This window comes from Musa acuminata, chromosome BXJ1-3 (assembly GCF_036884655.1).
Source record: "Musa acuminata AAA Group cultivar baxijiao chromosome BXJ1-3, Cavendish_Baxijiao_AAA, whole genome shotgun sequence".
Taxonomy (NCBI): Eukaryota; Viridiplantae; Streptophyta; class Magnoliopsida; order Zingiberales; family Musaceae; genus Musa; species Musa acuminata.
The window spans coordinates 45,409,517-45,679,055 of record NC_088329.1 but is presented as its reverse complement, the minus strand read 5'-3'; the positions used below and the strand labels follow the sequence as shown (position 1 = coordinate 45,679,055).

General features: G+C 42.6%; 46 protein-coding genes, 2 long non-coding RNA genes, 1 other non-coding gene and 1 pseudogene across 98 annotated transcripts; 33 read left to right on the top strand and 17 right to left on the bottom strand.

Moving 5' to 3' along the window:
- Positions 1–2,016: 2,016 nt before the first annotated feature.
- Positions 2,017–3,634, bottom strand: LOC135638348 (gibberellin 2-beta-dioxygenase 3-like). Its single transcript, XM_065151453.1, has 3 exons — positions 3,179–3,634; positions 2,682–3,027; positions 2,017–2,340 (listed from the first exon to the last, which is right to left on the bottom strand). The coding sequence occupies exons 1-3, from the start codon at positions 3,580–3,582 to the stop codon at positions 2,074–2,076; spliced, it is 1,017 nt and encodes a 338-aa protein (XP_065007525.1). The 5' UTR covers positions 3,583–3,634; the 3' UTR covers positions 2,017–2,073.
- Positions 3,635–8,041: 4,407 nt separating this feature from the next.
- On the bottom strand, positions 8,042–11,366 carry LOC103979736 (protein BIIDXI). Of its 3 annotated transcripts, none has more exons than XM_009395922.3 (4): positions 11,145–11,366; positions 9,749–9,913; positions 8,975–9,316; positions 8,042–8,886 (listed from the first exon to the last, which is right to left on the bottom strand). In XM_009395922.3, the coding sequence occupies exons 1-4, from the start codon at positions 11,242–11,244 to the stop codon at positions 8,291–8,293; spliced, it is 1,203 nt and encodes a 400-aa protein (XP_009394197.3). In that variant the 5' UTR covers positions 11,245–11,366; the 3' UTR covers positions 8,042–8,290. The 3 variants fall into 3 exon arrangements, with proteins under 3 accessions (XP_009394197.3, XP_065002107.1, XP_065002103.1); XM_065146035.1 differs by lacking the exon at positions 11,145–11,366 and adding an exon at positions 10,004–10,020; XM_065146031.1 differs by lacking the exon at positions 11,145–11,366 and adding an exon at positions 9,992–10,006.
- Positions 11,367–15,495: 4,129 nt separating this feature from the next.
- On the bottom strand, positions 15,496–17,427 carry LOC135638339 (basic leucine zipper 2-like). Of its 2 annotated transcripts, none has more exons than XM_065151448.1 (4): positions 16,460–17,427; positions 16,268–16,358; positions 15,994–16,165; positions 15,496–15,840 (listed from the first exon to the last, which is right to left on the bottom strand). In XM_065151448.1, the coding sequence occupies exons 1-3, from the start codon at positions 16,942–16,944 to the stop codon at positions 16,001–16,003; spliced, it is 741 nt and encodes a 246-aa protein (XP_065007520.1). In that variant the 5' UTR covers positions 16,945–17,427; the 3' UTR covers positions 15,496–15,840; positions 15,994–16,000. The 2 variants fall into 2 exon arrangements, with proteins under 2 accessions (XP_065007520.1, XP_065007514.1); XM_065151442.1 differs by having other exon boundaries at positions 16,039–16,165; positions 16,460–17,424.
- A 1,957-nt stretch (positions 17,428–19,384) lies between these two features.
- On the bottom strand, positions 19,385–20,558 carry LOC103979738 (RING-H2 finger protein ATL40-like). The gene has a single exon (XM_009395925.3). The coding sequence runs from the start codon at positions 20,433–20,435 to the stop codon at positions 19,617–19,619; it is 819 nt and encodes a 272-aa protein (XP_009394200.3). The 5' UTR covers positions 20,436–20,558; the 3' UTR covers positions 19,385–19,616.
- A 6,085-nt stretch (positions 20,559–26,643) lies between these two features.
- LOC135635135 (transcription factor PCF5-like) lies at positions 26,644–28,855 on the bottom strand. 2 transcript variants are annotated; one of them, XM_065146014.1, is made up of 2 exons: positions 28,714–28,855; positions 26,644–28,032 (listed from the first exon to the last, which is right to left on the bottom strand). In XM_065146014.1, the coding sequence occupies exon 2, from the start codon at positions 27,871–27,873 to the stop codon at positions 26,770–26,772; it is 1,104 nt and encodes a 367-aa protein (XP_065002086.1). In that variant the 5' UTR covers positions 27,874–28,032; positions 28,714–28,855; the 3' UTR covers positions 26,644–26,769. The 2 variants fall into 2 exon arrangements, with proteins under 2 accessions (XP_065002086.1, XP_065002081.1); XM_065146009.1 differs by lacking the exon at positions 28,714–28,855 and adding an exon at positions 28,139–28,401.
- A 10,862-nt stretch (positions 28,856–39,717) lies between these two features.
- LOC135635126 (receptor-like protein kinase HSL1) lies at positions 39,718–43,796 on the top strand. Its single transcript, XM_065146001.1, has 2 exons — positions 39,718–43,042; positions 43,145–43,796. Exons 1-2 carry the CDS (start codon positions 40,453–40,455, stop codon positions 43,495–43,497), a joined length of 2,943 nt encoding a protein of 980 aa, XP_065002073.1. The 5' UTR covers positions 39,718–40,452; the 3' UTR covers positions 43,498–43,796.
- Positions 43,797–44,145: 349 nt separating this feature from the next.
- LOC103979741 (serine/threonine-protein kinase-like protein CCR1) lies at positions 44,146–45,721 on the top strand. Its single transcript, XM_009395928.3, has one exon. The coding sequence runs from the start codon at positions 44,428–44,430 to the stop codon at positions 45,439–45,441; it is 1,014 nt and encodes a 337-aa protein (XP_009394203.1). The 5' UTR covers positions 44,146–44,427; the 3' UTR covers positions 45,442–45,721.
- Positions 45,722–49,417: 3,696 nt separating this feature from the next.
- LOC135635116 (auxin response factor 2-like) lies at positions 49,418–56,376 on the top strand. Of its 2 annotated transcripts, XM_065145989.1 has the most exons (11): positions 49,418–50,243; positions 50,349–50,405; positions 50,771–50,953; positions 51,130–51,214; positions 51,731–51,821; positions 51,905–52,069; positions 53,117–53,236; positions 53,320–53,395; positions 54,647–54,809; positions 54,890–55,036; positions 55,142–56,376. In XM_065145989.1, the coding sequence occupies exons 1-11, from the start codon at positions 49,929–49,931 to the stop codon at positions 55,849–55,851; spliced, it is 2,112 nt and encodes a 703-aa protein (XP_065002061.1). In that variant the 5' UTR covers positions 49,418–49,928; the 3' UTR covers positions 55,852–56,376. The 2 variants fall into 2 exon arrangements, with proteins under 2 accessions (XP_065002061.1, XP_065002055.1); XM_065145983.1 differs by having other exon boundaries at positions 54,890–56,376.
- Positions 56,377–57,148: 772 nt separating this feature from the next.
- On the top strand, positions 57,149–59,601 carry LOC103980047 (putative receptor protein kinase ZmPK1). The gene has a single exon (XM_065152987.1). It carries the CDS (start codon positions 57,160–57,162, stop codon positions 59,599–59,601), a length of 2,442 nt encoding a protein of 813 aa, XP_065009059.1. The 5' UTR covers positions 57,149–57,159.
- A 141-nt stretch (positions 59,602–59,742) lies between these two features.
- Positions 59,743–62,771, top strand: LOC103979743 (large ribosomal subunit protein eL20). The gene is made up of 4 exons (XM_009395931.3): positions 59,743–59,869; positions 60,036–60,151; positions 60,275–60,338; positions 62,164–62,771. Exons 1-4 carry the CDS (start codon positions 59,855–59,857, stop codon positions 62,503–62,505), a joined length of 537 nt encoding a protein of 178 aa, XP_009394206.1. The 5' UTR covers positions 59,743–59,854; the 3' UTR covers positions 62,506–62,771.
- Positions 62,772–67,664: 4,893 nt separating this feature from the next.
- On the top strand, positions 67,665–69,421 carry LOC135635104 (WRKY transcription factor 71-like). Its single transcript, XM_065145963.1, has 3 exons — positions 67,665–68,262; positions 68,692–68,829; positions 68,894–69,421. The coding sequence occupies exons 1-3, from the start codon at positions 67,802–67,804 to the stop codon at positions 69,231–69,233; spliced, it is 939 nt and encodes a 312-aa protein (XP_065002035.1). The 5' UTR covers positions 67,665–67,801; the 3' UTR covers positions 69,234–69,421.
- Positions 69,422–75,990: 6,569 nt separating this feature from the next.
- LOC103979751 (cytochrome P450 CYP72A616) lies at positions 75,991–78,339 on the top strand. The gene is made up of 5 exons (XM_009395942.3): positions 75,991–76,339; positions 76,426–76,646; positions 76,761–77,005; positions 77,275–77,659; positions 77,824–78,339. Exons 1-5 carry the CDS (start codon positions 76,000–76,002, stop codon positions 78,247–78,249), a joined length of 1,617 nt encoding a protein of 538 aa, XP_009394217.3. The 5' UTR covers positions 75,991–75,999; the 3' UTR covers positions 78,250–78,339.
- A 5,370-nt stretch (positions 78,340–83,709) lies between these two features.
- On the top strand, positions 83,710–86,450 carry LOC103980048 (cytochrome P450 CYP72A616-like; annotated as a pseudogene).
- Positions 86,451–93,387: 6,937 nt separating this feature from the next.
- Positions 93,388–95,736, top strand: LOC135635088 (cytochrome P450 CYP72A616-like). Its single transcript, XM_065145941.1, has 5 exons — positions 93,388–93,788; positions 93,884–94,104; positions 94,219–94,463; positions 94,733–95,117; positions 95,281–95,736. The coding sequence occupies exons 1-5, from the start codon at positions 93,497–93,499 to the stop codon at positions 95,704–95,706; spliced, it is 1,569 nt and encodes a 522-aa protein (XP_065002013.1). The 5' UTR covers positions 93,388–93,496; the 3' UTR covers positions 95,707–95,736.
- A 6,311-nt stretch (positions 95,737–102,047) lies between these two features.
- Positions 102,048–104,503, top strand: LOC103979746 (cytochrome P450 CYP72A616). The gene is made up of 5 exons (XM_009395935.3): positions 102,048–102,379; positions 102,469–102,689; positions 102,804–103,048; positions 103,318–103,702; positions 103,867–104,503. The coding sequence occupies exons 1-5, from the start codon at positions 102,088–102,090 to the stop codon at positions 104,302–104,304; spliced, it is 1,581 nt and encodes a 526-aa protein (XP_009394210.2). The 5' UTR covers positions 102,048–102,087; the 3' UTR covers positions 104,305–104,503.
- A 4,611-nt stretch (positions 104,504–109,114) lies between these two features.
- LOC135639180 (cytochrome P450 CYP72A616-like) lies at positions 109,115–111,132 on the top strand. Its single transcript, XM_065152980.1, has 5 exons — positions 109,115–109,412; positions 109,518–109,738; positions 109,819–110,066; positions 110,263–110,632; positions 110,704–111,132. Exons 1-5 carry the CDS (start codon positions 109,115–109,117, stop codon positions 111,130–111,132), a joined length of 1,566 nt encoding a protein of 521 aa, XP_065009052.1.
- Positions 111,133–111,885: 753 nt separating this feature from the next.
- LOC103979752 (uncharacterized) lies at positions 111,886–119,912 on the top strand. 12 transcript variants are annotated; one of them, XM_065145894.1, is made up of 9 exons: positions 111,886–112,022; positions 112,255–112,401; positions 113,321–113,422; positions 115,205–115,398; positions 115,970–116,106; positions 117,880–117,988; positions 118,169–118,675; positions 118,855–119,192; positions 119,498–119,912. In XM_065145894.1, exons 4-9 carry the CDS (start codon positions 115,248–115,250, stop codon positions 119,669–119,671), a joined length of 1,416 nt encoding a protein of 471 aa, XP_065001966.1. In that variant the 5' UTR covers positions 111,886–112,022; positions 112,255–112,401; positions 113,321–113,422; positions 115,205–115,247; the 3' UTR covers positions 119,672–119,912. The 12 variants fall into 12 exon arrangements, with proteins under 12 accessions (XP_065001966.1, XP_009394221.2, XP_065001981.1 ...); XM_009395946.3 differs by having other exon boundaries at positions 113,272–113,402; XM_065145909.1 differs by having other exon boundaries at positions 113,272–113,422; positions 117,886–117,988.
- A 1,100-nt stretch (positions 119,913–121,012) lies between these two features.
- LOC103979753 (uncharacterized) lies at positions 121,013–122,386 on the top strand. The gene has a single exon (XM_009395952.3). The coding sequence runs from the start codon at positions 121,325–121,327 to the stop codon at positions 122,159–122,161; it is 837 nt and encodes a 278-aa protein (XP_009394227.2). The 5' UTR covers positions 121,013–121,324; the 3' UTR covers positions 122,162–122,386.
- A 750-nt stretch (positions 122,387–123,136) lies between these two features.
- On the top strand, positions 123,137–124,551 carry LOC135638320 (PLASMODESMATA CALLOSE-BINDING PROTEIN 5-like). The gene is made up of 4 exons (XM_065151409.1): positions 123,137–123,286; positions 123,377–123,868; positions 123,972–124,002; positions 124,074–124,551. Exons 1-4 carry the CDS (start codon positions 123,229–123,231, stop codon positions 124,258–124,260), a joined length of 768 nt encoding a protein of 255 aa, XP_065007481.1. The 5' UTR covers positions 123,137–123,228; the 3' UTR covers positions 124,261–124,551.
- Positions 124,552–128,317: 3,766 nt separating this feature from the next.
- Positions 128,318–129,040, top strand: LOC135635039 (large ribosomal subunit protein P2A-like). The gene is made up of 3 exons (XM_065145846.1): positions 128,318–128,479; positions 128,553–128,776; positions 128,864–129,040. Exons 1-3 carry the CDS (start codon positions 128,392–128,394, stop codon positions 128,888–128,890), a joined length of 339 nt encoding a protein of 112 aa, XP_065001918.1. The 5' UTR covers positions 128,318–128,391; the 3' UTR covers positions 128,891–129,040.
- A 673-nt stretch (positions 129,041–129,713) lies between these two features.
- Positions 129,714–140,109, bottom strand: LOC135635024 (uncharacterized). Of its 3 annotated transcripts, none has more exons than XM_065145826.1 (10): positions 139,540–140,109; positions 138,374–138,417; positions 137,754–137,868; positions 137,518–137,644; positions 136,432–137,141; positions 132,898–133,180; positions 132,553–132,829; positions 131,769–131,878; positions 130,490–130,985; positions 129,714–130,411 (listed from the first exon to the last, which is right to left on the bottom strand). In XM_065145826.1, exons 1-10 carry the CDS (start codon positions 139,709–139,711, stop codon positions 130,130–130,132), a joined length of 2,616 nt encoding a protein of 871 aa, XP_065001898.1. In that variant the 5' UTR covers positions 139,712–140,109; the 3' UTR covers positions 129,714–130,129. The 3 variants fall into 3 exon arrangements, with proteins under 3 accessions (XP_065001898.1, XP_065001904.1, XP_065001891.1); XM_065145832.1 differs by having other exon boundaries at positions 130,490–130,972; positions 131,717–131,878; positions 132,715–132,829; positions 139,540–140,105; XM_065145819.1 differs by having other exon boundaries at positions 130,490–130,972; positions 131,717–131,878; positions 139,540–140,098.
- Positions 140,110–140,646: 537 nt separating this feature from the next.
- LOC135635034 (pterin-4-alpha-carbinolamine dehydratase 2, mitochondrial-like) lies at positions 140,647–145,249 on the bottom strand. The gene is made up of 7 exons (XM_065145840.1): positions 145,138–145,249; positions 144,982–145,025; positions 143,413–143,510; positions 142,897–142,982; positions 142,585–142,708; positions 141,886–141,954; positions 140,647–141,061 (listed from the first exon to the last, which is right to left on the bottom strand). Exons 1-7 carry the CDS (start codon positions 145,177–145,179, stop codon positions 140,973–140,975), a joined length of 552 nt encoding a protein of 183 aa, XP_065001912.1. The 5' UTR covers positions 145,180–145,249; the 3' UTR covers positions 140,647–140,972.
- A 687-nt stretch (positions 145,250–145,936) lies between these two features.
- LOC135635018 (aspartic proteinase oryzasin-1-like) lies at positions 145,937–152,167 on the top strand. The gene is made up of 14 exons (XM_065145812.1): positions 145,937–146,069; positions 146,260–146,622; positions 146,736–146,796; positions 147,572–147,666; positions 147,759–147,871; positions 148,968–149,136; positions 149,246–149,285; positions 149,362–149,426; positions 150,841–150,954; positions 151,045–151,109; positions 151,235–151,391; positions 151,469–151,588; positions 151,755–151,843; positions 151,929–152,167. The coding sequence occupies exons 2-14, from the start codon at positions 146,266–146,268 to the stop codon at positions 152,011–152,013; spliced, it is 1,530 nt and encodes a 509-aa protein (XP_065001884.1). The 5' UTR covers positions 145,937–146,069; positions 146,260–146,265; the 3' UTR covers positions 152,014–152,167.
- A 1,287-nt stretch (positions 152,168–153,454) lies between these two features.
- LOC135638314 (probable WRKY transcription factor 31) lies at positions 153,455–155,509 on the top strand. The gene is made up of 6 exons (XM_065151402.1): positions 153,455–153,779; positions 153,866–153,961; positions 154,044–154,205; positions 154,294–154,548; positions 154,645–154,758; positions 154,832–155,509. The coding sequence occupies exons 1-6, from the start codon at positions 153,606–153,608 to the stop codon at positions 155,309–155,311; spliced, it is 1,281 nt and encodes a 426-aa protein (XP_065007474.1). The 5' UTR covers positions 153,455–153,605; the 3' UTR covers positions 155,312–155,509.
- A 3,107-nt stretch (positions 155,510–158,616) lies between these two features.
- LOC103980051 (putative pentatricopeptide repeat-containing protein At3g47840) lies at positions 158,617–161,159 on the bottom strand. Its single transcript, XM_009396335.3, has one exon. The coding sequence runs from the start codon at positions 160,917–160,919 to the stop codon at positions 158,787–158,789; it is 2,133 nt and encodes a 710-aa protein (XP_009394610.2). The 5' UTR covers positions 160,920–161,159; the 3' UTR covers positions 158,617–158,786.
- Positions 161,160–161,618: 459 nt separating this feature from the next.
- LOC135638309 (uncharacterized) lies at positions 161,619–164,652 on the bottom strand. The gene is made up of 2 exons (XR_010496581.1): positions 164,492–164,652; positions 161,619–162,491 (listed from the first exon to the last, which is right to left on the bottom strand). It is a non-coding gene; the product is annotated as an uncharacterized LOC135638309 (long non-coding RNA).
- Positions 164,653–166,476: 1,824 nt separating this feature from the next.
- Positions 166,477–168,202, top strand: LOC135634999 (dihydroflavonol 4-reductase-like). Of its 3 annotated transcripts, none has more exons than XM_065145784.1 (6): positions 166,477–166,636; positions 166,744–166,913; positions 166,993–167,187; positions 167,270–167,429; positions 167,508–167,700; positions 167,769–168,202. In XM_065145784.1, the coding sequence occupies exons 1-6, from the start codon at positions 166,528–166,530 to the stop codon at positions 168,010–168,012; spliced, it is 1,071 nt and encodes a 356-aa protein (XP_065001856.1). In that variant the 5' UTR covers positions 166,477–166,527; the 3' UTR covers positions 168,013–168,202. The 3 variants fall into 3 exon arrangements, with proteins under 3 accessions (XP_065001856.1, XP_065001870.1, XP_065001863.1); XM_065145798.1 differs by having other exon boundaries at positions 166,479–166,604; XM_065145791.1 differs by having other exon boundaries at positions 166,535–166,675.
- Positions 168,203–168,326: 124 nt separating this feature from the next.
- LOC103979761 (pentatricopeptide repeat-containing protein At5g66520) lies at positions 168,327–171,078 on the top strand. The gene is made up of 2 exons (XM_009395962.3): positions 168,327–170,866; positions 170,963–171,078. The coding sequence occupies exon 1, from the start codon at positions 168,364–168,366 to the stop codon at positions 170,356–170,358; it is 1,995 nt and encodes a 664-aa protein (XP_009394237.3). The 5' UTR covers positions 168,327–168,363; the 3' UTR covers positions 170,359–170,866; positions 170,963–171,078.
- LOC103980052 (zinc-finger homeodomain protein 6-like) lies at positions 170,866–172,340 on the bottom strand. The gene has a single exon (XM_009396336.3). It carries the CDS (start codon positions 171,913–171,915, stop codon positions 170,902–170,904), a length of 1,014 nt encoding a protein of 337 aa, XP_009394611.2. The 5' UTR covers positions 171,916–172,340; the 3' UTR covers positions 170,866–170,901.
- A 4,254-nt stretch (positions 172,341–176,594) lies between these two features.
- Positions 176,595–177,891, bottom strand: LOC135634994 (GATA transcription factor 15-like). Its single transcript, XM_065145773.1, has 2 exons — positions 177,055–177,891; positions 176,595–176,973 (listed from the first exon to the last, which is right to left on the bottom strand). The coding sequence occupies exons 1-2, from the start codon at positions 177,478–177,480 to the stop codon at positions 176,698–176,700; spliced, it is 702 nt and encodes a 233-aa protein (XP_065001845.1). The 5' UTR covers positions 177,481–177,891; the 3' UTR covers positions 176,595–176,697.
- Positions 177,892–178,882: 991 nt separating this feature from the next.
- LOC103979763 (uncharacterized) lies at positions 178,883–182,403 on the bottom strand. 4 transcript variants are annotated; one of them, XM_009395965.3, is made up of 6 exons: positions 182,265–182,403; positions 181,619–181,767; positions 181,380–181,544; positions 180,946–181,068; positions 179,512–179,655; positions 178,883–179,428 (listed from the first exon to the last, which is right to left on the bottom strand). In XM_009395965.3, the coding sequence occupies exons 2-6, from the start codon at positions 181,745–181,747 to the stop codon at positions 178,970–178,972; spliced, it is 1,020 nt and encodes a 339-aa protein (XP_009394240.2). In that variant the 5' UTR covers positions 181,748–181,767; positions 182,265–182,403; the 3' UTR covers positions 178,883–178,969. The 4 variants fall into 4 exon arrangements, with proteins under 4 accessions (XP_009394240.2, XP_009394242.2, XP_009394241.2 ...); XM_009395967.3 differs by having other exon boundaries at positions 181,619–181,754; XM_009395966.3 differs by having other exon boundaries at positions 182,254–182,378.
- Positions 182,404–182,755: 352 nt separating this feature from the next.
- LOC135634972 (pentatricopeptide repeat-containing protein At1g71420-like) lies at positions 182,756–188,165 on the top strand. 2 transcript variants are annotated; one of them, XM_065145755.1, is made up of 3 exons: positions 182,756–184,984; positions 186,819–187,206; positions 187,512–188,165. In XM_065145755.1, exon 1 carries the CDS (start codon positions 182,758–182,760, stop codon positions 184,957–184,959), a length of 2,202 nt encoding a protein of 733 aa, XP_065001827.1. In that variant the 5' UTR covers positions 182,756–182,757; the 3' UTR covers positions 184,960–184,984; positions 186,819–187,206; positions 187,512–188,165. The 2 variants fall into 2 exon arrangements, with proteins under 2 accessions (XP_065001827.1, XP_065001821.1); XM_065145749.1 differs by having other exon boundaries at positions 182,756–186,337.
- Positions 187,169–187,992, top strand: LOC135639174 (uncharacterized). Its single transcript, XM_065152972.1, has 2 exons — positions 187,169–187,206; positions 187,512–187,992. The coding sequence occupies exons 1-2, from the start codon at positions 187,169–187,171 to the stop codon at positions 187,990–187,992; spliced, it is 519 nt and encodes a 172-aa protein (XP_065009044.1).
- A 411-nt stretch (positions 188,166–188,576) lies between the features above and the next one.
- LOC135634962 (probable phospholipid-transporting ATPase 8) lies at positions 188,577–198,127 on the top strand. Of its 2 annotated transcripts, none has more exons than XM_065145736.1 (11): positions 188,577–189,106; positions 190,214–191,565; positions 191,656–191,766; positions 191,861–192,137; positions 192,541–192,629; positions 192,705–192,813; positions 192,885–193,094; positions 193,178–193,303; positions 194,353–194,451; positions 195,976–196,167; positions 197,140–198,127. In XM_065145736.1, the coding sequence occupies exons 1-11, from the start codon at positions 188,696–188,698 to the stop codon at positions 197,650–197,652; spliced, it is 3,489 nt and encodes a 1,162-aa protein (XP_065001808.1). In that variant the 5' UTR covers positions 188,577–188,695; the 3' UTR covers positions 197,653–198,127. The 2 variants fall into 2 exon arrangements, with proteins under 2 accessions (XP_065001808.1, XP_065001814.1); XM_065145742.1 differs by having other exon boundaries at positions 196,092–196,167; positions 197,140–197,279.
- A 5,045-nt stretch (positions 198,128–203,172) lies between these two features.
- On the top strand, positions 203,173–204,920 carry LOC135634951 (carbonic anhydrase, chloroplastic-like). Of its 2 annotated transcripts, XM_065145727.1 has the most exons (8): positions 203,173–203,234; positions 203,499–203,560; positions 203,650–203,698; positions 203,775–203,891; positions 204,026–204,079; positions 204,164–204,249; positions 204,488–204,593; positions 204,673–204,920. In XM_065145727.1, exons 2-8 carry the CDS (start codon positions 203,502–203,504, stop codon positions 204,805–204,807), a joined length of 606 nt encoding a protein of 201 aa, XP_065001799.1. In that variant the 5' UTR covers positions 203,173–203,234; positions 203,499–203,501; the 3' UTR covers positions 204,808–204,920. The 2 variants fall into 2 exon arrangements, with proteins under 2 accessions (XP_065001799.1, XP_065001790.1); XM_065145718.1 differs by lacking the exon at positions 203,173–203,234 and having other exon boundaries at positions 203,350–203,560.
- Positions 204,921–204,963: 43 nt separating this feature from the next.
- Positions 204,964–205,160, bottom strand: LOC135639387 (U2 spliceosomal RNA). Its single transcript, XR_010496916.1, has one exon. It is a non-coding gene; the product is annotated as a U2 spliceosomal RNA (small nuclear RNA).
- Positions 205,161–206,904: 1,744 nt separating this feature from the next.
- On the bottom strand, positions 206,905–208,999 carry LOC135634947 (BURP domain-containing protein 12-like). The gene has a single exon (XM_065145709.1). The coding sequence runs from the start codon at positions 208,980–208,982 to the stop codon at positions 207,042–207,044; it is 1,941 nt and encodes a 646-aa protein (XP_065001781.1). The 5' UTR covers positions 208,983–208,999; the 3' UTR covers positions 206,905–207,041.
- Positions 209,000–209,619: 620 nt separating this feature from the next.
- On the top strand, positions 209,620–214,108 carry LOC103979769 (putative pentatricopeptide repeat-containing protein At5g40405). Its single transcript, XM_009395976.3, has 2 exons — positions 209,620–212,645; positions 213,975–214,108. The coding sequence occupies exon 1, from the start codon at positions 209,745–209,747 to the stop codon at positions 211,953–211,955; it is 2,211 nt and encodes a 736-aa protein (XP_009394251.2). The 5' UTR covers positions 209,620–209,744; the 3' UTR covers positions 211,956–212,645; positions 213,975–214,108.
- A 142-nt stretch (positions 214,109–214,250) lies between these two features.
- On the top strand, positions 214,251–215,515 carry LOC103979770 (protein ELC-like). Its single transcript, XM_009395978.3, has one exon. It carries the CDS (start codon positions 214,366–214,368, stop codon positions 215,410–215,412), a length of 1,047 nt encoding a protein of 348 aa, XP_009394253.3. The 5' UTR covers positions 214,251–214,365; the 3' UTR covers positions 215,413–215,515.
- Positions 215,516–218,711: 3,196 nt separating this feature from the next.
- On the bottom strand, positions 218,712–227,564 carry LOC103979771 (stem-specific protein TSJT1-like). Its single transcript, XM_009395979.3, has 4 exons — positions 227,294–227,564; positions 220,244–220,484; positions 219,242–219,362; positions 218,712–219,108 (listed from the first exon to the last, which is right to left on the bottom strand). The coding sequence occupies exons 1-4, from the start codon at positions 227,485–227,487 to the stop codon at positions 218,921–218,923; spliced, it is 744 nt and encodes a 247-aa protein (XP_009394254.1). The 5' UTR covers positions 227,488–227,564; the 3' UTR covers positions 218,712–218,920.
- Positions 227,565–228,795: 1,231 nt separating this feature from the next.
- On the top strand, positions 228,796–230,124 carry LOC103980053 (EPIDERMAL PATTERNING FACTOR-like protein 4). The gene is made up of 2 exons (XM_018823321.2): positions 228,796–229,124; positions 229,463–230,124. Exons 1-2 carry the CDS (start codon positions 229,052–229,054, stop codon positions 229,723–229,725), a joined length of 336 nt encoding a protein of 111 aa, XP_018678866.2. The 5' UTR covers positions 228,796–229,051; the 3' UTR covers positions 229,726–230,124.
- A 1,682-nt stretch (positions 230,125–231,806) lies between these two features.
- LOC103979773 (uncharacterized) lies at positions 231,807–234,146 on the top strand. The gene is made up of 3 exons (XM_009395980.3): positions 231,807–232,485; positions 232,572–232,730; positions 232,811–234,146. The coding sequence occupies exons 1-3, from the start codon at positions 231,847–231,849 to the stop codon at positions 233,084–233,086; spliced, it is 1,074 nt and encodes a 357-aa protein (XP_009394255.2). The 5' UTR covers positions 231,807–231,846; the 3' UTR covers positions 233,087–234,146.
- Positions 233,314–240,298, top strand: LOC135634915 (E3 ubiquitin ligase PQT3-like). The gene is made up of 15 exons (XM_065145664.1): positions 233,314–234,418; positions 234,685–234,784; positions 234,997–235,078; positions 235,266–235,432; positions 235,605–235,684; positions 235,942–236,007; positions 236,096–236,252; positions 236,335–236,483; positions 236,682–236,846; positions 236,924–237,220; positions 237,645–237,686; positions 237,856–238,108; positions 238,409–238,546; positions 238,864–238,951; positions 239,600–240,298. The coding sequence occupies exons 1-15, from the start codon at positions 234,253–234,255 to the stop codon at positions 240,179–240,181; spliced, it is 2,532 nt and encodes an 843-aa protein (XP_065001736.1). The 5' UTR covers positions 233,314–234,252; the 3' UTR covers positions 240,182–240,298.
- A 341-nt stretch (positions 240,299–240,639) lies between these two features.
- Positions 240,640–241,931, top strand: LOC103980054 (late embryogenesis abundant protein D-34-like). Its single transcript, XM_009396338.3, has 3 exons — positions 240,640–240,987; positions 241,077–241,382; positions 241,465–241,931. Exons 1-3 carry the CDS (start codon positions 240,667–240,669, stop codon positions 241,621–241,623), a joined length of 786 nt encoding a protein of 261 aa, XP_009394613.2. The 5' UTR covers positions 240,640–240,666; the 3' UTR covers positions 241,624–241,931.
- Positions 241,932–244,482: 2,551 nt separating this feature from the next.
- Positions 244,483–245,503, top strand: LOC135634887 (transcription repressor OFP12-like). Its single transcript, XM_065145599.1, has one exon. The coding sequence runs from the start codon at positions 244,556–244,558 to the stop codon at positions 245,177–245,179; it is 624 nt and encodes a 207-aa protein (XP_065001671.1). The 5' UTR covers positions 244,483–244,555; the 3' UTR covers positions 245,180–245,503.
- A 152-nt stretch (positions 245,504–245,655) lies between these two features.
- Positions 245,656–248,155, bottom strand: LOC135634876 (photosystem II D1 precursor processing protein PSB27-H2, chloroplastic-like). Of its 4 annotated transcripts, none has more exons than XM_065145593.1 (4): positions 248,137–248,155; positions 246,992–247,114; positions 246,473–246,899; positions 245,656–246,017 (listed from the first exon to the last, which is right to left on the bottom strand). In XM_065145593.1, exons 2-4 carry the CDS (start codon positions 247,000–247,002, stop codon positions 245,880–245,882), a joined length of 576 nt encoding a protein of 191 aa, XP_065001665.1. In that variant the 5' UTR covers positions 247,003–247,114; positions 248,137–248,155; the 3' UTR covers positions 245,656–245,879. The 4 variants fall into 4 exon arrangements, with proteins under 4 accessions (XP_065001665.1, XP_065001654.1, XP_065001661.1 ...); XM_065145582.1 differs by lacking the exon at positions 248,137–248,155 and adding an exon at positions 247,440–248,130 and having other exon boundaries at positions 246,473–246,894; XM_065145589.1 differs by lacking the exon at positions 248,137–248,155 and having other exon boundaries at positions 246,473–246,894; positions 246,992–247,117.
- Positions 248,156–248,689: 534 nt separating this feature from the next.
- LOC135581377 (cysteine synthase-like) lies at positions 248,690–253,448 on the top strand. 3 transcript variants are annotated; one of them, XM_065145561.1, is made up of 11 exons: positions 248,690–248,759; positions 249,586–249,638; positions 249,735–249,844; positions 249,951–250,008; positions 250,315–250,578; positions 250,656–250,793; positions 250,910–250,961; positions 251,777–251,856; positions 252,593–252,652; positions 252,766–252,846; positions 253,132–253,448. In XM_065145561.1, exons 2-11 carry the CDS (start codon positions 249,597–249,599, stop codon positions 253,222–253,224), a joined length of 978 nt encoding a protein of 325 aa, XP_065001633.1. In that variant the 5' UTR covers positions 248,690–248,759; positions 249,586–249,596; the 3' UTR covers positions 253,225–253,448. The 3 variants fall into 3 exon arrangements, with proteins under 3 accessions (XP_065001633.1, XP_065001623.1, XP_065001629.1); XM_065145551.1 differs by lacking the exon at positions 248,690–248,759 and adding an exon at positions 248,775–248,932; XM_065145557.1 differs by lacking the exon at positions 248,690–248,759 and adding an exon at positions 248,801–249,095.
- Positions 253,449–254,710: 1,262 nt separating this feature from the next.
- On the top strand, positions 254,711–265,007 carry LOC135634863 (myosin-12-like). The gene is made up of 39 exons (XM_065145542.1): positions 254,711–254,893; positions 254,994–255,122; positions 255,603–255,746; positions 255,842–255,987; positions 256,071–256,227; positions 256,355–256,413; positions 256,512–256,671; positions 256,871–257,020; positions 257,124–257,260; positions 257,351–257,497; positions 257,711–257,812; positions 257,920–257,977; positions 258,070–258,171; positions 258,260–258,297; positions 258,591–258,717; positions 258,809–258,979; positions 259,065–259,196; positions 259,299–259,405; positions 259,518–259,578; positions 259,696–259,873; positions 259,953–260,158; positions 260,249–260,368; positions 260,463–260,561; positions 260,637–260,852; positions 261,092–261,231; positions 261,347–261,448; positions 261,558–261,672; positions 261,818–261,883; positions 262,145–262,315; positions 262,416–262,571; positions 262,757–262,963; positions 263,035–263,181; positions 263,283–263,353; positions 263,495–263,594; positions 263,719–263,775; positions 263,856–263,912; positions 263,987–264,067; positions 264,275–264,357; positions 264,477–265,007. The coding sequence occupies exons 1-39, from the start codon at positions 254,891–254,893 to the stop codon at positions 264,601–264,603; spliced, it is 4,629 nt and encodes a 1,542-aa protein (XP_065001614.1). The 5' UTR covers positions 254,711–254,890; the 3' UTR covers positions 264,604–265,007.
- LOC103979777 (uncharacterized) lies at positions 255,307–265,648 on the bottom strand. 17 transcript variants are annotated; one of them, XR_010495487.1, is made up of 14 exons: positions 265,475–265,648; positions 264,482–264,579; positions 263,696–264,207; positions 261,458–261,613; positions 260,399–260,530; positions 260,201–260,276; positions 259,944–260,033; positions 259,502–259,844; positions 259,280–259,394; positions 258,818–259,175; positions 258,618–258,709; positions 258,247–258,337; positions 255,848–256,285; positions 255,307–255,770 (listed from the first exon to the last, which is right to left on the bottom strand). It is a non-coding gene; the product is annotated as an uncharacterized LOC103979777 (long non-coding RNA). The 17 variants fall into 17 exon arrangements; XR_010495488.1 differs by having other exon boundaries at positions 263,696–264,136; positions 265,475–265,647; XR_010495492.1 differs by lacking the exon at positions 263,696–264,207 and having other exon boundaries at positions 255,848–256,126; positions 256,206–256,285; positions 265,475–265,644.
- A 723-nt stretch (positions 265,649–266,371) lies between these two features.
- LOC108952331 (WRKY transcription factor 28) lies at positions 266,372–267,641 on the top strand. Of its 3 annotated transcripts, none has more exons than XM_065151365.1 (4): positions 266,372–266,588; positions 266,699–266,735; positions 266,993–267,124; positions 267,215–267,641. In XM_065151365.1, exons 1-4 carry the CDS (start codon positions 266,462–266,464, stop codon positions 267,426–267,428), a joined length of 510 nt encoding a protein of 169 aa, XP_065007437.1. In that variant the 5' UTR covers positions 266,372–266,461; the 3' UTR covers positions 267,429–267,641. The 3 variants fall into 3 exon arrangements, with proteins under 3 accessions (XP_065007437.1, XP_065007431.1, XP_018678864.2); XM_065151359.1 differs by having other exon boundaries at positions 266,382–266,588; positions 267,212–267,641; XM_018823319.2 differs by having other exon boundaries at positions 266,385–266,489; positions 267,212–267,641.
- Positions 267,642–269,539: the final 1,898 nt, after the last annotated feature.

Below are 269,539 nucleotides of genomic sequence, written 5' to 3'. Positions count from 1 at the left end.
AGGTCCGGGGATGGATAATTAAGCGAGAGCTGCGCCTGTGTCTTCCATGGTCGCGCAGAGGGCAGCTCTCATGTGCCATGGGCCCTGCGAGCCATTGATTCCATGTACCGGAAACAGCACCCCTCCAAGGTTGTGTTGTGGCCAACGGTCTCAAGGAGGTCCTCTGACACCCCATGCTTCCCCGTGTCCAAACCTAACTTCTACTACCTCTGGCCCCTCCTGCAGCTGCTGCCATATGTATAACTCTCGCTCCTCTCGACGATGGCCGCCTTGCTTCTCTGCTGCTGGGTTTCCACATCTCGAGCTTTCTGGATTCACTCCCATCTACTTCATTAATCCTAAACTACCAGTTGGAGGGTGTCATCGTTTCATATCTCATCAATAAATGTCTGCAGAACGTGGGAAGTGGATGAAGTTCTAATTGATGGTGGAAGCGGAGAGAATCCCAGGCTCTTGGGATTCGCCACCGGGCTAAGCTCTTCCCTGCTGATCACAGAGCTCTTAATGGCGTTCTTCGGGAGTACATGCCCATCACATGCAGGAGTTATCGTCGCCTACGATGGAGTACTCGTGGTTCTCCACCACTTGTGTCGTCGAACCACATATTGCAGAAGGATTCAGCGAGTCAGTGACAAGGACTAGCTTTTAAGATGGTAACGGGAGGAAGGAGACCGGGTTGGCAACACAAAGGACGTACTTGGATTGGATAGATAAGACCAAGGGATATATATATATATATGTATATATATATTCGCCGAACTCATCTTAATTAGATGCGCATCATGTACATTTTGGCTCACGGCTGGTCGATTGCATGAGACAAAAAGGGAACGTTTAAGTGACACGACGAACGCACAAAACCTTTCTCACTGCCACAGTAACATTAATTGCTTTCCCTTTATCGCCATCGTTGAGACACTTCACGCACTGACAGTAAATTAAGGCTCTTTGACCGACTAGATCTCCGCTATCCCATACATAAATGCCAAAACGAAAACCCTTCTTTTCTTCTTTGCACAGATGATCTATCATCGTGTCTACAGTCTGTTGAATGATCACCAACAGCATTCAAAGAGTCGAGAAAACAATTGTTGGCTTCTTTTTCTTATGACGTAGATGTATGGTCATTATCATCAGGAAATAGTATTGTTATTTCTGGGAAGGACCGGCTTCGGATACAGTAAGTCAGAGGCAAACGAACCCAATAAATGACATCAAAGTAACAAAGAACAAACCAGCAAACATAATAATGTATAAGGAGAACGATGATAAGGTTTTGTGCTGGAACATGTACTTTCAGACATAGGGTTCTTCGTTTGTGCCTGACAAATTCATACTCCTTTTGCGAGATACAATACCCATATCACAACTCGAGTGTCAAGTGAAGAATACGTCTGGCTGTATTTGCCAATAGAACAGTACAAGTACTGAGGAATAGACTTTGATCGATGGAAAGTGATGCGACGAAAGAATGTTCACTTTGATTCCCTTTCGAATACCATATATTCGACACTTTATACTTCTCATCATCAGCGGTAAGTTGCATGGGATAATTTAGAGTATGAAGTTCCTCAGAAAACGTAAGGTATTACTCCCATGCATTCATGCAGTTCAATAACCTGTGGGCCAAAAATCTCCCGGACGCTATTTTTTAAGTCCTAACTTATCACTGCCATGTGATCTCCAGCAGAGATACGTAAAGATATTGAGAAAATTTCGAGCCCAGTCCGGATGATGTACCAGTATCTGGATGGGATTTCAGAAACTAAGACTTGCACCGCTGTAGCAGTACTTGTAGAGGACTATCTCAAACAGTGACAGCAGATCGAGGCTGTAGAAAGATATGGCGGAAGGCAAAGCTTCAAGATGACCCTTTTAACATTCGTGTTCTTCATGGTGATGGAAGGTGATTTGTACATGACTACACGAAGCAAAGACAGTGCACCAAAACAGAGCAGAGAAAAGGTGGTGGTGAAAGGGTTACAGACGAGGAAGAAGCCTTCTTTGGTTACCATTTTTGGTTAGAGAACACGGGATAATTCCCTCCCCCCCGCCCCCCAGAAACAGTGAGGTCTATAGTCTTTGGTCATCAGCGACCTCTCGCTTCTCGAACAGCCCAAGCCTGTTATCAGCCAGCCTTGATTTGTAGGCAGCCTTCTTGTACTCATCCCATGTGAACTCCTTGTACAGGCTGTGCTCCCCCTCTCCCATCAGCTGTGGCAATGGAGCAATCTTCTCTGCTAAGGGTGGCCCAAAGAAGTAGATCATGGAGACCCTGGACTCCCAGCCACTGGCCACCACCCTATGCTTCACGCTCCTGAATCTCCCATTTGTCAGAACCTACATCCACCAGCCATGCCAAAAAATCATGTACCGCACGCTTAGTTGCAGAAGGAAGCCCGTGGATACAAAAATTAAATTCATCTACCTGGGTTAAATCATGACAAGTAGCTATAACAGTAAGATGATGAAGTATATAACGACATCAGAGAAGCACTGGAGCACTGTTCTTGGTGTAAAAGACGATGCAAGTTCTTCGTAAAAGATACAGAGCACTGACATAGCACTATTCGCTTTCTACCAGACAGATAGGCTTGTTCATGGTGTAAAGGGATGGGTTTCTTGATACTAAGATGAAGCAAATCAGTCCAAACACAAAGGAGGAATGTTTGAGTGGTCACCTGCAAGGAATCACCGACGTTGATGAAGAAGGACTCTTCGTCCGGAGGAACGGAGACCCAGCTCCCGTCCTTGAGTGATATCTGCAAGCCGGTGCTATTGTTTGATCTCAAAACAGATATGACCTGTGGATCTGTGTGCTCTCCAAAGCCGGTCAAGCCGTAATTGTAACCTCGGAGCACCGGGCATGGAGGATAGTGGTTGAGCCTAAAGATTCCGTCACTGTTCTCATCCATGACAAGCCTACTGATGACGTCTCTGGGCTCGATATCTAACCCTTCCGCCATCAGTTCAAGCACCTTGGAAGCCAACTTCCTGACGGCTGCCAGGTATTCCTTCAAAGCAGAGCTGCAACGTATTCCACCAACCAAACAGGAAGCGTAAGAAATCAGTTTCCGCCACCAACCATATGCTAACCTATGTAGACGAGGGAGGAAGATACAAAGGTGCAAACACCTATGGGAATTCATTCGCAAGCAATGCAGCTAGAGTCCCCTACCTAAAAGAGCATGCGGCGGGCTCTCGAAGAAAGTCCATGAACGTGTAAGACAATGGCTTGGAGGCGACGGCGAAGAGAAGGTACTCCAACCACCCGATGTCGCCATTAGCGCCGATCTTTCTGTTTCCATAACCAAAAGGATCGGGCGGCCCAGACCTCTCCTTCTCCACCGGAGACAGGGAGAAGAACTTCACAGCCTCCGCCTCCAGTCTCTGCATGAGCTCCACGGGAATCCCGTGGTCGGTGACCTTGAGGAACCCAAACTCTTCGCAGGCCTCGACGACGGACGCTGCAGCGTCGGGCTTCGAGAGGTCGATGACGGGAACGCATGGCGAGCAGGCGATAACTTTCGGCGATCTAAGGAGCGAGATTTGATCCAGTCCTGGGTTGGACAAGACGACCATGGTCGCAGGGAAACAGAGCAGAACAGAGAGGGGATGGAGTTCCAAGGGGACCGCCGTGTAGTAGAGTTGCATGTGAGGCGGTGGGCTTCGTAGCCCCTTTATATAGACACGAGGCCACCTAAAAAAACATGGTGATTGATACAAGTACCAGATTGATCGATCGATTGATTGATCCAAATCAAGGGTGGTGGGTGTAACCACGAGTCTGGGTGGTCAATGGACCCGAATCCGATCTGGCATCTCGGGTATTAAACACGCGTTTTAGATCCAATAAGTTCATCCTACCGAGTGAACGATCCCACGCGTACACGTGGTGATGCGCTTTTGCATCCAAAAGGCGATGTGCTACGAGCGGCGGATCTGTGGCGAGCTCGACCAGAATCGGATTCCCGATCGTTTTCTTCGCCCACCATGCGAAGTATATGCGTCGGCGAATGTGGCTCGTCCAATTCTCATCTCCTGTGAAGACCTGAGTCGACCACGTCGGCCCAAATGTGACCCATACAATGAGTTACATGGACATCCTCGTTCGAGCCTCACAGACCACAGCTCAAGTGGTCAACGCCAATATGATTGACCAGAACAAGCTCTGGACAATATTCGTGGGGGATTGACCGACCACTATGCGTAGGGGCCTTTGGAGTCGGCGTTTCTCCCATGCAGACGATGGAAGGTCGACAGAATTAGATTGGCCTCTTGACGAAGGCTTCACAATTAATGGAGGAGATGGATAATAAACATCAGACGATTTAGGTGATGGATAGCAGATGTGAACAGTGCTGTGTTCGGACGATCAATGCTCGGATATTGAATGCTAAAACGAAGAGCGACGGGTTCAAAGGTCCCCAGCAACTTCACAGGAGTCGACGCAGTCACTTATATGCTGATGTTTGCCTATAAACCTCTGTATCCATCCAAAATATAGATAAAAATGACCTAAAAGGATTTTAATATTTTTATCATCATAAAAAGCTTTTAAATAAAGCAAATTAATTCGACTGGAATTCAACTCTCGATTATATCCAACTGATGGAGATTATATATAAGGACAAGTACGGCAGATTTTAGGTTCTGAAAGGTATGTGTGTGTCTCTCTCTCTCTATATATATATACATATTTGCTTAGCAAAAGACTCAGGTTTCAAATGCATCGATCGTCACTGTTGTGGGAGCATATATGAGCAAATCAATAATTTATAAGGTGGAAAGTAGGACGAGATCGTTTTCTTGTCCAAAGTTATTTTGGGCACCCGACTGGTCATCAAAACTCAGCAACCAAAAAACTACTGCTTTAGCCCCTGGATTTAGAGAGAGCGAGAGAGAATGTTTTCTCTCGGTTAACCAAGGAACTTCTCAAGAACAAATTCACCTGCTGTCGGTGAGGTAGACGTCCGTCTGCCCCCAGCGTCGGGTGCTTCTTCCGCCCACTGTAAGACCTGAAGAGTACTTCAGATGCGTGTCCCAGGAATTCCCATCTCTGGATTAGTGTCTCTCTCAGAGAATATCTGACGCATGGACCTCACATCTCTCTCCTTCGGTAAGTAGGAAAGCCAAACACTAATATTCCTGCCTTATTTCTGTCAATTTCATGCTTTTTCGGCCAGAGGAGATCCAAACAGTAATACCGACACATTCTTTCTATTGGCTGACCGCATGCTGTTGTTTTTGCTGTGTATGCAGATACATATGCTTGGGATGGATCTTTGTCCGGCCTATTTGTTGGTCATAAAATCATGATGGATTGCTAATAACATTACTCGAATAAAGTTTCTGTTCGTATCAACTTGAAATGGGATAGGTTTTGGAGCTCGATTAATGGGCTATATCCCAGCCATCGAGATGCTTCGTGCAATGTCTACGATGAGAGTGGCAATGGAACATCGGTTTGTTTAGAACCAGTCGAGCAGTACGTACACAGATGACGAGCATGAAGGTACCATCATGAGATGTAATCGTCACCATACCAAAAACATTTAGGATTTCTTTTTTCCTTTTAAAGGGAAAATTAGAAGACTTCGTGTCCTTTCACGAGGAGGAGATCTGCGTGAGCTGACCAAAATAACATTACTAGTAGGACGTGCATGCATGTCCCAGCTCAGTACGTGGTGCAGGGACTAACTGAGCCCTTTGACTTAATGCCACAGGATCGTAATCTTATCCATACCAGAAGCAGCACAGCGGAAGGAAAGGATCGATGCTCCAGTTCAGAAGCGTGCATGAATCTGTCACAAAAACGACATCGGTGCTTCGCTTCAATGGATGCATGATCGAATGCGGGTTGAATCATGGAAACTCGGTCCAAACGACAACACAGCAAATAAAAGTGAACGAAACCCCCACCTGGAGGGGGAGAAAAAGAGAAGATAAGGTGCATGCATGCGTTGCTGCTGCAGTATGGCTTGGGGGGACGTCGGAAGATGTGGTCAATGCCATGGACGATCTGTACGTGTCCTTTCCAGCTCTATCTGTTAGAACTTCTGCTGCTCTTTTAGCGTAGGAGATTAGTTTTTCCCCACACCTTTCCTTCATTTTATCTCCATTCTTTTTCCCCGAAAGTGAATTTTGATGGCTCTGATATTAGTACACTGCATTTGGTGGGATTATGAGAGCAATAATTTGCTGTAGAGTGGACCCAGCATCGCCGCATACAATAATGAGGTTCTTCCAATTAACATAAACTGCATTGAACTATTGTGTTCATCTGCTGAGCATACCAGACAGCGATAATCTGCAAGAAAGTGGCCGCACGAGAGTGGCTGAATGTGATTATGTCGAGTTAAGGAATCCGTCATTTTGCATCATAGTGCATGCAAAATGACAGATTCATAACATGCGGTAACACCATGTCATCAGCCGACATGTTGTTACCGCATGTGAGGCATAATCACAGCAACAGTTTAAAGATATCAGAATCAAATTATGATAAATATCTACCAAAGACCAGCCAAATTAATTAGAGTACAAGTAAGACAAGTTGCTCGTTACATTTATCTCTTCTTTATATCATGCTCGGATAAAGTACATGCAATGCCCAGCTTTTAGATCCCAGTACATCTTCCGGATCATGCGGCTGTAAACTCCATGATCTCGGAGGTGTTACGACTCCTATCGGTCAATAGTGCGGAATCTTCTTGTGGAGGTACGAAGCCGACCAACTCAGAGCAAGTTGCAATTCTAACGCCCACCTTGGTTGGTGAGCTACAGGTGTTCAAGGCAAATCTTTTCGACGTAGACCCTCTCATGCAAGTGGCGCGCAGCTTGGCCACCAGAGAGAGAGAGAGAGAGAGAGAGAGACTCTGTGGAAAGGATATGATTGTGAGACAACTTGTTTGAGATATCTATCTTGTCATCCATGGTGAGGAGAGCTGATGGTTCTTGGGAGTGCGTGGATAAGGGTCTCAGAGAGCAGTGGCCATTGCCTGAGACAAGAGTTGGAGGAAGTGAGAGTTGGCAAGGGGCGATTGGGAGGCAGACTTTTCCGGTGGGTGTCGAGAGATCGCTCTCGGATCTGCAACTACAATTATGGTGTACGGAGATCTGAAGGGAGTAGTGAGCTGATAAGGCTAAAAGATTCAAGATGACACCGAGGATAAGGATCGCAAAAGCCAAAGCAGGAGCAGTTGGTGGTGATCTCGTGGGGAGGCCGCGCTTGCTTTGTGAACACCGAGGTAGAAACGGAACGGAGCATCACGGTACGCCGTCACATCGGACGGTGATATGAAGCGATCGGTGAGGTGGGGCCCAGCCAAATGGACCCGCCCCTGAGGCATTCCATGTACAGTGGCTGGCGATCGAATGTGGTGGTATCGGATTGGCTCCACGAAGGATCCAATAAACTAACAGAAAGAGTTGAACCGGATGATATTAAATCGGTTCAGGTTGTTGAGAGTTTAGGCCCGGCCCATTTGGCAACATCGGTGAACCCTCCCGGGCCGTGCGTTGTCCAATGGGACGATCATCTGTGCTTCGTGATCGATGATCACCAGGATCAACGGACAGATCGTTTCTCTCATCTATTTTATCTCGCCAGGCTTGCTTGACTCGATATACTCTTCTCACATCCATCAAGAGAGCTGCTCGAATCCGAAGACATGATCAAAAGCTAAAAGATTAACAGAGAGAGAGAGAGAACTACAGAGAAGAAAAAGATTCACGTAGGAGCTCATGGTTTGTAATGTGGTATGCTGTAGTTCATGAGTGTATTACTTACTCATTGTACAACATTAGATGTATAGTTTAGTAGGACTTCAACCAAAGTGGAGCTCTACATGTCCCGTGTTATCCTTCATCTAAATAGACACATTAGACATATCACATGATTCAGGCAGCCTGGTAGAAACAACCAATCAAATGGTCCAACAGATATGGGATTACCCTGTGCTCTGTTGCCATGGAGTTATGAAGGTCCAATTTATGAACACAGGACTCCATCGATGCCCAGGTTCGTGACAAGCTTCCACGAACAAAACCATTTCATATTATAATGGCTGCAAATATATAATGACATTACAGTTGGAAGAAATGGTTTCTCCAGACCTTCATACTATCCATAATAAGACTATCATCAGTAAAAGCAAAACTAAGAAGCAGGTTGCAAACTTGTGCCCTTTGTGCTACCTCCAAAGACGTCACCTTCAGATAACCTCGCAGCATCGCACACGAAAACGTAGTAATTACCTCAAACACATGGCAGGAGAGCCTTTGGGCTTCAGGCCACAACCATAATGACTGCCACGACCAGACCTAGGAGAGACGCAATCCAACTGGACTTCACGGCCGGCGATCCGGAGATCCCCCACACCCTCACCTCGTCGACCACCGGCCCGCAGAGCGAACTCCGATCGTCGCTCCTCGTGTTGTAGTACACGCTGTAGAAGGCGATGCGCGTCCGCTCGGCCCGCGCCGTGAAGGTGATGTTGGCCGGCTGGTGGGTGGCGTTGCCCGTGGGCGAGTAGTGGAAGTTCTGCGCCTGGTCCCCGGCGAAGGCCATCACCGCCAGAGGCGTCTGGCACGAGTCGCCGGCGGCCCCTACCGTGAAGGTAAGGTTGTACTGCTTTTCAGGGGTGGTCTCCACCATCTGGGAGATGATCCCTTCCTTGCCGGATAACAGCTCGATGGCGCGCTTTCCCTGGGGGACGTCGAAGTGGTAGGAGTCGACGTAGCGCACGGCGCGGTTGGACTCAACCATCCAGCCGGAGAGGGCGGACGTCTCCTCGTCGAGGTTCGTGGGGAGGAGGACCCCGAGGCTCGCATTGGGGAACATCCATGGGCCTTCCTCGAAGTCGCCATTCACGACGGCGTTGTCTGCAACGTCGTGACCAAAGCACGATCACCCATCTAGGCGCATACAGAGGCGTGCAGAAGGAAGCAGGGGAATCGGATCATACAGCACCTTCGGGTCGATCGGGAGTGAAGAGTTTCTTGATGGCGATGTTGTCGATGATGGGGCCGCAGGTGGGATCGTCCTCCATGCCCGGGTTCTTGAAGCTGAGCTTCGACACCGCCCCGTCCTCGGCCTGCGCCTGGAACGCCCAGGCGTAGGCGTCCCACCCCTCGACGCTGTAGAGCGTCTGCAGGTCCACCGTCTGCGTCGCCGGCCACACCGACACGTTCAGCGACTCCAGCTGCGCGCACGTCCGCGCCGCGCTGAACGTCACCGCGTACGTCGACCCCTTCTCCAGCTGCAGCTCCTGCGATATTTCCGCGTCGTTCCCCAGCCGCACCGCGTGCACCCCTGCGTCCACATTGTCCACTCCACAGTCACCTCATTCACTGGTCATTCCAATAATAATTTCGTAGACCGCAAGCTTGTGAAACAGAGACAGGATTCTCTAACACGACTGACAGTGTGTCAGCGCTGAAAGGAAATCCTCAGGTTCAATTAAGAACTCAACTCGACGAGGAACGTGATCCCGCTTGGTGCCGTGTATGACCAGATGATTCTATTGGCATGCATGTCCTTATCCGTATAATGTTCTCGCATGAGAAGTGGAACTTAAGCTAATAAAGAGTGACGGCCATGGGAAAAGATGGATGCTTTAGGAACTCGAGAAAGGGTGTGGACCGGTGTCATAGGGAAAAAGGATTTGGAGCACTGTTCAGGGAAAACACTAAAAGCAGAGATGAGACCGGGCAAAAGAAACCAGGGGCACTGTAGCTCTGTTACCTTCGGGGACTATAAGTATCATGCCACCTTGCTTTTGCCCAGACTCCACCAGCTCCACCGTGCCATTGATGGTCCACCCGGGCAGGGAAGCGACTCCTTCCCCCAGGCCGCTACCGGAGGCCCCGCCTGCTGGCACCGTCTCGAAGGCCCCGTTGTTAACCAAACCTACAGTACGAGTGATCACAGCGTCATTATTCCCATCGAGATGAGTAAAAGCAAGCAAAAACAAACACTCAAGGGCACAGGTTTATAGACACGAGCAACTATGGCCGTGAAAGAGGGCATCGGAAGCAGGTCCAACGTTTGTGACAGGAAGGGGCAGCCAAAGGCTGCTGCTCCATCTCCGTCGGCGTCTGATCCCTTCCCCTTTTCACGGTGCTCGTAGTTCCAACCCAAACCTCGGGTCAATAGGCAACCAAGATAAAACAAGCAGGTAAGGTAGACCTGTGCCAGCACATGGGCGATTGGGCCCCCCATTTCTCACGCGACCGCCGTGAGTGCTTCCCACTCCCGCACAGTGAATCGATTCATCTCACCATCAAAATCTTGTAAGAGTATTTTGTTTGGTAGGGTGTTGATCTAGTGATATTATTACTCCACATAATTCCGTGGGATCACGCGGTCCCAATCTAATAATGAATGCACATGAAGGTAATAAGTTGGCGTAACACACGCGCGAGACAACGCAACACCCGAATTGATTTAGCATCAAAGGTACGGTAAAGCGAGAGGCAAAAGGAAAAGAGCACTGCTATGATTTCTGTACTAAATGGGATGATAGCGACGGAAGGTAGGAAGAGAAAGAGCTATCTAAAATATTTGTTGGGGCGTCAACATAGTCTTCTGAAAGCAATCTGACCTGACCTGATGACTAGTTTAGTTCTAACACGTTGTAGACAATCGATCTGATTAAGTAGGACCCATATAGTTTAGTTCTAACTCTCGACCTCAGCGATCTTAGGATGCCGAGCACCTTTCACCGTGGACGCCGCGCTGTGGATTTCTACGGGGACTCTGATCGATTACGACACGCAAACTACTTCCATGTGGATGAAGCAGTCGGGAGTAGGGTTTAGGAGAGGCGTCTCCTTTCGCTGCCATGGTCGTTTTCGAGCTTTCCTTCTCCGGGAGTCACTGTTATCATCTTTTTCTTCTAATGACTGACTCTAAAGGAATCCTGAGAAGAGGCTGCTTCCCGGCTCAGCAGAGTCTAGGAGAAAGAAGAAGCAACTCCAGAGCACAGATTGTTCGTAAAAGAAACTAACAGCATCAAAGAGCAGCATAAGACATAGCGATCTCACAAATGCTTCTCTAAAAATGCAAGAGGCAGGAGATGTTCCTTAACGGAAACCCCAAGAAAGAAGGCCCGATGTAGCGGAAGGCTAAGGAGGCGTACCATCTTCTAGTGCAGCTGCAGCACGCCGAGCGAAGAGGAGGAGGAGGAGGAGGGCGCCGAGAGGAGGAAGCCAAGCGCGTTGAGTGGCAGAGCGAGCCATCTCCGACTCAGGAACAGGAGGCGAGCGAGTTCTTCCCCCCTTTCCCTCTTCCAAGGACACAGTCACACACTCTCTCAGTGGGCCGTTTACCACTCCCTCCGCTTTTATCGCTGGTTCCCTTTGTTTTGTTTTTGGCTCCATTCACACTATTTTATTGCTGGAAAAGCAAAAGCAGAGGCGTTAATTTTGCTTCATATCTTCCTGCTGTGTGTGTGTGTGTGTGTTTTTAATATTGAAAGCAACAAACAGTAAGAACAGAGAGAGAGAGAGAGAGAGAGAGAGAGAGAGAGAGGAGTTATGGAGTGCACTGTTATCCTATCTTTCCGCGTTTTGCGTACTGAGTGCCCTCCGCTTTCTGACCGGCATCCATTCGAGGGTTGCTTTTGTTTTACTTTGTATAATTGTTTCTTAGCTTCTCATTTGGACAAAATGTCTCCGGTACACTTCATTTTAAGAAAGACTCAAACCCGTGACTAGCGTCTTGACATGACAGTGATGCTTTTGAGAACATACGAAACATGTAAATGAGCCCATTTATCGACACCCTTTTGTTAGAAAGGCTGATCATGTCATCCAAGAACATACCGTCATGTCTCCGAGAGGATGCATGTGCTGATCATCAAAACAAAATGGGAATCAGATAATACTTTCAGTGTCAACACGTATAAATAATCTTTAAAAGCCCGTAATTAACTTAGTGATCGAGTACGAAGAAGAGGCATGTAAGTCTCTCTGCGTGTAGGTTAGGGGTGAAGGGTGCATAGCCCAATGGTCTAGCTTAATAAAAGCTCACACACGTAGGTCATACATAGGTGCAGACTCTCTTCCTTTATGGGTTCCACGGGCAATAATGCTGCTGCGGTGGATTCCAACATCGTAAAGTCCACATGCTTCCTATACATCAAGTCATTCCATCAGCTCTGCAAAGTATTGAAAGTAGTAGTCATGGTGGCAGCTATTGGGCTCTTGTTGGCAATCTAACGGGCCTGGCCCAGTCTCTCTCTCTCTCTCTCTCTCTCCAGCTGCAGACTTGCACTGCCTGGGCATGCCTTCCTGTCAATCTGATCCACGTTCACCCCATGATAGTCTTATGATGCATCCTAATAACTATCCACATCCAAAGAATAAATACCTCTCAGATCTATTTTTGTCAAGAGGGTTAATAGTCGAGACATGTAAATTATGTGCCAATGGTGTTCTCATGTTACCATTCTACAGGACCAGAGTACGGACCTTTTGTTTCGTTGTGGCTGATGAACCTCTCCATGGAGAGAAAAATGTAGCCATATTTTCTTCATGGTAGAGAAGCAAGGCAGGTAGATGCACCATTTAATGGCATCGAGTACACCATTTTGAAGCAGCCACTCATATGTTTGTTTGTTTGTCTGTCTGTCTTCTCCTTCGGTAGTCATGTCGGTCCAGCCTTCTCGGCTTCTTGTCCGGATGCATGAACTACATTAGGTTTTACGGCACTCACATTACATCCTTTAACCTCTTTAGTGGAGCTTTGCCCTCTCCAGTAAAGTGATAGTCTGCCACTATACATCACACTGACGATCGAGTAAAAGAAAAGAACCCTAATTAATATCTTCTACATTGTCATATTGCTTGTACACTTCTTGTAGTGGTCTTCTCTCGAGTCCTCTCTACCACAAAGAAGTCGAAAAAAAAGCATTGGCATGCATGGTTGCATCCCAGGATTCACAGCTTGAGGGTCCACACGCACAATGAAGTCAGGAGACAGCCGGAAGTCACAAGCAACTTCCTAGGCCTGTGACCGCACAAGAATGGCAGTGGATGAGCTGCATGTGGACGGTGGGTTCTCAAGTCTACGGCCGAATGCTGTCAAGGACGTCGGAAGAGAGCACAGATCCACCCACCCACCTAACATCGCCATGTGCTCGACCAAATGCCTCCTTTTTTCACTTGGTCGAGAGGGCAGGCATTCAGCGTAGATCCAACCATCCAACCAAAAGCAAACTTTATTTACCGTCTCACTAGTTATATCCCTCTCGGAGCTAATGCTGTCTTGCTTTCTCCTTTATTCTAGTGGATCTTCAAATGGTTCACTTATATGTACAACATAAAAGAGCCTTAAGTATGATCATAAGTGTTCATCATCAAAAACCTCATGTTTGTCGGGTGTTTCAGTGACAAATGCTCTTCTTCTGAGTCATTTTTTAGCGATTAATATTACTTTGTTGCTAAAGGCTATCCTGTTTGGGTAGCCCATCTGAACTCGGATAATATGCATCTTCCCATCAAATCCAAATCCCTCGGTTTCTGCCATGTTGTCGGCTTTCCTTCCCTGCTCTGTCCTGCCAACTCCCACGTAAATGTATTATATTTAAGACTTGCCCTGTTGATGATGCCACCTCCCTGTTCCTGTCCCCCTTCACCGCATTTGCTCCATACCTCACTTTATAGCTTAGCTGGAAAGTTCGCTTGATTTGATTAATGAGGCGCTCTCTGCCTGTGATCCAAGCAATTGAATCTATCTATTCATCTACCTCACTCACATGAGAGCAGTTGGTGCAGTGCCTTATTGTTTGTGGTGGCATTGAAGCCAATCCACAACCTACTGTTATATAAACCCCAATGTCATAGCAATCACCAACTCCTCATCTCATCGGCCTGACATCTCGTTCTTTTGCGCTCTCTTCTTCTCTCTCCCCTTTCCTCGGAATGGCGTCCATGTCCGTTGATGGTTGGGAGAATTCCTTTGACGAGGATAACCTCGATGACATATACGATCCCGAGATCGATGACACCCTTCTGATGAAGTGGTTGGATGAGTCTGCGGCCGAGGAGTTCGACGGTGACCGGGTCGAGACAGTAATCCGGTCGTTGGAAGAAGAGATGGCATCTGGCGGTTTCATTACGGCGCCGGACCAGGCGATCCTTCATCCTGACGAGGACTGCGAGGACTGTGGCTTGGATGACATCCTCTGCGACCTCGACGGCCACGATTTCTCGAGATATGCCGTCGATGATTGCTTTAACTGGATGGAGATGGAGATGGAGGCGGAGGCAGAGGTGATCACGTGCCCGGGCAGCTACGCCGGTGACTGGTACGTCGACCAGTGCATGCAGGGGGCGGCTGGCTGTGATGACTCGAAATGTTATTTTTCGTTTTACCACGGGGGTGGGGCCATTTCGACGGAGCAGATCTACCATTCATTGTGGGAATGAACAGTTCGATGACGGAGCTGCGGTGACGCCGGTGGGTCCACCGGAGTTGAGTGGGTCATTTTTTTGGTTTCCAGTGTATTTTTCAACCCGTGTAGGATTTCTTTTTTTATGGTGTGTATAAATCCAGTATTTTGAAGGGTATTTTCTTATTACAGTAAAGGAAAATAGATGTTGGAGACAACGACAGAGAGAGAGAGATTGACGCTATATACATATAATTACCGTGTGTGTATATATATACACGTGGGTTCGTCGGTTTAGGTTAACAATATAACGGAGGGGGAACACTGTAGCATCACGTGGAATGTACTAATACGGTTAATTAATTAAAACATGTATCGGAAATAAGACCTAATTATTTATATATGATAACTACGTACGATCAATTTAATTATATTTTATGTGAATAAATCTGATTATTTTAGTGATGTTTTACATATGTTATAAGTTGTCATATGATAACATCTATGAAAAAAAAATAAATAAATATAAAAAAGAGTAATTGAGAATTATAAATTCATCTCCAAAGTCTATCAATTAAGAATAATATAAAATATAAAAAATAATTTTCAAATCAAATTAAGAAATATTATTTTAATATTCACTTAGTCTATAAAAAGGAAATAGAATATCGTAATGAATCATTAGAGAATGGATCAGTAAATTATACAATGATTATGTTTCTGATGATATGATTTTATCGTCTACATTCATTCATTCATTCATCACATTAGTTTATTCCTTAAAAAGAATAAATCGTGTAGTTTTTAAATTTTAAATTTTTATTATCTTTTAGTTATCATATTTTTCATCTCTTCAAATTTTCTATAGAAGAAAAACCACTGTTCCATATCAATATACATACACACCTTGATATTTATTCTTCGTTATGCTCACATCCAGTAAAGGCATCTTTATATTCATATATTATGTATTTGCTACATTTCTTTGTCTTTCTACATTTGCTCCCACAAAATAGTGGGAATGAATATGAATAACCAAAGATTTGAGGAGCAAAATTAGAATAATCTATCGATTAATGGAACGAACACACAGATCTCCGGTTAATAAACACACAATGATGCCTTGGAACAATCACTTTCGGCAACGCACAAGTGCGCCACTGCAGCCCAAACATGCTCTGTTTCCTCTCAAATGGAGAGAGAGAGAGAGAGAGAGAGAATATGAAGATGAAAAAGAATACAACGTAAAAACCATGAATTCATATTTAATGAAAGCCACCACCTCGACTACTGCTGCTGCTGCGTACTCTCCGTCAGCTAAGCAGTTCTTTCTCTGTGCGCGCGGCAGGTTCGGCGTCGGAAGCCGCCAATCTATCGAGATTCTGCTGATCGTAGATTCGTCGAAGTCTCTCGATCTCTTTCTTCAGGGCTTCTCGATGTGCTGCAGCATCTCACGAAAAACCTCATCCACTTCAAATCTTTGATTAAAATTGGCAAAGAAATGCATTCGTGTCGGCTTGTTTATTTGGTAGATCGGAACTTTTCGAGACTAAGAATAGAAGAGTAGCAATACAGCTCAAGAAATTCTACCAACTTTGAGCTTAATTTAGTCTCAGCGCCGCTGTTGAGAAGCACTCACCATCCTTGAAGATCTTGTCCTGCGCAAGCGCTGCAATCTTCTGCTTGAGATGGCTGTTGCCCATCGTGAGAAGGGAGCGCTGGTGATCGAGGAAGGCGACGCGAGGAGACAGTGCTGATACTTCGGTCTTCGTTTGGACATCCCACACACAGTCGATCGTTAGCAAAAGGAGCAGTAGGTCTACTTCTACCGCAAAGATTTATTTATAGTTGAGAAGGTTTGTACGTGCCTGCAACGAAGACACGCTGCGCTCGAGCTCCGAGATGTACTGAAGCTTGCGCACTCGGGACCTCTGCGCCGACTGCCTGTTGGCGAGGATCCTAATTCTTCCATGCAAGCATCAACACCACTTGGTTATGGCCAAATCGGAAATGTTGTTGTTGTTGTTCGTTGCTAGCGAATTACCAGATCTTGGCCTCACCTCTTCACCCTCTTCGGGTCGACAACCGACTCGGACTCAGCGCCTGCTCGCGCCGCCGTCGGCCCGGACGCTGCCTCTGGCTCCGTCTTGCACATGCTTTGCGCCTCCATCTGACCCGCAGCAGCCGGTTTGTCCTCGTTCATGCTGTCTTGATCCGACGACGACGATGGCGGCGCCGGCATCTCGTCGGAGAACATGGACATGAGCTGTTCGTCATCGAGGCGGTCGAAGCCTCCGCTCTCCTCCACGAGCGGGGCCTCCAGGAAGGCAACGGAATCGCTGGCGGAGCGGCGGTGGTGGTTCCGTCGGGTGGCAGAGAAGTCCAGGAACTCGTCGGCCCAGGCCGGAGGGTGGGCCGGGAAGAAATGATGGGGGGCCAATGCGGCAGCAGGTGCGGGGTGGTGGGCGAAGTAAGGCCAGTTGTTGGACATGGTGTTAGGGACTTTGGGAGGGAGCTGCGCCGTTGTTCCCTCTGATCCCTGCATGTGTATGCAAACGCAGAGAGAGAGAGAGAGAGAGAGAAGCTAGAATTAAGCTGATCAGATTGCACAGCCAATGCTTGCTATCTTATGACATGGCAGATGGGCAGCTGCAGCATCATGCCCTGCATCCAAATTCATGGAAGGAGACACTTCCCTTGCAATTGTCCTCTGTGACTCTCCCTCCCTCCCTCTCTCTCTCACAGACATCTCTCTTGTCTTTAGCATGGTGGTGAAGGTGGTGGCCTGGCAGCTTAAGCTGGCGGTGGAAGGAGGAGGAGGAGGGAGAGGGTCACATGACAAGGGATGAGGGAGACAGCTAGCAACAGCTGGGGTTGAGTACAGAGAGAGAGAGAGAGAGAGAAGAGAAGGGAGTTGGGATCAACGGTATCACAGGAAAGCCGCAGCAGCCGTTCGCATCAATCAAAGTGCAGGAATCAGCAACCACGTGCCGATGTGACCAAACCTCCCGTTGCCTCTCCCCATTCCAAATCGGCACATAGGTATCCATTCTCCATATAGTATGACCATCGAGCCTGCTATATAGTATATGACTCGCCAAGTCTAAGCTTTGAGACGCAGAAAGAGTTACGTGCTCGTCCACACGAAGACCAGAAAAAGGCCTTGATTGAACTATAAGTCGACTTCTGCTTTCGACTGTAACTTAACACGCGCTTGTCTGCCATGCATCCACTGTGGATGGTCACGTCATAGGCGTATGCAAGATACATGCTCGATCCAATAGATGGCGTTGGCTCTGCCGCGCATTTGGAGCACTAATGCACGTAAGCTATACGTATCTCATGATCGAAAAGGAGATGGCCAGTCCAATAATTTTGTGTTCCACAGGGTTGCGGATGAGCTGTTCAAGAATTATGAGAGAGAGAGAGAGAGAGAGAGAGAGAGGATATGTGCAGGCTAGTTATAGATGTGAATGATGTCTTGGCCACGAGCACTGTTGGCGTGCTCCCTCCCTCGTTGCTTTGTCGCAAAATTAATGTGCCTCTCACATGGTGGTGCTGTGCCTCTTCTCCTTTCCAAGCTCTACTTTCTTCCTCAACCTCAACCTCTTACGAGCTTCAGCTTATCCACACCAGAACTCGAAGCTTTTACCTCAACTTGCTGCTAAGGCTGCCATTAAGGCAGCGAGATGAGACCGGATGGGCATAAACATTTTGCTCGAGCATAAAAAAAAACGTCTGATATGATCCTCATCATTAAACCTCAGGAATTAGCAGTGGTAAGGAGCCACGATGCTTAGATCACTCCGAAAGGTTTTCGAGGCGAGAGATGGCATATCACCCTCAATGCCCTTTCAGGATCGATGCAGGTATATAATTATCGATCATCAAAACCCATTCTGTGGCCTTATATTCCCCACATTATTAGGGACAAAAGGGAAGTAAAGAGGCAACGCAGAGGAAAGCAGCACTTGTTGTGAGGTTTACCTGGACGGATGATACACCAAGTTGCAATTTTTACCTGTCGCCCACGTCGCAGCGTTCAGGGAGCGCGAGCTTCAACATTGGTAGAAAGAGCGGGGCCCATGACGAGATTGGCCAGTCTTCGCAGGTCTTTGTCTTGTCCGGCGCATGCAGGGAAAGGAGGAACCCAAAATCCAATTATTTCTGTGCCTTGCCTGCCTGCCTCTCTGGCCCTCAAATCTATTGATGCCATGGCCAAAACCAAAGCAGATGGTGAGGAGCAACATGGAGATAGATGTTGGAAGGCAGAACCGTGGAGATGCTCAACATTACTTTGGATCCCATTTGTGCTTTGGAGATGGATTTCAAAACATATCTACTACTCAGAACTAAATATATTTATTATCATATAATTATTGACAATATTCATTACGTTATTCACAATCTGACAAAAAATAATATTTGTTTAAGTATAAAAAAATCATGACTATATAAGAGTCTCTTTTATGTATATGCTAGATTTTATCATTATCATTGGAGTGACCATTATAATCGTTGAGATCATCATCATCAGATTCATTATTAGAGCAAATTAGATCCAAATAAATTAATCTTCTTATTCATCACAGTCACGATTGGTTGTGATGAGTATTTCTACATAGTTTTCAGTCCTAATAATAAAGAATAGCATCATCATGCTATTAATATATTTGATATATTTTACGATATGACAGTGTTTACCTAAGTCACATGATTCAAACCAATGACTCAAACCTCATACGATCATACCACATAAGATGGAAAGAATTAGGTACTATTTATGTTAGAAATATTAGATTGAACCATTCTCCACCTCATAAAATGTTAACTTGACTAATTTGATTCAGACTCATCGATATTTAATTCTTGACAATACATGACACCGAATTCAAAAGGCTGACGTAAGTGTGATAAATAAACACTTCATATTTTATATCTTTCAAAATTTAATTTTCTTCAATTAAGGTCAACTACCAAACATCTTTGCACCAATAATCCACTCACCAAGCAATAACACCATTACCATTCCGTAAGCAATATAGTTGAGCCAAATTAACATTACGGGGAATGTAATTAGTTTTATGGTCCAAAGATACTTAACCATGTTTTTAATGATTCCTGTGATGTTTCTGTACGATCCCCACTCCAAATCATCCAACCACTATACATGTATAGCAATTCCATAGCTACCGCAGGCTGAGCAGGAGGCTATACTCACTGTCTCTCCAAATCTTCCGGTGCCTCTCCTTGTGCTCGCCGCGTCGTTGACCTCTCTCGACTCAACATCCTCCTCACTGATGCACCCAGCCGCGACGACACCGAGCCCGCCTCCTTCGACCCCGGCGTCCCTTCCTGCGCACTCGTCGCAGCTCCCGACGACTCCCTCACCAGCGTTGCCGTGACCGGTGGCGGCTCGACCATCGCGCGGCAGACCGGGCACGTCACGTGGGAAGCCAGCCACATGTCGATGCATCCCACGTGGAACAGGTGCTTGCAGTCGGGCAGCAGCCTGACCATCTCGCCTTCCTCCGCCGCGCCCAAGCACACAGCGCAATCCGCGGCGCTGCCTTCCTCCTCGCTGCCGCTCCTCCTTCGGAACGGAAAGGCCGGCAGGGCGGCGATCGCGGAGGGGTCGAGCCCCACGGCGGGCGGAGGATCGTCTGCATCGGTGATGGCGGCACGGTCGCGGAGACGGTCGATGGCGGCGAGGCGGCGGCGGAGGACGTGGCGAAGGTAAAGGTGGAGGAAGACGATGACGGCCACGGCCAATGCCAGCAAAACAAGGGCGGTCGAGAGGATGGCGGTGCTGATGCTGTAGCTGTCCTGTAGCGGGTAGTCCGGCGGCATCCACCTGCCGGCCGGTGGGACGTAAGACATGGGCGGCTTGGCTCGGGGAGGGTTTGGTGGTTGCCTTGTGAGCGTGGAGGTCCGTCCGACTACTCCCTTCTCCGCTACTGCTATTTCTTCCGGAGGAGGACAGAAGAGATGTGTTGAGCAGGAGACTTCAAATGCAGAGGATGATGTTATCACCATTGACCAAGGGATTGGGTAGCAGACAAGTCATCTTCGTTGTGGCTTTGGGTTGCTTGGAGGTCATTGCGAAGATAGTTCATGAGAGACCGAAATGTGTGAAAGGGAGAAGTGGGAGAACGACAAGTGAATCGGTATATTAGACTTTTGAGTGTCGGAAACGTTTGTGCTGACATATATGAATGAGATTTTCTTGTTTGATGAGATGACTTTTCAAAAAGGACTAAAGCAGTGGTTTGAATCTAATATCATTTTACGTTATATATCTTATATTTACTTGTGAATGTTAGATTAAATTTTGGTTTTGGTTTTGTTTTTTATTAGAGACGTGGCCAAAGCTGACACATGAACAACACCTCGACATGGCTGACACCTCAACTCTTTGTGTCTTATATATGATCATCGTATCGATATATTGACAATTGAGTCATTACAAATGATATCGATTGAGTTAACGGGATATTATTATATCCTAAATTTGAGGTGACATAACTATGGTTAAGCTCGAAAGAAATGTGTACTCACTTCTCATAATAAGCTTCGATTATATGAGTAATGGCTCTGAGAGCCTATTATAAAATGACTCACTAAGTACATTTCTAGATATTAATTTAATATTATTCAAAACAGTAACTAAATCATTCAAACACAAAACTAATCGAGAATTATTGAAAATACTTTGGATGTAGTTTTATATAATTCAACATTTCCAAAGTCATGATAGACGAACTCGTGCTAGACTATATAAGGGGGACGATGGACTAGATGTGCTGGATGAACTGGATATACTATTAGGTCAATAATGGATCGAAGAGGTATAAACTTGACATGCCGAATGAACTAGATGTCACACTTCAGACCTCTCTCGCGAGAGCCCCGAAGCACGCTAAGGGGGGGGGGGGGTGTAAATGATAGTGGGTACATCATTAGCTAATCGTCATCTGACATATAACTGTCACATGGTATCCAGAGAAGAAGGAAAAGATGAAGGTCACCCTCTACCTATCTGCCCTTATGAACAAAGTCCAAGGTAGCTGATTATGGATTGCCCCTCTTTTGTCACTCATATGAACAAGAGATCAAGGGGAGGCTTTTGGAGTTGGTTAGATATTACCTCTCCATAAAATATTATATGAAATATTTTGCCCCTTTACGATTGGGTATAAAAGCTCATCTTCAGCACAATGAAATTGGAGGTTACCTTTTTTGACCACTCACATCTATACTCATACACTTCGGGTTATTAACTTAGGTGTTGGAGCGATCAAGTCGGGAAACCTTGATATTCATGCATGTGGCACCTTACACAACTTTGCGCATATGGGTTAGGCCACATCGAACTAATTAGGGTGTTATTGACTTAATACCTTATTTTTGGCTTTAGAAGGAGGGCCCAATATTATAGGAACAATCGTGCGTTGACCCTTTTAATGAACACTCGAGCGAAGAAGCTTTGCCCTTGACCCATAGTACATTCACTCAAGAGGGGGTAACAGCTACCCTTTCTACACATTGGCATATCTACCTCTATGCTGACACTAATACGATACTGGTGTCTATTCAACGACCTGAGTGTTTTACCCCCAAGGATGGCCTTAAGCCACTTGCTCGTTCCTACCAATGTATTATTAAATCTCACTCAACAAGTATAGATGTTAACAGGCATAATACAAGCTATTATTCCACTTTTATCGTAGTTAACCTAGCAAGTAGTGTCATAACCTCAATTGTCATCACCGAGTCCACCTCAATCGACACTAGCACCTGTCGATGTTTCCCGACATGATGTGGTGCCAACATCCCAAGAGCGCCTGTGACTCGTCGAACCGTCGATCGAGGGGGCACTTCGATCCTCAATCATGAAATTCAGTGAACCACACCATCACTCTACCATGCCTAAATTCGAGGCCCAATCGATAGAGTCGATAGAGGATTCCATGTGAATCTAACTATGACAAACAGATTGATGTTTGGAGGAGATACGACGAGAGTTCCAACAATCAAAATGAGAAGCATTGATCAACCCCACCTTAGGTCATTCGTCATTCACTCAAAAAATCTAGGATGAATTGATTCTAGTAAACTTTTGCCTCCCATATTTAGAGGCATTCGATGGTAGTGTCAACTTGACATAGCACATTAAAGCTTTTTTATGCCCAAATGTCATTTTATGATACTTTAGATGCCATGATGTGCTGCACCTTTCTAACCACGTTATGAGACCCAACACGAGAATGACATACCTGCCTAAAACTAATTTCCATCAATTTCTTTGCCCATCTCACAAAGGAGTTCGAACTTTACTTTCTCGAGAACGTATGGCCATAGCCATCAACGGTAATGCTCCTCAGACTCAAGTAGTGGGAGGAAGGAATACTCATAAATTTCATCACTTAGTTCACGAGCATGATTTGAAGTATGCTAGGTGCTCATCAATTACCCTTAATATAAGCCTTCATGATATGGCTAAAACCCTTTTACTTCTTTTGGTTATTGATAGAGAGATCATCGTCAACTGTACCAAAGACACTTCAAAGGGCCAATCAATATGTCACTGCTAAGGTAATGGTCTTCGACAAGCATGAAGAGTGATGCAGAAGGTCGAAGCATGAGTTACTACAATCAGCCTTGGCCCTAAGGTCACTACGACGAAGGAGAAATGAACAACCCGAGTTATATCACCTAAGGTTCGAATTGACCTCCCTAAATATTACTAGAATTGAAGTTTTTATACTGATAAAAGATAATGAGCATTTAAAAGACCATCACCCGATGAACACCCCATTGGCAAAAAGAGAGAAGTTTAAATACTACTGATTCTACTGGGATTACGACTATGACACAGAGAATTGTCGTGACTTGAAAGAGCAAATTGAAAAACTCATTCATCGAGAACACGATGGGCAGTTCGTTTAAAAGCATTAAGAACTCTCACCCTGACCTCTACGACTAGTGGAGAGGCAGGTTGACATCATTATTGGTAGACTTATCTTTGGGGGAGATAGCTCATTGGATAGCAAGGTTTATACTTGAGCTACTATTAAAAAGTGTATGAGGACAGAGAACGACCTAAAGATAACATTAAAGGAGGAAGAAACAGAGTACCTCGACCTGAATCATGATGATTCCTTGATAGTTTCTATGTGGATGATCAATGCTTGGGTGAAAAGGGTCATAATTAACATAAATAGATCTGTTGATATCTTCTACTTTGATGCTTTCCATAAACTCGTATTATTAACTAACGATCTACCCTTATAACTTCTTTACTAATAAGATTCGCTAGTGACTCTATCTTGCTTCTTAGGATCATGAACCTGTACGTCATATTCAGAGACGTAGATTGCTCCAAAATAATACTGACTAAATTAATAGTGGAGGATATCCCCTTAGTATATAATGCGATTTTAGGCTGACCCATATTGAATAGACGGAGGGTGATGGTGTCGACCTACCACATAGTGATGAAGTTCCTGATGAGGACCAACATAGGAGAGCTAAGAAGCAACCCGATGAAGTCGCGTTAGTGCTGCATGATAGCGATCTCTCTACCGAAGAGAGCTCGACCTATGGCGCCACCTCTAGACCCCCAAGACTTCAAGTCTGTCCTATGTCTTGAGCTGATAGAACCACTAATTGAAGCACACATAGACAAGACTTGGTACTTCGAAAAGTTGAAGTCAACAACTCAACTAGATCCCGGGATAAGCTAACATGAAAATGGGAAGGGGATATCGAGTCATTAAGGTCGTCCGAGATGAAATCTATCACCTCAAGATAATATAAGAGGTGGTTCCTTCAAGGACAGAACACATTACAAATTTAAAGAGGGTTCTACCCCTAAGGTGCTAGGGGTTAGGTCGGGGTGACTATTCGTCAAGCCTTGGTCTACCATGTCTTTGGTGCTAGTTGTAATATATATATATATATATATATATATATATATATTACAACTAAGACCTTGACCTACGGAGGAAGAGATTGGTCGGATGGACAAGTTTGACAACACAATAATGAAAAGACATAAGGACTAAGTTGGGTAGGTAGACTCGATAACTTAGTAAAGGCTAACATCTCACAAGATAAGACAAGGATCGCCTCCTCCCGAAACATTACAACTTACTCAATGAGCTCAAAATTGTATACCCTCATCGAACCTAACTCTCGGTGAGGCATCACTCGGCCTCTACCTTAGCAACAAGTGCTAGGTCTTCCTTTTTCTTCTTCAGCCCCTCCATCTTCTTGAGGAGATTGTTGATCATGAGAGACTGCTAATAAATGACAAAGCTAATGTTTCGTACATAGTTAAGAAGGGCTGTGATGTAATGGTAATACTAAAAGTTAAAGATAAAGGAACACCTCGAAGAGTGCAAAACTAACTGATGTGAAAAGACCACTATAAAAAGCATGAAAGAGACCCACCACAACGGATGACATAAGACAAAATATGCTAAAGACACATGAGTTGGAAAAACCTAATCTACGTAATAAGAAACCCATTGCGGTGGGATGCACGAGACAAAATATGCATAAGATGTGTAAGTCAAGAAATCTTAAGTCACATAATAAGAAACCCACTATGATGGAGGAACAAGAGAAAATATACTCGAGGTGCATGGGTCGAAAAAATCTGACCCAAATAAGAAAAAACCTACCATGGCTAGAGGTATAAGAAGAAATATGCTTATGGCACGTGAGTCGCGAAAACCCAACCCGCATAATAAGAAACTTATTATGATGAGAGGCACAAGACAAAATGTGCTTAAGGCACGTGAGTTAGGAAAACTCGATCCATATAAAAAGAAACTTGCCATAGTGGGAGGCATTAGACAAAATATGCTTGAGGTATGTGAGTTTGAAAAACTTAATCCGCGTAATAAGAAACCCACCATAGGAAGACACACAAGATAAATTATGCATGAGACACATGAGTTGGAAAAACCCAACCCACGTAATTAAAAACCCAACATGACAAGAGACATAAGAAAAAATGTGCTTAAGGCACAAGTTTTTCACTAAAAAATGTGCTTAACCCACGTAATTAAAAATCCCTCGCCCACAACCCCCCCCCCTCTTACCAAAGATAAGAATGTCGAGAAACTCGACCCCTGCCTTTACCCGAGTCATGGAGGTCTGAAAACTTGACTAGGTCAAGGGAGGCAATCCTGGATGGACCTATTGGATGAACTCATGTCAGATGATATGAGAGGTACGATGGACTAGATGTGTTGTACAAACTCATGTCATATAAACTAGACGTGCCACCAGGTTAGCAATGGTCTAAAGAGACATAAGCTTGACGTGTCTAATGAACTAAACACCACACTTTGGACCTCTCTTGCGAAAGCTCTGAAGTACACCTTGGAGGGTGATAAATGATAATGAGTATATTATCACTTAATCGGCATCCGATATATAAATGTCACGTGGTGTCTAAAGTGGAAGGAGAAGACAGAGGTCACCCTCCACCTACCTGCCTACATTGACAATGGTCCATTATATGTTGTTATGGGTTACCTCTTTCATATACATCTAACTTGGGTGTCAGAGGGATCGGATTAGGAAATCGCTCTCGACCTCACTCTTCATGCATGTGACATCTTGAAAACTCAACACTTCTATCTCAGAAACATTGTGGACAACCTTGTGCATACGGGTACGAACCACATCAAGTTATTGAAGATGTCATCAACTTCTTCTGTTAACATACTCAATATTAAATTAATAAATTAGTTTTCTCTTCCAAAATGATTGAAGATAATTTGGTATGATTGGAATAACAACCGGAGACTTCCAGACACGAAGCAACACGCTAAAAAGCAGGGTGACACAGAAAGATGTCCACGAAATAAGCATCATTCGTCCACCTTCACGGTGTTCCTTTCAGAGAGAGAATACACATGACTACATTTCTCTTTTTCTTCTTCTTTTTGCTCCACTGCTCAAACTGGACATTGGCCTGCAAGAGAGATACGGGTGAGATATAGGCTGGCAATCTAATCTCCACTCATCAAGGAAAAAGACTTGCACCATGGATCTTGAAATAGAACCGGGACCTGCAATCGTGGAACACAACACATTATTGTAATCTTCTTGGTCGTCTAAGGAAGCCCCAGCATCAAGACAGAAGTCCCATGCCGACTCTCATTCATGCACATTGCGAAGGACATCGAACAGAGACCACCCTGCTCCGATTATGTCAGTAGCTTACTGAATCTATGTTCTAGTCTCTTGTGGACATGAAAGAATGAAGAACAAGCAGAAGAACTGGATTTGGCTGGCCAGCAATTAGACATACATCAAAACCACATTCATGTTTTCACCATTAGAAGAAACGTCAAAAGTCTAGTGTTGCATTTGCGTCGTCTCTCTCTCGCAGTTTGTATTCTTGGGGAGAAGCAGAGTGTACGGTGGCAATTCCGTTGTGCTGCTCTTCCCCCTGAATTCGTGTTGGAATGTGGAATCCTGAGAAACCACCGTAGCTTTCCGACACGAACGCGTCTGCCACGGTTGACACCAATGACGGATGCAGCGCCGTAGGATTCCTCCAAGCGCGAAACGAAGGGAAATTACTGGACTGAAGGGGTTCCCTCTGAGTGCATATCTGGAATTGGCTGTTGACGAGATGCAGCACGGCCGATTGCGGTGGCAGCGCCGCACTGTGCATGAACTCTCCGCCGCTGCCGTCGCTCGTGTTGCCCGCATTCCACCAAACCATCGTCTCCTTGTTCACAGGACAAGTAACCGAGGTGGCGCCTTGAGCCAAACTGGTCGTGACAGACCGAAAGGACTGCTGGGTGGAATCAGGACTCCGGTGGTGTTCCTCAAAGATGGGTTCGTGGAAGGATTGTAGAGAGAGGCGGAGGTCCTGAGGCCAGCCGCCTGTGTGCAGGGGCAGGTCAGGCGTGTCATCGCGGTACGTCATCGCGTGGGCTGAAGGGGATGACGCAGCGGCTGTGGCACCGGGGAAAGTCCTGATAGTATCGTCGATGGTTTTGCTGTCGAACGAAGAAGGGAAACCGTAGCCCAGCGGCGCAACCGCTTTGGCGTCGGATAAGGACTGCTCGATCGAATTGTGGCCGTCGGAGGCCGCTTGCATGGGTTGCTCATTGACTTCAATGCATTCGTAGGCCGGGGCGTGGTGGCGGGGGAGCTCCGCGAGCTGCTCTATGGCGGCCTTGGCGTTCTGGATGAGCCAGTCAACGGCCTTGCTGGGGCGGTCGTAGCCGAGGCGGTCCTGGACGTCGTAGAACTGGATGGCGGTGTGCGCCGAGAGGCGGACGCGGCGGTCCCTCAGGCCTTTGGCGGTGTACACCTTGCTGTGCCGGTCCTTCCGACCGGTGGACCGCACAATGTGGCCCCCAGGGACCTCCACAATCTCCCCGGCGAACTCTGGCCGCCATCGCCGCCGGTTGTAGTGGCGGCGGTTGCTTTCCTCCATCCTATGTGAGCACAGACTCAGATACAGTCAAAGAAGCAGCGGCAGCTCTGGTTTGGCGTCTGCTATATAAGTGATACAGTTGCTACCACTACGCTTCTTCTTCCTCCTCACTACGTCCTCTTTGGATCTTCTCTTTCTTCAACTCCAGGAATCGTTTTCCTGCAAAGAGCACCAGCAGAGAGCAAAATATATAGCAAGAGATGCAGCATATTCAACATCAAGAAACCATAACAAGGCAAGAGCTAATGTGAAACGTGACACACACCTACAGAACCGTACACAAAATGGAAGAAATGGAGAAGGAGGTGAAGGTGGGAAGAAGCAACCAGGTGAGGGGGTCGCGCGGGCAGAGGAGTCAGACACCAAGGACGGTATCAGCTTAGCCGCCACCTCGAAACACTCCAATAAATGCAGAGCCCCCAGAAGCAGGCCACCCCAACTGAGGAGATAGAAAACTCCCTCCCCCTCTTCGTCATCTTTTGCTTTGGTGTCCGGATCAGGACAAGAACTCCTCCACTCCAATCTTTTGGTCATTTCATTCCATTATTGCGGCTGCCTCCGTCAAAAGCAAAGATCCCCTCTTGCAAATTCGCTTCCCGCATCCCTTTCATACTAATCACCAAATACACACACCATTCAACTAATTCCACTTCACCGCAGCTTCGACCTTTACCGTCAAAAGGGCAAATAAGTGAATCTCTGTTTACAGGCTCAAAGTTTGAAGCACAAAGCACGTAGGTGTCACCTCGGTTCACCGTAACCAGTGTGACATGATCTATGGAAGTATATATACCTTATCCATTTCCTTAAATAATGCAGAGTAAGGAGCGGAGGCCTTACCAATCTCGTGAATCTGTACTTCGCTGCTTGCACCGAAGTAACCACAGCCAAGCCTTTGGGAGTAGGAGATAGATGCAATGCGAGACGCGTTATAGCTGTGCGAGTCGCTCGGCGACGACGAACGCATGCCTTAACGGTGGTGGGACTGGTGCAGGCCATGATTATTGCGAAGAGAGGAAAAAGTAAGGTAGGAGACGAGAGAGGATATCTCCACGAGGGTTGTGATCTCCACCGAAGTTGACGTGCATGAGACAAAGTGGGACAAATGGGTGGCGTTGAAGCGATCTCATGCCCGCCTCCGCCGTCTGACCGAGGACACGCCCGCCATGGGCATAGAGCTGCTACGAGATGCACTGCACTTGTAACATCACTCTTTAAATGTCGATGGATGAGCTCGCCCACAAAGTTGACTTACGTTGACTGCAGACGATACATTGCATCTCCAAGTGTCATGGGGACCACTTACAATTAAGCCTCCACAGATTGTGATCGGATCGAAAATCGAAGCGATCGGATTCGCATCAGATGGCTGAGAACTCATAGAAATGTGAACCGGGTCAGGTGGTTGGGTTGGTCGAGATCTGTTGACAGCCCAAGTACGGCACGAACGGGTCGATATCGGGTCGGGTTCAGGTTCGTTTCCTAAGTTGTAGGTAGTCCAATAGGAGGCACGATTGATGGCAGGAAATGTTAGAAAGTGTTAGTGCTGTTTTCCGGTTAAGTGATGATCGACACCGGAGCCGAATGAATCGATGATGTCGTGGCAAAGCCTTAAACTAATGCAGGATTGAATGGATAGGCGAATTCTTATCGAACCGATGACCTCCGAAAGACCTAAGTGGACACGCCAAGCTGCGTTATGAAATGCCCCGTAAGCTGACCACCCAACATCGGTGGATGAACCATCACCGCCCACTCGCCATTGTCAACGGTGGCCACCGTCGACGCAACACTTCCGAGGTCAAACATCGATGGATACGGGATATCAGTACATGGAGTGCGCCGAGGGGAAAGATTACGCATATGTTCGGCCTTCCATCGTCTTGGAAATTAAGCCGCGGAGCTTCTTCGCCATGGGGATCGCTTTGGTTCTCGCTGATCATGGTCGCCGGTGGCCTGAAGCTCGCGCCGCCAATAAGCTCCCATCAGCTTGTACTCGAGAACGAGGAAGCTGGGCTGCTGCTCGTTGGCTCGTTGAAAAAGCTCAGAAGAGCAGGCTATGGAGATTAAAGCAAGCATGTACTATTGCTTCCACCATGATCAACAAAGATATATGTATATATGAACGAACAGCACTATGGTTTGATCGACACATTTATTATTGACGTAATCCGCAGAAAAGATGGAACCGGAAGGCAAAAAGTCAACGAAACATTGGTTGATGATACATATAATCTGCAAATGCAGTGGTCCGAGGTGCACTCTTCTCGTGCAAAGGTAGGTTAGTGTTGTCTTGTGTGCATTGTGAGAATCGACAACTCGACCTTTTCTCTCTATTTGTGAGAATCGACACTTTTCTGGTTATGTTTGTGTGCACATATATATATATATATATATATATATATATATAGGACGGGCTTTAAAATGTGGCTAAAGAAAGTGGTTTTTCTTTTATGTGAGTGCTTTGCTGGAGCAGTGGCTATATAAACGAAACGCCCGGGCAAAAGCAGTGATCACAGGATAAGGAGGCCTTCATGAGGAGATTCAACACAAGGTTCGGTCTCCTTTTCTGTTTGGCATTGATGTTGTACTCGCTTGGGACGTCCGAGTCATGGTTGCTGCTCCATGGACGGCAGTCAAGGAGCCATCATGGTGTTGGGAGCTCCAACGCAGGGAAGAAGGCGGAATCAGCGACACGGGCGGCGGCCCAGTTTGTTTATGAGCCACAAAGGCGTAGACCTGGCGGACCGGACCGTATGCATCATTTCTAATCTATGGATATCTAATAATTATGACAAGATTGTTATGTCAATGTTTGTGTCGTACCGTATGTCAAGTTGATATGAAATAGTTAAGTTTGCTCTTTTTGCACAAATATCAAGCAAATCTCTGAAAACGAACAGTCACGAGTTAGATATATGACATATCCATGTTTCTCCAAAACTATGTGCTTATACTTCTGGATTCGAATCAACCATTATATTTAGATAATCGATTAAGCGAAAGATATAATCAGATTTGGCGAGCCATACCATTGCAAGCACCTCGAGCAAAAATGGAGCCTCCGTGTAATAAGAAAAGAGATGTAGACCTCTACTTTCGTCGGAGCCAAGAAAGTCAAGAAACTCGACCCACATATTCACTAAAGATGGGGAGGTCAAGAAACCCGACTACCACCATTGCCCTGCAGGGAGATCGAGAAATTAGACCCCCACTTCATTGAGGTGTAGAGGTTGATAAGCCTGACCCTTGCCTTCACCCAAGGCGTGAAGGTTCGATCCTGCCTTCGTTCAAGGCATAGAAGTCAGGAAACCTGACCCCTACCTTTGCCCAAGGCGTGGAAGTCGAGAAATATGTAATGTCTAGGATAGAATGAGAAGATGAAGACTACCCTCCTCCCGTGAGGAGGAATATAAGATAGGTGGCTATAGGCTGCGTCACCCCCTCCTAGTCATCCACGTGGACAAGTAGTTAAGGGGGAGGCTGTTGGAGACGGTTAGAGGCTGTCTCTTCGTAGAATATTTCATGAAATATTCTACTCCTTTATGATCATGTATAAAAACTCATTTACAAAATAATAAAAAAGGAATTATCTTTTCTGACTACTCGTGTTCATGCTTATATACCTGAGGTTATTAACTTTGACGTTGGAGCACATATCTTATTAGATACCCAATAGGCCCATGAATTATTCAATCATATAGATGAGATCAAATAAGAGCTAATAAGAGATTATTGGGTAGAAACTCACTAATCTAAGAGACTTAGGTAGTTGGATGGAGATCTAGTACCCAACATGACAATATCCATTATGGTTAAGTTGACAATGAGCATCTATAAATAAGAGAGAACCAAAGGGTCATAGGCTAGACCTCTTTTGGCTGCTACCTCTTATTCTCCTCTCCCCTTCTCCTCCTCAACCAGCAACCTCTATTTGGGGCCTGTGGATAGGAAGAAAGGTTGGCCTCTTATTGATTGCGTAATGCGCACAGTGAGGAGATTTGAGCAATAATTTGAAGAGCGTCTTTATAGTCCCTACCATGTGGATCACTACTAGTGAGAAGGATAATTGATCTCATTCATCCTCTCTCATAGATCTATGGGAATTCAGAAATATACGATCTCTCTAGATAACATAATTTTCTTATACGCTTAGTTTTTGGTTTCGCGGGTTTTTGGGTACTAATCTTTGCACAATGATGAAACCTTCTTTTTTGCAAGAAATTCTATAATTTTTATTTTTTGTTCTTCCGCTGTTCATGTGATGTCGCCCCAAAATTCCGAACATGAGGTATTCTTCATACATTGGTCACTTGTGTGCTTTCAGAGATAGTGTTCACACATTGGTCACTTTTGCGCTTTCTCAAGTGCCCCTTTTATCTTTGACTTATAGAATCACAATTACATCATGGCACTTATTGATTATGTACAAGACATTGACTCTATTATTTATTAATAGTCCCTCATGATTAATAATCTTTATGAGGAGGTAGAGGGGTGGAAGAGGAAAAAAGGAAATCGATCGCTTATCACTGAGATAGAGTCTCAAGAAGTCAAACTTGTAAGGCAACTAGAAGAGGCCAAGCGATGCCTCATCAAGAGCTAGGTTCGATGAGGCCATATAGCTCTGAGCTTATTGAGCAAATTATGAGGTTTTGGGAGGAGGGAATCATTGTCTTGTCTTGTGAGGTGTTGGTCTTTATTGAGTCGTCAAGTTTGTCTACCCGATTTAATTATTATGTTTGTTAGTTACAGGTGCCCTATAAGTCAATCATATGAATTGATGACGCATGTGACATACTGTATAGTATTTTCTGTTATTATTGTTATTATGATATTTTTTCACTTTATATTGCCTACTTGATATATCGTGATGTCCTTGGATCTGTACAATGAGAATTGGATCATGATGAAATCATGATAATGAGACCAATTTACCTATAAACATATATTCTAAATATTTTTTATCATAAGTTACTCGAGAGGGACATCAAGATGATCGGAGAGACCGGTATACTATATACCCGTCCATATGATGGAGGCAATTGGTCTCATAGCTACTTGTGTGGGGACACTGAGGATATAGTATATGTGCTTATTAGAGAATGAGTTCACTAAATGATTTGCTCATGGAACCCTGGATGGTTAATGATATCTCATCGTCAAATAGTAGTTCTGTAGTCCGAGTTGTATATCTGGTCCTTAGACTTAAGATACTAAAAATACCCTATATGAATACTCTACTCTTTGATATCATACTTATAAGTCTAAAAGTTTTAAATCTAACACAACTAGTTATCAGAAGTGGCAGTCAACTTTTTGAGGACAATTGAGTGTCAATAGAGGATTATCCGCTCTTGGTATCATGAGAGGAACCTCTTGTGTATTCTCGCTTAGCTAAATCTCTGGCCATGGTCATTTAGATTGAGAGAAAAGCACTTCTCCATAAGAATCTGATTAGAGGAGGCACAAGTGTATTCTGTATGGATACATTGTAACTAAGGGCAAACATGTCTAATGGATTAGATCCCTCTATATCGTTTAGAGATTATGACGTAATGGCCTAGTACGTTCATAGTCGATGAGTCAAGTGAATTATTATATAGATAATAATTCATTAAGTCAAAAGGAGTTTTGAGAGGAACAACTTACGACCAGCTCAATATTAGGCCTGGAGGGTTATATACAAATGATAGATGTTATTATAAGTATATGTTTAGATATAAGATATCCGTCGAGCTCTTGTTTTATTGGATATCTAATAAAACATCAATTTTATTAGATTTTTTAAGTGAAACTCAATAAGAGCAAATAGTGATTATTGGATAGAGATCCATTAATCCAAGAGGCTAGGGTAATTGGATAGAGATTCAACACCCAATATGACAAGATCCATTAGAGCTAAATTGACAAGGAAATCTTTAAATAAGAGATGACCAAATGTGTCATAAGCTAGACTTAATTGGGTGTCACCTCCTATTATCCTCCCTTCCTCTCCTCCTCACTCGACAACATTCTTGGTGGTGTAAGAGGATAGTAAGAAGGGGTCGACCCTTCTTCATCACTATTGTGAGGTAGTGTGCGAAGACTATAAGGATTCACACTGCAAAAGGAGGAGCGTCACCACTTCATTTGCTATATGGATTACTACTAGAGAGGATAACATCTGACCTCCTTCATCCACAAACTTAGATTCACGTTTTATGGGGATATACGATCTCCCTTAGGTGAGAACGTCTCATGAATCTCACATGGATTTTTCGGTTTGTTGAGTTTTTGCTCTCAATCGTCGTACGACGTTCTTATATTATTCTTTTGAGAAATCAATTTTTGTTTTCTATTTTTTCCTATGCATGTGATGCCTCCTCATGTTTCTAATAATATCTTTTTCTTGTTATATCGTCAAGCTTGTCCGCTTGACTAGTCTCTATTTCGATAGGTCAATATCTCATTTGGATGTAAAGACCCAACCGAGTTAGTATAGTCTTTTCAAGCAATGAAACTTTTTCCTCGGCTTGCAACACCTATACCTTGAAAATATATTTTTTACAACTAGTGCCAAAGACATGATAGACCAAGGCTTGACGCTCAGGGCATAGTCACCATGACCTAACCCTAAATCTCTTTAATTTTGTAATGTGTCATATCATTAGAGGCACCACCTCTAATGTGTCTTGGGGCATAGTCACCAAGACGATAGGTTCTGTCTTGATGACCTCGATGACTTGATATAAATATTCCTAGTTTGGCACTAGTTTATCTTGAGATCTAGTTGGGTCATTAGTTTTAGCCTTTTGAAGCACATAGTCTTATCTAGGGGTGCTTCAATAAGTGGCTCTACTATTTTATGACATGAGACTGACTTATCAAAGTCTTGAGGATTCATAGGTGATATCTTGGGTCAAGCTCTCTTCAGTAGAGAGACTATTGTTATGGAGAACTGCACGACTCTCTTATATTGCTTTTCAATTCTCCAATACTAGTTCTTGTCAGAAACTTCATCATCATGCAGTAGATCGACACCATCGTCCTCAGTTTATTCACTGTGTCCGTTTATGATCACGTTAGATATTGAGAGGATATCTACTACCATGAATTTAGCCAATATTATTTTGGAGTAATCTTTATCTCTGAATATGACGTGCAAGTTCACGTTCCTGAGAGGCAAGATAGAGTTGTTAGTGAACCTTGTCAGTGAAGAAGTTATAGGAGTAAGGTTGTTAGTTAACAGCTCGAGTTATTGGAAAGCATTAAAGTAGATAATATCATCAAAACTATCTTTATTAATCATGACTCTTTTCACTCGAGTGTTAATCATCCATATAGAAACTATTGAAATATCATCATAATTCGGGTTAAGATACTCCGTTTCTTCCTCCTTAAGGTTATATCTAGGTCGTCCTTTGTGTCATGGCCTTAATCCTGATGGATCAATAGTATTTAGATTTATCTCTTTTCGCAATAGAGTGGTCTTCAACGGGTGAGGGTGTTTTAAAAGTCTCTTTTATTTTATTTATAGAAAAAACTTTTATTCTAATCATATTTAGGGGGGTTAGCTGGACCATGGGCAAGGTGATTTAAGTTGTTTATTTCTCCCTTGTTGCAGTGACCTTAAGTACGAGGCTGATTATGGCCGCTCCTACTTCAACCTCTTTTGTGACTCCTAACTTTTGCCCGAGATCATTATCTTGGTGGTGATATATTGATTGGCCCTTTGAAGTGTCTCTGGTATAGTTGTCAGTAGTCTCCCCATCAATGACCAAAAGAGATGAGAGGGCTTTAGCTCCATCATTAAAGTTTATTTTATAAATGACAGATTAACATCTAGTATTAGGAAACCATCAAAGGAGCATTATATACCTAATGAAGAAGTAAAATAAAATCATTTCATGAACAACGAGCATCAGATTGTGAAGTGATGACCGGGAGCGTAAAACTCAATATCACAAAACTGCACTAAGAAGGGTGAGATGTTTTCACTTAGGGGAGCTCGTATATCCCTTAAAACGCAAATCTTAGTTTGACAGATGAAGAAGTTCTCGCGAACTCATCTCTGGTGGTGATCCACATAGTGGATGACAGCGGTGATGCACCTCTTCCTCACTAAGGGTTATCTCCTCGTGATAGTGTACCGCTACGTAACATTAGTAAGCAAGAAGGGGCTAGCTCTCTTATTGTCCTCTTACACCAGGGAAGGAGCTCATGGCAAGGGAGAGATGAGGAGGCTGATGGCTCTAGGGGCCTAACCTATGATCCTTTGAACCCCATTCCTATTTATAGATATCCTCTTCATGAAAACACTAATGGATCTTTCTTAATTGGTATTGGATCCGCATCTAATAACTATTGGATTAATAGGTATTAGATCCCCATCCAATAACCCCTCTAAGTTCCATGCTTTCTTGGGTAAACAAGACTTATTGAATATCTCATATCCAATATTATATTCATCGAGTTGTCCACCATATGTTTGTGACTCTCTAAGCTCAATCGAGCTAGCGGTGAGTTACACTCGTTATATCTCCTTTTGACTTAGTGAATTTTTATTCCCATAATAATTCATTCAACTCATCGACTATGAACGTACTAGGCCACTATACTATAATTCCTAGATAGTATAGGGAGATCTAATCCATTATATCTATTTGCCCTCAATTATCGTGTATCTATAGTCCCTTATCCATCTAATATTTCAAATATTGTGGGACATAATACTATCATGCCCATACGGAATCCATTAGAGTCTTACTTTTATTGAAATCTCTCAATCTGATTGACACTGATCAATGATTTGCCTAAGTGAGAACACACGAGATATTTTCTCTTGATACTGAAAGTGGATGATCCTTTATTGACACTCAATTGCCTTTGTAAGGTTGGTTGTCATTCTCAATGATTGCTTGCACTAAATCTGAAACTTTCAAATCTATATGTATGATATCAAATAATAGAGTACTCAAATAAGACATCCTTGGTATCTCAAGTCTAAGGACCATATATACAATCGAGACTACGAAATTGGTATATAATGATGAGGTATCATTAACCATTCGGCATTCCATAAGCGAATCATTCAGTGAACTTATTCTCCAATGAGCACATGTACTATATCACGTGTCCCCACACAAGCAGCTATGAGACGAATTGCCTCCATCATATAGATGAGTATATAGTACACCGGTTTGTTCGGTTACCTCGATGTATTTCTTGAGTAACCTATGATGATGAATATTTAGGATCTATGCTTAAAGGTGAATTGGTCTCATTATCATGATCTTATCATGATCCAATTCTCATTGCACATATTTAAAGACATCACAATATATTCATCATATAATCTAAAGTGAGAAAATATTATTATAAATATTAATCAAAAGAGATTATACAATGAATTTTATGTGTCATCACTCATATGATTGGTTTACAGGGCACCTGTAACTAGCATCTAGCACATATTGGATCTCGCTCGTGAACTGAGTAACAAAGTCTACAAGTATTTCTTCCTCCCCTTGCTTGAGTATAAGGAGCATTACCGCTGATAGCCATGAGCATACATTCACGAGGATGTGAAGTTCAAGCTCCTTCATGAGCTAGGCAAAACTCTGATGCAAAGCAGCTTTAGGTGGGCATACCATTCTCGTGTTGAGCCTCTTAACATGGTTGGGAAGGTGCAGTACATTAAGACATCTGAAGTATCGTACAATGACACTTGGGTACAAAAAACTGTAATGTGCTTCATCGGGTTAGTATTGCCATTGAACGCCTCTGAGGACAGGAGGTGGAAGAACACATCAGCAAGAATGAGCAGGTGGCTCGGGCTCATCCTTGGGAGTGAGAGATCTAGGTCATTGAATAGACAATAGTATCACACTGGCATCTACACCGAGGTAGATGCGCTAATATATAGAAAGGGTGGGTGCAGCCCCTCTTGAGTGAAAGTACTATAGTTGAGGTTAAAGTCTTTTCTCTCAAGTATTCATTGAGAGGATTGATTGATGATTGTTCCTATAACATCGGACCATCTTTCTAGTGCTAAAATGTTAAGGAAATAAGTTGTTGACTCCTAGGTAGTATGACATGGTCCGGACCCATATACACAATGTTGTTTGATATGCCTCCATGGTGAAAATGCTAAACTCTCGATGTGCCACCTGTATGCAAGAGTGGTTTCTCGACCTAATTGCCCTGACACCTAATTTAGTAACCTAAGTATATAAATATGGACGCGAGCGATCAAAAAAAATAATCTTTTTTTCTTGTATTGAAGATGAGTTTTTATACTTGATCGTAAAGGGATAAAATATTTTATTAAATATTATACGAGAAGATAGTCTCTAATCGTCTCCCAAAACCTTCACTTGACCTTTTATCCATATGAGAATACCTCATAATCATATATCTTAGATCCTTTCTCACGTAGATGGATAGGTGAAGAGTGATCTTCATCTTTTTCTTTTATTATAGATACTATATAGTGATCATGTGTCATATTAAGATATTAAGATTGACGACATACGCTTTTATCACCGGACATCATTCGAGAAGCAATATATTGAAATGTTGAATTAGGAATTTGTCTTGCTTGCTATGTCGATGTGGTTTTGGCACACGGTGTCACTTCAATTGTGAAAGCTCGTTGTTCTATTTTCTAAAGGCGTTAGTGACATCCATTACGTGGAGGACATACTTTCTCTTTCGTCCCCCAACTCCCCCAAGATATCATTTTGCAGATGTGGTGGTGCTTTGGATATTTTAATTAAAGCTCGATTCTAGAACGTGATCTATTGACCACTGACTAGTTATGATTCTTTTGGGTTTTCCTTTTTTTTTTCATATATATATATATATATATATATATATATATATACATATATATAATTTACTTGTTTAGTTTGATGAGTTAATGAATTTAGTTAAAATATTAATTTAATCTAAAAGATTAAATTAATAATGATTAGTTTCACCGATTAAACATTCAATCGTAGAATTTGTTTTTGCTATTTTCATGCTACTCTTATTATTTTAACTTATCTGAACTCGAGAAATTGGATGGCAATGTCAAAAGAAGCTTTAATTTCACCAATAATTATGTCTAAGAAGATGCCTACGCGGATGATTAAGTGCTTTCCTACTTGCATGATGAGCCTAAAACACGTGCAAGAAAGAAAAAAGCCGATGAACGAATGGAATTTGACTTGCACGAGAGGAGGCTCACTTGGTGGGAGTGAGTGATGCAAAAGCTCTAACTCCTTTGTGCCTACCATGAGATGCATACAATAATCCATGCTGGTGCTGCTCTGTCTTAGCTCATTCAACCCATTTTGGTTGACTAACAGTTTGCATCTGAGATCACACCTCCGACGAGAGGAGAGAAGGAGGAGGAGGAGGAGAAGAGAACAGCAGCTAACTGTACAAACACAAGCCCAGGAAAACGTGAGCTTGCCGTTCCATCACGTGAAATGTCACGGAAGAGGAACGAGACACAACGAGTAGGGGAGGAATCGCGTTCTCCTCCTTTCTTCGCTGTAGAATAGAATCGCCAATGGTTCACGTGAAAGAGGAGCCCGTCCCCACCGACCACCCTCACGTCAATCCCCGCTCACCCTCGGTAGCCAACAGACGCAAGGGAAAGCCTCCTCCTCCTCCTCCACTGCACAAACGGCCGCCACCCCTCCACTGACCTCTTCTCCCTTCCTGCAATGGCGGCACCGTTCATGTGGGAACGGTTTAAGGTCAGTGTGAATCGAGGTCTGCATGCATGCTTGATCTTCGTTTCCTTTTGCTTAAGACAAAAGTAGTGATAGCAGCAAACAGATTCGTATTGTGCTTCATCCGATTTGACAGGGCTTTGAGTCTGCTGTTGTCTCAGCATTTTGGCTTGGCGTGACACTCGAAGAACAGATAGAAACTCCAATTCATTCATACTCAATTCGGTGGTTAGACTCCTCCGACGAGAGCGAGAGAGAACGAGAGAGATTCCATTAACAACGCTGGCCTTATCCACAAATATACCTCATCTTTGGAATTGGCAGTCCCTCTGCTTGGATTAGATGCGCTAAGCCCATCCGTCCCACCATATGCATCGGGGAATCACTTCTTCCCAAAGTTGTGAGGCAATTGTCGTAAAGAGAGATTCCTCCACCTCCTCCTCCTCAAATTCGACTTCCACGCCAACTCTTCCTCCTCGAGAGGGATATGTCCTCCACAGCAACCATGTGAAGAAGCATTATGGCATGTTGCATTAATTCTCCAACATAAAGCGTTGGATATATTCTTACTCCAAGCACTCGCACATCGTCCAAAATCTTCCATGCCGACCGACCCTTGGGTACTCGTGCAATCAATCTAGGAAATGACAGCTTCCTCTCTTCCTCTTCCCTCCTCCCCACCTCTGCACCTTGTTTTTACTACGGTGGCTTGCGCGGAGAAAAGGCATCTGATTTAAAAGCCTTCCGAACTGCTGCAGTCCCTTTCCGATGCCTCTCACCCTTTTCCCTCTCTTTTTAACACCCCATCGTTCCAAAGATCACACGCACACTACACTACCACTACACTGCGGTGGAGAACACCGGCACCAACATGCTCTCCCTCTCCCCTCTCCCCTTCCTCCTCTCCCTCTTCTTTCTTCCTCATCTCTCCCTCTCCCTCAACCGAGAAGGCCTCTCCCTTCTGCAAGCTAAGAATTCCCTCGCTGACCCCGGCAACGCCCTCTCCGACTGGAACCCGCTGGACTCTACCCCATGCAACTGGACTGGAGTCACCTGCGGCTCCACCTCACTCGCCGTCACCTCTCTTTACCTCTCCGGCTTGGCTCTTGCAGGCCCCTTTCCTTCCGCCCTTTGTCGTCTCCCTCACCTTTCTTTCCTCTCCCTTGCCTCCAACGTGCTCAACGACACCCTCCCCTCCTCCTCCCTTCTCGGCTGCTCCTCCCTCGCCTACCTCGACCTCACGCGGAACTCCTTCGTCGGCCCCCTCCCTTTTTCCCTCCCTTCCATCCTCCCCGACCTCGTACACCTCGACCTCAAGTTCAACAACTTTTCCGGCGACATACCGCCTTCTTTCGGTCAATTTCCCCGCCTCCGAATCCTCTCCTTGGTGGCCAACCAGCTCACCGGCCCCGTTCCTTCCTTTCTCTCTAACGTAACTTCTCTTCGCGAGCTTAACCTTTCTTATAACGCCTTCTCTCCCTCCCCCATTCCGGTTTCCTTTGCCAACCTCACTCAGCTCCGCATTCTCTGGCTCGCCGGCTGCAACCTCGTCGGCCCTGTTCCGTCGGACCTTGGCCGCCTTTCGTCGCTCGTCAACCTCGACCTTGCTTATAATTCGCTCTCCGGCCCCATTCCCGAATCGATCACGGGGCTCTCGTCGGCCGTCCAAATCGAGCTCTACGCCAATTCTCTCTCTGGTACCCTTCCCCGTGGCCTCTCCAACCTTACTGCGCTCCGCTTCTTCGATGCTTCCATGAACAAACTCTACGGTCATCTTCCCGAAGACATCTTCCTTGCTCCCAATCTTGCAAATCTCCAGCTTTACGAGAATAACCTCGTTGGTCTTATTCCTCAGAGCATTTCCCGGTGCAAGAATCTCGCCGACCTCCGTCTGTTCTCCAACCAGCTCGATGGTCCTCTCCCTTTCGATTTCGGCAAGCATTTCCCTCTCGGTTTTATTGATCTTTCAGATAACTTCCTATCTGGCGAGATTCCTGAGAGCATCTGCGACGGTGGCGTGTTGTCGGAGCTTCTTTTGCTTAACAATTCATTCTCAGGGAGCTTGCCGCAGAGTCTTGGCCGGTGCACAGCACTCACCCGCGTGCGATTACCCAACAACCGCCTCTCCGGCGAGGTCCCCCCTGCTTTTTGGGGCCTACCCCATGTGTGGCTTTTCGAGCTCTCCGGAAACTTCTTCTCCGGCAGCATCTCACCGGTGATATCAGGCGCAGCTAATCTCTCCATGCTACTAATCTCCGATAACCAGTTCAGTGGGCCAATTCCAGAGGAAATAGGAGCTCTTTCGAACTTGTACGAGTTCTCTGCCGCCAATAACATGCTGTCTGGACCTCTGCCGATGGGTCTGCGGTACTTGACCAAGCTGGGAGAGTTGGACCTCCATAATAACTCCCTCTCTGGTGAACTCCCCCAAGGAATCCTGTCATGGAAGAAGCTTAGCCAGCTGAATCTCGCTGACAACGATATCTCCGGTGGGGTCCCGCCGGAGCTTGGGGACCTCCCGGTGCTCAACTATCTCGACCTCTCGGGCAACAAACTCAGCGGAGAGATCCCAATGGAACTCCAGAACCTAAATCTTATCGAATTCAATCTCTCCAACAACCAGCTTTCCGGCGGTCTGCCTCCTTTGCTTGCGACACAGACATACCAAAATAGCTTCTTGGGCAATCCGGGTCTCTGCGGGGAATTGACCGGTTTCTGTCCCAGCCCGCGAGCTGTCAAACCGGAGCGCCATGTATTCGTCTGGCTGCTTCGGTCGGTCTTTATACTCGCTTCATTGGTGCTCGTGACTGGAGCAGCTTGGTTCTATTGGAGATACAGAAATCTGAAGAAGGCAGCGCTTGGTATGGACAATCCCAAGTGGAAGTTCACCTCGTTCTATAAGCTTGGTTTCAGTGAGGAGGAGATCCCGGTTTCCCTCGACGAAGACAACGTTATCGGTAGCGGAGCTTCCGGTCAAGTCTACAAGGTGGTGTTGAGCAATGGAGAGACCGTGGCGGTGAAGAAGCTCTGGGGAACCTCCAAGAAGAACGACATAGTTCCGAGCTTCGGCGACGGTTTCGAAGCCGAGGTGGAGATGCTGGGGAAGATTCGTCACAAGAACATCGTGAAGCTGTGGTGCTGCTGCACTAACATTGACTCCAAGCTTCTGGTCTTTGAATACATGCCGAATGGAAGCTTAGGTGACCAGCTGCATGGCGCCAAGGGAGGTTTGCTGGACTGGCGAACGAGGTACAAGATTGCACTGGATGCGGCTGAGGGTCTGTCGTACCTTCACCATGACTGTCTTCCGCCCATCGTCCACAGGGATGTTAAATCCAACAACATACTGTTGGATGCAGAGTTTGGAGCGAAAGTCTCCGACTTTGGCGTCGCCAAAGCCATCGTGAAGGGACCAAAGTCGATGTCTGTGATTGCTGGCTCCTGCGGATACATCGCACCAGGTTTGCTCATTTCATCCTCGGTGTTTGCTCTTCTTGAGATCTTAGGATCAGTGCGTGGAATGTATTCACTTGTTCTCTTGTCTCGTTTTCCATTTTCTGCAGAGTACGCCTATACTCTCCGGGTTACCGAGAAGAGCGACATATATAGTTTTGGTGTGGTGATTCTGGAATTGATCACGGGAAAATTTCCTATGGATCCTGAGCTTGGAGAGAGGGATTTGGCGCAGTGGGTGTGCAGCACCTTGGAGCAGAAAGGAGTGGAAAGCGTGATCGATCCCAGGCTTAGTCTCTGTTTCAAGGAGGAGATACGCGAGGTGCTCGACGTTGGCCTCCTCTGCACCAACTTCCTCCCACTGAATCGGCCGCCGATGAGGACGGTGGTGAAGCTGCTGCTCGACGTGGCTCCTGTCAACAAGTTGAAGCCGCCATTGAAGGACCTAAACCCATCTCCTTGAGTGCCCGATACCGTAGAATGTGACAACCTGTGATTCCTCCAGCGAATAGCTTCTCCTATGGAGGGTTCTGCACCATTACACTGTGATGAGAATCGAATTAACTGTGCTACTATATCTGAAGGAATTTGTTCCAATGCATCCTTCCCAGCAAGCCAATCATCTTCGTTGCTTAGCGGATTTCTGTGGCCGTCGCCACCAGAGAAAAAAAAAAGTATTTGTGCTTGCCATTTGTACTCTGTATCCGTTCCATGCCATCTTCCTATGTGAGATGCCACAGAATCCGCATTGCCATGTGTTTAGTTTAGCATCATCGACTGTTTCGGGAACAGATGTAGATGGAAGATACGTTTGACCGTCAGACTCTCATCTCTTTGACAGCCAAAACTCAATCAGGATCATTATCTTCTACGCGATCTCTTCCCCAAGAAAAAATACTGTTCTTTAAGAACTGTGTGTTAGCTTCGTTGATACTGTATTTGTTCTCATTATTCAATCAATATATCTTTTCGGAAGGTGAAACCGACTACTATTTTGTTAGCTTTCAAATCGAACAGCACATTTGGTGACAGAATGGGACAAGTACTTGTGTGTATGGAGCAAACTCTGTCCTTGATTTGAGCTGTAATTGTTCTGCTCTGCGGCCCTTTGTTCCGAGTTTGGTGCACCAACATAGGCGCAGACAAACTACTCTCCCCACCTGCTCTCGTTTGATCTAGTGGAAGATCTATGGTTGTTCTACCCATCTCTCATGACAGGGGAAACGGAATAGACTCGAAGAGTACTACTGCATGCTGCGAGCACCAAACCTAAAGAAGATCCTACACATTTTCCTAACAATCTCATCTGAATCAACCAAACATCTCCCACCTTAATTCACCTTTCTTCACCCCCCTCACATCTGATCCTTGAAGCCGAGCAAGTAATACCGCCATGAATCACGAGGACTCCACCATCAGCGTAGACGCTGCCATCGCACTCGTTGGCGTCGTTCTCCTTGCTCTCAGCGTCGTCCTCTACGTAATCTGCAAGAAGAGGTGCGCCGTAGACCCTGACGACACTAGCACCGTGGCAATTCTCCCCGCCCACTCTCACCAGCTGAGCGACGTCGAGTCTGCCACCGACGGATTCCACGGCTCCCGTGTCGTCGGCCAGGGCCGTCTCGGCACCGTCTACAAGGCCACCTCCGCCACCGGGGATACCTACACCGTGAAGCGCATCCACCACCATTTAGTCCTCGGTAACCCGGGCGTGAGCTTCTCTTCCCGGATGAAGTCGCTCTCGTACGCCAACCACCCCAACCTAGTCCCCATCTTGGGCTTCTCCGAGGCACCCGGCGAGAGGCTCATCATCTCCGAATTCGTCGGCAACACGAAGAGCCTGGACTACCATCTGCACCAGAGCTACCTCGAGGACTGTCGTCGGCCGTCATCCGGGCTCTTGAGTTGGGATATCCGGATAAGGGTCGCGGCGGGGACGGCGCGCGGGATCGAGCACCTGCACGACGGGAGCGTGCCAGGAATCGTGCACGGGTGCATCAAACCCAGCAACATCATGCTCGACATGGACTTTTGCGCCAGGATCTGCGACTACGGGCTGAGCTTCTTGGTGGAGCCGGGTGACAGGAGGGAGATGGTCGGGTACAGAGACGGGGAAGGCGGCGGGGCGTGCAAGGAGAACGACGTGTACGGTTTGGGAGTGGTTTTGCTGGAGCTGTTGAGCGGGAGGAGGTGCGACGGGGGGAAGCTGGTGGAGTGGGCTCTGCCTTTGATCAGGGAGTGCAGAGTCCAGGAGATTCTCGACGGGAGAATGGGGCTGCCGATGGACCTGACGCCACTGACGAGGATGGCGAAGGTGGCGTCGGCGTGCGTCGGCAATGGGCGGAAGACCCGGCCGTCCATCGCTCATGTGGCAGCCATTTTGAGCAGCTTGGAGGCACAACCTTGACAAGCTTCCAAAGCTGTATATGTATGATCTCTATAGAAGACATTTGTGCTTGGTGCAATTAGATTGGTTTCATCATGGGATTGGATGTCCAACTGGGGTCGCAAGCACTTTACAATATGAAGAGAAACGATTTAGGAGAAGCTGAATACCTTACAAACAATTACAGATTGCAAGTAGAGTAGTTGTTTTAGATGACATGTTAAAGTTCCTCATCATCAAAGATGACCAAAACCTCTGCAGGCGACTCCAGAGGAAACTGGAATAGCTCTGCAGGTTGCATGAAGCTACCCTGCTCGTTTCCTTCTTGTCACCATTCGCTCCCGCCAGCTTCATGATGAGCACACTGGATTGAATCATGGCCAGAACTGAAATTGAAAAAATTGAAAGTTTCGGGGAATGCTAAGCCTTTGAAATGACTAATTTACACAAAGATGACCGGAAAAGTTGAAGGCATAGTTGTGAATCTATATCTCATCATCTGGTTGTGAGTGATAGATACATATTAATTAGCCATGTGTTACTGATGTGTCGATAAACAAGAATTAAACCATATTTGAGATCATTGATGGTGTGCAATAACTTGAAATATGATCGTGAAGTTGACATGCTATTTTGGGAACTGGAACAAAGCTAAATAGAGCAACACTGGATCATAAAAATAAGTAGACATCAATGAACAATAAATTAGATGAGTTGGCCACATCAACGTCGACAAGTGTCCATCTTTTTGACCTACATGTAGCCTCTTATGCCCACTTTGCTGTCACTGTTTAGTACGTGAACTGATAGCAGCAGGTTATCGGAGGCAGCATTGAGGCGTGGCCGTGACCCATGACTCGCAATCTGGTTTCCTCCCTCTTGCATCAAAGCTACTTTTTGCTTGGGTCCTCCTGCACCGAAAAGATAGCAGACCTGAAGTGGATTAGGGTTATCATGTCGCTAATGAACAAACCCTATGACGATCATGCTCCTAATCTCAAAAACTTTGCCGGTCACCACGAACACAGCTGCTGCGAGTTCAATCATGTCGAACTATTATTGGAGGTGCACCATTCTTGCTCGTCGTTGATGTTGGATTAAGCGGAATCCAAGATAAGAACTCGAACTCATCAGTATCTGTGGATGCACCACCAGGGATGGTAACAGCAAAAGGGAAAGAAAAGGATGCGTGATGTTAAAAGGTGTGCTGCTGTGGCATCTCAAGAGAGAGAGAGAGATAGAGACTGATCTCAGTTGTCATTCTCTGGCGGGCCCTTCGTCAGTGCTAGCGTTTACCTATCCCGATTACCCTCGTCTATGTGAAAGAGAGGTAGAATTCTGCGATGGACGTAAAGGGAAGGGGTCCAGCCAAAGTTGCTGTGTCCACCAAAGGAAGGGGTGGAGACACAAAGCACAAACGCAACAAAGCCGACAGGGGGAAAAAGAGTTCACCGCCGGTGTTGGGGCCCGGCTCCAGTCTATTCGGGTGTGTTGGGGGCTCCCACCTACCATGATCATGGGTGGTGATGGGTCCTCCCCTCTCACTACACCAAATCATTGTCGTCCATAACTGGTGATGGGTCCTCCCTCTCCAGTGCTCATCCACTCGTCCCTCTCTCTCTCTCTCTCTCTCTTCATGTTCATAGAGTGGTCATCTATGTCTGAGGGACAATAAACAAATGGGAAGCCCTGTGCATGGCACCCGGCACTGGAGATAGAGAGAGTAGTTTTAACCAAAGACCATGAAGGAGGAGGGGGAGGGGGGAAAAGGATCGAGAGGTGCTCCGGTTTACCCGGGGGGGTCCTTCTGCCGGCGAAAGGGGTAGTTAAAGGACAGTAACGTTACCCTACAAAAGTGAGAGGAGGGTTTGCATGGAGGAGAGAGAGAGAGAGGCTTGCACAGAGTTCTTATGGAGCATTGATGGACGTACTTAAAATCTCGGTCCCTGCGAGCACAGCGCCGGTAGCTCTCCTCCCCCCCACCATGTGAGCCTCTTCCTGTTCGCGGACATCCCGTGGGTCCCTGCAGCTGCCAGCGCAGGCCCCACTAATTAAGCAGGCCCAACGTTTCGTCTCGCCAACCGTCAATAATAATAATAATTATTATTATTATCATCATTAAACGAGGAGGATAAATTTAGTGGTGAAGAAATATATATAATATTGTTGCAGAAAAAATCTATCATAAAAATCATTTTGGTGGATGAATTGACTTGAGAAGGTGATATGAAACATGAAAGAGAACGCCATTGTTGGGACTATTGGAACTCACATCTGGATATGGACATGTATAATCCAATCCATTACATTCGAAATATGAATGAATGATTGAATGAATATAGATTCTCACACGTTTATATTGGTTGATAATGACCCTCTCGAAAAGGTCTTTATACTTAAATATGAAAATGACTGTTCTGCCCCTCGGTTTCATTATTTAATGTATTATTTTTATTATAATTCATAATTTTATGAATAATCAAATTCTAAATTATTCTCGACTTAATCGTCGTTCTGACTATACTAATCGGACACACTCAATAAAAGAAAATAGATATATATCAGTATTAAGATCATATCCGTTGGCTATCGCGAGATATGAGATTAAAATCTTTGTTATATTCGATACTAATCATAATTAGAATCTTAACATGGTTTTTACTGAAGAGTAGAGGAGAAGGTGGTTTGGATGGAAACTTTCCGACAATTCCATCAATCAATCGGCGACCACATTATTTTGGTGTCTGCAAGACACACAGTTCTGCAACTGGCGCTTGATGGATCACTCCCATGGCGTCAAACCTGGTCGAGTCCAATGTAGCTATTTATGTCTCACCTAATACCTAATCTTGGGTGCGACCTCCACCACAACCCCCTCGATTCCGATGGCACTCTCCTAATCAAACGACGCAATTTGCAGAGCCAAAGCAGTGGATCTCAGCCCGATCGACACCTCCATCTCCAGCCAAAATCTACCGACCTTATCCCCACTGCAGTGGCAGCAGACAGACAGGACCGGCCTCCTGCAACACCAACAAGAGGAGGAGGAACAAAAACAGCGAGCAGTGTGGGAGGGCCATGCAAAAACCTCCACCTCCACAGGGACGAGAAAGCCACTGCCTTTATGCTTGCTGCAGTGCTTCGAAAAAACCTTTCTTTTCCATGCCTTTTCTTGTGTGTTTCTCTCAATGAGGGGGTGGCACATGGGCGGTCCAGGATGATAAAACCCGAGGCACTGCCAGTTAAAGCCTCCGTCTTCATGCACAGCCGGGGATGGTCCCTCCTTCTGATCTCCTAGCAGCAACATGTGTGAGTCTGTGAGACGTGATTCCACGTCCGAACAATTCTGTAAAGAACCGAGTGGGGGGAGGGGGGGCCGACGCAAACTACACAAGTCTTGCAGTGGCCTACGGAGGAGGAGGAGGAGGAGGCAACCGTTGCAGCAATAATAATTAACGCACCACCCAGGGCTCTTACGTCTTGTCGTCTGATGGTGCAACGAAAGATAAAGATCGAGAGAGAGAGAGAGAGAGAGAGAGAGAGAGAGAGAGAAACTGTGTCTGTGAGTCTCTTTAATGCGAAATAAGATGGATTAATGGATGAAAAGGTCACACTCGCGGTAGCAGCCCAAGTAAAAGAGCCCCCCGGCAGCTCTGCTGCCGTCACCATCCCTGCCTGCCCTCCTCTGCGCCCGCTGCAGCAGTTGCAGCATCAGCAGCACAGTTCCACCGATAAAAGCGAGGAGAATGGGAGGTGATAAACCGGGGCACTGCGACGACCAGTCCTCACCCAACTTCTCTCTCTCTCTTCCCCATTTGCCATCCGATTCATGCATTGACACGGAGCCAGCCGCTGCTGTGCAGGAGCAGCAACGACAACCGCATCACAACAGCGAGAAGTCTGGGACTGGGCGGAGAGGTAAAATGAAAATAATTCGGTGAGAAGCGAGAGAGAGAGAGAGAGAGAGAGAGAGAGAGTTATGGGGGTCGGGCCAGCTGCAGAGGGTACGGAAGGGACATGGTTGAGGCGTCGCTTTTGACTCGCTTCCTTTTGGGAAAGCTTATGTAATGGTTGGGGAGACCCAAGGAAGAGGAGAGAGCAAGGGGGAAAGAGAAAAAGGAAAAGCTCGAGCTTTTGGTGTTTAGCTCTTATATCTATCTGCTCTGCTGCACTCTGTTCTTTTGCTCTCCGCTCTGCTCTGCTTCTGGTGCACCTGCCGCTCGTCTCCCGCCTCCCACGCTTGTCTTTTTTAGGCCCTCAGCCTTTAGTTCAGCGCAGCCCCCTCCTCCTCTCCCACCACACACACCCCCCCTCTCCTCTCCTCTTCACGAGCCTCGCCACCATCGCCATCATGCGTCGCTTCACCACCCCTGTGCGCTCCCTCCCTCCCTAATCCTTATCTCGACCAGAATCCTACACCTATCTCTCCGTCCCGTACCTCCGGGTCTTCTCTCTCTTGGCTTTGCCTTTCGGTTCTTGGGCTGCTAGGTTCTCTGGGTTTGGGGAGAATGGGCATCGATTTGAACACGATAGAAGAGGAGGAAGAGGAGCCGGAGCAGCACCCGGCCCACCTCGCCGTTTCCGCTGCGGCGGCCGCGGAGGAGGCGTTTCAGTCGGCGTCGGTGTGCCTGGAGCTGTGGCACGCGTGCGCGGGGCCCCGGATATGGCTGCCGAAGAAGGGCAGCTTGGTCGTGTACTTGCCGCAAGGGCATCTCGAGCACTCGAGGGAGGGCGGCGACGGCAGCGGTGGGAGAGGGGGAGTCGGCAGCGGCTACGATGTGCCACCTCATGTCTTCTGCCGAGTGGTCGACGTCAAGCTCCATGTTCGTTCACTTACCCACCCTGCTTCGTCTTCTCTTTTCTAGGGTTTCAAAAAGGTGGGGTTTTTGGCCTCATACCTTGCTCTTTTGGGGCTACAATGGACGCAGGCTGATGCGGCTACAGATGAGGTCTATGCTCAGCTCTCTCTTGTCGTAGAAAGCGAGGTTAGGCTTTTTCTTATTCCCGATTTTCCATTTTGTGGAGTACGAAGCTCTTCGATGTGAGTGTTTATGAAAAGCTGGGGTTCGATTTAAGCTATCTCATCTAAAAATAGGATCTTTATTACGTATAGCTGTTCTTGAATCGAGAAAAAGAAGCACCTTAGATTACACAGGTATTTATGGCAAACATCCCTTCTTTCCGACATATCAATTGTGGTATATGAAGTGAAATATATCTGATCTATGTTTTGGTGATTTTGTGATTCTTTTTTAATTTTGGGGTATGTGAGTTTTGAAGCTTTGCTTTATCTAAGTCAGTTGTGTTTCCCTGTCATATTAGTTGATGTGGTGACACGTTTTTGGCTCAGGAATTTGAAGGAAGACCTAAGAAGGGTGAGCTCGAAGGAGATGCAGAAGAAGAGGATGTTGAATGTATAAGCAGGACATCAATACCCCATATGTTCTGCAAGACTCTCACTGCCTCTGACACGAGCACCCACGGGGGTTTCTCCGTGCCACGCCGAGCTGCCGAGGATTGTTTCCCTCCCCTGGTGACTAGACATTCTTGAACTTCTTCTATCTTGGATTGGATTTTTTTTTTGTTTTTTGGCATTTATACAGTCTTTCTACTTTGAAATGGATTCTATGTAACATAGGGCATTGGACGCGAAGAACATTGTTTTAAGTTTTAACCTTTTGTGTTATCTGCTTCCTCTCTTCGAAACAGGACTACAAGCAGCAAAGGCCTTCGCAGGAGCTCGTTGCAAAAGATTTGCACAGCATGGAATGGAGGTTTCGACATATCTACAGAGGTATTTACCCAAACCAGATGTCATTTGAGGAATTTGGTCTACTTTGGATTAAAGACTTGTAGTGTCATTTGTGCTATTCTTACAATGCCATTTGTGCTCAATTTCTTTACTGTATTTAAAGACATTTTAGCTATTAGTATGAATCATAAGTAAATGAACATTGATCATTTTAAACACTGCTTGACACTACCATTTATCCAGGTTGTTTAGTTCCAGAAACTTTGTTGCACTATACTGCTTTGTACTACTTTCTGAGGGAGCTTTTTGGAATTCTCATTTAAAGATGTGTCTTTAAAATGTTTGTACGAGGAATTATCTGTAAAATGTTGAACCATTTTCCCTCCTGGAGATAAATCACTACTATGCCACTTTCATCATTTATTAACTAATACATTAGAAATCTTAGTTGTAATCATAATTTTAGATGGGTGATACAGCCACTTAATATGACATAACCTTTAGAAGATTCAAGTTGACATCTCCTACTGATAGATGTGGATTTATCTGCTTCTTTAGGTCAACCACGTCGACATCTTCTTACAACTGGATGGAGTGCATTTGTAAATAGGAAGAAACTCAGCTCTGGAGATGCAGTGCTCTTTCTCCGGTAGGCTTTATTGTAATGTTGCACGCTAACAAACATAGACATGAAAATCCTTTACATAAATGAAATTTTCTTGATGAGTATAGGGGCAATGATGGGGTGCTTAGATTGGGTGTTAGGAGGGCAGCTCAATTTAAAGGCAGCGGCCCTGTTTTGGAACATCAAAGTGGCAACATGAATCTATTGACACTGGCAGCTGTCGCTGATGCTGTGTCCAACAAAAAAGCCTTCGACATCTATTATAACCCAAGGTATGCCTGGTTTTAGTGGAGTTGTGCTTTCTGTAACCTTTGTCTTCTGTGTCAAGCTATTGATTGTCGAGATTTAATAGTTGCTGAATATGAGGAGTGGTCTAAGTTTCAACTGGAATCTTCTTGCTCCTCTGCAATATCATCCAGATATGAAGTGAGATGAAAACTGATAATTAGCATAAGAAACAGAATAATATCTTTGCTTCCTTACATGGTCTTTCCAGATTATATACAAGCCTGATTAAATTTGTAAGCTTCCAGAAAAACAAAATACTTCTACAATTCTATCTTCAGCGGTGGTGTACTATAACTTAAGAGATGTTACTAAATAGTCAGGAGTTGTAAGAGTCATGATCTGAACTTGATTTATCGAGTAAAAAGTATATAGATTATCTTCCAAAATGATGATAGGCGTACGTAAATTTGATTGGTCAGTTGGTACTGATTAATGTGCTTCGTTCAATGTGTTATCAAATCAACAAACCTTTGAAATACAAGCTTCTAGGTGTCCTTGTTGGCAAAACATCCATGATTAACACAATTTTTTTTTTATTGACAATTACAGAATAGTATGCTTTTGCAAATGCTACTATTGTTTATAAATTTTTTAGTTTATTTGATATTGTTCCCTAAATTATTTCAGTTGAAGATAGTATTAAACATATTCATTCAGCTTCTAGGCAAGGCAGACTCCTTTGCATTTGTAGATAGCACCCCCATTTTGTTGATTGTTGAATCTGGCATAAATTGTTTCTTAATAAATCACAACATAATTAGTTAGCCAAATTACTGTTTCATTGTTAATTGTCCAAGTTTCCCTAAATCCTGTATCTCATAGGGCTTATGTGGGTCCTTTTATCGAAATGTCTTTTCCTATGTTTTACCCAAATGACATTTGTATCAGTTATTTCACAATCTAGTTTGTTGTCCTCAACTAACAAATCATTAGTATCTCCAAGAGCTCATTTTGTGTTAATAAACAGTGGTGGTCAGAAATATTATTTCAAAGTTAAAATAGTTTCTAAATGCTAGGTTCATATCCTGCAGGGCAAGCTCCTCAGAGTTCATAGTTCCATACTGGAAATTTGTAAAAAGCTTAAATACTTCCATTTCTGTGGGAATGAGATTCAAAATACTTTATGAAGGTGATGATGCCACAGAGAGAAGGTGTGGTACATTAACTGCCACATTTACTTTCAGAATCTAAATTGATACATGTTGAATTTGATTTGCCTATGTTTCTCTTGTAGGTCCACAGGACTGATAACTGGGATCAGTGACATGGACCCTGTTAGATGGCCTGGTTCAAAGTGGAAATGTCTGTTGGTATGCTCATATACTTGATCCGTCCTTTTCTTATATGAAGCAAATAGTTTCTTGGCCGAAAATAAGAAGGGTCAACAGACTTCTGTGCCATCTTGGACTACCCTATTTTGTCATGTTAAAACTAAAATGCCTGCATTGATTTAAGATATTTATTATCTTTTTCCTCCTTTTTGTTAATTTAGATGGCATATATAATGTGCAGCTTACAAAAAATTGTAAGATTGGTATAAAATAGAGTGTACGTTAATCTTCTTCATTTATCCATCTATATATCTAAAGCATGTATCAGAGAATTATGATACTGCAGGAGAGTATAGCTTTGTTATCCTCGAGGACAATCTCGGTCACAAGTCCGAAAATAAGAATGAATTTCTCATTCCTTGAGGAAATAAAACTTGTGTATCTTATGGTTTGATTCCTGATTAATCATGTCTCTCTCAAAAGGTTGATCTTCATCCATGTCATTTCTTATAAGACCATGATGTTGCTCTAATCTTGGCTCAATGTGCTATACTGTAAAAAGGATTACTTTAAAGTTGGTTTTCTTTTCTTTATACTAGACTTTATGTTCGTCTAACTAGCTTAAATGTGTATATCATTCCGAGGTTTAGGATGGCTACATTTTGAATGAAACACACAGTTAAGGTTCTTACATAGTTCCCAGACAAAAAGCCTGTTATATTCAGCTTGCCAACTATGATCTGTCTTATGTAGACGATTAAAATTAGACAAGCTGTGATATATCTTGTTTACATCTCTGTGTATATAACTGAATTGCATCATCAAACCTCTTGGGCTAACTTCAACACATCAACCATGATAGACTTTAAGTACAGGGGGATGAAGCCCATAGGATTTGTATAGCTTCAAGTCCATAAGCCTTAGGTTGGATAAGTGGGCTTAATTGACAATCATCTGCTTAGCAATGAGATATTTTTTGGTCAAATAGGAGATGATTTCACTATAATTATAGCTTCAATGTCAACTGGAGGCATTTTTTTATAGTAAAATTTCTATTTGTCAGTGAAACAAGGCATGGACTCTCTGAGCTTTTTGGTTGGATTTGAATTGGGTATTGCCCATTATGATGTTTAAGTGGATTTCACTATAAGTATAGCTCGTTTCAGAGTGTCAGTGAAACAACCTAAAGCGCTTATCTCTGTGCTTTTGGCATTATTGAACCATCAACTGTTTTCGTTATTCAATTTGCATTATGTTGCTGATTTAAAATGTATTTGTTCTTTTTTTCAGGTTAATTGGGATGATGATATGGATGCTAATAGGCAAAACAGGATATCACCTTGGGAAATCGAACCAATTGGTTCAGTCTTAGGCTCTGGAAGCCTGTCAACAACGGGTTCCAAGAGGGCCAAAATTTGTCTTCCCTCTGTCAATATGGATTTTCCGATTCCGAGTAGGTCTTTAACGTGCTTGCCAAAGAACATCCATACATTCGTTGGATATTTCTAATACTTCTTTTCCATTTGTTTGCAGATGGAAATGGGTGTCTGGACTTGAGGGAATCTGCAAGTTTCCACAAGGTCTTGCAAGGTCAAGAATTTACGAGGCTTAGAACTCCGAGTAACATTGGTGTAACAGCCTCTCATGTTTCTGAGATTGGAAATCGTCAATACTCGGACGGTAAGGGACGTTGCACTGGTGCAAACAGCTGCATCGTAGGTGAATCTGTTACAAGGGATAGGGTCAGAACATCATATGGAGCTGACTTTTCCTTCAATTGCACAGGCTTTAGCGAACCTGTCCTATTCCAAAAGGTCTTGCAAGGTCAAGAAGTATTCTCAAAATGTCCTCCATTCATTGGAGCCCGATCTGATGCTTATGCAAGGAACGGTGTGTACGGCCTGTTTGATAGATTTCATACATCTCATGCTGAGAGTAGATTGCCTCCATCTTCTTTGGGATATGTTACTATTGTTCAACCATCTTTGCCACCAATTCAAGCGTCTTCACCGTCGTCGGTGCTAATGTTTCAAGAAGCAGGTTCCAGAATGTCATTGGTTCAGTCAGCATCTAGCACGAATGGTCAAGATAGGGGTGATGGTGGTTGCTACTTCTCCAAGTTAAACGGCTCAGAAGCACTGCATGTGAAAGAAGCAAAATTCCCGTTCTGGCCTCCAACTATGGGTTGTTGTCATTTTGCCAATCAGCAACCCGAAATGGATAAAGTGCATGCTTCGGTTTCGGACGGTAAGTTGGGCATAGGAAATGAGCAGAATGTGAACCGAAATGGTTGCAGGCTTTTTGGTTTTTCCTTGACTGAGAAGATTCCTGTGGCAAATTTAGCTGATAAATCTCTGCCAGTCTCTCCGGCTTCAACTCAGGTCAAGGTTGATACCGCTTTCTCGGCTTCAATGCCTCAGATGCCTGCTAAGCCTGTTGGGTGCAGTTGCACTGGAGTAAACGCTGTGTATGCTCTGTGTGCAGCTCCATTTTAGGACTTGGTTACTCCACAAATCTTGGGGGTTGGCATGCATCTAAGTACATATCTAGCAGCTTGATGGAAATTAGGATCTGACTTAAAGTTGGATGATTGCTTATATGGAAATCCAGCAGAACAACCTGGAAAAGATTGCCGTGTGTTCTACATCGACAGCGAGGACACAATGGTGCCAGCCAGTGATGATCTACCTACCAGTATTTACTAGGGTTGTTCCTGCATTCCCACAAGTGGCACCACCTCTGCTGCATACTCTTGCAAGACATCGCTCCGGATTCTTGATAGACAACCTGTTGGTTGGTTGGCTGTGCATCGTTTCTCAAATGATGCCAAGTTAGATCAACAAATCCTGGTTCCTTCCGGCACCTTTACTGGCTATGAGTTGAACACTGTTGTTAAGATATCTTCCCATTTGGTTGCTCAAACTCTTCACTGTTATTTGTGACATTCTGCTATCTTACTAGTCTTTGCTGCAATATTTTTTCGGTATGCTAAAACCGCTATTGGTGATGCAAGATGATCACACATGCTTTTAGCATTGTTGCTATGCCTTCTTCAGGGCTTCTTTTGCTTCTCATATTTGTCTTTACAAAGCAACGGTGATTTGGATGTGTGTTTCTGTTTCTGTGTGCTTGCAGCTGTTCACGTATTGGCTTGTATTTGGTGGAATTATTGTTCGAGTTCAGGCAACGTTGAATGGTGGTTTTTGTACTATGGGAAGGTTGACGAGGATGTCTCTGTAGTTTCCCGTAGAATTTGGAATAATACAAGACTTCTTAGCCCCCAAACCACACTCTCCTTTGTCCGTTGAAGTGCCGGCGTTCAACGAAGAACACTGTTACCCGCAATGACCATGTCTGTCTTTGTCGAAGTGGGACTGGTCGTAGAAGATGTCTTGCCATATCACATAGCAAGAAAACAATGGTGAACAGAGCGACCACGTTTACCATTCGGATGCGTCCGTTCATGGATGACTAACTCGAAGCTGACGGCCTTGAGACGTCGTTTTCAAAGGTCAACATTCCATCTAAAAGCTTGAAGAGAGAGTCCCTCGATTTAGATGCATGTGATAGCTTGGTTGGCAATCTGCAGGTCGACATGGAACTGCAGTTCCTCTGCCGTATGGAAGAGACATGGAACTACGTGTAGAAGGGTGCATGGAATGGTGAGTTAAGGAACACGCATACGTATTTGTCGAGTTCCATGTGTATCTATCTATCTATCCATCTATAAATGAAGACCAAATGTTTGGACCATGAGACACTCCTACAGCCGGCAGCCAGAACTGTGTTCCTCTTCGTCAGCCATGAGAAACCAGCTGCTGCTCATCTCTTCCTTTACCCTTCTCTCCCTCGTCTCTGTCTTCGCTCACTCCCTTGCAACGCCTCGTTCCACCATGGAAGTCGGCTCGTCCTTCTCGGTGGAGGACGAGAAGGCAACCACTCTGATCACCTCATTGGACGGCACCTTCTCTTGTGGATTCCACGCGGTAGGCATCAATGCGTATTGCTTCTCCATCTGGTTCACCTATTCCAAAGACGCCACCGTCGTCTGGTCCGCCAACCGGGACTCTCCGGTGAATGGCCGTGGCTCCAGAGTTTCTCTGCGCCGAGACGGGAAACTGGTGCTTTCCGACGTCGATGGATCCAAGGTGTGGGACACCAACACCAGCTCCGTCGGGGTTTCGTCAGCCGAGCTCCTCAACTCCGGCAACCTGGTGTTGAAGGACCGAGATGGCCGTATCCACTGGCAAAGCTTCGACTCGCCCACCCACACCTTGCTTCCTGCACAGCAGCTAACCAAAGTAAAGCGGCTCGTGTCGCCGGTCGCCAAAGACGATCCCCGCTCCGGCTACTACAGCCTCTACTTCGACAACGATAACGTCCTAAAGCTTATATACGACGGACCGGAGATTTCCAGCATCTATTGGCCAAGCCCGGATTACACTGTGTTCGGAAACGGGAGATCAAGCTATAACAGCTCCAGAATCGCAGTTCTAGATTCCACAGGCCGATTCCTGTCGAGCGATAACCTCAACTTCAACGCCTCTGACTTAGGCCTCGGCATCAAAAGGAGGCTGACAGTGGATTACGATGGTAATCTCAGACTCTACAGCTTGAATAGGTCAAACGGGTTGTGGTCCGTCTCCTGGGTCGCTCTCCGGCAGATCTGCTCCGTGCATGGCCTCTGCGGCAAGAACGCGATCTGCGAGTACTTGCCTTCTGTCAGCCAGTGTTCCTGTCCTCCGGGATACGAGATGAACGATCCCCGCGACTGGAACAAAGGCTGCAAGCCAAAGTTCAACATGACTTGCGGCCACTACACCAAGCACCAGCTTCATTTCATAGAGCTCACGGGGGCTGACTTCTATGGGTTCGATATGAGCACCTACACAACACTCATCTCCTTCCAGGCCTGCAGGAGATTGTGCATGTCGACTTGCTCCTGCCTGGCATTCGGCTACCAGAAATCCGGCGAAAATGCAATAGGGTCCTGTTACCCAAAGAGCACACTGTTCAATGGCTACAGATCAACGTCATTCCCGAGCAGCATCTTCCTCAAAGTACCCAAGTCCGTAAAATCCTCGTCCGGCTTCAACCAATCCGGCCTTGCCTGCAATCCCGTCAATTCTAGTGTCGTTCTGGGCTCTTCGAAGATGTATGGAAACAACGGCGGCAACACCAAATGGGTGTACCTCTACGCCTTTGCTGCAGCGCTTGGAGCAGTAGAGCTTGTCTTCATCCTCACAGGTTGGTGGTGTATCTTCAGGGGGCACGACACGCTCAAGTCAGTGCAGAAAGGGTACAAGTTGATTGGCAGTCAGTTCAGGAGGTTCCCATACCGTGAGCTCCGGGAGGCCACCGGAAAATTCAAGGAGGAGCTGGGGAGGGGTGGGTCGGGGACCGTCTACAGGGGCGTTTTGGATGACAAGAGGGTGGTGGCGGTGAAGAAGTTGACAGATGTGATGCAGGCAGAAGAAGAATTCTGGGCCGAGGTAAACGTGATCGGAAGGATCAACCACATGAATTTGGTTAGGATGTGGGGTTTCTGCTCCGAAGGCCGGCACAGGCTCCTGGTCTACGAGTACGTTCAGAATCAGTCACTGGACAAGTACCTGTTCGCCGACGGCGACGGCGGCGGCGGCGGCGCCCTGTTACCCTGGAATCACAGGTTCAAGATCGCGGTGGGGACGGCGAGGGGACTGGCGTATCTCCACCATGAGTGCCTGGAGTGGGTCATCCACTGCGACGTGAAGCCGGAAAACATTCTCCTCGACCGCGAGTTCGAAGCAAAGATCGCTGACTTTGGATTGGCCAAGTTGTCGAAGCGGGACACCGCTGGCTTCAACGTCTCGCGGGTGCGAGGCACGAAGGGCTACATGGCACCGGAGTGGGCGCTCAACTCCCCCATCACCGCCAAGGTCGACGTGTACAGCTACGGCGTGGTGCTTCTCGAGTTACTGAAGGGGAGTCGGGTCTCCGACTGGGCAGCGGTGGACGGCGGGGAGCAGGACGTGAGGAGTCGTGTGGCGGTGCTGAAGGAGCAGCTCGATGGCAATGGCAGGTCGTGGGTGAGAGAGGTGGTGGATCACAGATTGAATGGGGAGTTCAATTACGCGCAGGCCGCGGCCATGGTTAAGATAGCCGTGTCTTGTTTGGAGGAAGAGCGCAGTAGAAGACCCACGATGCATGAGATTGTCAAGATTCTATTGGCATCTCTGGAGCAAGATTCCTATGATCAACTGTAAAGGCGATGACATATATATATATATATATATCACTGTACTTATGTTATCTGTCCTATTTTTATCTAACAAAATGCGGACTCGAACCCAACATGCGGCCCGATTAGGGTTTGGCGGACTCGAACGATACCTACCTATGGCTATAAATACGCAACAACCGCACGCTTAGTGCTTCTCTGCCGCGAGACATCGACCCCATCCAGCCAGCCGCCGGCGCTTGCAAGGGGAGGCGACCAACAAGAGAAGGGGCGAGGAAATGGTGGCGTTTAGGGTGAGTTGTCTTTCGTTTTCTTCGTCGTAGTTCATGGTTTCCGCGTTTCGATGCGTACTTCTGTGCCAAATTCCTACCATTCCTTGTCCTCTGTGGTTTCTGGTGGTGGATTTCTCGCATCCGTTGGTTCTGCGGTTTTAATGCTGTCTTCCCTCGTTTCTTGCAGTTCCATCAGTATCAGGTGGTGGGGAGAGCACTCCCTTCGTCGACCGATGAGCATCCCAAGATCTACCGGATGAAGCTGTGGGCGACCAACGAGGTTCGCGCGAAATCCAAGTTCTGGTAGGCTTCCGGGCGCCCCATTTGACGTATCTCGCTCCATCGATGGTCCTAAGCGCACATTTTCTTGTTCGTAATGTTTGTTTGATGGGTATTTTTTTTGACGTTTACGGCTTTGAATTACAGGTACTTTTTGAGGAAGCTCAAGAAGGTTAAAAAGAGCAACGGGCAGGTGCTGGCGATCAATGAGGTGGATTCTTTTTTGCGGCTGTTGTTTCACTCTATTGTTCTTGTATTAGGTTTTTTGTTTCCAGTGATTTCAAAGATCTATTAATTGTACAACTAGCAATCTATGATTCGAGAAATATGTGGTCATGCAGTCAATTTTTTATTTTGATCCACGGTTACCTCTCGGTCAAATATCTTTTCTCTTAAATCAATTATTAGTTTAATGTCTTTTTCTTCTGACCTGCAGTCCTATAATTTCCATTACCGTAGAAATTGGGTATGGATGAAATCTTATTTTGTCTCATATCTCCATCGTGGAAGTGAGAGGAGGATTATTTTATTTTACAGAGCGTCTATTACTGTTAATTCTGAATTCCAAGTATTTTAGTTACTTAGTACTGGGTATATGTGATGAGTGCGTCTAAGTAGGAAAAACTTATTATGAATTGTCTTGTAGGCATATATCGAAGGCACTGCTGTGTTAGACCATGAGACTTTGTTAAAACCTTAAAAGGGAAGGCTGTGATATCCCATTATCATAAACTTATCCAATAGGATTACTGACCTCATTTTTGGGGAAGCATAAAACCTCATGACTCAAAATGCTTAAGTCAAAATTGATGATGAAATATTTATCATTATAAACTAACATAATCCTTCATTCAATGGAATAATGAATTTAGAATCTTCCCTTGAAATCAGATAATATGTTGTAATTGATCTGATGATCTATAATCATTATGGATTATGATTGTTATTACTGTTCTGCAGTATAATCGTTGATACCTTCTCTTTGTTAGTGTCTTGTATTGCACAAATCTTGCAACAGATTTTCTATATCCTACTTAACAGATAAAACTGGGTGGTTATATAGTATTTATGTGTTTCCTTTATTCATCTTCATGCTATGTTGTGAGTGATGATTTCCCTATTGAGCTACTTCTTATCTTTTGGAAAGTCTTCAGCCTCGTTGAACCATTGGGCACAATTTATGGTAATCACATCTTTTTCAGTTACAAGACCATACTATACTCTGAGAACCAGTTTTATGTTGATCTTGATACTTTTAAAAATCTTACTATTGGTCCAATCTGATATCCCCCACATCTTTTTCAATGTGAAGATGAAACTGGCAGTAGTCTTGTTAAAGTTGAACTGCTGCATGTCATAAGCACCATCTTAGGGGATTGAGTTATCAATGTATTGGGACTTTGAGACATCAAATGCATTGATGACATCTGGCATGTCGGACATCTTCTGTTTGTTAGATGTCTTGTTCAGTAAGCCATTTAGTGAAGAGGCCCAATAACATAGTTTATTTTGACCAGTGAAGTCACCTTGGTGTCCAGGCGTGGCCTGAGCACTCGATAAGTGGGTCGGGCGGGCAACTTCAATCGGGTGCAGCCCAGGCGCTAGGTGGGTCACTTGGGCGAGCACCTAGCGCCACGGGCATCATGGCACCTTGGCATCTTTTAGCACCTATTGTCCTTGACTAGACCTAAATTTAGGCAGGTTTGATTTCACAAAAAAACATATTTGTCGCTGTCAAACATCGCAACCACAGCAAGATGCAGGATTCTGGGAAAGGGCCTCATGCTAATCCTCTTTTCAGGTGTTTAGCGTAAAAGGGTCAAAGATGTGATCGTTTTCCACGATTTTACCACATTTGTTTTGAAATGATTGATGATGAGATTTGAGACTTGTGAAATCTATTTGATCTCTTACTTGGTTATGCAGTTGCCAGTTACCTCATTGCTATAATGTCGTGACACCTATTCTGCTGTGGATTCTCTTGTTTGAGTTCTGTGAAGGGTAAGTTTTTCATGAAACATTCAAATTGATTGCAGATTTTTGAGCGTAAACCAACTAAGATCAAGAACTATGGGATCTGGCTAAGGTATCAAAGCAGAACAGGTTACCACAACATGTACAAGGAGTACCGTGATACTACTCTAAATGGTGCTGTTGAACAAATGTACAATGAGATGGCCTCTCGTCATCGAGTGAGGTGTCACTGCATCCAAATTATTAAGACAGCTACTATTCCTTCTAAACTTTGCAAGAGGGAGAGCACCAAGCAGTTCCATGATTCCAAAATCAAGTTTCCCCTGGTGTTCAAGAAGGTCCGGCCACCAACCAGGAAGTTAAAAACCACATACAAAGCATCAAGACCCAACTTGTTTATGTAGTTCTCATCTCCCTTGCTTGCAAATGTTCGGGAGCATGGATCTTCGAGTGAAACGCTTTATTTGGTGAGCGCTAAGAAACTTTGTTAGTAGATTAATTGAAGTTTTGGAATTGCTTAGTTGAATTAATTGTAGACTATTTTGTCTTTGTTAAGTCTTGTTGGTCTTTTATCAGTCTACGGATGTGTTCTTGCGTAGTTATGCAAGTCTCTTAGCTGTTTCTCTTCTACTTTGTTATAGTAAGTTGTACAATCTCGTGGATTGTCTTATGGTGACGATGCTATTGGTAACTCTTAAACTCAGTTTTTTCATTCTGTTCTTTCCCATGCATAAAGCAGATCATGCTGTTCTAACTTTCAATCTGGAAGCAAAATTTTGGGTTGATGATGATGTTTTCTTCCCTCGTGTTCTTATAATCTCACTCACCGAGGAGGACAGAATGTCTTTTTGACTTTTTTTGTCGACTGCTTTTGCTTTGTTGCCCAATCAGTAGTAGACAACAGAGTGGTATCGATGGAAGATATTCGATCTCAAGACCATCTTTAGATCCCCGAGAACAAGGCAAAAAAAGAAGAGCAACACATTCCAAAGCACAACAGCGACGCAAAAGTTGCGTCGACGGGAACAGAGACGGCATCAATACAGAGAATACAAGCAGCAGAGCGATTAGATGTGACAGCCGCAGCAGAGATAGAAGAAGCAGAGGGCGCCGACGAGGACGACGGCCTCGAGGCAGTAGAGGATGCGGAAGAGGAGGTCGTCGAGGAAGGAGAAGCGTAGGAGGAGGGAGGGACACTTCCATCGCCAGGAGGTAGCGAAGCCGAGCTTCCACGGCCAGCGGCATCCCCCGCCGTTCAGCTTCCGGAACCAACCGCCGCCTCCACGCCCGGCCACCATTCTTCTTCTCCGCAACAAGCAGCGGGCAGTCCGATCCCTTCGCGCTCCTACCAAAGTGGCGGGGTCAGATGGTGGCGGAGAGTGGTAGCGGGGGAAGTCTATTTAGAGGGGGAGGCGAAATCGAAGGCATAGGGAATCACGTCAACTGAGACGCGCATGGGTTGGGTTGGCATACGATGGCAGAAATAATACCATACGCCACCAATAACACAATGATCCGATCACTGCGCCTCTAGTTTTGATTAAATACTGGATTTATTTTTAAAATAAAAAATAAAAAAAAATATTATAGACGGTTGATATTATAGAATCTTCTATATCGTTTATATTAAATAATAAATTGAGAGTATTTCGACCTTTTTTTTTTTTTATAGTGGAGAGCTTGATTTTTAATTTCTCGAATATGAGTTTTATAACATTAACATGATATATGTTATTAGGATTCAGATCCAATCTAGGTCTATTGTTGAGCTATTGCAAAGATTGCATTGGTGATGTACCCGAATAATTCAGGAGATGAAAATACAAGCTAGTAGAAGACGATTATATAAAATCGAAGTCATCAGTTTATATACAAGCAAATACAAGCTAGTAGAAGCCGCATAAGGAACCAATGAATGTTACAATTACAGAACGTTGGCATATCCCCCCAAGTCATCAGCTTATCTATGAGTCATCTCACTTCTCTACACACCTTAATAATGATAACTAATATATCTCGGGGCCAAACAGAGCAATAGATTTTGCTTCTGGCCAACGGAGCAAGCTCATGTCCACAATTTGCTGCCTCTATGTCTCATGTTCAACAAACAAACACTGGACCAGTCGAAGCATTTAATGCTTATAATGCAAGGAAACACTAATGGGGCATTTACAAGTATACAAAACTTCATCTTACTTCAAAGTCTTGGATGCTGGTTTCATAAGGAACTCTTTCAAGTTCAATATTATCTACATCTAGACAAGCAAGTTCGACAGATTGTGATGAATTATTATTGTTAACTACAGATGATGATAACCTTTTAGTTTTAGGTTATAGTTTTCGGCTATCCCATGGTCTCCTTCATCGTTGATCCCTGGGGCATACTCATAGCATTCACAGGACCACACACACACTTTTAAGCATGCAGGCATCATCATGAGAGAATGCGGCTCTTGATAAGCTGTCTTACTGCTTGCAGCAGAGTTCATTGGGTGTTCTTGAACTGGTCCCAAGCTGCGCTTTCCATGGACTGCACACAGCTTTATTTGCCCTCTGACACGGCCATGATCGAGAGAGAAGGAAAGAAGCCGATGGATTGCTAACCTCCCATGCATGTCGCCACTGTGCTTGCATCTTCCAACCAAGAAGGGACCAAAGCGTTGCCGGCATCTGTTGCAAGCAAGCTATTAGTATTGTTTTGTGAGTGCAGTAAGTTACATATATATATAAAAATAAATAAATGTATATTATTTATTTGATATATTAAAAATATTAAAAAAACTGTAAATGACATCATATCGTGCTTTTCTTTATTGTCATTGCTTATAGACCATTACAATATTATATTTTTAGGCTTAGAGTTTATTTGATTGAGGTTAAAAATCTATTTAGATCATTTACAGTATTTTTATTGTGATTATCAAAACCTTGTAACAGGCCAAAAAAATTTTAAGGAATAATTTGGGTATTTTGTAAATTATGGATACTATTTAGAAAAAAGCAAAATAGACAATATTGATTGAAAAATACCCAAAATATGAGTGTTTTTTAGGAAAATCGTTATATATATCTGTAGTGTGTGTGTGTGTGTGTGTGTGTATATATATATATATATATATATATATATATATATATATATATATATATATATATATATATATATATATATATATATATATATATATATATATATTACAAACAACTTTAGAATTTGAAACTTAGACTTAATTTTGTTTAGTAATTATCATCATATAATTTTCATTAATCCATTTCGAATGGGATCCATTTAGACCCATAAATCTTGATTTAAATGGGCTGGATTTCATGGAGCAGCCCGACCCGTTAATCATGGTGTGTTTTCTGTAGCTTTCTTAATATCCACGTCGAACCAAATCCGATATCCCAGTAGTGATCACGTAATTAATACACAGCGTAGTGTTTTGGCTTTTGTGGATTTTATTTTTTTCCAACATTTCCTGACTAAATTTTGCTCTATTTTTCTTCACTCATCAGATCTCTCTGCGAGCTTCCATAGATACAGTCGGTGACCAATCCAAATGCGTGTCAATCTTGTCGGAAAAGATTCTTCTCCTCTCGGAAAAATATTCATACAATTGCAATAAGAATCAAGAGTAAGTCAACAGCATTTATTATGGGGAATCTGCTGCGCGCTTATATTATCGTTGGATGGATGAATGGATGATACCCTTAACGCTCTTTGACATGCATCACGCCAACAAAGAATTCACAGCCAAATCTTAAACAAGTTCCCCTATATATGATCTACAATTTGAATCACACGAAGTAGGGTCCTGTTATTGGTTCTGTGCAGTTCAAATGGAATGATTCCAAAAGGGAAAAAAGATCATCCTTTCCTTTGACTTGAGTAACCCAGGAAATTTCCTCCAAGCATTGGGCCCTCCTGATAGGACTGTGCTACTATGTGTCTTGTCTTGAACGAGAGCTTATGGTGTTCCCTTCTTACACCACTTTGTCACAGTTTGCATTGCTTTGATGCTCACACACAACGCATTTTGTATTCTCATTTATACAATGTAAAGCTACTGATGAAGAGATGTGTCGGTAATCTATTACAAGATTCAATAATGAAGTTGTTGATGAAGAAATCTCTTTGACACGAACAATCATGCACGATTCCATCAATGATTCATTCATTCATTCAGCTTATTCAATTGTATGCTGACAATTCTTAAACGATGCCTGGCAATCATCCATGATGAATGGTTTCATCAGAACCTGACTTCAGCTGCCGGCACACATTCTTCATCTTTCCCCGTGGTATAGAATTCATGATCCATATTATTGACTGCCTATAAAGCATCGAACATTTGTAGTTCTTGGAGGGTAGAGCTTAGTCATCAAGAAAAGAGACCTGCAGCCGAAGGAATCTGAGAGATTTGTGGTGGAGTTTACAGCAGGTGTTGTTCATTGTGTTCGTGCTTAGAAGCAGCAGAACCCTTCGGAGCTGCCCGCCACCAAACTGACGCCATTCAACAAACCCCTTAGAAAAATTGTGCTGCCTAAACTATGTAGGCTACCCTTATGATCGAACCGATTGATGTCACATCAGCTGCTCTCCAAATCTATCTACCTTAGGGCACCATCTAGCGACTCTCCCCATGTTGCGGACGAGTTCAATTGTGGGATTTGCGGAAGAGCTGTGGTGCAACAGTCCATCAATGTTAGTGGCGTTGACGTCAAAGCCAATCGACCGGTTTCTCAGCTGCTCATGCACGTTATGGCCTCACAAAGACCCAACATATGCGTACCTTCCCTCGGCTCCGATGGCGACGTCCTCTGACGAGAGAACAAATGTGGACTAACCCTCGGTCAACAATCTCAGGCTCGCCCTTTCCGTCCCCCTCTCTTCTCGCAGCGCCTCGCCCCGTCTCTCTCTCTCTCTCTCTCTCTTGTGGAAGCAGCATGAGAACCAGCCGTGGAGCTTACGCAACCGCTCCATGTGTGAAGTGTGCACCGCAGGAATACCTCTTCTTCCTTTGCCGTCGCAGAAATGGCTTCTCGTTCATTTGGCTCGGGTAGCTGTCAATTCTGGTTTCAGAAGCAGACTTAGCGTTGACCGTTCCAGAAGAGACAAAGTTGACACTAACTTAGGCCAGAAAATATTGCGTAACACGATTCGACTTCCGAGTCGAGACACGAGTCGCAAGCGCAAAACACTTCTGCCGACCTAAGTGCGGCTCGAACCCGTGACAGTTAGCCGCAACGTGGGACCGCACCTCGAGCCATCACCGACCGTCTGATGTTTTCCTTTTTTTCTGAATCACCGACCGCTTGATGTCGATCGACCCGACAACGACGCGGTTCGTCAGCTCTGCGATCCACCCGACATCCCCTCACAACTGGCACGCGTCTCTGGGAGCACCGCGTTTTAATATAGTTGACTCCGGTCCGCGGGCATCGCGCTCTCTCTCTCTCTCTCTCTCTCGCTCGCTTGCTCGTTACGGTCGACCGGTTCGTTGCCGACTCCTCTCTCAATGTTATCGTCTCCTGTGTGAAAAGCCAACAACATGACGAATTGGCTAAAGTAGTCTGCCTATATACGTATTGCGAAGGCAGTCGCTGAAACTTCCTCCATTCCAGCCGATATCTTCCTCTCTCTCTCTCTCTCTCTCATACCAGCCTCGTATCCTCTTTATCTTCTACGACTCAAGCGCTATCATGTCCGGAGATCAGGAGAGGGAGCATCACCCGTTCCCGTACCACGAGGAGCTGTCGGCGGTCTTCTCCGGGAAGCCAGCAGGCAGCGTCGCTGAAGCTGGTCAACGTGGTTTCGATCCGCAAGCGGTGTCGACGCCGTTCGAGAGCTTCACCGAATTGTTGTGTGGCACGCCGACGGACGACGGTTCTTTAGCTAGAGCTTTCGGGTTCTCGTGTTTAGCGCCCGCAGATGCGGTTGGTTCCGGTGGTGCAGCGTTGCGTGAGTTGATGGCCGATGGTAATGATAACTTCAGTTGCAACTTGACGTCGACGTCCTGGTGCGGTGGAGGTACCACTCCGGTGACACCTAATTCTTCGGCCTCTTCGTCTTCCACTGAGGCGGCCGGAGAAGAAGGCGGAGCACGGCGTAAGAAGGATCAGCTGAAGCGGGAGGAGGATGGGGACGATATGTCTAACAAAGCGTGAGTTCTCCTTAGCAAGTCCCTCCTTTTTGCTTCCCACAAACAAATAAAATAAAATAAAAAGATCTTCTTTTTGCCTTTTTTTTCCTTACCATAATTTTCTGCTTTTGTCGATCGATAGCAATTTCTATAATCTTAGTTGACTAATTTGCTGGAAAAGACTTTGATAGATTATCATTAGACAAAAAACCTTATGTTTCTTTCCGTTCCATCTTCTATTAGTAATCTTCGGGCAAAAAGGTTTCTCCACATCTCGACCTTTATATTTTGACAAGACAACCTTTTTGACCGCAAGGGATCAGTGAGTCTCGAAACCTTGTCTGCTTTTGTTGGATCTCAAAGTCTTCCCCGGAAGGGATCGATAGCATGGATCTGATATGTTGCGGTGGAGTGCCCTACGAGCTGATCGCTTGAAGTTTCGTTGAGCAGGAAGAAACCGAAGAAGGAGAGAAGGCAAAGGGAGCCACGCTTTGCTTTCGTGACCAGAAGCGAGGTCGATCATCTCGACGACGGCTATCGGTGGAGAAAATACGGCCAGAAGGCGGTCAAGAACAGCCCTTATCCAAGGTAAGTCAAATCGTAGGCTCACATTCTCCACTTCTTTGGCATATGATGGTTGCATGCGTTTCAGAAGCTACTACCGTTGCACCACTCCAAAGTGCCCGGTGAAGAAGAGGGTGGAGAGATCTTACGAAGATCCAACGATTGTGGTGACGACGTACGAAGGCAAACATACACATCAAAGCCCACATACAGTTAGAGCGAATACGCACCAATTAGCTCATCCTCTTCCGATGATGTCGACGAGCTTCTCTCAGTTGCCCCAACTGGGGTGTACCACCCAGCAAGGGAACATAAACCCTAATGCTTTCCCGTCAAACTTATCATCTGCGCTTCAACCGTCCCGATTCCCCGACTGCGGTCTCCTCCAAGACATACTTTCCTCCTTCATTCACGGCAGCCAACCATGACCAAAAGGTCTCATTGAAGTTTCCTGTTTCAGAACTGCCTTCTTCTGATATGATATGTGGTATCCACATTTGCGTCCATGTATCTGTTTATTGTATGTCCTGAAGAGTACTTAATTAGCTGCATTAAGATTCTTGTAACCTTCAATGGCCTTTCGAGATAAGTGTATTTAGCTGGTGGATTTTGTACACATTCTATCATACAGTCTCATAAACTGGGTCTGATTCAGGAGAGCTTGAAGATGCATGTTAATGGTGGCAGCAGACTGTTAAGGTTTCTTGATTTATAGATAGATTTCTCCTCAGGGAAACAAATTTGCAAATTATTCTATACAAATCTTTTTTAACTAATTATTAATCAATATCAAAATTTCATGTGAAATAATATATACCAAAGAGGATGGAAATGAGTTTATAGGAATAGTTATCAACAAATAATGAAATATATATGGAATTGTGGGCTTCGCCCATAGTAGCATCCATTATTTGATAGAAGATTATGATGAAGGTACACACGAAATGATATCACTATATTATTTATATCTTTAATCATTCTATGATTTGATGATCAATTACGGACTTAAGTAATTGATTTAATCGTGTGATTTGAGTGTATAATTGAGGAAAATCTCTCTCTCAAAATCGGTATAAATACTCATCACCTTAGTGAATGAAATCCACCCTTTCACAATATATTCCTCAATTCTACATGGTATCAAAGCTCCTCTTACCTCGAGTAAGACTTCTCCTTCCTCGTTGTCCAAGGACAGTAATCCCTCTTCTCCACTGATTTGTCACTACCGATTTTCTACCCTGCTCAACAACAACAATTCCTCTACTAATTTACCATTGCCTATTTCTAGCCTGGGATGGGTGACCATCAGAAGTTCTAACCTATGAACTGTGAGGTTCCTCCTATTTATAGAGGTGGAAGTAGCTTAACCCTTAATGGATCATATACTCATTGGATCTCTATCTAATTATCCAATTGGATCTCTATCCAATTATCCAATTGTCCGATTGGATCTTATCCATAGGATCCAAATTGGGAGCTCCGCGGATATATCATATATGCACCTCTACTTTTCACAACATCCACCGTATGTATAACTCTAATCTCCTTTAAATTATCCAAGGGTGACGATTATACATCTTCACGAGTATAATTCTCTAATTTTCTCTTTGGATATGATTTATTAGGCTACATTGTCGACTCTCTCAATTATCTACTAAAAATGATCAAAATACCAAGAGAATCTAGCCTAATATTAAATCCTGATCATAAGTTATGGTTATGACAAAATCGTCTTATTCTATAAGTAATTCAAGCCTTAATCCAAAGCACCACTAATATCTTCATACAATACTACAGTACAAGTATAGTCAAAGTTACAAACTATCCTCACCAATCGGTCTCATACTCACATGTTAAATCTTTTATCTACTCTGATGAAAACAACACAAGAGGAAAGTACTATTACTGATTATATACAAAATATAAAAGTTATTATAGATGACTTGGCTTTGATAGGTCATTCCCTAAGTGATAAAGAAGTCATTATCCATACTCTCAATAGCTTAGGAGACGAATATAAGGAACTAGCGATAATAATTTGGGCATGGGACTCAACAATATCATTTGAAGAACTATATAATAAATTAATTAATCATAAAATATATTTGAAAAGAAAAGAGAGGATAACATCACCTATTATCATAGCTTCATTCAGTCAAAAATATAAAAAAAAGAGCAATCAAAGCAACAAGAACTTCAACAAAAGACCAAACAAGATGCCTTATGAATACATGGGTAATACATAGAGCCATCATCCTCTATTACACTATCAACCATTCAATCATGGTGGCAACTTCAATTTAAATAACTCAGCAAATAACTTCCACTATAGTAGCTTTAACATCCTAATAATAATAATAAATAAAAAATCATATGTTAACTTTGTGATAAAATCGGATAGACAATAAAAGTTCATCGGTCTCGACCTAAGCATATTGCTACACCTAATTGGTGTAGCAGTACTTCAATTGCTGCTTCAACCACTCTTACTTTAATTGCTATTTTAATCGATGTGTGGCATTGTCGCCCATCATCCTCCATTCAACAATAGTTTTTTTCTCGTTACTTTCTTTCAACTTCTAAATTAAGTAGAATTATAACTTATTATGATACTTGTCTTAGTAATAAAAGTTATAGACTATCTTTTAAACTGTTTTTCATATCCTACTCTATACCATTTAAAATTATCTACATCAATGTTTGGAGCATTGCTTTAACTACTTCTTTTGATAATTTTAAATTTTATGTCATTTTCGTGATTACTTTATTCAATATACATGGTTATACCGTCTCAAATACAAATATAAATTCATCACAGTTTTTATTCACTTTAGAAAAAAGGTTGATAACTTCTTCTAGTCTATCATTAAAATAGTTTACTCTAATGAAGAAGGTGAATACCAAACATAGAAAACCTACCTCTCGTCCTATGATATACAACATTTCAGGTCACTACCACACACACCTTAACTAGTTGGCTTTGCTAAACAAAAGCATCAACATATAGTTGAAACTGGTCTCACCTTTTTAAATCAAACCTCCATCCCACCAACAATTTGGTCAGTAGCTTTTCATACTATAGTTTGCCTTATTAATCGAAACTCACTCTAGTCCTACAACATCAGTCATTATTTAAAAAACTATTTCATAAAATTTTAAACATTCAAAAACTCAAAGTATTTAAATGTTTATGTTATTTTTGGTTACACCCTATGCTTTACACAAGTTTGAGGCAACATACAAGATAATGAAACTTGGGGATGTAGTTTACCCACCAAGAGTTCTCCTCCTACTTCATGAATCTTTGTCCACCATGATCCAAACCTATGGGACAAAGATGCCAGTGAGTTCAATCCAGAGAGGTTCATCGAAGGGGTCTCAAAGAAATCAAAGGAATAGGTTGAGTTCTTCCCATTCGGTGGAGGCCCTCGAATTTGCATCAGCTAGAACTTTGCATTGTTGGAAGCAAAGGTGGGACTGAGCATGATTCTTCAGCATTTCTTCTTTGATCTCTCACCGTCGTATGCTTACACTCCACACACTATCTTCACTCTTCATCCCTAGCATGGTACTCAGATAAGGTTGCGAAAAATCTGAAGTACTTATACTGAGGAAATCGCAAGCAAAATATGTATGTGAAGTTGAGTCCCATTGTTGTAATAGGGATCAAACACAAGTTTACTATGAGCATGTATTCCTTAACATTCTCATATTGAATATTTCCAGTTCCCTAAGATAAATAGAATTCAGAAGAACTCCATTTTATGAGCTCTTCTAAGTTTAACCATAGATGTATGAGATTATCATTTATTATATATGTATTTACGTATATGATATAGGAGTATCATTGATCAATTATTATCTAGCATATGGTCTTTTGGAACTAAAGCCAAGAATAAGGCTCCCAAGATTAGAGTTTGAAACGATGGAATAAACCCCACTAAACCAACCAAAAGAGGTTTCTAAACGTAGGATGACCCCTCTCAGATTCATATAAATGTCCCTTCAGGATCATATGGAAGAGACACTGAAATAAGGAAAAAGTCAATCCTTTCCACTATTAAAATGTAGGAGAATATAAAGAAATCCTACGACCATCGAGGTGCTAACCAAGGAGGATATGGGGGAATCCCCCTCTCTCCTCCAGTATTAAAATGGTAATCGAGGAGTCTCCCTTAGATGCTCGTCTCTCTCTCCCCCTCTTTTACCCCTTTTATTTTTTAAAATACTAGTTGAGGAGGACATGAAAAGATAGTCCTAGCACTATTTGTGAAATCCAGCCCACGGCTACATGTCCCCAATCAAGGCACGGTGACATTCCACTAGCTACCATTCGCTATGCCATTGCTATATCAAGCCAATAACCTCTTGTCCACAAAGACTGAAGCTCAAAAGGTAGCTTAGGTAGTTACCGAGTTGCCAAGTTGCCTCCTTAATAAAATATTCATAAAATATTCGTAGAAGACTATAAGACAATTTAGGTCAGTTACGAATTAGCTCTCCTACTGAATATTCATAGGAATATTCTCAGAAGACCAGATGACAGTTTGGGTCACTTATGAATTGTCTCCCTAGTGAAATCTTTGCAAGAATATTCTCATAAGACCATAAGGCAGTTCGGGTCGATTACGAATCGGCTCCATTGTAGAATATTTGTAGGAATATTTTAAAAAATCAAAAGGTAATTTGGGATAGTTACAAATTATCTTATCTACAAGATCTTCATAAAATATTCTCCTCAGATTAGTATAAAAATGTACCCTTAGCTCTAGATAAAACAGGGCAAAAAAACATAAGAAAAAGTGCAACTATGTAATAACTTAAGCTCGAAGGTATTGGCTCAGGAAACCTCTCCCGGCCTTGATCTTTATGCATGAATGAGGCAACCCCTCCCGACCTCAATCTTTGTGCATGAATAAGGCTGGAGAAACCCCGCTCTACCTTGGATGGCTCCTTGCAAATGGATCAGGCCACATCGTATTGACACAAACATCAACGACATTTTTTCCTAATAGCTTTCATTATTATAAAAGGAGATATGGAACTTTGTGATTGCCTTCCTTACCATAGTGAACAAGAAGGAAGCTTGCATTTCTCTACTTTGAATCTTTGTACATGTAAGCGGATGGAGGATGCCTTGGATGACATGTGGTGACTACATGTCAACTGGCGATAAATTCTCTATCATTTGTCTCCCCTAAAGGCGTGCTTCAGGGCTATCGCAAGAGGGATTTGAAGCACATCATTTGGGTTTTTCCATTAAGACAATGTTCGAGGATCTCGTTTTATAAGTCGGGTATTTTTCGATTAAGGTGTCTTGGGTTCATTGGGCTCGTACTTCCATCATAGTGATTTTTCCTTAGCGATAATTAGGTTTCTCAGCTCATATACATTGGACAAATTTGGTCGGTGCCTCTGCTATAACAAACTAGTCAGGTTTCTTATGCACATTCGACCTTATGCCTCCACCATAGCTGATTTATTTTAGTGTCGATCAGGTATTCTTGACTCATGCTTCTTGAGTGTATTTGGCCTAGTGCCTCTGTCATAACAGATTTATTTTGATATCTCGGGTTTTCTCGACTCATGTCTTAGGCGCATTCGATCGTATGACTTTGTCGTAGTAGATTTATTTCGGTATTGGTTGGGTTTTCCTGACTTCTGTATCTCGGGTGCATTCAACATTGCGCCTTCATCGTAACATATTTATTTTGGTGTCAATTGGGGTTTTCCAACTCATATATCTTAGGTATATTTGGCTTTGCACCTCCACTATATTGGATCTTAAGTCTTTCCACTGTGATAGGCTTCAAATCTTCTCTCCGTCGTGGCGGATTTCATATCCCTTCTCAACTGTAGTAGATCTCGAGTCTTCCCGTCATAGTAGGTTTCAAATCTTCTTTCCATCGTGATAGATTTAATGTCTCTTCTTCACCGTAGCAAATCTCGAGTCTTCTTGCTATAATGGGCTTCAAAACTTTTCTTCAAGTCTTCCCGCTATGACAAGCTTCAATTTTTCTTTTTCAGCCATGGTAGATTTTATGTCCCTTCTCCATTGTAGTGGATCTCAAGTCTTGCCGTGAGCTTCAAATATTCTTTTCATCATTGTAGATTTCATGCCCCTTCTCTACTGTCACATATCTCGGGTTTACCTGACGTGGTAAGCTTCAAATTCTCTTTCCATCATGGTAGATTTCATATTCCTTCTCCACCGTAGCAAATATTAGGTGATTCTGATATGCTAGCATTGTGTCAATTGGGAGGATTCTGATGGGTGCTAGTGTTAGTGGTAGTTGAGGCATTATCTGTGGTTGAGATAACAGTGTCGTTTGTTGGGCTAGTTGAGGCAAGAGCGGGGCAACAACTTGCAACATGCTCATAAGCATCTATTCATGAAGGGCAAGGTTTAGGAACACCTCAGCCGGAACAAGCAGGTGGCTCAGGTTCATCCTTAGGGTTGTGGGGCTTAGGTCGCTGAATAGGCGCTAGTGCCTCGTCGACGTCTATTCCGAGGTGGACACATCCACATGTGGGAAGAATGATGTTTCCCCTCCACACCCCCCCCCCCCCCCCCCCCCGAGTAAAGTAAAAGTGCTATGAGTTGGAGGCAGGGCCCCCTCATTGAGAGAGTTAGTAGGCATACGTTCTTGCGATATTGTGTCTTTCTTCTAGCACCAAACTGTTAGGAAAAAATGTCATTGACATCTTGGTCAGCCCGACGTGTTCCAGACCCATATGCATATAATTGTTTGAAATGCCTCCGAGATGGCTCTGAGAGGGCTTCGAGGTGGCTCCAATGTGGATTCAAGGTAGCTCCTAGATAGATCCAAGGTGATTTTGAGGTAGAGGAGTCGAGCTTCAAGGTAAAATTATTATGCTCCCGATGTGCCACCTGCATGAAAACCAGGGTCGATGATGGTTTTATGAGATCCTCAAGTAGTTCAAAAAAGCAAAGAGTTCTTCCTTGCTTTTTTTCTTTGTTTAGGATATATTTTTATACTTTTGAAAGAGAAACAAAAAAAAAGTTGATATCTTTCAACGAGTATAGGATTATATTAATTCTCTATCAAGCAACGGAGAAAGATTTGTCCGCTTCAGTCATGCGGCGTACAATAGCCGCCGTCTTTGACTACGAAGCTCTCGTAGGTAATCGCTGAAGTCATCTCTCTGGAACGCTCCACCCTTTTCGTCGCCATGAAGTCGTGTTTGCTAGAGGCTCCATTCATACGATCGTCCGTGGCCATGGCCGAGTTCTTGGCGGCAGACGTGCTGTGGAGCTTGGGATGGGGCGTGGCCGGGCTGCTGTTTCTGGCGTGGGCCTTGCGGGTGCTCAACTGGGCGTGGTGGAGGCCGAGGCAGCTGGAGCGCGCGCTCCGGGCGCAGGGGCTCAACGGTACCCCATACCGCTTCCCCTACGGCGACGTCAAGGAGATCGCGCGGTTCAGAAAGGAGGCCCGCGCCAAGCCCATGCCCCTCGCCCACAACATCATCCCTCGCCTTCTCCCTTTTTTTCATCGCGCCATGGACGAGTACGGTAAGCGCTTCCTCCTCCTCTGTTGTCGTCATCGCCTGCGCACGAGCTCCAATTGTTAGAACTCGCTCTTGTTCTTGTGCATGCAGGTAAGATATCATTCACATGGTTCGGGCCTGTGCCGCAGGTGACCATCACGGATCCGGAGCTGGTGAGGGAGGTTCTATCCAATAAGTTCGGCCACTTTGGGAAGCCGAACCAGAATCCCCTCAGCCGGTTCTTCGCCAGAGGGCTCTTTGTGTACGAAGGCGAAAAGTGGGTCAAACATAGGAGGATTCTGAATCCTGCTTTCCATGCGGAGAAGCTAAAGGTGATTGATTCACTGTTCTGCGCAACACCCAAACGGAACATCTTGGAAGTGCATCCATCCGTCCTGTTTCCAGTTTGATTCATACCAAAATGTTTATCCTCATCAATTTTGCAGCGAATGTTGCCGGCGTTCTCTGCTTGCTGTAGTGATCTGATGGATAGATGGGAGAATATGGCGGGCTCTGAGGCATGTTATGAGTTAGATGTTTGGCCTGAGCTCCAAAGCTTCACTGGAGATGTCATTTCACGAACTGCTTTCGGTAGCAGCTACGAAGAAGGAAGGCAAATTTTACAACTTCAAGCTGAGCAGGCTGAGCTCCTTATTCAGGTTGTCCAAAATCTTTATGTCCCAGGGTACAGGTGAGTCCTTCTCCTACTCAATTCCTTGTTGTTGAACGAAGCTTTAAAGGAAGAAACATCAGAATTTAGTTATGTTGAAAGGATCATTGATTTGATGATCCGAGACTGTAGGTGGTCCATTGATGCCTTGCTTGCACATTTCAAAGCTTCACCTCAAAGACTTCGAAGCTGCTACACATTTCTAATCACAGTATTGTATTGAGCTCATAAATTATGCGAGTTTTCGAATGATTCGTAGGATACGGCTACTAATAATTGCTGTCAAACAGGTTTCTTCCCACCCCAAAGAACAAGAGAATAAAAGCAATTGATAGAGAGATCCGATCGATTCTGAGAGGCATAATAAAGAAGAGAGAACAGGATATAAAGACTGGAAAGGCAAGCAACGATGACCTGTTGGGGCTGTTGATGGAGTCCAACATGAAGCACTTACAAGAAGATGGGAACAAGAATGCCGGGATGACAACCGAAGATGTGATTGAAGAATGCAAGCTCTTCTACTTTGCAGGGCAGGAGACAACAGCTGCGTTGCTGACATGGACAATGATCTGCTTGAGCATGCATCCTACTTGGCAGGTCCGCGCTAGAGAAGAAGTTCTTCGAGTCTTTGGCGAAAACAAACCCGATTTTGATGGCCTGAGCCACTTGAAGATCGTTGAGTATCATCTTCCTGCTTTGTTCTTCTGCTTAGCTGAACTAAACACACTCTGATTGCTAGTTGTTTCGACCCTATTCATCAGCATGCTGTTCTTGTTCTTTCTTGGACTGAAAGATGAGGAAGATTTCACCAAGTGATGGACTGAAATTTGTGTGGGCAGGTGACCATGATTCTGTATGAGGTGCTCAGGCTATACCCTCCAGTAATTATCCTCCAGAGGCAGACATACAAGACGATGAAACTTGGGGATGTGGTTTACCCACCAGGAGTTCTCCTCCTGCTGCATGTAATCTTCGTCCACCATGATCCAAACCTGTGGGGCAAAGATGCCAGTGAGTTCAATCCAGAGAGGTTCGCCGAAGGGGTCTCAAGGGCGTCGAAGGAACAGGTTGCGTTCTTCCCGTTCGGCGGAGGCCCACGAATTTGCATCGGCCAGAACTTTGCGTTGCTGGAAGCAAAGATGGGACTGAGCATGATTCTTCAGCATTTCTCCTTTGATCTCTCGCCGTCGTATGCTCACGCTCCCCACACTGTTTTCATTCATCATCCCCAGCACGGTGCTCAAATAAGGTTGCGAAAACTCTGAAGTTATTGTACTTAGGAAATCGCAGGCAAAATATGTATGTGAAGTTGAACCCCATTGTTGCAACAGGGATCAAACACAAGTTTACTGTGAGCATGCATTCCTCAACATTCTCATATTGAACATTTCCGATTCCGCCATGATAAAATGATTTTAAGAAGAACTCAATTTCATCAGCTCTTTTAACCAAATATTATCAATTAATTATTATCTGTCATATGATCTTTGCGTGATGTTAAAGCTGGCACAATGGAGGCAAGATCTGTCCTCGTGATTTGCTCATGGGGATAAGTCTAAAGCATACAGTAGTGGATTGCCTCTTCCCTTGTTGTCTATATGGACAAAAAAACAAATGTCGCATATTAGTGGCTATCGAGGAGGGCTGCTTCTCTATAGAATATTTCACTGCTCTACTATTCTTTACTATCAAGAATAAAAACTCACTTTTAGCATAGTTACTAAGGGAGAATCACTTGTCAGTCATTACCATACTTATCTTAGGTTATTAACTTAGATATTAGAAGGACTAGATTGAGATAACTCTTCCGACCTCAATCTTTATACAGGTGACACCTTGGATGCTAAGTGTTTTTATTTTTGAGACATCTTGACCACACTTCGAACATTCTTACATGGGTCTACTAAGACACTAATGATATCTTCCCATAACATTTTTGGCATTGGAAGGAGGGCTCGATGTCCTATGAATGCTCGCTCGTTGATCATCTCAATGAACGCTTTAGCAAAGAGGTTTTGCCATCAACCCTTAGTACTTTCACCCAATGAGGATAGTAGCCAACCTTTCCGCGCATTGGTGCATTTACCTACATTGATGAGATACTAGTGCAATATTCAACGACCTTGTCTTTTACCCTTGAGAATGAACTTGAGCCATCTACTCGGTCCCGTTGAGTTGTTCTTAAATCTTACTCAGTAAATACAAACATTAACAAGCATGATACATACAGTCACTCCACTTTTGCCTCAATTTTCCCAACAAGCAATGCCATCATCTCAATTGTAGTCCCTAGCTCCATTGCCACTAGCACTTTATCGAGATTCCCTAACTTGACGTAGTGCCAATATCCCATAAATGCTTGAGGCCTGTTAAATCATCAGTTGAGGGGGCACTTCAATGGATCACAACACTCTCAATCTGCCTCGTTTGAATCCGAGGCCCCCTCAATGTACTTGATGGATAACTCCCTACTGATCTAACTATGGTAGATGGGCTAACATTTGGAGGAGATGCAATGAGAGCGCCAACAATCAAAATGGGAAGCATTGGTTGACTCTACCTAAGGTCGATTCTTGTTCACCCAAAAAATCTAAGAGAAGTTTATTTCAGGGAGCTTACATCTCCCATCCCTAGAGACGTTCGATGGTAATGTCGATATGATGGAGCACATTACGACTTTCTATAGTCAGATGTCACTATATGGCATCTTGAATACCCTAATTACCTCACATTCCTAACCACATTAATGTTAGGATTGAGTCAGCACTAAGAGGGGGGGGAGTGAATTTGTACTTTCATATAATTACATCGGTTTGAAAATCTTTTATTCGATGAAAAGTCATATAGAAAAGATGTTAACTTGAAAGCGTACGGAAGCGTAGCAAATAAGTAAAGCAGTTTGCAATGAAGGCAAAGAGCTTAAAGTAAATATAAAATGAGTTTTATAGTGGTTCGATTATTGTGACCAACATCCACTCCCGATTCCTCTTCTGTTGAGGCTACCAGCATCCACTAACGGTATTCGTTCAATAGGCAAAAACCAACCATCTTCTTACAAATCTATTTGCCTTTGGACAGGCTCAGGAGAGAACTTTTACACCTCCACTCACTCCTCTCTAAATAGAAATCACACTTAGACTAGAGGAGGAGAACTCTCACAAGATTACAATAGAATTTTCTCTTGTTTTTGTTCTCAGTTCTTGTGTTTTTGAGTAGGGATGAGAGGAGTATTTATAGGCCCTAAATCAATTCAAACTTAGAGTCTAAAAGTATCTCATCTCTAGTTTTTTGGGTCCTAGTGGTATCATCGCCTGTGTTGGGCAGTACTACCGCTTGCAGCACTGACATTGGGTGGTACCACCACCTGATATAGTTTGAGAGATTGTGTCTGGGCAGTACCACTGCCCAGACTGGCGGTGCCACCACCTGGACCGACAATGCCACCGCCTGAGCCAACTTTTGGATCACTGAATGAGCCTTTCTCTTAACCCAAAATAGTCCTACTTTGAGCCCAATTGACCCCTAATTGAGTTGGCTTAATTGCATTCTAAATCAACTCAATTACGACCTAATTGAGTTGGTTCTTCCGACTTATCATTGGTTCTTTCGGCACTTTATTCGATCCTTTAGTGCATTGTCCTCTCCTTCGACATATTGCCCAATCGACATGTTGACACTCGCAACTTCTGATCTCCTTAGCACAATGTCCGATCCTTCGGCCTGATGCCGAATTCACAGCACGAAGTCCTTCTGCTGGCACGTCGACTGATCCTATGGCCCGATGTCCAATCTCCTGACATGTTCAACTCCGGCCCAACATCTGATTCCTCCTGCTTCAATCAATTTGCCTCTCCTTGATCGAAGTTAGTCATACGTCACTCAAAACATAGATTAGATCATAATATTATCAATTGATTTCATCATCATAATCTAAGATTCAAGAATTAAGAGGCCTAGTACGAGAATGATATGCTTGCCTCTTTTGGAATCGAAGCCAAGAAGAAGGCTCCTGAGGTTAGAGCTCGAATAATGCTTTGAGCCCCATCAAACCAGCCAAAAAAGGTCTATAAATGCAAGATGACCCCTCTCCTCCCAAGATTCATATAAATGTCCCTTCAGGATCACATGGAAGGGACACTACTCTACTATAGAGATGTTAAAACAGGAAAAAATTAGTCCTATCCACTACTGAGATGTAGGAGAATCTAGGGACATCCCCCAGCCGCTAAGGCGCTAACCAAGGAAGATATGATGGAATCCCTCTCTCTCCCTTGAGATGCCCACCTCTCTCTCTCTCCCCCTCTTTTCTCATAATTATTTATTACAGTGCTAGTCGAGGAGGATATGATACTCCTCATGCCATATGTAGAATTTAGCCCATGATTACATGGCCCAATCAAGGCAAGGTGACCATGTTGGGCTGACAGCCCATATTCAGCCCAAGGTGGACTTTATCAGCCCACAACTCACATCTTCTTAACCTAACCCTAATTTATATTGGGGGGGTGTGGTGGCTGCGATAATAGGTAAAAATAGGGCAGCAGTAGAGATCTCGCAGTGGCAAAAAGGAGGAGAAAAGGATAGAAATCCTAGGAGAAAGAAAGGGAAGAAAACAAAGACAACGCAGAGAGACTATTCTCAATCATCCAGTAGTGTTCTCATCTTAGATTAGATCAAATCTACAGTAGATTCTTACTATGATTACTTGGGGAGAATTAGGGAGGATTTAGAATTTTGTGCACAGTGATGTGATCCTTGTATCATAGTTATTCTCTTATGATTGGTGCTACGATTTTGGGCAAGAGATTGAGATTTGTATATTCATTATTATTTTAGTGGATTATCTCTAGTTTGCCCCATGGTTTTTACCTTTCATATTGAAGGGGTTTTCCATGTATATCTTGGTGTTCTATTTGATTGTGGTTCCATTTAATTCTGCTACGTATTATGGCATGCTAGTATTTGTTCATATACAAAAGTTATTTATCTTTATATCCCATCAGACCACTCCCCCAGTAAGTCAACTTTCGCGACCAAGATAGAGCACCTCCTCAGGATTATTTCGACAAGCATATGAGTTGAGCAAACCTGAACCGTATAACAAGAACTCCGCTACAACGAAAAAGTAGGCCAGGAAGACGCCTAAGGCACGAGTCGAGCAAACCCGACTCATATAAGAAGAAATCCACTATGGCGAAAAAATGGGTTAGGAAGGCACCTAAGGCATATGAGTTAGGCAAACACAACTCGTATAAGCAGAAATCCGCTATGACAAAAAAACTGGCCAGGAAGATACCCAAGGCACATGAGTCGAGCAAACCCAACTTGTGTAAGAAGAAATCTTTTATGACGGAAAAATGGGCTAGACAAGCACCCAAGGCATATGAGTCAGGCATACCTGACTCACATACAAAGAAATTCACTATAACAAAAAAAGGGGTCAGAAAGATGCCCAAGGCATGTGAGTTGGGTACACCCAACTTACATAAGAAGAAATCTTCCACAACTAAAAATCAAAATAAGAAAAGTACCCAAAATGCACGAGATATGAAAACTCGTCCCATGACCGATAAAATCCGCTATAGAGGTATGAGGCAAAGAATGCTCAAAGCACGTAAAGACTAAAAAGACATGCTCCGAACCCTAGAAACATTAAAGCATGTCTTTGTGGGGAGACAAATGATAGGGAACATAAAATCAAGTAGCCACCATTCGCCATCCCAATGCCATATCAGGCCAACACTCTCCTGTCCACAAAGTTCGAAACCCAAAAGATAGCTCGGGTCAGTTATTGAGTTGTCAACCTGCCTCCTCGACAGAACATTTATAGAATATTCATATAAGATCATAAGGCAGTTCAGGTCGGTTGCAAAATATACTGCTAAGCATATGTACAAGCATGTAAAAGCGATAAATGGTTCGTTGAGCAAAGATATTACGGGTGCGTGATGATCGTTTGTGACAATACGTTAGTGCCTCGTCGACATCTGTGCCGAGGTGGACGTGTCCACATGCAGGAAGGATGACAGTTGCTCGCCCTAAGTGAAAGGGTTGTGGGTTGAAGGCAGGGCCTTCGTTGAGAGAGTTGGTAGGCGGATGTTCCTACGACATTAGGCCCTCCTAGCATCAAACAGTTAAGAGAAAATATGATTAATGTCTTGATTAGCCAAATGTGATCTGGACTCTTGTACACATGATTGTTCGATGTGTCTCCGAGGTGGATCCGAGATAGCTTCGAGATGACTTTGAGGTGGTTCCAAGATAGAAGTGTCGAGTGTTGGGGTAAAAGTATTGCGCTCCCGATGTGGAAGTATTGTGCTCCTGAGGTGCCATCTGCACGAAGATCAAGATCAACGGTGATTTCCCTATCCGATCCTTTCGATGCTCAAGTTAGTAATATGAGGTCCTCAAATCAAATGTGAGCTTGAGTAGTTCGAGAAAGAAGAGAGTCGTTACTCTTTTTACGATGTATTTTTATACCTTAAAATTTATAATTATCATTTTTATCATAATAAATTTTTTATATAATAAATAAAAATAAATTTTTTGTTTTTTTACTTTAAATTTTTATATATAAATGGAAGACAACTTGAATAGCAAGTAACAACTATGTCTTGGTATATTTTCTGCCACACAAAAGCCCGTCGTCGATGGCCACGAAGCTCTCGTACGTAATCGCTGAAGTCATCTGTCCCGAACTCTCCACACTTTTTGTTGCCATAAAGACCTGTTTGTTAGAGGCTCCACCCATACGATCGTCCGTGGCCATGGCCGAGTTCCTGGTTGCGGACGTGCTGTGGAGATTGGGATGGGGCGTGGCCGGGCTGCTGTTTCTGGCGTGGGCCTTGCGGGTGCTCAACCGCGCGTGGTGGAGGCCGAGGTGGCTGGAGCGCGCCCTCCGGGCGCAGGGGCTCAACGGCACCGCATACCGCTTCCCCTACGGCGACCTCAAGGAGAACGCGCGGTTCAGCAAGGAGGCCCGCGCCAAGCCCATGCCCCTCGCCCACAACATCATCCCTCGCCTTCTCCCTTTTTTAAATCGCGCCATGGACGAGTACGGTAAGGGCTTCCTCCTCCTCCTCTGTTGTCGTCATCGCCTGGGCACGAGCTCCAATTGTTAGAGCTCGATCTTGTTCTTGTGCACGCAGGTAAGATATCATTCACATGGTTCGGGCCTGTGCCGCAAGTGACCATCACGGATCCGGAGCTGGTGAGGGAGGTTCTATCCAATAAGTTCGGCCACTTCGGGAAGCCGAAGCAGCACCCCCTTGGCCGATTCTTCGCCAGAGGCCTCGCTGTGTACGAAGGCGAAAAGTGGGTCAAACATAGGAGGATTCTGAATCCTGCTTTCCATGCGGAGAAGCTAAAGGTGATGATTCACTGTTCTGCGCAACACCCAACCAGAACATCTTGGAAGTGCATCCATCCGTCCTGTTTCCAGTTTGATTCATACCAAAATGTTTATCCTCATCAATTTTGCAGCGAATGTTGCCGGCATTCTCTGCTTGCTGTAGTGATCTGATGGATAGATGGGAGAATATGGCGGGCTCTGAGGCATGTTATGAGTTAGATGTTTAGCCTGAGCTCCAAAGCTTCACTGGAGATGTCATTTCACGAACTGCGTTCGGTAGCAGCTACGAAGAAGGAAGGCCAATTTTCCAACTTCAAGCTGAGCAAGCTGAGCTCATTATTCAGGTTGTCCAAAATCTTTATGTCCCAGGGTACAGGTGAGTCCTTCTCCTACTCAATTCCATGTCGTTGAACGAAGCTTTAAAGGAAGAAACATCAGAATTTAGTTGTGTTGAAAGGATCATTGATTTGATGATCCGAGACAGTAGGTGGTCCATTGATGCCTTACTTGCACAATTCAAATCTTCATCTCAAAGACTTCGAAGCTGCTACACATTTCTAATCACAGTATTGTATTGAGCTCATAAATTATGCGAGTTTTCGAATGATTCGTAGGATACGGCTACTAATAATTGCTGTCAAACAGGTTTCTTCCCACCCCAAAGAACAAGAGAATAAAAGCAATTGATAGAGAGATCCGATCGATTCTGAGAGGCATAATAAAGAAGAGAGAACAGGATATAAAGACTGGAAAGGCAAGCAACGATGACCTGTTGGGGCTGTTGATGGAGTCCAACATGAAGCACTTACAAGAAGATGGGAACAAGAATGCCGGGATGACAACCGAAGATGTGATTGAGGAATGCAAGCTCTTCTACTTTGCAGGGCAGGAGACAACATCTGTGTTGCTGACATGGACAATGATCTGCTTGAGCATGCATCCTACCTGGCAGGTCCGCGCTAGAGAAGAAGTTCTTCGAGTCTTTGGCGAAAACAAACCCGATTTTGATGGCCTGAGCCACTTAAAGATCGTTGAGTATCATCTTCCGACTTTGTTCTTCTGCTTAGCTGAACTAAACAGTCTCTGATTGCTAGTTGTTTCGATCCTATTCATCAGCATGCTGTTCTTGTTCTTTCTTGGACTGAAAGTTGAGGATGATTTCACCAAGTGATGGACTGAAATTTGTGTGGGCAGGTGACCATGATTCTGTATGAGGTGCTCAGGCTATACCCTCCAGCAATTCTCCTCCAGAGGCAGACATACAAGACGATGAAACTTGGGGATGTGGTTTACCCACCAGGAGTTCTCCTCCTGCTGCATGTAATCTTCGTCCACCATGATCCAAACCTGTGGGGCAAAGATGCCAGTGAGTTCAATCCAGAGAGGTTCGCCGAAGGGGTCTCAAAGGCGTCGAAGGAACAGGTTGCGTTCTTCCCGTTCGGCGGAGGCCCACGAATTTGCATCGGCCAGAACTTTGCGTTGCTGGAAGCAAAGATGGGACTGAGCATGATTCTTCAGCATTTCTACTTTGATCTCTCGCCGTCGTATGCACACGCTCCACGCACTATTTTCACTCTTTTTCCCCAGCGTGGTGCTCAAATAAGGTTGCGAAAACTCTCAAGTACTACTACTTAGGAAATCATAGGCAAAATATGTATGATGAAGTTGAATCCTGCTTCAGGACTATATATAAAGTCCTGAAGACTATATGTATATGCAAAATATGTAATACTCTACAGGACTATATGGCAAAATATGTATGGTGAAGTTGAACCCTGCTTCGGGACTATACATAAAGTCCTGAAGACTATATGTATATGCAAAATATGTAATAGTCTACAGGACTATATGGTAAAATATGTATGGTGAAGTTGAATCCTGCTTCGGGACTATACATAAAGTCCTGAAGACTATATGTATATGCAAAATATGTAATACTCTATAGGACTATATGGCAAAATATGTATGGTGAAGTTGAACCCTGTTTCGGGACTATACATAAAGTCCTGAAGACTATATGTATATGCAAAATATGTAATAGTCTACAGGACTATACATATAGTCCTGTACACTATATGAATATGCAAAAGCTTAGAGCACACTGTTTGATAACTAGATTATGAGTATGTAAGTTTTAATAACTGTTTCATTTATTTCTTTGTTATTAATTGATGCTCTTATATTTGATAACTAGATTATGAGTAACTGACGATTAATCAAGAGGATATCATTGGAATCAAAGGACAAGATAGTAGCTTTCGTAATGTTCGGGAGAAGACTCCGGATGATAGAGGGGCATCCAGATACAAGAAGATTAAAGAGATATATTAATGAATAAGCTAACAGAGTTAGTGAAGGGACTATCTTGATAATTAAAATAGTTATTGGTACGAGGAGGACAGAAGGAGTGAAAGGGACAATCTTGACAATTAAAATAGTTATTGGTACGCGGATAGAAGAAGACGATCGTTGATCCGGATCGCACTAATCTCTACTCCCAAGTGATAATTAATATCAGGGAATACTAATATGAGATTATTTTTTAGCCCAAATAGTGTTGCCACCGCTAATAGTTCTTTCAAGTTCAGTATAGGCTCAAAACAACTGATAGACCAACTCACTATAACCTACACTTAGCGTTGGCCTTGTGGTTAGCTCAATTACAACTCAATTGCATCCTTAGTTGAAGTGTCTTATGGGAACAATTTTTTGATTTATTAATAAAATAAATTTAATTAGTTTATAAATATTTTACATGGGAAAAGTTGTTAAAGAGAAAAAACAGAAAGCAAATATTAAAAAGAAAGGAAAAGAAATCAAATTCGTTCATTGAAGATTCAACTCTAGGAAAATAAAAGTTTATGAATCAAGAATATCATCAAAAATAGAAGTTTATGAATAAAAAACATCATCAAAAATAGAAGTTTTGGATCAAGAATATCATCAAAAGAGGAAGATTACTTTTTGAATCGAGTCAAAATTATTACCTAAAAAAGAGAAATATGATATACTTAATTTGATATGATTATATATATTTTTTTTATTCTTATGCTAGAGCTTATAAAACAAAAATTAGAACATTATAATGAAAAATATCAAATATGGATCAATAAATTGATTTGTATTCTCACATCGTATACAAGTGATGCTAGGCCACAGTTGTTTTATAATTGGAACGATTTCATCGTCTATATGCAAAACATGCAGAGTTGTGAGACCTTCATCTTGGAAGTACTCTTCTTTTAAGTCAGTGTGGATCGATAAATTTATTAATAAATTTATCGATTTATTAATAAAATAAATTTAATTAGTTTATAAATACTTTAGATAGGTAAAAGTTGTCAAAGAGGAAAAAAAAAAGTAAATGTAGAAAAAAAAGGAAAGAAATCAAATTCGTTTATTGAAGATTCATCTTTATAAAATTAGAGGAATATTACCTTGTAAAATTATTCCCTTCCTTAAAGAAAACAAATGATATACTTAATCTGACATGGTTATAATATTTTTTTTATTTCTATTATTTTCTTTTGTTCTTATACTAGAGTTTATAAAAAGGTGATTAGAATATTATAATTAAGATTATTAGAATTAGATCAATGAATCGAGTTGTATTCTCGTATACAAATATGAGTTGTGCGAGGCTATAGTTATTTTTTTCGATGGAATGATTTTAGTAGGTGCATGTCTAATAGTTATAGGTTCTTTTTTCATGTGACTTCTTGTCCTGTTCATATTTCCGATGATTGATTGAAATTGTGTCATGTACGCACGCGGTAAGCAGTCGATTGTTGCTTGTTTTCCTGCTTTTCCATCTACATTGATCACGTTACAGTGACTTCAAACCTTTTAAATCATTACTATAAACCATTGCTTGCCATTACAGGTTTCTTCCCGTCACAAGGAACAAGAGAACAAAAGCACTGGAAACGGAGATCTGGGAAATGTTAGGAGGCAGAGAAGAAGTTCTTCGAATCTTGGGGGGTGGAAACACGCTAGCTTTCGATGGCTTGAGCCACTCGAGGACTGTGAGTGTCAATCTTCATTCTTCGTTCTTCTGCTAATCAGATGAACTGACAAGGGAAACAACAAATCTCACCCACCAATAACATTCCTCGATCGATGAGATGTGAATCACCCACCAGGAGCATTACTCCTACTGCGTAATAATAATCCTCATTCATCATGATCCAGAAATCTGGAGCGAAGATGTCAGTGCGTGCAATCCAGAGAGGTTTGCAGTAGGGATTGTTTTTAGCTCAAATAGTATTGTTAGCGTTGAGAATTCTTCTAATCCAATATGAGCTCAAAACAAACCAATATAACCTACACTTAGTGTTGGGCTAATAAATACTTATGTTTAGCCCAATTATAACTTAATTACACCCCAATTTATTGACCAAGGCTATGTTGATCCTCGAATTGGCCAACCTATCTCAACCGAATAATTCATTTTATTTATTAATAAAATAAATTTAATTAATTTATAAATATTTTTTTTATAAAAAAAATGAAAGAATCAAATTGGCTTATTGAAGATTGTAAATCAAATTTACAAGAATAGAAGTTTATGAATCAAGAATATCATCAAAAGAGGATGATTACTTTCCAAAATTATCACCTTCCTTAAAAAATGATTTTATTATGCTTAATTTGATATTATTATGATATTATTATTATTTTTTATTCTTATACTAGTGTTTATAAAAGAGTGGTTAGAATATTATAATGAAGGTTATAAAAAATAGATCAATTAATTGAGTCATATTCTCGCATTGTGTGTGAGTGATGCGAGGACGATTGTTTTTTTTCTTCGATGGAATGATATCATCGTTCATAAGTCTTCCGACTTCGATCTTTGTACATGTGATACCTTGGGTGCTAGATATTTTTATTTCTGAGACACCCCGACCACACTTTGTGTAATCACATCAAATATTTAAGTTAGGAATTAATTTTTTTTTCTTTACTTGCCATTATAATTAAAGGAAATCTTAATCTATTTCTTTGTTTGTTAATACGAATTAGGAAATAATTATTAATCATTCCAAATATGATGATATCATATTTATTAGCATATTAAATAAAAATAATTTATATTAAATAAATATGAAAAATTAAAATAAATTTTTTTAATAGAGGCTCACCTCCTCCTATTTAAGGGAGGAATTTCTTTCCTTCGTTCCTCACCTAGTTGAGCTCCTTACCTAGTTGAGTCTGGCAGCGTGATGAACGAAGAGTTACACCCTATTGACGAGAGGTAGGTTTCCTTGTCTTTCTTAAATTTAAAAATTTTAGTTTTTATTTTTGATTCTTTGAATGTTGAAAGTTTTGTAGTTTGAAAAATATTTATCAATTCTTTAAATATCAAAATTTTTATTATATTAAATTAATCAGTTAAAGTTTTTATAATGTTCTTTGACCCGTGATTAAGATTTTTATTTTAGACTTAAATATGTTAAAAATTTATATGTTTTATATGATATTTCCAAGTATTATAATTTATCTTTAATCTTATCTGGATTAAAATCTTGTTAGATTAAAATATGTTATCTAAAATTTTTTGTGATATTCTTTCATCTGAAATTTAAAATATGCTATTATGAATGATTTAAAATTTGACTAGAATATGTAAAATTTTATATGCATTGAAAGCATAATTTCTATTTAAATTTAGAAGATTATTTCCTTATATTAAAGCTTATCTCCTAGTTTATCTTTTAATGTATTGTTATGTTTTTGTTTATATTATTAATGAATATATGTTGCGGTATGAAATTAGATAATGTCTGGACTGAAATTGCTCACAAGCCAGGCCCAACCCATAGGTGAGGTCACAACCCATTGGCTAGGTCTAGTTAATAGACCAGGCCCAGCCCGTAGGCCAGGCTCAACCCATGGGTCAGGCCTTGGCCCGTAGGCTAACCCAGCCTAACCATCATGGGCGGTCACATACGATGCACATGACCAGTCTATGGGCTAGGGCTGGGCCAGCTTTGTGTGATGCATGCTCAGTTATGTATAATGCACATGACCAGTAGATGGGCTGGCCCAATCTAGCCCAATATTATTATTGGATTTGAGCCCAAATATTAATTGGACTAAATTAGACTTGATTAGTCTAAATCAATTCAGGGTGATTTCGAATTGATTGACTTATTCAAGTTTGTTTAACCTAAATTGAACATAATCTAGTCTAAATTATATTAGTCTAGGGTGGTTCTAGACTAGTTAAATAAGGATTAGAGATCAGTTCGTTCTAGTAAATTGAGTTCAATTGGATCAATTGAACTAGAGTTCAAGTCAATTGAGGGTTAATTTGTATTATTTGATATTGATTATGTTTGAAAGAAATATTTTAAATGTGTTATTTCATCCCGATATGGACATGACCAGTGTGACATTATGTTATTTCCCTACCGAGGGCAAGTAGGGCGATTCCCTTCGGAGATTAGTGGGTCGTCAAACGTGCTGGCTGGACGGTTCCTCCATCCGCTGTTGTGAGGAACGTGTCCCCACTTTGGTAGGTGCAGGACACCACTCCATCCACTGTTGGAAGTGCGATATGAGTTTGCCTCCATCCGCTATTGGGAGAACACAAACTCATCCCGTAGGATAAAACATCTCCATCCGCTGTTGGGAGAGTGCTCCTTTGGGTATTTGATATACGCCAATGGGATGATTAAATTTTGATCATGTATACATTTTGAGTTGACTTTTGGGGTTCCTACTCAGCGTTGCTAAATTTTCTTTGTTTTTGATTTTCAGAGCAGCCTCCCTCTAGTACTAAATCGGATTCCAGTGGAGAGCGGACCTTCCTCTACCGCTAGGTAGAGCCACTTGGATGATTCTTGAAGTTAACATCACTATGTTTACTTTTCTATTTATGATTCAATAAATAAATGAATTGTAATAAATGTTTATGAATGATGAATAAAGTGATGTTTATCTACTTGGCCTAAATGTATGGAAAGATATGAAAAAAAAAATCCAGGATGTGACACTTTGAACATTCTTGCACGCATGGGTTAGACCCATGTTTGGCTTACTAAGACACCAATGACATCTTCCCATAACATTTTTGGCGTTGGAAGGAGGGCTCGATGTCATATGAATGCTCGCTCGTCGATCCTCTCAATAAACACTTGAGCGAAGAGGCTTTGCCATTGACCCTTAGTACTTAAGCCACCTACTCTGCCCTATTGAGTTGTTCTTAAATCTTACTCAGTAAATACAAACATTAACAAGCATGATACATATACTCACTCCACTTTTGCCTCAATTGGCCCAACAGGTAATGGCACCAGCTCAATCATAGTCCCTAGCTCCACTGCCATTTGCACCTTGTCAAGATTCCCTAACTCGACATAGTGCCAACATCCCATAAATGCTTGAGGCTCGTTAAACCATCAGTTGAGGGGGCACTTCGATCTCTGTCGATGAAATTCAATGGATCACACCACTCTAAATCTGCCTTGCTTGAATCCGAGGCCCACTCAATGGACTTGATGGTTAACTCCCTACTGATCCAACTATGGTAGATAGACTAACATTTGGAGGAGATGCAATAAGAGCTCCAACAATCAAAATGGGAAGCATTGGTTGACTCCACCTAAGTTCGATTCTCGTTCATCCAAAAAATCCAAGAGAAATTACATTCAGGGAGCTTACATCTCTTATCCTTGGAGACGTTCGATGGTAATGTCAATATGATAGAGCACATTATGGTTTTCAATGGTCAGATGTCACTAAATGACATCTTTCTAATTACCACACCTTCCTAACCATATTAAGAGGCCTAGCACAAGAATGATATGCTCGCCTGAAGTTGCTTTCTATTTGTTCTTTCACCCAACTAGCGAGGGATCGGGCATTGGATGACTTGATGATGGGCTCGTCTCTTTTGGAACTGAAGCCAAGAAGAAGGCTCCCAAGATTAGAGCTTAAATGATGCTTTGAGGCCCATCAAACTAGCTAAAAGATGTTTATAAATGCAAGATGACCCCTCTCCTCCCAGGATTCATATAAATGTCCCTTCAGGATCACATGGAAGGGACACAATTCTGCTATTGAGATGCTGAAACAGAAAAAAAAAAAAAAATAGTCCTATCCACTATTGAGATGTAGGAGAATATGGGGTAATCCCCTCATCGCTAAGGTGCTAACTAAGCATGATATGGTGGAATCCCTCTCTCTCCTCGACATTGAAATGATAATCGAGGAGTCTCCCTTGAGATGCCCGCCTCTCTCTCTCCCCTCCTCTTTTCTCACATTTATTTATTAAAATGCTAGTCGAGGAGGATATGAAAAATACTCCTCACACCATATGTGGAATTTAGCCCATGACTACATGGCCTCAATCAAGGCAAGGCGGACTTCCACTCCTCCAAGAAGTCACCTTCCGCAACCAAGATAGAGCACATCCTCGGGATTATTTCGACAAAGCATGTGAGTCGAGCAAACCCGAACCGTATAAGAACTCCGTTATAGCGGACAAACGGGCTAGGAAGATGCCTAAGGCGCGAGTCGGGCAAACACAACTCAATAGTGGTCAGGAAGGCGCTCAAGGCAAATGAGTAAGGCATACCCGACCCGCATAAGAAGAAATTCGCTATAACAAAAAAAGGGGTCAGGAAGGCGCTCAAGGCACGTGAGTCAAGCAAACCCACTCTACACAAGAAAAAATCTACCATAGCAAAAAATCAAACTAAGAAAAGTACCAAAAATGCATAGGGTATGAAAACTCGACCCACGACCGATAAAATCTGCTATAGAGATACGAGACGAAAAACACTGAAAGCACATAAAGACTAAAAAGACATGCTTCAAACCCTAAAACTTCAAAGCATATTTTCACGGAGAGACAAACGATAGAGAATATAAAATTTATAATTATCAATTTTCTCATAATAATTTTTATTATAATGAATGAAAATGAAGTTTTTGTTTTTTTACTTTAAATTTTTATATATAAATGGATGATAACATGAATATCACGTAATCACAACGTGTCGGTAAATTTTCTATCATACAGAAGGCCGTCGTCGATGGCCACGAAGCTCTCGTACGTAATCGGTGAAATCATCTCTCCCGAACTCTCCGCCCTTTTTGTTGCCATAAAGTCCAGTTTGCTAGAGGCTCCGCCCATACGATCGTCCGTGGCCATGGCCGAGTTCCTGGCGGCGGACGTGCTGTGGAGCTTGGGATGGGGCGTGGCCGGGCTGCTGTTTCTGGCGTGGGCCTTGCGGGTGCTCAACTGGGCGTGGTGGAGGCCGAGGCGGCTGGAGCGCGCGCTCCGGGCACAGGGGCTCAACGGCACCCCATACGGCTTCCCCTACGGCGACGTCAAGGAGACCGTGCGGTTGAGAGAGGAGGCCCGCGCCAAGCCCATGCCCCTCGCCCACAACATCATCCCTCGCCTTCTCCCTTTTTTTCATCGCGCCATGGACGAGTACGGTAAGCGCTTCCTCCTCCTCCTCCTCCTCTGTTGTCTTCATCGCCTGGGCACGAGCTCCAATTGTTAGAACTCGATCTTGTTCTTGTGCATGCAGGTAAGATATCATTCACATGGTTCGGGCCAGTGCCGCAAGTGAACATCAAGGATCCGGAGCTGGTGAGGGAGGTTCTATCAAATAAGTTCGGCCACTTCGGGAAGCCGAACCAGAACCCCCTCGCCCGGTTCTTCGCCAGAGGCCTCGCTCTGTACGAAGGCGAAAAGTGGGTCAAACATAGGAGGATTCTGAATCCTGCTTTCCATGCGGAGAAGCTAAAGGTGATTGATTCACTGTTCTGCACAACACCCAAACGGAACATCTTGGAAGTGCATCCATCCGTCCTGTTTCCAGTTTGATTCATACCAAAATGTTTATCCTCATCAATTTTGCAGCGAATGTTGCCGGCATTCTCTGCTTGCTGTAGTGATCTGATGGATAGATGGGAGAATATGGCGGGCTCTGAGGCATGTTATGAGTTAGATGTTTGGCCTGAGCTCCAAAGCTTCACTGGAGATGTCATTTCACGAACTGCCTTCGGTAGCAGCTACGAAGAAGGAAGGCCAATTTTCCAACTTCAAGCTGAGCAGGCTGAGCTCCTTATTCAGGTTGTCCAAAATCTTTATGTCCCAGGGTACAGGTGAGTCCTTCTCCTACTCAATTCCTTGTTGTTGAACGAAGCTTTAAAGGAAGAAACATCAGAATTTAGTTATGTTGAAAGGATCATTGATTTGATGATCCGAGACAGTAGGTGGTCCATTGATGCCTTGCTTGCACATTTCAAATCTTCATCTCAAAGACTTCGAAGCTGCTACACATTTCTAATCACAGTATTGTATTGAGCTCATAAATTATGCGAGTTTTCGAATGATTCGTAGGATACGGCTACTAATAATTGCTGTCAAACAGGTTTCTTCCCACCCCAAAGAACAAGAGAATAAAAGCAATTGATAGAGAGATCCGATCGATTCTGAGAGGCATAATAAAGAAGAGAGAACAGGATATAAAGACTGGAAAGGCAAGCAACGATGACCTGTTGGGGCTGTTGATGGAGTCCAACATGAAGCACTTACAAGAAGATGGGAACAAGAATGCCGGGATGACAACCGAAGATGTGATTGAAGAATGCAAGCTCTTCTACTTTGCAGGGCAGGAGACAACATCTGTGTTGCTGACATGGACAATGATCTGCTTGAGCATGCATCCTACCTGGCAGGTCCGCGCTAGAGAAGAAGTTCTTCGAGTCTTTGGCGATAACAAACCCGATTTTGATGGCTTGAGCCACTTAAAGATCGTTGAGTATCATCTTCCTACTTTGTTCTTCTGCTTAGCTGAACTAAACACACTCTGATTGCTATTTGTTTCGACCCTATTCATCAGCATGCTGTTCTTGTTCTTTCTTGGACTGAAAGATGATGAAGATTTCACCAAGTGATGACTGAAATTTGTGTGGGCAGGTGACCATGATTCTGTATGAGGTGCTCAGGCTATACCCTCCAGCAATTCTCCTCCAGAGGCAGACATACAAGACGATGAAACTTGGGGATGTGGTTTACCCACCAGGAGTTCTCCTCCTGCTGCATGTAATCTTCGTCCACCATGATCCAAACCTGTGGGGCAAAGATGCCAGTGAGTTCAATCCAGAGAGGTTCGCCGAAGGGGTCTCAAAGGCGTCGAAGGAACAGGTTGCGTTCTTCCCGTTTGGCGGAGGCCCACGAATTTGCATCGGCCAGAACTTTGCGTTGCTGGAAGCAAAGATGGGACTGAGCATGATTCTTCAGCATTTCTCCTTTGATCTCTCGCCGTCGTATGCTCACGCTCCACACACTGTCTTCACTCTTCATCCCCAGCACGGTGCTCAAATAAGGTTGCGAAAACTCTAAGTACTTATACTGATGAAATTGCAGGCAAAATATGTAAGTGAAGGTGAACCCCATTGTTGCAACAAGGATCAAACACAAGTTTACTGTGAGCATGTATTCCTTAACAATCTCATATTTCCGGTTCCCCAAGATAAATAGAATTCAGAAGAACTCGATTTCACGAGCTCTTCTAAGTTTAACCAAATATTGTTGATCAATTATTATCTACCAAACGATCTTTGTGTGATGCTAATGCTGGCAGGAGAGAGGCAAGCCCTGCCTCCGTAGTCTTTTCATATGGACATAAGTCTAAAGTCGACAGTTATGGATTGCCTCCTCCCTTGTTGTCTATATGGATAAAAAAAAAAGGTAGTATTTTAGTAGCAATTGCCTCTTCTCTTGCTGTCTATATGGACAAAAAACCAATGGTAGTATTTTAGTAGCTATTAAGAGCTGCTTCTCTATAAAATATTTCACCACTCTACTGTTCGTTATGGTCAAGAATAAAAACTCAATTTTAGCATAGTTACGAAGGGAGAATTACTTCTATCACTCGTGACCATACTTATCTATCTTAGATTATTAACTTAGATATTAGAGGGACTCGATTGAGATAACTCTTTCGACCGCAATCTTTGTGTTGAGAAATCTATGGGCAGACATCACATGTACAGTAAAAGAACAGAAAATAAAATCCCTAATTCCCAAAGATTTGTTTGTCGTCGTGCAAAGATTGGTATGCAAAAATCTGCGAAACTTAAAACTACATATAATAAATATTGTATTACCTAAGGAGATTGTATATCCCTAAATCCCTACATATCTCTAAGAGTGGGTGAAGGAGGTCAAGCGTCCTCCTCTCTAGCAGTGATCCACGTAACATGGCTACGACGATGCTCCTCAAAACTCCAGGCCTACTTTGAGGTGCAGAGGAGGAGGAGAATAGGAGAGGAAAGCAAAGGCTCTAACCTATGAACAACTGAATCCCTCCTATTCATAGAGGTCCCATATCAACTTAACCCTAATGGATCCTCCACTATCGGGTATTGGATCTCCATCTAACTACTCAAACCTCTTAGTTTAGTAGATCTCTATCTAATAATCTCTTATGAGCTCTTATTGGATCTCATCCATAGGATCCAATAAGATAGGGGCTCCGGCGGAGATCTTATATCCGAACCTCTACTCATCGTAACGCCTACCATATGTGTTACCCTCTAGGTCCAACAATATCAAGCTGACTGTGAGTCATACCTGTCAGAACTACTTCTGACTCAGTGAATTGTTATCTCCATAATAACTCACTCGAATCATCGATTACGAACGTACTAGGCCACTACGTTGTAGTCCCCAGATGATTCAAGGGAATCCAATCCATTGGACCTGTTTGTCCTCAGTTACCATGTACATATAGTCCCTCATCCATCTAATATCTCAGAGACCATATACCGGGTATGGTGCTATGAGACCCATACAATTTCTACTCGAGCCTTGCTCTAACCAAATTCTCCCGTAGAACTCTTTTTCTCTCAATCCGAATGACTCTGGCCAGGGATTTGTTTGAGCAAGAACATATGGGACATTCCTCTCATGACATTGAGAGTGGATGATCCTCTATCGACACTCAATAGTCCTCGTAAGGTTGACTACCACTCTCGAAGACCGATTGTGCTAGATCTGGGACATCCAAACATATAAGTCCACTATCAAAGAGTGGAGCACTCATACAGGACAACATTGGTGTCTCAAGTCTAAGGACTAAATACACCACTAGGACCACGGAATCATTGTCTGACAATAAGGCATCATCAATTATCCAGCATTCCGTAAGCGGATCAATTAGTGAAATCATTCTCTAATAAGCACTTGTATTGTATCCCTAGTGTCCTCACACGAGCATCTATGAGACCAGCTGCATTCATCATACGGATGAGTATACAACATAATAGTCTGTCTAGTTATCTCGACGTCCCTCTCGAGTAACCTACGATTGGGATTATTTATGATCTGTATTTAAAGGCGAATCGGTCTCATTATCATGATCTCATCACGATCTGATTCCCATTACACAGATCGAAAGACATCACTATATATATATATATATATATATATATATATATATATATATATATATGTATATATATATATATGTATATATATATATATATATGTATATATATATATATATATATATATGTATGTATATGTATGTATATATATATATATGTATATATATATATATATATATATATATGTATATATATATGTATGTATATATATATATATGTATGTATATATATACATACATATATACATACATATATATATACATACATATATACATATATATATATATATACATATATATATATATATATATATATGTATATATATATTGTTAGGATCGGGGTCAGCACTAAAGTGCAGTAGTAAAATCACATCAGTTCAAAAAACCTTCGTACAATAAAATCGATTTCATAAAAATAGCTTGAAAGCATACGGAAAAGTATTGAAAGCAGTAAGTTATTGAAGAGGATTGTAAGGATAAATTGCTCAAAGTAAAATGCAAACCAGATTTTAGAGTGGTTCGGTCAACGTGACCTACATCAACTACCCTTTTACACCCTTCTTCTTCTTTTCTCGGATTTAGGAGACAACCCTTACAAGCACACACTCCTCTCTTATAGAATTCTAACACTTAGAGTAGAGGAGGGAATTCTAAAGATCATAGCAACGTTTTCTCTCTTTTAATCTCTCTGTGCCTGTATGCTTTAACCAGGGATGAGAGGGGTATTTATAGGCTTCAAGTTAATTCAAACTTGGAGCCTAAAACTTTTCCATCCCGGGTTCCCCGAGCACGGGTGGTACTATCGCCTGCACTGGGCAGTACCACCGCCTAGTGTCAACTTGACACTGACACTGCCCTGGGCAATACCATCGCCCAGGTCTGGCGATACCACCTCCTGACACCCTGCCAAGGGCGGTACAACTGCCCAGACTGGCGGTACCACCGCCTGACACAGTCTCCAAGACTATGCCATGATGGTGAGACTTCTTGGGGCACTGTTTGGGCCTCTTATTGGGCCAACACAGTTCTTATATGGGCCTAGCTGGCCCCTAATTGGGTTGGCCCAAATCCAAGCCCAATTACGTGCTAATTATGAAATCCTAAGACATTTGCTAAGCTAAACAAGTCCCTATGTCTATTCTTCCAACGAGCTTCGACGATCTTCCAACGAACTTTCGACGATCTCTCGGCAATGTTCCGGCGGACTCCCGGCAAGCTCCTGGACTTCACGATGATCTTCTTGGCGAGTTCCGACAAGCTTCTCTAGTAAGCTCCGAGACTTCTCGGCTAGTTCCACTAGAACTTCTGATGAACGTCCGGACTTCCGACGAACTCTCGAACTCCCAACGTGATCTCGATCTTGACTCTGGGACTTCATTTTGCTTCATGTCTTGCTATCGTAGTTAATCCTGCACATGTAAAATACACTTCGATCTAGATAATTAATACTAAGCATTAATCAAGTTGTCTGGCATGTCATTGGTCCCTCAACGCTTCGTCTGATTCTTCGGCGCATCGTCCTCTCTTGTGGTCTATTGCCCAATCGGGTAGTTGACTCCACAACTCTGATATCCTTAGTGTAATATCTGTTCTTCTTGGTCCGATGCCCGAATCCACGGCCCGAAGCCTTCTGTCGATACGTCGACCGATCATCTGACATGTTTTCCCCCGGCACAACATGATTTTTCCTGCTTTAATTGTCTCATCCTGATCGAAGCATCCTACGTCACTCAAAACGCAGATTAAATTATAAACACATATCACACATATCAATTGGTTTCATCATCAAAATACGAGATTCAACACACACACACACATGTTGATAATATATATATATATATATATATATATATATATATATATATATATATATATATATATATATATATATATATATATATATATATATATATATATATATATATATAGTCAATATAAAGTGATAAAATATCAAAATATAATAAGCAAAACGACTGCATGTCAAGTCACACATGCCATCACTCACGTGATTGGCTTGTTGGACACCTATGACTAGCACTTTGTACATGTGACACCTTGGGTGCTAGGTGTTTTTATTTCTAAGACACCTCGACCTCACTTTGAACATCCTTATACACATAGGTCAGAACCATGTTGGGCTTACTAAGACACCAATAACATCTTCCCATAACATTTTTGGTGTTGGAAGGAGGGCTCGATGTCATATGAATGCTCGCTCGTCGATCCTCTCAATAAATACTAGAACAAAGAGGCTTCGCCATCGACCCTTAGTACCTAAGCCACCTACTCAGCCCTATTGAGTTGTTCTTAAATCTTACTCAGTAAATACAAACATTAACAAGCATGATACATACACTCACTCGACTTTTTCCTTAATTGGCCCAACAGGCAATGCCACCAGCTCAATCATAGTCCCTAGCTCCACTACCACTAGCACCTTGTCAAGATTCCCTAACTCGACATAGTGCCAACATCTCATAAATGCTTAAGACTTGTTAAACCATCAGTTGAGGGGGCACTTCGATCTCTGTCGATGAAATTCAATGGATCACACCACTCTCAATCTGCCTCGCTTGAATCCGAGGCCCACTCAATGGACTTGATAGATAACTCCCTACTGATCCAACTATGGTAGATGGACTGACGTTTAGAGGAGATGCAATGAGAGCTCTAACAATCAAAATGGGAAGCATTGGTTGACTCCACCTAAGGTCGATTCTCGTTCACCCAAAAATTCAAGAGAATTTGATTTCAGAGAGCTTACATCTGCCATCCTTGGAGACGTTAGATGGTAATGTCAATCTGATGGAGCACATTATGGCTTTCTATGGTCAAATTTTCCTATATGACGTCTTCAATACCCTAATTACTACACCTTTCGAACCATATTAAGAGGCCTAACACGAGAATGATATGCTTGCATAAAGTTGCTTTCTATTATCTTTCGCCCAACTAGTGAGGGACCAAGCATTGGATGACTTAAGGATGGGCTCGTCTCTTTTGAAACCGAAGCCAAGAAGAAGGCCCCTAAGGTTAGAGCTCGAATGATGCTTTGAGCCCCATCAAACCAGCTAAAAGAGGTTTATAAAGCAGGATGACCCCTCTCCTCCTAAGATCCATATAAATGTCCCTTCAGTATCACATGGAAGGGACACTACTCTGCTGTTGAGATGTTGAAACCGAAAAAAATTAGTCCTATCCACTATTGAGATGTAGGAGAATCTGGGTTAATCCTCCAATCGCTAAGGCACTAACCAAGGAGGATATGGTGGAATCCCTCTCTCTCCTCCATATTAAAATAATAATCGAGGAGTCTCCCTTGAGATGCCCGCCTCTCTCTCTCTCCCCCCCCCCCCTCTTTTCCCACATTTATTTATTAAAATGCTAGTCGAGGAGGATATGAAAAGATACTCCTCCCCATACGTGGAATTTAGCCCACGACTACATAGCCTCAATCAATGCAATACGGATATCCACTCCCCTAAGAAGTCACCTTCCACGACCAAGATAGAGCACATTCTTGGGATTATTTAAATAAGACATGTGAGTCAAGCAAACCCGAACCGTATTAGAACTCCGCTATAGCAAACAAACAGGCTAGGAAGACGTCTAAGGCGCGAGTCAAGCAAACCCGACCCGCATAAGAAGAAATTTACTATGGCAAAAAAATGGGTTAGGAAGGCACCCAAGGCATGTGAGTCGGGCAAACACAACTCACAATAGTAGAAATCCGCTATGGTAGAAAAACTGATCAAGAAGGTGCCCAAGGCATATGAATCGAGCAAACCTAACTCGTGTAAAAAGAAATCTTCTATGGCGGAAAAATGGGTTAAAAAAGCACCCGAGGCAAATGAGTCAGGCATACCCGACTCACATAAGAAGAAATTCGCTACAACAAAAAAAAGGGGTCAGAAAGGCGCCCAAGGCACGTGAGTCAAGCAAACCCAATATACATAAGAAGAAATCTACCACAGTGAAAAATCAAACTAAGAATAGTTCCCGAAATGTATGAGGTATGAAAACTCGATCCACGACCAATAAAATCTGCTATAGAGATACGAGACGAAGAATGCTCAAAGCACGTAAAGACAAAAAAGACACGCTCTGCACCCTAGAAACTTCAAAGTATGCCTTTGCGGAGAGCCAAAAGATAGGGAATATAAAATTTATGATTATCATTTTTATCATAATAAATTTTTTTATTATAATGAATGAAAATAAAGTTTTTGTTTTTTTACTTTAATTTTTTATTTATAAATGGATGATAACTTGAAGAACACGTAACCGTGTCAATTATTGGTAAATTTTCTGGCGGCGGACGATTGTCCGTGGCCATGGCCGAGTTCCTGGCGGCGGACGTGCTGTGGAGCTTGGGATGGGGCGTGGCCGGGCTGCTGTTTCTGGCGTGGGCCTCGCGGGTGCTCAACTGGGCGTGGTGGAGGCCGAGGCGGCTGGAGCGCGCGCTCCGGGCGCAGGGGCTCAAAGGCACCGCATACCGCTTCCCCTACGGCGACCTCAAGGAGAACGCGCGGTTCAGCAAGGAGGCCCGCGCCAAGTCCATGCCCCTCGCCCACAACATCATCCCTCGCCTTCTCCCTTTTTATCATCGCGCCATGGACGAGTACGGTAAGCGCTTCCTCCTCCTCCTCTGTTGTCGTCATCGCCTGGGCAGGAGCTCCAACTGTTAGAACTCGATCTTGTTCTTGTGCATGCAGGTAAGATATCATTCACATGGTCGGGGCCTGTGCCGCAAGTGGCCATCACGGATCCGGAGCTGGTGAGGGAGGTTCTATCCAATAAGTTCGGCCACTTCGGGAAGCCGAACCAGAACCCCCTCGCCCGGTTCTTCGCCAGAGGCCTCGCTGTGTACGAAGGCGAAAAGTGGGTCAAACATAGGAGGATTCTGAATCCTGCTTTCCATGCGGAGAAGCTAAAGGTGATTGATTCACTGTTCTGCACAACACCCAAACGGAACATCTTGGAAGTGCATCCATCCGTCCTGTTTCCAGTTTGATTCATACCAAAATGTTTATCCTCATCAATTTTGCAGCGAATGTTGCCGGCGTTCTCTGCTTGCTGTAGTGATCTGATGGATAGATGGGAGAATATGGCGGGCTCTGAGGCATGTTATGAGTTAGATGTTTGGCCTGAGCTCCAAAGCTTCACTGGAGATGTCATTTCACGAACTGCTTTCGGTAGCAGCCACAAAGAAGGAAGGCCAATTTTCCAACTTCAAGCTGAGCAGGCTGAGCTCCTTATTCAAGTTGTCCAAAATCTTTATGTCCCAGGGTACAGGTGAGTCCTTCTCCTACTCAATTCCATGTCGTTGAATGCAGCTTTAAAGGAAGAAACATCAGAAATTAGTTGTGTTGAAAGGATCATTGATTTGATGATCCGAGATAGTAGGTGGTCCATTGATGCCTTACTTGCACAATTCAAAGCTTCATCTCAAAGACTTCGAAGCTGCTACACATTTCTAATCACAATATTGTATTGAGCTCATAAATTATGCGAGTTTTCGAATGATTCGTAGGATACGGCTACTGATAATTGCTGTCAAACAGGTTTCTTCCCACCCCAAAGAACAAGAGAATAAGAGCAATTGATAGAGAGATCCGATCGATTCTGAGAGGCATAATAAAGAAGAGAGAACAGGATATAAAGACTGGAAAGGCAAGCAACGATGACCTGTTGGGGCTGTTGATGGAGTCCAACATGAAGCACTTACAAGAAGATGGGAACAAGAATGCCGGAATGACTACCGAAGATGTGATTGAAGAATGCAAGCTCTTCTACTTTGCAGGGCAGGAGACAACATCTGTGTTGCTGACATGGACAATGATCTGCTTGAGCATGCATCCTACCTGGCAGATCCGCGCTAGAGAAGAAGTTCTTCGAGTCTTTGGCGATGACAAACCCGATTTTGATGGCTTGAACCACTTAAAGATCGTTGAGTATCATCTTCCTACTTTGTTCTTCTGCTTAGCTGAACTAAACAGTCTCTGATTGCTAGTTGTTTCGACCCTATTCATCAGCATGCTGTTCTTGTTCTTTCTTAGACTGAAAGATGAGGATGATTTCACCAAGTGATGGACTGAAATTTTTGTGGGCAGGTGACCATGATTCTGTATGAGGTGCTCAGGCTATACCCTCCATTTATTCTCCTCCGGAGGCAGACATACAAGACGATGAAACTTGGGGATGTGGTTTACCCACCAGGAGTTCTCCTCCTGCTGCATGTAATCTTCGTCCACCATGATCCAAACCTGTGGGGCAAAGATGCCAGTGAGTTCAATCCAGAGAGGTTCGCCGAAGGAGTCTCAAAGGCGTCGAAGGAACAGGTTGCGTTCTTCCCGTTCGGCGGAGGCCCTCGAATTTGCATCGGCCAGAACTTTGCGTTGCTGGAAGCAAAGATGGGACTGAGCATGATTCTAAAGCATTTCTCCTTTGATCTCTCGCCGTCGTATGCTCACGCTCCACACACTGTCTTCACTCTTCATCCCCAGCACGGTGCTCAAATAAGGTTGCGAAAACTCTCAAGTACTTGGTAGTTAGGAAATCGCAGGCAAAATATGTATGTGAAGTTGAACCCTGCTTCAGGACTATACATGAAGTCCTGAAGACTATATGTATATGCAAAATATGTAATAGTCGTATAGTCCTATAAACTATATGAATATGCAAAAGCTTAGAGCACACTGTTTGATAACTAGATTATGAGTATGTAAGTTTCAATAACTGTTTCATTGATTTCTTTGTTATTAATTGATGCTCTTATATTTGATAACTAGATTATGAGTAACTCAGGATTAATCAAGAAGATATCATGAGAATCAAAGGGTAAGATAATAGCTTTGGTAATGTTCGGGAGAAGGCTCCGGATGATAGAGGGGGCATCCACACAAGAAGATTAAAGAGATATAGTAACGAATAGGCTAACAGAGTTAGTGAAGGGGCAATCTTAACAGTTGGAACAGTTATTGGTCTGAGGACAGGAGACGATCGTTGAGATTGTTTTTAGCCCAATTAGTGTTGCCACCACTAAGAGTTCTTTCAAGTCCAAGTATAGGCTCAAAACAACTCATAGACCAACTCACTATATCCTACACTTGCGTTGGCCTTATTGTTTAGCTCAATTACAACGCGTGGCGGGGCTACTACTTGTGGTGGCCGTATGGGTGGTCTACTTTGTGTGGTGGACGCCGAGGCGATTGGAGCGCGCGCTCCGGTCGCAGGGCCTCGATGGCACCCCCTACCACTTCCCCCACGGCGACCGGGAGCAGAGCGCCCGGCTCGACAGGGAAGTGCACGCCATGCCCATGCCCTTCTCTCACAGCATCATCCCTCGCGTTGCTCCTTTCACCCACCGTACCGTGAGCCAATATGGTACCCACTCCACTTCACCTCTCTCTCTCTCTCTCTCTCTCTCCATTGATCTACCTTCCCTGTCGCTTCACTTCGCCTTCTGGACTTGGTTGTTGTGCAGGTAAAATATCTTTCACTTGGGCAGGCTCTGTACCCGAAGTGACCATCACGGATGTGGGATTGGTGAGGCAGCTTCCACTGAACATGTCCCATGACTCCGAAAAGCCCAAATTGAACCCTCTCGCGTAGTTCTTCTTCGAAGGAGATTTCACTTACGAGAGTGAAAAGTGGGTGAAGCATCGGAGGATTCTGAACCCTGCTTTCCATATGGAGAAGTTGAAGGTGCTTGATTCTTATCTTGCTTCACACGAGACTGTCGAGCTAACTTTTCGTCCTCGTCATTTGACAGCAAATGTTGCCGGCGTTCCGTACTTACTGCAATGATCTGATAAGCAAATGGGAGAATACGGTGGGTTCGGGGACAGGTTACGAGTTAGCTGTTTGGCTGGAGATGTCATCGCAAGAGCAGCTTTCGGAACCAGCTATGAAGAAGGAAGACGGATCTACCAGCTTCAAGCTCAGCAGGCTGTTCTCTTCGTTCAGCCCGCCCGATATCTACGTATCCCTGGTGACAAGTGAGTTCTCGTCCCGTTCATATTTCCGATGATTGATTGAAATGTGTCATATACGCGGTAAGCAGTCGATTCTTGCTTGTTTTCCTGCTTTTCCATCTACATCGATCACGTTACAGTGACTTCAAACCTTTTAAATCATTACTATAAACCATTGCTTGCCATTACAGGTTTCTTCCCGCCACAAGGAACAAGAGAACAAAAGCACTGGAAACGGAGATCTGGGAAATGTTAGGAGGCAGAGAAGAAGTTCTTCGAATCTTGGTGGGGGGGGGGTGGTGGGGGTGGAAACACGCTAGCTTTCGATGGCTTGAGCCACTCGAGGACTGTGAGTGTCAATCTTCATTCTTCCTTCTTCTGCTAATCAGATGAACTGACAAGGGAAACAACAAATCTCACCCACCAATAACATTCCTCGATCGATGAGATGTGAATCACCCACCAGGAGCATTACTCCTACTGCGTAATAATAATCCTCATTCATCATGATCCAGAAATCTGGAGCGAAGATGCCAGTGCGTGCAATCCAGAGAGGTTTGCAGAAGGGATTGTTTTTAGCTCAAATAGTGTTGTTAGCGTTGAGAATTCTTCTAATCCAATATGAGCTCAAAACAACCCATAGACCAACACTTAGTGTTGGGCTAATAAATACTTATGTTTTAGCCCAATTATAACTTAATTACACACCCCAATTAATTGGCCAAGGCTATGTTTGATCCTCGAATTGGCCAACCAATCTCAATGAAATAATTCATTTGATTTATTAATAAAATAAATTTAATTAATTTACAAATATTTTTTAAAAAAGGAAAAGAATCAAATTGGCTTATTGAAGATTGTAAATCTCGATTTAAAATTCATCTCTACAAAAATAGAAGTTTATGAATCAAGAATATCATCAAAAGAGGATGATTACTTTCCAAAATTATCACCTTCCTTTTAAAAAAAGATTTTAATATGCTTAATTTGATATTATTATGATATTTTTTATTTTCTTATACTAAAGCTTATAAAAGAGTGGTTAGATTATTATAATGAAGGTTATCAGAAATGGATTGATGAATTGAGTCGTATTCTCACATTGTGTGTGAGTGATGCAAGGACACGATTATTTTTTTCGATCGAATGATATCATCATCGATACGCAATATGTACATTTATCTTGAGAGTACTCTTCTTGAGTCGGTGTGCATCGATAAATTTATTAATAAATTTATATAATTTATTAATAAAATAAATTTAAAATTTGTCAAACAGAAAAAGGGAAGTAAATATAGAAAAAAATAAAGAAATCAAGTTCGTTTATTGAAGATTGTAAATCTTAATTGAAGATTAATCTATATAAAAATAGAAGTTTATGAATCAAGAATATCATCAAGAGAGGAAGATTACTTTTCAAAATTATTACCTTCCTTAAAAGAAAAAAAATGATATACTTAATTTGATACGATTATAATATTATTATTTTCTTTTTTATATTTTTTATTCTTATACTAGAGCTTATAAAAATGTAGTTAGAATATTATAATGAAGATTATCAAAATTAGATCAATTAATTGAGTTGTATTCTCACATTATGTGTGAGTGGTGTAAGACCATAGTTGTTTTTTAAGTTATTATCCTTTTTTCTTTCTTTCTATTACTTTCCTGTTAAAAACAAAATTTCATTATTGCTCATCTTATATAATACACTTAAGATTTCTTTTAAAATCATCAATTAATTTTATTATCAAAATATAAAATTTAATAAACTTTTTTTTTAATGATGATGAAGGGATTTAAAAGTTTTCTATAACTATATATCATAATGTTAAATAAAAATATTAAAAGATCATCATATACTTGATTATAATGAAAAGAATATTTCCACACAAAAAATCACATAGAACTCAAGTATGGTAAACTTGTTATGTTACCTATTTCAAGAGATATTAAAATTGGGACAATGATATAGAATTTACATGTATAGTGTATAATTATCTTCCTAATGTAATATGATAGTTTTACCTTATTTCTTTTAAGATTTAGACCATTTTTTGTTTATTTGAAAACTTATTTATGATAAAATAATAAAGCGTATGATGGGAGATTTGAGACGAATAATACATAGATATATAAGAAGATACAATTCCTTATTAATTAGTCTTAAATTAAATTTAGGATGATGTTTCGTCCCACATTGAGAAATAAGAGAACAAACGGTTTAGCATCACTCTCACTCTTAAAAGTTCTTTTTTGAGGTTCATCTTAAAAGCATAAAATCGTATGGGCTCAACAAAATATTAACTTAGAGGATCTATATTGATTTAATGATAAAAAGGTTATATTCATTTTCTCTCTTAAGATACATTGTATTTGAGGTCCATATTTGTGAAAGAAGTGATGAAACTGAAAACCATTATTATTTTCCTATTTTGACTTGAAAATATAATATATAGTGCACATATTATTAATTATTAATTATTTTTAAAATTTTCATACACGATCAATATTTGTTCTAATATAGCATAACAGGAAATAACACGTTTTATCTTTTATCAATGAAATAAAAAACTTGATATGAAAATAAATCTCCTATGATATCATCCTCCCCCGCTCTTTATATAAACCCAGGGAAACGCCTCCGATGTCCATCCTTAACTTTTGGCTTGGGAGGACCAGGAGGAAGATCAGGTGAAAATCATCGCCCTTATAAACATTATACGTTTCCTTTATATTATAATTATTGAAGTTATTTGTTGATATTTTATTTAATATTTCTTAAGAATTTTTATAATTATTGATCTCAAATTGTAAAAAGAATGATGTCGTATAATAATCATTCGAATATTTAAAATATATTTGAAAATCATAAGCATATTATTTCAAATAGTTTCAATCATTTATACTAAAAGAATTCATATGCAATATCCATCTTTTTCTTCCAAAAGGATATATTAGTGTTGGAAGTTGGGCTCAGCTCAATAGAGGTCTTTATAGCATATTACATGGGCACATACAACTGTTGTAGTAAAAACTGTCCATTTTTTAAGGTGTTGTATATGTACTCTTTGAATGACCGGAACAACTATATATATATTTTTATTGATCATTAATTGTTAATACGATTTTTTCGGAGAAAATTAATATGATACAGAGAAAATTAACATGATACAGAGAAAATTAACATAATCCTTGCGAAAGGATGATACACACAAATTAAAAACAAAATTTTATTGATATGATTATCTATCCATCTCAAAAGGACTTTTAAAACTCCAAAATAATAACATCCATCAAAAATTGGTTCTCTCTTTAAAAGGATCAATATATTACTTTAATCGCTTACAATCTGAACTCCTCTTCCGTTTATAAGCGATTGTGCATGGCCATGGGAGCGGTGGACGTAGCAGCCGACTTGGTGTGGTACTTGGCGTGGGGCGTGGCGGGGCTGCTACTTGTGGTGGCCGTATGGCTGTTCTACTTTGTGTGGTGGAAGCCAAGGCGATTGGAGCGTGCGCTCCGGGCGCAGGGCCTCGATGGCACCCCCTACCGCTTCCTCCAAGGCGACCTGGAGGAGAGCGCCCGGCTCGACAGGCAGGTGCAGGCCAAGCCCATGTCCTTATCTCACAACATCATCCCTCGCGTTTATCCTTTCGCCCTTCGTGCCATGAGCCGATATGGTACCCACTGTCTCTCTCTCTCTCTCTCATTCTTTCTCTCTTTCTGTTCTACCTTCTCAATCGCTTCACTTCGTCTTCCGGTCTTGGTTGTTGTTGGTGGTGCAGGTAAAACATCTTTCACTTGGGTAGGCCCTGTACCCGAAGTGACCATTGCGGATGTGGGATTGGTGAGGCAGCTTCTATTGAACATGCCCAATGACATCGAAAAGCCCCAGTTGAACCCTCTCGGGCAGTTCTTCTTCAGAGGAATGTTCATTTACGAGGGTGAAAAGTGGGCGAAGCATAAGAGGATTATGAACCCTACTTTCCATATGGAGAAGTTGAAGGTGCTTGATTCACCCATGTCGATTCTATCTTGCTTCACACCAGACTGTCGAGCTAACTTTTTGCCCTCGTCGTTTGACAGCAAATGTTGCCATCGTTCCGTACTTGCTGCAATGATCTGATGAGCAAATGGGAGAATACGGTGGTGGGTTCGGGGACAAGTTATGAGTTAGATGTTTGGCCTGAACTCCAAGCCTACGCTTTAAATGTCATTTCGACAGCAGCTTTAGGAACTAGCTTTGAAGAAGGAAGACGGGTCCACCAGATTCAAGTCCAGCAGCTTATGCACTTCGTTCAGGCCGGCCAAGCTATAAATATCCCTGGTTCCGTGTGAGTTATCTTAATGTTCCCATTTCCGATGATCGATTGCGATTGTGTTATACTGGTCGGTCTATGAGTAAGCAGCAGTCGATCGTTGCTCGTTTTCTTCTTGCTTTCCCATCTACCTACACTGATGTGTATCTCATAAACACCCTCTCAACCATTACTAGAAACACTGCTAACCGATGCTTAACCATCACTGCAGGTTTCTTCCCACCGAAGCGAAGAAGAGAATAAAAGCACTGAACAGAGAGGTCGGAGAATTGGTAAGAAGCATAATAAAGAAGAGACAAGAGGAAATAAAGAGTGGCAAAGCCAGCAACGATAACCTGCTGGGCTTGCTGCTGGAGTCCAATATGAAGGGCTCCCAAGAAGACGGGATGACCATCGAAGACGTGATCGAAGAATGCAAGCTCTTCTACTTTGCAGGGCAGGAGACGACAGCCGTCTTGCTAACATGGACGATGATTCTCTTGAGCATGCATCCTGAGTGGCAGGTCCGAGCCAGAGAAGAAGTACTTCGAGTCTTCGGGCAGAACAAACCGGATTTCGATGGCCTGAACCGCTTAAAGATCGTAAGTATCATCATCATTCTCCCTTCTTCTGCCAAGATCAACTGATAGACAGTCATGTTCTCCTCGATCAGGTGACAATGATTCTGCACGAGGTTCTCAGGTTATACCCACCATTGACTTACCTCCCAAGGCACACATACAAGACGATAAAACTTGGGGACGTGACCTACCCACCAGGAGTACTGCTTCGAATGCCAATACTCTTCTTGAATCACGATCCGGAAATCTGGGGCGACGACGCCAGCGAGTTCAATCCAGAAAGGTTTGCACAAGGGGTGTCCAACGCATGCAAGAACCACCAGATGGGCTTCTTTTCCTTCGGCGGCGGCCCTCGGATTTGCATCGGCCAGCACTTTGGGTTGATTGAGGCTAAGATGTTATTCTCTACCATTCTCCAGCGCTTCTCGTTTGAGCTCTCACCCTCCTATGCCCATGCTCCACACATTGTTATGACTCTTGTCCCTCAGTATGGTGCTCCTTTAATGTTCCGTAGACTTTGAATTACTCTTCTTCGAGTCATTTGGATTTATCCAAGTCTAAATGTTTAGATCTGCATGGCTCAATTCGACAAGTCGTTTAAGATCCTATATTTTTCACTTCTTTCTTTATTTTATTTGATCTTGAACTAATAATACTTATTACTATTATTCAAAGAAAGAATTATGAGCTTTTCCATTCTTCACAAATATATATATATATATATATATATATATATATATATATATATATATATATATAATGCAAGACCTCTGATAGATACACCCTTCTTTTTCTTTTTCTTCTTTTCCTTTCGATGCGCTCGACTCTCCGAATCTTAAAGGTACAAATTGACCAGACTAAGTACAAAATGGAGTGAACTTATCAACCTCAAAGCCAGTGTTCTTTGAGTGTCCGGATCGCCACGTACACCATCCACTTCGAATGTCTGTCGCTGAACGACACGTGTCCGGCAGCGAGTACGGGAGTCAGGCGTACTTGGCTGAACCTTGCAAACCGGACACGCGTCGGTGTTCGGCCGGGCATCGTGTCGCGTTGTTTAAGGTAAAGGCACACCCCGGATCGCGAGCGCAGGCGGCGGAGGCTTCGCATTCCGTGAAGGGCTCGCACGTGACGATCAACCCGCTGATGAGACGGACCGCAGTAATCCACGCGTCGCCAAAGTACAGGCGTGCCGAAATGAGGTGCACGCTGCATCAGGGCCGTCCATATGGTGTTCCCGGGGTCGTATCCCCGTCGTTTAATGTATCGAGGGAGCCGGACGGAGGGCCGATTCCTCCCTCTTTCCTCGCCTCTTCTTCCCACTCTTGACTTCCCTCTCCTCTCTGTCTCTCTCCCCGATTCCTGCTTCCTCGGGCTCTAGAGAGAGCAAGAGCCGGAGCTGGGGTTTCGAGTACGTGTTCTTGATCCTTTGCTCTTATGACGTTTGTTTCTTGCGTCCTTCCACGGCCCCGATCGGTCTAATTGATCTTTGCTGCTGTGCTTTGATCTGATTTTGGGATGGATTATATGGTTTCTTTGTTGTTCTGGCCTGCGATTTCTCGTGTTCCTTACTTTCTCTTGGGAAATTGACTTATGCTTATTATAATTTCCGTGTGGGTACTGTGTTATTGAGTACTTGTCAGGTTTCTCTGGAGGGGCGCTTGCGGTGTTGATCTCTTGAATCGTGTTCGAAAGAGAGGAACAACGGTTTCTGGATGCTAAATCTTGGTTGGCAGGGCTTCTCCGCTAGTTCTGCTTCCCCTTCCTTTTTGGACTCTTTTGGCCACACGGTGCTGTATTCTGGCTCTGCTTGTTGATGTTTTTGCTCTGTTGTTAGGGTTCATTCCCAATTTTTGGGTTTTTATCTTTAAATTCATGCTGTACAGGTAAGTTCTATCCAAGATGATCTATGGTTCTACAAATTTTACTCTTCGAGTCATGATGATTGTGTCGACCGATTTGTTTTGCAGATTTTTTGTTTTGATGTGTTTCAGAGAGATGCTAAGTTTTAGGTGTGCGTGAACTCATGCTTAGCTTTTCATCATGCTCTCGGTTTACCTTTTTTCACTTGGATGTAAAATTTTGATGGCATGTTGGCATTGGTTTCCTTTTTGGTCTTTTCATTGTGGATTTTCTCTTTGTCCTATGGGGTTCAAGTTGGCAATATTGCCTTCTTGGTTTTATTACGAATTTCCTAAATTGATCTGGACTTCGTCTAGCTTACCTTTTCTGTGAGGAATCTTTCTTGAACTTACTGGCTTTGGGTAAAGTTTTTCTCAAAATTATGATGTTCATATTTTTAGACAATAGTTTTAGACTTTTATATTCTATTACTAGGACTCAGTTAGTCAATTTTACTTACTGGAATTTATATTTTACAATCTTTTACTGAAATTAGTAACTAAGGAATCTTTCTGAATTTTTTGGTTAACCATTGTAGGTTGACACAGAACCAAGTAATGTAGGTCGTCTGGCTTATGAGAACTCTCATAGGTTAATTTTGTGCTTTTCTTTAATGGGGGATCTAGTTTTAGAAAGCAAAACCACTGATTGTTTACAGTGTAAAAAGATCAAGGGGTTTGCTGTGGTTCTTTTTTAATGATAGACAAAATGTACTTTGTTTTGTCAGACATACATATGTTTGTTTTAACCTTCTGCAGATTCCATTGATGAAAAGTAGCCTCTGATACTTGGTAACACTTGGACCAGTTAAGGCCCAGTGCCGAGGAAGTGTTCTTGAGCATAGAGAGGAGAGCAGCCTGATACGAGTGGCGGATAGCATCTGCCTAAAGTATCCTTTTTTTTTCCGCTGTATGTGCAACTGAAGCATCTAAAGCTCATATCTTCACTTTATTTTTTAATTTTCGTTCGCTTATTTATGCAATCATATAAAAATGTTAGGTTAAGAAAATTTGTCTGGCAGTAACCTCATTTGGTTTTGTTAGCAAACGATTTTTATAACTAAACAAACTTTCTAGGCCTATATTTAGTATGTCATAATGTCATTTGACAAGTAATCGCTATCTATAATACACAAATACAGAGAACTGAGCTTGGGTTTTCTGCCTTTTCTTTGGCAGACTGTGCTTTTGACAATAGATGATCAGGAGGAAGTAATAAATACGAAGGAAGATGAACAGGTTAGTTTCCCTAGATAAATTTGAACAAAAGTAGGGAATAAGATGCTAAATTGATTGAGTAGAGATTGGGTATACCACTGTGTTTGGGAGAAAAAAGAAAGATAAAGAAAATGATATAAATAATATAAACAATAAAATGTTTTATGAGAAGAGGCATATTAAATAACTTCTGATGGGGATTTCTAGGGAGAAAGATTGGTCAGTAGATGTCAATGACTAAAGGAAATTTACAAGAATAAAGAGTTCTTTGCCCACCGATGTCTTTAATTTACCTAAATATGTAACCTATTTATTTATATATTGATATTTTTTTATTCTCCCTTACCTTTTGGTGTGCTATACTGACTTTTTTTATGTTGATTCTGATCCTCTCTTTTCCTGTCAGCTCTTGGACTTTGTGATCTTGGTTAAAAATTATAATATCACTGGGTTGGATTTTTATGGCAGTTATTATAATGATAATTTGCACCCTTTCAGGCATCGCAAGGGCATTACGATCTGTTTTGAGTTGATTCTAGATTTCTTGTTGAATGAACACATCTTTTGCTGATCAAATAGCTTGCTAAATGCTTCTAGAAGTAGTAAATATAAAGATATTATAGGGATATGTAGTGATAAAATTCAGAATCTCTTGTAGAAAGAATGAGAGTCTAAGGTTCTAAATTTGATAGAAGTGTGCATGGTGATGTTAAAGGAGCTAATGATATTAAGTTGGACTGTTGCTTGGCAAGTGTCAAACACATCTTTTGGTTGTTCAAGATGAAAGTCAATTCGGATTCAATATGGTTCTTTCTCCGAGCTGGTCTCAAGTCAAACTTTGCTATTTCGATCAGAACCCTACAAAAACTTCATCCGAGCACTCTTGACAATGTCTCTTCCCTCCAATGCTTCAATTAATAAGCTAGTCAGAGAGGTCGAACAGTTTCGAGTTCAAAATTATGTGTTGGGTCATACTTGTTGAACCCCTTCTATAGTGGGTTTCCGAAATTGGATGCTACGTAGCTTGTGGAAACGTGGTGCGTCAATCTCGGGCATAACCATCATCACTCCACTCGAGTCTGAGATGCGGCATATTTTTATCATGTGGCATCGATTGGGCGGTGCGATATAATTGGTTGGTTGATGTCGAAGTGTCAGCCACTCGGTTGCTTGGCATCGAGTGTATCGGCCACCTGGTGCCGAGATGTCAATTGTCTGGTGCTGAGGGATGTCGACCACCTTATATCGCTCCTATCAGTTGGTAATTGGGTTGAAGTTAATAATAAAAGTTTGAAAGTTTTGACTGCACAGAAACTTATGAATATCTAAGTAGGATTAATATCTGCCTTCCTGAAGACTGATCTAAGTTGATGATAATTTCATATATCTGGATGTAGACGTTATTGCACATGTTGTTTGGCTATTTTTTTCTCTAAATTTGATTAATTGGGTGCATATTGACTTGTTTTTGCAGTTTATGTATATCAAGTTGAACTTTAGTAGATACTGTAGCTCAAATGCCAGGACCGAGAATGAAGAGAAAATCAGACAAGGGATGTGTAAGATTGCACAATGTCCATGCTCGTCACAGGTCATCTAAGAAATCAGAAAACTCACCATCGGAAATCAACACAGAGGTGGACGCTTCTATTCAAATTCATCATGATGGTGAGCTATTATTACATGGTTGATCTCATCCAAGTCTTTTCTTCTTGTGTCTCTTCACACCAAACACCAAATCTGAGTGCCACCTTGAGTAAAATTGAGGTTAATTCATGCATTTCACAGTCATTTATTCACGAGATGGAACCAGATTACCGTAGGTTACAATTTTTTTAAACATTTGACTTTTGAGGAATCATCCAAAAGCCAACAGATTCGATTGAGTTATTCTAGTATTCCGTGGCACCTAACTCTACAAAATGAAAGCTGTAGGGCCATGCCACCTCCTAATGCACTTAGCCGTACGATTCTCACTATTGATAACTTCATTTTCATCACTGAATTTGTCCTCGTGAAGAACAAAAGCTTGTATGATAACATATTCTCGTATTTGAATGCGTGAAGATTGTTTTGTCTATTAGCACACAAATGTAAGAAGATATATGCTTGTTTTCTACTCTTCCTTTACTATTCTAAAAGCTTGTCTTCTCATCGATCTTTATTTGGTAGCTAACTTTTGCCTCTTGGATCTTCTTTCGGTAGCTAAGCTTGTCTTAGATTGAATTTAATGCTACAGGAAACTTTTCAAACACAATTAGTTCTCGAATGGAACAATCAGGGTGCGACTCTACGATAACAGGTTTTGATGGAGCCTCTGCTGAATTGCTGAACTTGTCTTCATCTCCACCGGATCCTTTATCTACTGAAAGAATGGTACCTGCTCTCTTTTCCGAACCTCTAGGATATAGTTCAATTCTTATATAGTCATTTGTTGTTTTTATTTGATTTTGTTTCTTATCAGAACTTATCTAACAATCGTCCAATTTATCAGAATGTCCATCGTTTTCGAAATTTCTGGTAATAAGCCTTTTTCTGTTATTGGGTGTGTATCTCCCGCTTGATGACTTGTGTTAGGTACTACACTCCCTAACCAATGCTTCTGTAGTTTGAGAAAGAAGCCTCCCACAAGAGCAAAGGCAGAAAGAGAATAAAAAATTAGAGATTAATTATTGGATTTTCTGAAGAGAACAACAACGAGATTCATGTGCCCACCAATGCAAATTAAAAATGGATGATAAATAGCCTTGATTAAGTCTGTTCTGTCTAAAAGGAAGGCTGGGAGGCCTTCTCCATGTGGAACAGGATCGCCGACTCTGTCCGCCTGGGGCAAAGAGTCGCTGGACTCCGGAGGTCATAGGAGTCCAGCGATTCCTCCACCGAAGTGGACAGGTTGTCCTTCCACCACTTGGATTAGCTAGCCCTATCTGGGTCAGTCGTGGACTGATCCAGCCCACTGTCAGTGGCCCACGAGAGGCTGTAGATGCTGCTGTTGGCCCACTTCTGCTGCAGCTACTGCCGCTGCTGTTACGGTGATATTGCTGATGCTGATGTGTTTGCTGCCGCCACGGCTATGCTGCTGATGCTAGGTCAGCCCTCTAGAGAGAGAGAGAGATTTTGTAGCACTAAGATGAAAAACTCGGTACAAAAAGATAGACCGAGACCAGAAGAAAGAGAAGATACAATATAACATTATTAGCTATATTGTCCAATAAATTAGCACCTTTTGAAGTCTCTTCCTCTTGGCCACTCCTTTGAACTGTGTAGCCTTATAGAAGACCCTATTATGGATTTCATATTTTTCTACTGACACCCTTTAGAAAAATATCATAAATAATGCTAACTGTATAGGAAATCCTTTTATTGTTAGATTCTTCTGTGTATGCCCCCAGAAAAGTATTTCTGGGACTCCTAGAATACTAGAGGATTATCATCTTTTTAAAAAAAAATATCTAACTTCCCATATCAATAGGGACACAATCGTAAATGATATATGGATGTTCTTGTGTAAATGAATTTTCTTGACAGAGTAATATAGTAAACAGATTCTTTTGGAATTCTTTATAGTTGTCTTGATAAACTATGTTTTCCTTTTTCTTGTTTTATATAATTTAAAATAAATTTATTTAATTTAAATAATTTTTTTTTTTAAAAAAAAAAGCTCATGAGCAATCAGAGCATAGTAAACAACTCGTGCAGAACCATAAAGATGACCGAATGATCCTCCCAAGATGGCCTTTCACTTTAGTTAGGAGCATGGAAGGACTGTTTGTATTTAGTTTGAATTGATCAGTAACGGACTTTTTCAACTCCCACTGAATAATCTTCTACGGTATATTCTCAGACCAACCCCTTCATGCATTTTGATCCAAATTCATAGTTTCATGTAGATATTGTCAGTTTCATGTGGATATGAGTTAATTCAAAATATTTGTGGGGATTGTAACATAGTTATCGGTGCAACTACTTGGGCATTGGGAAATGCTAGTTATATTGTGATGACTGTTTTTGGGTTTTAATCATGTCAGTATTTGACTTAAAAGAAGTCCTGGTTGTTACGAACTCATTTAGGTGCTCATTTCCACTTTTTTTTTTTATTGCGGTTAGTTTACTGTTATGTTATGTCTTGTGATGAATATTTACTTGCAGCTGCAGGGTTCAAGCTCAACCGCAATAGCACCAGAGTTAGAAACAATTTTCTCACCTAATTTCGAGGATGGTGATTCCCACTTGAATTCAACTAATCATGGTTATGAAGGTACTAAGCTCCCTTTTTTTCATTGGTTAGCACATGATACATTGATAAAAACCTGGACATGATGCCTGAACAATTGCTCAATAATCTTAGAATATGATAGTCCTTTTTTGAGTTAATGGAATAGGACATTGGCTTTTTTAAGTTAATTGAATAGTTATCATACTTTTTCCTGATTTACAGTTCAGAATGAAAATCCTGGATTGCCTAATCTCGTTGCGGATGAAGGAGATGATGGAAACTCTGGGTTCAGTGATTATCAAGCTTGCAGTTTATTCGACTTCTGCTTTTCAGAGAGTGCTCCTTCTTTACCTTTTGATGATAGCATGGATTTTACCGATGTTTCTTGCCATCATTACGAGTTTACTACTTCTGACATACTGACTGATGTGGCGGAGAGGTATATGATGCTGCCATTCCTTGGGAGGAACACAGAAACTGGCGGTGCTCATGATAATGAATCAATTCAAGAAATCATGATGAACTCCAATGATGCATACTTGGCATCTCATCAAGAATCTGACATGAATTATCTATCTGGTGATTTGGGAGAAATAGAATGCCTGAATCCACAGCTAGTTTTTCGAACTTCACCTGATTTATCTCGGGAAGTTTCATCGAGTTGTCCTACTCTATTGCAAAAGGAAACACAACAAGGGAAGCCCATAACTCTTGTCCTTGATTTAGATGGTAAGCTTGTCCATATCAGTTGCATTTTGAAGAGATTTTTAAGTGTGATATTTCACACCTGCCTCTTGAGCTCATTGTCATTAGAAATTCCCATTGTTTACCAGATCATATTACGTGATCTATTCTAGTTCTGTCGTTAACTTAATGTGTTGTAAACTAATTGTTTCTCTTGTCTGCAGAAACTCTTGTTCATTCTACACTTGAGTACTGTGATGATGCTGATTTCACCTTTCCGGTTTTCTTTAACATGAAAGAGCATACCGTATATGTAAGACGGAGGCCTTTTCTACAAATGTTCCTCGAGAGAGTGGCTCAAATGTTTGAAATTGTTATTTTCACAGCTAGTCTAAGCATATATGCTTCTCAGCTACTTGACATTTTGGATCCAGACAACAAAATAATTTCTGGGCGCATTTATCGTGAATCATGCATATTCTCTGATGATACCTATACAAAGGACCTAAGTATTTTGGGGGTTGACCTGGCAAAAGTTGTCATAATCGACAATTCCCCACAGGTAGTAATCCTTCATTAGTCTCTCTGTATATCGGTAAGGGGCAACACAGCACATGCTCAGTAGAAATTTTCAGTAGCACCAATTTTTGACTTATATAGACAGTCTGATTTCCAATGCAGGCTGGTGCTTCATTTCTCAAATTTTAGTTGTCGGAAATTAGATTCATTAATTTGATGAAAGTTATTATTCAGGGAGTCGAATAGTTTTTCCTTCTCCTTTGGATCATATCAAATCTATATCTTGCTCGCATCTGCACATGATTCATTTTGTTTTTTGTTTTTTTTGTTTTACCTTCTCCATGTCAGGTTTTCCGGTTGCAAGTTAATAATGGCATTCCAATCAAGAGTTGGTTTGATGATCCATCGGACCATGCTTTAGTTCAATTACTTCCTTTCCTCGAGACCCTGGTCGATGCTGAGGATGTTCGTCCGATTATTGCAAACAGGTTCAGCAACAAAGAGCAGCAACAGTTTGTTTGAGATATCATTGTCTTGGCAATATTTATTGTTCTTCCTGAGGTAACCATAATCATCGACCGCAATTTATCCACGGTTTCTTAGATTTGCTTCCATTATCATGCCAACTTAGCTGTATGACATGTGAAGATTCCTGATGATTGTACCAAATTTTCTCCAAGTGTATGTATATTCTTCCCATCCTATTTTCTCACACAGGTGTTTACATTAGAATTTTGTCATGAAAATAAAATATTTTGTTCAACTGTTTTCTTATGTACTCATTGACCTCCTAAGTTATCCAAACAGTTTACTAGATTTACCTTTTTTTTATTGTCATGGGGAAGATTGCTGATGATGGTACCCAAGTTTGATGCCAACTGCCTTCCAATATAATCTTCTTACGAAAATAAATAAATAAATAAATAAAAATTTATTTTGTTCTGATATTGTTTGGAGATTGGATCCGGTAATCTTGTGGTATGTGCAAGTAGTGATATAAATTGATAAAGGATAATTTGATCGGTTGGTTATTAATATGGTTCGAGAGTAAACTCGCTCTCGAGCTATGTGTGGACCCTTAATTTTTCTACAGAAGAAATACTGATAAGATTATTTAATTTTATATTGATTAAAAAAAGTTATTTAGTTTTATAATTGATCGAGGAGTGGATTTATGAATGAAGGTCTCTCTTACCCCAGAAGCTTCGATGTCGAGCTCACTAAGTCGAAGTTAAACATCCACAGCAGCTGCCGACTTTTCACTCGGTGTTCAATCCAACGAGCCAATGAGCTCACACCGTCCGGCGTCATGGTTGCCCGTCTCATCCCAACCGAAGCGCTAGTGGCCAAGGAATTATTGGTGGCCAACGTGAGCGTAGGCCCCCCAATGATTTGGCCGCCTAAGTGAAGTCTTCGACAAGGAGATACGTGATGTGTCAGCTCCAACTCACCAACTGAACTCGTCACAACCACGTTCCACCTACGGGAGGGACGCTGTAAAATCCAGGCCGCCACCACAGGAATAAGCCACAGGCTTCGGTACCCGAGTCTTTCCTCCCCACCCAGTCCTACATGTGCATAAAATTATGTACTTGATAACGTCAGTGGGGGCACCCACCACTGTTTGTGGCGATCGAGTGGGTAACTCTCTCTCTCTCTCTCTCGAGTCCTGATGATTGGATCGACTCTTCACATGCGATAACCGAGTCATCTAAATATGTGGTGTCATGTGGACGTGGGACCCCCGCACGAGTTTTCTTAAACGGAATAATGGAAGGGGCCCCACAGGACACGATCACGAGGCGTTTGATTGATCGAAAGCCATCTCCCCCCTTGCACTTCCTTTGCTAGCTCATGTACACCCGAAGATGACAGACAGTTGCGTGGGACGTTGCTGTGGTGCGGCAGCTCCATTATTCTCATACTCCCAAACTTGTCACCTCCCACCCATCTTATTGTCGGATGTACAAACATAGAGGGAGAAGCGCACATCTTTGCATGCAGCGGGGGACAGTGTTTGCATCTCATTGGAGCAATTTTTTCCCGTCCTAAATAAGGCGTCGATAGCTCTTTCATATGAACCAATACTTGATGGTCTCCATTCATATGTTTTGCCCATTGGTTTGAGGTTCAACTTGTTTCAGGAATAGCCCACGATCAGGGACGTCAACGGCCATGGAGGAGCCACTCCTCTCCTCTCCCACCACCACCTCCTCCTCCTCCTCCTCCTTACCTACCACCCGGCCCGTCCTCATCCGAGTAACAACGATCCTCACGCTCGTCGCCATCTCCCTCTGGGCAAACTACGAAGCCTCCAGGAGCGTCGACATCTCCGTCGTCAATTCCGTTTATGGTTCTCGCGCACACCGCCTGTTCGACCTCAAGTTCGCCTCCAACGGCAGAGCCCACCGTATCATACACCACGCGAGCCAATTCGTCGAGCAGGTTCTTTACCCCGATGAATGGTATCCCCGCAAGCCGATCAACCACATAACGCTGCGTCTCGCCAGCGACGACGACCTCCCCTTCCTCACGTCGGTCAGCCCGGGCTTTGACGCCGGGGATTACACCATCCGTCTCAGCCCAATTCTCATGTCGGCAGCCGACGCCGACGCCGCTGTGGCCGCAGCGGTGCACCGGGCGGTCGCCAAGCTCTGGCTGTGGGACGGCCAGCGCACGGCTCCGGAGTCACTCCTGGAAGCCGCAGCTGAGTACCTCGCCATGGCAGCAGGCTTCGGTTCGAGGCCTAACATCGCCTACGCTGTCGCCCTCGAATCTAACGGAACACGCTGGTCTGCTGAATTCCTACAGTACTGCGAAGCCAAGCGCAACGGGTTCGTCGCGGGGTTGAACCGAGGAATGCAAGAAAGGTGGACTGAGCTCACGGCGGACGAGGCGTTTGGCTCGCCGGTCCGGCAGGTATACGCCGCCTATAGGTCGGCGCCACCAGGTCGCATCATGGAATCCTCTGATTCCACGACGGATTCGGTGGAGGCGAGGCTGTCCATGTGAGCTGTACAGGTTGCCGCCACGGCAAGCGGACCAAGTCATGCAGCTGTGAAGCTGAAGGGGTTGGACTACTTGTCCGTATCCCCCGAAGGTGTTGACCGGACCGACGCCTACCGGTACCAAAGTGTACTGTCCGTGGCATAATTCTGCCCTTTAGATTCCTCTTCCTTGTTTGCTTCTGTACCTCTGCGTAAAATAATGGAATGGAGAAGAAGCTTGTTTGTTTTCTGGGCATGGAAAGAACGAGTACTCATCCGTCTTCCAGATGGGGAGAGAGGTGTGAGGGTGATGACGATGAGACGTTCGAGGCCATTAAGTCTCTGACATTGCATGCGTTTCTTCTTTCCGTTCAACCTCAAGAACAAGTGCAGGGAAAGATTTATTTCTGGTGCAATGGGATAATTGATTTATTAACTTGATGAGTTTAATTGCCGATCCAAACTGTTGAATTCCAAGTCGAAATTTTAGCTCGACGTCGAGCATCTGATCTGAGTCTTTAAACCACCACCAAGAACAAAGATGTGATCTTCCACCCAAAGGTTTGCTGCTACGAAAGACCAAAAAGACAAAGAAGCAGAGCATCCAAACACCACCTTTCCTACGTATGATTTAGTCCATATGGAACAGCTAAAGTGCAACACAAAGTAGAGGTTCCCACCACCTCCTCCTCCTCCTCCTCCTCCACCACCACCACCACCACCACCTGAGTTGTGTCATCATCATCATGACTATCGATAGCCAAACCCCACGGAAGGATTCTTCACTTCCAACCCATCCTCTTCCCACTGCTGCTGCCGCTTCTTTCCTCTACAACCTTTTCCTTTCTACCGCTTCCTCTTGCGTGCTCATCCAATGCTCCCATCCTCCCCTCTCAAGTTTCCTCTTATTCTCCTTCGCATCACGAAGGAACCTCCGATTCTGTCCCCTTATATATATATATATCTCCTAAGACGAGAGAAGTAGAGCCCTTTTCACAGCTCAAGCAGACTTCTTGCCATCCGCAATCCATACCGAAACAGAGAAATAAGAGCAGAGGAGGTGAGGACAGATAGAGTGGAGGCATTGGAAGTATGGGTGCCAATGCCATCAAGTGTCTCATCTTCCTTCTGGGACTTCTCTTCTGTTCTGGTTTGTGCAAACAAAGTCTCTGCATTCCCCACTTACCTATAATTGCAGGTTGAGATTAAACTAAATTTCGAGTTCTGTGGCATGGCGCAGGAGAACTTGTTAAAGACTCTGAGGACGATCTATCATTTCATCCATCTCTCATGCAGACGGATGTATCCTCGATGCCTGAAATGGATGTTGTCACTCCAGTAACAACAGTTCCGGTGATTAACCCTTCCACCACCCCAACCACCACTACTCCGGTCTATGATCCATTCACCGCGCCACCTACTCCGATCATGACGCCTACCACCAATCCATACTCCACTCCGTCGATGGTGACCCCGTCGACGCCGTCATCAGGCCAAAGCTGGTGCGTGGCCAGCCAAACTGCGTCGCAGACTGCGTTGCAGGTAGCTTTGGACTATGCCTGTGGATATGGAGGTGCAGACTGTTCGGCGATTCAGCAAGGTGGAAGCTGCTTCGATCCCGATACTGTTCGTGACCATGCATCGTATGCATTCAATGACTACTACCAGAAGAATCCAATTCCTACCAGCTGCGATTTTGGAGGAACGGCTGTTATCGTCAATGCGGATCCAAGTGAGTAATGATTTCAGAGCGTACAACAATCAAATCCTTGACAGCAAAACATCCGATCTAATTTCTTGGCAATCTAATCTACTCTCTGTTCGTGTCCTCACAGGTACTTCGACATGCCATTATTCCTCGACGAGGTAAATGACCTGCCTAAACCCATATCTTCTTTGCAGAAACCATGAGAAGAATTAACTCGTCACACCTGCAGTGGCAGCACAACCTCACCTTCTTCCTTCAACACGACTAATCCCACTGGATCAGCTGGATCAAATGTTTACGGAGATGTTCCGACGTCTACTACAAGCGCTTCTGCCTTGATGTTAGATGGCATGACACTTGTGATCACCCTAACATCTCTACTGATGTCTGTGATCTTCTATAGTCTCTGCAAATAGACATTAAAGGTGTTCTACGTGCAACGAGCCAAAGACGATATGGTTGGTGGCTATCTTTCGCTACAGAAACTATGGATTCCCCACAGAAAGGAGGCAGCACGAGAAGTCCAAATCCTAAAGCAAAATAACCTTTCTTGAGAACTCATTCTACAGAGTAAGCGAATCTGGCGAGGAAGAAGTTGGTAGCAGAGCCATCAGCCTGCAGGTTATGCTGCTTCAAAGCCTCCATTAGCAGGAAATGTTGTCGAACAATTTGCTTCATTCGATAGTAATAATTGTTACTTTGTTTTAGCTTCGAATAGATAGATAATAGTCTGAAGCTACAAAAACCAAATCCATTTACAGTTCGATGATGTTTTCCCAAAGACAACTCTAAAGCAACAAAAGGTGTGCAAACTAAAGATAGCCCATAGAACATGATGTTCTTCTATACCTTTCTTGCGATCTTTGCCAAGAATAATTTGCTAGCAAGAAATGAATCTAAATCATGTGGAGTTGCAGTAGATGTAAAAAGCTAAAGATGACTTGCAGCACGCGAGAAAGATTGCACTGATTATAATGGATCGGTGTGTATTGGGGTGTGAAGAACACCAATTATTTTTCCTTGGATACAAGGAAAGTTTCAGTATCTACTTCTCGTGACTTTGGATGAGGACGCCTATCGTTCTCCTTTAAAGCCCACGGGGGCACTCCAGACTTTTCCATCGAATCATCTCCCTGTCGATATTCCTGACTCTTCACTTATTAGAAAAAAAAATATGTTAAAACGGAATAATTTTTTTTCCGGTATCAAAATGAGTTTCTCATCGAAATATCAATTTGATATTAAAATACAAATATCAACCAGAACAGTATAAACAGTAGAATAATAAATCAATCACATCAGTGAAACTAAATATTTAACGTGAAAAATCTAATGTGGAAAAAAATCACGGGACCGTAGTCTACCTCAAACTTTCACTATCAAGAATAATAAGTCTTCTCTAAAATAACAAGAAGATCATATTAACATCAAGATCATATATCTTGGCTGAATAGCATATCTTCATCATAGATGGATCTCAGATAATTTTAGGTCTCACAAAATGAATATAGTAGGAAAGTACCTCAGAAAGGGTAAACTGTATATCAACACCATTAGAATTGTAGAGCTTGCTATAAGAATTCTTCGTACAAAATTTAGGTCAAAACTAATAACGTTTGACTGCTAATCGTCAAGCAGAAAACTCAAGATCCTAATTTTTCTTATTTTCTTTTCTCTCTCTTTGTCTTTTCTCTCACCATACGCCCTCGCTGCACTCTTTTCATTTACTGCCCTTTTCTTTTACCTTTTAATTAATGATTTAGGCTCAAAAGGCTCAATTGTCCAAGACCACATATGGGCTGGATCCAACAATTCTCTCCCTCTAACTCATATGGTGGGTTATACTAAGCCCGCTCTTCACATACATACTTCAAACTTTTTCTTAGGCAAAGACTTTATTAACATATATAATCCATTATCATTGGTATGCACCTTTTCCAAGTACAATTTTTTCATCTCAAGTACATCACAAATCCAGTGATATCTCACATCAATATGCTTGGATCTGAAATGGTATGTTAAATTCTTAATGAGGTGAATGACACTCTGACTGTCATAGTAAATAATATATCCTTCCTGTTTCAAGCCCAATTCTTATAGAAACTTTTTCATCGATAAAATTTCCTTCTAGGCTTCAGTAATTACTATGTATTCTACTTCTGTAATTGATAGAGCAATACAAATTTATAACTTAGACTGCTAAGAGACTGTTCCCCTATAAATGTCATTAAGAATCCTAAAGTAGACTTCCTGGAATCAGTATCACCCGCCATGTCTGCATTTGTGTAACTTTCTAACACAGGTTCATCATTGTCAAAACATAAACACAACTTGGAAGTATCTCTTAGATATCTTAATATCTATTTCACTACTGCACAATGTTCCTTTCCAAGATTAGAGAGAAATCAACCGACAACTCCAATTGCATGAGTTATATCTAGCATAGTACAAACCATAGCATACATTAAAATGTCTACTGCAAATGAGTAAGGCACTTTGGACATTTCCTCTTTTTCTTTTTCACTTATAGGATATTGTTTTGAACTAAGTTTGAAATGACCTGTAAGTGGAGAACCAACTGCTTTGGCTTTACTCATGTTGACTCTTTCAAGAACCTTTTCAATGTAAGTCTCCTGAGATAACCAAATCTTTATTTTCATCCTATGACGAAAAATCTTCATGCCAAGTATTTATTTCACCGATCCAAGTCTTTCATGGCAAAAGAATTACTTAGCTCTCTTTTAAGCTTTTCAATTTTACCGGCATCATAACCAACAATCAGCATATTATCAACATATATAATAGTAGAATAATAAAATCATCATCTAAAAATTTCTTCATAAATATATAATGATTAGATGTGGTTCTATTATACCCTTGACTCATCATAAAGGAATCAAACTTCTTGTATCACTGTCTAGGTACCTGTTTAAGTCCATATAAGCTTTTCCTAAGTTTACACACCAAATTTTCTTTTCTCTTGACTTTGAAACCTTCTGGTTGCTTCATGTAAATTTTTTCTTCTAAGTCACTATGAAGAAATACTATTTTCATATCAAGTTACTGAAATTCTAAATCCAAACGGGCAGCCAAACCAAGAACAACTCGAATAGAGGATATTTTCACCACAAGAGAAAATATTTCTTCAAAGTCAATATATTTCTTCTGACTAAATCCTTTCATAACTAGTCATGCCTTGTATCTTTGTTGTGAGCTATAATTTTCGGTCTTCAATTTGTAAACCCATTTATTCTTGAGAGCTTTTTTTTCTTTAGGCAACTTTACTAAGTCATATGTGTGATTCTCCTCCGTCAGTATGGCTTTAACCCACTCATTCTTATGCTCATGTAGAATAGCTTCTTGGTCAGTAAGAATAATATACTCATGTGGAGGATATCTAGTAGATGGTTGTCGTTCTTTAGTGGATCTTCTCAATGGAATCTCAACTAGTAGTGGAGGTGCTTATTTAGTTGGTTCAGCATTATCAACTGTAGGAGTATTATCACTTGCATTCTCACCATAATCTTCTTGTTCATTTCTCCATGATCATCATGAACTACAAGTGAAGGAACAGGACCCAGACTCCAAGGAATATGAACAGAGGTTTTTGACTTCTCAATATTATCATCATCATCAAACAATTGGTCTTCAAGAAATACATCTCTATTTCTATAATCTTCTTGTTCACTAGATCTCATAATATGTTCCCAAACTCTTCATAATCATATCCCAAGAAGATATATGCTTTTGTCTTATTATCAAGCTTGGACCTCTCATCTTTGAGAATATGAACAAATACTTTACACCCAAAGACTCTCAAGCGATTATAAAATATATCTTTTCATTTTCATACTCTCTCTGGAACATCACCTTTCAAAGGAACTGATGGAGAAAGATTTATTAGGTCAATTGTAGTTCTCATAGCCTCTCCCTAAAATGACTTAGATAACTTGGCATGGGAAAGCATATACTTAATCCTTTTTTCAATGGTTCTATTCATCCTTTTTGCTACACTAAGGAGTTTTAGGAACTATTTTCTCAGCCTGATACCATAGAACCAATAATAATTCTCAAAAGGACCCCTGAACTCGTCATCATTATCTGATCGAACATGCTTTAGCTTTCTGCCAGTTTCTTTTTCAACATTGACATTAAATTCTTTGAAAATATTAAGTATCTGATATTTCAAAATAAAAATCCACACTTTTCTAGAATGGTAATGGCAGAATTGATGGCCATGACAGTACTCAAAATATTTAATATTAAATTATCTCGTAAATAAATATCTTAGTATCTTAGAATTTGAGTTATGTACTTACTTTTTTTTTTATCCTAAAAAAAAAGAATTATATAATGCTGGATCAAAGTCAGTTAGGGTTTTAAGGGAACACCATGCGATGGAACATGTTAAGCTACAATGATTCTACGGTCCCAGACAACGCAATCTCGTTAGGGTTTTACAAAGGCCGGTTCGCGCACCTCAGCGTTGCACACACAACCCCTCGAGGCATTCGAAGCGGCGGCGGCGGCGCGTCAGCAAAGCGGAGATGAAGGTGATAGCGGCGTACCTCCTCGCCGTCCTCGGCGGCAACACACGCCCCTCGGCTGGCGACCTCAAATCCATCCTCGAATCAGGTAAAGCCTGCGGTTCCAATTTTCCTCGGTCTTCGATCGTTATCGGCGTCTGATCTCCATTCTTGGCTCGTAGTGGGCGCGGAGGTGGACGAGAAGAGGGTAGATCTCTTCCTATCGGAAGTAAAGGGGAAGGACCTCGCGGAGCTCATCGCTGCCGGAAGGGAGAAGTTTGCCTCCGTCCCGTCGGGGGGCGCGGTGGCAGCCGTCGCGGTCTCCGCTCCGGGATCCGGTGCCGCCCCGGCGGCCGAGGAGCCGAAGAAGGAAGAGAAGGTCGAGGAGAAAGAGGAATCCGACGACGTGAGCCTTTTGATCTCCAAAAACGAAAAAAGACTCGATTTTTCTTGGACATGGATCATTAATTCTTCTTGACTTGTGTTATTGCAGGATATGGGCTTCAGCTTGTTCGATTAAGGAGGCAGTGGTTGCGTGCTACTTATCTTAGCTTTGTTCTCTTATTCTTGCATCAAATGAGGAAAATTTCGGATGTATGAAAGACTTGAAGAAGTTTATTTGGGTTGATTTTTCTGCAACTTTTCTCAAACACTTAATCTTTTTTGCTTCCGTCGTCTATTGTATGAATGAGTCGTGCGCATTGAGATTTCTTGTCTTCCAGCATAAATTCTTGGTTGGTAATGCCTATGCTCTCTCTGCAATGGATAGTTCTTCGATTATACTCGTGCTTCAGTTCCGGTACACCCACCTTGATATGATCAGGTTCAAAATGGTGATTTGAGTAGAAGCATCAGGCATGCATCCCCTCTTTGATATGGTGATGCTTCTAACTCTTTGGTCGATCATGGTTTTGCAGCAGCCAGGCTGGGGGATGAGCTTGCTGCCAAATTGCCAGGACATGATCTTGAATCACTTTGTATTATCTTGCAGTGTAGCATCTTGTCTGTTTATCATATTAATAAGTCTGATTGTGAATATCCAATATGTGATGGTGATTGGGATCTCATTTGGGTCTACCAAGATTTCTTCGATGTTTAAGGTAGTGGAGGATTCAGATATTGTTGAGGATGCATCGATGTTCCTTAGGGTTCTCTGCTGAATTGAGATAGAGCTATCATCAATACCCTACATGGATGTGGAATATCTATAGAATTTAGCTGATCTAAATGGAGCCACAAATATTGATTCTGCATTATATTTTAACCTCACCTCTACGAGAAGCACATATTCACCAGTCTGCTCTTATTGTGACGGTTTTCATGATGTACTCATCGCACAAAAATGCTGAAAACATTTGCAGATTGTCAGATCGGTTGAATCAAGTAATCTTTGGAGTTGTAATCACATATGCTCATTGCATCCTCTCAGGTGCGACAACTGAAACTGAGCTATATGGCTACCTAAAATGAAGGCATAAGAGAAGCAGATAGCTGTTAAATGTCCACACAAAGTCCTCCGAGAGTCGATTAATCCTCGTCACTGTTGCTATGCGTTACAGCACACAGTGTGTACATGGCCCTCATCATCATCATCAAATAAAAATAGCAGCCAGTTTTGTACTCAGCTGCTACACAAGCAGTTGATCAGCCATGAATGCTCGAAAAAAGTGGTGTATGCATGTGGTCAATCTAGACAGACCTGCAACGCATACTCCTCCAAGACCCAGATATCAAAAAACTGGGTGTCATCGGCGATGGCTTAGTAGCCATGTTGCCAGATTTGGTTTGCTGGCTGAGACTGCACGGTCTGAGAACCACTCATATTGCCGTCGCTTAGGTTCTGTTGATGTTCCTGGGAGGGGCCTGCCTGTGCATCGTGGTACAAGTTTGGGTACCCCAAAGCTCCAAGATGTGAGGATTGCTGAGTCTGACGAAACCCGCTGTGCTGATTCTGACCTGGATAGTTATAGAAAGTGCTCGTCGGAAGAGCAGACATTGTTCTCGAACCGGCACCATGGATCCACATGGCAGGGTTTTCACTCTGGTGATAATGACCACCTATATTCAGAGGCTTATACTGGAGAATCAAAACACTGTAGTATTTGACAAGCATGTTTACCTGCTGAAGAGGAATGTGGTGGCTCGCTTCCCTGTGCTGCAAGCTCAATGCTTCATCAAGTCCGATCATCGTGTTGGTTGAAGCAGTTGTATGGTTGAGTGTGTAACCTGCAGGTACGTTAGCTGAGCTTCCAAATCCTCCATAAGCAGAGCCTATAGCAGAAGCCTGAGGTAAGCTGGCCACAGACAAGCTACTTCTGTATTGTGGTTGCGAATACTTCATGCCTGCACTGGGCACTGCAGCAGTAGATTGATGGAATGGGCTGTTTGCGGTGAATGCTTGGTGGACAGAAGGCAAGTAGGCGTAGCTATGGGGTAAATAAGGGTAGCTTATAATATTGGCAAAATGGCCTAATGGAAGAGCTGGCTGAGAGTAATGGTGTACAGGAAGATTTTGAGGGAATACGAGACTCGTGAGCATGGTGGTGCTAGGCAAGGATTGTGGAGTTGATTGAGCATCAGAGAACACCCCTGGCTTCAAAGCCTGCATAAAGATACTAAAGTAAGATCAATAAGAAAATCAAGGTGAACCCTTCAAACAGTAGTTTACACCTTTTAACCAAGTTAACAAGGAATACAGGTTAACTAGATGCAGCAAAAAACAATCTGAACGACCATATTCAACAAGTTCAGATTGGTCACAAGGTGGTCAGGACCAGCCAGGTCCATACAGGCATAAAAATTGATTTGTGTGCCTTCTACCAACTGCTAGCCTAAGATTGAAGAACTTCAATGACCGAGAAAAGTTCGTGGAGCACATAGAAGTTAAAAAGTATAATTATTCAGATTGGAGCCATTAATGTTAGGACTGTTAAGTGGGCAAGCCAACTTTACTCATCACATTTTGGCTTGCTAATGCTCCACAAGAATATATTGGCTACAAGGATGTGAAATTTACTTCGTATCAGGTAAAGCTTATCTTAGGTTTAAATGAATCAGTTCTTTATTTCGAAGTTCTAGAACATCGACCTTCCTTGGCAAATCAGGTCAAGTACAAACATTAAGTCAATGCAAAAAAAAAAAAGAATATTAAGAAAAAAACTGAAGATTAGCATGAAGTACTACTTCTAAACTTGTTCGCATGTGTGTGTGTGTGTACACACACACACACACACACATGTTGTGGCTAATCATGACCATCTCCTTCACCAAGTTATAAATCAACATTCAAGCAATCACACGAAAACAGCTAGTATAATGATTAAGAATTTATGGCAATAGTAAATACCTCAGGCATGGAAATCTTTGACCCACTAATAGATGATTCTGTTGTGCTATACCTCGTAGGCATTGACTGGGTAGTAAGTAGAGGAGACAAGGGAAGGTCAAAATCCCGAAGATGTGGAATGCTTGCTGCTAAAATACTGTTTTGCAGAGTATTGGGTTGTTGCTGCATGGAAACTTCAAAGGTAAGAAAATTTATACAAACATAACCCTTGCATAGAGAGATTAATCATATGAAAATGAAACTATTAAAATGACAAGCATTGAAATTAGTGATGAATATGGAATCAACAGAAGACATTAAATATTTAAAAGATGATATGTCCATGGTACACATTATGTATTTAAAAAAACAATCATTCAAAGGAAATGGGCACACTTCTCCCCAAAAAGATATTCATTTCAAAATACAAGAAAGAAAACTTTAGATGTAGCATTGAGACCACAAAGTACTTAAAAATTTTCTAAATTCCAACTTGTAAATAGCATTCATACATGATATAGAATTACAGCAGGACAAAAAACATGATACAAAACTATTTAGGCTTCCACAGTAAAAATGACAACAAAAAAATTCTTAGTGACCATTTCAAATCATAGATAAGTATAATATATAGAATATCTTTGCATCTATAACTCTGGCTAAAAAATTTGTTAATTTCTTATTTAGCAAACTATATCACAACAAAAGGTAACAGTTAGTTCACAAGATTGCAAATGAGAACCTTCAAGTATGTAAAAAACATTCTTTTGTTGTCCTAGATAACATGTCAAATTCTTAATTAGTTGATAAACTCACACAATAGTTGAAAAAGGGCAAAAGAATGGACAAAAGATTACCATTAAACTTGACAAATGGGAAAGACTTTGCATTTGTGTATTTCCTTGTGGATAGGTGTAAGTTGTAGCATTTGGTTGTGTACAGCTTGAAATTGCATAACTAGATTCAGATGGAGAATTGTACTGAAGCCCATATGTCGTAACCAATGGATCATTCCTCACCATTTCAGGTTGTGAAGTTGAAGGTTCATCAAGATTTTCTGGACCAGCATGAGATCTAGAAGCTACATTCTCAGTCAGCATAGGCTTAAGCCGTCGGTTACTGTCACTCTCATTTCTGTCAAAACATGTATGCCAAATCAGACTGAAATTGTACATGAAAAAGACAAAAGATGCTAACACTACCTTGCATCTGAATTGGCGATTCTAGAAGCATCATCAATGACCGGAGTCACTTCCAAGTTGCTTTCTAGTGGCTTTGATGGAAAAGACCCGGCAAATGCACCAGATCCAAAACTACCAAAGCTTAGATATGCACAATCTGCATTTGTAACCCGTAAATGGTTCGGGATTATCACTGCAGGACTATCTTCAATAGGTTTTGTGCTTGTCTCATGTAAACTTAGTTGACTAAAGTCTGCAGCATCTGAAGAAATCTCCAGGATGACATCCTCAACTGCTAAAGAACCTAGTCACAGAAAGACATATCAACACAGAGATAAAAGGATCATGTTTAAATACATATTACTGAATAATTCCCCAGAACAGGAAAAGATCCTCATAATAGAAAAAGAAAGAAAAAAAAAAGTATCATGCTCAAAGGTATACACTTGTATTTGCTCCTGTAACTACAAGAAACAAAGCTTAAAAAGAGATATTGTGCTAAATGTCGACTGTGTATTCTATCTTATTGATCAAATCAAAAATATATATCAGACAAGAAGAGGGGGCTAATTACATATTACCCTCTGTACTTGAACCCTTATAGCATCATGATCTATGTACTTCTAAAAGTTACATTGAGCTTTCCATAGTTATGAAATTGCAAAAAATCACTCCATTTTTAATAACGCCGTCTAAAGCACTGACGGAAGATGCTGCACATGACATCACGTGCTGAAGTGACACCAAACTGATAGGCAAATTGGTCATTTCACTCATTACTTTAATGGTAGAAAGTGGCGATTGGCTTAGGGTGGCCTCGTCGAATCCAGCATGTCCTAGTGGCAAGGCATGGTTCATCATTGCCGCTAAGGTCATCCTCAAGCCCCTCCTCACTGCCATACAGCCCAGCACCCGCTACGGTGTCCCATTCCCGATCCTCACCCACGCCACCTTCGGCGTTCGCGACACCCACATCGTCCTCCGCACACTTGTCGCCTATGGCTGGTTCGACATCGAGACCTAGATCGACGACTAGGCCATCTTCCTCCTCCTCCCAACTTCCCTTCGCTTGTCCCCCTACGCGACGCCACTCCTGTGGCTCACCTCCTCGCCGCTGGAGCTCACCGCCTTCATCCTCTTCTAGGTGGCCGAGCTCGTGCTGTTGTGGAAGGGGATGTATGGCATTAGATCACTACAGAAGCTCTTAGCTCCCATTCTTCGCCGCTTTGCTCTTAGGCTAGACTTATAGCAATGCCAGTGGATTCAGCCCCATGCTCTCTTCGTCGCTCTGTTTGTCGCCACCCGAGTTCTAAGCACTCTTCTTCCCATTGGTCACCACCAACATCGACAACTGCATGACGATGGCTCTCACTACGCTAGGAGCCAAGCGAACCAGTTGGCAAGGTAACTGGGCCTCCCCCTCCAAACCCCATCCAACTCCTCTCCATGATCGACGACACGCTCACCAAGCAATTCGCCATCCTAGGGATAACCCTCGTCGTGGGCACCACCAACATCCTAGCAAATATGGTGGCTTCGACCAACGTCAACGATCATGAGCCGAATAGCTAACGTGCTGCTCACGGACTACTATGTCATGCGACGGATAGAGCTCGATATGGAGCTCTGTCATGATCCGAGCCTGATGGGATAACTGGCCTATCAACTTCATTTGACCCAAACTACTGACCAAAATGCTTAAACTGAAGTTGATAATAGTACACTCATCAGACTCTTATAAGCTAATCTTAGTCTTGCCCACTTCCGGTGTTACAATTCAAATGAAATTGATAGGCCAATTAGCCTATCAAGCCGAGTCGTGACATTTGGTATTATAGCCTATCTACTATTTGGGCATGGTGAAAGAGCTCGAGTAGGAAAAGACTACCCGTGAATGAAGTCAGAAGACTTGTCACGACGTGGAGGCACCAATGGGCTACACCTCATATGCATCATGCTAGGGTTTAATTTGAGATATGTCGGGCATTGATGAGGACGTCAAACCCTTGAGTTTGAAAAATTATAACACCCCGATTAGTCTCACATCGAAAGATTGGCTTATAAAGGTTTAATGAATATACTACTATTAACTTCAGCTTAAGTATTTTGGCCGGTGATTTGGGTCAAACAAGGTTGATAGACCTGTTAGTCAATCAAGCTCGAGTCATGACAAGCTCTACTCGAGCAATGCGACGGGTAGGTACTACTACACTAAGGGATAGAACGTGGTGAACATAGTGACGATCATAGCTAGCCACACGTCGATAATCCCTTGCTTCCTTTACAAGGTGAGGGTGATGAAGTCTATACCAAGAGCGCTCGTCTTTGTACCATTGAATTAATAGATGAAATGACTGTTTTGCCCATTAGTTTAGTGCCAATTCAACACATGATATCACATGCAGCGTCTTCCATCAGTGCAACAAAGGGTGTTATTAAAAATGAAGCGATTTGTTCCAATTTTATAACTATGGGGAGCCCAATGTGGGTGAATCCATCAAACTTGACCAAACCATTAACAAGCAATCCCAACGTGGGAGGCTTTAGTCAGGGAGATGCAGAAATAGTGCTTCAAGACCCATTACGGGGCAAAGGTCTTTTGTTTTGCTTGACAATTGTTATTTCGGCACAAGTTTTTTTGATTCTTAAAAGGAAATAGTTTGAAAAGGTTCAATTGTACGAGATGATTTTCTAGGTGCAAAGATTCCTTAACATCAAGTTGGTAAAAAGCGTCGAAGTATTGTTGATCCATACAATTATGTATGATAAAAAAATCTATAAACTTTTAAAAGTACAAAGACCACAATGCTACAAGGGTTCAAGCACAAAGGATGGTAATCTGTAATTAGCCCCAAGAAGAGACCCCTTAGGAGAAGAGCCAGGAGTATACTTCATAAATTCACAATCAACGTAGTTAATAGATCACGTAGATGATTGTTTTATATACCTCCTAGATGTTAAAAGTTAAACATATTATCTTATGGATAATAAATTAATAGGACACTCGCACACAAACTCAAGGATGAAGAGAGGAAAACCGAGGCAACGAGTACCTAAGTTAAGACATGCAGTAGAAAGAAAATACATGGTTGAATCAGTTCATAGTGGATGGGATGGAACTCTTTATATATGAATATGCAAAAGAGAAGTCAACGTTCCATCAAATGAAAATATCGGGTTTAATTTGTTTGCAAAGAAGTCAAACCACAAAGCACAAATTTTCATGCTTCTCAAAGTAATCACAAATTTGGAGTCCAAATGCAGCATAAATAAACAAAAGAAGTGGATGATAACATAAATATAGACAATGCAGATACTAGAACCATTCATGAACTGTCAAATTTTCTAATCAATTGTTCCATCGAGCACACTGAATCAGAGACTACACCAACATGTCAACTTGCTTTCAAAAAATAATTATAGATTAAAAGTGACTACCAAAGCCTGCAACAAAAAATTGACTTTTCTTATATTGTAAAGTGTAAACTATTTAGAACAGCAAATATCCATGGTGAACAGGAAAGAGGAACAAGTTTATAAAAGATCAAATTTTACCTTCATGATGATCAAGGTCGAGCCTTTGAGATGAATAGGAATTTGTACTTTTTAATAAGCCCTCATTTATATGGGAAGCACCTTTGGAAGTGTCTACTTGTATCTGCCTATCAGATACAGATGTGGATCTGGATTCTGCTGGCATAATTGTAACATTGAGACTTTCCTCTAGATTGTGGATCTCTTCCAAATGAGGATCTACATGCAAATGAGTTCCATCATCAACCAGACTAGATGATGCCAGTTCTAATGAATTTGCGTAACCAGTAGAGACACCAGACATTTCTGGTGTAGTTGACACACTCTCCATAGGTTGCCCATCAGTTAGAGACCATCCATCATCAACATTATGCTGACCTTCAGCAATTCGAACATTATGACTAATCTCCAAAACATGTGTAGATTCTTGACGGGATTCTAACTTTTCATCTAAATCTGATGGAAGAACTGTGGCTGGCGATTGCTTGGCTTTGTGGTGTGACACTTTCAACATGTCTGCATTTTGTGCCATGTAGGACTTTTCACTTGCTATAACAGGCATGCTGGAAGGTTGACTTTGAGGTCTACCCATCTTGACAATGTCAGCCATAGAAACATGTCCTGGCCTCCCCAACCAACTGTTTTGGAAGACAGATGAAGATTGCATGGGCATAGAAAGCCCACCAGTAATGCTTGTTGATTGTATCACATTCCCCTGAGGAACAGACTTGCTGCAAGAAAATGAAGCCACAGAAGAAATTTACATTAAGCATTGCATCAGGACAAAAACATAAACAACAACAAGGTCTAATGTCCCAACATGGATCTTTTTCCCGCCATTAAGCTTTCTTCCTAACCAAGTACAAATCAATTACAAATATAACAAACAAAAGAGATAAAAGTATATCAAACTTGATCACTTGTGCATCTTGTAAACAATGCAAACCAGGAATCCGTTTATAGAACACATTACAAGGATAGGATCATTAATACAACCAAACAATAACTTAAAGCAAAATCTTTATTCAGTTTGTTCAGAGAGTAAAAAAATTTTCATCTTGATCTGGAAACATGCAACTCTTAACCTATAAACTGAGAAGTGATCACCTAGGAATTGTTGGCCTTTGAGTAGGACTACTTGATGCTGTGGCAGATTCCAAAAGCAACGAGTTAGGAAGAGCATTTGTACCATTTTCCTTCTTGTGATTTGGTTTACCCTTAAAAGTCCCATAGTCTACAAGAACACAAAGGAGGGAAAAAAACTGTGAGCAAGTACAAAAGCAAATGCACTAAATTTGCATTCTTGGACACAGATGAAAAACCATAACTTTAAATGGTCATACCAGTAGAACTAGACTGGGAAGAAGTACTACGGGCACCACGGTCAGTGCCAACCCTAGTCCCATGACCTGAACTGTTATTAACTGTTCGAGACCTGGATTCTGGAGGTTCTCTGATCTAAAAAGTATGAAAAGGATCAACAACATCATGAGGTGACTGGACAATGTAAAATAACAGGAACTATGTGACAAAATAACGATGTTTAAAGCTGAAACACTAAAAGTCAAAAACAAAACTAGAAACAACAAAATAAAAAATACAATTTTCAGAATTTCAATAAAACAAATGATCATTAATAAAATATACTCTAGTAAAAATGTATTGCTAAGGTCACAAAGAGTGAATTAAGCATGTTGCACAGTTATACTCAACAATCCTGGAAAAGAGTCAACAAGAATGATTTTGCCAACTCATGACCTTGCGAAACCAAAATCAATAGATGTGAAATTCATGACTGTGACAGATGCTTGACAAACACCTACAAAGCTATAAGAACTGCTGGACTTTTAAAACAAGTCAAAAGCTTTTTAAATAAACAAACAAGGGATGAACAATGATCAGAGATCATAGGTTGGTTCAGCATGATCTGCAGAATTTATCTATAAACAATGCATAAACTGACCTCCTTTTTCTTTTCACGCTTGCTCTTCACCTCATGGAAAGTATCTGCACCATGAATGAACACTAATTTAGATGTACGTTCACTTAAAACAATAGACTAGGAAGCACATTAAACAATAGTTTGTCAGTATTTTTGAGCTACGATAGCCACCATTCCATTCGTAAGATAATGATCAACAAGAGAGACATGCATAAAGAATTACTGCAATTTGTTACCAATCATAATTTGCATATTCACAGCAACCCACATTTCCTGTTGTTAATTCTTAAAGTATATCCTATTATTTCACACACTAGTGAGTGATAAATTAACATTAAAGCATTACAACCATATAGCTGTGGACACTAACAGACCACCGAGAACCAAAACAAAGCCACCATCAAGCTAGCATACTAAGGATGGATCGCGATTGGTACATCCCACCCATACCATATAGTCCTAGACAGAATCACTCGGTGCTCCAAGAGCCTAAGACCCATCTTCATCAAACACTGTGCTAAAATAACTTGTTCCTTTGTTGCTCTTGTAAGATTGACAAAATCAACAGAAGAAGAAAAAAAATTCAAATTTGCTCTTCAAACACACATAGGATGTGAATAACAAATTGAACTCCTCTAGAAAATGCATGAGGAAAACAAGCATCAACATTATATTTAAAGATAATCAGATGCCAAAAGAGAAACCTAAGCAGATGTTGCTACACGAAACTCAACTAATTTAACCTATATTAGGTTCAGTTTCCAGGTACATTTAGATAGCACAATACTGAGAACGCCCAGGGTAGGTAAATGAACTCTCTCAACCCTACCTATTCGAGACTTTAAAGGCAAAAAGTTTCCTCTCATATTCTTTACTAGGCCAAACAGTACGCTAACCTAACAAACGAAAAATTCAGAGAACGACCATGGCACCTTATTAAATAATCAAGAATGCAAGAACGTGAAACCGAGAGGGAAGGCCGTATCTTCACCTTAGATCGAAGGAGAAACGATTACTGATACGGAAAACTCCGACCTACTGTCCCTTTCATCTCAGGCCCAACCGAGTAACCGACGAAACCCACAACACCATCTTTATCGCACGATTTCATGAGCAAACAGAAGAACTAAGCACAACCGGGCAGGAAAGAAACGAGAAAAAGGGAATCTCAAGGGGGGGGGGGGCACCTTGGGCGAGAAGGCGGTGGACAGCCTCATTAGGGTCCATATTGCACTCCCGGAGCATCGCGTAGATCTCCGGCTCGGGACAGTGAAGGATCTCCCTCAGGCTCTGCACCAGCTTCCTCGACCCCGTCGGGATCGGGGCAGCTGCTCCATTCGCCCTGCACGCTCCGCTCATCTTCTCGTTCCCCTTCCCCACGCTCTCGCTCTCGACGAGCTTCTCTCCTCTCGCGCAAGAGGACAAGGAAAAGAGGGCGTCGTGAGCGGCCTTAACCCTCTTCGGCCGCCTCCCCACCGTATATATATGTACAAGCCTCGCCAAAATAATAATGTTAAGGTTATCGTCGCGACAAAAGAAACGAAGACTGGGAAGAAACAGCCTTTCTCATTTGCACACAGAAGGTGTGTTTAACTTCGTAATAATCGTCTGCACATTCACACTCCTCTTGTGCTAACGATCACGACTTAAGTGTTCTCTTATTATTTGACTTATTTAATATATATATATATATATTACAAATTATATATACTAAAAACTTATAATAATATTTAAATACTCTTCATTTATATGATTGATGTACTCTACAGTAAAATACTCTATAGTTGTTACTGATCTTAAAGTACTCACTCCATAATGTCTTGTCTTCAAATCATGTTGCTAATTGGATGACCAAACACCTCCGATTCCGCCACTTGTCTTGCTCGGTGCAATTCCACCTGCATCGGTTGAGGAAGACGGATGTCAATGACATTTGAACTTACAGTTGGTCACATTGCTCCACTTTTAAGTAATCAAAGGATGACTGTGTTACGGTGACATTAAGAGAAAGATACACTTCAAGTCATTGGACCTCTCAATCATGCTTTATTTTCTTAGCTAATTGTGATGATCTAAATCACGCATCCCATCTAGTTTTAAGAACATAAATCAGATTGAAGTGATAAAGGAGGTTTGAAAGCAGCTAAATAATATTGAAAATGCAGAAAAAGGATGGATGATGAGATAATCTTGCACCTGAGTAAGAAATAGTCATGGGTTCATTCACCATCTATTGAATCAACAGCAGATAATTTGTTCCACCCATCATCAATCATCGTCAAGGATATCAAATCTGTGGCATAAAACTTGTCATATCAGCATCAATCACCGTGTTTCACATATCTGTTGTATACTGCATAATTGAACTTTGACCATTTTCTTAACACACGCAACCATATTAAATGTTGAATGCCTTGTGCACCTATTTTACTTCCTTAATAAGCAAGCAGCAAAACATGCAAAATAGCAATATTAAGGCAAGATTATTACAGTTCGCATGCCATGATTCCACACTCCCATTACAAGATATTATTGGCATGAGTTCATTAAACATGGTGTTCTGCTGCAGTATCTGTCAGCTTCCCATGTAGTCAAGCAGATATCATATGGATTTTTTTTACTAAGCAGAAGCTTTTTTTCTCAGAAGATGGTCAAAACTGAGTGTGTTGATCTTTGCAGCAAGTATAAAATCGTTTTCGGTGAGCCCTCCTGACAGACCAACGCAAGGACCATGTTAACATAACTGGAAAAAGGCAGTTAGAAAAAGAATCTAGCTGCTATAATATTTCAATTTCAATTTCATGAAAGCTATGATATGCAAAGTTGCCAAAAAAAGTTCTAGCATGAAGTAAAAGGCACAAGTGCTTCTATCAAAAACCAAAAGACAAGAAAAAAAACAATTGTGATTGGTAAAGTGTTTGACTATCTTTGTCTCCACCATTTCCTTCGTAAACGGCAGCTTGAAAGTTTTAAAATGAACTTCAAATGAAGGCACTACCGAGAAAATTATTGCTTATCAATGCCACATGCAATAAGAGATTGACATCCAAAATTTTAACAAAAGATACTACATTCATCCACCATATCCTATTTCATTAATAAATAGAATTGTGAAAGAAATCACAACATTATAAATTCAGATACAAAATATAAATACAGGAAATAATAGCTGAATTGAATCTACTTTCATTACAGTATCATTTGTTCAGGTCATAATCGAAGAATTTTCCTAAGCGTTTAATTCATATATGCATCCAGGGAATACTAAATATCTTCAAGGTTCAACGCAAATGCATACTGAATCGACCACAGAAGGAAGCTCAAATGATTGCAATCAGATGAATTCAAGCAAAGATAACAATAACTAACTTGAAGGGAGCTTAGACACTTGTAACAATAGACACCAAACAATTCTGACAACTCTTCCCCCTTCCTAGTTGTCAGAATTGTTTGGAGTCTATGGTCCCTTTATTCACATATGCCTTGTGCTGGATGCTTAAATTTTGAAAATAAGGTAACAATAGAAAACTTACCAGCTGAGTGAGTCCACAAGTCAATTTTTACATTATTCCAACCAACCAGATGAAGGTCAGGATGATGACCTGAGAGACGAAAATGCTCCCAGTGAGGATATATCTACCCCAATAAACACAACGATGACATATAGTTTCAAGTACTTCAAAAATATTATAGAATGTCAAGAGAGACTCATGATTTAAAATTTAAACTATTAATATGTGTGGTAGTTCTAATTTACCCTTCACAAACAAACCAAATGTTAACTCATAACAAATAATCTATGAGAGTCTGAGACAATACACCATATATTATCAATAAGCCTACAATATACAAACATGAAGGTATCAATTTAACATAGGTCCAATTAAAGAATCACTAATTAATTTGTTTAATAGGTCAAACTACATGCTGAGGACATTCGTAGTCATTTTATTAAAACTCTTAGCAGGCTGTTCGAGTAATTTTCTGTTTTCAAGATCATCCTAAAGGCCAAATCTAGTGCACGAGGCTCTTACCAATGCAAGATATTTGCATTGATCTTAAATAAGCAAGAAAACTTATAAGTTTGAATAAGCACATATAACTACACATAAACACATTGCATATGTCTATACATATTCGCAAATATGTGCATATGCAATGGGAGAATTCTGTACATGTAATGTTTGGAAAACTATAAATGAGCAATGCACAACAAAAGGTCCTGACACCACCTTCTGCCTCTGCAGTATTCGCTACAAGCTGAAAGAACTCCAATCCTTTGGTAAAACTTTTCACTTTCCATGATCGATGCAACTTCAGGATGCCTCCTTCACTTACCAAGCCCCATCCTTGCACCTATTTTAACATAAGAATCAAAAATCTGTTTTGCAACTCAAATAGAAAGAAGACTGGTAAGGATGTTGGTTAGTGGCCTGTTTTTATTGTTTATTATAACTTCATATCTCATGAATGAATATGTTGCGATACATTTTTCCCTTAAGAAGAAAAAGAAATAAAAAATAGCCCAAAGGGACAGCCTGAACCTGAACAAGGAGTTCATTGGCTGATTGTTCTGACATAGCTCGTATATCCTTTGAGTTGCATGGGACACATTTCTTGCCAGCTAAATCTGCAGCTTGAGACACGACAAATATCGGATGAAATGAGAAAAGTATGACCTCATTTCCAGAAATTACAGCATAGCAAATATGTCTGGGAATCATCAAGAAGGCAGCCCAACAGAAATCCCAACTACAGAAGGGTATCAATGCCCGGGAAAGCATATTGTAAAACACTCATGGTAAGCCGAATACCCACTAGGAGATTTGGGCACAAATAAAAAAGCATTTCATATTAGAGATGGCAAAGTCCATGTTATGATGCTAACATCTTAAAGGCTTCTCATATAATATCACACAACAACAGAAAACTTTCTAAACTTCAAAAAGCTGAATTCAAGATCTGCCCAAGAATATGTCTGTGCCTGACTAGGAAATATTTGAAAGTACATTTTGGTTTTGCAATACAAGATTACAGGCATAGAGAGAGGCAACACCCACCTTGGGGTAAAGAACAAGAACAAAAACCATAGGTAAATCTCCTATTTGATGACACGTTAACATGGCCTGTATGCAGCTTGACAATCCAACAATCTGAACTGCATGAACATGAGATAAACTTTTAGATTAACAATGAAAAGGAAAATAAAAAGACATGGTCTCACTGATAACAACTCCTGGATAACATATAGTAGCAAGCTGGTGTCATATGCCAGCCACAAGTTCATTCATTCTAGTACATGTGACACTGGTGACTTCCAAAAAACAACAAAGAAAGGAATGGATAATGGAGGAACTGAGAGATCATGTCAATCGTATCAAGCTTTGGGTGGGCAATAGGTATATGTTTGTCCACGCTCAAGTGAACCATTTGTTGGATCGTGACAGATGTCCACTCGATAATGCTTCATTATTTTGGTTTGTATTGGGACAATAGTCAAAACATAAAAAATCAATTACAAGCACCAAAAAGTTAGTCTTTTAAAAGTGATGTTCGAGGGGTACAAAGAAAACCATATGCCCTGTAGCATGCATAACTCAGCTCCAATGGTCAGTAGTTGGAAATGTTGGCTTCTCTCTGTACTGATATGTACATGAATAATTATTTTAAGGTCTTGGAACCAAAATGTTATGCATCTAGAATCAATAAAATTCACAGATTGCTGAAACCTAAGTGGTGCAATTTAGATACTTTCTTTAGACACAGTAGTGTGTTGGATCCACATGGTGGAAGAATCATATGAATGCATTCTCAACGGTTAACATACATATTTCCAATGCTTTGGACGAACTGTTGTATAGTTTAAATTTTAATGTCAATGACAGGAGAAACCTGTGAATTATCACAGATATTGATAAAAAAATAAGAAGGAAATCACATGGAACTATGATCATAGTAGCAGAAGTTATCATTCACATAATAAAACCAATTGGATCCACCAAGTGTCCTAATCTTGAAGTAGAAGTTATTATTGATAGTCCAAGATCACAAATATTGATTGATATGATATCCATTTGTTTGTTGAATAGATAGACTGGCTGAAAACACCATATCTACACCATGCAGTAAAACATTGAGAAGCCCCTAAGCAAGTAATAGGTACCTGGGAGGAGTCAAATCCTGTTTACATAGTAACTGAAAGCGGAAAAGAAGGTACTATCATGCCTATTGATATGCATCTTTCATAAGAAAACAAATTATCCATAGTAATTGATAATTGTTCCTTCATTGTACTTACGCGAGCATACAGAGGCAACTCATGGTGATATTCCCTTCGCGGGAATTAACACGATCAGACATGAGACGGACGAAATTAGCACACACAGGTAAACAATTTCGAGAATCGAAGATGTGCGCTTTGCCTCCTCAATGAAATCATATATCTAATACCGAATAAAAAAGATGATGAAAAATCAACGGAAGAACAAGACAGCTCCATCCTTCAATATATTTAATCGAACACCTTGTAAGCAGTTTCAAATTGCACTACAAGCAGCTCTAAAAGATTCCTTTTTCTTCCAGATCGAACCTAGATAAAATTTTCGCGAAGCGAGAGAGAATAATCATACCATCCATGACCCTGGAACGGTGCCTTGGTTCTCAGAAGAGGAACCTGTGAAGCGACGAGCCGGAGTAAAGAAGAGGGTTTCAGAGACAGTCGGGACAGGAAAAAATCTCTCATAACGGGAAACAAAAAGGAAACAGCAGGGCAGAAAAGTAATGACATTGGCGAGCGCGAGCAATCGCGTCTGCATCACCCGAATCATCGCTGCAGTGAGTACGGGTCGAGTTCGAGTGGTGGCGAACGGGCTGAAAAGACGCCACTTGAAGCCGTGGCGAGGAGCACCGCACAGGGGAGACGACGGTCTAATGGGCCGGATCTGTTTGCAATTGCGGGTAAACCCGATTAGAACGGATCAGCTTTCTGATCCGACAACCCTACGGTTGATGCCATCCGATAACCCGGAAGACAAGAACATGTGGACCGCTTTAGGCAGCAACTTAAGGTTAAACCACGTTTGAGTGAGTGTTCTAAGCGGTCGATACACACCATTGGCACCACCGGTTTGCGTGAAAGCCAAGGGCGAGCCACTTAGCTTACACGTGGCGATGCCTCAAGTCCCGATGCCTTCCTTCGGCTTACACGTTACCGGATTCCTCACAGCATCCTAGTAATGAAAGTAGTGTTACCCACAACACGAACCCCCACTTGTTTACCTCTCGGGGCCCACCTGTCGACCCACGCCTTTGGTGTGTGCCCTGCAGAAGAGGCCAAACGAAAGACGGATGGGACCCACTACTTGGGGTCCAAGTTCAACATCCAATTAAGATGCAGGTGGATCAGTGAGTAACAGAATAACGATTAGGGAAAGTATTGATATACCCGGTCCTTTCCTTCACACGAAAGCCACATCACAGTTCTCATCCCCAAATCGTGGACCTCGTGTGCACACACCAGCGAAGATATCTCATCCAACGATTCTTATCGTTTCAAACGAAATATCGGACGGTCGATACCGCAGTATATACTCGCTCTAGTTTCTTTGGTTTCTTCTTCTATATAAGGACGCAACTCAACTCGAAGACTGACAGAGCAAGACGGGGGCTGGTTGGATAACGTTGGAAGCTTTCCCTTCGGTCCCGATTCCTCTCATCGGTGAGTTGCCTCGGATCCTTTTGCCACGATTTGGTGTTTCTATGTAGATGATTGTGTTCGTCTCGATCGATCGATCGATTCTTTACTCCCGATTTCTTGCGGGCGATCTCTTCTTCTTTCGACATTGTAATACGCTCACGCTTTAGATTGTGAAATACTAGGGTTTTATTTCCTTCTTTTCGATCGTTAGGCGATCATGGTTACCGGACGTGGTTTACTCCCGGCTGTTGTTCTGCTTTCGATCCTTCTGCTGCCTTCGATTCTTCCGGCATCGGCCGATGGTTTGGTCAGAATCGGGCTGAAGAAGAAGCCCTTGGACGAGAACGATCGGTTCGCGGCTCGGCTCGTTCAGGATGGGAGGCGTTCGATCTCCCGGAAACATGGCTTTCGTCTCAAGAACGGGGAAGATGTTGATATTATTTCTCTCAAGAACTACATGAACGCGCAGTACTTTGGGGAGGTCGGCATCGGCTCGCCCTCACAGAAATTCACCGTGATCTTTGATACCGGGAGCTCGAATTTGTGGGTTCCCTCTTCCAAGTGTTACTTCTCGGTGAGTCGTTTCTTGGTTTGTTGTACAACCATGAAACAGTTTGCTTGTGAAAGAACAGATGTTGATAATTCTAACGATGATCATGGGTGTTGGCTGTTGTATTTTTTTAACAGATCGCTTGCTTTTTCCACTCGAGGTATAAGTCAACTCGATCAAGCTCCTATCAGAAAAATGGTTAGTCTCTGGTTTTTGTTACTTGGTTTGTATAGCTTAAGGTTGTTTTATTTGCTTCAGTCGTTTACATTATTATTTCGTCTTTGTTCTTTTATTGTATTTAAACTCCTTCCATACTCAGCAGTGACAAAATATTGGACCTTATTTGGAAGATTGACCATGTTGTTGTTCTGTCTTAATTGGCTAGTTGATAATTGAGTAGTTAAAATTTGGTATATGTGGAACATGATAGAGAAACCATGTTACCAACATGTAAACTAGTCGACACTTGGGCCACTGTGTAGCAGATTAACAGTTACTGTGCATAAACTTACTCTTGGCGGTAGAGTTAAACTCAGTAATGTTGCAACCCCTCGATTATGAGACCTTTTTGAAGGTGATTCTACCCTAATAACCATTAACATGTTTGAAAGGCCTCTGGAATCGTGATTTTGTACCATATCTCATACAACATCCTTATTTGTCAGACCAAATGCATATAATAGTTTATCCTCTTTGGGCTACACATTTGTGATCATGGTATTCATCAGGTTGTATGCACAACACCAGTCATTTTTTGGGTTATTAATTTGCCTTTGACCTATGTTTTATGATTTACACAAACTCATTGTAGAAGTTGCAGCTAACATCAACATGCATTACCTCTGTAATGTCAGTTCCTTATCTATTCTCCCCCTTTCTGATCTTCATTGTCTTGCATTCATCATTTTATCTGTATTTCTTTCATCCATCTAATAAATTAGATGTTAACACTTAGTTGGGTTATCCTCATCAGGCAAGTCTGCAGCTATTCATTATGGATCAGGATCAATTTCTGGTTTCTTTAGCCAAGATCATGTCACAGTTGGTGGCCTAGTTGTTAAGTCTCAGGTTTGTAATTTTGAGTGTATTATCATTTCAGATTTAGTCAATAAATGTTTTTCTTGAGGTTCTTAGATTTACAAATAATAAACTTGGTACAGGACTTTATTGAAGCTACCAGGGAACCAAGTGCCACGTTCCTAGTGGCAAAGTTTGATGGCATACTTGGACTTGGTTTTAAGGAGATATCAGTTGGGAAAGCCGCGCCTGTGTGGTATGATGGCTCTTACTCTCTCTTGTTCCTATCTAAATAATATGATTTAATGATTATTTATACAACCTTTTTTATTTACTTTGTCATGTTCTCATTTTTGTTTGATAATGTTTCTTTTTCTTCTTATGAATTATGATTACAATTATTTAAAACAGTACTGAACAATGATTGTACAAATGAACCTGTTTGGTCAACTCTAAAATTATCAAATAAAGAAAAGGTTGAAATTGCACAATTAACTCAAAAGTAGAATCCTCATGTGTTGAAAGCTCAAGACAACTTGAAAGGTTCACTGGCTCTACTTTGCATTTAAAAAGTTGTAGCATAGAGATTAAGATTCCATTATCTATTTTCTAAATTTGATGTCTCTTAAATTGTTTTCAGACCAAATCTCACTAAGTGATTACCAAGTGATAAAATTATAGCATTATACCAGAAATAGAGTTTTTATGACTTCTTCGACAGAAAGTTGATTTTTCCTTGCTCTGAAAAAAGAAAATATTATCATCATGAACTTTTTAAGTCATTGAGAGATGTATACATTTCTCCAAATTAGTGAGACCCATTCTTGTCGTGTACATGGCTTGTGGTTAAATGCCGCTTCCTATTTGTTCAGATTGTCCATTTCTCTAGTAAAGCCTTCGATAAGGACATTGTGGCAAAATGCTAAGCTTTGTTATAAGGCCACTGCCGAAATGATGTAACGTTGTTATGATTTTGCAACCTAGTGTCTGATGCCTATTCACAATACTTGGTGCCCAGGAGAAACTGAAATAATTTTCTTTGCTAATCTTCTTGAAGGAAGAGGTGCAGTATAAGTGGTTAATTGCCATTAATGCCCATTATTTTGTGGCACTATACAGTCGTGTGCTGGAGGAATGAAAACGTAGTCTCACTGAGTCTTCTTCATGTTGAGCTATAATGTGCTTTACTTCTGGATCCATAATTTCTTCTTCTCCATATTAGAGTTTCGGAGAGAGTGGGTGGAGGTTTATTCTCGTGTCTGTCAGATTTGTATTTTTATGACACAAATCATTAATGTAAGTGAGAGTGGAGCTTAGTTGGCTAAAGTTATCTAACTTTTCCTTATGCACAGGTATAATATGGTCAAGCAAGGTCTTGTTAAGGAACCTGTTTTCTCTTTCTGGTTCAACCGACATGCTGATGAAGGGGAAGGTGGCGAAATTGTTTTTGGAGGGGTTGATCCAAACCATTATAAGGGCGAACACACATATGTTCCTGTAACTCAAAAAGGCTATTGGCAGGTTACCTCTAAACCCTGTTTACTTTTCCAATCAACTGAATGCCCAATTATGCACATGGTCTGCCAAGTCTGTGAAATATACCAATTCTTTTCCCTTTTTTCATTCACAGTTTAACATGGGAGATGTACTTATTGGAGGCGAATCTACTGGTACATCTTGTGGATATTTTTGTTTGGTGTGGTCATGATATTATTCTTCTTTCCTAACTTATTGTGCATTTTTCAGGATTCTGTGATGGTGGTTGTGCGGCTATTGCAGATTCAGGAACTTCTCTGATTGCTGGTCCAACTGTATGTATAATATATGGTGACTTATTTAATTAGCAAAACCCATCTTCTTTCACCTGTTTATTTCTGAAAATATACTTTATGCTAGGATCTGCTACAGTATTTGTTCCTGATAGATATCTGCTTAAATAATTCAATGTTACATCATTGTGATATTTCTAATGTCATGTTGATACAATTCTTTTATTCATGGAATTTACTTTTTTTATTGCGAAGAGACACACTTTGGTCCTTCTAGGTGTGTAAATTTGCTTGTATGATTGGCACGTTATATTTAACCTTAGTAATCCAACTTATATATCACATCTGTTGTGCTGATGAGGCTGTGCATTAGTTTCAAGTCATTTTTAAAGAGTTGCTTGCTGCTCTAAACTTGGGCATTTTACTTTTATATATTTCATTTGCAGTCTATGTTGCTTGCTTTGGTGTTTGCATGTCCAAGTAGTCATTGTTGGTGATGCTTCACTTGAGCATCTTAGTTGCAAGAAGCCGGGTTCGTGATTGATCAAAATTTTTTGCAATATTATAACTCATGGTTCTGCTGCTTTTTGTTTTCTTTTTATTTTCACTAGTCAATTTTTATTTATTTTTTCTGAGCAAAATAACTCGTTTTTGGCTGGGTTGGTATGGCTGCTTGTTAGTAGAATTGTTTGTGCTTTCATTAATTATGATCATTTACTTTGAACATGACATGAGATGCTATTTGACTGAGTTTACAAATAGAATCAAAAGCTGTTGTGCGCGTAGAAGATCTAAGAAAACCCAATCAAAGGATTACTAATATGTGAATTTGAGATTGTGGGCCATTCTTGTGCCAATATTTCATATTTGTTGATCTTTTTTTTTTTCTCCAGTGACACTTTATTTTTCAAAATAAATTTCAAGCTTCAGTTGAAAAGTTGGTCTCTTACAGTACCCTCTTTGTTTGCATTCTTGAAATGCGGATCAGACAAGACTCTGTACATTATCTCTATGGAATATATGATAAGAAAGCTGACAAACTCAAACTCCTATGTTTAATCTAGTAGTATTCTTTGAGTTGTTGCACAAATGGTTCATTTGCTTTGTCCAGGGTTGCATTTTTTGTGGGACTTGGTACATGGAGTAGTGTGTTACTTGATTGATGGTATTTGTAATTACCTGTCTTTTTTTATTTAAAATGTGAGGAAAATTTCGGAAGTCACTGGACGCTTGCTTATTTATTCACAAAGGTACTTGCATGTGTAATAGCATTACCAAGATTTTTTTTTTCTTTTTCGATCCTCACACTGCACATGAACTGCCAAACGAATTACATTTATCAGATACATTTATAGTGTGTATATGTAGTAATTCTTAATGCAAACCCATTAGCTGTAGTGTTTCCTTTTGTCTAGACTACCAACCAATGATTGATATCTCCGGTACCTTTCTGCAGACCATTATTGCAGAAATTAACCAGAAAATTGGAGCTTCTGGTGTTGTTAGCCAAGAGTGCAAAGCAGTAGTGGCTCAATATGGGCAACAAATTTTGAAAATGCTGTTGTCGGAGGTTTGCATCATTTGTTTCATGCCTGTGGTGATCGTAGATAATCTCGCGGGCCATCTGATTATTGAGTGCTGATCCTATTTGATTTTGTAGACTGAACCAGCCAAGATTTGCTCTCAGATTGGTCTGTGTACCTTTGACGGAACTCGAGGAGTTAGGTTAGTAGTCAATCACTGATAAAAGTTTAATGTTTTCTTGGGGTTTAATAATGCATTTGTTTCTTGTACTCAATTGTTTTTCACATCTAAGCTTCCATTTTTTTGGTTTATATTTGTGTTTGCAGTATTGACATCGAAAGCGTGGTGAATGAGAATGCCGATGCATCATCTGGTGTGCAGACCAATAGTATGTGCGGTGTTTGTGAAATGTCAGTTGTGTGGATGCAAAACCAGCTGAGACAGAACCAGACGCAAGAACGAGTGCTGAACTACATTAATGGGGTGAGTTCATTTTGAACCATGTGATGCACATTAAAGACGGACGTACGAATTAGATCATGTCTTGGGTTTCATTCCAGCTATGCGAGCGGCTGCCTAGTCCCATGGGGGAATCATCAGTAGACTGTGCTGCCATTTCGTCCATGCCTGGTGTCTCTTTCACTATTGGAAATAAAACATTTGAGCTTGCAGCAGAACAGGTATAGTTTGGTTCTACATCATTACTAAGCTCTTGGTATTTACTTTCTTGATTAATTAGAATGTTTCTGAAGGTTGTTTTATCAGACTTGACCATATAATTAATCAATCCACCTTTGTTTAATCTCACCATTAACCTTTTGACATGCGTTTTTTTGGGGTTTGCAGTACATACTGAAGGTCGGTGAAGGTGCTGCAGCACAGTGCATTAGTGGGTTCACAGCCTTGGATGTGCCACCACCTCGTGGTCCCCTTTGGTGCGTCCTGCATTTTATCGTCATGTCATATTTGTAGTAAAACATATTCATCCTTCATCCTTTTTCTAAACTTATGGAGTTGCAGGATCCTGGGAGATGTTTTCATGGGAGTCTATCACACTGTATTCGACTACCGCAACTTGAGAGTTGGGTTCGCGGAAGCAGCATAGAAGACAAACAGATATGCGCTTGCACTTTGTCGATATACTAAAACCCTGCTGTTCGTTTCATAAGAAGGCAAAGACTGTCCATGTATATAAGATGTAGTGTGTTTTATCTAAAGTTTCAGCTAAACAACAACCAGTGATCTATTACGATCCTCTACGAACACCTTTCGTACATGTTGACTTGTACTCGAAAATCTCAAATCTTACGAGTCTAGTGCAAAGCTTCTGGATGGCTGCTGTCAGGAGCCGCCCTGGTTCATCACATTATTCACGTTTTAAGCACGTCGCCCTCTGAGAGAAGGTGACGCTTTAGTAGAACACCTCCCAGGCGGAGAAAGGATTTGGATGGGAGGAAAAATCTTGTTTTGTTACTTTGCAGATAGATCTCTGGTAGAATAGGAAAACCCTTGTTGACCGCGTGCTGGAAAAGGTCTTTGGTATTTGCACGGTTGGACTTGGGAGGGATGCTTTTAATTTTAATACGATGGGTGTAACGACCGCTTGGGCTAAGATTTCTTCTCCCCCATTTTCTTTTGACCTACATGGCCAAAAGAAAAGACAAAGTCAAATGTATTTTTATCAAGGCCGAGGGTCAGTGTGACTGAAACAAGATGGTCTGCCGTGCAAAACCAATTTATGAATCCGAGAGGAAGTCAATCTTACGGGAAGGAAGACGTCTCTAACTATTCATAGACTTGTACGTACTGACTGCGTGTTGAAGCAAGCATGCAATTTTATCGGGAAGGCGGAAGAAGAATTGTGGTCATCAAGGGAGGGAGATGGTTTGTTGGGGTTCATGCACCGAGACGGTCTAACATCTAGCTAGCTAATTCGACCGACCTTGGGACTCGTGGTCAAGCATCATCTCCACCCACCCATCGTTTTTGCCACCATTCATTGTCCTTCATTCTGACTAAAGCCTACTCCTAAGCATAAGATCCCATTTGATCCTCAGCCGAATGAGGTATACGCAGTAATCTCACACTAGACAACAACAACAACAACAACAACTTGAAATCATCCATCCCGTCACAGACAAGACGGATGATCGATTCTGATCCATTACTTAGTAGGGTATTCATTCTTCTTGATTATTATTATTTTATTTTATCCTATTCAATTCTAAATTCAATGACTATTTATTTAGTAGGTACCTATCCATACGTGACTTAATTACCTCACCTTTTACATGATTTATAAGCAGATTAAATAATAATAATCGATTAATGTTGTTGCCGGCTCCTACTTGGGTTGGGCCGATCCATTGTGTTCCTCTGCGGCCTCTCCTTCCACGAAGAGAGAGAGAGAGAGAGAGAGAGAAGTCGACGCGGTTGACGGGTTCGCTCACGTGAGACGCGCCGCAACGGTCGGAGGCGGTGGACTTACCCTTCATCGAGGCCGTCTCATCCTTGATACGAGACGCCCCAGGGACGGAGCCCCCCAACTATTGACGCCCATCATCCTTCTCGGTCTCCTTCACGTCCTCCTCTCCTCCCCGCCTGCCACTTTCACCTACTAAAGACTGGCCCAACTCTCCCTCTCCTGCTTTTAGCTCTCTTCCTCTTTGCCCTCCCGGTGTTGGTTTCCTTTTGGTCATGGAGGAAGACAGCCGTAGAGGACGAAGCTTAGAGCTCAGTGGTTCAGCTGGCGTGGTGGATGAGATGGATTTCTTCGCCAAGGCGGAGAAGGAGCGAGCGAGGCCGGCGTCGGCCACGGATCATGGCGTCCCCCATCTCGGTCTGAAGAAAGAAGATCCGGCGGCCGTTAATGTCAGCGATCCAATCTTGTTCGTTTGCTGTCATTCATTATCTCGGCTCGTTGTTCTAGTCGTCTAAAGAATCCATCTTTCTCTTAGATCGGCTTCCAACTATTTCCCGAAACCTTGGAACGTGATCACCCGACGGTACAGCAGCAATCGCCGCCTGATGAGGATAACGATGCTAAGCGCGTGGTAAGAGCCCAACTATTGTATTCACGAGGAATTGGATCGTCGGTATGAATCCTTGTTCTCTATCTGTTTATACCCAAACTAGGTAGAAGCGATGCAAGCCGAGCTCGCACGCACCAACGAAGAGAACCGGAGGCTGAAGAACATGCTTAGCGACGCCACCAACAACTACAACGCTCTTCACGTCCATCTCATCCGGCTGATGCAGCAACGAAACCTGAGCGATGGAAACACGCAGTTCCATGAGGTAGCATCTCTGTGGTGCTGATCTACGGTGGTAATTTGGTAGAGGGAGCAATTGCAATATTCTCATGTTGCACTTGATCTTCCATCAGGTCACCAGCGAGGCTGACGAGAGACGAGAAGAAGGTGATGAAGAAGGCGGAGCTGTAGTTCCACTGCAGTTCATCGATCTCAGACCGGCCTCGGTGGTCGATGAAGAGTCCCACTCGATCACAGATGAAGGAACTCGGCGACGTCGCTCTTCCTCCCCAGCCGATCTGCCGCCTTCCAAGAGCTCAGAGCAGGAGCACGAAGCAAGCACGAGGAAGGCCCGCGTCTCCGTTCGAGCTCGGTCCTCTGCACCGATGGTAGAGCTTCCCTTCCCGTCTGTGTAGTGCTCGTGTTCGATCGTAGTCGCAGAAACTGTTGTTTGACCAATGACCACCTCTAATTCATGTATATAGATCGGCGATGGATGCCACTGGAGGAAGTACGGGCAGAAGATGGCGAAGGGAAACCCCTGCCCTCGAGCTTATTACCGGTGCACCATGGCCGCCGGTTGCCCAGTTCGCAAACAAGTAGTACTTTGATCTTCTTTTACGTATAACTATCTGAACTCCATCGCTATTAATGCGTCACGGCATCAAATAGGTTCAGCGGTGTGCCGAGGATCGATCGGTGTTGATAACCAACTACGAGGGGACTCACAACCATCCTCTTCCTCCTGCAGCCATGGCGATGGCATCCACCACCTCGGCGGCGGCGGCCATGCTGTTATCCGGCTCCACGTCGAGCAGCGAAGGGGTGACGAACCCCAGTAATCCGCTTGCCAGAGCTATCATGCCTTCCTCGTCCGGCGTGGTCACCGTCTCGGCGTCGGCTCCGTTCCCGACCGTCACCTTGGACCTCACTCGCACATCCGGTCCGCTGCCGGCTTCGTTGTCGCCGCGGGTCTTCGGCCAGCCGCCGCACAACCAATCCAAGCCACAGTCGGTGGCTGACACGGTGAGCGTGGCGACGGCGGCCATGGTCGCGGATCCTAACTTCACGGCGGCGCTCGCCGCTGCCATCTCCTCGATGATGGGCCGGAAAGGCGACGGCGGCACGCATCAAACGAGCGACAGCAAGTGATTCGAGGATCGTGTTGGCACGCAAACAACTCATCAAACTTGTCGTTCCTCGTTCTTCACTGTTCGTTCACACTTCTCTTGTCCATTCTCTTCTCTTCTCTTCCCTAATTAATCGAGTAGGTGGAAGGAGGAAAAGAATAAGCATCTCTTCTGTTTGCTGGAAAGAAAACAAAAAAGTACAGCCACAATATTCCTTTTCTTTGGATTCTTATGGCTGGCGATTGGATTCATGGATCGGTGGCGATGTACGTGCACGATAAGATCGAAGGTGTCGACGCACGTCAACCGCGCGGCCGCAGCCGTGGGGATTTGACACGCCAAATCCGCCGCGGTCAGACTGCCTGCGAGGGGAAGAGTTACTCGACTCAGCTGGAGATAAAACCAATCGAATGGCCGGCCAATACAATGAATGCTACGACTGGCACGAGAGACAAATCAACGAACAACACATTGTCGTCGATCGGTGAAAGGGAGAGCTGTCATGAAATCGTGATCGATGTTGATGGCAGCGACCAGAGAGACATCAACTATTGCTCGTCATTAATCAAACCCTCCACAAATGAGATCAAACTTTTCTTCTACTGTTCTCTTCTATCTCATCGACTTACCAGAAGAGAAGATGAACAGATCAGTGGATCTCATGTGTTTTCTTCATTCAAACATATGAGTGTCTATTTTTGACTTCCCGGGATGATCTGATGGTTCAGCCACCTTTGTTTGTGCATCGACTCAAGTCCAGCTTTGATGAGCTTTGTGACTTCAATTAGCGTTGTTGTGTAGAAACTCTAACTTCGCACCCCATTATTGCTTCTTTTTAATGATATTAGTCAACTTCGACATGTTTGGTAAGCGTTCCAATTCAATCGTAAGTCGTCATTCTCGCATCAATCAATGCATCGAACAGTCCATCATGAATTGACAACGAAGAAAGCTTCAAGAAATCATCAAAACCAACATAATGTTCAACACTAGCTTGCTTATTACATACATGTCAAGCAAGTAAGCACGAAACAACAAAATGCTGAAGAATAAATATATAGGATAATCTAATCCCAACCCAATAGAAAATAATAATAAAACTTAAAATGATAAAACTTTAATTAGGACTTGTGAACATAAGTCGTCTTCCCGTGCCAAAATGTAACCTATGTTGTCATTATTTGTCGCCACCTACCTCGCTGCTCGTCTTTCTCTCTTCTCCTCTTTCTTTTCTTCTTCAATGTCTCTTTTTTCTTCATTTTCTTCTACCTCATTGCTCCTCATTTTCTTTCATGTCAGTATATCGACATCGACATCGACATATATATATATATATATATATATATATATATATATATATATATATATATATATATATATATATATATATATATATATATATATATATATATTGCATAAGAGTTTGAGGTAATTTAGATATACGTCGTGTGATTATTATTTTATATTGTGCTTAGGGTAAGACTTATTTTTTATTTTTAAAAAATATCTAACCAAATCTATCCTAAAAGGATAGGGTAAGACTTATCTAAGTTTCACAAATAAGACAAAGTTGGATCTTCAATTCTAATCTATCTTCATCACTTATTTTTTATTTTTAAATTAAGAAAATTATAAATAAATAAATAAATAAATAAATAATATTTTTGTATGATATTTCTTATGACATGTCTATGGTAAAGGTATAATTTTTATGATGATAAATAATATTATATATGCTAGTAAAGTATCAAAAACATTAATTAACATCAGAAAGTCATGCCGTTGATGCTCTTCTAGAATTTCAAAAACATTGTTGTATTTCAAAAATTGGATGTTGGAGAAGGTTGATGCTCTTCTAGAATAATTTCTTTTAAGGTGAGTTTCTCTTATCACGAGCATCACGTGCAAATTTGTATCAGGAGTGTGTATGATATGTCTAACATTCAATTAAGTCATAGATTTATTAGATGGTCAAAAATAAAATTTAAGATCTTCATACATGAAAAGTCATATTTAAAGAGTGTTGTTGCGTTTGTACCATTAGAGAGTCAACGTGAACCGGTTCTATCCCAAAAGAATGGACCCATCCAAGAAATCGAGGTGATAGGTGAACTCTTGAGGCGTTACTAGCTCACGATGACTGACTCGCATACGTCCCGAGGTACAACTTGTCTACTGATTGAAGCTCGAAGTCATCCCATGATGCGCCTTGGCCTTGTCTAGAAGCACTCAGCGTTGTCCCGAAGTGCTCCTTAGATGCATCGGAGTCCTACATAAACAATCAACGTTCGGCGGATATTTTGACTCAATCCTTTCAACGCTTAAGTCAGCAGAGTAGGTAAAGGTTTAGTAGAGCTTAGATTAAGTCTGCCTCCTCTTTATCTAGTTTCAGAGACAGGCTTTTATACTTGATTCGTCGTGGTCACTCGCTCCTCCTCCTTGGAGCCTGTTGAATCATCAGGGGCTCATTTATATTAACGCCCAGTAAATACATCTTCTTAATAGTTATGTCAGGGAAGAATGACTAGGGGGACACCATTTGCCAGGGCAGGAGTGCGCCTAAAATGGACAAGCGATGGGGTTCAGTGTTAGACGCTTAAAGAGGAGAACTAGGCCATACTATTTATGCTCCCTGCGATTAGGCATGTGAGCCCTTCCGAAATCATGGCTAAGGGCAATGGGTCTTTTTAATGGTTACGTCATGGAAGAATGACCTGGGGCACACCATTTGCTAGGGCAGGAATGCACCTAAAATGGACAAGCGATGAGGTTCAGTGTTAGCCGCCTAGAGAGGAGAGTTGGCCACACTGTTTAGGATTAATGTTCCATGTGATTAGGCGTGTGAGCCCTTCCGAAATCATGGCTAAGGGCAATGGGTCGTTGGCGACCGACGACGCGATCGAGGGGGAAGCCGAGAGCGTGGGCTTAGCCACCGTGTATCAATGGTCGACTCATGCGACTTCCTCAAGGATTGTGCTTCGGGCTCTTACACATGCGTGTCGACTCCAAGTGACGGTCCATTCCTGGGCAAGTTGTCAGTACAAAGATTGTGTCATTGATTTCCCTATCATAGAGTATCATATAGTGAATATGAATTATTTCTAGAATAAAAAATATTTTTTAAAAAAAATTCTTTCATCTCATACTGAGATGGATTTGACTGAGTAGGCTTGACATGTAAGTTGGGATTAATTGAAAATAATTGTCATATCATATGTGAACCATAAGCTCTTTCGATCGTTGAGAGTTCAAAACCAAACTAATCCAACGTCCAAGTTTGTCACAAGTTTAGTGTCGGAAAACTAGATGATTCGATAATTGATTTATTGATGTGATTATTCTAAACCACTCTCTCAAAATTGTTTACACCACATTATTAATAATAAACTCGATTCTTATCCACATCGCATGTGATTTTAAATTAGCATTTTTCAGTGAGGTCTCAATTGGACAAAAAATAAAGTCTAATTTTTAGACTTATTTTCACATCGGCCAAATCATGCAATATACTCTGCTGCTGCTGCTTCGTACTCCGTTTCGGTGTCGTCTCCCCCCATCCTCGTCGCGAAGTCTATCAGCTCCAGCATTTCACAGATGTCCTCCATTCTCCGGTGCGACCGATCGCCCGCCACGAACACTCCCGTTTCCTCCCTTCCCACGCCGACACACGACCACCCGGCCTCCTTCCTCACCCCCTCCTCCCTCATCTTCTTCCTCTCCGTCGCTGCCTCCTGCCACCTCCCCTGCCCTGCGTATAGGTTTGCCAGCACCACGTAGGCACCCGCTCCACCTGGCTCCAGCTCCTTCACCATGGCCGCCGCCCTCCTTCCCCCTTCCTCGTCCCCTTTCGCCACACATGCTCTCATCAACGCCGCCCATAGCACCCCGTCCACCTCGCTCCTTGGCATTTCCTCAATCACCTTCTCCGCCTCCTTCACCCTCCCTGCCCTCCCTAACAGATCCACGATGCAGCCATAGTGCTCCCTCCCCGGCTCCACTCCGTGTTCCGTTCGCATCGATAGGAAGTACCGGATGCCACGATCCACCAGGCCGGCATGGCAGCACGCCGTGAGCACCCCGATGAACGCCACACCGTCGGGTCTCATCCCCGCCGTGCTTTTCATCCGGTCGAACAACTCGATTGCCTCTGCGCTCCGGCCGTGCTCCGCGTACCCTTTGATCATTGCAGTCCATGACACCACCTCTTCGGAGTTGCGTCCTTCAAACACCCGTGCCGCCTCTTCTAGGCTGCCGCTTTTCGAGTACAGGGCGATCAGCGCGCTGGTGATCATCACATCGTTGTCCAGCCCGGCCACTACCGCACGAGCATGGAGCTGCTGCCCGACCTCTAATGCTGCCGCCCACGCGCACAAGCCTAGCAGGCTGGGGAAGGTGTATTCATTGGGCGGTGGCCATGCAGCACGCCGCATTTCGCCGAACAGGGAAAAGGCCTTCTCCACGTCATGTTCCAGGCAGAAACCGGAGATGATGGCGGTCCACGAGACGATATCTTTCAGCATCGTATGCTGAAAGATGGTGTAGGCGGAGGCAAGATGGCCGGCGCGGGCATATAGGGTGACGAGGGCGTTGGACACAGAGCTGGCGGCCACGCAGCCCCGCCGGATGACACTAGCGTGCAACTGCTGCCCCAGCGTGATCTGCGCGAGCCCGACGGACGCGGAGATCAACGCGGCGAAAGTGTAATCGTTCGGGCTCACGGCATCGGAGGGGTCGGCTTGCATCCGGACGAAAGCTCGAATCGCCTCCTCCTCGCGGCCCGTCTGCACGTGGGCGACGATGATGGTCGTCCACGCGATCACGTCGCGGGAGCGCATCCGATCCAATAACACCAGGCCGTGCTGAAGGACGCCGCACTTGGTGTACAGTGCAGCGAGCGTGTTAGCGACGAAAGAGGAGGTCTCCAGGCCGAGCTTCGCGACGTGGGCGTGGATCTCACGGCCGCGGTCGAGCATGCGGGCGTCGGCGCAGGCCTTGAGGACGGTAGCATACGTGTGGGAATCGCACGGCATAGCGGACGCCCACATCTCAGCGAAGCACCGGACGGCGTCGCGGCATCGGCCGGCGCGGACGAGAGCAGCGACGGCGCTGGTCCACGAGACTGCGTTTCGGGAGGGCATCTCGTCGAACGAGCGGAGGGCGGAGTCGTGGGCGCCGATCTTGGAGTACATGTCGAGGAGGGCAGTACCCACGAAGACGGATCCGGTGGCCTTGCCGGACTTGAGGGTGTAAGCGTGGAGGCATCGGCCGTGGAAGCCGAGGGCGGGGCCGGAGGCGCAGGCCTTGAGGGCGACGCTGAGGACGAAGGGGTCCGGGTCGAGGGAGGGGTCGACGGAGCGCATGAGGGAGAAGAGGAAGAGGGCCTCGTGGGGGTCGGAGGCGCGGACGTAGCCGGAGATGATGACGGTCCAGGAGACCTCGTCGCGGTGGGGCATTCCATCGAATACGAGGCGGGCGTCACGGAGGCGATCGGCTTTGATCAGGTGCCGCAGCTGGGTGTTGGCTTCGTAAGCGGTGGGGCGTGAGCCGGGAGGGAAGGGTTCGGCCAGGGGCGAGCGGGCGGGAGAAGCGAACCGGAGCAGCCTGAGCCGTGGGGAAATAGGCGAGAACATGGCCAATGATTAGGGAGGGAAGGGGGTGCGGCGACTCGAGGATAAAGACGGCTGCATGGCGATCACCGGACCCGAAGCAGGACAAGTAACATGCAAACCTTGGCCTTGTGGAAGCTCTGATATCTATCAGATGAACCTTCTTGGAGGAGTCTAACATGCTTTAGGCGGGCCTCTCATCCTTCAGAAAATATGTAAAGAGTAAAGAAAATGAAATTACCAAAAGCATCAAATTGCATTCATGGAGAAGGAAAAAATAAAATAAAAGAATTAGAACATCATTAGAATTCAGGGATTGAACACTTGGTAAATATAACTTCATACACAATTTGAACACCAATGATACCTCAAATCTGATATCACAAATAAATACTATAGGGTTCTTAGATCTATGAAACAATGGTCATTGATATGCCAAAGGTTCAAGCCAAACAACTCTTGTCAAGAATTCAGTCTATCAAGAATGCTCAGGTAAGAAAGATTGAGCTGCAGATCAATGTCAACCACTGAGATAACCACAATAAATATGTAACAAAAACTAGATAGCCCTCATAGAGCATGTCATCTCAGATTTCTTGTAACAAGCTATGCAAATCACAACTTAATCTCGATGGCAGCATGAATGAACATGACATGCTAAAGCCACAAACGTTGCAGGTTCCATGAAATCAAAGAGATACCAGTGAACGATGAGACCGAGGATAACAAGAAAACAATGTTTTGGTGTTTGTGAAGGAGATTATAAGTCAGATTACTTACAGTGGAACTCAGAGCACAACAGATAAGAAAAGTCCACAAGAAACCTACTGATGTAATACAACCACCCAACTCAGATAATGTTCCACATCCATCAACCGCAACAGTGTTTTGATCCACAATATTGTATCTTTCTCGCCATGAAAGTCCACGAGAAGATTGGAGATTCAAAACCAAAGTCCTGTAGCTTTCAAAACTCCTCCACACTCCACACCACTAATGATACCTTTCTCTGAAATTGATGAGTCTGGAAACTGCTCATTGCTCTCCCCATCAGTGCCATAGCCCTGATGCTTGGGAACTGTTTCCCCTCAAAATTATCATTTTGCATATTCAGGCTCACATAGCCTGGGTGCATCGATACTCACATGAGCTTCAGCTGTCTGAGGGGTCTTATGACATCCATCTTTGAATCCAGTATTGCATTTTCTTTATCAGCACCTCAGCAAGTGCTCGGTCCAATCAAATATCTGCTGCTCCTTGGGACATTTAGTCTTGTCAGAGCTGGATGTGTTACAACTGGGCACTTTCTTAATAAGCTGCATCTTTCTGCACTAGTGGGGCCATCCTCCATTTTTGTACTCTTAGTACCAAGGCCAAAAGTATCGAGGTTTCAACTATAGTACTACAATTTGATATGTTAGACCTCTTAGCATGAGAAAGAGCTTGATCTACATTCATGCTTTCTGTTCTAGATGTGCTCAGTTCTCTGTTACTTACAATACCAGTTTTGTAGGAGGAAGTAGCATATCTGATCTTTCTGTTGGATAGGTGAAGCTGGTGAAGAGAGGGGTTTGATTAGCTTTGTACCACAAGGTCCTGTAGAATTTAATATTTAATGTTAGTACTGAAAGCTTTTTTTTTCCTTTTTTTCTTTTTTCATCTATCTATCTGTACTCGGTTGTGTACAAGAATATGCATATGAACATTAAGAGATTGATAAGCTTGTACCAAAGGATAGTTGGCATCCATAAAGATGAACATACACTACAACATATAAATGACACATTACATGTAAGGATAGTAGAATTGCCTAAAATTTCAAAAATAAAGAAAATAGCTTGTCACTAATTTACAGATGCATGCATCATCATAAAAGTACTTTATCACTAATTTACACAAGCATAAGCAATATGTTCTATGAGTTGCACACAAGTAACATGCAAATGGCACAAAGCCAAAGATGCATGGTGCCAAGACAAAGTGATGCCATCAGAGTGACAAGATTTTCACAGAGAACTTACAAAGAATACAGTGATTAGAAATGACTTGGTCAAGAACTTGAATACTCTCTTAAGAGATGTAACTCCCACTGTTAGCCATCGTAATAAAGTTAGAGAATAAAACGAGCAATCCATGATCCAGCTGTCCATTCCATTTGATCCCCGCTTGCATTATCAGGACTAAAAATAAGACAACCAACTCAAAGCTAGGATAAAACTCAATACACTATAAGATTACCAATAAACCCATTTTCCTTGATTAATTTTTGTAACATCCACTTCAAACTCACTCCATCTATCACAGAGTATAATGGATTTTGTTTTTTGATGTCTTGTCTTTGTGTTTAGCAGTTATTCCTAAATTTAGGCAATTAGTTAAAATATACATCTATGCAGTATGATCAGACAATATGCCTGATAAAGATCTCAATGCATTTTTGCCTTCTCTGGATCTTTGATTTACATAAAGAAGTAGGCTCACAACATGATCTGCTAATGGCTTCTCCTTCGATATAGTCCAGAGCATCTATGCCTAAATGATTTAAACTTACAACTACTACTCACTTCTTTTCTTATAAACATTTTCACTCCAGCCCAACCCATCTCTCTCTTAAATTTGTAGGTCTCCCAAGCCCCTCCTTGAGATCCTTCTTCCAAATCTCTGGGGTGGAATGCAAAAAACTACTTTGTCCCATCTGCCAGATCTTGATACTTGTTCAGGTTTGTTACTGGGTCCAAGAAAACAATTATTGATTGAATTCATGAGGTCCAAAGCTATACACAGGTAGGCCAACATACGCTTATAATTGAATGTCCAAGATCAGGGGAAGATATGCAAGAACTTCAGGAAAGAAAGGAGGCAGTGGCAGAGTAAAACTCCAATCATTACTAAGTAAGCGTTGGTCATTTGGTTATGTGAATCTACGCAATAAAAGGTCTCAGAAGAAGCACCTGGTCTTTAATGAGAACGAACTAGCAACCAAAAGATTAGAGGAGACAGATGAGGACAAGAAACAACAACAAAGACAAGAATTCGTTAGCTGGTTAAACTAGTCCTACCACTCTTTTTCTTCACTCTCCTCGGATAACACCAAAAGTTTGATTTGTCATTGAGAATCGTTGTTCTCCTTAATATCGGAGAAAAGAAAATCCTGCGATTATGTGAAATATAACTATCTTGGTTACTCAAACTTCGAAGAAAAATCCTCTGCTTCTTGTACCACATCCATGTGCAGGAGAATTAGCAACCTTTTACCCAATATATTTAGGGTAAAAGATAGCCCAAGAAAAGCTTTAAGACTAAACAAAGTTGCATTTCAGCATTGCTTAATCGCACCCCAAAAATGAAAAGCTAATGGAAAGGCCCCAAAAAACCTACATCTTCAATCAAAATCTATTCATTTTTCACCGAAGATCAACGGCCCCCAGATTATCAAGAGAGGCAGATAAGGACTCGATTGAGATGTCTCATCGCATTCACCGCATCAATCAAGAACCAAAGAACCGACAACAAAATACAATCAAACGAAGGAAAGCTAAAAACCTTCTATCCCAATCAGTCAAAAGGCATCAAGAACGCCAAGGAGCCGTTCCTACCTCATCCGCTCCCAAGGCATGATCAAAGCGCGCAGCCACGAGAGAGGTCAATCTGCTGGGACAGGGGAGCGGAAGGACGGCGACTGGGCCGTGCGGAGACCACCTCCGATTGCCGCTCGCCGCTTCAAAGCAGAGGTCAAAAAAGCGTTTGATTCCACGACATCAAGGATTTGAGAAACGAAAACTACGGAGACTGCCACGTAATCACTTGAGGACGCTTGAAATCGATCTACTTCTTTTTACTTTTTTACCCTCGTGTATATATATATATATAACGATTTTTAAAAAAAATCATAAATATGAGAATTTATCATATAACGTTTCAATTTTAAAAAATTATTACATAACATCGTAAATATGATCACCCCTCTCCATCTAATCTTATTAGACCAATGATAAATACTACAAATAAGAGTAGACCATTCTTTGTCATTTGTTATATGTGGCCAACGACAAGGGATAATTACATATGATAACAAAAATAGATTCTTTCAATTTTTTCGTCGATGAATAATAACGAGAGAAGGAGGCTAAGAATAAGGGCGGGCTATTGCCCTCTATGTTTTACTTATAATTGAGAGCAAGGGAGGGCTGTGGATAGTGATATTTAGTCCTCAACCAATATGAGACTAAATGACCTTATCAATGCTCCGTCCCATAGGGGAGCCAATGGCTCATGGCCGATGTGTGTTATTCGAGAACGAGTTTACTAGATCGAGGTGGAAGCTTCTAGCGCCAATCTAATAAGGGACTATTTGATTGGTCGATCATTCGTGTGACCCATATGCTCACGAGGGATTATCCGTTTTGTGCAATGGGTGTACCGTACGGTTTTATCATTTTGGAGTATGTGAACTCTTAAAGGCACCTCTAAAGATATGGGAGATTGAACTTATGAGCCTTTGGTTCCCATACTCCTCAACTCTAATATATATATATATAATAAATTATTAAAAATTTACTAATCTTATTGTATTTAATAATATAACCTAGGTAGAGAAATATGATTTACAAACTCTTTCATGATAACTTAAAAGAGATGTGTATCCCAAAAGACCACATATTAGAGACATGATGAACATGCTTTGCCTAAAATCTCACGGGTTGACCCACATCCTAAATAGATATTAGTTTCATAATAAATGCTTTTCATTAATCATATTGTCATTATAACATCGTATTTGGCATCCATAAGGTTGTCTCACCGATGAAGAACATCAGAGAAGGATGATGGCTTACCAACCAATGAATGTTTCAAACTTGTGTTATGATCTTGATTAAATAAGATGTCAAGTGTTCATCAACTACCACTAATATTTCTTAGGAAACATATTACTGAGGAAGGGTAGATGCATGTCACAAGCTTCATCGTCGGCAAGCACACTTTTCTCTCTCTCTCTCTCTCTCTCTCTTTCTCTCTCTGTGAATGGTGATTGTTTGTAGCAATTAGTGCTTGTTTGGTGGCAATTAAGGTTGCAACAAATTTATGATTACCATCCGCGACTTAGAATTCAACATATAACACTCATACTTCATCTCGATTAATCTTTTCTTTTTGTTTCTATAAATGATAAACGGTGAAAATGTGATTCGAGCTCAGTTCTCTACTCATCGGTCACTCCATGGAATTCAACGGCAGCTGCACCAACCATTCTGTAGTGTCGTGAGTCTCCTCCGCTGCCAACACAACTAATGGTTGATGGATTCACTCATCCAATAAGACTACAGCTAATCCTCTTCAAAGCAGGCATGGCGAATCTATAATTTGGATTCATCATCTCTCTCATTGTTGATCTACCGTGTCGGAGAATAATCTTAGAGGCACACCTAACGTTACTACGTTTGACTTGCCATCACTCTGTGCAACCACAGCTTGACCGTTAGATGCGCCACGTTCCACCTACCGTACCGTCCATTCTTCCCCCAGTGATTGCACGCAAGCAGGTAGGCTGACTTCGTATATACATGTCCCAGCGACGCAGGCGAAGACGACACTCATCTCAGAGAGAGAGAGAGAGAGAGAGAGAGAGAGAGAGATGAAGGGGCCGGTGGTGGTGACTGGGGCCTCGGGATACATCGGGACATGGCTGGTGATGAAGCTTCTGCAGAAGGGGTACGTGGTCAGGGCCACCGTGCGAGACCCCAGTCAGTAGCTGCTCTTTTCGTCTCTTTCTTCTCTCTCTTGTGCGTTTTGTTCGAGCTTCGTTTGATCCATGTCGGAGTTGGGGAAGATCTAACGTCGTTGCATGCAGCGAACCAGAAGAAGATCAAGCCGCTGGTGGAGCTGCCGGGATCGGTTGAGCGGCTCACCATCTGGCGAGCGGACTTGGAAGAAGAAGGAAGCTTCGATGAGGCGGTCAAGGGATGCGAGGGAGTGTTCCATGTGGCCACTCCCATGGATTTCGAGTCCAAAGACCCTGAGGTAATCTCACGGTACTTTAGAATTCGAACCTTACTTAGATCACGAGCATACGATGCGTCGTCGGCGGACTCTTTTGCAGAACGAGATCATCAAGCCCACGGTCGACGGAGTGCTGAGCATCATGAGGTCCTGCAAGGAAGCCGGGACGGTCAAGCGCGTCGTCTTCACTTCCTCCGCCGGCACCGTCAACGTGCAGGAGCAGCAACAGCCCCAGTACGACGAGAGCTCCTGGAGCGACATCGACTTCTGCCGCCGCGTCAAGATGACCGGATGGGTAACCTTGCTTTCCATCCTCTTCTCTCGCCTTGCATGCGCTCCGCTTTCGGCTTCTCAAAGGGATTTCTCTTGTTCTGCAGATGTACTTCGTGTCCAAATCTCTGGCCGAGAAGGCAGCGTGCGAGTTTGCGAGGGAGAATGGCATCGACCTCATCAGCATCATCCCGACTCTTGTCGTCGGCCCCTTCATCACCACGACCATGCCGCCCAGCATGATCACCGCGTTGTCACTCATCACAGGTTAGTGACAGCAACCTCTCTCTCTGAGACCTTTCCGCAGAGGAGAATTAGATCGAGCACGCATGCAATGCATTACAGGAAACGAAGCTCACTATTCGATCTTGAAGCAAGTTCAACTGGTTCACTTGGATGACCTGTGTGATACCCACGTCTTCCTGTACGAGCACCCTGATGCAAATGGGAGATACATCTGCTCCTCTCATGACGCCACCATATACGATCTCGCCAAGATGTTCCGAGCGCGATACCCCCAGTACAACATCCCTCAGCAGTAAGTCCTAATCTCCCATGGCCGTCAAGAGAAAGTCCGATTCAGATAACAAGATCTTACGCTTGCAGGTTCGAAGGGATCGATGAAACCATCGAACGGGTGCACTTCTCCTCCAAGAAACTCACCGACCTGGGTTACAAGTTCCGGTACACGATGGAGGACATGTTCGATGCCGCCATCGAGTCGTGCTGGGAGAAGCATCTGATACCACTCCGTACAGCAGAGGAACAGTGCAGTGAGGTGGGCAATCCTCTGCCTCTGGCAACAGAGACACCGAGTGAGTTCAGTGAAGAGAAGGCCCTGATGGCTTGAGACACTCCAAGATGCACCGGACATTGCATGATTCCTTCTCATCACAGGAACAAGTCATGTCCGGTGAAGGTTGACTAATTTGTCTTGGAGTGGCCAAAACCCAGAGATATATTTAGCAGCCTCGATTTGATTGTAATCAAGATCGAACGCTCCTCCTTCTTTGATCGATCTAATAATAATATTTTTAATATGATCACTTCTAATAATGAATTAATTTTAATAAATAATAATTTTATCTCAAGTGATATTTTTATAATAAATTAATCAAAAAAACATTTTATGATACAAATAAAATATTTTCTTAGTATTTATCGGAAGAATATTTTCCTTAGAATTACCGGTTTTACCGCCATGTCAGTATCTCAACGTCTGGTGCGAAGCAGACACCTTATCCAAACAAACAACGGATGCACCTCACGATATCTTTGTCCTCTCAATCTCAGAGCCACTGTGATGATTCCTCGCCGAAAGCCAATGGCAGCATTGCTGCTTCCCCTTCCAAACAGTGTCCTCCTCAGGCCACCGGCCGCGTGCACTTCAGTGGTGGATAAATGTTCAGACGTGGAAGGCCTCAAGCAGATCCATGCCACCATGGTCAAGACCGGCCTCGTCCTCGACGCCGTTCCCGCCAGCCGGCTGCTGGCCGCCCTGTGCCGGTCCCCCGACGACGGCAGCCTGACCTATGCGCTTCTCTTCTTCGAACGACTCCGGTGTCGCAACACCTTCATGTGGAATACCATGATCAGAGCCTTGTCCGACAGCAATCTCCCCGAGCACGCCGTGATCTTGTACTGCCAGATGCGTTCCGATGCGATGCCGCACAATCCTTACACCTTCCCCTTCTTGCTCAAAGCCTGTGTCGCGTTGCCGTCAGCCTTGCCGGAAACCCAACAAGTGCACAGTCATATCATCAAACATGGATTCGCCTCCGAGGTATACACCGCCAATTCGCTTCTTCGTGTCTACGCCAAGTCCGGCTGCACCGGTTCCGCCCGCAAGCTTTTCGACAGGATGCCGTCCCGAGACGCCATCACCTGGAACTCCATGATCGATGGATATGCGAAGAGCGGAAGGCTTGAGATGGCACGCCAACTGTTCGATCTGATGGAAGAAAAGAACGTGGTGTCGTGGACGTCGATGATCACCGGGTGTGTCGAGAATTGCCTCTTTAAGGAAGCCTTGGAGCTCTTTGGCGAGATGCTAGTTACGGAGGTCGAAGCAGATGCCAGGGCGCTCACCAGTGCGCTGACAGCATGTACCCACCTTGGGGCTTTGGATCAAGGAAGATGGATACACACGTACATAAAGAAAAGGCAGATGCAATTAGATCCCGCTCTGGGATGTGTCCTCGTTGACATGTACGCCAAATGTGGCGAACTCGATGAAGCACTAAGCATCTTCGAGATGATAAGGGAGAGAAATGTGGCTGTGTGGACCGCCATGATCGCCGGTCTTGCCGTTCACGGCCTAGGAAGGGAGGCGCTCGATCTGTTTAAGGAGATGGAGGAAGCGGGAGTAAAGCCCAATCATATTACCGTCACCAGTGCGCTGACGGCGTGCAGCTATGCGGGAATGGTGGAGGAGGGAGGATCTCTTTTCGAAAGAATCACAAAGGAGTACAACATGAGCCCATCCGTCGAACACTATGGGTGCATGGTCGACGTCCTCGGCAGAGCGGGGATGCTGAAGGAAGCAGAGGACTTGATCAACGCGATGCCCTTCGACCCCAACGCTGCGGTCTGGGGAGCACTGGCCAACGCCTGTCGGATTCACAGAAACTTCGAGCTAGGAAAGCACGTAGGAAAGATGCTGATCGAGCTGGAACCGGAACAGAGTGGCCGATACATACAGTTGGCCAGCATTCTCGCTGCCGAAGGTAGCTGGAAACAGTCCCTGACGACGAGGAAGCTGATGAGAGAAAGAGGAGTGCTGAAGCTTCCCGGATGCAGCTCGATCAGCGTGAAGGGAAGTGTTCACGAGTTCGTCGTCGGAGACAGGTCACACCCTCAGGCCGAGAAGATACATCTGGAGTGGGAGAGAATCCTGAGAAGATTGAGGAAGGAAGGATATGTGGCGTCCACCGACCAGCTACTGCTGGACTTGGAGGAAGAAGAGAAAGAAGCTGCGGTGGGATGGCACAGCGAGAAGCTGGCTATTGCCTTCGGATTCATCAGCACCGAGCCAGGGACGACGATCCGGATAGTGAAGAATCTGAGAGTATGCGCCGACTGCCACGCCGTGTCGAAGCTCATCAGCAAAGTTTACCGACGCAAGATCGTGATGCGAGACAGGGCCAGATTCCATGTGTTCGTGGACGGCACTTGTTCCTGCAAGGATTACTGGTGACCACACCCTAGATTATTGACAAGCCTGTTCTTCTTCTACAAATGGTGGAAACAGATACTGAAAGCTTCAGATTCATCTACATCCTTGTACCTTGTCGACACGTTGAGGTCTCGTTCCCATTGCTTAGAGGGACGGAAATCGCAGAAGGGAAGGGAAGCATAGAATGCAGTGATCACTACTCTTTACATGTATATTAATCCTATCCCGTTGTCATGAATCCCGTAATCCAGAAAAAAGAAACAGCTGCTTAGACAATACGATGGGGATTAGACATGAAATGACCGACAGATCACTGGGGAAGAGACAGGGAATGAGAAAGGAAGGCTGTTGGAGCAACAAGAAACACAGACAGATGTTCTTGATTGATGCAGGTTGTGACGGAGATCGATGCTTGATTGCCAAACAACACTGAGACAGAGGAGAAGGAAAGCAGCTCGAACCAGTAAACCAACACGTTGCAAACGACTCGTCATCTCATCTGCGTCCTCTCCGTAACGAAGAGTTGAAGGTTAGTCTTGGCTACCGCTGTGGATGAAGTGCCGACTACAGCTGCTGCCGCTGCTGCTGCTTTCTAGTAATCATGTGCTTATTGTTGTGCATCCAGACCTTGAGGACCTGTCTCCTCACTCCAATCTCCGAGCAGAATTGCTCGACCACTGCATCATCTTGCCTCTGAATCCTCCACCTCTCAGCAAAAGCCAGCATTTTCTCCTTCTGCTCCGCCGTGAATTTGGTTCGAAACCGCTTCTTTGGCATGGCCGAGGGCGTCGGCGTCCCGGTGTCTATCATTTCCTCGCTGGACGACTCTGTGGTGGTGCCTCCGTTCCCGCTGGGGTTGTTGCCACCGAAATGGACGAAGCCCGGCGACCCCGGCAGGGCCGGTGAAGGGCTCGACGAGAAGCCGCCGAGCTGGAAGTGTTTCTGGTGGTGGTGGAGTTGCGCTTGGGGATGGGGAGGCGGGAGTAACAGGGGTGGGCGAGTGGTGCCATGGTAGTAGGAATTGACGGCGTTGGCGCCGCCCTCGGTCTCTCTGCGGTGGAAGCTACGGTGGCAGCCGCAGGCTGCACACTTGAGTGCCTCGGGCGTGTCAGGGTCGCCATTCGGCATGAACTCGCCGCAGCCGTCGACGACGTGGCCGCCTAAGGCGGCCGCGTGGTTGCGAAGGCATTCTTTGTACTTGGTGGGGATATCAGCTGCGGTCACGGTGGTGGTGGCGCTAGCTGCCGGTTCGGAGTTGACCGATACACCCACACCTGCTACACCCGGAGACGAATTGGAGATGGATGCTTGATCTGCGTTGTTCCCCAGAGACCCGGGACGATGATCCAAGGCAATGAGGTTGGACACAAGATTTGATGGTTTGGTGTTGCCAAGGATGTCACCATTTCTTGGTCCGCCTCCAACGCCACCACCATCGACTGCTGCTCCTCTTGGGGAGACAAGAGACGAAGAGGGGGAGAGTGTGGGTTTAGAGAAGGCCGATCTGACGCCGAGAGAAGCGTTATAACCAGAAGAGGAAGAAGGTATCCCCATCTCACCGGGATTCCTAAACTCCATCGACTCGACTCCGCACACCTATAACGCAGCTGCGCAAACCATGCAAAGGATAGATCAGCTGTTACTGCGTTCAGAAAAAGGCAAGGATGAGCGATCAGACGGTGTCAACGAGCAAGTGCAGCGCTCAAAGCAGCAGCGTCCGTAGGCTCATGAGAAGCTCTGGGCGGAATAATAGCGAGACCAAAAGAGAACTATAGAGCGAGGGGGGAGAGAGATCGGGAGAAGGGGAGTGGGAATCAGTGGCGTGGGGTGTGGCTTCCCAACACCCGTTTTGTTTGTGGAAAGGGGAAAGCTCATCAAACCAGGGTGGGACAAAGCAGAGAAGGGTCTCCTACGTGGTGATGAGAGAGAGAGGGGAGATCGGAATGATGCAGCTGCGAAGAACCCACAGTGACATGCTTCTCCCCTGCAAACGGGTCTTCTCTCTCTCTCCCTTACAATTGTGACTGCAAGCCGGTGATGATATGTACTCCTGTAAGACTTGTAGTCGTGTACGTGTGTGTGTGTGTGGTATATGCGTCCTTCCTTGCCTTAGCTGTATGCGTTTAAGTTAATGTTGGTTGACTTAGTAGATATTGGGGATATCTGAATCACTTGGAGATCAAATTATTTATGCCTAAATACTATTATCTTTGGTTTGGTGAGCTATTGACAATCTTATGGACTTCTCCGTGTTAAGTTTTCGATCGAACCGATTTGATTGCACTTTTCCTTGTAAACCTAAAAAACTGGAGGAGAAGTCAAAATTCAGAAGCTCCAAAAGTCAAACGTCTCAGGTTCCTCTTTCTTACACTGATGGGCTGATTCCATCTGCCCTTAATCCATCTTCTCTTGTTGAACTTAATTTCTACTTCTCGAGCTTATTATTATAGATTTATCTACACTGATGGGCAAATTCTATTTCCTAATTATATTTTGAGTGATTCATCATTAAACATAGATCATAAATATTCTAATCGAATTGAATCGAATATCAAAATAATTTCTATTTATTTGCTTTTGGTTTATAGAATTTACGATCGGTTCTAAATTAAAAAAAACTAATGATTGGAGGGATATTAAAAAAAATAAAATTAAAATATATAATTTTGATTTAAAATGGGAAAAACTGAGGTTAGGGTTACGCACTCCATCGCAAAGGATAGAAGTGATGAGGATATTAATGGCGATAAGACTCGGGTTGACGTCAGCTGCCCTACAAGCGCGCACATCAGGAAACAATAAGCTTCCCTATAAAAACCCTCGCGTTCGGCTCGAGAAGGGAAAAAAAAAAACTCTTTAAGATGATCCATTGACTTGATCGTTGGAGGGGTCGGGCCGAGCTCTCCCGACCCGACCTGTGTGCAGGCACGAAGACGGAGGCCTCCCACATAACGCCCAGGCGAGGAGTCCCCTCCTGGAGGAAACGATGACCTTGTCACGATCGGACCATCGCAGTCGATCACTTCAGCAGTCTCAAGGGTCATCCCAGAAAGATTCTCAATCATTCGAATACGAAGCCAACCCTCGAGGTTGTTTACAATCAATGAAAGCTTGGTTTGGAGATTTGGGACGATGATGGGCATCACAAGTACACACGACAGCATTGGCCATTGAATGAACCCCCCAGCTGTGGCATGTGCGAAAGCAGCACTTACCTACAACCCACCACCGTCCTCCCCACCACTGCCGTACGTGCCATGAAGAAGTTAACCCTAGATCCGCCGCTCCCCCATCGCGCCCCCTACGTGGAGGCGACCCGGCCCACTCTCGTCCCTTCCTTTTCGTCGAAAGCCGTGCCTCCAGACCCAACCCCAGCTTTGTCCGTTCCGGTGGTCTCGTCCGCGTGGCGCAACACGTCGGGGGCATCGACCTCCGATCGACGGCTGCGATGCGGGGAATGTGAATCGAGGCCTATTTATGCGTGCTGCTGCACTGTGGACAACATGGAGGAGGAGGAGGAAGACTGCCGAGGCTTTCTTCGATGAGTATGCTGCCACGACCATTGTGATCCAAAGAGGAAAGCTCCACGCTTTCCTTATATTCGCCTTTCGACTGTGCATGCTGGTGGTGGTAGGTTGAGTTGTTCTTGACGTGCAGTTGTATACGTACTGCATGCACGCGCAGTTTCGACGACGATCTAAATCCTTAGAGATGCTAGTGATTCGCATCAACTCTCTCTCGCTTGATGGGGGGGCAACGTGATGAGCAAGTACACACAGGGATGGCATCGAAGTCCATTGTCCTGTGTCTCAGCAGCCACTGCCGATGTACCGTCTTCTCGGTTGTTCTCAGTGAATCCCATGTGATTGCCTCGCCCTTCTTCCCTGTCCCATCGATCGTGACATGACGTGACCGGCGACATGACTGGCTTTTATAAGGAGCAATCGCTCCGGTAGGTGCTCGTCTCCCTTATAATTTACAACTTGACAGAGATATATGTACCCGACGAAGAACAACCAGCGGCTGTGACTCCTCCAAGTGTCTACCGTGCTCTTCATCCCTGCCAGTTATCGATGATTTCATCTCTCTCCATCACCAGCTTACCAACCGAGTTGACGTTGGAGGACACTGAGCCTTCCCAAAGACTCTCACGCAGCCGTACTTCATGGGCTCGGTCGGCCTGCAGCTTAACAAATGATGGGACGTGTTATATATATATATATATATATATATATATATATATATATATATATATATATATATATATATATATATATATATATATATATACTATAATTTTTTTTAAAAAAAAAATTTATGTTTTTTTTAAACAGTATATGATGTTGCCACAAATACCATCAACTAGTGAGTCGGTTTGATTAGTTCACTATCGAAAGTATAAGTCTATCCTCGCATCTTCTCCATGTTGATATTGATAGAAAGAATAGAAGATAAGAAGCTTTATTGAAAAAGTAAATAAGCTTTATTGAAGAAACTTTAGCTTGAATGCATTAACATGTATTATCTTCTATCATGCCCCCGTAAGATGGTGCTCCTGACAAGGATACCAATCTTGGATCGATGCAAAATATGGTTTACAAGCGAGAGACTTCATGAGTAGGGCAAGAGCATATTGCTGTTGCTATTATTGTTGCTACAGTTTCGACGACGATGGTTGTGGCTGCGATGGCAGCGGCTACGATTGCGACAGCGACGGTTGCGATTGCGACGACGGCGACGATTGTGGATGCGACGACTGCGATGATGGTAGAGGAGAAATCTACAGTAATGTTGCAGTGTTGCTACTACAACAAAGGAGGAAGCTGTAACATAGGAGGAAGGTGTAGCAGAGGAGGAAGCTGCAGCAAAAGTATAGCAAAGGAGGAAGCTACAACAAAAGAGGTAGGAGGTAGCTACAGCGAGGAAGAAAGGTGGGGCAATGCTGGTGAGCACAGCACTAGAGACACCGCAGATGAAGGGAACGGACGTTGGCGCAGAGTGGCAGTGGAGAAGACAATTACCGTTCGCCGAAGAGGAAAGATTTGTCGCACTGATGGGTTGACGATGGAAAAGCAATGGTAGAAAAGTCGGCAGCGAGAAGAGAGAAGAGAGCTTGCTCTATGCAAGTAGCTCTGATACCATGATAGAAAGAATTTAAGATAAGAAGCTTTATTGAAGAAGCTTTAGCTTAATGCATTAACATGTATTATCTTCTATCAGATATAGGGCTACTGACGTGGTGAACTAACGTAAGAGGTCCGCGTGGGAGATCGTCTACTGGGGATGCTCGTACTTGGGAACGGAGATGTCAAATAGAGGGATCAAGGTCTTCTTGATTACGTGATCCTTTCTCAAGGTGAGCCGGTGAGTGATTTTTATACCTATATACTTGACAAGGTCGATTGACATTCGTACCGGTTGATCGAAGATAAAATTAAGTTAACTAATTGATCATGATAACAAAAATCTCTCTTCATCCTTTCATCCCAGGGGAGTTAAGTTAACTGAGGGAGTTAAGACACAGCTTACTGTACCATACTATCTGCTATTAATGCAGGACAGATTGAGGCACGCTCATGACGTGGCATGCTTAGGTGTTTGCTTTCATGGCAAATGAGCTAGCATGAAATAGGATTATCCATATCAGTATCTTTCTTTCTATTATAAATTTTTTTTCAAATAGTCTCCATAAATCTAAAAATCGTATGAAAATAACACTATTCGGTGCATCCACACCATCGTGTAATGGGTGGGCTTGCAATTGGGCCCTTGATGTGCGCCACGTCAGCCTATCTTCGTTGCTGCCACGAGTAAACTCGCTTCTCTTTTATCGACGGTGAATCGTGCCATCGTTGATGGCGTGGCTGCCACCTAATTCCTAAACCTCGCTCTAATGAAACTTCAAGACGAGAGCTTTGCATCTAATCTTATATTTTTCATCTTTATAGAGACAAACGTTGAAGATATTAAATCAAGAATTATAATTTTATTTTATTTTTCTCGTTGGTCGAATATGGTATGTGAAATATCTTTGAATTAAGCAAATTTATTTTATTGATCGAGCAATTAAGTTGATGATCCTATTTTATGAAACCGAGTTCGAACTCAGTTTCGAATCGGATACGGGTGGAATTAACATTAGATCACGTCCGAACGTAGTCACTCGTCACTCCGGCGATCTCAACCCAAATAGATTAGACATTATGGGTTGCTTCGATGCGTGCTTCCACCAGTAAAAAGCTCCAATAATCCCAAAATCATGTTCATCAACAGTAATTAACATTTGCTGGTGATGCTCAAGACGTGACACTCGAGGAGATAGAAGAGAATAGAGAGAGCTTAAGGCCGCTGCTAAGGCGGCTAATGGTATTGAGATAGGCTGGGCCTGTTTCGGGCCGAGAACTGAGGCGAAGGCGCGAGGTAGGACGCCTCCCCATGGCCCGCCGTGTCGTCGTCGTACATGGCGATGGATGAGTCGCCTTTCGTTGCGGACGAATCGTAGCAACTCCATGGTGACCGCAGCTGTTTCTCCCCTGCTGCCGATGTCACCGGCGACGACGACGAAGGTGGCGCCATCGACGCCGCCGTACGCCGCTCTTCTTTCTTGTAGCGAATGCCGCACGCATTGCACAACGACTGCGATGCGTCGAATCAAATAGACGTCAGATGCAGCGGATGCCCGCACATGGTATTCGTGAAGCCAGCGAGTCGCCGTACCTTGGGGCCTCGTGGACCGTTCCTCCACAGCGGAGTCGAGGTGGTGTCGCAGTTGGCGCACCTACGAGCGAGAAGAAGAGGGTCGCCGCCAAAGTTGGAGCCGTTGGTAGCTCCACCGTAGAACGCATTCGATCTCCTCTTGGACTGCGAAATGATATCCTGGCCGAAGCTAGACACGCACGACGGCCGCTGGAACATGGTGGAGGAGGCGGCGGCGGCGGCGGCCTTGTTCTCGGTTTGGCGCGTGGAAGGGGTCCCTAGTGACAAGGTGCAGTCCACCGAGGAGGGGGAGGAGCAACCGGAACGTGCGACATCATGGTCTTCATCCGTAGACTGCTTTCCCATCACCGGGAAGACAACAGAGAAGTAGGCGGACCCGCACGAGCACGGATACGAGCTGCTCTGGTGGCCGCACCGGTGCAACATGGCCGCGGAGCAGCAGAAACCCAGAGGAAGGGGAAGGACTAAGGAGGCGGTGGCTAAGAGCGTGGACCCTGCCGAGGGATCGAAGAGAGAAGGCCGGCAACTGCGAACCAAGAAGTGGTATCATACAGCAGGCTTAACGGAGCATATTGATGATGCTTTGGGACGAAAAACCGGAGGGTGCTAATAACGTGTGGGATCTCGGGAAGCGGGAGATGGGGGTTTGTCGGGTTTAATGCAGAGGAAGCAGGTTGAACAATGCTTGTACATGGAGCTGAGTGTGTGTATGGCTGTTAATGAATAGTTAATGCTGGTTTACAGGAGGGGGACGGAGAAAGGCAGTCCGCAGCAGTACGATGGCGTCGTCTTGTGCAAGAGATCGAGATGGGATTCTCCGGGACGGGTGCAGTTACAGGATTGTGCAGTGGAGGCGCGACCTCGTATCACTTCATCTCTCTCTCTCTCGCTCTCTCGTGGGGGATAAGCTCTTCTTCCACCTTGGTCTTGGGAGAGGGAGAGGGGGAGAGAGAGAGAGACATACAAGTTGGCGTCGTGACTTGTTCCTCTGAGCTGCTCTTATAACACGACAGCGACATATGAGTGGCCCAACAAGACGATGTATGATGGCGCAGGTGGCGGAAGCGAATCGACGAGGCCACGGCAAACAAGGCAGATGAGAGGAGACAGATCGGTCAAAAGAGGCCACGTGACTCGCGGTGCGGTCTTCCATGTAATCTCCCCATTTCCCCCATCTCGAGGCACCCTCAAGAGGAAAGAAATTAATGGAGAGAAAAAGAAAAAAAGAATATAGCGAAGATATAATAACCGCGGCGATGGAAATCACAGCAGGGGATGGCTGCGGTCATCGTTCTCCAAGTCAAAGGATGATAGGCAAAAGAGAAAGTGAAAGGGGGTAGGGGATGGGATGGGATGGGAACCCACCCATCTGCTCTTCGTGGCACACGCCAAACCTCGATCGGCTGCTCGTGTCGCGACAGTGGGATCATACACGCATTACGTCGAACAGACGATGTGCATGCCGAAATCGTCGTCAAAAAGACATGTCTGGAGATCCGAGTTACATACATTACTCGGGATGGATGGGATGGATATAAGAGAAAGTGGATCGGCCTCTACAAAATCCCAATCATCGTCACGCAACGGCGTCCCCGAGAAAGAGAAAAGGGCAAAACCTGGAGCGAAGTTAAAGTTGATATTGGATTCAAACATCATCCCGTCTCTATTCCCGATCGCGCTGTCTCGTCTTGGGAACCGAGGTATCTTCTCGGTTGACCACTGCTCTGCGGCCATGGATGAGATGGCGATTCCCTGTTCATTTTGCATCGTATTATCTATCGCCTAAGAGGTGTTCGGTGGAAGGTCTGATCGAGGGTGCAATGGACTATGATCGTACAGCTTGGCCCCGTCTTCATTTGATCAAATGCAATATTCTCCGATTCGAAGGATCTTTCAGTATCTATCATACAAGAGTTTAATGCACCGGCAAACGTATTCTCTTGTTGTGTCGCCTATCTCGTCTTCGCTGCCATCTCTTTTTGATATCATCGGGAGCATAGGATGAGTTCGGCGCATTCTCACGTTCATCATCATCTGTTTCAAGCTCCTTCTTCCTCGCTTCTGCACGACTGATTGCACCCCTTAACCTTGCAGCCTCAGCGATAAGGTCACTTATAAGCATCTCCGTGGTTCTCGTGGTTATTCCCCTCAGATACCATGAAATAGGTGGTGGTGGGACAAGAGATGGCTGGATCAGCTGGTCTAAACTCACAATGGATCCAACTCTTCCTTTGCCCTGCGTGCAAGTATTGTAATTGTCCCATGTTCTTGGCTTGAAAGGTTGGCATAAGTGTTCATCGACAAATAATGGTTCTACTTTCCAACAACCCTCGAATCTTTTCATAAACCCTGATTTCCCTTGCTGGAATTTGACCTGCATAGGGATGGATTATTTGTAAGGTATTCCTAAATGACAAAAAACATCTGACGGTAAAAAAAAGAAAACCAGTGGCTTACCGTATGGTCTTTCCGGTTTTGATCAACTATGACATGAACCGATATAGTTCCAGACCACCAAAGAAACCTCCATATTGCTGCTTGCTCCACCTCCACAACCTGCCTTAAGCCCTCATCTATTAACACCTTTCTGGATATTACTTCCTAAAAGATGAGAGTGTCACATTAGTGCTGCATTATAATTCAGATTCAGAAGGGGGATTGCATAAACCTAGAGATTAACAGTCACATGCCAAATTGAAAGCTATACCTTGCATTGTCGTACTAAGAATTCCACTCTAATGAGTCAAACTAGATGACACTAGTAAGTCCTCAACCAAAGAATGATGAACAAAGGTAAGCGACCCTTAGAACATAAGCCAAGCCGCTCTTATGCCAATATCTTGACTCCCATCCAGTAGCATCAATATTGGTGAAGAGTCATTGCATGAAAAATATAGTTTGATTTCTATGTTTTCCTTACACTTCTTATCAGTATTAATGATATCTTTGTCTTTTCTTATAACAAATTTCTCCATCTGGAAATGAAAATCTTTTAAAATGTGACTAACTAAGCTAAGTAGACATTTTTTTATATCTCCACGCAAGCCCTTGCAAAAAAAATAAAATAAAATAAAATAAAAAGAATCAAGTCTTCTAAAACATAATGATAATCTAGGAATGGACATGGTTCTGAACACACAAAGTATCACTTGCATTATGAACTACATACATTGCACCACAAAGTTTTTCCTTTGAGATGTAAGTGTATCTCCATCTTAAGATACCTAGGAGACCTACCGATGCGATAATTAAAAGTGACGAAATGATTGCCACAAGTAATATTAGGAAAGATAGAAGAAGATCTAAAATCTTAAAAGAAACTATAAATAAGAATTTAAATATTCTTAACTTAACTAAACATATAATTTTTTATAAATTTCAATAGCGATAAAAAATCTATATAGCCGACCCCAAATAGTTGGGACATTCAGCTTTGTTGTTATTGTTGTTGTATCCAAGTATATCTCCGAGCAACAAGTAGTGGTCTATGAACATCTCCTATTGGTTCCTTGTGCATCACTTCTCCTATCAATGTATATCGAAACATGAACAAGCTTAAGATTCCAATTGCATAAATCAACAAGGAACTTGTAAATTTTAAGCATATTAAACCCCAATCACAACTCTGACACATGGCGGCACAATCAACAAGGGGGACCGGACCCCGACCAGCAATGCAGCAACAACCGCTGAGCTGATGACATCAGCATGATTAAACTTAATCCTTAGTGGTGATAATGCCTAGATGAAAATTATGCCCAATGAAAACAACTCACCACAAAAGAATATATGCACAGTAAACCATGCATATGATACTGCACCAGAAGCTAATATCCCACAGAAAGATAAAAGGAACCTCATCAGAGAACTCTAAAGGTTTTTCTGTTATACCTTTATGTTCTTGAACACCCTTTTGTTTTCTGGGTCGGTGACAATGTTATATATTGCATCTGGGGGTAAGCCAACCTTGAAATTCACATTCAAATTGCAAAGAGATCCTTTGGGTACAGAAACCTGCAACAACATTTGAAAACAAACTCACTTAGACTTCTATAATTAATGATGCATCATTTTGCTTAGTATCTGTCTTTAGTTATAGACTTTGGGCTAGTGAATCTTCATATTTGCATTTCAGTAAACTTGGTTTTCCTTTTTCTGTAAGGTACAAAAGTGTATTTGCTCAACAAACAAAATCTAGAAAGCATTGACTTAATATGTAAATATGATCTTGAAAGATCAAGGAATATAGATAATACAAATAGAAGAACATGCAAAACTTAATGATTCATTTCATAAGTGCTCTTCTTGCATTCTAAGACTAACACCTTGATCTCTGGTGGCTGATCAACCCAGGATGAGTTTTCTTTCCAGGCGTCTAGCTGCTTGTGAAAGTCGGTGTCCAAAGCAATGGGTGATTCTCTGTCCACCAGCGTCAGAGGACTTCTAGCATCAAATTTCTGTCTGTTCTTCACGACTTTCCTCAGGTGTGCCTGCGAGAAAGTGCAACTGAACATAGAAGCACAAAGAGGACTCTGGTGATTCTCTAAAGATCCAGAGGATTGACCTTTAAACAATTCTGAAGATTCTGATGGAACTGCACAAGAGAACCAACTGCTGAACTAACTGCCAAGGTGCACTCTTTTCCTTTGTTCACAGTGGTGTCAAAAAATTTCCCCATTTCTTTGTCAGCCATTTAAGACCTGGACCATGGACCTGTAAGATTCACAATTACTCAAAATAATGTGATGTCGAAGACATTGAAGCACCTCAGCGCAAATATTCTTAATCATAGGATTTTAGACAGATGAAAAGGCACTACTCTGTCCCTAAATGGCTTTATAGGTAAAGCAAACTGATACTCTAGTTTAATAGAAGGATCTCTATATGATTTACACCTCTAGGGTTTTTGGAGCTCGATTCAAAGGGCCTCCATCTTAGATTTGCAAGGATTGAAGAATGGGATTCGTGCAAAAGCTTGATTTCCTACAGGGTTAGGTCACAAATCAAGATTACGATGATAATTCCAAGGAGGGACTTGTGTATTCCTGATTGCACCAATTATTGGGTATTTGGATAGGGAAGGCATTCCTGATTGCACCAATTCACACAAGAGAAAGCCGGCAATCGTTTCGAATCTAACCGTCTAACACATGTAAGACGACGAAGAACAAGCATAAATGAACAAGATCAGAGTCAGACCTTCCACCAACCTGAAAACATTAGCCGAAGAAGCGGAATTCTTCACATCGATTCCGCGCACGAAATCGCCACAGACATGAGAGAGGTCAGCGATGAGGAAAGAGGAAGAAGGAGATCTGGTGGAGCACTCAAACGATGGGGAGCTTCCGGGAATAAGACGGATCCCCGAAAAAAATGTGGCGGGGATCTCCTCCAATCACAATTTTAATTGGAACCCTCCAACCCTGACATCAGATCCGTCCACTGACACGTACTGCGTCGGCTATGGATGGGTCCCACCATCCACGTCGGTGTCGAGAGCCAATCAATTGGAGGGGATCCAAACCCAAAGAAAAAAGAGTATAACAGAAATCTCAAGAGACGATTATTGGACTGGATTTTATGTTTGACTGACTTAATTAAAGATGAGATTTAATTATCTTGATCTTGTATGACGCGTCATCTTAACTAAGATGATGGTGGCATATATAAATTCGTTAATATGTTTATATTTTTATTTTCTGTATGGTCGAACCCATCGCTTCCCTCCGTCGCATGGCAGCGGCGGTCGCCACCACCACGCTCTCCGACGCTACGCCACCTCCTTGCCTTTCTCCTCCCGACGAATATTCACTTCGTATTCTTCGCCTCTGCGCTTCCGACCACCTCCCGCATATCCACTCCGCCCTCGGATCACCTTCCGCTGTCCACCCCTCAGCCTTCGCCGCCCTCTTCCACGCCTGCGCCCGTCGCCGCCTCCTATTTCTTGGCAGATGCCTCCACCGCTTCATGCTCTCCCTTCTTCCGTGGCCGCCCGATCTCTTCGTCGCCAACCATCTTCTCAACATGTATGCCAAGTGCGGCCGCCTCGACCTTGCCCGCCGCGTGTTCAAGGAAATGCCCCGCCGCAACCTCGTCTCTTGGACCGCCCTCCTTTCCGGGTTCGCTCAGCACGGCCATCACGATGATTGCTTCGGCCTCCTCGCTGGCATGCTCCCTCACCACCTCCCCAATGAGTTCGCCCTCGCCACCGCCCTCAGCTCCTGCGCTGGGGCAGCTCGTGGTTTCCGAGGCCGCCAGGTACACGCCCTTGCCTCTAAGATCTACCTCGATGCCAATGTATTCGTGGGCAACGCCCTGATCACTATGTACTCCAGCTGCTATGGCCAGTGCGACGATAGCTGGGCCGTCTTTCGGACGATGCCTTTCCAGAACCTCGTCACTTGGAATTCGATGATTGCAGGGTTCCGACAGAATGGTCAGCTGGACCGGTCGCTTGAGCTTTTTGTGGAAATGCAACGAGGTGGCCTTGGGTTCGATCGTGCCACATTAGTTAGTGTCATCTCCTCGTGTTCTTGCCTTCAGCATTGCCGGCAGTTGCACTCTCCCGTCATTAAAACTTGTTATGATTATGAGGTTGAGGTTGCAACTGCTCTCGTCAAGGCATACTCCATTGTGGGTGGCGGCACCGATGACTGTTATGGAGTATTCGGTGGGGTTAGGGAACATGACATTGTGTCTTGGACGGGCATAATGACTTCATTTGCCGAGCAGCTGCCTGCAGAGGCAATTCGGCTCTTTTGCCAACTGCGCTACAAGAATTACAGTCCTGATAGATACACATTTTCTATTGTGGTGAAGGCCTGTTCAGGCTTCGCAACAGAGCGGCACTGCTCTGCTGTCCATTCACTAATTGAGAAGTCTGGGTTTGGAGATGATTTGGTTCTTTCAAATGCATTAATCCATGCCTATGCTCGGTGTGGTAGCATTGTCATGGCAGAACATATCTTTGAGAGAATGGTGGTTCACGATGTAGTGTCATGGAACTCAATGATCAAGGCTTATGCTGCTCATGGGCGTGGGAGGAAGGCACTTGGAGTTTTTAGATGTATGGATATTCCACCTGATTCTGCTACCTTTGTTGGGCTTCTAACTGCATGTAGCCATAGCGGGCTTGTAAACGAAGGCCGGGATCTCTTCAATTCTATGTTGAAAGCATATGGGATTGCTCCTCAGCTCGATCATTTTGCTTGTATGGTCGATATTCTTGGACGTGCTGGGAACTTGCAAGAGGCTGAGGATCTGATAAATCAAATGGAAGTGGAACCGGACTTTGTTGTATGGAGTGCATTGCTTGGAGCATGCAGGAAGCACAAGGAGGCTAGGATTGCAGAAAAAGCAGCCCAAAGGCTGATGGAATTGAAGCCCAAGAATTCAATTGGGTATGTGATGATGTCCAACATCCATTATGATAGGGGTAACCTAGAGGATGCATCCTTTATTAGGAAGGATATGAAAGAGTGTGGAGTGAAGAAGGAACCTGGGCTTAGCTGGATTGAGATCGAGAATCACATTCATAGGTTTTCAGTAGGTGCACGGCACCATCCACAAAGGAAGGCAATATATGCTGAGCTCAATCGGCTAGTGGATAGTCTTAAGGAAATTGGTTATGTGGTGGATACCCGATTAGTGCATCATGAGACTCAGGAGCACAAGGAAGAGCGGCTGTTGCATCACAGTGAGAAATTGGCCTTGGCTTTTGCACTTATGAACACTTCTGCTAGTAAGACTAATTTAAAGATTATGAAGAACTTGAGAATCTGTGAGGATTGCCACAAGTTCTTCAAGTTGGCATCCAGTTATTTGCAGAAAGAGATTATAGTGAGGGATGCAAACCGTTTCCATCATTTTGTTGATGGAGAGTGCTCATGTGGTGACTTTTGGTAATTGACATCATTTACCAAGCTAAGAGGTACTCGTTACAACATCTTACGGGAGTAGAGACAAATAAGTTTTGGCAGGAAACAGATACACATAGTTATTGTCTTTCTTATTATATCTTTACCATTAAACTGTAGCATCCTCTTGATAATTAGGCAATGAACATTAGGATTTTTTTTCTTATACCTAACAAATCCTACAATATAAAGACCAAAGCTCTGGTGGTTTGATCATATAGTTTGAGCTTATAATGAAGTTGCTAGCCTAGGCATATAGCTTAAAGTAGCTGTTTGTCTTCTGTTTGAGTGTTGTTGATATCGGAAGCATTGGAGGTGATGAGCCTTCCATGATATGGTGACATTACCTTGTCTTCTTCTAGAATTTCTGTTTTGTCACTTCATGACTAGTTTACTTGTGATGGTATCTTTATCAATGTAGTCTTTTGTCATGCGGTCGAGTCGTCTAATGCTAGTTGCAATTGAAAGAAAGTTTTATGGTCCATTTTAGATATTATTTCCAAGTACATGGACACTTAAATCACTACATGAATTTCCTGCATGGTGTATGATATTAGTAATTGCATGTACTCCTGAAACCAGTTAACTGCCTTACTGATACTAGTGGATGTCTACTTTGAGATATGAAGTTGATCTTTTATGCCTGTTGGACTTGCATATCTTTGGTGCATAGTTCATAGATTTTATTTCCTAAGCATACTTGAATAAGACAACGATGACAATTCATGGTATGTTCGTACCTGGATGACTGATGTTACTAGTGTGGTATATGGAGGCTGGCATTCCAAGGGACGGGCTTCTTTGTCCTTGGTTGTTACATAGTCAGTGACAGCTAAATAACAGATAATGGCATAGCTGAACTAGTGGTCAGTCTCTCAATGAAGTAGCGATGAAATAATCACAGCTACAAGACTTATTTGAGGGCAGAAACAAGTTCAGCATACATATGGAAGTACATAATGAGAATTGCCCATTCTGGCAACTTGAATATGGTTAACTTTATGGACTAGAGTAATTTCCACTACGTTGGGGATGGTGCACCACATCCAAGAACATGCCATATTCATGGGGCAGTTTCACATTTAGAAGTTTGATCTGCACAACATTGGGTGAGCTCAGGGTTGGAGGTGCCAAAAATGATGGAGAGAAACGGCGATGGTGAGAAAAGAGATGTTCAGCAAGGTGGTAGCTCATTCGAGTGGCTCAAGGAATAGGCATATCGCTCGAGGAAAGGAGTTGCTTTCCCTTAAGAAAAAGCAGAGGGATGCCGTGGCTCAATTTTATGTTAATACCAAGGGGCTGATGAAGGTTGAGTTCTTTGCACTTCCATTGAAAGGGAGAAGAAACAGTCCATGGATGATCTAATTGTAAGTCCGTTTGAAATGAGGATTGCATCGTCTACTTTTTAAAATGTATTTCGATGCAGCCACAGTACTGAAATTTGCTTACTGCTGTTCAGGAGGGTAGCTTTTTACTAAATATGATTTTGGTATTCTTTGAGACACAGACATTGTTTGAACTCAGATCTCCATATGTACTTCTAAATACCATGTGCTGCTAAACATTGTAGTAGTCATCTATGCATCCATCACAAGCCTGGAGTGATGGATGAACAGATTAGTGTTGTTTTTTTCTATTGTATGTATGATATGCCAGCCTCAAGTATTATAGTGAACCTAATCTAGAATTGTGTAAACAATATTTCCTGATTCAAATTGTCATTTCTATAGAATTGTGTTGGAGAAAGCTCACATTATATTTAATTTTTTTTTATGTTCCATGTCCAGATTGTTAAATTGGGTTAACTGAAACCTCAAGTGATCTAACTTGCTGATCTTGTTGTTCCAGTTCAACATGACATAATTGCTGGCCTCCCCAACTCAGGTGCTCGATCATATTCCTTCCCAATGTTTAGTCCTTGAGGTGGAGATGCACAAACTTTCGCAGCCTATCATGAGCTAATGCCCCAGGAATATATAAATACACCAAGAAGTGCAATTGGCTTGGCGTCGTGGAAATGTAGAAGAAGAGCCCTCCAACCACCCCTATTAACTGTACTTGAGAGGTTGGTGACAACAGTGGGCAGCGAGACCTTCTCCCTCCCCTTGGTCGAGCCCTTCATTCCATCGAACATCTTGTTCAGCGAAGCTGGTCGGTGGTGCCTGCTGCCATAATCCTCTCGGAGACCTCGAAACCCAATGGTTCAATCTTCGACAACAGTGCCATATTGCTCCAGGTTGGTAGTCTATATGACACTCTTTTTCTCTTCTTCCGCTTGATGTTGTGCACAAGATACAAATCATGATCCAAATTACTCTGGATGATAGCTATCGAAATGTTAAGTCCTTTTTCCCACAAAATCCAAGCTAACTGTTCTTCATTTTAAATTCAAGTCAATGAATAACGTGGCTTGCACTTTTATCTAATTGCTAGGACTGAATCAAGAGCAAAGATGAACAAGCTAATTGGGAAGCACATTTCTTTCTTAATTTGTTCACTGCATATTTATAAAAGCTATCTCACTGACTGTACTTTGATCAGGTCAAGCGAGGCCAGCGATGACGTCGAGTGCTCCGGCAACTCATGTCGTTCGTGCACCGCAGTCCTCGTCGCCAACTGCATCGCGTTAGGCTGCTGCCCGTGCGCCGTCGTGAACATGCTGACGCTGACCTTGGTGAAGGTCCCGTGGATGGTGTCGAGGCGGTGGTGGCAGTCGCTGAAGAGAAGAGGAGCTTCTCAGCGAAGAAGAGTGGCCGATGTGGCGACCGTGGGAAGAGAAGGAACGAGCTCAGAGACGAAGAGGAACTACAAGTGGAACGAAGAGGGTGTTGTGGGGGAAAGAAAGGGTCACAGTGGGCGTGGAAGCTTACCTTCAAGTCTTGGAGCTAACGATGGAGTTTGGGAGGAGTTGTATCGAGTAGGGAACTGGGGGTTCGGGAGAGTATCCTTCTCGGGCACTCAAAGAGAGTGGCATTCAGGGAAGAACACCTCCGGTGATGACGAGCTTGGAGAGCAGCGCTAGTGGTCGCGGTTGCAGCGTGAGCTCGTTCCACCTATAATCTCTGTGAAAAGCTGCTCTATCATGATCTGCATACTGTAGTCTTCCTCGAATGTTGTCGGCATCTCATTACTGGGAATGCTATTATTGAAAGAACACTGATCGATTTATTTCAGCTACCGTCTAAGACTTTTACATGTTATTGCAAAATCTTGAGCTTAAATTATCTTTTCGTCATTATATATATATATATATATATATAAAGATAACCTGTTTTAATTTTTTTCTAAATAATATTTTACTTTTTATAATTCAATTAATATCTTTTCCATTCCTTTTCTGTTTGTCATCTCTTTCTCCTCGTTGCTTATCCTTTCTCAAAGCCCATCGTCTCCTCCCTTACATCCTCTCATTCCTTGTGGTGAGAGCAATAGGTGAGGAAGGGATCAAAAGGATATTTATGAAATTAAAAATATGTAAAATTAAAACAGAAGGTGCCTTTTTAAAAGAACCAAAAAAAGATTTTTTTTAATGGAAATCAGTCTCTCTCTCTCTCTCTCTCTCTCTCTCTATATATATATATATATATATATATATAATGTTGCACTTTGGCATTTTTGCTTTCTTGTTGGTACATTTCATTGGCACTTGCCGCAAATGTGGCGGCAGGCAACCAAATAAGCTTCCGTTTTGTTTCTGCGGAGGCGAACCCTAACCTCCTTGCCACATGGCCGGGGAGAGGAGGCCGAGATCGGCCCATCTCTTCTTCGAAATGGGGCTCGTCTCCCGCCGCCGCAGCCGCCCTCCTCCGGCCGACCAGAGTCCCGGTGCCGGCCGCGGCGACGCCGGCTACTCGAGGATGGTTCATTGCAACGATCCGGCGAGTCCTCAGGCGTTGGAGCTTAACTACCCGGATAATTCGATCTCCACCACCAAGTATACGGTGGCCAATTTCGTTCCCAAGTCCCTCTTCGAACAGTTCCGCAGAGTGGCCAACTTCTTCTTTCTCATCGTAGCTTTCATCTCCTTCAGCCCCCTTGCTCCGTACCGGGCCGTCAGTATCCTTCTCCCCCTCGTCGTCGTGGTGGGGGCGACCATGGCCAAAGAGGCCGTCGAAGATTGGCAGCGCAAGAAGCAGGTATGCTTTAATGTCTAATGCAATCAGAGATAGAAAATTTGTTCCCTTTTATCCTCATCTTATAATTCGCCATTGAAATTACATGGTTACAATCTCTATCTTTTTCTAAAGTTACATTATAATATATTGGTTATGTTGATCAAAGAACCCATGGACGTGGAATAACTGAAATCTCTGGTAACGCCATATATTACTTCATCTTTTATTCACAACTAAATAATTTGGAGAATTAAGACAGATTGGAGTCTGTATTTTGTTCTTGGGCGTAAAATTTATGTTTTATTTACAAGTCTAAAAGTTCCTCCTCTTCTGGGGGATAAAAGTTGAACAAGAATATGCATCTGAATCAAAGCATGAAATGGAAAATTTCTTATTTTGAAAAGTGCAAGAATATGGTTATCTATTCTTGGAATGCAGATGAGTTGTATCTGTTATTCATAGGAGACAACAGATTTTGTCTCCTGGGTTTGAAAATTGCTTGTACTCTTAGAAATCATTCTAATTATTCAAATACAGACCATAACTAACCACATAACATAGCATCATTATTGAACGAAAAGTTCAACCTCAAACATACCTGCCAGCTTCTCTAATTTTTGGCTACTTCCAATATCAGGAGAAAAATAATACAGGAAGTCAAATATAGGGACATTTTTGTCTAAACAAAGCTGTACATGAAATCTTTGCAGCTTCTTTTTGAGTTCGTATGGGATGGAAGTGGTTTAACGACTATAATGTGATTGCATATTGAAGTATTTACTATTTAATCTAATTGCCATTCTATGTCTTGATTAATAATGATTACCTGCTTTTATTTGGATTGTATAGTGTATACACTGGAATCAGATAAAAAAAAAAATTGTTGACATTTTACAGTAAAGTAGAATTAGGAATGAGGAGCATAAGAGAATTTGTTGATCTAGGATCTCCAAACTACTGGAACCAAACACATACATGCTACAATTTAATGCTTATGTTTGTGGTCCCCAAAATGTTGTTGTAGTTGCCCATTTTTAAGATGTTATTTATTTTTTTAACTATATAAATTCTTGGTTGCTTGGGAGATAAAGCATCTCATCATATGTCAAGTTTCAATATTCTTGTCAGGATATAGAGGTCAACAATCGGAAGGTTAAAGTTTATGATGGATCCTTTTCTCTTTACCAAACAGAATGGAAGAAACTAAGAGTTGGAGATATTGTTAGAGTGGAGAAGGATGAATTCTTCCCTGCTGATTTACTTTTGCTTTCTACTAATCATGATGATGGCACTTGTTATGTTGAGACCATGAACCTTGATGGAGAGACAAACTTAAAACGTAAACAGAGCTTGGAAGTGACATCAACCTTGCATAATGAAGATTCTTTCCAGAACTTCAAAGCATTGATAAATTGTGAAGACCCAAATGAAAAATTATATTCTTTCATTGGGATTCTGGATTATGAAGGTGTTCAATTTCCTCTTAACCCAAAACAAATTCTGTTGAGAGATTCTATGCTCAGAAATACCCAGCATGTTTATGGTGCTGTGATTTTTACTGGACATGACACAAAAGTAATGCAGAATGCCATGGATCCTCCTTCAAAAAGGAGTAACATTGAGAGGAGAATGGATAAGATAATTTATGTTCTTTTCGCTTCTCTGGTTTTTATTTCATCCATTAGTTCTGTTTTCTTTGGAATCAAAACTAAAAATGAAACTAGTGTTGGAAACTATAGGTGGTATTTAAGACCAGACAACTCATCAATATACTTCGATCCTAACAGAGCAGGGTTGGCTGCCTTTTTCCACTTTCTGACAGTCCTCATGCTATATGGGTGCCTGATTCCCATCTCATTGTATATATCCATAGAGATTGTTAAGGTTTTGCAAAGTATCTTCATAGACCATGATCAGGAAATGTATTGCGAGGATAGTGATAAGCCTGCACGTGCTCGTACATCAAATTTGAATGAGGAACTTGGACAGGTTGATACTATACTATCAGATAAAACTGGCACGCTGACTTGCAACTCAATGGAGTTTGTGAAATGTTCTATAGCTGGTATTGCTTATGGAAGTAGATCATGTGAGATGGAGAAGGCTGCTTCAGGAATTATACAGTATGAACCATTTGAACGTCATGATTCACCTTCTGCTTTCGAGGGGCACAAGTCTGAAGGAACATCCAAAAAGTCAACCAAAGGCTTCAGCTTCAGAGATGATCGGTTAATGAATGGACAATGGGTTGGAGAACCTAATTCAGAAGTTATACACAAGTTTTTTCATGTGTTAGCAATCTGCCATACAGCTATTCCTGTTGTTAGTAAATCTGATGAAATATTATATGAAGCTGAGTCCCCAGATGAAGCATCTTTTGTTACAGCTGCAAGGGAACTTGGTTTTGAATTTTACAGACGAACCCAGACAAGCGTCTCTTTGCATGAGTTTGATCCAAAGATTGGCAGAAAGGTTGATAGGTGCTGATCAATTAACTCAATATGGCAGCTTCATATATTGGTATCCATCTTCTGTTCTTTGTTATTATAACTTTTTTTTCCAAATTTTAGGACGTATGAACTTCTCGATACCTTAGAATTCAGTAGTGCTCGCAAAAGAATGTCCGTAATTGTGAGGACTGAGAGCAACCAGTTATTACTTTTCTGCAAGGGTGCCGACAGGTTTGTGTCCTTAAATCTGCACTAAGTTAACAATATCTTGTCAATGGTTTTAGATCCTAAGCTCACACTTTTTTTCTTTTTCTGATTGGTTTAGTGTAATCTTTGAAAGGCTTGCCAAGAATGGGCAGGTATTTGAACCAAATACCAAATGCCACATCAATGACTATTCAGAGGCAGGCTTACGGACATTGGCGGTTGCATACCGCATACTAAGTGCAGAAGAATACATTCAATGGCATGATGATTTTGTGAAGATAAAAAATTCAGTCAACGCTGATCATGATACAATTGTGGATGAAGTAGCTGACAGAATTGAGAGGGATTTGATCCTTTTAGGTGCCACAGCTGTTGAGGACAGATTACAGAAGGGGGTAAATTTTGAAATTTAAGATTAGAAACTATTCTTTTTTAACAAAACAATAGCTGTATCTAAGCTAGATTTTTTACTCTGCTCACTTTTGTGGCTTTTGGCCATTCATTGTGTTAATATTGTTTTTCTGTTAGTTTGTTGTCTGAAACACATTCACCTAGTGAGGTCGCCCACAAGCATAATTTTTGTAGATAAAACTTAGCCATATGAAAGAGTGGAAGTCATGTGCAGTTAGATAGTATTCAGATAATCACATGTCTTTATGGAATTAATGTGCTTGGCCATCTTGATCTTACTAAAGTTTTATGTCAAGGTTCCAAATCAAATCATTCATGGATATTATAATTATTTGGATCAAAATTGCAGCTTCAGAAGTACGTCTGATTCTTGTCTTCATTGTACAGGTTCCTGAGTGTATTAACAAACTTGCAGAAGCTGGAATCAAGATCTGGATTTTGACTGGTGATAAATTGGAAACTGCAGTCAACATAGGGTGAATTTTTCTCAACCTTCAGTTGTACTAGAGAGACAGCCTATCTGCTCGTGAGTAAATTAGTAGACCTTGCAGGTTTGCCTGCCAATTGCTAAGGAAAGGAATGGAGCAATTAGTTATCACGCTTGATACCCCAGATATTAATGCGCTAAAGAAAGATGGGGACAAGAATGCCCTGGAAAAGGTGTGGAGATAAACATAAAATATAATTTTATGGTTTTCTTTATTATTTCTAACAATTCCAATACTTGTTAGAGCTTACATGAGAATGTTGCCAAGCAAATACGTGAAGCATTGTCACATGTTTCTAAAATGAAAGGAAGTAACGTTCCCTTTGCTCTTATCATTGACGGTGATTCGCTGGCTTTTGCTCTCTCAACAAGTCTGGAGCATTCATTTCTAGATCTGGCAGTTGCTTGTGCATCTGTTATTTGTTGTCGAACTTCACCTAAACAGAAGGCACTGGTATGTTTTTCATCAAGCTTAAATACTTAAATAATTACTTTTATCATGTACGAAAATCATCTAAGAGAAACCTAGGAATGCAGGTCACCAGATTGGTAAAATGGAGAACAAGGAAAACTACACTGGCAATTGGTGATGGAGCCAATGATGTTGGTATGCTTCAAGAGGCTGACATTGGCGTTGGTATTAGCGGGGTTGAGGGCATGCAGGTTTGTCTTTATGACTGACATTTGCCTGTTCATACATGTGTTTATTTTATTTTGTATATTTTTGTTAGGATCCTTTTTATGAGCTTTTGAATAATGTTTATTGAGTCTGTTTAGTTTAGTTGTTTATTGAGTCGGTTTGGTTCAGTTAGAGTCAAGTAGAGGTTTATTTAATATTTATTTATTATTAGAGTTCAAGTCCTGATGGACTCTGGGTGGAACTCTATAAATAGGGATGTAACTGCTTCTTTTCGGTAATCTATGAAAAATACTATTATGTCTTTTGACAAACCCTAGGAGGCCGATCCCCTCGAAGTAATCAAGGAGGGTCGATCCCCTCGAAGCGATCAAGGAGGCCGATCCCCTCGAAGTGATCATCCCTTTCTCTTTTCTTTATTACGATAAGACTTTAGGGTCTTATCATTTGGTATCAGAGCGACGATAAGACCTTTAGGATCTTATCAATTTTCTTCTTGCCAAGTAAAATGTGGAGACTTACACAATCCATGGAATAGCTTAACTTGTCTTAAGTTTTTAAAAAGATGGAACATTAGAGATTAGATAACAAATATTAAGACCAAAATCATATGGCTTTAAAGAATACTTACACTTGTACTTGTAGAATAATATCCCCATTTGAAATTGACATCAATATGAATTACAATCTTTTACAAGGAGAAGAAACTCTTTGTATGTGTTTAAACATCTTTTTGCATCATTCTGTTTGTAGGCCAGCCTGTGCATTTTTTCAAATCTGCTTGCTTAGGATAAAGGAAGTGGAAATTAAGTTATCCTTTGTCCTTGGTGGTAATTAGCTTGAACATGCTGTAAAATGAAAATAAATATTAATTTGACTTGACTTCGGACTTGTAATATGCACATGCTTGTTTTAGGTGAAAATATAATCTGGTTTTACTTGTCATCTATGTGGTCACGTATCATTGTGTATTTAATTAGATAATTGATGCATATTTATGTAAATCTGAGTTATACTTTGTATGTTATAGGCATGATAATGTTTGCTGCTTCAAGTCACAAATGTTTGGTTGCAGGCTGTAATGTCAAGTGACTTTGCAATAGCTCAATTTCGATTTTTGGAGCGGTTGCTGCTTGTTCATGGGCATTGGTGTTACAGGCGGATTTCAGCCATGGTAAAGCATTTTCAAAATACTTATTTCTATTTTGTGATCTAAAATGTATTTCACATAACTGAACTAGGATTTTCTTTCTGATGATAAGTAACTCAAGCCTAATTGGAAACACAGCTTCTATAGAACGATCTTTGTTGAATATGAGCATACATCTTACTTGGTACTGGGTAGAAGTTAGGGGCATTGAAGTTTGATATATTCTCTTCCAACCAGTCTGGAATCCCAAGTCCAAAGGAAAGCTGTGTTGGCATGTCTCAGTTACCTTCTTATGTATTTATCTATTTGTTAGATGCAGATATCTTTACATTTATGGATTAATGAATTTAATAGAACACCACAATGCATAAGTCTCAAATTTACACATTCCTCTTATTTAGTTGCTTTTTTCCTTTCTAATCCTAGAGTTACTGAGAGAATGAAGTGTTACTTGTATGTGATCAATGTTTTAAAAAGTCACCCGGGCGCTTTAGCGAGGTAAGGCAAGGCACGAATAAATATTTTTAATTCATATGATATGTTTGATTCACACAAAAATAAGAAACCAGTTAGAGCATCAATGATTACATGATCTGATTTATATAAAGTATAATCAAACATTGAAAACTCATCATGATTTATGAAATAATAATGATCTAATCTCATTACAAGATATTGATAATTCAAATGATTGGTTGGTGGGGGAAATGAGTGTGAACTTGCAAGATGCCGAAGATGAACTTGTATTTGGAGATGATAGCTTAACATGAGGAGATGTGACAAGAGCCTCAGGTGTTGGAGAATTACAGACATATACAAGACAGATAACGAAGGCAAAAATGAGTACAAAAGCATCAAGTTCATCTCTTGTTTTTGTTGAAGAGGAGGAAACCTATCTTGATGAAGATGGATAAGAGGAAGAGAAAGATGATGATAAGTTTGAGAATGATGATGTTGATTATAATGATGATTATATTTGATGTAAAACTTTATTGTTTTGAGTCTTTTGGCATTTTTGTCATTGGAAGATGGATAATGTGACTTGGTATTTTAGATATTTTCAATTTAATGTCATATTTTTATTTATATAATCATATTCATAATTGTATTATTAATTTTTTATATCTTAATATTCTAGAGCATCTCGTTTCACTTGGGTGAGCGCCTAGCATCACGAGCATTTTAAGACCTTGTCACCTTTTGACGCCTAGTGTTTTTAAGAACACTGTATGTTATGTTATCATATTCTATAGTCCTCTCATGATATGGTGTCTATTCTTTATGCACTTGAAAATTCTACCAATTAAGTATCACTATTGTAACATTTTTTTGCATTTTTAGTATTTTGGCATGAAAATTCTTATTTCAGCTTTATAAAAAGAATTGTGGGAGTCTGTCTACTTAGATTCCCTTTTTTAGTTTATATTGTAGTATTAAAAAATCCTTTAAAACCAGAGTGGAAAATGTGTTGCTTGGAAATGGGTGGTTACTTAATTCTAATCATTTTTTGTTAGATTCCTACTTCTAATTTTGATTTTCTATCAACAGATATGCTACTTTTTCTACAAAAATATAACGATGGGCTTCACTCTTTTCTGGTTCGAGGCTCATGCTTATTTTTCAGGACAGCCTGCTTATAACGATTGGTTCATATCATTTTACAGTGTTGCCTTCACATCTCTTCCAGTGATTGCACTAGGTGTTTTTGATAAAGACGTTTCTGCGCATCTTTGCCTGAAGGTATAGAATATTGCTATTTAATTTCCATCCATTCAGAATGTATAAGCTTGTATTTCACGTAGAGAAAACCTTGTGTAGAACATGTTGCTGCGTCCAACTTCATTTACAAAATACTAAATCATTTTGATCTCAGATACTCTAATTTTGATCAGAGGACAATGGGAAAAGCCCATATAATGGGTACATCCATTGTGCGACACAATCAAAAGATAGCATCTCACCCACACTGAAACTTGATAAAAAGGAATATAAATGCAGGATACTGTTTCCCAAACTCTAGGGAATTAATTGGATAATAAGAATTAAAACATATGGATTCCCTTAAGTGGCATTTCATGTAGTAGAATGTTAGTGATAAATGAACAAAGTAATTTTTACAAGACAAAGTGTACCATCATGTTATCATGATAGTTAATGATAGCTTCTTCTTGAAGAGCAACATTCGTTCCTTATGGTTTAAGACATTGGTAACAGTACACTATTTTTGATAATTAGGTGTCTTCTGACAGTCAACTTGGATAAATTGATGTTATTTATTGCCAAGGTTTTTTATAAGATAATTTGGTTTCTCCTTTATTTTGCTTGGTTTGTACCAGAATCCAAATATCATGTTCTTGTGTTTAGAAAGGTCCAACATCAAATAGTCACAGCTAGAAGGATTTGTTTTCATTTTATCTGCAAACCCACCTGCACCAGAGGACAAATGAGAATTGAAAATATAAAAATACTGGCATGGGATGTTCTCTTTTGTGACTGTTGAATTCATAATTCAAATTGCTTATAATTTTTCATGATCCATCCTTAATAGTTAGGCCATTCAACTTTGACCTGCTGGGTTCCTTACTGATTTAATCCATCCTAATATAACAAGTGTTTGAGAAGATTCTGGCACCCTGTTTCTCTTATTTTTCATATGATCTCCACATACATATTTTGCCATTTCGTACACTTACATCTTCATCATTTTTGCAGTTCCCTAAGTTGCATCAGGATGGTGTTCAGAACATTTTCTTCAGCTGGCCTCGTATACTAGGTTGGATGATTAATGGAGTTTGCAATGCCCTCGTAATCTATTACTTCACAACCCATGCCATCTTTCACCAAGCATTCCGACAAGATGGTCATGTCGCAGCCTATGAAATCCTGGGAGTAACAATGTACACCTGCATCGTGTGGACAGTGAACTGCCAATTAGCGATCTACCTCAGCTACTTTACATGGATCCAACATTGCGTCATCTGGGGAAGCATCATATTTTGGTATATGTTTCTTGTAGTTTATGGTTCGTTCCCATCGACGATATCCACAACCGCATACTGGGTTTTCCGGGAAGCCTGTGCCTCGAGTCCTCTTTATTGGCTGGTCATTCTGCTTGTTGTTGTTTCAGCTCTGCTGCCTTATTTTATGTACTTAAATTTCCAGAAGACATTCTTCCCCAAGTACCATGACTTGATTCAGAGACTACAAGTGCAGAAAGAGAATTGATTTCTTTCCAACCGCGGATCAACTTACATTGTCCGGAGGCTTTTCATCGAATTCTATATACAGGCAATCACACAAACTTGCAGGCATTACTGTACATATGCAGGCTCCTGTTGATCTATATTGAACGGTGAGAACAAACTTGTAATGAGGAAGATGATGCTTCGCAAATTCATTATAAAAGAAATGTTTTTATGGTTTGCTTGTTGCTTGAACCATGCAAACCAGATTGTTATGACATTCATATCTATTAAAGGGGGCAAAAAAAGACAACTTGTGAAAGCATAGTCTATGTGTCCAATTGTGATTTTGATTCGGATCTATAAGTTTGTCTGTCAAAGTGTGATATTGAGAAGTTTCGAGTCTGTTCGATTCAGGATGCAACGAACCTTGTAAAACTATGTCGGGGACATGCTTGACAAAGCTAGAATTAGGGCATAATGTAATTTTTTATTATTATTTTGATCACATCACCGAATGGAGTATTTTTTTTATTATTTTGATTGCATCAGCGTCGAGAAAGAATACTTTTTGATCGTTTCGTGTTATTATCGAAGAGAGTATTTTTGGTTTGCTTCACACTTTCGAATGATTCTAAGTGTGAGGACTGATTTTGACACATTTGAAAAACTTCAAGGTTCCCTTCACAAGGGTTGAATGTATTCAGATTCTTCTTGCTCCTCTAATGGTTGGGATTCGAATGGGTCACTAATTCCGCAAACTTTATCTTTCTTTGGAGGGTCCAAAGTTATATTTTCAAAGGACGCAAATCCTTCGGGCAATGAGATTTCATTATGCTAGACGAAGTCCTTCAACTTTGACTTTCGGATTTCTATTTTGGATTTAGAACATGTTAGAAGGCTAGTTCGAGCTAATAGCTACTTGGCATGGTGATCAACTATATTTATTAAATCGCTACTTCTACATGAAAATCAAGGCACTCAAGGTGGGACTCCAACTCTCCCTTCAACCTTTCTTCATCGGGACTTTAACCTATTTTCTCTCTGCTCATCTTGCTACCAAGTCAAGGAAACATTGATAGGAAGATAAGGAACTTTTTTATTTCTTCATGGAGAGGGTAGCTTATTGTCTTGGGTCATCTAGAAGTTTTTCAATGCCTTCCAAGGTTGCACGGGCTAGAGAAAAATTAGATTACTCAGAGCCTTGATCGAGTCCGCTATCATTATCATCCTTTAGACGATAAAATAGTAGCTCGTGGATGCAACTCTTGGTCCAACATCTTGAGGTTGGGATGTCTGCCCCTCATCCTTCGTTTCTTCTATTTGAATTTGGTATTGAAATGTGTTGTAGATATGGATCTTTTAAGGCAATAAGAGGCGTAAGAAAATGAAGGATGAAATAGTTTCTTTTATGCCCTTAGGTCACCCTTGCCTCTCATTTTTACAAAACCATCATATAATAATGACGTTTATTTACTAAGTCCAAGTTGCTTTGGCCATTGTCCTCCTTATCGATGAGAGAGTGGGGTGGTTGAAAAAATAAGACGATCGAGCAAGATTTTTTATCATGAATAGGCAACTCGACTCTAACTTCGGGTGGAAGAGCCGAAGTAGGACTAGTATCCTCCTGATTTGCCTGAGAGGAACTGACGTGATTTTTCTAAGATGTATTAGGAAGACTCTTATTCTAGCACTAATCTATTGAAATATATTTTGGTCTTTTGACTACCAGAGTTAACTGAGGTTATACTACATGTCTTTTTTCTGATTATGATTTTTAGTTAATAATTTTTTTAATTATGATAAGACTTTGATGGGAGGGACTCTCTTGATTAATACTAGATCATATGACTCTATTTAATTATATAACATATATTATGGATATAATTGGATTGGTTATTGATCAACAGAAAGGATGTCTAATTATAGTAGAATTTCTTAGACAATGACCTTGATGAGAGAGACTCTCCTAATCACTTATCCTAGATTTTATGCTCTGGCTTATAAAACGATAAGACTTTCTAGAGTCTCAACATATAGGCAGATATGCAGATACGTAGATAAGAGGAGATAGGAATACGTGACATTATTGAGAGATTTTAGATCTTCTCCATCCCTCTTGTTTATAATGGTCTTGTAAAGAATAAGAAGAGAGGAAAATATGAAATTAGTTCTCCTTGTAGATCGACATTGTTATAACTTTTAGGTCTGACGACGATGTACTTGTAGATCAGATAAATTTTTTTGAATGACATCGAAAGATACACATCATAAATTTAATATATTATTATTTGATTTTCGATTTTAACATTAAAATCTTATGCATAACACAACTATTTTTTATGCTTACATGCACGTCTCAAAAGCTTCGGTATATCACGAGTTTACCTTAAATTATCACCACGCAAGAAGTTTCATGGTTCTAATCGTCCTAAATGTATTTTTTTTTTCTTTCTTTCAAGAAGAAAAAGAGTTACAGATGGGCTAACTCCTAATCAACTCTAATGATCATTTCAATCCAAAAAGAACGCAAGCTATGATCTCTCGCAAGGAGTGCAGTGTAAGTTTACGAATTTGAGAAGGATTTAGATACAATTTGGACATGAAGATGATTAATAAATGAGGATTAAGTGTTAAATATTTTTGAATTAAGACTTAAAATTCCTGTCATGGTTAGAGTTAAAGGTGTGTTGAGCTTAATCTTCCAACCGTGTAAGTGCCCGACGATTTATAGGGACAAATAAAACCAAATTTAAATATAAAGAGTGACAATGTAACAGTGCTAAGATTAATACAAATCCAATGTGCTTATATATGCATAGGATCCGAACCCGATCAGTAGGGATCCAATCCAGATTTAGTCTAATGTGCATGCATGCATGTCATGCATCCATTAGTTATATGATACTTCCGCAAGTACTAATAAACGTGTTTGATGTGGTTTCTTCTTTATGCTCATATATTTTTTTTGATCCATGTCAAACTAAATAATAATAAAAAAACATAATTTTCATGCTACATTACATATACACACACACAAAATTAGTAATGGATGTGCAATTTTCTTTTCTTTTTTTTAATGTTATTTTAGAAAGGACTCGAAATAAACCAACTTGACCTATTTCGTGAAATGGATGAAAAATTTTCTGACCTTCCTTGGTTCACCCCTTCTCATCCACATGAGAGAAAGCAAGGACTCATCGTGGGTCCCATGCGAGCCCCACATCGTCTTTGCAATCACCGAAAAGGTAGGCGAGACAAGTAAAGGGTCGACGTGGCATCCTTCAACATTGATATCGAGGAACCAAATAAATATTAATTTTTTTTAGTCCAAAATAATTTGAAAATTTGTTATGATTATTTTAATATAAATTGATCTTCGATTTTATGTATTGTAAAAAGGGTTACGACACATTGAACGTTTATTTCTATAACACGTCGCATAAGGCTTGAATCTTAAAGGTCGACAACGTGATACTTATAAGAGGATCAATTCAACTCCATAAGATCGGTCACATAACACCATTGGAAAAGCTGACTCGATAAGTCATTATTTCGTACTTACAAAATTGATACATAACTTTACAATCCCATTAATGACTAAATGACATGCAAGTTCACGATATAAATCATAACCGACCGCAACGAACGATCATATATGTAAAAGGTCTCTCAAACGTAAATATTTTAGAATAAAAAATATTGATTAAATTCTTTGAATCCATATTGATATAAGCAATATGTAATTTTTGTAGGATTTGAAACCGAATCCAATTGATTTTAAATGAATGCCAATATATCCAACAATTAAATTCCGAAGCTTACTAAAGTCAATAGAAACTAACAAATCGAAGGCAGGAGGCCAAAACATTGAGGTGTAAAGGTAAGCAAATTTAGGGATATATGCATGCACGAAATCAATAATAAATAAATACAAGTGACTGCTGATTCGAAAAAATAGCAAAATGGATTCATTCCCTAACATTAAAATAATATAAAGGGGTCAGCTTCCTCATCCATTACTATTTCCTCGAGTACTAATAAACGTGTTTGATGTGGTTTCTTCTTTATGCTCATAATTTTTTTTGATCCATGTCAAACTAAATATGAAAAAATAATAATAATAAATAATTTTCATACTACATTATATATATACACACACAATTAGTAATGGATGTACAATTTTTTTCTTTTTTTGATGTTATCTTAGAAAGGACTTTAAATAAATCAACTTGACCTATTTCATGAAATGAATGGAAAAATTATCCACCTGGCCTTGGCTCACCCCTTCTCATCCACACGAGAGGAAGTAAGAAGGACTCATCGTGGGTCCCGTGTGAGAAGGTAGGAGAGACAAATAAAGGGCCAGTGTGGCATCCTTCAACATTGATATCGTGGAATCAGATAAATATTAATTTAATATTTTTAAATCCAAAATAATTTGAGAATTTATTATGATTATTTTAATATAAATTGATCTTCGATTTTATGTATTATAAAAAGGGTCACGACAAATTGAACATCTCCTACGTATCATCTTCATCTTGTCGATACTTCAAATCTATTTCTATAACACGTTGTATAAGACTTCAATCTTAAAGATCGACAACGTGATACTAATAAGGGGATCAATTCAACTTCGTAAGATTGGTCACATAATACGATTGGAAAAACCGACTCCATAAGTCATTATTTCATACTTACAAAATTGACACATAACTTTACAATCCCATTAATGACCAAATGACATACACATTCACCATATAAATCATGACCGCAACTAACGATAAAAGGTCTCTCAAGCATAAATATTTTAGAATAAAAAATTTGACTAAATTCTTTGAATCCATATGGAAATACATCTCAAATGTAATTTTTGTAGGATTTGAAACCGAATCCAATTGATTTTAAAAGAATGCCAATATATCCAACAACTAAAGTCAATAGAAATTAACAAATCGAAGGCAGGAGGCCAAAACATTGAGGTGTAAAGGTAAGCAAATTTAGGGAGGGATATATATGCATGCACGAAATCAATAATGATTCGGATAGCTTCCTCATCTCCTCCTCCGCCACAAACCCCCCTCTCTCTTTATTGCCTCTCTCACATCACCTTTCCGGCGCAAGTCTCTCCTCCCTATTCGCACCCACCCACCCACCCACCACGGAGAATCCAATCTCTGGTGGCTGACATTGAATAGCATATATCATACGAAATGGCTCTTATCATTCACGAAAGATGGATCCAATGTTATCTTTTCTATTATTATTATTATTATTATTATTATTATTAAGAGGAGAGAAAAAGTGTGTCGCTCGTCTTTCATCCATTTATTGTATTAATTATGATAGGCTTATATATAAAAGTATTTTTATAAACATGTTAAATTAATAGTTTAGAGTATTATTAATTGAGCGTACTCTTTCCGTCCGATTCAAGCGATCGACCGATTCGATGTTTTAAGGCTCGACCGACCGGCCAATCGGCCAACCACTAATGTTGTTCTTCCGGTTCATCTGAACCGGGCCGGAACGGGTCGGCGCTTATAAAGCGCGTCGGAGGGAACACTGCCTTTTCCTTCTTATCGCCAAACACGGGATCTCTGTAGCCTTTTGGGAAAGAAGGTTCGTGGAATCTCTGCCCCCACCCTTTCCTCTTTCTCTCTCTGTCTCTCCTTTTTCTCCTCCTTTAATCTTTCCATCTCCTGTTCTTCAATTCCGGCTGTGTAATCCGGTCAAATTCCTGTTTTTTTGATGCTTAGATTCTCGGTTTCTGCCGTTTGATTTTGCTGCTCTCTCTCTCTTTCTCTCTCTCTGCTTCCCACTTCTTTGGATCCTCTTCTTTTTCCGACGCCACGGATGATGGCTAGAGCCTCTGCAAATGTGCAGGAAATGGATCCGGTGGAGAGGTTGACCTCGGGGTTCGAGCGCTTCAAGAAGGAGGTCTACGAGTATGTGAAGGATTACGTTCATGCATGAAGAGATATCTTTGGTTCTCCGATATGTTTAGCCGGAATAAAGACGTGTGTTTGTGTGACAGGGAAAACCCCGATCTGTTCTCCCAACTCGCAGTCGGGCAGAGCCCTAAGGTGAGCTCCCCATGATTCTAATCGACGTGCAGAATCTGTCGACCATTATGATCTGAAGAATAGGAATGGGTTGCAGTTCATGGTGTTTGCATGTGCCGATTCCCGTGTGTGCCCGTCGGTGGTGCTCAACTTCCAGCCGGGGGAGGCCTTCACCGTCCGCAACATCGCCAACATGGTTCCCCCGTATGATCAGGTCAGCAGTGTCTGCAGCCTCCATCATCAACTTTTCCTCTCTCTCTCTCTCTCTCTCTCTCTCATCGCAGCCTATGCGGTTGGTCCCCTCCTTGCAAGCCCCCTTTCACGAGCTTATCCGTGGTGTTCCTGCAGACAAAGTACTCCGGGGTCGGGGCTGCCATCGAATATGCCGTCCTCAATCTCAAGGTCCGCGCTCGATTCCATCATCTGCTCACTTATGTTTTCTTTGTTTTTCTTCAGAATCTTACTCTCTCGGAAACTCTCCGACAGGTTGAGTACATCGTGGTGATGGGCCACAGCAGCTGCGGTGGAATCAAGGGGCTGATGTCCATCAAAGAAGACGGCACCACCAGCACGTAAGAAACAACAGCATCACCTCTGTTCATCTTAAAAATCTGCAGCATCATTGTAGTTTAATGAGAGAGGTTAGGGGATTTAGTGACATCAATTCTGCTTCCATCTGCTCTCCCAAAAGGTTGGGAATTGGGTTCATTTTGTCCTCTGCCACTCGGAAGGCATATTGCTTTCTGACTACTTTTCTGCAGAAGGATCATGATGAGCTCCTAATCATCATCTCTATCTGTTTTGGGACAGTGACTTCATAGAGGAGTGGGTGAAGATTTGTTTGCCGGCAAAGGAGAAGGTGGTGGCTGAGCACGCAGCCTTATCTTTCGCTGATCAATGCACCCAATGCGAGAAGGTACTCGTGCGAAAAGATCGCATTCGATCGTCTTCCCAAACTGAAACAGTCATCTAAGACAGTTTGCATGTGTGCGCAGGAAGCGGTGAATGTCTCCCTTGAGAACCTGAAGACTTACCCCTTCGTCAGCGACGCGCTGGAGAAGACGACCTTGAAGCTAATCGGGGCGCACTACGATTTCGTCGCTAGCAGCTTCGAGGCTTGGGAGACTTGAACGCGCAGTCGGCACCAACATGGAACAACCATAGTTTGGAGCCAATGTACTCTAATAAAAACAATTTAATACAATTATCTTCGTAATTGAATAAATAAATATATATACATATATATCTATATAACATTAACATAAAATTTCAAATTTAGTTTTTGGTAGGGGTGCGCCGGGCCCACGCTGCAGTGCAACGCATGGGCGACGCTCAAGGGCCCCAGAAGCAAGCTACTGGAGCGGGCCCTACCCCACAACAAATTAATTTAATATCATAGTGGGCCGATGACCCACGTATCAGATATTAAACTGATAAGAACAGATACTACACTTGATCTTAGCCAAAAGGCCGAGAAAGGTATGCTTGGTATTGTAGCCGGTCTGCTCTAATATAGCGGCCTCGACCAACCGTGACTGCGTCGACTGGCGATATGGGACTAAAGAACCCCAAAAGAAATAATTCGAGAAGGTTTATTACTTTTGTGTACGCGCGCGTGCGATCACCGACGACGTCGAAGGGGTGTGATTTAAAGGCTGCATGGATGTCATAAGAGAGTCATCTTCCCTGGTTTTTGTGTGACATTGCACCAAGACACCTCGAGCCTATCACTATTAATTTTATGACAATATAGCAATTCAATACATCCATAATTACAATCCCTGTCTCATTCACCGTATTGAGTTCGTATGGATTTTATCGAGGCCGAGACGGGCCCAATAACCGTATAGGGTCGGGTCAAACCGGTTCGATTGACAGGCTGGAATCGCATCCATCGGGTCATCAATCGGTTCAGAAATGCGAGTCTAAATTGATTGCTTGAATGCGAGTAAGGGTTATGGTGACATAAAAAGGTACAAAGTGACTGACGGACGGTGTGCGCAGTCTGCTTTTGGCATGCTTCATTCCTACTCATAAAAGGCAAAGAGATGCTTCCGAGAAGCCTCAGCCATGGCCACCAAGCACTCGATGCTTGTCCACTCGGCGACCGTGCTGGGACTCTCGTGTCGTCTCAGATTCCCAAGTGGCTCTTATACGAGGTCTCAGAGGTCCTCAGGCAATATCGATCCTGTTGTAGCTATTACACGTCAAATTTGCAGCATGTATGTCTGGCTGGCAAAGAGAACGTCTCATTGCCTTCACCTCTGACTCACTGGAAAGAGAAGATTCATGTCCACCAAAAGCAGACACTTCAAGATCGCTGTGTACCTAATCTGAGTTGGCACGTGGACTCGTGTACGTGTTGTTTGAGTTGGAATCTGGGAATCGTGTACCCTGTGGTCTCTTTACTCATCTTGCCTTCCACTTCATCCTTCTTTGCCTTCCACTTCGCATGCCTGTGCTGCTCCCTCTGCAGCCTGCTCTGCTCACTGCTGCAATGATGTTGATGACCTTCTGGACTTGTTGCTTCGAATGCAATGCTCACCCTGTCATGCTTACTCTAGAAACCCTACCCACTTGTACTTCACAAGCCTTTTGAGCTTGTAATCAACCGTGATGTTGCATCTTACAGCAGATAAGGGAACGTGTGATAGCTTTCACTTTCCTGTTAAATTCATTAGCAGATCATATTTGAGGTGACAGCAGAGTTCTTTTAAGTTACTGTTCTTCTTGCCTGAGGAACTGTTTGAGGAACAGTTCTTCTTGCCTCGAGTGATCTAGATAATGAGTGTTCTTTTAAGTTATTGTTCGTTTTCCTTCTCTTTCCATATTAAATTCCTGGAGCAGAAGAGAGACTATGATCGATCGCCAAGCTGCTAAGGATTCCTTGTCGGGGACAAGACATGTCGCCACCCTCGGTGTATCTTCCTGATGATGAACTTTTCAGAGGGGATGGGATGGGATGGCTTGTGCATTATGACGTTCTCTAATGATTTTGATGACACTCTCTACCAATCATTGACATGAAATCCCTCCTCCCATGAACAGTTACTGCGTTCATGTGAGTGACACTCTCTTTCTTCATCCTGCATGGAGAAAGAAACCGATTGATACATTAGGGTTCTACAGAAAAGCAGCAACATCGAAGAACTAATTTTCTTCCATAGTACTCGCTGAAATCCACATAAAAAATAACAACCACAATCCAATCCAATGCAAAGATCAGCTACTCAAATTTCCGCATTATTTCTTCTTCAAGCTTCATGGAAAAGAGATCAAAAAGAAAAGGAAGAAAAATGAAAAGAGAGAGAGAGAGAGACAGAACACAACACTCCTACTGGGAGGATCGCCCGTAATCAGTCAATCAATCGGCCACCGTCCACGTCATGTCTCTCTCGAAGATCCAATGGCAGACCTCGATCCTCCCGGGGGCGGACCCCAGCGACAGGAAGGCCCCGTGGCTCGCACTCCAGTCCGACGTGTCAAGGTGACAGATGGCAACACCGCGATTGATCCTCTCCTTGGTTTGGACGGCTAGGATGTCCGCCACGTACACCCGTACCCGTGGCACCGAGTGGCAGTAGTACACCAGATACGGGAAGAGGCTTTGGTGGCACGACACCGACCGGGTGACGCCGCCGCCGTTCACCCCCCGCACCTTCCCTATCAGGACGGTACCCTTGGACCCGGCCGTGCTCTCCGTGCTCCGCGCAACCACGTTGCTCCCCAGCATCGCCACCGCGAAGTCAATCACGTCCTCCGCCGACGTCGCGCACCGCTTCGTCTCACCCCGGCTCGGCGCCCTCTCGCACTCCGCCACCGTGTCGGCCACCGCTTTCCCCAGCGCCGTGTCGGCCGGAATCCCGAAGAACCGCTGCACCTCGGCTGCTGAGAAGGCGATTCTCCCGGCGATCGACCGCGGCAAGAACGACCGCGCCGGCATCTTGTCGCGGATGTCCGGCATCGGCATCAAGTTGCCGCTCCGGAGCTCGTGCTCGCGGAAAAACTTACCCGGCTCCACCAGCCAGTGCCCTGCTATCTTCTTGACGGGCTTCACTGCGGCATCGGCGGCGTGGGCGGAGGAGGGCGAGGATGATGGGTGGCGATAGGCCTTGAAGTCGATGCCGGACTTGGCATAGCCCTTGAAGGAATTGTTCTCGCCGATGTAGCTCTTGAACGTGATTTCATGATTGCCGAACCCTTGACCGTAGCCTTTGAAGGAATCGCTGCCGGGGTTGAAGGAGTTCCCATAGTTGTCGAATTCGGCTGTGCCAGCGTTGCTGCCTTTGGCGTAGGAGGTGAAGCTGTCGTCTCCGACGTTCGACTCGTCACGATAACTCGAGAACCTCTCCGATCCGCCGTTACCGCGATCTCCGTAGGACCGGAAGTTGTTCTCCGGCACGTTGCCGTTGAAACCGTAGTTGGTGAAACTATCTCTCGCCGCATTGGCGCCCTCGCCGTAGCCGGCGAAACCGGAACCGATGACGTTGGAGTCATTGGCGTAGCTGGCGAATGCGGAGACGACACCGTTGCCGTCCTTGCCATACCCGGCAAAGGACTGGTCGCCGGAATTGGCGTCGTCGGAGTAGCTTCCGAAGGACTGGTGGCGACCGTTGGCTTGGGCGTCGTAGTTGGTGAACTTGAGTTCAGGATTGTTGGTATCATCACCGTAAGAAGTAAAATCCCCGGTGCCGCCGGTGGCGGAGGAAGCGTAGCTGGTGAATTTGGCGGTGACGACGTTGCCTCCAGGGGCGTAGGACGCGAAGGAGTCGTTATGGCCGGCGGAGTCGCGGCTGTAGCGGCGGAAGGTGTCGACCGGCACGTTGAGGGACTCGGAGTAGTTCTCGAACGATTGGGTCCCACCGACCGCGCCGGTGGCGTAGTTAGAGAAGTTGGAGGTCTGGTAGGTCGCGAAGTCGGAGGGGCCATCACGTGCAGTGGTGGCGGAGGCGTAGGACTCGAAGCGGGTGGGGAAGCAGAGGAGGCGGGCGGCAGCGCAGAGGGCGGGGAGGCGCGGGGAAAGAGCGGACGGCCCAGCGGCAGCAAGAGAGGAGAAGGTGGCGTAGTCGAGGGCGGAGAGCGGGGAAAGCTTGGACAGGAGGAAGGCCGGTTGCGGGCGGTTGGCGGTGACCTTGCGGTTCCAGTACCGTATCACGGCGGCCTTGGCGGTAAATGGATTAAGGGCGGTGGAGGGAGGAGTTACGGCGGTTTCATTGGCGGAGGAACGAGAGGGTAGAAGAAGCGACGGTACGAGCAGGAAAAGAATGAGCAGAGGACGAGGCGGCAGCGGAAGTGGAAAGGCCATGAGTGAGGCGTGTTGGGTTGCGTCGTCTGCAGAGCAATGGGGGAGGAGAGATATAAATAGCGGCGGACGGAAGGGACTTGTGCTCTCTTCTTTCGCCGCTTTGCCTCTCGCATGCATTTAATGACATGAATATTTATTTTTCTTGGTAGTTAGAATTACCTCGAATTTACAGGGACTCGATGATACCAACATGTTCGTTCACCCGTTCAAGTAGGAACTGTTCTTATCCATCACGTAGCCTAAGTTTTAAGGTATGTATGCTCGGGTGGTGTATGTCAGCGATATTTGTCACGATTTGGAGGTATGTATACTCCAATTGAGGTGTGTTTGTGCTATGGCGATATTAATCGGGTAGAAATATCCTTGGATCAGAACATTATTGTCCTCCTCGGAAGTCGGTGGGCCACACCGCACACTGCCTCTGCCGGTGGTACGCAGGTGTCGTATCGTACGGCCTATCTTGTTGTGTGCTGACCGAGCAACGGGACACAGAAAGTAGGATTCCTATTGACTCCCACCGTGGACCCCGGTCCGAGATGGTCACAGGCTGCGTGGGAACCACCAGCAGGAGCCAATAGAACGCAGCGCTCCTACGTCCCATTGGTAAACAGAGAGGAATGAATCCTGAATTGGGTGAATTATTTGTTGTGAATTATTTGTTTCTCTGCAGAGTCCATTGCTCGTTCGTTTTATCGTCTTTGGTATTAGAACGACTCGTTTTTTTCTGTTACGTTCAATCTCATCTGTCCTTATTGCTCGTGTATGCGACTGCAATGGCCAAATCCTTCATCTCTGAAGCAAGCAACCCAACTCCACGCGCGACTCATCGTCGCTGGAGCTCTCGTCCATCCCCCGTCCACAACCCTTCTGCTGAAATGCCTCACTGGCTTTTCCGATCGCTCTGCCGATCTCTCCTATGCCCTAAATTTCTTCTTTCAAATCCCGGACCCGTCCGCTTTTCAGTGGAACACCATCATCCGGACTTGTTCTAGGAACCATCGCCCCAGGGAATCCCTCCATTTGTACCACCAAATGCGTCGAAAGGATGTACCGCCCGACGCTTACACCTTTCAGTTCTTGTTCAAATCCTGTGGCCTCTCGGCTTTCGTTCTTGAGGGGCAGATGGTGCATGGTGTTTCCGTCAAACTCTTTCCCGAACGCTACGGCCACATCGCGAATTCTTTGGTCCATATGTATATTGAATTCGGGTGGATCGATGATGCGATGCGGGCATTTGGACCGATTGTCCAGAAGGATGTTGTCTCGTGGACAACGATCATCGGAGGTCTTGTGAAGTTTGGCTCGGTGGATGAAGCTCGGAAGTTGTTTGACAAAATGCCTGTGAGGAATGTGGTCTCGTGGACGAGTATGATAGCAGGCTATGCTAAAGCCGGAAGGGCTGAGGAAGCTGTTCAGCTTTTCAAGGAGATGCTATCCGATGATGTCACGCCGGACACTGTAGCCATGGCTGCTGTCCTATCAGCATGTGCGCGGTTGCGGGATCTGAAATTGGGCAAGTGGATTCATCAGCTTGTCATCGAGAAGAGAATTGGAATCAGTAGCAATCTCGCAGTCGCCCTAATTGATATGTATGCAAAGGGTGGAGATATCAAGTCTGCTTATCAGATTTTCGATTCGATGGATCACAAGATTGTACCAGCTTGGAATGCTATCATTGACGGGTACTGCAAGATGGGCGACATAGACATAGGTCGCTCGCTCTTTGAACAGATGGATTCCCCTGATATCATCTCATTCAACGCAATGTTGACCGGGTACATCCAGAGCAGTAGGCTTAAGGAAGCATTGCTCTTGTTTGCAAAACTGCAGATGTCTGGCTTGCGGCCAGATAAGTTCACATTGGTAGGCTTGCTCACAGCTTGTGCTAATTTAGGTGTGTTAAGCAAAGGCAAAGTCTTGCATGCTTATGTTGAGCAGGGACTGGTAAAGCGTGATGTTTTTCTTGGTACTGCATTACTGGACATGTATGCAAAATGTGGGAAGATGGATCAAGCAATGTTAGTTTTCAATAGGATGGAGGAAAGGGACGCACAGACTTGGACTGTGATTATTTCAGGCCTTGCAATGAATGGAATGGGAAAGCATGCACTTGAGCATTTCTGTTTGATGAAGAATAAGGGTTTAAGACCCAATGCAGTAGCTTATGTCAGTGTTCTGACTGCATGCAGTCATTCAGGTCTTTTAGAGGAGGGACACATGTTTTTTGATGAGATGAGTAGTCTATACAGCATCAAACCTGAGATTGAGCACTACGGATGCATGGTAGATTTGCTTGGTCGTCGTGGACGTTTGCAAGAGGCAATTGAACTTATTGAAACCATGCCGATGGAACCAAATGCAGTTATATGGGGGTCCATGTTAAGTGCCTGCAGGCTATACAAGAACACAGAGTTAGCAGAGAAAGCAACAAAGCATCTCCTTGAGTTAGAGCCACAAGAGGATGCTGTATATGTCCAGTTATACAACATATACATTGATAATAAAAGGTGGGCAGATGCTTACAAGATCCGGCGCTTGATGGAAGAGAGGGGCGTTAAAAAGACTGCAGGTTATAGCTCGATTACAGTAGGGGGACAGGTACACAAGTTCATTGCTGGTGACCAGATGCACCCAGATATTATGGAGATTCAATCTATGATAGGTGAGATGGCGGAGAGATTGAAATTGGCAGGTTATTCACCAATCACAGAACAGATATCCGTGGAAATGGACGAGGAGGAAAAGGAACAGGCATTGTTTACTCATAGTGAGAAGATGGCAATTGCTTTCGGAATCATGAAATTGCCATCCAATTTGCCAATTCATGTTCTGAAGAACTTAAGGGTATGTGAGGATTGTCATTCTGCAATCAAGCTAATATCCAAGATCTGGAATCGATACATTGTGGTCAGAGATAGGAGCCGTTTCCACCATTTTCGAGATGCCCATTGCTCTTGCAATGATTTCTGGTGATCCATTGGATGGTTATGCTGGTATCCTCTAGTCAGAGTGACACATTCTGGACAGATTGGAGCCATTTTATGCGATCTCCAATATTTGCATTGCGCTCACAATGATTTCTGGCAATCATTATAGAAATTTCGAAGTTGTTCTAGAGCAGTTCACCCTACCAAAGAATCTGATGGTGTCTTCAGACCCAAGATACATGCTCAAGTCTGCCGCATAAGCACATCTTAACATGGTAGTCATGGCTGTTAGCCTCAAGCCTATGCAGGTCAAATTAGAGCCAGATCCTGCCTAAGGACGGATTCAAGTTTTGTACCAGATCAGACCAAAATCAGGTTCTTTCAAGATTTTTGAACTCTGCATCACTGGTGTTGACTGTAGTGAGGCCTCATTTCAAAATGTCTGGTTTAGGTTTGAATGAACTCAGGGCTGAAAACTGATTCTTCCAGGGAAGTTCCGGTTCGAGCAAGCTTAAGCAATAAGGCAGATGATATGGTAAAGTTGATTTCCAGAGTTAGTTTTTAAGGAGTACCAACAAATGCAAAAAGATATATTGATTTGCCCAACACCGTGCCTCTCGTGCATGGTAGTGAACCACTACAAGCTAGAGAGAACATCATCATCGGCTGCAACCTCGGCAGTATTGGTTGCAAAGGTGGACTCATCACCGTGGAGCTTCCGAAGCAACTGCTCCAGGTCAGTATCGAAACAAATTTAGTACACAGTTACTACTTGTTTGTCTACTATCTTTTGTGCTTCTTGAGAACATGCTTAGAGAGAGTCTGATACATGCACGGGAACTACATCTTCTAAAGTGTTTAGAGAAAAAGGCTAAAAGAACAATTTGTTCCTGATATTAATGTTTTGGATATTTCCATATATAATACACTAAGATCACAAATCATTCATTTGTGTCAAGCGGATGGGTGGTAAAGCAACAATTTGTTCCTGACATTAATGTTTTTTTTGTTTTGTCTGGTTAAAAATTAGCATATGTACTGTAGAGACACAGCTGAAGCAAACAAGAGAAACATCAAGAGATTGACTAAGCGTCGTCCCCATCCATAGTTAAGATATTAAATATTAGGGCACATATTTATCTCACTGCCGTTTCCCCCAAGAAAGGATTTCATTTCTAAATAGCAGCACGAGTCCTAAAGGTCAATAGCTTTATCGTTAATGGAACACCGTGACAAAGACATGCTTCAAAACTACTGTTGGAGAGGTCTTTTGCTGTCACGTCTTGCTGTGTTCTTTGTCAAGGAAACAGTGGTGTTGGTTGCGAGGGATTTATAGAAATGAGGTCAAAGATTAGTGCTGTTGGACGAGAGATTCAAAGATAGGTAAGTTCACAGCACAATAATAAATGGAATAAATGGATAGGACATAATATTCCTGTTATGTCTCGTACTTTGGTGCAACAAAAGAGAAATGAACAGAGAACATTGGCTTCATTTGATAAGTCATAAATATTAATATTGTTAATATTTATATTTTGGTAACAAATTGGTATTTTGACAAGGAACTCATTTTGATATACAAAGAGGGAAAAGAATGATTCTGTTATAATAATTTTTCTTACTCAATTTTTTTTGGGTTGTAAATTAGATGATGATGTAGTCATTTTTATAATAATCATTATTCATGATCTTTTGTAGTTACCTTTTGCAAATTTTGATATAGCATATATTTTTCTCTTTCACATATATTCATTCAAAAAACATAAATTAGCTACGGTTGAAATTTCTTATAATCAGAATGGACTTTTAGAAGATATTATTTGTCATTTAATGTAACTTAAAGTTTACATATGAAAGTCATATATATGGGTTTAAAAAAATTAGGAGTATGATGAATTCATACTTTGGAGGATACTATTTCTCCATCATGAAAAGGATAGAAAGATTTAGGCAAGCAATCGTGAACTCCCCTATCATTTTTCTTGTGCTATTTGTTCTGTGGTGGTGGTGGTTCTCATAAGATTCCTTGGACTTTTCATCATCCATATTTATGTTTTGTTGGCAGAAAGATGAAAAGTAATTTGATTCGAGGACACGTCCTTTTCTTCTTCTTCTTCGTCACTTAAAGAAATGAAAAAGCTTGGCCTTTCTTCTTTGTTTGGGAGAGAAAGCCATCATGGACGGACTGAGAAGGATGGAGAGAGCCAACCGGTTGTGTGGCTGAGAGCGGTCTTCGGTCTGCCAAAGCATGAGAATTAGTCAGATCGGTGCAATCAAAACTCGATTTAATTTGATCCGAGTGGCCGATCCTTCTCATCCGTCGGTCTTCTTCTTCTCCCTCCTTGATGTGATGTTGATCTGTTATTATTCTGTCGCTTGCGGTCAAACCAATCTCTAACGCTGTATTTTGAATGCACTGAGATAGCTGGTCGACCGAGTTAAGGATTCATACGTCCATGATCTTGCTGCCTGTATCCCATTTATCTGCAGCCGCACTCACCGAGGGAATGGTCTCCTCCTCCTCTGCTCGGTTCGTCGACGCCGCCCTGAGAGCCACCGGAGAAAGAGCCCTTTCCTACACCAACCACAGCCTGAAACGGGTAATACGGCAGCACCTCCTCGCACTCCTCGACGACTTCCCCACCCTCTCCCCCCGCTCGGACACCTTCACCGACGACGACGGCACCGCCTCCCACCTCCTCCAGGCGCATGGCTTCTTGCCCATATCTTCCTCCATTCCGCACGTCCTCGTGACGATATGGCTTCACCGGTGCTACCCTTACCATGCGCCCGTCGTGTACGTATTCCCGACGAACGCCCACCTCCTGCTGCCCGATCACCCTTTCTTCGGCCCCTCGGGAGCCGTCGCTTCTCCTTACCTCCATCGGTGGACGTATCCCTCGTCCAACCTCTCCCATCTCGCACGTAACCTCGTCAATATCTTCGGGCTGTGCCACCCCTACCACTTCGACATGACTCCCCTTCCCGCCGCCGACGCCTCTCTAGCCTCCAATCGGGAGGCGATCGACCGCCTATATGCTCGCCTCCACCGCGACGCGAAGCAATTCCAGCCCCGGATCGAGGTGGAGATCGAGCGCTTCGGGAGCGCGCAACTCGCGCTGCGTGACCGAGCTAAAACTATCGAGTCCGGCCTGCGAGACCTCGAGGGGGAGCGGCTGAGCCTGGAGAAGTGTTTGGAGGAGAAGGCGAAGGATGCGAATGTGCTGTCAGGTTGGTTGCAGGAGCACGGCGGTAAGCCGCGGTTGCCGGGTGAGATGGTAGCGCTGGAAGCAGTGGATGAGAGGGAAAGACGCATGGTGGAGAGCGCAGCCGCGGCGGGTGCCATCGACGACGTGGTGTGCGTGCTCGACGAAGCGCTTGCGGCGGGTGTGTTGGACTTCGGACCTTACATCAAGCAGGTGAGGTGTTTGGCGAGAGAGCAGTTCTTCCACAAGGCCTTGGTCAGAAAAATCCAGCAGACCAGTGGAGACTTCTTGCCGTAGCGAAATCCATTGTTTTGTTTTAAGATTGGTCTTCATTTTACTACTTCTAATCATCTTCGATTGAGCTACATGGTGACCCTCACCCTCTTGCATCGGTACAAATCTTAGGCAACCACAATTTTACTAACTCTATTCTCATTTTCACAATTTTACTAAAACTCAGATAACCTTTACACATCTCTTTTAGACCTAAACCTCTTTTCTCCTTTTATACTCTTCGAGAGATTATAAATTTTACTCAAGAATTTTTTCCTCATTTTAAACTTATTTTTTTTGCTTTTTCAAGCAGGAAAGAGTGAGATATTTATAAACCCCAAATAGATTTAAATTTGAAGCCTAAAATTTAAATCTCTGATATTTCGAGATATACCTGCACTGGGCGGTACCACCACCTATAGCCTGACACTGGGTGGTAGCACCGCCTGACACAATGTCACTGGGCGGTACCATCGCCTGACAGCCTTGGATACCGGGTTTTTCGAGTTTTCCAACTCACAGGCGATTCCATCGCCTGACGATATCATCGCTTGACCCAACTTTTGAGTCACTAAATGAGCCTCCCAATGAGTCCTAATTGAGTTAGCATGATTATACCAAAGCTAACTCAATTAGCCCCCTAAACTACTTCGATCTTAGTCAAATGATTACAAAGCATGAATCCTTTATCCGTCATGTCATTGGTTCATCTGGCGCTCGTCCGATCCTTCGGCGCATCGTCCTCTCCTTCGGCGTATTGTCCAATCGGCATGTTGACTCCCGTAACTTTCGATCTCCTTAGCACAATGTCCGATCCTTCGGCCCGATGCTTGAATTCACGGCACGAGCCTTCTACCGACACATTGACTGATCATCCAGTCCAACGTCCAATCTTCTGACATATTCACTTCGACTCAATGTTTGATTCTTCCTGTTTTAATCAATTTATCTCTCCTTGATCAAAGCTAGTCCTACGTTACTCAAAATATAGATTAGATGACTAACACATCAATTGATTTCATCATATATTCAACATATTCTACTAGCCAGTTTAACATAATATATTACTGAAGTGCTTAGTTCATTGGTTTTGACCACCAATGCATGAATGCTTAAGAGCATGCCAAATGCTAGCAAACAAGATGACATGGATATGGATGACACTGTGCTTTATATTTTTCAAAAAAGCTTGTGCTTCTTCATAAAGAAATAAAGAAAGAAAGAAATCAAATATGTGATGACCAAGTGGACATGCACAATAATAAAGTCCTACCTGACACAAATAGAATTGACTTAATCAATGACACTCTTGCATTTGCTATAATAACCTTCCTACATGTTTAGTTCCTACATGGTTGAAGAACACATACTACAAAATATTTACACAGAAAAAAGATACAAAATAAGGATTTACACAGACAAAAAATGATTTCGAATCGAAGCAAATCTAGTGATTTCAAGCATGCACAGTCTTATGGTTGTGTAATAAGCTTATTCCAAAAAACAAATGAGTTGCAGCATCATGAAGCATGAATCAGTGTCCTTATCTGTCATAGGTATCTGTCTGATTGCAAACAGTGCCATCGATGGATTCTTATCCTATTTCTCAGTCAAGGAGAATGGCAGAAGCTAATGATACTGAGGTCATGACCAAGAAGAGATCAAAGCCACCATCTCACCGATCAGGACTTGATGTCAAGCTTCGTTCCAAGAACAAGATGGTAGTGTTCCTTCCAAACCAAAACCCTAATGGTCCTTTCTTTCCCTCATCCGAGCTTCTCATGGCTCCTTTGTTGGGTTCTCTTCCATCAATTCCTCCTCCACATCGTACAAACTGACAAGCACAAAAGATAAAGCGCAGCAGATCACATCAGAGACTAGGGTGGGTATTCAGAAGCTTCACCTATCAGACATGCTGAACCTTGTGGTGTCTTTCTTCATGGGCTGGCATCTCCATGGAAACTGTTTTAGGGTTTTGTTGTGCTCCCATCAGCAGATGAAACTGCCAGATGATCTGATTGATTCCTTGTGAAGTTGTGAGAGGATAGAGGAGGAGCAGCCATCAGATCATGCTGGCAGCTTCAGCTGCTTTTGATGCACACATACCCCTCCTGATGTACTCAGTAGATCTGCATGTAGGAAGAACAGAAAAAGGAAAGAAGGGTGTGTGTGTGTGTGTGAGAGAGAGAGAGAGAGAGAGAGAGAGAGAGAGAGAGGAGAAGAAAGAAGATAGAAGAAGAGAGATGAGGAGGCTGTGGAAGTGATAATGGCTGTAACTATGCTTTTCTGATTGGGTGTTGCCATATGTAAGAAAAGAAGGAATAATAGAAATGTGGTCCCAAAGTGGCCACCATTAACCCAAGCAAAAGCTTGCATCATCATCTGCATACGAGACTGTGAAAAGGCCGAGAGAGCTCAGTAGGTTGGAGAGGAACCCTCCTCTCATTGATGATCTCCATATTTTCCATACGATCTTAGACACAATACTGTGGTAGAGAAATAAGGAGGGGAGCAATTGGTTTCATGGTGTCAAATTAGACAACAGTGCCATTAGGAATAATTCTGAAAGCATTATTGCAGCAGCAGCAGCAGCTGTCTCTTCCAAACCTCGGCATCACGCGGCTAAACGATGAGAATAGGAGGTCGAAGCTTTTGCTTTTGCTCGGAGACAGGGATAGTGGGACACTACTGTCGTAATACTTTCTCTTCTCTTGGATCACTATGAATGGAAGAGAAGATGAATACCACTCGGTTAAGATGCAGAGTGATCACAGCGTCTCATCCACTGTGCGTATGGATATATATATCTGTCGTCAGGAAATCGAAAGAAGCTTTTGTGACGTCGAAGCCTCCTTTTGCTGATCACCTTCTGCTTTCCACACTGTAGTGATTTCACTTTGGTCCAGGGAGGAAAGCGAAGTGCGAGGCGGAGGCGGAGGCGGAGGCGTGCCATGCCCTCTCGTGTGTTCTTTTCTTCTCCTTTTTTTCTTCCTGTAGTGGGTCGACCTCTCCTGCCTTTGCTAGCTTGCAGAGAGAGCGATGGGTGGCGAACCGTGTGACCTTTGCATGGCACGCTTAGGGATATGTGATGCCCATGCCCACCACTTGTTTGTCTATTTTCCACTATTATTAGGGATATATGATTTGCAGATCTTGTAATTTACTCTCGGAAAAGGAGAACGGGCTACGATTTCATTGATGTGATTCGTCAAACAGTTGATAGGCACATGTAACCTCTCTAATTATTTACTACTTGCCGTGTATGAAAAATGAATAAACTTCGTCTAACAATAATAAAAAAATACTATATGTCGTCATTGAGATATAGTAAACGTGAAATCTTTATTTTCCCACTTGAATCCATGGGACAAGTGTAACTGTTGCATGACAAGCTAGAGCACGAAGCTTGGCTCGGAGGTTCACCATGTTAAACAAAGTTGAAATAGGAGGATAGCTAGTTTAGAGAGCAGGGTTTGACGAGGCAGTAAACACAAAAACAGCTAAAGAGTTGCTTAAGAACCGAGTTGCTGAATCAGTACTCGGAGGACCAGTTCGCGGCACTGTCAACTCGTGGCATCTTGGTTTCCTTCTTCGCCTGGTCATCGACTTTGTAGGTGGCACCACAGACCTGGCCTTGGCTGTCGACCCTTGGCATCGCTTTGAGCTCGTTCAGGGGATGCTCAAAACTCTGCAATCCCCCGGATGTCGTAAAGAAGCAACCTGACCAATAGAACACGTAAACGATGCGGATATGAACAAACAAATACGCAGTCGAAGAAAATGTTTAACAGAAACAAAAAGCATCGCGCCTAATGAAATAAATGAGCATCTCTAGTTCTTCCGGTAGTAGTACCTTTGGGAAAGGGCGCAAATGATTTCCCACACCCCTTTTTGACGATATCCACATCATCACAAAGAACAAGATGGCCTTCTGAATCGGCACCCCAGAAGAAAGGGACACTTCCATCAGCATCCTAAGTAAGAGGAGAGAGAGAGTCAACATAGCATCATTTAAGAAATTAAAGATCAACTAGCTGCTGATGCAAAAGGTAAGAAATCACAATTTTGGTGCATCAGAAAAATTCAATAACCTTCTGTTCAAAGACGTATTGCATCTTTAAAAGAATTGTGGGTACCCAATGCATATAACGAGCCCGCATGTGGTTTATATATCAATACAAGTGTGGATCGTGGATGTAACAGATCAGATGCATCTTTAATTGACCATGCGTCGATCACAAGTTTTGTCCAACTTGACGCAATAGCTTGTGGATCGTGGGTATACAGATCACATGTATCTTGTGGATATACAGATGACACTCTTAACACAATAGCTTAAATTTCGTCCAACTTGAAATAGTCAGGCAAATTGAACATATGAATTTGGAAAAATACACAAAAACCTACAATACATGGGTCATAAAGGAATCTATTCTCCTTTTCATGTATGAAAGTATAGGAAATGACCGGGAAAAAAAGAAACAGATACATCAATAAAAAAAATTCTACTCGCTTAGGATCTACAGATGTAATTCTTAGGAAGAGGAAAACGACGATTGAAATAGACTTTGAAGCATTTTAAAGGTACGGAACTAATCGAAGGCAGAAGCATGCACCTCAGGTCACCAAGTGGGAGAACACATCAGCATTTAATGCATAATATGGTGATCTTTGCACAGCCACATGAGCTCATGCTGTGATCATATGTCCTCATTTTTACTGTTATTTTACGTCTTTTGTCCTTGCTTTTATGATTATCCAATTCCGGCATCATTTGAAAGATATAGAAGAAAAAAGCTGCTAGAAATGGAGGAAACACAAAAAAGTTAAAAGAAGCTAACATGTCAATACTTACAGCCGCAATGAAAGTGGAGTTTGATGAGCTATCGAACAGAATGAAAGCAAATTTCCCACTTAGATCTCTGACAACTTGGCTTGCTGGGAACGGTCCTCTGTCTCTTAATGTTTTGTAGGCTTCAATGACAATAATTACTTCATTGGCAGTCTTGCCTAATCCATACTGTTGCTTCAGAGAAGTGATATTCTCAACATGGCCTTGGAACAAGCAAAATATATTATCCACGACAGCAAATAATCTGCAGATGTCAGAACAAAGATCATCTGATGTTACTGGTGATATCACATAGCAGCAAGCAATATAAAATATCAGGCAAAGTAGTCTAAAGCAGATGAAGTGTTTGAAATGTTTGACATAATACCAGAAATGAAAAATACTAAAATATAGATATTCTTATCCAGCGGGGAATGAATTAAGGCTCCCACCAAGAACAACTTGCATCATTTACTAAAAGAAAAGAAGGGAAGAGAATTGCTTTATAGACACTATCAACGTCCACAACAAAATGGTTATTAAAAAAGGAAACTGGATCGCATTTAATTGTCAGAGAAAATCATTTCTGCACCAAAACAGTACCAATTAAAAAATGATGAATGCCATGTGCAGGCCATATTGCAATCAAAAGCAAATGCAAGCTGAAAGATAGGCCATAAACTGATAATCTCTACTTCGGAGAGTTCACCTTGTGAATAACTTAAACTTCTGCGGAAAGGAACCCACAATGGACGAGAAGCAAATGTTGTGTTATCTAAATTAGTATAAAGTGGAGATTTATAGTCAGCTTAGTAAAGCAATGATGCTCAAAAGTCCAATGCATAACGCCATTAATAACTGAGGTATCATGATAAACACTGATTCTTTATTGCCTGATGTTGTGTAATGATACATGAATATGAATTTATCAACATTTAAAGGTGGATAAAAGGTTTATAAATTCCTAGACTCATATAATAGTCCTGATCCATTGAGTTAGGCTCGTATAATAAAAAATATCCTTAAGATCGTATTAGTGTCTTAAGCTTGATATTTTTGATCGTATTCGTATCTATAGATTAATAATTTGGACCGTACTGGTGCATGTTTGAGATTTGTATAATTTAAAATGTTTTTAAAATTGTAATACTATATAATCTCCATATATGATATAGCACCGATTAGTTTGCCTTTGACTTGGCTAAACTAAAAATAGCCTACAGTAAGCTCATACAAACATGCTCATCTGAATTATCATACAAACACGGTTGAAACCACAAGGACTTGTAAATGGAGTTCCAATGTGGCACATGACTGTTAAATTTCCAAAAGTAGGTGTTAAATTATTACCGATTTTTCATATGTTACAGTCCACATAATTTGTGCCACCTCTCCATTAGCCTTCTAAGTCATTTCAGCAATTTCCAAAAGCTTTATTTATAAAATTCTTTAAGAAGCTCATCGAGTTTCCCAAAAATGTCAACAGCGACCAGGTTGCTCGATCACAGACATGGTTGACAGGAAGAAGAATGTCAGACATATTGCAACGACAAGCTTGAGTCAATCTGGTCAAGGTTAAACATCAATGCAACCCAAAAGCTTAAGCTTCTAGGTCATATATAATCCGACTCTTTTAGTCCTTAGTCATATGAGACTATCCTCTCAACGTATCTCTTATTATCTCATATGAATATTTCCAACATCTTCCCCTATTCATGTGTGGGTTGTTCAAACTTTGAGTCTACATCTTTTATGATGTCCAGGGGTGGTTCACTCATCTGCATGATTGGTTCAATCCCTTTATTTTATTTTTCTAATTTTATTTTTGTCCACCTATCCTTGATACCATATCAGAAATCTTGCAACAATGGATTTGAGTCAATGTGGTCAGGGTTAACATATATTAGGTTAGACACTAATTCAACCCAAAAAGCTTAAGCTTCACGATTATGAGCCAAACCTAACATATGTAACTCGGCTCTTTCAATCATTAGCCATATGAGGCCATCCTCTTCGTATCATATCATATCATATATATCGATTGTGTTGGGTCCAGCCCATATGTGGGCTTGGACAAATTGGGCCTATTGAGCCCAAATCACTAATCAAGGTGAAGTAAGGCAAATTAGGGCATGCAGAGAAAATGCAGAGCAGCGTGCAGCGTGCAGGGTGCAGCGTACGTGCACAGTGAACAGCGACGGCGTGCAGAGAGAAATAAAGAGAGAAAAAAACTCTATAATCCTAACGGTGTTGATCTGCAGTTTACCCTCTCTAAGTTGGTATTTTGATGAGGAACCTATTTTGATACACAAAGAGGGAAAGAATTATTCCGCATTAACAGGTTTCTTCCCAACAAGTGGTATCAGAGCATCAGGTTGTTTGGTGCTAGTTTTCTTGTGTGATTGAAATGGAGCAGTCAGATGGTATGATTAAATTGAACTCATCAAATTATTCCACTTGGAGGCGTCTGATGGAAGATTTGCTCTATTGCAAAGATTTGTATAAGCCTATCAAGGTTAAAGATAAACCTTCTATTATGGACGATGAAGAATGGGAAGTTCAACATAGAAAAGCTATTGCCTATATTAGAAGATGGATGGATATAAACTTGCATGAGCATATTTCAGATGAAACTAGAGCTGATGTTGTTTGGCAAAGGTTAGAAAATCTTTTTGCGAAAAAGACAGTGGGAAATAGAATTTCTCTCCTCAGAAGGCTTGTAAATTTGAAGTATAAAGATGGTGGTAACATTATTGAGCACATAAGCCTATTTCAGAGTCTTGCAAACAAGTTGGTTGCTATGAAAATGAATATAGATGATGAGATGCAGGGATTATTACTTCTCAGCTCTTTACCAGAAAGTTGGGAAACGTATGTGGTGACTATTTGTAACTCCACGCCAGAGGGGACTCTAACCATAGATATGGTTAAAGACAGTTTGCTAAATGAAGATGCAAGAAGGAAAGAACAGGGTGAATCTTCTTCTGGTGCATTTGTTACTGAAAAACAAGAAAGACGTAGAAGAAGTCATAGTAGAAATCCATATGGTTATAGAGGAAGATCCAAGTCTAGAAGAGATATCAAATGTTTTCACTGTAACAGACCAGGTCACATGAAGAAAGAGTGTAGGTTTTGGAAGCGAGAACAGAATGAAATGAAGAAAAATGAGAAAGAGACCAATACAGTTGCTGCTGAAGGTAATATCACTATTGTCTGTGATGAAGGTTGTGTTAGCCTTGTAGCTCAGGACAGTAATTGGGTAATTGACTCTGGTGCTTCATTTCATGTTACTTCTCATGGTGATTTCTTTAGATCTTACACTGCTGGTGATTTTGGTAATGTCAGAATGGGAAACAATGGTACATCTAAGATTGTGGGTATTGGAGATATTTGCTTGGAGACCAGTATTGGGAGCAAATTGATACTCAAAGATGTAAGGCATGTTCCAGATATTCGTCTTAACTTGATATCTACAGGTAGACTTGATGATGAGGGCTTTGCACATTATTTTGGTGAAAGTAAATGGAAACTCACTAAAGGTTCTCTAATTGTGGCAAAAGGAAAGAAGATTAACTCTTTTTATGTCATGGAAGCTAAGCTACACAAAGGAGAGATTAATGCAATTCGAAAAGGTGAAAGTATAGATCTTTGGCATAAGAGGCTTGGACATATCAGCGAGAAGGGACTTCAAACTCTTGCTAGAAAGCAGTTCTTACCAGAGTTGCAAGGTACATCTCTTAAATCTTGTGATCATTGCTTAGCTGGAAAAACACATAGAGTTGCATTTCAGACATATCCATCATCTAGAAGATCTGATGTTATTGATTTAGTTTATACTGATGTTTGTACTATGCAAACTAGAACTCTTGGAGGTGCTCTTTATTTTGTTACTTTTATTGATGACCATTCTAGAAAGGTTTGGGCTTTTGCTTTGAAATCTAAAGACCAGGTACTCGATGCTTTCAAGGAGTTTCATGTTAGTGTTGAAAGGGAAACTGGCAGAAAGCTAAAGTGTGTTCGATCAGATAATGGTGGCGAGTACAGGGGTCCTTTTGAGAATTATTGCAGGTTCCATGGTATCAGGCTTGAGAAAACAGTTCCTAAAACTCCTCAGCAGAACGGTGTGGCAGAAAGGATGAACAGAACCATTGAAGAAAGGATTAGGTGTATGCTTTCCCATGCCAAGTTACCAAAGTCATTTTGGGGGGAGGCTATGAGAACTACAGTTGATCTGATAAATCTTTCTCCATCAGTTCCTCTGCTAGGTGATGTTCCAGAGAGAGTATGGAGAGGAAATGATATATCTTATAATCATTTGAGAGTCTTTGGGTGTAAAGCATTTGTTCATATTCCCAAAGATGAGAGGTCCAAGCTTGATAATAAGGCAAAAGCATGTATCTTCTTGGGATATGGTCATGAAGAGTTTGGGTACAGATTATGGGATCCAGTGAACAAGAAGATTATTAGAAGCAGAGATGTTGTGTTTCTTGAAGACCAATTGTTTGATGATGGTGATAATGTTGAGAAGCCAGAAACCTCTGTTTATATTCCTTGGAGTTTGGGTCCAGTTCCTTCACCTGTAGTTCATGATGATCATGGGGGAGATGAACAAGAAGATAGTGGTGAGAATACCAGTGATGATACACCTACAGTTGATGATGCTGAACCAACTGAACAGGCACCTCCACCACCAGTTGAGATTCCATTAAGAAGATCCACTAGAGAGCGACAACCCTCTACCAGATATCCTCCACATGAGTATGTTATGCTTACTGACGGGGGAGAGCCAGAAACTTACCAAGAAGCTATTCTACATGAGAATAAGAATGAGTGGGTTAATGCCATGCAAGAAGAGATGAGATCCTTGCTTGAGAACCACACCTATGACTTGGTAAAGTTGCCTAAAGAGAAGAAAGCTCTCAAGAATAAGTGGGTTTACAAATTGAAGACTGAAAGCAATAGCTCACAACAGAGATACAAGGCACGACTAGTTGTGAAAGGATTCAGTCAGAAGAAAAGTATTGACTTTGAAGAAATATTTTCTCCGGTTGTGAAAATGTCCTCTATCCGAGTTGTTCTTGGTTTGGCTGCCCGCTTGAATTTAGAAGTTGAGCAACTTGATGTAAAAACAACATTTCTTCATGGTGACTTAGAAGAAGAAATTTACATGGAGCAACCAGAAGGTTTCAAAGTCAAGGGAAAAGAAAATCTGGTATGTAAGCTTAGGAAAAACTTATATGGACTCAAACAGGCACCTAGACAGTGGTACAAGAAGTTTGATTCCTTTATGATGAGCCAAGGGTATGATAGAACCACATCTGATCATTGTGTGTTCATGAAAAAATTTTCAGATGATGATTTTATTATTTTACTGCTATATGTTGATGATATGTTGATTGTTGGCCATGATGTTGAAAAAATTGAAAAGCTGAAAAGAGAGCTAAGTAAGTCTTTTGCGATGAAAGACTTGGGATCGGTGAGACAAATACTTGGCATGAAGATTCTTCGTGATAGGAAGAAAAGGAAGATTTGGCTATCTCAGGAGACTTACATTGAAAAGGTTCTTGAAAGATTCAACATGAGTAAAGCCAAAGCAGTTTGTTCTCCACTTGCAGGTCATTTCAAGCTGAGTTCAAAACAATGTCCTACAAGTGAGAAAGAAAAAGAAGAAATATCCAGAGTGCCTTACTCATCTGCAGTAGGCAGTTTGATGTATGCTATGGTTTGTACTAGGCCAAATATAGCTCATGCAGTTGGAGTTGTTAGCCGATTTCTCTCAAATCCTGGAAAGGAACATTGGGCAGCAGTGAAATGGATATTAAGATATCTAAGAGGTACTTCCAGGTTGTGTTTATGTTTTGGCAGTGATGAACCTGTGTTAGAAGGGTACACAGATGCAGACATGGCAGGTGATACTGATTCCAGGAAGTCCACTTCGGGATTCTTGATGACATTTGCAGGAGGAGCAGTCTCTTGGCAGTCTAAGTTACAGAAGTGTGTTGCTCTATCAACCACAGAAGCAGAATACATAGCAGTTACTGAAGCCTGTAAGGAAACTTTATGGATGAAAAAGTTTCTACAGGAATTGGGCTTGAAACAGGAAGTATATACTGTTTACTGTGACAGTCAGAGCGCCATTCACCTCTCCAAGAATTCAACATACCATTCTAGATCCAAGCATATTGATGTGAGATATCACTGGGTTCGTGATGTGCTTGAGATGAAAGAATTACAGTTGGAAAAAGTACATACCAGTGAGAATGGTTCAGATATGTTGACAAAGTCTTTGCCTAAGGAGAAGCTTGAAGCATGTAGGCGAAGAGCGGGCTTGGTACAGCCCACCATATGAGCTGGAGGGGGAGAATTGTTGGGTCCAGCCCATATGTGGGCTTGGACAAATTGGGCCTATTGAGCCCAAATCACTAATCAAGGTGAAGTAAGGCAAATTAGGGCATGCAGAGAAAATGCAGAGCAGCGTGCAGTGCAGGGTGCAGCGTACGTGCACAGTGAACAGCGACGGCGTGCAGAGAGAAATAGAGAGAGAAAAAAACTCTATAATCCTAACGGTGTTGATCTGTAGTTTACCCTCTCTAAGTTGGTATTTTGATGAGGAACCTATTTTGATACACAAAGAGGGAAAGAATTATTCCGCATTAACAGGTTTCTTCCCAACAGATTGTTAGTCTCCATCGGTGAACTGTCCTTTGACCTTTAGTTGAAACTCTGTTTGCATCTCCAAACTTTGCAAGAATGCGTAAACCCCCAAAAACGAGCATCAACGACTAATCAAAATTCATTCTTCCATGGTGATCTACACTTGGTACCCATTCCTTTTACCATCTAAGAACAATAGGTTAAATTATTACCAGTGAGTATGTAAAACCCCAAAGTAATCCCTGCAAAAATCCGATCTATGGGCGTCATCCATCAAACCAGGCCGCATTAAGAACTTGGCCCAACAGAGCACACTTGCATCCATATTTCCAAAGAAAAATAGGAACATATATGGAAAATATAAGTAAATCCAACGGAGCATTAAGAGATTACGTTTCGGTGTTGATTTCTTGCGTTTACCTTGGAAGCAGAGGGTTCTGCTTCTCGGACGTGTAGGCAATGGTCCCGGCGGAGCCGAGGCTCACGACCACCGCTCCCTCCCGCGCCGCCGCGAAGTGGCTCACCAGCCGGCCACCGCCCTCACCGCCCTCCGCTGCCGGGGCCCTCAGGCCCTCAGGGCTCTTCGCTACCGCCCGATCGAACACCGCCAACATCTTCACCGTCAATTCCACGCAAACACCCCTTCACCCAACGAGATCTCGAGCGCTCTCTTTCCCCCTTTCTCTTAGCTTATATGCTTCTATACGTCGCGACGGGCGACCAAACAAAAGTTTATATTTCCAAAATTGCACTGCATTACCCTCGACAATTACCATATAACACAACACCGAGACGCTGCTACAAGGGGTATTTTAGTCATTGCGTAGTACAAAACGTCAATGCTTATCCATTGTCTGTCGTGACGTGGAGGTGATAGAGAGAATTTTTCCGAATATATTCTTTCGCTGCCCTTTGTGTCGCCTCCGTCCATCTACCTGTCTCGTGATCGGCCGCTCGTGTGGACCCGACCAAATGAGAAGTCCGGGAGTGAGAACGGGTAAGACCAAAGATGGTAGAAAAAAGCGTGGGTAAATAAATTTTCTCGGAAACTGTGTCCATTCCATGGTTTTCCTGTGCGGACCAGATGGTCTTCGTCACTAATAACACGTTTTTCTTTGTAAGATGAATGGACACGGTTATGGTCGATGACTCATGGTGGGACCAAGTTCTGGGCAACTCTTCGGTTCCCACGTCATGCAGTATGTTCACGGTCAACCGTTGACTCGGCGGGAGGCTTCTTTAACCCTTCTCACTCTCTCTCTCGCATGTGTTATGTTGAGGTGGAAGGAGACAGAGAGTCGACGTGCACATGCCCACACCGCCCAAAGCTGCTGCATTCGCTCCTCTTTCCTCCGGTCACGCTTCCTTTTCAAGAGACTCGCGCTGGTGCTTCTCTCAGCAGCCATTACACGATGAAAGGCATCATACCGCACTTGGACGTGACGAAAGAACGACAGCGTCGGCAGTTCATCTTCAGAACGTAAATGATAAATCGTACGAGAAAAGGCGTGAACCAGCTTCGCTAGTGGGTGTGTGTAAACGCCAGGCACCAATCACCATGAAAGAGATAGAGAGAGAGAGAGAGGGTACGGTGGATGGCTTCGTCTCCGTCCAACTTATCTGTTCTTTCTGATACTATGACAGGAAATGGCAACGCTGACTGCTGCTTTCGAGTGATTCGACCTCACTCTCGTGTCTTCTTCTGCTGTTGCCTCCATGAGAGTGACTGTTTTCACCTTCACAAACATGGCTTCTTGCAGGCGCTCTGCCTGCGACACCACCCGGTAGGATGGATTCAGAGAGTACAACGAAGAAACGATGGAGAAGCAGTTCATCGCAGTGCAAAGCTTATGATAGTTAGCGTTCTACCACGGTAAAAACTTGTCACATCGGAACGTGGGAGTTTGAGATCAGTTCATTTATTGTGTCAGACTCGGGACACAATGATCGAATTCATCACATTGTCAAGTCCAATCAAACGACTTTTGTGGGATGGAGTTGAAAGAGGAGGATATAGACCGCGTAAATGAATCGGTGGGCGTATGAAAGGCTCACTGCAGCTCTTCTTCCTTCATGCGTAGCAAAAGAACTCCATCGCTGCTGCCTCCCTCTCTGTTTCCGTCTTCGTGTGATAGATAGGCTCTGTGATCTGCTGAGCCGCCGTAGCCGAGCTCGGCCATGGGCGTTCAGCGCCACCGGCTTCGCCGCCTCTCCGCTGCCGTCGCCGTCTTCGTCTTCGCCGTAGCTCTCGGTGAGAATAATTACTGAGTGCTGACCAAAGTCAACAGCCCACCACGGCTCTCCGTTCCTTATTTCCACCACGATCTCTTTTCGTCTCTTCTTCTGCTTCTCTGCTGAACTATGGCGCCTTCGTCCCCAAAATCCTACCTTGCATGCTTATTCGTATTCAAGATTCCATCTTTTTTTGCTTCCACCCGCGAATCCACTTACCAGCAACCAGCGCCTTAACCTTCTTCACCGTTCTTGCTTCTTTTCTATACACAGCAGCCATTAGTGCTCTCTACAAAAAGAATCATTCTCTCTCGATCGATGCTGACCTCTTAGTTTCCTGTTGGTGTTGATCTGCAGGAAGTGCATCGGTGGTAATCGCCCAGGAAGCGGGAGACACAGGGCTTACGCTCTGGGTAAAAGAGAACCGGGTGCAAGTCTTGGTGGCTCGGAGGAGGCTCGGTGGCCCAGGCTCGTCGCCGCCGATCTGCAGGGCTCGTTGCGGCCGGTGCCTCCCATGCCGACCGGTGCACATGGCGATCCAGCCGGGCCGGAGCTTTCCGCTTGAGTACTACCCGGAGGCATGGCGATGCAAATGCGGCGGCAAGCTGTTCATGCCCTGACAGCAGAACACAATTAATGGCTGGTGACGGAAGAAGAGAATTCCATCGATTGGTTCTTCGTGACATCGGTACAAATCTAAGTTATACTTCTTGCTGGTGATCGGATTTAAAAGTCTTAGTTGTTCTTGGCTCAGTTGAAGTCAAAAGTTTTGGATTAGCTCTCTATAAATATGAGGTAGAGTGAAGAGAGATTGTTCTTCTCCTTTTTAGTTTGATGAGGTATACAAATATTTAGTCTTTGAACTATCTTCATTCTTTTTTTCTCTTTAGTTCAGTCTCTGTGCATTGTTAGAGAGAGACTGAGAAGGGAGAATTTATTAGAGACAATTGAGGGAGAAAAAAACAATAACATTTATCAGATTTAGTAAATATATATGGAAATATACTATTCTGAAGACAGGGAAGAAATACATCATATTTTTATTAAATGACACCTTCCATATTATGAATGGTATTAAGCTTAATACGAATGAAGCCTAAGATCTTCTACAGAGGGCTGGTGGGACCGGTTTCATTCTTAGAAATTCTAGAAGTCTTAGATTGTATTAGCTGATTGTATTTTTACTTTTAGTGGAAATTCCTCGTTTGTATTATGAGGCGTCGAGTTTGCGTATTTGCACGGAAAGAGAAAATTTAAGTTTTTGTATATGTTTTGCATCTTTGTGTCAGGGCTTAACTTGTCTCAAGTGTGTATGATCACTAGCACGATCTCCGAGCTAGAGCGTATTAACCCGAGGTTTCATTGAAAGGGCAGAGGCCTTATTCTCCCATATGAAGGTTGAAGATCACTACTTTAGTTATCCGTCGGGTACTTGTACATAGGTCGGAGTTGAAAGAGGGATTCTTGACTCGACCCCTTTGATACTTAAGTTAACAAGAGTTGGAGATGAAAGAGTTGGAGTGTGCATGTGTGTGAGATCCAACCCTCAGCGCTATTCGTAGGGTGGCTTTTATACATGTTGTCGTGTGTTGATATACGTAGTTGTTAATAATCACCGATGTCTTCGTACACCGGTGTTTAAAGGTCGTCATCACCATAAGTGGTCAGCTCATATGTTGGGATGTGGGCGTAGTCTCATATGTCCAGCCCTATTTCATTCGGCGTTACTATGCGCATATGGAGTAGCTCAGGATGAGGCTTTGTCGCTCCTTATAGCCTCAAGCGATATTGGTGTAGTGTACTGACGACGTGGATGGCAAGCGGTTGCCTCATTCAGATACGAGGTATCGAGCCAAGTATCGAGTTGGCTCGATGCACCACATTGCTTCGGAATGCTGTGCTAGTTCCGTCGTGGCAACCGATGTTTTTCGGAGTGGATGTCATAATATGCTATCTTCAAACCGTCATGCTAAGTTCGCTATGGCGACCAACATGTCTATCGAGTGGATACCATAATATTCTATATTCGTATATATAAACAAATTTTTTTATTTTTTTTCTAGCTTTAATATTTTCAATATCACTCGGATGATTTCCATAGAAAATAATCATATTTTGAGTATTTTATTCTCAAACAATATATCTAACGTAAAAATATTAAAAACACCTCTCAAATGTTTTTTCATCTAGTTTTTACTAGTTTTTAAGTGCTTCAATATTTTTATTTAGCTTGTCTACAGTATTTTTCAATGATGTTTATGATATTTTGTTGATGTATTGAAAACATTATAAATGAGTGTCACTTTGATTATCATTGTTTATAGATTATTATAATATCATATTTTTAGATTTATACAAAAAGACAGATAAAATATTATAACAAACAGACAAATTTTGAAGGGGTGGTTTGAATATTTTTAAATTAGAAATACTGTTTAAAAAATTCAAAAAAATAAGAATATCGATTGAAAAATTTTAAAATATAAATATTTTCTAAAAAAACCCACTAATTACGCTGCTGTATTTTTTCTTAGGGGGGGGATTTATGTAGACTTATTTTGAAGTAATATTAGCTTTTAATTTTTGGGAAAAAAATATCTTCTAAATAATTTCAACTTCATTCTATATAGCCGTTAGAAAATTTAAATTTTGAACATTGACACCCTTTCTCCTCCCCCTCTCAACTCCAATAAAAGGAGAAATCCATCCGAAATCGACGAGTCGGGGAAAAGGAGAGAGGAATGATGAAGACTGTGGTGGCGCTCACCCCGACCACCGCGTCGTCGAGAACCCGGTCGGCCTCCGCCGCCTCCGGAGACCGCTCGGAGGCCCGTGGCGGCGGCGACAGCTGCTACTTCCCCGGGTGCCGAAAGGACACCAATTGCCACTGCGACATCTGCCTCGCCAGCATCCACGCCACCCGCGACCTCGTCCCCTCCCTGTCGTCAAAGCCCAAGGCGAGGGCGGCGGCGTCACCGGTGCCGTTCCTCACCGACAGCCCTCCTCCGCTCCCAAGGCCCGCCCTCTCCGTAACCCCTCCCCCAACCCCTCCCATTCGGCCCTCGCCGAGATCTAGGCCGGCGGAGAAGAGAGTGACCGTCAAGCAGCAGAGATCTCGGAGCCTTGGATATCCGGTAATTAGGTTTCTCGTGGGCTTGTTCTCGCTGTGGGCGGCGGATTCCGGCTTCTCGGCGGTGGTTTTGAAAAGTTTCAGCCCTAAGATGACGCCAGAGGCGGTGGCGCAGGCAGGCGAGAAATCTCGAGTTCTTGGGCATGATCTGAAGGGAAGATTGGAGCTTTTGCAGCAGCAGGTGGAGAAGCTGGTCGGCGGGAGGGTTTCAAATTGCAGCTCCACCGATTCTTATTGGGAAATGAATCAAGTTCGCATCTTTTCTCTCTCCAATCTCTTCTTCTCATCCGGACGCCGTAGCAAGAAATCCTCATCTTCTACCCATTCGAATTTTAGTTGCAGGGCGGCCACTTCCTGTTCCAGTGGAGGTGTGTGATCTACAAATCGATGGCAGAGAAAGTGAGCGTTTGGGGAAGTCCCCTGAGGACTACAGGTCTACTCGCATCCGGAGCTTCTCCTCGATCGATAACCATTCTATCGGGCAAGATCACAGAGGTACCGAGTCTCATCTTCTTAGGCCTTTCTTCACGTCCTCAACCTTGGCGTCTACTAAATTGATGTGAGCCTATGATCAGTGGCCAGACGATGGTAAGCTGCTATCCACCATGAGAACAAGCAACAGCAGCTCATGGAGGTACGAGAAATGGAGATCAGCCGCACTGCATCTGGATGCCAACACATGGGTCTTGGAGTACGAGAGGAATGCCGTGTTGGAGGGGCCAGGATTGATCCCAGCAGCACGGGAGCTGCTGAGACTGAGGGTGTGGAAGAAGGTCACAAATCTGGGACTGCAGCAGTCTCTGAGCCGCCTTCTCCGCGGAGAGGAGGAAGAGATGACATCCCCAACATAGCGAGTGCTTTGTAATCGTCCTCCTGCTTTCTTCATCCCCGTCTCTCATCTGTTATGAGATGCTGAATCGTGTGCTCTCTCAGACATGGTTTTGACCACAAAACATTGTTCTCTACATTAGCTTAGCCAACTGCAGTGCCAATCCCTAATGAAATCTTCGACTCGGCTTATCTCGAAGCCCAAATAGGAATACGAGGCTCGATGGGTCCAATTAGCCCTCAGCCGACCCAACCACTGTGTGTGGATTAGGCGGTGCTCGCCGCCCCCTGTCTATATATACTTCCCTCCGGTCCGATCCTTCGCACGCGGTTTCCTTTTTCGCCCCCCCTTCCTTGGCGGAAGAAAGGTGTTGCTTCCCACCCTTCCCCTTCCATTCGCTCCTCCGTCGCCGAACCCCAAATCAGCCATCAAGAAACCCTAAATCTATCCCGAACCCTGTCGCCGCCCTCGTCCTCCCACATCTCCAACCGATTCCCGGCTTCGGATCTACCCACCACGACCGATTTCTTTGCGTCCCTCTGCTGTTCGATATAGGGTTTCCTCGCCGCTCGATTTGGGAGAATTCCAGTCCGGGACGGTCGCCTCTTTCTTTATTCGAGATTTGGGCCGAACCGTGACTGGGAAGCTCGCCTCTATCGTTGTCTCCGATCGGTAGTCGAGCTTTGGTCCGATCGGCTTCTGGGCGGGCGCCTTCCGTCGTTGCGAGATTCTGGTGAGCGGTAACCCCCTTTGGGCGAAGAGGCTTTCGCTCGACGAGGCTTGTCTCCCTGCAGCGGCCGGTCGAAATTGCGCGTCGCGGAGCCTCGATATCGACTTCTTGAGGGCGTCTTGTTGCCGATCGTTGGTCTTTGCTGCTTCAACTGCGCTTCCACCCGATCGATCAAGAAAGGAGTTGCCCTGAAGCTATTATTTGGTCTTTTCCTGCTCCCGCTTGCGGAATTGGTATCTTGATTCAGCAACAGGGCGTGGCCTTCAACCGAGTCATTAGGGAGGAGATAGATCATCTGTATACAAGTTTATAATTTCTGTTGTTCTGGCTCAATATCAGACCTGATTTTATCTCTTTGGCCTTTATAACTTTGCGGCTCGTTTTTAGGGCAACAGTTCTGTTGTTTGTGGTTTATCTTGCTTGAAATTGGACCAGAGAGAAAACAAGAGTGAAGAATAATGGCTGTGTATTATAAGTTTAAAAGTGCCAAAGATTATGATTCTATTCCCATTGAGGGGCAATTCATATCTGTTGCCAATTTGAAAGAAAGAATTTTTGAAATCAAGCTATTTGGAAAGGGCACGGATTTCGACCTCATGATCTCTAATGCACAGAATAATGAAGGTTGGTTCTTTTTCTAGAGTAGTAATCGGGGTTACTAGGAATTCCTTTTATTCAGAATATTAGCATCTAATAAAGTAGGAAAAGTTATGTTATCTTCATTTACGAAACATTGATGTTTACGTAGTAAGGGTGCATGATCTGTGGGTCTGTGTCCGGTATTGGTTAATCTGTTAATAAATTCTCTGGGGTTACTGGGTGAATTAGGGTTAAACTAATATCTCTTGAATAAATTTTATAGCCTCTGTTCCTCCCTTTTTCGTTTTCAGAATATGTAGACGAAGGAGCTATGATACCCAAAAACACATCGGTTTTGATTCGTCGGGTCCCAGGGCGGCCACGGAAGCCTATTGTTACCGGAATAGACGAGTACTATCTTGGACCTTGAATCTTGAACATTTAATAGCCTGTTATCTTAGCGTCTATTATACAATGTATCCGAAAAATTTTCTCGTGACAATGATGTAATGATACTAGAAATTTAAAGTTTCTCTGGATGAAGCTTTATATGAAGTCTTTAAGACTAACAGGCATCTTTCTGTGTGCGAATCTGAGATAGAAAGTCTATTATTAATCTGCAGGCCAAAAGTTGTTGAGGATAAGGTGGAAGATCTTCCACCATCGAGCAGCATGTTGGTTGGTGATTCATCTACAACCAAATATGTAAGATTGACTACTTCTGCATGTCGTTGCCCGGCGGGTTTATGTTGACACTTTGTTCCATCTTTTTAACCTATCGGCTACAATTAGAATATTTTATTTCACATGGTTGATGGGAGCATGTCAGGCAGACCCATTTTAAGTTCTGGCATCACAAGGTAGATTATGACACTTTTACTGAATTTTGCAGCCTGAAGAATATGAATGGGATGAGTTTGGGAATGATTTGTATGCCGTTCCTGAAGTTAATCCTGCTCAGGCGAGTAATCCTGTTTTAGATGTTTCTCCTGCTAACATGGTCGACGAGGATAGCAAGATTAAGGCTCTAATTGATACGCCTGCCCTTGACTGGAATCGGTGAGGCCTATACGCTGCATCCTTTTTTTTTTTGCTTTAACAATAGTTATGGGGCAAAAGAACAATATACATTAGGACAGAGGAGAATAGAGTTTCAATTACATCCTCTCTGTCATCTAGCAATGAGTACTCCATAAGTTAGTGTTTTGAGTGAGTTGGTATGCTTTTGTAGTCAAACGCAAGAAGGTTATGGTTCTGGAAGAGGTTTCGGAAGGGGAAGCGGCAGCAGGATGATGGGTGGTCGTGGTTTTGGTAACTCTTTGCTTGTCATTCCTTTTTTAACTTTGAAAGAGCATTTGGTTTGATTACTAGTTCCAGAATGCATATGCTTTTGAATTGGGGGTCAGTCTGTGATGTATGAAATACTCTTAATGAGTATCTTCTCTGACATACCACATTTGCAATAAAGAAGACACTTTAGTTTATTGTAATTTCTGCATGTGAACTTATATCTTCAGTTTGTTGCATTATCTTGGGTCCTGAAATTTATTCTTTCTGGCAAAATGAAGGCCGAGGCATGCTTGAACGTAAGACACCCCCAGCAGGCTATGTCTGTCATAGATGCAAAGTACCTGGTATAACACAGATCTGTTGTCTCACAAGTGATCTCTTGCATATTTCTAAATACAATTCAAAGCTGATATAGTGAACATTCTTTTTTAGGCCACTTTATCCAGCACTGCCCTACGAATGGAGACCCTAACTATGACATCAAAAGGGTGAAACCTCCAACTGGAATTCCTAAATCAATGTTGATGGCAACTCCTGATGGCTCCTATGCGTTGCCAAGTGGTGCAGCTGCTGTTCTGAAGCCAAACGAGTAAGCTTATAAATTATTTGTGCAATTTTTGTTGAACAAATATATTGTAGAATTATTTTATGATATTTGCTATTTTATGCAGGGCTGCATTTGAAAAAGAAATTGAGGGTTTACCTACCACTCGTCCTGTCAGTGATCTTCCACCAGAATTGCGTTGCCCATTATGTAAAGAGGTGATGAAAGATGCTGTGTTAACTAGCAAGTGTTGTTTCCGGAGTTTCTGTGACAAATGTAAGTTTCATAGTCCTTGCATGTTGATTTCTGTGCTACAATTCTTGGTAGAGAGTTTTCAGTCAATATTGTAGTTTATTGTGTTCGATTTTCAATTTGCTAAAATTTATGGTAGATGATATAGTAACAATTTTCATTAAGTTCCTTTTTCTCATTCACTGCTCGTGCCATTTAGCTGGTTTTTTATTTCAATGTCAGGCATTAGAGACTACATAATTACAAAGCTGATGTGTATATGTGGGGCTACAAATATATTGGCGGATGACCTTCTTCCAAATAAAACTCTCAGAGAAACAATCAGTCGGATATTGGAATCAACGACTAGTAGCACCGAAAATGCTGGAAGCCTGGTACAGGTCCAAGGTATGTATGAATTCTTTTTTGGGAATCATACTCTGAGTTTGTTTGTTCTTTTGATGAGAGTAGATTTGCCTTCTCAGATATGGAATCAGCTCGTCCTTTACAGCCAAAAGTTCCCTCTCCTACTTATTCTGTTGCTTCCAAAGATGAACCTTTGCAGCACACCGTGGAGCAATCTTCTCATATGAAGGAAGGTGAAGTTGCAAGTGAAGTAAAGGCTACAAACAATGATATGAATTCTTCGGATAAGAAAGCCATTATAAATACTCCTGCATCTGAAGACGTGCCTGAATCTTTGAGTATGAAGGGACCAAAGTCATTTGAGAGTGCTCCAGTGCCTGAAGATGCTCAAGAAAAGCAACTTGCTGGAGAGCAAGGTAAGAAATTTGTGTGTGTGCTGTCACATTCGTTATGCCACTTGCCTATTGAGGTGAGGAGAGAATACATCAAAGTTGTGGGTATTCTTTTCAGCTGTAAAAGGTTAAATTACTCTATTTCTATGTATGTGATAGAAAATGATATAGGAGTATATGATAATGAAAGTTTATTTTTTTAGTTATAGTCTCTGGTTCATGATTCCATGTAATAATATAATTTGCAGATATCAGGAGGAGCGCTGAGCTTTGTCTAGGAGAATGATTCTTATTTTGATGCATTCTTTGTTTTATTATTTCTATTTTATGGCATTTTTCTATTAACATTTTTTCCAGGATAGAAAAAGAAGAAGAGATTCTAATTTTGATGCATTCTTTGTTTTATTATTTCTTTCTTATAGCATTTTTCTATTAACATTTTTTCCAGGAAAGAAAAAGAAGAAGAAAAAGGCACGTCTCCCTGGCACTGGTTCGTTTATTGCGTTAAGATTCATTCAGTTTAGTAATCTACTGCAAGTTGCAGTCACTTTAGAGTGATAGCTCCGAAAGAAATGGAGTTTCGGATTATTAGTTTCTATAAAGTAAATCAAACATTACTAAATGCTTTTGCCCTTCTCCTGCTTCCCTCTAAATCGCAGCTGCTGATATGCAATGGAGATCCTACCAGGATTTTGGAGCTGAAAATTATGGGATGCCTTTGCCTCCTCCTGGCTACAATCCACACTGGTCTGGTGGAATGCCTATGGGAGTTGATGGCTACATGGCTCCTTTCGGCGGCGCAATGCCGTTTATGGGTTATACGCCAGGGCCCTTTGATATTCCTTACGGTGGGGGAATTTTTCCACAAGATCCATTTGTGGCGCAAGGTTTTATGATGCCAGCAGTTCCAAGGTATGCATTGGATAGGTAGTTAACAGCCTAATGAAACAATTAGCTGTTTTATCCTGATTTAGTTGTTGTGATCAAGTATTATGTTTTTGAGGTTCAGACTAGGAATGACGCATGGTTTTCTGTGATTTGTTGTTTCCCTTGTCATTGTCTTTTGTTGATTTGATAGTTTATTTTTGTTTTTGTTTGCTTCTATAATGGAATTCATTTGTTTATAAAATCAATAAATTTGTGGGACATTGTATTTTTGTTTGTCAGTAGCATATAAATGCATATGTTGACAAAAGTTTGTGTCTTCTTCAGGGATTTATCGGAGTTGAACATGGGTAGTATGGGCATGAATCAGAATCAGGGGCCTTCAGGCATGAGCAGAGATGACTATGGGGCTAGGAAAGCCGCCGATCTAAGACGCAAGCGTGAGATGGAGCGACTTCGTGAAAGGTAATTGGTTGCTTCTTGTTTGGCATTTCTCCCTTTGCTAAGATGGTTAGAAATCCTAGTCTTTTATGGCCTCCTAGGTTCTGGTTTGGCGAATTTAACAAAATATATTACATGATAGCTGTGAACTTAGCAAGTTCTTCTTTGGGAACATGAATATGCTGCAATATATGTTGCACCGTGTGATGTAGCCATGAGTTTGGAAATCTTAATTGATGTTTTGCACCATGCAGAATTAGCTCCTGCAGATGAAATAGCAGGATTCTTTTTGCTAGTGGTTAGCTTTTGATTACTGAAAGTTCATTGTCGAATGGACGCAGGGAGAGGGAGCAGTCCAAGGATAGGGACGCAAGAAGGGAATCGAGCAGCATGAATGATGCTTCTTCTTCTTCCATGAGACCAAAGCCTGTATGTCTCTTTCTGTTAATTCATTTGCTAACTCCTCCTAAGCGTAGTAGTTAGTAGATGCATTAGATATAAAAGATAGACCCAACTAAAAATGAGCTCCATCATAGCCTTCCTTAGTTGTTTTATGGGGTGCGCTTCAATTATTAATCCTCCTCCCAGTAGATGTGATTGGATCCGTTTCGAACCCATGGTCGGACCCGAGCCAGTTCGATTCGTTGTCCTCCTGTTACAGAGTCCGTGAACCGTCGTCGTCGTCCCTGAGAGCACTTGGACGTGCTTATCAACTCAATTTTGTACTTTCTTTCCTTTTAATCTCTTTCCCATGCCCACCCAAATCTTCTCGATGCTTTGGTGGCACCTCGATAGTTTAATCCGACACAAGGTGTCGTCCGTATCAACGATTCCAAGGAGAAAGATGATCTTGTCAATTTGACCATGATTGACCGTTCCGAGTCAAAATTGGCGGTGGCTTCTGGTCCACTTTAACCCATTTCTTAACTCGTATGGACTAGGGGGATGAAGTTGACGCGTCGTCATACATAGGGTGGCTCTTATTTGGCCTTCCATGGCTTTCCTACGTTATTGGTACAATTTGCACTGACCTTTGTCCTTTATCATAACAATTTGTGTTTCCCCCTTTGACTGCAGACCGCAATGTCCCAGTCCGACCGGTCGGACCGCCATCGGGACCGGGACCGGTCTGAGAAGACAGCAAGCGTGGACCGCCATGGACCGCCCCGCGACCCCCCTCGGCACTCGCCACCGCGGCCCCGACAGAGGAAGGCCGCGGACCACGACGAGCCGCTCTCCGACGCTGAGCGGAAGCATAAGGCCAGCGTCTTCTCCCGCATCAGCTTCCCGGACCCCGGCGAGGGGGCCAGCAAGAAGAAGAAGACCTCCTCGTCCGAGCTCCCACCGAGGAACGGACTGAAGGAACCGACGAGCCACAAGACCGGGCCAGAGGGGCACCGCGACGAGCCCAAGGGCGGGAAGAGCTCATCGACGAGCACGAGGAAGGGAGGCAGCGGGTACGATCACGAGTCGAGCGAGGAGGAGTACCACTTCAAGCGGAGACCTTCGTCTTCGTCGAGGAGGGAGGCGACGAAGGCGGACCACCGGGAGGAGGTGGCTCCCCGGCCATCGAAACGTTCCCGGGAGCGCGAGCCTCATGAACGGGGTGGTAGGGAACGTGCTCACGGCCACGAGCGTCCTGCAAGCAGGCGTAGATGAGCGATAGGGCGAGGAAGTTGGTACAAGTTGCCATTACAGTTGGATTTGATTTTTTTTGTATCCTGCAAATTTATCTAATGAGAATTCAACTATCATAACCTCGTTTTTCCTATTTCATGATGGTTGTATTGCTAATGTATGTAATTGGTCTTTGTGTGTGTTGGTGGTGTCCGAGTCATACCAGTCGACCCGAGCTGAGTCTGGCTGAACCTGATTCCATCAGGATCCGTCCCTTTTTCCACGCAATCAGGTTGGATGGAGTCAGGATCACATTCGGCCATCTGCTTGCAATTCCCGACTCCATCGATGACCGGATCAACCGCCAAGATTTGCGGATCGATCCGACCCCACATTCACGTTCAAACTTGGCGACGTGTCACACCGAAACACCCTTCCACGGATGCGAACTTCGTCTATATAATCTTGTCACGGCAGTCCCTTTCCAATCCCGCGCCAAGTCTACGCCTCTCCTACGTCCAAATAGGATGAGTCAGAACCAACCCCGGCGGCCTGGTCAGATCCAGGAGCGGCCGGCAAGATGCGGCGACGTGTTACCGGTGGCCGGAGGCCACGCCGGCGAATCCATCACCCCGAGGGCCGCGGACATGATGCCGTCGGCCGAGAACAGGGTGCTGGGGCGGACCCCCAACGACGGCCCCGCTTCCGGCATGGAGTCGGCTGCCACGCGGAACAAACAGCGTGGCGTCGTGAGCAATGCCCCCGGACTGCAGGACGTGTCCGTCACCCAGACCGACATCCCCGGCAGCCCCGGCCAACGCCTCGTGACCAAATTCGTCGCCGGCCAGGTACGTGTGAAGAAAGTAATCGTACGCATGCGTAATGGCGGATCGCGTCCGGAAGTCGTATCCTTCGTCTATACTTTTGGTGGCAACAGGCAGTGGGCCAGTATGTGATCTACAGAGGAGAGGGAGGTGACGACCAGGGTGGCGGTGGATGCTCCGTGGCGATGTGGACGGACAAGGTAACGATCGGGGAGGCACTGGAGGCGACTGCCACGACCGCCGGCGACAAGACGGTCGAGGCGAGCGACGCCGCCGCGATCCAAGCTGCCGAGGCGACCGCCACGGGCGTGAACGCAGTCATGCCGGGCGGTGTCGCCGCAGCTGCGCAGGCGGCTGCCGCGGCCAACGCCTCGAGGGATCGCAACGACGACAAAACCAGGCTCGGCCAAGTTGTCAAGGTAACGACTATCCACAAGACTTGAACTGCATGCACCCGACGGTCTTTGACGTAGATACGTACGTCGCTATACTCGGCGTCAGGACGCGGCGTTAAGGCTGCCGGTGGACAAAGTAGCGACGAGGCGGGACGCGGAGAGGGTGTTGGCGGCTGAGATGCGGAACAACCCCGACCTGCTAACGTATCCGGGTGGGGTTGGCGCTTCCATGGTCGCGGCGGCAAGGCTTAACCAACAACGTTGACACCGCTCGATCACTTTCCTTCTTTTCTGCGTCTCGCAGTGGAATAAAAGCTCTCGAGTACTCCTTTAATGGCGTCGCTTTGATCACCGTGCCATAGCTGACCTTTGGTCTCCGAGAACTTTTGTTGCGGTATTGTTGCCTCCTACCGGTCGATGCACTCAATCTTGCGTTTGGTCGGGCCCAATCTGGACATCGGGCCTGGCTTTTCTAATGTTGACCTTCGCGTTGTCCGATCAAGAAAACATAATGCAAGATTGTTGCATGTAGAAGACAGGATCAAGAATTAAGATATATTTTGCTGTGGAATAAAAATCGGATTCATGCCGTGCAATCTACAGCCTCAATTCTCGTGATCACGTTCCGGCGATGACATGCATGCATGCAGCGAACCACCATATTATCCTTGTGGTGGATCGATGGAACCACCGACTTCATCGTCAAGAACACAGCTCAGATGATCCGGAGAGATCAACGGGGCAGCACAATTCACATCCTACAAAGCAAGCAGCAGCACAGCCTGTGTTGCCTCGCCAATGAGACGCAAGAAGCAGGTGGACCATCTGATTCCAGTCTCCATAGGGCAGACATTTTTATTCCCTCTCTCACCCGCTGTAGGTTTCGGGAGAGAAGACTCCATGGAGCCCCGCACCCCATGAACGGATGGACGCATACGAGCTCGGAAATGGAGTCACGTACGTACCAATAAGCAGCTTCGATAACGCCACCGTTGGTTTTCTCCCCGATGCATGCAGTCAAAACTCTCATAGGCTCTCTGCGCACTGTTGCAGTGGGAGTCGCAGACACAGCTCGTCCTCGGCGTTTTGGCCACTGCTGACACTTGTATAATGGAACAACTCCTCTCTCTCTCTCTCTCTCTCTCTCTCTCTCTCTCTGTTGTTTAATTTGGAGTTCACGTGAAGCCAAAGGAGGCGAATCTCTCGTCGTACGAAGCTGTGCATGAAGGATATAAACTTTAGATAGGGATACATCCAACCGGGAATCACGGATCTTGCCCACATTATTAGATTCCTTGTGTAAGAATTCCTCGTCACTCCCAATCTACTTAACTATCCCATCTAAACAGACAGTAATTGGCCGTCTTATATTTTACCTCTGATACATACATCCTTCGCTTTATCCTCCTCTCGCAACAAATATGTCAGAATTCTTCGTACTGAGGAGATGATGTTAAGGACATCAAACTTCCACTCCTCTCTCGGGGAGAAAAACCAACATATATGAGACTTCAACTTCAAAGCAAATCGTGTAAGAAATATTACAAGTGAGAAGGTTGATCACATTTATATATCCCTACTACTTACTCATCAAAATATGAGATTGGTGGTGTCTTCACATGCCAAACATAGGACAACTCGTTCGAAACAACTTGAGGGCCAAAGCCTGTCTCCTCTTCCAATCATACTGTCATGTAGCACGCATGTGTTTAAGAAAGAGCTCCTCGGTAGCAGCTTATCCAAAGACTGTCATCAGCTTAAAGTACGCGTTAGATAATGTCCGTTTATGACATGTTGGAGATCTCAAGTTTAGTGAATCGTTCGTGGAAGCTATGGCATCTTATGGAAAGTGTTTCTGCTCATTGATGTCTGCTGCATATACTCCTCTCTCTAATCCAAGCAATCTATCTCATTGAGGTGGTGGATTAATTGCTGGACTAAGAATGAAGCAATCCTGTTTGGGAAATCCAAATAGATGGAGTTTAAAAGCTGTCAAAATCTCAAAGTGGAATCATTGTTTGTTAACTCAATGAGATTTTGACAGCTTTTAATCGGAGTTGATTGCGTTCATATTTTGATGGCTACCCAAAATCCATATAAGAAAATTATTTGCATATCAACTTTGGAAACAGCACAGCATATTTGTCATCACAAATTTGTGATATAGAATATATATATTTTTTTTCCAAAATATTATGGTCCTTTTCTTATACTTTGTCTATAAACAACCATTCAGAAAATTAGGCTTTGATGGCTTTTAACTAAAATATTTATCCGACGGAGATTAGCTATAATATTTAGAAATATATTCGTTGAATTAGATAAGTAAAATATCTAGGTCCATTTACTCTAACGTCGTTAGTTTTATAGATGAAAATATAAAAATAATAGGTAAAAAAAATAATTTCAACGTTTCAGTTGTTGGTGGTGGATAGCAACACCACCGAGGGCTACAGGTGATTGTTGTAGATGAGGAAAACAATGAAAAGAGATGAGAGTCGCTATGCATTTGTGTCGACATAGGCATAATTGTTGAGCGACGAAAGAGTTGCCAATGTAGATGTCGAGCAGCCCTTTCGTCGCTTAACAACTGTATCGACGTAGACGCAAATATAGAGTGACGAAAGGGTCGATCGGTATTTGTATCGATGTCGACAAAGATGCAAAGCAATGTCGATCTACAATTGCATCGATACTAATGCAATTGTTGAGCAAAGTCACTCTGCATCCGTGTTGGCGACAATGCATATGTCGAGCTGCCCTTTCATCGCTTGGCAACCGCGTTGACGTCGACAACAACCCTCACCTCTAACCTCTGCTCTCCTTTCCCACAATAGCCACCCATAGCTTTTAACAATGTCTTCGTCTCTCACCGTCGATGCCATCCTCCGTTATCAACTAAAATATTAAAGTTATTATTTTTACTTATTATTTTTATATATTTTTTGCCTCTAAGAATCATGATACTGAAAAGGTTTAACTAAAGAGAATCTCTGATTAACCCGCTAATAACACACGATGCCTTCTTAATACGACAAAACAGACAACTGTTGTCATAATGCTAATTATTTAGCATATTATATATTGATTTGTAAGGACTATAAATTACACAGCGAAACGCCGCTTTTGCTATCTTCTTCGCCTTCTGTTTCGAGATATAGACAGAGAGAGAGAGAGAGAGAGAGAGAGAGAGAGAGATGTTTGGCGAAAGCCTGTATCGGTGCTTCTCTGGCTTCCGCCACGCTTCTCATTCTGCTCCTCTCCCGGCTTCCCAAAATGCCCCCACCTCCTCTTCCTCGTGCGACTCTCCCGTCGTCTTTAAGAACTTTAATTCACTGTATGACCCCGCCTCAAACTCCGAGACGCTCTCGCTGACTCTTCCCTCCTCCGCCGTCGCCGCTGCCGCTGCAGGCTCCTCTTTCACGTCTTCCTGCGACGCCCCCGACGACGACGGCGGCGGCGGCGGCGGCTCCTGCCCCTCGGAGCGCGACCTCTTCTCCGCCATCGCGTCCCGCCGCCTTCTCCCGGCGTCCCCGGGCCGGTCCAACTCCATCGTGGACTCCGCGGCGGTCGCCGTCGGGGCCGGGACCGGGGTCCCCGTGCCCACCTACTCGCCCGACCCGTACCGGGACTTCCGCCGGTCGATGGAGGAGATGGTGGCGGCGCTGGGCCTGGACGCCCGGGACCACCGTGCCCACCTCCACGAGCTCCTGCTCTGCTACCTCGCACTCAACCGGAAGCACGCCCACAAGTACATCGTCAGCGCCTTCGCCGACCTCCTCCTCGCCCTCGCCTCCACCCCCGCCGTCGACAAGGCCTGAGAGCATGGTTTTGCTGGGCTGTGTACCTCTAAATGCTCTTCTTTATCCCTTCCTCTGTTGGAGGTGGCGTATAGATCGATCGTATATACGTACATACGATTCCAATACAGTGTTCTCAGCACATTGTATCCTATGTTCGAGATGGATTGTTGTTCCTTTTTCTTTCTCTTAAAACTGTTTCTTTTGATGTTCCAAGTCGTTCATGGTTCATAGTGTTCTACAGGGATCCTCGAAAGGGAGCAAGGAAGAATTGGTGTAAATGATGGAAGTTAATGGGTCTGGTGGTGGAGGTCAGAGTGATAGATTGCCGGCCTTGTCAGTGAGGACAAGAATGATGGATTCCATGTCTGCTCAACTGAGGTGGTGGTGGCCACTGGCAAAGCTGTGTTTGAGTCAAGTAGATCTTGGCACAGCCACTAAAGATACTGTAGACCATCATTTGGTAGAGGAAGGGAACAAAAAAAGGAGAGAGAAAGTCTTAAATCATGCACAGTTTTCATTTTTCTAATAAAGCAGCAATGATCATGTATTTGTTACAGAATCTAATGAGCAAATGTTTTGAAGAATAAGATGTTCAGAAGGACATGACTAATGATACTATCAAGTAGCCAAGATTTCAATTAAAGTGAAGGAAACTGCATACACAATGAGCAGGGAAAATTGATTGGGCTGAAGAATTGGAAATATGACCATGTTCTTGTTACAGACAATCCTCTGCGGTCTTCAAGTCATTCAGAATACTTGCTTTAACCTCTTCTGTCATGGTGGCAAAGGGCCCTGCTTTTGAGTAGAAACTGGCCAGTGATCTTATAGCTTTCTCAATTGCAGCATATGATTCCTGAAATTTGATGACAGATGCATAAGGAGCAGGTTTTGAAACAACAAAAGGTAAATGCCAATCATAGAAAACGGCAATTCGACGGCTCCAATGATGATCATATGTAAAACAAAGTAAATAGGATAAGAACGATATAGACATGATCCAGATACTTGTAGAAAGAAGTTCACAAGAAGCAAATATGAGCCAGAAGTTGGAAAATAGGAAGATGCTTTGATTTGAATTAAACATATGGAAATCCATCCCTTAACCCATATCACTTGTAAACATGATCTCGATGTTGGTGGTCTCATGAACCAGCATGAAAGGCTTGATAATTGATTTCTTGATTCTTTTATGACTTCGAACACAATCGGTCGGCGGTGAAAATTTAGCTCGAGTTAACTATGCCACTCCTAAACATAAGGAGTATTTTACTCCAAACATCCAACAAGCTAAAGTACAAACAAATATACCTCAGCTACAACTGCTGGCTGTCCCTTCCAACTGCTCAAGTACTGTCTGATTGACTCCTTTGCGGCATCAGCAGTCCTTCTAAACTTGGAAACATCTCTTGTATCCTCCTCTAATGACTCTCGAAGTGTCTTCACCACTTCCCTTGCAGACTTCAGGTAGGCCTTTGGCATTAACTTTCCTGCTTTTGTTTTCTCATTGGGGTCAAATATGGACTTGATAGTGCCGAAAACACCACCATCGCCCTCATCCTTTTGATCGACCAGATTCTTCTCTTCTTCTGCCTTGATAGGTAATGCAGCGAGGCCACAACTCATGCTTGAAACCAAGACCAGTGAGGCTCCACTGCTGATCACAGCAAGCCGCCTTCCAAGCAGAATATCTCGGGAAGCTGAGATGGCAGTGCTCTTCGATTGAGGTCGGTCTGCTCTGTTGCACAAAATGAAGAAGTCACAAGAAGACGAAGTCAGTGTTTTGACAGGCACACAAATTAGAAATTTGGTTTTCATAACATAACTTACGAGAGAGGCATCGAGACTTTCTTTCAATCACTTCTGAGGAGCAATAATAGGAAAATCGCATTAAGGAAAGAGAAACCACCATTTTTTTTGGGGTAACTAAGCAATGGCTCCCTCTCCCGGTGTCTACTACATGTTACAAGAAAACATTAGTAGTGTGGCAAAAATAACACTTAGCAGGAAATGAGCACAAGGTAAACTATAACGTTGAACACCAATCATGAATACTTTATGAGAACATTTTAAAGCAAAGAAAAATTGTCAACCATAAACATTAGTAAAGAAAAATTCAACGGAATACACGATCTTACAGATATAATCATCTGTATTCTCCATTCAAATTCTATTCATCACCCACAATCATTGATAACATTTTAACCATTGACAAGCTCAAATTTAAGTATCAACAAGCTCCCTTTTTCTAGAAACTCAGAGAGCTACAAAATATCACCTTCTCATGCTTTTCGTATCACGATATATATAACCTAGCAGCTTCAAAAGCATCCCTTGAGAGCCTGGAAATCCATCTTTTGAGCTTTGTCCAATTTTCTCAGGTTTCACTTCTTAACAAACAATGCAGTAATATGACTCGTGATCACATTTGACCATATGCAGGTTGTAATTCCCATTCCTTAATATTATATTCTCGCTGTGAGAACACTAAAATCAAATCGTTCCTTGCGATTATAACCGGAGATGCAAAGGAAAGGGGGAAAGGGGTTGCATTTACTTCATCATCGATGGACACCAGAACCGCCTCACATTCTTAGGGACTGTAAGTAATCGTCACAATTTTCCGTTCTTGACTGCCAGATTCAGTAAAAACTAAATTAGGACTTCGTCTTTACAGCAAAAATTTACTTCAAAGTGATAACCTCCAACTCTCTCTTATCATTTGGGGTTCTGATCGCTGCTTGACCACGATCTTTAATCTTCCTAGAGATTTGGGAACAAAGAATTAGGGCATAAGTCAAAGCTACAAATTTTAGCACAGTCTTCCATCGCCAAAGCCTCAAAATCCTACAGCTCAATTTTCTAAAATCACAGTCGACAACGCAAGTATCCTTCCCGCTCGAATCACATTCCTTCATGCAGCGAGACAAGATAATAGAAAAGCGAAAAAGGAACCAAAGATTTTGAGGACATACCCTGTCGCGCCGATGGTGCTTCCAAGTCTCCACCTTTGAGCCGATGCTTTCGAACCTTATCTTCTCTCCGTAGCCTGTGGGTCTCAAACACGCCAACGCCACCAGCTCGAAGAAGAATCTACGGGTCATCGTTGTGGGCCTTTTTGGGCCCTGTCGGGCTTCCGACAGGATCTTGGACCCTGATACCCGTTACAGATCCATGCCCGATCTAACAAGCATTATTTTTCCTAAAAGGTCAATTATGTCGAATATTATTTTCTGAGAAGCATGCATTTGATCTGAATCCAATGGAATTGCTGTAAACATGTTGGATTCGATTCGGATCGGATCGGATCAGATCAAATCAAATTGGGACAGACAATTCCTTTCCTCCTTTTTTTTTCTTCTTTTTTCTTTTTAATATCACATTAAATGTTGCCATTAATGTATGAATTTGGTGGCGAAGACGTCACCACATACGACAGCCGAAGCCGATCCTAATCGTCGCCCACCGAGTTCGCCATTCCGGTTTGCCGAGCGGAGATCCGCACACAGATTCGAGTCGAGAAGCGAATCCTAACTGCTCCGTCCGATCCCGACAAGATCCGACCGCTGGTGTCGTGTGCGTTCTTTTAATTACCCAGGTGTGCACCCACCCAGCGACGTGTTTTCGTCTCGTTCTGTGAGTCTCGTTCGGGCTCCATTGCTATCTTACAATCACATGAACGGAAGAGTGAAAGAATAGGAGATCTCTTAGCGCAAGCTTCCTGTTTGATCGTACTTCTAAAGGAAGGGCTTTTCGCTCGATCAGATCAAGGTTTTCATAAAAAAGCCTCCTTTTTTATGTGTTTGATCCGGTTGTTTTCTGGTCTTCTGTTTTCCTTTCCCCTGTGAATCCTAGAACTGGCTTGGCTGTGACTGAGAGGGTTTTGTGCCCGTATCCTGGAAGGATGAGGTTCTGGTGATCTGGGATTAATAAGGTTGTTCGCAATCCTGTTGGAAGTTTAACAAAAATTATTTTTTTCTTTGTTTATATGATTTATGTTTGTCGAACCGGATGCTACACTTGTGAAAGGGATTTTTTGAACTTGATCGCTCTATATATTAAAGGTTGAAGCTTCTTTTTTGCTTTCAGATATGCATTTACTCTGTGCAAGGTTAGAAATAATGAGAAGCTAAAGAGGGCATTTTTGTTACATGTTTTCTTTTCTTTTCCTTTTATCGATTGCTCTAGGATTAATTTTTTGTTACTGATATCTTGTATATGCTTTTGATGAGAAAGCAGATCTTGATGCAATGGAATTATTCTTTTTTGTCCTTCATGACGGAGCAGGCATTGTCTTATTTTAGCCGGCCTTGTTCATGTACACAATGCATTAGTAATCAAGCAAAATGGATGACATGAGTGGTCTTTTACCAACCCATTACACAAGAAAAATGATGTAAATTTTTTGTCATGTCCTCTCGCAGCTCACCTAGAAATGGGAGAATCGAGTCCGATGATAGCCAAGGATGTAACCGAAGTATGCTTATACGCTTTCCTTTGGTGTTTTTTCTCTTCTCTTGAACAGTTTAAACTAACAACCATTTTGCTTGTTTCTTGTTTGTTTGATTCTCAGTTGATAGGAAGAACCCCATTGGTGTATCTCAATAAGGTAGTAAATGGTTGCGGAGCCCGTATAGCTGCGAAGCTTGAGATGATGGAGCCATGCTCCAGTGTCAAGGACAGGTAACCTTTTCTAATTGTCTTTGTTTTCCATCATGTGATGTTTCCTTGTGTCTGGACCTCCAACAATAATTACTGGTTTCACTTATGAGGTTATTTCTCTTGACAGGATTGGATACAGCATGATTGCTGATGCAGAGGAGAAGGGTCTTATCACACCTGGAAAGGTAATTTAACCGTTCGACAATGACTTCAGGTGAAAAAATAATAGAAATTCAAAGCAGCAGATTTTCCCTTTTAAGATGGTCATAATTACCTTTTCTTTAGAAGAAAACCAGCCTTGGATAACATCTAGCACATTCATTTTTGTGTTCCTCGTGTGAGTCCAAACTAGCTTCTTTAATTTACGGCAATTGTGATTCAATCAAATATGTCCGAACTCTATTAGTTTAAATACTAAGCATGTTTTTCAGTGTTCGATGAAACATGCATTTGACATTTTTTTTTCTCTCTGTGAATACTGCATGTAAAAGAGTGTCCTGATTGAGCCTACCAGCGGCAATACTGGCATCGGACTGGCTTTCATGGCTGCTGCAAAGGGTTACAAGCTTGTCCTTACAATGCCAGCCTCAATGAGCATTGAGAGAAGGATCATTCTTAAAGCTTTTGGTGCTGAATTGGTCCTCACTGATCCAGTTTTGGGTATGAAAGGTGCTGTTGAGAAGGCTGAGGAACTGGCTGCAAAAACACCGAACTCATACATTCTTCAGCAGTTTGAAAATCCTTCCAACCCCAAGGTGCATTTCTGTGTTTCGTTATTATATAATTTCATGAGACACAATAATTATAATTGATATCTGTTGTATCTGGGTAGATTCATTATGAAACAACTGGACCTGAGATTTGGAAAGGAACTGCTGGAAGAGTGGATATCCTCGTCTCTGGTATCGGTACAGGTGGTACAATAACTGGAACAGGGAGGTTTCTCAAAGAACAGAATCCTAACATTAAGGTACCTCTTTCACACCAAGAATTAGCTAATGCTCGCTAGTTCTGCTCTACTGCTTCCCCCCTCAATTTACATGGTTTCCATGCTTACGTTTTGATTTTGTGTTGTCTGATCTAAAGCTTTATGGTGTGGAACCAGCTGAAAGTGCTGTTTTATCTGGAGGAAGGCCTGGTGAGTTAGAAGATGTCCACATTTTTCTTGATTTGTTTTTCCTGTATGCCTTCAGTTCTGCATTTGAATATTAGATTAAATGTTATGACTGAAAGAATTGCAGCTTATATTCATACTTAGACTATGCATACTTCATTGCACACATTTGTGTGTCAAAGTTAACTCTTGCTTTGGGATCCCCTGTTGCAGAGATAGATATTCATCATTTATATTAATTCTTTTCGCATTTCACCTGATCCAGCATTTAATTGGACATCTCTGACTAGTTGAGTAACCACTGCTGCTGTGGACTAAATAATACTCACTTAGCTAATGTCAGAAATCTTGTTTTTAGAGTCTTGTTCTGGAAGATATCTTGGATTCAACTTCGTGTTATATCTTCTTGAAGAGCCTACGATGTTTTGGTGCAGACCATGAACTATTTTTATGTCTCAGTTCAATAATTTGAAAGAATTGGACTTGAGTTTCTTGTTGGAACTAACTAGCAACTGCCATCACGACGGAAGTTTGCAGTTGTACAATTTCCATGTAGATCTTCACATAGTTGTAGTCCTTCTGTGGATCATGGTGTATTTGTGGTTATTGAATATTCATATATTTGAACAAAGTAACAACAGTTTTGCTGCTATTCTTATTTTTTCATGAACTTTTAACATGTTAATCATTTTCTACTTCCAGTGCTAACACCATAAGGCTTTATTTGTTTTTAATATAGAGTTTGAAGATCGTCGATTATAGTCTGCTTCAGAGAATGACTTTTAGTTATTGGCACATTCAGTTATTTGACCAGCATGCATATGATATTTTATTTTCAGGTGCACATAAGATCCAAGGGATTGGAGCTGGTTTTATTCCAGGTGTTTTGGACGTCAATCTCATTGATGAAGTTATTCAAGTACGACTCGGAAACTCTTTTATCTGCTTCCTGGAATTATGTACGGGTTACACTGCTACAATAATTTCATTGGACTAACTACCAGACTAGTTTGCAAGCCTTTAGGTTTCCCATAGTCGTATATGTTCGATTTCTTTGGAGAAATTCATTGGACTAACTACCAGACTGGTTAGCAAGTCTTTAGGTTTCCCATTGCCGTGCATGTTCTATTTCTTTGGAGAGTCTGTGTCATTATTCTGCAGTTGTCCTAGAAAAGAACAAATGTGCAATAAGCTATAAACATTTCTGCTTCAGTGAACAGCTATGCCTCATAAGGAGATTACTTTGTAACATACTGCAATTGATCATATTGATAAACAGTCACGTTTTGTAGAATTTTGAATTCAACCAAATTCTGCACTGGCATATTCGGCATCTTGAATTGTGACTCACATGTGATTGTCTTTATTGTGACATCCTTTTCCCTTGATAAATATAGCACAAATAAAATGACTCGTAACATTACATGATAGAAATGATTAATGGATATCTTCAAGTTTCAACAACTAGTTATGCATCAATTTGTTTATCATGATTAGCGCTTGAACCATTGAGCAGTCTTTACCATAAGCAGAGGCACTACATCAATAAGAAGACTTGATTCCTTATTTTACCTTTAATCTGTACTATAGCGTACAAAATCAAAGATGCACATCGATGAAGATTTTGTTTTTCCTTTCATGTGGTGTTCGGCCAGATCTCAAGCAATGAATCCATTGAAATGGCAAAGCTTCTTGCACTGAAAGAAGGGCTGCTGGTGAGTGTCAGTTTTCTGAAGCATCTGTTTGTTGTTGCAAGATTTTGTTATAATCTAGCATCAGCATGAGAATTCTTTATTTTACGTTAATCTAAGTGGAACATCTGTTACAGGTAGGAATATCATCTGGAGCTGCTGCCGCTGCTGCCATCAGGGTCGCACAAAGGCCCGAGAACGAGGGAAAACTCATAGTTGTGAGTACCCATTTCCTTTCCAGTGAGAGTATAACTTGCATTCTTCTCTATGTAACACGTTTGAGATAAATAGCTACATAAAAATATCAAATGCATGTTAGTGAGCCAACACTGATATACATATTTAGTCGTTCTTTTGTATTATAATACTTCAAGTCTCTATTAAGAGGGAAAAAAGAGAACAGTTTCTTTTAAGGAGTTTGGCATCCAGTTCGAACATCAACCGTGATACTGATGTGTATGTGTTTGGCTTCTCATTTGAATTCCTTCTCATCCTTGGCACAGGTTGTTTTCCCCAGCTTCGGCGAACGGTATCTTTCCTCGGTGCTCTACCAATCGATAAAGAAGGAGGCCGAGAATATGGTTTTTGAGCCATAAAGATGATTCTTATTTGCTGAGAGTCTCCATCCAAGTGTTTTAAAGCTAGCAACTCAGAAGGTTTGGTCTATCGCAATCGTTCTTGCGAGAATAATTTGTGTTAAAATGGCACCCGAAGCAATGCCCAGATTTGGTTTTCATCAGTGTAATCAACAGTTTTTGGATTGAATTGTTTGAGATTTACATGAACAATATGTCAAAGTATGTGTCATTTCTTCAGCTTATATTTGTATCAGAAGTTCTTTGGAAAGGTAAGGATTCTATGACCTCCTCAATTGCTAAGATTCTAATGCCAACTTTCATTGACTTGGAAATTTGCCAGAGTCTTCTCCATTAGTTTCTTATGGATGGGATAAATGAATTGGCTTTATGTAAAGCGAAAGTAGCATTTACTTGTCAAACCTGATAATTGACCGAGAGTCCACGAGTGTGACGGTTGACCCGATCCTTGTCTGAGCTGCTCAGTCAAAATCAAGTTGGGAATAAGATTCTGCATCGATCTCATGGCAATATTGACTTTTGATCTCATGGTAATAATGAGAGATCTCCTCTGCCAGGTGGGTTTGTCTGATTCAGGTGTGGTGACATCATTGGTTCCAAACAAAGGAATGCAGAATCAATTTCTCATCGATTGTTATTACAATACTGATGATAATGATAATAATAATGTCTTACTAATCTGACATTCTTTATATATATATGTAACACAATCGTTTCCATTGGTCCAACTAATCGATGACAATTCCCACGTTAGATCGATGCAATTGGATCCACTAATGTGGAATGACACAAACCCGATCGATTTCTTTTTGTTTGCTTTTACAGATTGTTTGATGTGATATATTATTATTATTATGAGTATTTATTATTATTATTCTGCCATTTTGGGTTGGCGAGGCGCCAGCCACGCAGAGACGGCGTCTTGCGGAGCACGAGGGCCGGGGTAATGGTCGGCCGTGATGGCAACGGCCGAAAGCCTCCGCGGGCGGGCCCACGGCGAGCCACCGCCCCCGAAAAAGATGTCGAAGGCGGAAGACGGTGGGGCCACCGACTGCCCGAGTGTTGGTTGGCTGCCGTCCGCCTTACTTTACCGGTGGGTCCCGCTCGCCGTCACCGGAATATTTGGACGCCAATCGGCTCGGCTTTTGGCGCTTCGTTGACGGCTTGAGCTGCGCCCCGATCGGTTGATCTTAAATCTTAATCTTGTTTTGATCGATGAACTCCTCCGAACCTGTGAAAAGACGAATTGAGATTTACCGTATCTAAAGCTGTTTGCTTTAAAGCAGGCAAGCTGGAATTAACCGCCACCGACACCGAAATTTAGGCGACACAAAATCCAACATCTCCCACGGCTTTCGAATCCAAAGCCATGACTCCCGCCGCCGCCGCCGCCGCCATAACTGTCTTCCACGTCAGCTTCTGACCTGGCCTTCCTGATAGGTTGGGTTTCCGCTGTCCCTCTCTCCCTCTCTCCCAACTTTTTTCGACTTACACCACCTCGCCACCCCCACCACCACCTTCATTCCCTCGCCGCTTTAACCATTCCAATCTCCCCTTTTCCTCTGCTTCTTTCCCATCTCTCTCTCTCTCTCTCTCTCTCTCTCTCTCTCCTTCCGATTTTTGAGTTTGGTGATTGAACGATCAAGAAACATTTCGGAGTCCACTTATGGTGAGTAATTGATCATCAAACTATGTTTTCCGATTCCATGGAAGTTTGCATACGTTTATTGGCTGATCGCTTGGATCTTTGATCCTCTTGTGTCGATCAGGGGACGCCGGTGAACATCATCGTTGGGTCTCAGGTGTGGGTGGAGGATCCCGAGGCCGCCTGGATCGATGGAGAGGTCACGGCGATCAAAGGCGGCAACGCCACCATAGTCACCACCGATGGGAAGACAGTATGTTGACACTCAGTATATGGATCTTTTTGTTTTTGCCTGTCAGGGATGTCTTACTGTTGTTTTTCTAGTGATTTTGATTCCATTATTCATATCATTGATAGATTTATATCAGAATCGATAACTTTATATAACACATGAATGAATCCATCTTGTTCAACCACCATACAATCATATATCAACATGAAGAATCAAGCCACGAGGGTCGTATAAGATGGAATCCAGTTAGTAATTCATATACAAATCTGCAACGATTTACTCGTGTTGTATCACAACAAATGGGTCATCTACTTCTGGAGACTATTTTATAAGATCATACAGTTTCTTTCTCGGTGCGATGGATTTACTAGAACAGACAAATGTTACAATGAAGTCGACAATTTCTCGTTTTGATAGCGGAAGATGATATTGTTTGCTCCAGCCTGAAGTATCTCAATACTTTTCAGCAGCATATCTCACTAGTCTCGATCAATTACGCAGGTCGTGGCTAGTCTGTCGAGTATATACCCGAAAGATACAGAGGCTCCTCAGGCTGGAGTGGATGACATGACCAAATTGGCTTACCTCCATGAACCAGGAGTTCTGAATAACCTCGCAGCTCGCTATGCACTGAATGAGATTTATGTACGTTCTATCTTCCTGATCAACCTGAAATCACATTGTTTGGGGAGTTAGAAACAGAAGAACCAAGTATTGAAATATAAATTTACTTTTGACAGACATACACTGGAAATATATTGATAGCCGTGAACCCCTTTCGGAGACTTCCACATCTGTATGATGTCCACATGATGGAACAGTACAAGGGTGCTGCTTTCGGTGAGCTAAGTCCTCATCTTTTTGCAGTTGCAGATGCTTGCTACAGGTAGTGTGTAAAGAGTTCAGAGTGCTATCATCACATTCTAATTGAAGTGTACTAATATGAAACTGCCATTGAGGCAATATCAGGGCAATCATAAATGACCATGGAAGCCAATCGATCTTGGTTAGCGGAGAGAGCGGAGCTGGCAAAACAGAGACCACGAAGATGCTCATGAGATATCTAGCTTTCATGGGAGGGAGATCAGGTACAGAGGGCCGAACCGTCGAGCAGCAGGTCTTGGAGGTAAAAGACACATCGCCCTTGGCATTCACACTATACCCACAATGAGCAATTCAAACCCCTATGAAGTATATAAAACAGAAATGAAAATCTTAGTCAATTTTGATGAATAGAATGCTGTATGATGCAGTCTAATCCGGTGCTTGAAGCATTTGGAAATGCCAAAACAGTGAAGAACAACAATTCAAGGTGATTAGCAGACATTTTCTTTAATGTTTGTGATTGCAAGCAAATGATTACTCGATTGAGTTCTAATACGAAGAAGTAACTATATAATATATATCCAGTCGGTTCGGTAAATTTGTTGAGATCCAGTTTGACAAGTATGGGAAGATTTCGGGAGCTGCAGTCCGCACATATCTACTGGAGCGCTCACGAGTATGTCAAGTATCTGACCCAGAAAGGAACTACCATTGCTTTTATATGCTCTGTGCTGCACCACCAGAGGTACTGCTCAACATTATTATATCTTTACTTGTTTGTTTTTCTTCTTCTTTTTAAGCCAAAGTTGATTATCTCATCATATATGTAGCTGATCTTGACAACAACATGCTACGTGCAGTGTCCTGTTTGTTTAAACAGTGAATTCTCAAGAACATAATTTTACGATCCAGTGTGGTTATTCGTGTCTTCTCCTTTCTTTCAGGATGTGAAGAAGTTCAAGGTAGCAGATCCAAGAACATTCCATTATCTAAACCAAACAAACTGTTATGAAGTAGCAAATGTGGATGATGCCAGGGAATACCTGGAGACTAGAAATGCAATGGATGTGGTGGGAATCAGTCAGGACGAGCAGGTTAGTGTCTGATTTTTTCTTTTTTCTTTTTTTTTTGACTTGGGAACTTCACAAAAAAAACCAGTGGCATCTGATTTGGCACAACTGGTTTTTCCATATACAGGAAGCTATTTTTCGTGTAGTAGCTGCAATTCTGCACCTGGGGAACATAAATTTTGACAAAGGACAGGAAATTGACTCCTCAAAATTGAAAGATGAGAAATCGGTCAGCCATCTTAAAACAGCTACAGAGCTGCTAATGTGTGACACTAGAATCTTGTGCATAATAAATTTCACTCCAGGGTTTTAAGTTTATTCTTTGCTACGTGCTAAAGATGACGGTTCTCTCAGGTGTGATGAGAAAGCACTTGAGGACTCTCTTTGCAAGCGTGTGATTGTTACACCAGATGGAAAAATAACAAAGCCTCTTGATCCAGAGTCTGCTGCACTAAGCCGTGATGCCTTGGCTAAGACAGTCTACTCAAGGTTATTTGACTGGTAAGATTACATATGTTGCAACTTTCATTTATATTTTAGCGAAATTTCTGCATGCTTAATCTCAGTTATTTAACTTGTAGACAATCTTGCCAACAATAACAATCTATAGAAGACGGGTTCACCTAATTTTTTTGGATTGTCAAAGATTTCTATTTCCAACAGGTTTTCAGGAATGCATTTGTTGTGAAAATATTTTTCCAAACATCATGGCAGGATAGTTGACAAGATCAACAACTCAATCGGTCAGGATCCATATGCAAAAAATATTATTGGAGTGCTCGATATATATGGTTTTGAGAGCTTCAAGATTAATAGGTAAGCTACAAAACTTAATTTTGTAAGTAAATGGTGCATTGATCACATTATGGCAACCTTTACATCTCTAACATCAAGTTTATCTTACAATGTGAATTTCCTGGCAGTTTTGAGCAACTGTGTATCAACTTAACTAATGAGAAATTGCAACAACATTTCAATCAAGTATGTAACTATGTATAACTTAGTTTCATTTGCAATGATGCTTTGATTAACGAAAAGGACATCTTTAATTATTCTAATTATGGTATATACAGCATGTATTCAAGATGGAGCAAGAAGAATACACGAGGGAAGAAATCAACTGGAGTTATGTAGAATTTGTGGACAACCAAGATGTCCTGGATCTCATAGAAAAGGTATGCTATCTAAGTAACTATCTGTGCAAGATATACTCTTGATTAATGAACAAAAGGTTGATGACTGATTCTTACTGTTTCAATGCAGAAACCCGGTGGAATAGTTGCGCTACTTGATGAAGCATGGTACATCTGTTTCCTTCTTTTCTTTTGGTTGGAAAATTATCTGGACAAGAAAATGTCATCACAAATGATTGTTTTGTCATCAAAGAAAATAGACTCAGTATGAGTATGTGAATAAATTGGTTCAGATAAACATTTATTGAGACAACTGTGTAGCAACCAAAAAAGAAAAAAAAAATGTTTCCTGTTACTGTATCCAAATGACTATTTTGATTAAGAAATGCTAAACGGATATATGTTTAAACCGGTCACCAAATATTAGGATGGGCATTGATAACAATCAAATTATATTGCAGTATGTTTCCAAAGTCAACTCACGAGACCTTTGCTCAGAAGATGTACCAAACATACAAAAGCCACAAACGTTTTAGCAAGCCAAAACTTGCACGCACTGCATTCACCATCAACCATTATGCTGGAGATGTAAGGAAAAGAAGATGATAATCGTGAGATAAGTAATTCTACAGGTGATTCAAATTGTGTATGGAACTAAATAAACAAGTTTATTGAACAGGTTACTTACCAAGCTGATCAATTCCTTGATAAGAACAAAGACTATGTTGTCGCAGAACATCAAGCTCTTTTAAACGATTCAAAGTGCCCTTTTGTGGCAAACCTCTTTCCACCATTAGCAGAGGAAACTTCAAAACAGTCAAAGTTCTCCTCAATAGGCACTCGCTTTAAGGTATGCAAGGGCTACAGATTTGAAATATTATCAGTTCTGATGCTCTTCTTCAATTTTGTGATAGTTCTTTAGGTGAAATTTGCAGCAACAACTTCAAGCACTTATGGAAACATTGAGCACGACAGAACCACATTACATCAGATGTGTGAAGCCCAATGCAGTCTTAAAACCAGGCATCTTTGAGAATTTCAATGTCCTGAACCAATTAAGATGTGGGGTCAGTGAATAAACTTGACACTGGAGTTATGTAATTATCATGTTTGCACTAAGGATTGAAATGCCATCTGCATCATGTTTCACCTCTTCTCTCCTAATCTAGGGTGTGCTAGAGGCAATCAGGATTAGTTGTGCTGGCTATCCCACAAAGAGAACATTTGATGAATTTGTTGATCGCTTTGGAATTCTTGCACCAGACCTTGTAGACAGGTACATGTCCTTTGTAAGAGAGTGATCACCAGTTTTTCTGATAGTGCATGAAACCATGAATTTTCTAACTCAGTATACTGATGGAATACCACATACCAAATGAATCTTGCAGCTCCGACGAAAAAGCAGCATGTGCAGCTATATGTGACAATATGGGCTTGAAAGGTTATCAGGTGCATTCAGTGAATAAACAATAAACTAAGAAAAAGTACATCAGAGATAGAAACTATCTAAATGAATATGAATTATATATTCTAAATCTAAACACCACTCACGTATCTTGCTATCAGATAGGAAAGACAAAAGTGTTCCTCAGAGCTGGTCAGATGGCTGAGCTAGATGCCCGACGAATGGAAGTCTTATCTAATGCTTCCAAACTAATTCAGAGGCAGATACGCACACATCTTGCTCGAAAAGAATTCATAATACTGCGCAAAGCCTCAATTCAAATGCAAAAACAATGGAGAGGTTATTTTCTATGATTCGCCTTATACGATACCAAATTAGTCCTGCAGATAACTTGATGTAGCATTATTACCATCTGCAGCACGTCTTGCACGCAAGTTATATGAAGGCATGAGGAGAGAAGATGCCTCAATCCGCATTCAGAAATATGCACGTTCTCATGCTGCAAGAAAAGCTTACACAAAACTGCGATCATCTGCAATAGTTATAGAAACAGGACTACGAGCGATGGCAGCTCGAAATGAATACAGACATAGAAGGAGAACCAACGCTGCTATAATCATACAAGTAAGTGGAATCAACTAATGGGAAATTGTGTTGAATAAGTACCTTAAGATTGATTAGAAGTATTAATCTATTTTTTGTTGTGGCCTGCAGACTCAATGGCGTCTATACAAAGCTCGTTCTGCATATAAATATCAAAAGAAGGCAACTCTGATACTTCAGTGCCTCTGGAGAGGGCGCATTGGAAGAAAGGAACTTCGAAAGTTAAGAATGGTACGCTGTTCTTAGATATACAATATGTACCTTGTCTACAGTTTGTTGGATGTTATGGAAGAGAAGTACAAATACTGACAAAATGTTTATGCAGGCTGCAAGAGAGACAGGAGCACTCAAAGAAGCCAAGGACAAGCTTGAAAAGAAGGTCGAAGAACTCACCTGGAGATTAGATGTTGAAAAGCATATGAGGGTATGCTATCATCCTAAACAGATAGTATCTGCAGCATCTTTATTACAAAACAAAATCTAAGGAGAATTCATGTAGATTGATGTTGAAGAAGCCAAAGGGCAAGAAATTGCAAAATTACAAACTGCATTACAAGAAATGCAAGAGAAGCTTGATGAAGCCCATGAAGCAATCATCAAAGAGAAAGAGGCTGCTAGGATAGCCATTGAACAAGCACCACCTGTTATTAAAGAGGTCCCAGTGGTGGATAACACCAAACTAGAGTTGCTTACAGGCCGCAACAGAGAACTAGAGGTAAAGAACACATTGAGTTTCCATAATTCTGCTCAAAATACCTAAAGTATATATAACAAGTAACACTTCTGCTCAAATAACCTACGCTTTAAATAACAAGTAACACTTACATGAACCAAATTGAACAACAAAAAGAAAGCAATATTTGGTCATCTAGATTTATGAATATTGTATCATGTATGCATACAAATAGGGCACATGTTTTGTCATTAGTGAAAATGTATTTTGACTCTCTACAGGACGAATTAAGTATATTCAAGACCAAGGCTGACGAATTTGAGGGAAAATATACAGAGGTCCAGAAAAGGGTGGAAGAATTACTAAAAGACACGGAAGAGTCCAACTCAAAAATCAGTCAATTGCAAGAGATGATAGAGAGGTAACAGATACGAATGTCGTCTATCTTTTCTTGATGTGGTTGAATCTATAAATATATGCATCAAGAACAAAATGTATTGCGTGGAGTACTGTTAATTATCTATTTGGTCATGCAGACTTGAAACAAATTTGTCTGGCCTAGAGTCTGAAAACAAGGTTCTGAGACAACAAGCTTTGGTTGCTTCATCAAATGAAGATTTATCAGAACAAATTAAAAGGTATGTCACCTGATATGGAATTACACGTGCCCTTACATTACGAATTGATATTTTGTCTCTAAAATGACTTCCCAAAGAGCTTGATTTATAAATTGGAACTGTTCTTCAGCCTCGAAGGCAAGATCAGCACATTGGAGTCAGAGAATCAGTTGCTTCGCAATCGACCTGCAGTAGTTTATCAGCCATCAGTTACTTCTGAATCTATTCAACCACCAGTAATCAAGGTAACATAAATTGCAACCTATGCAAATATTCCATTATCTCAGTTCAAGAAAAAGTCATGGCTTAATTATGTAAATGAATATAAAGATATCAAATTTGAGTCTGGTGCAGAAATTGCAACTTTGACTGATAAAATTCCACTTGCAGGAGCCAGCAGCAGCACCCCTTGCACCAGCTCTAAGTAAACAGAAGTCTCTAACTGATCGACAACAGGTATGCATTAAGATCCTAAACTTACAATGATAATAATGGATTGGCATTTGCATCATACTTGTAGATCTCTCGGTATTTACTATCATCCATAGTACACTGCGATTTTCTATGCCAATAGGAGAGTGACACCAGTAGTAGCACAGACCACCTAAATCCTTAATCATTCTACATCATCTGTACCTAATATGAACTTCTGGGTTCTTAGATATCCCTGGTTTTCCCTTCCTCAGAATCACATGCTTTATTGTTCTACACTTACAGGAAAATCATGATGCGCTTATCAAGTGTCTCACGGAATATAAGAGGTTTGACAAGAAGAGGCCTACCACAGCATGTATTGTCTACAAATCACTGCTTCAGTGGCACTCATTTGAAGCAGAGAAGACAAACATATTTGATCGGATCATACAAATAATCAGGTCATCTGTTGAGGTTGTGAGCGATAACTTTAGCATAAGCAACTCTCACAAAAATTCTTTCCCTTGCAAATAAGAAACTCCATTATGTATAATCTTTTGGTTTCTTTTAACAGAACCAGGAGAATGTTGGTGAACTGGCATATTGGCTGTCAACAACATCTACCCTTCTATTTCTTCTGCAAAAAACACTTAAAGCAAGCAATGCATCAACTACAGGTTCACACCGCAATCGAGCAACAACAGTCACACTGTTCAGTAGAATGGCACGAGTAAGATACTTGACCAAGAATTTAAATTTGTTTTGCTGAATCACATATTATTGCTTTTCTTTAATCCTTTGTCTGCCCAAAACAAGACTGGCTCCCAGTATATTTCTGATTCCAAACTATATAGTTTTGTCAAAATTCTTACTAATTTTGATGCATATAAATCATTGGCCAAAATATAATTTCAGAACACCCGCTCATCTTCATCTGGAATGGGGATTTCAAGTGGCTACAGTGGAATGGTTGGTAAATCTGAAGACCAATCAAGGATCGAAGCAAAGTATCCAGCATTACTTTTTAAGCAACAACTAACAGCTTATGTTGAGAAGATCTATGGAATGATACGAGACAGTCTGAAGAAGGAGATCAGTCCATTCTTAACTATGTGCATACAGGTATATCCGAGGACCATGTGTACGGTAGTAACGAGTAACACCTACATCTGGTGACATATAATTATCTACAGGCACCAAGACCTTCCAAAGCCAGATCAATTCGGGGATCATCTAAAAGTATTCATTCCAATCTAGTAGCAAAGCAAGCTTCAAGCATACACTGGCAAAGCATTGTCAAGAGTTTGGACCAAATGTTATCTGTATTCAATGAAAACTATGTAAGGAATCAAGAAACATGTTAAAAACTAACTGCGGACAGTTAAGAACATTGGAATATGCATTATTCTACAATATAACATCTCCAATCTGATTGTTGCAGGTGCCTTCCATGATAATTCGGAAGACTTTTAGCCAAGTGTTTGCATTCATCAATGTACAATTATTTAACAGGTACCCATTCCTAATCTCCTTTATTATGTGCTGTTTACAATGACAAAAAAGGACAGATGAGCATTGGATTTTAACAAGAGAACAAAAGAAATTGAGATTCACATCTCATATAAATGTATTGCTGTTTCAACTTGTGTAAAGCTTGCTACTCCGCCGAGAATGCTGCTCATTTAGCAATGCAGAATTTGTTAAGGCTGGACTACAGGAGTTGGAACAATGGTGCTCCAGAACAACAGAACAAGTAAGTCAGCAAGATAAGCATCACATTTAGTCACTTAACACTGGCTCAAATGCACAAAAGAACAAATAAACAATGGTATATCGGAACTACCAAAACCGTACCAATATTAACCATCTATTTGCAGTTTGCTGGAACCTCATGGGATGAGCTTCAACACATAAGACAGGCAGTCGGATTTCTGGTACGTCCAGTATCGTGTCATCATGAATTACAGATAGTTTTACACAGATAGGTAAACAAAGCACACCTTATCCTGGGCAGGTTTTGCATCAGAAGTCCCACAAATCCTTGGAGGAGATCACAAACGAACTCTGCCCAGTAAGTCAGAAGCTAAATTCTCGCTGAAAACTATAGAATTTTGGGATCTGACAATATCAATTGATTGGTTCCAGGTCTTGAGTGTTCCTCAAATCTATAGAATTGGTACCATGTTTTGGGATGACAAATACGGCACACATGGTTTATCTCAGGATGTGAGTATATTCATCCTACTGAATCCCCCCATCAACATCTCCTCTGTTCTTGAAGTCCTCTGAGATGACCTAGTAATTAAAATATGAACTTTAACCTATTTGATATCTCTTCCACCGACTCAAGAACAAATGCTGACATCCTATGTGAACACAACAATAGAGAAAAAGTTAAAAACTTTCTTACATCATAAACATATTCGATTTCAGGTGATTTCCAAGATGAGAACTATGATGACAGATGACTCAATCAACATGCCAAACAACTCTTTTCTGTTGGATGATGATTCAAGGTAAGATAAGCAGTCTCTCTTCATGTGAGACAACATGAGGAATGCCTTTTCACGACACTTTCGGTGGTCGTATAACAAAATATAAATACCTAAACTGAACAAAACAATTTCAATGGCAGCATACCATTCTCATTGGATGACATACTGCGATCCCTGATTGATATGAACCTCTCCGACTTGGAGCCACCACCATTGCTCCGACAGAATTCAGAGTTCCATTTCCTGTTGCAACAGCACAAAGATTGAGGATATCACTTTTGCTTTTTTTTTCAAGCGAAAGAAAAGGAATGCAGAACGATATGGGTGCAATGCTTTTGGATGTTGGAATGTGTGGCTTTTTCCCTCTGCCTTTTCTGATTTTTTTTCTTTTATTTCTTGTTTTTCTAATGCTAGAAAAACTCTCTTTTTCTTTTTCCATTTATAGAGAGATGTGTGGAGAGCTTTTTGAAGTCTGATTTTGGAAAGAATGCTGATTTTTTATTACACCGATTTTTTTAGAGAGATGTGAGGAGTTGGATATGTTGAAGCTTGATTTTTAATTTTCTTTTTTGGTTTTTATTGTTACATATAATGATGTAACAAAGATTAAAACATACGTCTGTACTGAATCTTTTTTTTATCAAATGAAAGTGATATAAAATTTGAATTGATCTGTTTGTGTTTCTACTTTCCTGACGCAAAACTTTTAAAAGGATGCAAAAAAACACATGTGTCACTTGCATTACTACTTCTTTCCTACTGCATCCTAGATTCTGTTATTTCTGAGTTCTAATAATCACACTCCAAAAGTAGTTAGCATATGCAAAGACCAACTTCTTATTGAGATCAAATTAGGCGGAGAGTGTGGTTATCGGAGGTAAAAAAAAAAAGAAGACATTTTACAAAGTAAATTAACAAACAGAGAAGTCTCACGTATCGAGGTTGTAGAAATACCCTACAACATTAGGGATGTCTACCCCTATGCATACTAGGGCTCTCAACCAAGCCTAGAACGAGCGCTCGTGCACCTCTAACTTGCGATTGACATGAACAACAATGAATCAAGCTGTAGCTCGCTCCACTCGATGGATTGGTAAAGAAGAAAAAGATGACGAAAGGTAAGAGAAGGAACATGTACGCTTTCGACGCCGTCACTACCGATCGTTATCGCCATCCGCTCGCGCCCTTATCCTTCGCTCACAGGCCGCCCTCCATCTTCCGCTCGCCATCGTCGAAGCGAAAGAGACGGTGGCGGAGGAAGGGAGGAGGGAAGAGGCGCAAACGAATGAGCCCAACCAAACACGGGCTCAATCGATTCCATAACGTGTCGAACGCGCGCTCAAAGTCGAGCCCGTTCATGTGCTTCGGTGTACTGTCCATGTGGCATTCATACAGACACCATTTGGATCGGATCAAACCAATTAAAACAAATCTGACGGTGCAAATTACGGGCACCTAAAATGTCAATTCACAGAACTTAAGGGGTCAAATCGTAAAATGACAATTTCCCAATGTATGTTCCCCGGTGCATGGGCCCGCCTTCGATCAAGGGCGCCGATGCAGCCGCATCAGTTTTGCTAATCTTGACGCACCCATGTCGGTCAAATCTCCTGTCAACGGTAAACCTCTTATTATTAAGCGACGTCATTAGCTATTAACGCCTCTCCATCAACCCTGTAATGTTTTCCACAGTCGAGAAAAGCCGCATTAAAGTCCCTTTATCCGGTGCACAGCAACGACGACTCCCGGAGACGAGGGTGGATGGGTCAACGTAAATTTGTGGCCGCTAGTTCCTTCTATCAACGAGAAGACGACGACTAATGTGGTGCAAACCACTGGGTTGCTTGCTGCCTTCCATCGATCTGCATCAGACCCCACTCTTCCTTCTGTCAAGCCATTCCTTCCTTTTGCCAGCTTCTCAGAAGCAGGGGGAGCAGAGTGACGATGTGACAGACGTAACCCAGTGACGACTAAGTCGTGACCGCCGAACATAACCTTGAGATTGTGATAAGAAGAAAACCCACCACCACCGTTCTCATCTTTCCGCTCTCACCCTTTTAAGTAGTACCACATAAAAACTCTCTTTCTACAAGTTTTCAAGGTCGCAGCACAAGTCCTCCCATGGATGCCGCTGCTCAACCCACAGCTTATCTGTATGCGATCCTTCTACCTTCATCTTCCTTCTGGTGTCTTGAAAACAGCCGCAGTACTGTCGTGGTTTTATCTACGGCCATGCATCCTGGATTTCGATGGTTCCTTTTTCTTGCGTTTTCTTTCTTTTGTTCCTCCATACAGCTGATATGTATCTGTATCTACGATAGAGCTTGCTAAGTGACGGACTCGGTTCTCTTCTGGCTTTTAGGTTTTGATTCAGCTTGCACCCTGCATGGAAGCTTTAGGTAAACATGAGCATGCATCTTCCCTTTTCAAGTATTGTCCGACTGTGTGTTTTAGGTTTCCGTAACTATAATTGCTGAAGGGAATCGTCGTTTCGAATCATGCTGTGTGATTGAAAATACTTCCAATTTTTTGTATGGCATACGAGTGTTATTATGCGCTTATCATTCATTCATGCATCACAAACCAATAGTTAGCTTTCGAAAGCATCTAACGAAGCGATGCAAATTATCCTTAGCACTCTAGGGTGATTTTGTAGGGAAGGGGAGGCCAGCGAAGAACAAGATCCATCAGGAACAGGTACAGTGGGTCAGAGCCTTGAGATGCCTGGAGATGGGTATGCATGGAGAAAGTATGGGCAAAAGTTCATTCTAAAGATAAGAAAGAACAGGTAAACAACTGAACCAACTGCCTTGCTCGATACGTATACGAAAAGAATGTCTGTCTGGTTTTCCACGCTTCATGTTCTTCGCCATAGAAGCTACTTCAAGTGCCGCGAAGAGGGATGCAAGGCGAAGAAGAGGGTCGAATGGCCTCCCTCGGACCCCAGCAGCGTCAAGGTCACTTACGACGGAGTGCACCACCACCCATCGCCACAGCTGCTTTCAGCTTCGTATCAAGAGGAGCGAGCAGGAATGGCCAATAGATACAATTTGGTAATCCAAGTGCTTGGTCCTCCTGGTGATTCTTCGTGAAGCGCTTTGGCTGAGCAGATCATATCCTAATAACACACGACATACACATACATAATGCTCGATCGACTAGTTCTGGTTGGCTAGCTTGTTCGAGGAGCTCGTTTATGGTGTTATTCTAGTCTTAACACAGAATATATACATCCAGTTGTTTTCCTTTTTATTTCTTTGTCTCCACTCACACATAAAGCAACGTTTAATGTTCCTCTTTCTTTAGATTTCCCTCGGAAAAGATTTGGGTTTTAACTGTACTCACCCAACAGTTGCTGGGAGAGTGATATATGATGGACTGATGCATCATAAAATGATATGGCAGGATAAGTCTTCCATCTCTTTCCGTCCAGTTCGCAGACACATATAGGAAGAATCTTGACAATAGGGTTTGATGCTCGAGTAGGATCACTGGGGAACACATGACTGATTCATCAACGACCCAGGTCTCCTGTTCATGAGAGACAGAAACCTATAATGAGCTAATAATATACGAGAAAAGGCTGCATGATATGTAGAAGCCAGCTTGAGATATGATGAGAAATTTCCGCTTTATAGTTTTCCAAACCATAGATGGAACTTTTTCGTGTATGTCGAGATATATTTTATGAAATGATGATCATTAACATGTTGAAGAACTAAGACAAAAAGTAAAGAAATGATAATTATGTTTACATGTTACCATTTTCTAAAAATATATATATTTTATCTTTTAGTGAAAATTGTTTGGGTAAATTTTATGAGAAGATTTAACTACAAAAAAGAAAATTCAGAAGTATTTATTTAAATATCTCTTTTTTGAGGGTTAAGTTTTCAGATTAATTTTGCGTTTCCACATCAAAACTTTATACTTGTCTTTGGCCCGGAGAAAATGTTCTCGAAATGAGCACAAGATCTTCGCTATCAGACATTAATATCCTGTTACATCATAGATTTTTCTTTGGAAGAATTATATATATATATATATATATATATATATATATATATATATATATATATATATATATGCAACAAAATAGACCAATATTTTGTCGTGAGTATAACTCGGTTGACTGAGTGTGTGAAGACCACGGAGAGTATGCAATGGGCACGTTCTGCACATTCTCTAATATTGTTTGATGGGTTGAATCCAACTCATGCACGATGCATAAACTTAAAATCTCTAATCATATTATCTATAATGCGAAAAAACTTTTATGTTAAGATTCAAATCAAATAAATTGGATCAAACAATTTAGAATGCACAACCTAGATTGATGGATTAGGGGAGAGAGAGATTGAGAGAAAAACCTTAATCTCTTAATTACTGAGATGCTACTCAGATGTACATAGATACACACAGACGATGCTCTTAGCTCCTAGAGGTCCTATCTATTTATAGACGAGAACAGAAGGTCTAGGATAAGTTATTAAGAGAGTTCCTCCCATCAAGGTTATCTCCTAAGGAATCCTTATTTTCTATTGGTCAATAAAATCCAATAATATCTATAATATATTTTACTTAATTAAATAAAACCATAGAAGAAGTCTCCCGTAAATAGGAATAAAAGACATATATTTTACTTAATTACTCCATACTAGTAGATATTTTAGCCTCAAAATAGACTTTGATTTTTGAGTTTAGATCGTAAAAAAGATGAAGTAAATCCACATGCATTTAGAAAATTTTGAAGCTTGGAATGATGATACGATGAAACCGAGGAAAGCTGCCATCATCTTCTTCCCCAGCAGAACTCAAAGCACGAAGCATCGGTTCATGGGAACCTACACAGCCATCATCATCATCTCAGGACTTCGCTTCTCCTCGACGTCTCACCTTTCCCAACAACAGTGCTAACATGGCTTTCCCCTAAAAGATTAAGCATACGTTGACCTGAGATTGAAAGAGAAGAGGAAGCTGCTACTTCTCCAGCTACTATTGCAGATTCCGGACCTGCCGTGGTCACGTCGAACAAGACATGATGAGCTGGGCGGCTTTTGACACCTTCCTGTGTTCTCCTGTGGGAACGATGTGGAGCTATCACGCGTGCATCTCGTCCGATCTTTGTGACTGTGCAAGAGCGATAGGCATGACATGGGAAGTCCACCTATTTCACGGGAGGGTCATATCTCCGATCAACATA

Bases quoted from the DNA above. Each gene is read 5' to 3' on its own strand.
- LOC135638348 (XM_065151453.1), bottom strand. From the start codon at position 3,582: ATGGTCGTCTTGTCCAACCCAGGACTGGATCAAATCTCGCTCCTTAGA. The intron at 3,028-3,178 runs GTAGGGGACTCT...AATACGTTGCAG, and splicing joins CCCGCCGCATGCTCTTTTAG to CTCTGCTTTGAAGGAATACC. The intron at 2,341-2,681 runs GTGACCACTCAA...TGGTGGATGTAG, and splicing joins ACGTCGGTGATTCCTTGCAG to GTTCTGACAAATGGGAGATT.
- LOC103979736 (XM_009395922.3), bottom strand. From the start codon at position 11,244: ATGGCTCGCTCTGCCACTCAACGCGCTTGGCTTCCTCCTCTCGGCGCC. The intron at 9,914-11,144 runs GTACGCCTCCTT...CTCGTACTGTAG, and splicing joins TGCAGCTGCACTAGAAGATG to GTTTGGTTAACAACGGGGCC. The intron at 8,887-8,974 runs GTGCTGTATGAT...ACGACGTTGCAG, and splicing joins CACTCCCGATCGACCCGAAG to ACAACGCCGTCGTGAATGGC.
- LOC135638339 (XM_065151442.1), bottom strand. From the start codon at position 16,944: ATGCAGGGATCAGAGGGAACAACGGCGCAGCTCCCTCCCAAAGTCCCT. The intron at 16,166-16,267 runs GCACGTACAAAC...GTCCAAACGAAG, and splicing joins GCAGCGTGTCTTCGTTGCAG to ACCGAAGTATCAGCACTGTC. The intron at 15,841-16,038 runs GTGAGTGCTTCT...GAGATGCTGCAG, and splicing joins GGACAAGATCTTCAAGGATG to CACATCGAGAAGCCCTGAAG.
- LOC103979738 (XM_009395925.3), bottom strand. From the start codon at position 20,435: ATGGTGATAACATCATCCTCTGCATTTGAAGTCTCCTGCTCAACACAT.
- LOC135635135 (XM_065146014.1), bottom strand. From the start codon at position 27,873: ATGGAGGAAAGCAACCGCCGCCACTACAACCGGCGGCGATGGCGGCCA.
- LOC135635126 (XM_065146001.1), top strand. From the start codon at position 40,453: ATGCTCTCCCTCTCCCCTCTCCCCTTCCTCCTCTCCCTCTTCTTTCTT. The intron at 43,043-43,144 runs GTTTGCTCATTT...CATTTTCTGCAG, and splicing joins CTGCGGATACATCGCACCAG to AGTACGCCTATACTCTCCGG.
- LOC103979741 (XM_009395928.3), top strand. From the start codon at position 44,428: ATGAATCACGAGGACTCCACCATCAGCGTAGACGCTGCCATCGCACTC.
- LOC135635116 (XM_065145983.1), top strand. From the start codon at position 49,929: ATGGGCATCGATTTGAACACGATAGAAGAGGAGGAAGAGGAGCCGGAG. The intron at 52,070-53,116 runs GTATGCCTGGTT...CATATCCTGCAG, and splicing joins GACATCTATTATAACCCAAG to GGCAAGCTCCTCAGAGTTCA. The intron at 53,396-54,646 runs GTATGCTCATAT...TCTTTTTTTCAG, and splicing joins CAAAGTGGAAATGTCTGTTG to GTTAATTGGGATGATGATAT.
- LOC103980047 (XM_065152987.1), top strand. From the start codon at position 57,160: ATGAGAAACCAGCTGCTGCTCATCTCTTCCTTTACCCTTCTCTCCCTC.
- LOC103979743 (XM_009395931.3), top strand. The intron at 60,152-60,274 runs GTAGGCTTCCGG...TTTGAATTACAG, and splicing joins CGCGCGAAATCCAAGTTCTG to GTACTTTTTGAGGAAGCTCA. The intron at 60,339-62,163 runs GTGGATTCTTTT...AATTGATTGCAG, and splicing joins AGGTGCTGGCGATCAATGAG to ATTTTTGAGCGTAAACCAAC.
- LOC135635104 (XM_065145963.1), top strand. From the start codon at position 67,802: ATGTCCGGAGATCAGGAGAGGGAGCATCACCCGTTCCCGTACCACGAG. The intron at 68,263-68,691 runs GTGAGTTCTCCT...TTCGTTGAGCAG, and splicing joins GACGATATGTCTAACAAAGC to GAAGAAACCGAAGAAGGAGA. The intron at 68,830-68,893 runs GTAAGTCAAATC...CATGCGTTTCAG, and splicing joins AAGAACAGCCCTTATCCAAG to AAGCTACTACCGTTGCACCA.
- LOC103979751 (XM_009395942.3), top strand. From the start codon at position 76,000: ATGAAGTCGTGTTTGCTAGAGGCTCCATTCATACGATCGTCCGTGGCC. The intron at 76,647-76,760 runs GTGATTGATTCA...TCAATTTTGCAG, and splicing joins TCCATGCGGAGAAGCTAAAG to CGAATGTTGCCGGCGTTCTC. The intron at 77,006-77,274 runs GTGAGTCCTTCT...GCTGTCAAACAG, and splicing joins CTTTATGTCCCAGGGTACAG to GTTTCTTCCCACCCCAAAGA.
- LOC135635088 (XM_065145941.1), top strand. From the start codon at position 93,497: ATGGCCGAGTTCCTGGCGGCGGACGTGCTGTGGAGCTTGGGATGGGGC. The intron at 94,464-94,732 runs GTGAGTCCTTCT...GCTGTCAAACAG, and splicing joins CTTTATGTCCCAGGGTACAG to GTTTCTTCCCACCCCAAAGA. The intron at 95,118-95,280 runs GTTGAGTATCAT...TTGTGTGGGCAG, and splicing joins GCTTGAGCCACTTAAAGATC to GTGACCATGATTCTGTATGA.
- LOC103979746 (XM_009395935.3), top strand. From the start codon at position 102,088: ATGGCCGAGTTCCTGGCGGCGGACGTGCTGTGGAGCTTGGGATGGGGC. The intron at 103,049-103,317 runs GTGAGTCCTTCT...GCTGTCAAACAG, and splicing joins CTTTATGTCCCAGGGTACAG to GTTTCTTCCCACCCCAAAGA. The intron at 103,703-103,866 runs GTTGAGTATCAT...TTTTGTGGGCAG, and splicing joins GCTTGAACCACTTAAAGATC to GTGACCATGATTCTGTATGA.
- LOC135639180 (XM_065152980.1), top strand. From the start codon at position 109,115: ATGGCCATGGGAGCGGTGGACGTAGCAGCCGACTTGGTGTGGTACTTG. The intron at 110,067-110,262 runs GTGAGTTATCTT...CCATCACTGCAG, and splicing joins ATAAATATCCCTGGTTCCGT to GTTTCTTCCCACCGAAGCGA. The intron at 110,633-110,703 runs GTAAGTATCATC...CTCCTCGATCAG, and splicing joins GCCTGAACCGCTTAAAGATC to GTGACAATGATTCTGCACGA.
- LOC103979752 (XM_009395944.3), top strand. From the start codon at position 115,248: ATGCCAGGACCGAGAATGAAGAGAAAATCAGACAAGGGATGTGTAAGA. The intron at 115,399-115,969 runs GTGAGCTATTAT...TTAATGCTACAG, and splicing joins TATTCAAATTCATCATGATG to GAAACTTTTCAAACACAATT. The intron at 116,107-117,879 runs GTACCTGCTCTC...ATTTACTTGCAG, and splicing joins CTTTATCTACTGAAAGAATG to CTGCAGGGTTCAAGCTCAAC.
- LOC103979753 (XM_009395952.3), top strand. From the start codon at position 121,325: ATGGAGGAGCCACTCCTCTCCTCTCCCACCACCACCTCCTCCTCCTCC.
- LOC135638320 (XM_065151409.1), top strand. From the start codon at position 123,229: ATGGGTGCCAATGCCATCAAGTGTCTCATCTTCCTTCTGGGACTTCTC. The intron at 123,287-123,376 runs GTTTGTGCAAAC...GGCATGGCGCAG, and splicing joins GGGACTTCTCTTCTGTTCTG to GAGAACTTGTTAAAGACTCT. The intron at 123,869-123,971 runs GTGAGTAATGAT...GTGTCCTCACAG, and splicing joins TATCGTCAATGCGGATCCAA to GTACTTCGACATGCCATTAT.
- LOC135635039 (XM_065145846.1), top strand. From the start codon at position 128,392: ATGAAGGTGATAGCGGCGTACCTCCTCGCCGTCCTCGGCGGCAACACA. The intron at 128,480-128,552 runs GTAAAGCCTGCG...CTTGGCTCGTAG, and splicing joins CAAATCCATCCTCGAATCAG to TGGGCGCGGAGGTGGACGAG. The intron at 128,777-128,863 runs GTGAGCCTTTTG...GTGTTATTGCAG, and splicing joins AGAAAGAGGAATCCGACGAC to GATATGGGCTTCAGCTTGTT.
- LOC135635024 (XM_065145819.1), bottom strand. From the start codon at position 139,711: ATGAGCGGAGCGTGCAGGGCGAATGGAGCAGCTGCCCCGATCCCGACG. The intron at 137,645-137,753 runs GTATGACCATTT...GTGTTCTTGTAG, and splicing joins TTCCCAGTCTAGTTCTACTG to ACTATGGGACTTTTAAGGGT. The intron at 133,181-136,431 runs GTAAAATTTGAT...TTCTGTGACTAG, and splicing joins CGACCTTGATCATCATGAAG to GTTCTTTAGCAGTTGAGGAT.
- LOC135635034 (XM_065145840.1), bottom strand. From the start codon at position 145,179: ATGATTCGGGTGATGCAGACGCGATTGCTCGCGCTCGCCAAT. The intron at 145,026-145,137 runs GTCATTACTTTT...GTCGCTTCACAG, and splicing joins GATTGCTCGCGCTCGCCAAT to GTTCCTCTTCTGAGAACCAA. The intron at 142,983-143,412 runs GTGGGTGTTGCC...CTCAAGCTGCAG, and splicing joins TTCTTGTTCTTTACCCCAAG to ATTTAGCTGGCAAGAAATGT.
- LOC135635018 (XM_065145812.1), top strand. From the start codon at position 146,266: ATGGTTACCGGACGTGGTTTACTCCCGGCTGTTGTTCTGCTTTCGATC. The intron at 151,110-151,234 runs GTTAGTAGTCAA...TTGTGTTTGCAG, and splicing joins GACGGAACTCGAGGAGTTAG to TATTGACATCGAAAGCGTGG. The intron at 151,844-151,928 runs GTGCGTCCTGCA...ATGGAGTTGCAG, and splicing joins CCACCTCGTGGTCCCCTTTG to GATCCTGGGAGATGTTTTCA.
- LOC135638314 (XM_065151402.1), top strand. From the start codon at position 153,606: ATGGAGGAAGACAGCCGTAGAGGACGAAGCTTAGAGCTCAGTGGTTCA. The intron at 153,962-154,043 runs GTAAGAGCCCAA...TACCCAAACTAG, and splicing joins ATAACGATGCTAAGCGCGTG to GTAGAAGCGATGCAAGCCGA. The intron at 154,759-154,831 runs GTAGTACTTTGA...GGCATCAAATAG, and splicing joins GTTGCCCAGTTCGCAAACAA to GTTCAGCGGTGTGCCGAGGA.
- LOC103980051 (XM_009396335.3), bottom strand. From the start codon at position 160,919: ATGTTCTCGCCTATTTCCCCACGGCTCAGGCTGCTCCGGTTCGCTTCT.
- LOC135634999 (XM_065145784.1), top strand. From the start codon at position 166,528: ATGAAGGGGCCGGTGGTGGTGACTGGGGCCTCGGGATACATCGGGACA. The intron at 166,637-166,743 runs GTCAGTAGCTGC...CGTTGCATGCAG, and splicing joins GGCCACCGTGCGAGACCCCA to CGAACCAGAAGAAGATCAAG. The intron at 167,430-167,507 runs GTTAGTGACAGC...AATGCATTACAG, and splicing joins CGCGTTGTCACTCATCACAG to GAAACGAAGCTCACTATTCG.
- LOC103979761 (XM_009395962.3), top strand. From the start codon at position 168,364: ATGTCAGTATCTCAACGTCTGGTGCGAAGCAGACACCTTATCCAAACA.
- LOC103980052 (XM_009396336.3), bottom strand. From the start codon at position 171,915: ATGGAGTTTAGGAATCCCGGTGAGATGGGGATACCTTCTTCCTCTTCT.
- LOC135634994 (XM_065145773.1), bottom strand. From the start codon at position 177,480: ATGTTGCACCGGTGCGGCCACCAGAGCAGCTCGTATCCGTGCTCGTGC. The intron at 176,974-177,054 runs GTACGGCGACTC...GACGCATCGCAG, and splicing joins ACGGTCCACGAGGCCCCAAG to TCGTTGTGCAATGCGTGCGG.
- LOC103979763 (XM_009395965.3), bottom strand. From the start codon at position 181,747: ATGGCTGACAAAGAAATGGGGAAATTTTTTGACACCACTGTGAACAAA. The intron at 181,545-181,618 runs GTCAATCCTCTG...ACTTTCTCGCAG, and splicing joins ATCTTCAGAATTGTTTAAAG to GCACACCTGAGGAAAGTCGT. The intron at 179,429-179,511 runs GTAAGCCACTGG...ATCCCTATGCAG, and splicing joins AAAACCGGAAAGACCATACG to GTCAAATTCCAGCAAGGGAA.
- LOC135634972 (XM_065145755.1), top strand. From the start codon at position 182,758: ATGGTCGAACCCATCGCTTCCCTCCGTCGCATGGCAGCGGCGGTCGCC.
- LOC135639174 (XM_065152972.1), top strand. From the start codon at position 187,169: ATGGTTCAATCTTCGACAACAGTGCCATATTGCTCCAG. The intron at 187,207-187,511 runs GTTGGTAGTCTA...TACTTTGATCAG, and splicing joins ACAGTGCCATATTGCTCCAG to GTCAAGCGAGGCCAGCGATG.
- LOC135634962 (XM_065145736.1), top strand. From the start codon at position 188,696: ATGGCCGGGGAGAGGAGGCCGAGATCGGCCCATCTCTTCTTCGAAATG. The intron at 189,107-190,213 runs GTATGCTTTAAT...TATTCTTGTCAG, and splicing joins ATTGGCAGCGCAAGAAGCAG to GATATAGAGGTCAACAATCG. The intron at 192,814-192,884 runs GTGTGGAGATAA...AATACTTGTTAG, and splicing joins ACAAGAATGCCCTGGAAAAG to AGCTTACATGAGAATGTTGC.
- LOC135634951 (XM_065145718.1), top strand. From the start codon at position 203,469: ATGATGGCTAGAGCCTCTGCAAATGTGCAGGAAATGGATCCGGTGGAG. The intron at 203,892-204,025 runs GTCAGCAGTGTC...GTGTTCCTGCAG, and splicing joins TGGTTCCCCCGTATGATCAG to ACAAAGTACTCCGGGGTCGG. The intron at 204,250-204,487 runs GTAAGAAACAAC...GTTTTGGGACAG, and splicing joins GAAGACGGCACCACCAGCAC to TGACTTCATAGAGGAGTGGG.
- LOC135634947 (XM_065145709.1), bottom strand. From the start codon at position 208,982: ATGGCCTTTCCACTTCCGCTGCCGCCTCGTCCTCTGCTCATTCTTTTC.
- LOC103979769 (XM_009395976.3), top strand. From the start codon at position 209,745: ATGCGACTGCAATGGCCAAATCCTTCATCTCTGAAGCAAGCAACCCAA.
- LOC103979770 (XM_009395978.3), top strand. From the start codon at position 214,366: ATGATCTTGCTGCCTGTATCCCATTTATCTGCAGCCGCACTCACCGAG.
- LOC103979771 (XM_009395979.3), bottom strand. From the start codon at position 227,487: ATGTTGGCGGTGTTCGATCGGGCGGTAGCGAAGAGCCCTGAGGGCCTG. The intron at 219,363-220,243 runs GTAAGTATTGAC...CCTCTTACTTAG, and splicing joins ACTCCACTTTCATTGCGGCT to GATGCTGATGGAAGTGTCCC. The intron at 219,109-219,241 runs GTACTACTACCG...TCTATTGGTCAG, and splicing joins ATTTGCGCCCTTTCCCAAAG to GTTGCTTCTTTACGACATCC.
- LOC103980053 (XM_018823321.2), top strand. From the start codon at position 229,052: ATGGGCGTTCAGCGCCACCGGCTTCGCCGCCTCTCCGCTGCCGTCGCC. The intron at 229,125-229,462 runs GTGAGAATAATT...GTTGATCTGCAG, and splicing joins CGTCTTCGCCGTAGCTCTCG to GAAGTGCATCGGTGGTAATC.
- LOC103979773 (XM_009395980.3), top strand. From the start codon at position 231,847: ATGATGAAGACTGTGGTGGCGCTCACCCCGACCACCGCGTCGTCGAGA. The intron at 232,486-232,571 runs GTTCGCATCTTT...TTCGAATTTTAG, and splicing joins CTTATTGGGAAATGAATCAA to TTGCAGGGCGGCCACTTCCT. The intron at 232,731-232,810 runs GTACCGAGTCTC...GCCTATGATCAG, and splicing joins TATCGGGCAAGATCACAGAG to TGGCCAGACGATGGTAAGCT.
- LOC135634915 (XM_065145664.1), top strand. From the start codon at position 234,253: ATGGCTGTGTATTATAAGTTTAAAAGTGCCAAAGATTATGATTCTATT. The intron at 235,079-235,265 runs GTAAGATTGACT...TGAATTTTGCAG, and splicing joins ATTCATCTACAACCAAATAT to CCTGAAGAATATGAATGGGA. The intron at 236,847-236,923 runs GTATGTATGAAT...TTGCCTTCTCAG, and splicing joins AAGCCTGGTACAGGTCCAAG to ATATGGAATCAGCTCGTCCT.
- LOC103980054 (XM_009396338.3), top strand. From the start codon at position 240,667: ATGAGTCAGAACCAACCCCGGCGGCCTGGTCAGATCCAGGAGCGGCCG. The intron at 240,988-241,076 runs GTACGTGTGAAG...TGGTGGCAACAG, and splicing joins CCAAATTCGTCGCCGGCCAG to GCAGTGGGCCAGTATGTGAT. The intron at 241,383-241,464 runs GTAACGACTATC...ACTCGGCGTCAG, and splicing joins GGCTCGGCCAAGTTGTCAAG to GACGCGGCGTTAAGGCTGCC.
- LOC135634887 (XM_065145599.1), top strand. From the start codon at position 244,556: ATGTTTGGCGAAAGCCTGTATCGGTGCTTCTCTGGCTTCCGCCACGCT.
- LOC135634876 (XM_065145572.1), bottom strand. From the start codon at position 246,979: ATGAAAACCAAATTTCTAATTTGTGTGCCTGTCAAAACACTGACTTCG. The intron at 246,018-246,472 runs GTATATTTGTTT...ATCAAATTTCAG, and splicing joins AGCCAGCAGTTGTAGCTGAG to GAATCATATGCTGCAATTGA.
- LOC135581377 (XM_065145561.1), top strand. From the start codon at position 249,597: ATGGGAGAATCGAGTCCGATGATAGCCAAGGATGTAACCGAA. The intron at 249,639-249,734 runs GTATGCTTATAC...TTTGATTCTCAG, and splicing joins TAGCCAAGGATGTAACCGAA to TTGATAGGAAGAACCCCATT. The intron at 250,794-250,909 runs GTACCTCTTTCA...TCTGATCTAAAG, and splicing joins AACAGAATCCTAACATTAAG to CTTTATGGTGTGGAACCAGC.
- LOC135634863 (XM_065145542.1), top strand. The intron at 255,747-255,841 runs GTACGTTCTATC...TACTTTTGACAG, and splicing joins ATGCACTGAATGAGATTTAT to ACATACACTGGAAATATATT. The intron at 257,978-258,069 runs GTATGTAACTAT...TGGTATATACAG, and splicing joins TGCAACAACATTTCAATCAA to CATGTATTCAAGATGGAGCA.
- LOC108952331 (XM_065151359.1), top strand. From the start codon at position 266,462: ATGCCGCTGCTCAACCCACAGCTTATCTGTATGCGATCCTTCTACCTT. The intron at 266,589-266,698 runs GTTCCTTTTTCT...TCTGGCTTTTAG, and splicing joins ATGCATCCTGGATTTCGATG to GTTTTGATTCAGCTTGCACC. The intron at 267,125-267,211 runs GTAAACAACTGA...TCTTCGCCATAG, and splicing joins CTAAAGATAAGAAAGAACAG to AAGCTACTTCAAGTGCCGCG.